The sequence below is a fragment of the Catharus ustulatus genome, chromosome 5 (genome assembly GCF_009819885.2).
Source record: "Catharus ustulatus isolate bCatUst1 chromosome 5, bCatUst1.pri.v2, whole genome shotgun sequence".
NCBI lineage: Eukaryota > Metazoa > Chordata > Aves > Passeriformes > Turdidae > Catharus > Catharus ustulatus.
Genome location: NC_046225.1, coordinates 49,630,249 through 49,895,401, shown reverse-complemented (window position 1 = coordinate 49,895,401; position 265,153 = coordinate 49,630,249). Strand labels below are relative to the sequence as shown.

General features: G+C 40.2%; 3 protein-coding genes across 12 annotated transcripts; 1 reads left to right on the top strand and 2 right to left on the bottom strand.

Moving 5' to 3' along the window:
• Nucleotides 1-41,942: 41,942 nt before the first annotated feature.
• On the bottom strand, nucleotides 41,943-93,647 carry GABRA4 (gamma-aminobutyric acid type A receptor subunit alpha4). 2 transcript variants are annotated; one of them, XM_033061328.1, is made up of 9 exons: nucleotides 93,463-93,647; nucleotides 93,266-93,384; nucleotides 82,528-82,595; nucleotides 79,918-80,138; nucleotides 79,733-79,815; nucleotides 77,882-78,025; nucleotides 76,347-76,499; nucleotides 73,018-73,277; nucleotides 41,943-53,983 (listed from the first exon to the last, which is right to left on the bottom strand). In XM_033061328.1, exons 1-9 carry the CDS (start codon nucleotides 93,543-93,545, stop codon nucleotides 53,450-53,452), a joined length of 1,665 nt encoding a protein of 554 aa, XP_032917219.1. In that variant the 5' UTR covers nucleotides 93,546-93,647; the 3' UTR covers nucleotides 41,943-53,449. The 2 variants fall into 2 exon arrangements, with proteins under 2 accessions (XP_032917219.1, XP_032917220.1); XM_033061329.1 differs by lacking the exons at nucleotides 82,528-82,595; nucleotides 93,463-93,647.
• Nucleotides 93,648-110,190: 16,543 nt separating this feature from the next.
• GABRB1 (gamma-aminobutyric acid type A receptor subunit beta1) lies at nucleotides 110,191-235,389 on the top strand. 8 transcript variants are annotated; one of them, XR_004417924.2, is made up of 12 exons: nucleotides 110,193-110,324; nucleotides 110,407-110,498; nucleotides 110,575-110,642; nucleotides 181,431-181,651; nucleotides 208,756-208,838; nucleotides 226,340-226,477; nucleotides 226,585-226,737; nucleotides 228,022-228,272; nucleotides 229,415-229,745; nucleotides 230,201-230,364; nucleotides 230,482-230,709; nucleotides 235,003-235,084. XR_004417924.2 is itself a non-coding variant. In XM_033059653.1 (9 exons), the coding sequence occupies exons 1-9, from the start codon at nucleotides 110,245-110,247 to the stop codon at nucleotides 235,351-235,353; spliced, it is 1,437 nt and encodes a 478-aa protein (XP_032915544.1). In that variant the 5' UTR covers nucleotides 110,191-110,244; the 3' UTR covers nucleotides 235,354-235,389. The 8 variants fall into 8 exon arrangements, 3 of the variants coding, with proteins under 3 accessions (XP_032915544.1, XP_042635180.1, XP_042635179.1); XR_004417922.2 differs by having other exon boundaries at nucleotides 229,837-230,364; XR_004417921.2 differs by having other exon boundaries at nucleotides 229,415-230,032.
• Nucleotides 235,390-246,242: 10,853 nt separating this feature from the next.
• On the bottom strand, nucleotides 246,243-252,352 carry COMMD8 (COMM domain containing 8). 2 transcript variants are annotated; one of them, XM_033061193.2, is made up of 5 exons: nucleotides 252,273-252,352; nucleotides 251,589-251,744; nucleotides 250,556-250,708; nucleotides 247,794-247,949; nucleotides 246,243-246,715 (listed from the first exon to the last, which is right to left on the bottom strand). In XM_033061193.2, exons 1-5 carry the CDS (start codon nucleotides 252,315-252,317, stop codon nucleotides 246,695-246,697), a joined length of 531 nt encoding a protein of 176 aa, XP_032917084.1. In that variant the 5' UTR covers nucleotides 252,318-252,352; the 3' UTR covers nucleotides 246,243-246,694. The 2 variants fall into 2 exon arrangements, with proteins under 2 accessions (XP_032917084.1, XP_032917083.1); XM_033061192.1 differs by lacking the exon at nucleotides 246,243-246,715 and having other exon boundaries at nucleotides 246,722-247,949.
• Nucleotides 252,353-265,153: the final 12,801 nt, after the last annotated feature.

Sequence of the window (265,153 nt, the reverse complement as noted above, 5' to 3'; positions counted from 1 at the left end):
AGTTCACTGATCCCTCCATATAAATTCTTAAACAGGTTGGGACTTTTTTTACTATTTAATCATTTAATCTGTAAAATTATTTAATTTTCATACACACATATATTATTTTTTGCAAACTATGACTATTGTACTACTCAATGCTGTTGAAAAAGTTCAGTGTTACATGCCTTAAAGCTTAGGCTGATTTTGTGTTGCTCATACTGCCAGGAATCCCGCCTGAAAAAACAGTTTTTGGAAGCATCTTGGAAAGCAGGACTTGACTTTACTAGTACCTTAGAATATTTGATGCTCAAATGTCTTTATTATGTAGTTTATAGTTTATTACATCTTAAACAGCATATGGTAGTGCTGATGTTAAGCCATAATGTTACTGTGCACTGTCATTAATCCATTACTATACAAAAGGCTACAATGATTTATGTTGAACTGTTGCATAGTTTCTTCTTATTTAATATTATTAAATTTTATTTAAATTTTTTAAAAAGAGACCTTCTAGGTTTTCTTCTCCCCATCATGATTATTTTCTATTGGTACATCTCTTACAGCATGAATATTTTAATGTTAATAAAGCTAGTCTGGGACATACAGGAATATTGCCTTTCATAGTATATTTTATATAGTTTTTTGTCATCTTCCAGTTGTTCACTCAGTCAAGTTATAGTATACTCTGTTACATGATATTTTACTATTCTTCCACTTCGTCTGGTTTCTTTTATTTTAACATGTCTGAACCTCCATAGGATGTGCTTTCTATGTTCATGATCATTTGAATGTTTTTCTATAAACCTATTTTCATTTTCTTTCTGTGGAGGAGAAGAGAACATTTTTGAAAGTCTTTCCTTCTTACTTCAAAACTAACTAGATTATTACAGAAGTAATTAAACATTTTATATCATGGAGCAAAACATTGCATGCTTTAGATCATACCATACCAAATTAACGTTAAAAATAAAGTGCAAGTAAAGCTAGAAAGTGACGTGTGGCCTAAAATTATTTTTCAGTTTTTTAATGTGTGAAATGATGCAAATCTTTTCATAAGAAATTATCACAGAAACATATGCCTGAAGCCAACTCAGAATCCAGACAAACAGGACATTAAAGTAGAACCAAAATAATGAAATGTTCACGCTTTTGGAGAATAATGATTTCTTCTCTTTTGTAAAACATTATGTTTGAATTTACCAACTTAATTCCTGGTCAAGTCCTTTGATTAATATGAACAGTTGACCTTCGCAGCACACACAAGCTCAGCAGGATTTTGGGAGTACAGTCCCAGTGTGTCGCCTCCCAAAGTAGGACTTCACACATCATGGTTCAAAAAGGATGGCGCAAAGAATGAAATGGCAGATCCTGCTTTCCCTTTTGGCATTTCTCCCACCTCGGATTAAACTCCTCTTTTTGCTTTTAGCTTGGGTGCCTTGTACACCTATGCAGTTTGGTGACTTGGCACAAATGGTGTATTTATGACAAAAATATGTGAAATAGATATAATTTTTTTTTCAGAGTATATGCAGGTAAACAGTACATATGATTCTGCTTTGATTAGGGCAACATTTGCTGCTACCCAGTGAGGAATGGAGCATCTGTGAATTTTTCTGTATATCAAGTTTTCTGTCATTACTGTAGCATCATGGCCTGCAGCCTCAGTAGTTACACTACTAAAGTTCAAGAGCATCTTTCAATAAACCTCTGCTACCTTTACGGTGTCTCACATGAAACTTCTTCATTTTATTTTCTCATTTAAAATTTTCCCATGCCACTTCTGAGTCTTCATATTTTCTATTTAAATTCAGTTTTGTTCCGTTTTATCCTCTTTTGAGATGTGAATATTTTTTGTTCTCCTAGTATATTCTGATTTCATGCTGTGCAATCCATATTTTTCAAGGCTCCCCATGACACTGCTTCATTGGTGCTAGCAGTTGCTCACTGTTATGCCAATCTAGGCTGAACACTTCCATGACTTCAGAAAAAAAGTTACTAGATTACACCTTGCCAAGAAGTTACTAGTTTAATACAAAAAGCTAGACATGGAGAACAAATCATTTTTGAACCGGAAAACTCATTAAATCTATTTTCCTGTGTATGGAGAAAGAAGCAGCCTGTGTTTATAGGATTTCTATCCCACATCGTACTGGGTGATAAATGAACCAAAGGGAAGGTAGAAAGCTGGAGATGAGAAGGCCCAGACTTTCTGTCAGAGAGAAAACAAAATCTCTCCCCTCTCACCAGCCATCTACAAAACTAGGACCAGTTTCATGTCTTTGAGATCTCTACCCTTTTGCAATGTTTGGCTCTAAGTGTTGGGAGTGCTGGGAAGTTATGCCACCTTTCGAGAAGGGAGAGGAAGGAGCTGATACTGAAAGCATTGAAATGCACAGCTCAGCATTTGGGTGTCTGCCTTGTGCCTGGTGCTACCTCCCACTTGGCAAAGTGGCCAGTGTGGTAAAGGTCACTTGCAGTTATGAAATGCAGCCCAGCTGCAGCCATGGCAAACAGAACACCCCAGTGGGGTAAATGGACCAGAAATATCATCTGAGGCTGAAAATAGTTTCCAGGACTCTGACCACAACTGGAGTATTTCACAGCTGCTCAAGTTCTCTGACCACATTGAAGCGTTAGGAAAGTAAAGCAATAATAAGATGTTCTGAGTCAAGAAATAGCCACCAAGAATCTCAAACTAGCATAAAATATGCTTGAAAACAGGTCTGTTTTCTGTAACTTGGGTGAAGTGTTATTGCCAAGATTCACCTCCAGACCTAGACAGTTATATACTACAGTGTAAAGGGATTTCTGAAAAGTCTTTTAAACACTAGACACTATTATGTTCATGTTCCCATCTGAATGTGAAGGTTACTTTAGAGTAAGAGTTGACTAACTGCTTTTTGAAAGAGTATTGAAAGAAGAGGTTGGAGGTGAAAAGAAATAAACGACTAGAAGCTGAATTGTGCTTGGCTCAAGTGAAACTAAGGACAAGTCTTTATACATCCTACTGAATGCAGCATTTAAGCTCAGGAAACCTGGATCAAGGTTTTAAGTTTGTACTATAAAAAGCATTCATTGTGCTACGTATACTTTGGAAATTGAGACAACCAGTTTGATTTACATAAGCTAGCAAGACTAATTACTTTTAGTGATTATTGACCTGGACCAAATACAATACACCCTCCAAAAGGTGACATTATTAATAATCCTCTAAAAAATGGCAGTCAATAGTCCAAGTTTTGCATTACTCAAAGATTGTGTACCTCTCAAAAATATGGGGGCACTATGTAGATGGTTTAAAATACTCTTACATTTTGAAATCATTAATGCCTTTCCAAACTTACTTTGCTTTAGGAGAGGTCAGAGTGGAATCTCCAGCATCTATGTTTGGTTTGTGGGGCAGCAATGTCAAAACCCCCACTTCCCACTGGTGTTCAGGAGCCAGTCAGAATTCATCTAGTCAGCACAGTGTTAGTTCTCCTTCGCTCAGTTCGTGGGTGATTTCTGTGCCTGTTTCCAGTTAATCCATCCATCCATCCGTCCATCCATCCATCCATCCATCTTCTGACATACTCCTTCAGCCGACATTTACAGGTCTCAAGATGCTGTATACAGCATATTGTTTCACTGAAGTTTCTCACTCTATAGATCATAGAGCTGAGCTTATACTGAGTGTTTTCAGCTCGAGAGGCTGACTGTACCAGGACCAAGGGCAAACTCACAGCTCATACCTGTCTCAACAAGCACACCTTACGCTGTTTAGGCTGACTGTGAACAAAAGAGTGCCCAGTGCAGGTATGTATCTGAGGACCATGGCTAGCAGCAACAAACAAAACAAAACAAACAAAATAATCCAAATGAAACAACATTGACTATAATAAAACACCTAAACAAATTGAAACAATAAAAGGAAATTTATACAAGATGGGACTGGGAAACAAAACTTAACAGCTTTATTACTGAGGATAATTTGATCTACTTAGCAAGTTAGAACCATAGAAACATAGGATCAACAAGGTTGGGAAAGACCTTATGAACATCAAGCCAAATAATCAGCCCAATAACACCACCATGCTCACCGTTAATGTCCTCAAGTCCCATATCCACCCATATTTTTAATACTTAGAGAGATGGTGACTTCAGCACTTCCCTGGGCAACCTATTCCAATGCTTTGTAGCCCTTTCCATGAAAAAAAAAATCCTACTACCTAACCCAAACTGCTCCTGGTCAGAGCTTGAGGCCATTTGCTCTCATCCTATCACTTGCTACCTGGGAGAGGAGGACAACCCCCACCTCACTACCTTCTCCTCTCAGGTAGTCATGGAGAATGATAAGGTTCCTCCTAGCCTCCTTTTCTCCAGCCTAATTCAGATCTAACGCTCTCTCCACAAGCCCTGCTAACTCTTAAGGTATGATTCTTTTTTTCACTTTGGGACAGGTGGACCTCATATGTTCCCAGCCTGTGGTAAAAAAAAAAAAAAAAATTCTGCTGCTAACATCAATCTCTTCATCTGCATGATTTTTCCATTTCCCACCATCCCCTGCAAATGGCAGGAAAATCTATATCACAATCTTTAATTATGTTGTAGAATACAGACAATAAAACTAGGTTTGAAATTCAGAAGACTTTCATCTTTAATGTAAAAAAAGATGATATAATTTAGCTCTAGAGAAGTAACTAAAGGCCAGGCTGAACTAGCTGATCCCATAACTTTGCTGCAAGTGTTCGTTTTGTACATGCACATAATTATAATGAATACTACTCTGATTCCCTGTTTTCAGAGACTGAAGTTGCACAAATAGAAAATGGTTTTTAACATCAGGTGAGATATGCATAATTTAAATTTCTGCCAGAATATTGTAGAGAAAAGGTATTTCACCCTACTGCTTCACATGCAAAGACAAAAATACATCTAGGTGTTTACTTGTCCGTTCACTGATCTGAAAGGGGAAGAAATGAATGAGAAAATTCATGTAGAATGTAAATGAAAATACCATTGAAAATACAAAAAGTATTGCAGAAATTAAGGGATATGTGTTTTGTGTTCTGAAATATTCCAGAAATTATTGTTCCAATTCAAAGGTAAAAGAGAAAAAGGTGTACCTGCTAGTACATCATGATACATTTGAAAATCCCACTGCATTTAAAAAGTGACAAAAATTTTAAAACTCTCCCAGATGCTCAGGCTGACATCCTGTGCTTCAAATATAATAGAAACATGTGGTGGGTTTGTAGGGTTTGTTTTTTAATTTTGACAAGTTTAAAATTAACTTTATTCTGAACAACAAATTAGAACTGTGTCACAAATTCCTTTTTTCTATGTTGCTGGCAGCAAGAACCCAAGTCAATAGATCTTGAGAGTTTCTTTGGTTGTTTCTGACATACCCTGACAAGAAGTAATTACAGGCCACATACATTCTTTCACAATCTCTTCTGAAGTATCTTTTAAAGACAGATAATACAGAGCTCCATGTTTTTCATCTGTCAGCACCCTCCTGATCAGGGTTGCTGCCGTTTCTTGCACACCTGGGCAAGAAGCATCACTGGGGAAGAAGTTATGGAATGTGACCAGAAGGAGACTCTAGGAAACCAAAAGCACCTTAGTCTAAACCTAACAGAGCCCTGGTGTAATGAGGCAGATTTACCTCTTTGATAACTGTGTCAGTTATCCACTATGGTCTGCCAATGTCTGGATATGCTGAACATTCTGGATACGTCAGAGACGTCAGCCTCCACATGTTCCTACATCAGGAAACATGCAAGAAAAGCAAACCGAATGTCCCAGGAGTCACTGTGTCCAGTGTTCACTGTGAGGGCCAGGATAACTCATTGCATAGCCCTATAGCTACAAAGGGCAAGTTGCACTGTGAGGGCCAGGATAACTCATTGCATAGCCCTATAGCTACAAAGGGCAAGTTGCAACCCATGCCCAGGAGCTGTGTCAGGAAGATCCTGACCCTGAAAAGCCAGATTTTTCTTCAAGAAAGAAGGAAATCTGTACCTTACCGGAAACAGAAGAAATTTCAGTGGAGCTCACATTTCAGTGAAATTTTGCCTTGGCATTCAGGCTAATGGAAATATTTCACTGACGTGAAAGGATTTTTTTCACTCTAAAAGATAAAGGCAGGTAGAAAACATGCAGGAGCTTGTTTGAGAATGGTACAAAATTAGCACTTTTCACTGAACCAGTCTAAAAGTTAAAAAAAATCAGAATAGGTGTTGTGACCCATAAAACCCCCCACATTTCAGTGACTGGAAGTATACTCATGGCTGTAAGACTAGGAGACTGGACTTAGACTCCTCTGTTGTAAAAAGAAATTGTTTAGAAATGTATTTGATCCTCTCTGGCATTTCAGTTGCTATAGTATCCACTTATATGAGCAAAGACTTTCTTGGTAGGCTTCAATTGAAATTTGGTCCCGTTAATGCTGATAGAATTATTACAGCTAAGTGATTTCATTATCAGAAGTAAATGGAAAGACTTGCTCTTTGGTAGTTTCAAACCAAAGAAAGATGTTCAGTTCTGCTGACTAGAAGCGCTCAGAATTTCTAGCTCAAAGTCCATAAAATACAGGATTTGGAAATAGCTGCTGAGCCATTAGGTTTAACTCACATTTGCCCTTTAATTTTAGTACAGAACAGGATATTTTGGCCAGACTGAGGAGCAAGAATATTGTAAACCTTGCCACGACCTCCTTTGAAGGGAGAACATTTGCCAGCAATTTGTCTTTTTCAGATTTATGCTTGATCATATCAGTGGGCTAACTGTTAGTTATTTCATTCCAAGCAGGTGAGCAGTACCATGCATTAATGCAGTTAGCCAGGTGCAAAGTGCAGTAGAACAGGTTAATGGCATTGTCCACTTGAGAGAGATCAGGAACATGCTTTGATATAGGCAGCAGGATTTCTGAGACATACTCCATTAACTCAAATTTTAAATGTTAATGATATTTTATTAGAAAGAAGCAGCTGAAATAGCTCAGAGAATAGAAATATATGCACAGATACAAGTATTCTTAAGTGGTGACATGGTTGCTGAGTCATTATGGCATTTCTTTTCCATTAGACAGCAAGAAAAAAATTATTACAAATACCATGGATGGGTATTTATACTAGTGGTTTTATCCATCTGTTTAGCTAATCATAAGGAAACTCAGTTTCTCTTGAGTCTGTGTATGTGGGTGAATATAAAATACATACATATATGTATATATGTATATATGTATATTTGAAAGGCATTTATTATGTGACTCTTCAGTTAGAGAAATGGCTGGACAAACTAGCAGCAATAGCTTAAAATCTTTGTTGTAACCATGTGGGTTACAATGAGGTGGGTAGAGGATCATATATGCAGTGGTTGCTATAGTTACTGTCTGTGTCTCTCTCTGTCTCTTTAATGAGGAACTAATCACTGTTCTCTGACCAAGACATCCATATTTTGCTCATTTCTCTCTTCACCCACACCAGGCAGCATTTCTTTCCCAGGAGAAGGCAGATATAGAAATATTAACCCTTTGGAGCAAAAGACTCCTTAACCAGCTAATTCCAAACCCTGCTGAGTTTAATAATGGGCAGGAATCTGCTATGCCATGGCAGCAGAGACCACCACCCACCTCCCCACAGCTAGCAGAAACCCTAAAGGGCTTCTATATCTTACATTTCTATTTCCACGTGTCAGTAAATTGAGTATCAGAGATGGAGAAAATGTGAACTTGCAAGTATTTAATGAACAGCCTGGTACAAGGCCCAAAAACTTAGTAGCTCCTAAGACTGAAAAAACTCACAGGCTCTATAGGCATACATAGAAGCTTTCTCCCCCTCTGAAATTACATCTTATAGCAGTAGGAGATGAATTGTGACCCAAATCCAAGAAGGGATTGAAGGGCTCACATCCAACAGTTAGGATGCTCTGCTTCTCAAAATATCTGCCAGCTGCCTTCAGTACCTCCCTTCCCAGATCTATTTAGGTCTTTCCTTCAGGCAAAAAGGACAAGACTCAGGGCCATAAACATGGTTGCCAAATTCCCTTTTTAGGCACAGCTGGGTTTCTGAAACCAAATCTTATTGTGTCAGAATTTCACCTGCTTCTCTGATAGGTACAAATATCTCACTACCCAGAGCAGGTGCTCTTTTACACAAGGACCAGCAAGGGAAATTTAGAGCTATCAAGTTTCACAGTATATTTTATCTCTAATGTGTGGGGCATTCCCCCAGGAGATTGAGGAGTCTGTTATCAAATACCCTAACTCATGGATATCTGAAGAGTTGTCTGAAGAATGATTATTACAATAATCAGCTACCAACCATTTAATATCACTAAGTAAATCAAATATTTTATCCTTTCTGTTTCTATCCTTCTGTGCTATAAATGATAAATATCAGTGGCATTAGTCAGATTTGATGGCATGTTTTAGTGAGCATAAGCTCAAGCTAAAAAATAACCAATAAAGAAAAATCTGTGTTAATGCCCTGAAAACCAGGTACATCTTTTACTACTGTAAGCCACAACTTTCAGCATTTTCAGGTTAAATTATAGGCAGGTTGAATGTTGAAGAACAAGGGCTGTAATAAGCTTCATTGTAGATTTTTCTCAGTTTAACTAACAAGCTGAAATTTCCCCTACTTGTTCTTTGCCTCAAGGAAATGAGGTTTAGAGTCATCAAGGATTCACATCTCTGTGTGAATATCTATGTTTGTCTGTATCCCTGTGAGCTCTTCCTCTTTTGCAGTCATTTCCTTTATCAGATGAATATGACAGGGTTGAACATGCTGTTGTAAATACTGTAAAGATGTTAAGAAATGTATTTAACACCTTAAAGATTTTTTTATCCCTACTTTATATACTAACTTTGTATTCTTAATCACATTGTATTTTTCCCGGTTTCATGAAGATACTAAGTCCTGTTAATATAAGTGACCAGAGGGAGAAGCAGAGATGTGCAAGTGTCAAGATAAAGACTGTGTTGTGATTTCAATCCATCTTCACCAAAGAATCCAGATACAAGACATAAAAAATGGGCTTAATTGGTTTCAGCAATGGACAACATTTTATTGAGATTCTAAAACTCAAACTAAAATAAAATAGGTGTATTATTTTATATTTGAGACAGGGAAAGTATGGTTATCTGTTTAGCAAAGGTTTCTGACTGTTCGTAACAATTCCTTTATTATTTGGAAGAATAAATTTAAATTTAGCATGCTAGTTCTTAGACATTAGAAACGACACCATAAAACCTGACAAAAATACGATTCAACTGTCATTGCAGAAAGTCACTGCAGTCTAAAGGGATTTTTACATCCTTTGGGATCAGCATTACAGAAGAGTATCAGGACAGGACACAGATAAAATAGCCTTTCTTTTCCCTCTACTTTCAGTCTCCCTGGTTTTTGTTAAAAAAAAAAAAACCACACTGGCTCAGTATCATGCATAACTAGTATATATATTAATGTTGTTGAAGGTAAACCTAAGATTAGTCAGTTCAGTTTGGAGGTTTGCAGTCTAACTGCTGAGTGGTTCGCCTTGGGCCAGCAAGATACATACATTAAACACACATTAAAGATATCTAAATGCTGATAGGAGTTAGGGAGGTTTTAGGGTTTTTCCCCTAATATTTTTTATTTGTTAATGCTCTGCTTACACAATGGGAAGAAGCAAGAAAGTAGCTGATGAGAAAGAAACACTGTACAAGCAGGAAGCAACTAAGGCAACTCTTGTGTCTTTGTAGAAATCTTAAAATATCATTTTGCCTTTCGTTATAGTAAATCAAGAAAATAGGGAAAAAGATAATTATTCAGACAAGCATGTGATACGTGCATATTAGCCAAGAGAGACAGACAGCTGCATAAGCAGAAAAAGAAAAGAACTTTTAAGAAAATTATAGCACCATTAATTCATGAAAAGGTTATTGTTTTTGAACATGCTCCCTGTTGTTCAAAGGTCTGCACTGATAGCTGCAATTATTTAAAACAAGAGTAATTATGTTCCATACAAATTGACACAGATAGTGAACCTGTTGATAAAGTAGAAGGCATCATTCCATCATAAGGTTCAGCATTTTCTACCTGGTGAATTAGAAACACATTTGCTTCCACAGCAAGATTGAAATTTTAGCTGCTATTATACCTGTTTCTTTGAATTTCAAATATGTAAGAATATGAAGTCTAAACTGCAATGAACAGAGTCATCCTGGCTAGATCCTTCTTATACATATTCTCTGCATTGGGAAGACAACACTTTGTGAATGTTACTAACAAGGCAGCTAATAAGTCACTCTCTTAGCTGTTAAATGGTTTATAAGACCAGCACTTTTCTATTTACATATGAAAGACAAAAAGAAACAATTAAAATAATCTCCAAAAGACCAATTTATTTTATCATTGCGTTTCTACATATAATTTGTCATATCACATTAGCTGTTTCTTATTAAAGTATTATGCAAAGCATAACCATTTTTTCCTAACACGTTCTTCTGTGAGGCAAATTAACAAATTGTATATTTTAAACACTTCTGCTCTGTTTAAAATAGAAAGTGGGTCACTGGGTTTGCAGATAATTTAATTTAATTCTCTATTGTCCTGTATGTCTTGTTATCAAGATGGGCATTAGATGCTACTAAATCAAACAGTGCTGTTTAATCACAGGAGCCAGCAAACAGGCAACCACACTTCATAACAGTGGCTGGGGACAGCAGAAACTGCTCACACCTCGAATGGCCCCACGGGCTGGCAGGCAGAGTAACACAAATCAGAGCTACATGCAGCCCTTTCTCCTTCCTCCCCACCCCGGGGAAAGGACTGTTAGCACAGCTGATCACCACAGAGAACATCTCCCATTCAAACAGCAGCCATCTTCACACTCCTCTACCAGAGGGTTGAGAGTTGTTGAGAGATGGGCTGACCTCCTCCTCTGTGCCACTCCTACTCACTGAGACAGTGACTTCCTCTATGGGACAGTAACAAAGGCTGGCAGCATCCTAGTTAGCTCACAGTAAGACCAGTAATTTTTGAAAAATTAGGTAACTTCTACATCTGCAAATTCTCAGTCTGGGCATTTGTGAAGTCTGAAGTAATGGTGAATCAAGCTGCAGATCCCCTTTCTCCTCACATGCTTTTTCATCAGCAAACGTCTTGTGGGGGAAAATGGGAAGAGATACCACCCTAAAAACTTCAGAGAGCAGAAATCAACAGGAATGGGTTTTGCTCCACTTAAGGCCATCTTCATTAAAATCAAGTGAATCAGCTTATTCCCATAACTAAGGGCCAGGAGGAAGGGATCCAGCTTCAGGGTTGGACAGTTTATCAGGAAATCATATAACACAGATATTTGAATATCTATAATCTCAGCAATACCAATAAAGAGCACAAAATTCTCTCTGCAGAAGTCCACAGAGCTCAACTTCTTGAAATGGAACACTCTATATTCAAATTGAAAAAAAAAAAAAAAACCAGTTAAAATATGTAAGTAATCAAATGCTAACAATAAAGTGGAACAAAAGTGGATTTGACTAGTACATGCCTTCTGGGTATGTTCACTTCCCTTGTAAACAGAAGAGTAAGGTCTCAGGAACTGTAAGGCAAGCAAACCCAGTGAGTATCTACCAAAGGTGACTGTACCACAGAGCAGCAGCTGCACTGCAAGCAAACCTCAGCACAGAAACAAGCATCTCATGATCCTTCTCAATTTATCATCTCCTCACTAGAGATTTCAAACATGGAGAGCAGCAACAAACTGACATCCTAACTTTTGCCATTTGAGGTGTAGAAAGATAGAAACAGAAAAGTGCTATAGCAACTCCATTCCTGTAATGTGCTAGATAAGGTTATAAAAATGGGAATGATTTGAGTATACAGTTGAATGTAGCTATTATTTGCTAAATGAGAAGTCTGAGATAAAGAGTTTAGTTTTCCTATTCAGAACTAGCACTATTATTTGCTGGAGTACCTATTTCTGCTATAAAATGCTATAAGAATATTATCCTAATTTCGTTAAATACCACAGTATTAGGTTAACAGCTCGAACTGCAGGAAAAAAAAAAAAAAAGGAAAAATCAGAGAGAAAGAATTCAAATTTAAAATCTACTATGGGGTTGTTTGGGGTTGGGGATTTTTTTTTTTTTTGCTTGCATTTTGGTTTTGTTTTTTTTTGCATAGACATACTCATCTTTATACAAAGTCAATAGAAGAGCTAACACAGAGTTTATCAGAACTCTGTGTTTGATTGTTCTTGATCTTCTTGCCATCTGGGTGTTCTGCAAGGTCATGTTTCTGTAAGGTCAACATGCAAAACAGTGATAAATTGGGCAACTATTAAGCTGTATTGTAGGATCTTATGCCTTTATTTTTGGCAATCTTGAATATAGCAAGAGGCTATGCACAATATTATAAAACTTAGGCAAGTGTAGTACAGAGCTGCTAGTATAATAATGATGATGGCTTAATAACTCTACCTTTTCTACAGCTCTGAAAGGATGAGAAAAGACTAAAAAAAGCCATTAAGTCCATTCATGCTTGACTGGACTCAAAATTAGCTACTGTCATTCCCATATTGACTTAACAGCTTCACACAGTGCTCTTGGTTAAGCCTCAGCTTGTGAATACATAGTCGACTTCATACAGATGCAGCATTTTTCTAAATGGCTTAATTTTTGTGGCAGAAAAATTTTACAGAATCTTAAAGCTTACTTTTTCCTTCCTTGGCCCCTTTGTGAAATATACTTTTACTTTCATCAGGGTTTAATAGCAATTAAAGTTCTGTTTCAAATAAGAGCAAACAAACCTCTTCTACACAGAGGTCTATCAACTCTCCAAACTGCCTTTTAATAAATTAATTTAGAGAATCCTAACACCTATATAGTAAATTAAAAGGTATTTTTCTTTACCATTAGCAGTCTTTTGAAAGACACTGCTGCTGTAAGGAAATTGTGTGGTCACTACTGGAATTTCAGTACAAGTGACCATCGGTATTCTTAGATCACTTTTTACATCAGACCACAGCTGGAGTGTTTGCATAAACCAATAAGCTATTTATACACCATCTCACTGTTCAAAAACAATGTTGAAAGTGAGTTTTTTGTGGTTTATGTTAAGACAACATTTGCACCTATACACCCCAGGAGATTTGGGTAAAGGATTTGGAGGTGACATTCTGTGCCTTAAGGGGAGAGTATCTGAGATGAAAATTCCATCACATTCTAGTTATGTGTTTTTCTTAAAATTTGGAGATTCTAGACAAGAAACTACTTTAAGTCAGAAATTCTTTGCCTCCTCTGTAGAAGGGTTTAAATGAGACTCACCTCTAGAGAGGGCAGAGGTTAAACCCTGCTCCACCTCACATGCAGATCACATTGAAGCTCAAATCAGTGGAATAGCTTTTGTTTAAACCATGAAGCCTCTAATTTACCTATAAAGGAAAATTAAGGAAAATTTTATTACCTAGTTACAGCTGCTGCATGGATTTTGTAGCCTTCCTGACTTAGGTGATTGCCAGAGCATGGTTATTGTTCATTGCTGTTTTAATATGGCTGCCTTACTTAAGTTCTTATCTTAATCCTCCTGAAAAAATCCTTGCTCATTTCATCCAGATTCTTAAGAAGTCATAAATGGTGCAATCTCAGGAAGAAAGCCAAGTGCTCAGAATGGAGATGCATCAGCAAAATTTAGAAAAGAAACACATGTAGCTGGGTATGTTGATGTGCATCTGTCCATCAGGATAGTCCTGTTTCCTTCTGAGTAGTATAACATGACTGTGGATTTTAACCAAATGTCTTGGTTTCAGCCAGGACAGGGTTAATTTTGCAGCATCCAGGAAGGGGCATGGCCAGGAGACAAAGGTTGTTCTATACCACCTCATATCGTTGCTGGGTGTGGAGGGGAAAGAAGTCTCTGCTGGGGAGAAGGGGTTCCATCTGATCCAATAAGCTTGGTGGGTAACACTGCTTCTGAGCAATCACATGGGAATCATTGGCCTATCTTGTACACTTTCTTATCAACATTGTTGCTCTTACTGTTCACTTTCTTATCTCATTTCTGTTTGCAGTAAATTGTTCTTATCTCAACCCGTGATTTTCACTTTCGTGCTTTCAATTCTCTCCATCCAGCTACAGAGAGAGGGAAAGAGGGAATGAGACATGCATGGTTTGAAAAGTCTCAGTGGAAACTCTAAATTGGAGAGTATCGTTCCTGAGCCATGACACCAAATTAAAGACACGAATATTAATTATATACCACTCAAATAATATGAAAAGAGATTGAGAGCAGTGCACATTAGAAAAATACAAGACTAAGGCTATCCATTGCAGCTTCTTTGACTAATTTTAATTAGTTTGGAATTGCAAGAGCAATAAATGACCAATTTCATGAGAATCTTATAAAAGTATATTTACTAAGTATAGAAAACAATACTTTTAAATTCATAGTCTGATGTTTAGAGGAATGTCAATTTCCCAGGTATAAAATAATCAAAAGGAGATCAGAGTATTGCTTCTCTGGAACAAGAAAGTATGAAGATCTGACTTTTCACAAGTAGTCTCCTGTACCATTTACATCTGCTCAATGTGAGGACAAGTAAGCTTCAAACTGTAATGTAATAGTGTTTGAAATCCATTTGACCTTTTTTCATACACAATGGAGAAAGAAACCAATTCTATGTATTTCAAGAAAAAAAGTAAATTAATACTATTATTTACAGACTATTTGTCTGCTTTGTTGAATTCAGATAAGTATGAAGAAAAACAATCTACCTTTCAGCTTCTGCATAAGTGATCTTAAGAACAGTAGTTGAATTGGGATTATGAAAAATAGAATGAAAAGTTATCAAACTCAGGATAAAGTGAACTAAAATAATCATCGGTCAGTCACCTTTTTCGTCACCTGATATTGAATCTCCAGTATATTAGATACTAATTAGATTATCAGTCAGCTGTCATCTTTTAGCCTTAATCTGATGGGACTGCACAAGCAGAGCTCATGTATATATAAGAAGGCTACTAACCACCTAACTAGTGGTCTTACTCTGCATCAGCTATGTTTCAAGTTCATCTTTCCTCAGTGTAGGTTACCAAAATCAGATGATTGTTTCCCAAGAGGAAGTCTCACCATGCTCTTATACCTAAATGCACTTTAGAATGTAATAGAATCAAGAGAGCCAAGTACTTGCTTGATTTGCTTATTAAAGCTCTGAAAAGTTGTTATATCAGCTGGACCCCCAAATATTGTATCTTTACCCAGTTAGTACAGTACAGCCTGGCACAACATGCTCTCACACCAGGCTGGGTTCTGCTGGTACAAATATTTACCAGTCCTGGTTTTATTTGCAATTATCTGTACCATACCTAGAAGACCAGGTGGTAGACACACCATTCTTATCTATTGTGAGTTTTTTAATTTTGAAGTTTGACTCCACAAGTATCTTTCTTGGAACTGAAAGAAACAGGCCCCCTGAACCCTGGAAGAACTTGCTATATTTGCCAAAGATCAGAATAAAAAAGCAACATGAACAAATGAACTGAAGATCAGGAGATGATTTTAATGATTGCATAGATACCGAGCCTTCAGAGTATGTAACTAACATAAATGAGATGAAATCTCATAGGGAATGTGTATCTCTGGAATTAAGCATGATTTTTAGGGGATGTCCCATAGCGACAGTTTAGCTGCTGAACACAGAAATTCCACAGTGAGGTTGAATTTGAATTTTTATATTCTTGAGAGAGCCTTAATGCAAATTAAAAGAATTTTAAAGTTCCTGGGATCAGAGGCTAGAATCTCTTGGTGGATGATGCTGATGCAACATAAATTGGTTGATGCTAGAGCAATAGGAGTCTATGAGCCTGTTATGAGCCTTTTGTCTTGACGGTTTCTCAAGCAATTACTTAGCAGCACTGAAGATGAGATTAAGCAAACTAAATTAGAAAAACACTCATATATTTTACTTCCATTCATCACCAATAATTGCCAGTTAAATTTAAATTTGTTCACATTCTGGGTGATAAAGAAAAATGTCCTTAGTGGAAGTATTTGACTACTTATCAACTCAGGGGGAAAATTTGGCTATTTATGGAATCTTAATGCTCAGACCATCTGAAAAGAAAAGCACATATTAATCCTTTACATATTAAGATTTACACTGTTTTACAAAAATGTGTTAAGATTAAAAAGAAAAAAAAAATCTGTGAACAGAAATGCCTATTAAATATGTAACAGCTTTTCATGCTAAACTGATCACAAAAGAGAAAAAAAATGATGCAGCATATGAGCTAACACTAAGGAAAGAGACAAGGCTTTCAAATATAATTCTGCAATAACTTTTTTTTTTTAAGTTAGAGTTACACAATGAGCAAAAATCCATTTGTAGTCAATATACAGCATGTGTTGTGATCTGGAGATAAATAATTAAGTTATAAAGCTAGAAACACTAAAAAGTTCTGTAGTGGTCTAGCCAGGAACAGAAAAAAGGGAGGTTGAAATTGTTTACTGGCACAGCATAGCTTTGATCATGCTGTGATCGATCCAAACTTGGTATGATTTCTGTGAAATAGATGAAGGAGAACAGCTACAAGCACAGAAGCAGTTGGAGGTTGCTGACTGTCCAAGGCCTCCTCCAGGGGCCTCAAAACTGGGTGTCCTTATTTAAGAGGTGCCTGCTCTATCAGCAGGTTGGGTATTCTCTAGTTGCTTTGAAGTGGCAGTGGATCCAGCCTAAAGAAATCCTGCCTTTCAGATTACTCACTATCCTAGAGTCAGTAATGCATTACCTAGAGCTGCATAGCTTCAGCTGAGAGCTGGCTCACATTCAGCCAGCTTGACACCTGAAGAGACAAAGCTGGCATCTCCTTGAAAGCTCTAGGTAGATATACCAGAAGCCAAACTATACGCCTTTTCTCCCTGGCATCCATAAAATTTTAACATTGTGTACCTGCATAATAGAACAGCTTTAACACAGGTCACAACTTACCCAATGCTCTGTGCCACTTGAGGGCAATCCCCGGGGACAGGACAGATCTACTGAAAGTATTTAATCTAGACATCCCTCATCCCAATGGTGTGACTGAACCTTTACATGCAAACCAACTTCTTTTCCCAATACAGACTTCTACCATATTATTGCAAGGGATCCTGTCCTATCCATTAAGTGAACCTAAAAATTCCTGGGTTTTCAGTTTTGTACACAAAATTATGCCTAGGTGGTATTTGCTGTAAGGAAAATTGCCCTTCAGACCGATCTGCCAAGTCTAATCATTGATAAACCAGGCAGGTACAAAAGTGTAATAATCTAGATTGAGCACCTCACTGATCTGAGCTATCTAGAGTCAGTTTGAAGTGTTGTGGCTGTGACAAGAGCTCTTACAGGCTTGTTTGCCAGCCTTTACATATCAACTGTGTCTACCCTTGGTTATGTACTTTTACTAATCAGTTTTCCTCTGTAGTAGAGATCAGGCCATATTCCTTTCCAAGGCTGATATAGTGGTCTTAGATATGTAGGAGAAATGAGACCTTTAATGCCCACTGCTGGATGTGACCCCTTGATAAAAACATAGCAAGGTTTGGGTAGGAAGGGATCTCAAAGATGGCCTAGTTCCAACTGCCCTGCCATGGGAAGGGACACCTTCCTCTAGACCAGGTTGCTCAAAGCTTCATCCAGCCTGGTTCACATGCTTCCAAGGATGGTTCATCCACAGCTCTGGGAAACCTGTTCCAGTGCCTCACTACCCTCTGGATAAAGAATTTCTTTCTAACACTAATGTAAACACTCCCTCCTATAGTTTGAAGCTATTCCCTCTTGTCCCATCACTACATGCCCTTGCAAAAGGTCCCTCTCCAGCTCTCTTGTAGCCACTGTAGGTACTGGAAGGCTAATATAGGGTCTTCCTAGAGACTTCTCTGCTCTAGGCTGAACAACCCCAACTCTCCCAGCCTGCCCTCATAGGAGAAGAAGTGTTCCAGTCCACTGAGCATCTTCATGGCCCTTCTGTGGACTCATTCCAGTCAGTCCATGACTTTCTTACACTAGATACTCCAGAGTTTACTTCAGAACTCCAGGTGGGATCTCATGAGAGTGGAGTAGAGGAGCAGAATAACTTTCCTTAATCTGCTGGCCATGCTGCTTTGGCTGTAACCCAGGACATGGTTGGCCTTCTGGGATCCAAGCACTCATTGCTGGCTCAAGTTTCTTGCCAAACACCCTGAGTATTTTTCCATAGTACTGCTCTTGAGCCATTCTCCATCCAGCCTATACTTTGGGATTGCCCTGACCCAGGTGCAGGACCTTGCACTTGGTCTTGAACACAGGCCCACTTCTGAAAATTGTCAAGGTTCCTCTGGCTGGCATCCCTTCTGAGGGTGCAGACTTACTCTTTTGACTGTCAGCCTCCCCAGAATTTTAGGTACCGCATAAGTAGGACTAGTCGAGCAAAAAGGGATTTGGGGGCCATCCTGAAGGCAAACTGCTGTGGTGACTTAGGGTGATCTTGAATTGCTGTGTTTACATCACAGCCATTAGACATGTCTCCACAAAAGCTGTCTCTGAGAGGCATGATTATCATGCAGCACAAGCTGGACACTCCAAACAGGAAGAAATGCAGGCAGTAACTGCCCTGGCACAGGCATGCTGCTTTGCTGATATTCCTGATCTGTGTGAGTCTCTCTGCCTGGTGCTGCCATGTCACATGCCACCTCAGGGTCTACATGGTGCATTCAATCCCCCAAGGCAGAGATTGTTTTAAAATAGCTTGGATATTTTAGAAGACTTAGGAGGTTTCACATTTATAGCTACACTATATTTCATCAAGATGACACAACCAAAATATTCTTCTACTCTGTTTTTACTCTATTAATGTTGATATTTTTCAGGGATGGTGAAGTCCATTGGCAATTTCTCATGGTAGGACAGCTTTACACTAGAAGAACTGATAGCAGAGCATGTGTAGTTTCCAAATTTAGTTTTTTAATTTAAACCAATAGGCCATGACAAACAGTGAATTTCTTGAATGGTTATTGCAGGCTGCAGGAGGTATTAAAAGGTACAAGACAGAAAGCCAAATGGTTTTTTAAGCACTGAGCAGAGTAAAGCTCAACTGGAAATGAATTAACTGGAGTGTGTTATTGCTACTGTGTCTTGAAATTCAAGCATCAAAACAAAACAAGGCAAGCTGTATTTTAAATAACAAATAATATTGGAGAAATTCAAACTAGGAGATCATAGAGGCAAACATTCTGAAGCAGGTTTATGTATGATTTCAGACAGATCATAATTTTGATGCTCTGAATTTTGAAAAAGTGAGACTCTGCAAAGCTACACTGTGTACTTTGTTCATGGCTTTTAATGAGTAATAAAGGGTAACACTGTTCCTAAGTAAAAAAATACCCAAAAGCATTTAATTATGAGGGGGAAAGTGAAAATAATTAGCTAGAATTTCACTTAGTCATGTATTTAGAAAATATATTGGGAATATTATTAATTATGTTCAAATTTTGCCCAAATTTCATGCATTTAATACTTGCTACCGTTACAATAAGGTAAAAAGTCAGGGTAGTAGCACTTCTAAAGTTTGCTGCTATACCCAAATTATTCTTTATCCAAGAGGGTTGATCTCTTTAAGAGTTCTTCCTCATTTCTAGACTCAAGTTAGGTGCTGCAAAGCCCAAAAGGCATGTAAGCCCCTTTTGTAGCTATACCTAAACAGGTACTGGTGTCCCCACTGTGAAATTGCCCAGCCTTCACAGTGATACAACTCTTGTCTTGCAGCTGCCATATTAGCACTCAAAAATTTTGCAGTATAGTTTAGAAACTTAAAACAGAAATATCTAAAGTTGCTCTCATGTGAGTTTAAGTTGAAAGTTAAAGATGAGATTGGCCTAACTTCCACAGTGGATGAATTAGAACCCTAGAAGATGGAAGTTCTGTGGCAATTTCCTATTGGAGAGGGCAATGGATTTGAATGAAAAAGTCTACATTCACGAATGGTAGCCTCCTGCCTGGACTTTAGTAGAGCATTTAATTTACAGAACACTTGATGATGTTCTGAATAAGAAGATCTTGCAGGAATGTATTAATTTCAGTCTTTTAAATTTTTCGTTTTTATTTTAACAGCAGAAAAGCTATATAAAGGCAACAAGCATTAACAGGGTGGAAGAAGTCTAAATATACTACATTCTGGTTATTTCTTCTTTCATTCCCATTTTACTGCAGCCTTGTCAAAATAAAAAATTATCCACAACATCTTCCAAGCATGGATTGTGATGTCTCTTTGCTAGCTTAATTATATATTTGCCTTGGAAATCTCTCCTGTTGCTCTTTTGACACTCACAGGATGCACCATTAACATGCTCTCAAAATTTTACTCCTCTGGAATTGCAAGAACCTGGATATATCCATTACCTAACAAAGTGTTTGAAAATCTAGGATAATATTCAACTTAACAATTTAAAGCTGACACATTTTGATGAAGTGTTTTTTTCAAAGCATACACTGTGCAATATTAATTGTAGTCCCCTCTTGCACACAGCTGAAAGAAGATTGCTGTCATTGGGAAGCATGGTTGCCTTTCTTGGCCCTGTGGCACAACAAAATCTCAGGTCTAGAGGCCTTATGCTCATGGCATCTGCATGAGTAATATGAAAGATAACTAATGCATCTTCCTAGAGCAGAGAGATGGGCTGCAAGAGACACCCTGTCTTTTGAGCACTAGTTGTGTGCTGCAGTATCACATCCACATTGGCCTCATGTTGGCTGTGAAGTCCTTCTGCTTTACAGTTGGCAGTGGTAAGTGTAAGCCTTTAAAAGCAGGAAAGTGTATTCTCACCAGCCAAGATGTGAAATGGTCACACCAGCAGAGGTCCAGCATGGGTTGTGTTGATTAATGACCTTCCTTTACATACTCAGGAGAAAATTCATGTTTGGACAGGTACAGTTAACATTGATTTTGGTCCCCTTCAACTTTTATGACCTGGGATCAGATCAGGGATTTTAGTGAGCAGGAATAATCATGGTATATTTTAATATCCCTTAAGTAATTCTCCCTCATCAAAAAATATAAGAGCAGTTTCCACTTCTTTTGTAGAAGAGTAATGCTAAAAGGTGCAAACAAAATACTGTTTTAGATTTACTTGAATTATGTGAAAATAATGGTCAAGATAAAAAGGAATTGTGGCTGGTATCTGGATGAAGGCTAACAACAATCTACACATTTATGGACTGCACAGTTTAAACGAATAGACGCAATTAAATCCTGAAATACATATGAGAATAAAATACTACTCAGATGTGCACATGCAAAAAGAGAAACAAGGAAGGGGACTGACAAGGTTTGGAGATCCAAGGGGAACCGAAAAATTTTAATTTAATTTTGCTTCAGTTTGTGCATTTTGTCAGATTCCAATTTATCTCCAGTTTAAGAGAAGTAAAAATCTTTTCTTTAAATTCCTACCACTCTCAGATGGGCACCAAGGTTTCTATGCAGTCATCATGTTTGAACTCCTCACAAGATCAGACTAAAACAAAAGAAATTAAACCTACTTCCATGTAGACTTTCCAGAAAGTCTTTTTGTAATTTTCGAATTACAAAAAGCATCAGTTTGGAGAGGAAAATGAGAGTTGAAATCAGAATACCTTGGCTGGAAAAGGAGAGTATCACTGGCTGACACATGCTCCAAAAGAAGTATTAAGAAATCAATTGGCTTTTCAGTTGACTGTGGTGTGCAGTCATTGTTTGTAGTATCAACATTCGCTTAGCTGAAGACGGATCAGCAGCAAACTGACACTAAACTCTGGAGACAAATCTTTCTCTTCAGCCAGTTTCTCTTTGCAATAATTAACAACTGTTATTACAGTAAATCCCTTTGAGATGCAAAGTGTTCATCAATCAAAAAAAGCCAAAACACTGGATACAGAAAAGACTTGACTTCTTGGAGCTCTCATTTTCCTCTCTTATTTGTTCCATGTAAAAACAAAGAGGTCTCAGTATAGTTACAAGAAATGTGAAACTCACTTTGTAGGAGAACAAAACAATGATCTGAAGATAACTAACCAAGTGCATCAGCTAAAGTCACAGCTTATTTGTGTACTAATTGAGTGATGAATGCAAACTGTTGACTCAAAGTATTCCCTGAGCAGTTCAGAGGTCTCCTTGATCACATAAATTAATAGCAAGTGGGGCACTGACTATACCGGCTGTATGTTGTGCAGAATCTTACAAACTGGGGAAGGGAAGACCTTTAACATTGGGAAAATAGAAGACAAATAGACTCAGATGAAAACCAAAAGTCATCTAAAAGACTTTTCCCCCTATATTTTGACAATGTAGTCAACATTTATCTCTTATTAAACTATTTGAAGAATGGAAAATTAAGAATAACACAGTATGGCAGAAGTGGACCACCACTTAATTAAATATGCATGACCAATGGGAACCATTTGTGTGTGAAAAGTCACTTTATTTCCGTGTTCTGAATAATGACAGTTTTGATGAACTTTGGTTCACAAACACCTTAATTGATAGACAGCCTGTGTCCAAAAACAGCGGACCCATTAATCAAGATAGTATCAACCAATTTACTAGCAAGTAATTTTGTGAATATGGGCTAAAATAACAGGGATTCTCAAGGACCAAATGGTGCTCATCACTTCAACCTAGAGCATTTGCTTAAGCTGTGCATGGAAAGGTGTCAGTGCCCCAAACTGGACTTAGACCTCACAACACCTCCCAAGAGGTTGCTCTGATGCAGAAATCTCAGTCTCTCTTCCTGCATCAATTTTCCTCTGCTTGGCACACTAGTACCGCCCTGTCCAATTATAGCCACCAGATTTAGCACAGCAATCCATATTTGCTCCCTCTCTTTGGCCCACTCCATGGAAAGCAAAGAACAAAGTCATAGCCTCCTCACCCTGGAATAACCTGGAGCAATGTCTTCCTGCACACAAGAAATTGTTGGATCCAGACAGCAGTGATAAGATTTTTTTTTTATTACTGTCACAAGTTAAAACAAAAAAATAACAAAAAAAAAAAAAAGGAAAGAAAAGGTAAACATCTTTGAAGTCTTTTTCTGTCTTTTCTCTCAGAGTTCACAGTATCTCACTACTCAGCAGCTAATTAGCATCATGTTGAAAAACAGTGCTGTGAGTCAGTGCCAAGTGACAGGGGAGGGGAGAGGGCTAGAGACTGGTTCAAGCACATACACTCCTTGCTCTGCAGCCTGACCACAGGCACGGGGAAGACAGGAACCTGACTAAGAGAAAGCATCATGATTTCTGATTTACTGGCAAGCCACAGACATGATAATGGCACTCTCAGTGCTTCTCTCACCTCTTTTGCAATACTTTTTGAGCAGGAATTTGGAACTGAAATAATGAAACAACATAATTAGACATTTATTTTAACTCTGTGGGCCAACGTGTTGGCTGAGGCTTTGCAAATGACGAAAACCACAGCTGCCATGTTCAGCTTTGGGAGCAGCTCAGCTGCACTATGTGTCATCAGTTCCCATCCTGCTCTCTTGTTTTAATTAGACTCTCTTGCAGGCAACAAATCAGACTGATATTCTTTCTAAATGCTGCAAGTGCCCAGAGCAAACTGTGAATACTAAGGGAAAAACAAAGAGACAAACTAGATGTTTGTGTTCTCATATATGAGATACAAGAACTTTACCAATACAGTCAAATCTATCGAAATAGCCACGTTCAAAAGTGGCATGCTTCTGTTGCAGTAGTGTTACTTGAAAATTGTTAGGCAGAAATTCTTCTGGCAAAGAGACTTTCCGTGTGCTCAGGTTTGGATTATGTAAGGCTTCTGGCCCAGGTCCTGCCTCCACTGTTCCTACTTCAATATTTCCTCCCACCAAGGGGATAATGCCAGTGTATTGTCTGTGGTAGCAGCAAGGAAAGAATGGATGTGGCAATAGGGATGTGTTGTCCATGCCTCCTTCCAGTCTGCTCAGTAAATACCACAACTCCTTTAATTTTAAGTTGTCTCACTTCACACCAAAAGCAAGGGATCAAATCAATTCCATTTAGTTAAAGTCACCGTGAGAAAATAATTTGCCCTTCTTTAGATGGGAGCACAGTGCACTCCAGACTCTAAAACAGAAACATGTCTCTTTGCTTTTATTAATCCTTTTTTCCCCCTCCAAAAAAACCAAAAATATCCCCTAAAATTAGAGAGTTAGGAAACCACCAACCATATGAAGTTCAACAAAGACAAGTGCTGGATTTTGTGCGTGGGATGGGCCAAGTCTGGATATATGGACAGACTGGGGAATGAGACTGGAAAGCAGGACCACTTACAGCAGGTCCTCATTGATGACAAGATGAGCCAGCCTGGCAGCCAGGAGGGCCAAGAATGTCTTGGGGTGCATCAGGGACAACATCACCAGCCAGGCAAGGGAGGGATTGTCCTGTTCTGCTCTGAGCTGGGGCAGCCTCATCTCCAGTGCTGGGGCAGCTTTGGGTACAACAATATGAGAAAGATAGAAAGTTATTAGGGAGTGTCCCAAGGAGGGCTACAAAGATGGTGAAGGGTCTGAAGGGAAGGCTGTATGAGGAGAGGCTGAAGTCACTTGGTTTGTTCAGCCTGGAGAAGAGAAGACTGAGGGGAGAACCTCATTGTGTTCTTCAGCATCCTTACAAGGGGAAGTGGAGGGGCAGGTACCAATCTCTCCTCTCTGATGACCAGTGACAGCACCCGAGGGAACAGGCTGAAGCGGTGTCAGGGAAGGTTTACACTGGATATCAGGAAAAAGTTTTTCACCCAGAGGCTTGTTGGAAGAAGCTTTTGGACAATGTCTTTGGGCACAGAGTGTGGTTCTTGGGGCTGTCATGCGCAGGGCCAGGAGTTGGCCTCAGTGATCCTTGTGGGTCCCTTCCAACTCAGGATATTCTATGATTCTATGATTTAGTAAAATTAAAACCCTGAATCTCTCTTTCTTCTTCAATATTTTCCTCTTCTTGAAGAACTTTTTGAACCTGTGAGCTGTTTCCCATCATCTGTATTTCCTCGTGTTGGCCAGTAATATGTTCTGCCTGTGTTGTATGTCAAAGGACTTTGTGAATTGCTCACATCTTCCCCTCTCATGACTGCATCTGCCCACACAGTCCCCAGACACAGACACAGCAAGGCACTTTGTGCAAAGGGGACCAAGTGGAGGAAACAGCTGTAATAAGTAGAAAACAGAACTTAGTGTGGAGGAAAAGGATGAAGCAGGTCAGGGCCTTGGCACTGTATCTTGAGATGAATCTTAGCTCCCACAATTTCTCATCAGATGTAGATGAGATATTACTATAATTGGAGGAGGGAGGAAACTCAGTGTCCTAAAGCCCCCCAAAAGTTAAGAAAACTATACTTGTATTGTAAAATATTAGTAGAGGTGTTAGATGTAAATTTAAATATTGATGTTATAGTTAGTTATCTATATATATGTAGTATAAATGCTGTCAAAGATTCAAGTGATAGCCCACATCACTAATAGACAACTGAAGGAAATAAACCTCGATCTCAAACTTGCCATCATTCATGCCAGACAGCAGTATATATTTGTTATCACACTGTCAAAGTATTCTAAGCACTGTAACAGCTATTTTTCTTCAGAAAAAGAATTCCAGACATGATGCGAAAAAAAATCCATTATAGCAGGTTTCATTCTTTGAAAGAGGTGGAGGACTGTAATCTCTAACCTTTCTAAATTGGCTAAGACATGAAAAGCAGTTTCCACTTTTTAAACTATTTTAATGAAATTTCAAAAAAAATATTCCCAAAGAAAAATATTTTAAGCCGTTCTCAAATCAGCAGACCATTCTACATGAAGATCTGAACTACTTGTACACTGCATGAGCCATACAGTAACAAGTTCATTACCGAATAAACTACAGCTTTGAAGGATGATTACACCTGAGGCCCTGGGCATGCACAAGGCAAGATCCTATAATCTGAAATTATCTTGATTGGGAAAAATAGCAGAGAAGTAGCTTTTCTCCTGATGTTGGGAAAGTAAAAGGTTTATTGAGGCAGGAATACACTGTGGGAGGGAAATTGGGGAAAAAGAGCTAGTGAAGACTCTCTGTGGAATTTCAATATCTGGGTTTTGAAAATATGGGACTCACATTCATGGTCATTATCATATGAGTAATATAAATTGCATGATCCTGGTCCTGAAATATATGTATTCCAATATAATTCTAAAATAGTGTGAAAGGTTGAATAACTAAATCATTAGAGCTGTGACTGCATAAATCCACAGATGACAAATTCACAATTCTGGGCATTCATCTGATTTTCTTAAGTGGGGGCATATGAAAAAAATATTCAATTTTTGGGCTGGGTTGAGGGAACTGAGGGAATAAACACTGATAGAATAATTGCCTGTTGACATGTTGAAAACCATGAACATGTTTGCCAAGGCAGGCAGCTCCTAGGGATTATGCTTTTCTCTGAACAGCTATCAGCCTGCAGCATGTATCTGAGTTTACTAAAAGAGGCTTAAGAAAATATGTTGAACTGCAAACAAAAATAGTACCAAGTGCAGGCACAGCTCAAACAGCTGCATTGCAGTAGATGTTTGCTTTGAACATCGTGACAGAACAGCATTCAACAAAACTATCCAGTGCGTGCACTCAAAAAGGATGCCAGGATGTTGCCAGTTCTTGTACTCCCACTTACTGGGATGACAAAGCCATGAACACAATTGTCAGGAAGAAAGAAGAAACAAAGAACTGTGCCAAGGTGCTTCGAACAAAGGAACATAAAGATTGCTGTGATCAGCTTACATGTCACTAGACTGTAAGGGGGGAAACGGCACAGGGGTGAGTGAATTAACAGGCTGATGAGAGCACTAGAGACACAATGAAAGAGAAAGGATTGGCACTGCAGAGGAGATAATCTCTGCACAGCATTGGAAGGAAAGGATGAGGAACAGACTATAGAAGAATATAGAAAAACTAAATGATATTAAAACAAATAAACAGTGAAAATCTCATAAGGTCTTTGGGTTAAAGTCTGTCTCTTCCTGTGTACCTTACCAAATATGAGACATAATCCTGGGGTTACAGCTACATGGCAGACATGGGTGTTAAAGCAATTATGTTCCTCAGGGCCCCAGGATATATCAACTCTCTTGCCAGACATCCTTCAGTAATGAAAGGAGGTGTGCTGAAAAAGATTTCAACAAATCAGTTTGGTTAGTTGTTTTTAAGTGAATGATACAAACTCAGGTTAACAGGTCATTATGTGCAGAAAATTATCTGAGCTAACATCTACATATTATATAGAAGAGATAGGCAGGCTCCACAGTAGGACTTATCCAACCCAATTTTTTCCCATATATTGCATTTAGCAACCTTCAAACCATGGAAGTATTCAAATCCCTTTGAAAACACCCAAAATCCTCACTGACAGCCTTCTACTCTTACATGTCTGCTTCAGCCTGCCTAATTCAGCATCTAGTCTCTAATTCACCACCCAAATCTCAAGAGGATGCCAAATTAGTCATTCATCCACCCAAGTCTTGAACAGAGACTGTTTTAACAGGTTTCATAATGCCCATAATTCACTCAGGACCAGACACTCTCTGAATGCTATCTGCATTGAAACGTGTCCCAGAGGGAAGCTTTCCAGCAACAGATCACCTTTGCAATGCACAGAGCTTTCAGGGCAGGTACAACATGGTCCTAGTGCAATTACATAGCTTCTCACTGAGAAAGTGGTGAATATACAAGCAAAAATACCGGTACATTCAATTCTAAGTGTGTATGTTTCTAGTGGTTTCTTAAATACAGCCTCTGAGTTAATTTAAAAATTAAAAATAGCATGTTCTTATTTGTTGATTTTTTTTTAATCCTATGTGATATTTTTTCTTGGAAGGAGAGAAATGAGAAAAGCTGATTTTAACTGAAAACTGGAGCGTTTTTTTTGAGTTCAACTTCCTTATTTTCTTTTTAAGAGATTCTGAGTTCTCAGCTATTTTTTTCTGGCCCATTAGCTTCTTAAAACTTAATGGACCTAATTTCTCATTTCCTTTCCTTCTTACTCTTGTCCACTTGGTTAATCTTTTTAACACCTGATTAGTTTTAGCCAAACCAATTCATTATTCTTACCGTTTATATGTTGATTTTAATGGTTTCTTCAATGGTTTTGCAAATGTCTTCTTTATTTTTACCTGTCTCTAGTTTTGCATGAAGCTACTTTACTTGCTTCTTTTTTCACTAAGCTATCACATCATCCTTAATCATGCTTTCTCCATTATCATCACCCACAAGTTTTGAGTCAGAAATCAAAGTTCTTCTATTAAATAGACTGTTATTTCAATCCCTGATGAGTAGACACTTCATTCTCATGACTTTACTCATGCATTTGTATATGATTTCAGTACAACCCTCTATTATTATCATTACATTTTTTCTGTGTAATATTACTTCATCCTAATACTATTTTTATACATTAAATGCCATTATCTCCTCTTTATTTACTGAATAAAGGGTCCTTTGTTTTAACTCTGTATCTGAGGTTGACTGTAATTTTCTTTACCTGTTCATTTTCTGATCTCTAAGGCATTTAACTCAAATCTTCAGCCTTTCTTTGACTGCTTGAAGGCAATCTAAATTCTTCCCAAAAACCTGAGAAGTTTACTAATTTAGAAAGATAGAGAGCTCTTTTATACAATATTTGAATCTCAAATTTCCAGATCTTTGCTTTCTTTCCCAAATTAAATCCCAGACATCACCTTCAAATCAGTTTCTGAGCTTCTTATTTTCATTTGTCTTCAGTTCAGTTTCCTTCATTCATTGTATATCACAGTTTAGTCTGAGAATTGGACGTCATAATTATAGAACTACTTTTGTTTTCACAAAATTTAAAGAGAACTGACACATGTCAGTTTAATCTCAGGATGTTTTGTATTATCAGAACTTTTTTCACATTTTCAGTGCTTACCACACTATCTCTTGATACAAATTTATGTACAACCATATGTTCAACAGTGAATTATAATATTAGAGAATAGAGGGAAGCCAGAAGAACATGTGACTACAGACAACCATCTATCTAGTAAACTCCACTTTCATTGGCAATTAAGATCTCACACCTAACCCTAAATAAACACAAACACACCATAAATAATAACAGTTTGAAATAATAAACACATCCCAACTAAAACTATATAACATTTTTGCACCAATTAAATATATTTCCAAGAGTATATGACACTAATGCACTCAACCTCTTCTTGTCCCTTATCCCAATATACTGATATCCCAGTATCAGTAGTGATGACAGCAGTAATAATCAGTAGTAATTAACAGCCATGACTCCAGTGCATCACAGCTACCCCTCTTTAGAGCTGACAGGGTGCAGGTTTATTCCCCATTCTGAAGCATTCATATTATTGATATTCCACTTTTTACTGTCACACATGGTTTCAATTAATTCATCTGCAACTGTTGCTTCTTTGACATCACATCTACCTTGCTCCACAGCTCATTCCATCATTGCATTGCTGAAATATTTATTCAGAAAGTTGTGCAGGTGGAGGGCTGGCAAAAAGAGAAGAGCAGGACCTTTTAGCTTCACCATCAAAAAAGAAGATAGAACATAACTGGAATTGCCTAGGTGAAACACAGTGTGGATGTCACCACTTGCCCCTACATTCTACATACTAATTCAACAAGGTAAAGCTGAGCTGCAGCACAGTTAAAAGCTAAAAGCAATATTGAGAACATCATAGTCTAAGAGAGGCTTTTGTAAAAACTACATTTTTATTTTTAAAAAATTAATATTTTCATAATTTTGCATGCAAATGTAGCTTCTTTATTTTTACCTAAGAAAAATGAATGTATAGACCAGGAGTTTGAATGGGATTAGAAAAAAACTAGGCAGATAAACTGTCAGTCACCAAATTACTCTATGTGACAAAGACTGTTGCAGAAGACCTTATAACAAAAATGTAAACTCTTAAGAAATACAAGGAGTTACATTCACAAAAAATATGACTCATAATAATTTTTAAAACCCACACTTGATTATTTTTTTTCCTGAATAAAAGAAATACACCTTATTTTTCTTGAAGTATGGACCATAAGAGATCAGTTTTTTTAAAAAGAAAAAGCAATAAAAAAGACTCAAAAAACACCATAGACACTCCTGTGCTTGAATACAATAGCAGCTAGAAGATTTTTCCCAATGTCAAAGGTATGCCTCATTGCTAGAGCATCAACCCATGTGTTTGATTTGCTGTACAAAATGCAGAAGACTAAAGGGTAATCTTCTGTGTACAGATAATGAAGAGAGCACATAAAATCAACAAGATGAAAACACACAATTAAAATCACTGAAATACACAGTGGAGTTGAATTAGTGAAGTGGGACACAGTATTGTCATCCCGTGGACATCTCTGTTTTTCCTCAGACACAGAGATACTGACCATCTTCTCAGTTTTAAAGCCTGACATAAATAAATTGCCAGGAAAAAACCCTCACTGGTGGACATGGGTCAGCAAGCACTGGGCTGTTTGACATGACCAACAAAGAGCCATGAATCCCATGAAAGCTGATAAATCTGAAGGGGTGCAGGAATTTAGGTCAGAGTAAGAATCTACTTTCAGTTCTGCACTGCAAGTGAACTGTTTACTACCCCTGTATCTCTCCAGTGATACTACCTTCACATTTCAAGTTTTCATCAGGTGTATTACTTCACTTACTTGTTCTTAGCTGTTTAAAGGCCTCCAACAAGGATGTTTTACAAGGACTGTCTATACCAGCAATTGCAATTCCTGAAATGAAGAAAGGTAGAGAGCTTATTTTCCTGTACTAGCTTGAAGTCAAGAGAGCATTTAGGGTTTGCTTTTTTTATCCCTTACAATTTCCTGTTTGAGGATCATAGAAGCTATTCACTTTATGTAATTGTTTCCTTAAATTGCTGTTTTCAATTTGCATAATGTATCATTTAAGTAAAGGTAAAGAAGCATTTCATCTTGATAATTTCTGCCACAGCTGAGATTGCAAAATTGCTTCTTGTTAGAAGGAAATTTTTAAAAAGTGCAATCACTGCAATTTTCCAGATGGCATCTAACATATTTTTCAGTCTGCTGCACTAGTGTGTTATAGATATGCTTGCTATTCAGTTCAAGCTAGGAAACATTTTCTCCAGCTGAGGTAGGTCTTTTGGGTCCATTTTTTTTGTATTATATCACATTCCTTGGTAATTTCCTTATGTATTAGTTCAATAGTTCTAAACATTTTCTTGTATATAAAAAATTTTCTACAAGTTTGAGTTGTCAAGACACTGTATTTCTCCACTGCTAATTTCTTTGCTATTAAATCTGATTAATTCTTCTCTATAGCCTTCTAAGAATGCCATAATTTAGCCAAAATGCCATTCTACATTTATCAGTAACTTCTCCTAACTTCAATTCTCTTCTATTATTAAGAGCAAGTATTGATACATGCAGTGCCCTATACCTCAGACATACCCATAGGTTGAAATCCTCAAAACATAAAACTTCTCCCAAGTTTCACGCCTGATACTTCTCTGAAATTAGTCTTTAAATATAGTGTTGCTGGAAGTATCAATATCATTAAATTGAACAGCTCTGTGCAGGTCAAAATCTGGCAGTTGATCTATAAATATGTATTGTTTGTACTTGTTTAGTGCCACATTCACCTGAGCTTTTGACTCAGCCAAATATATGAATCTTGTGCTTCTTTAAAGCCACTGCTTACATGTCTAAATTTTGGTTCCTTGTGGCAATACCAGCACACAAGACATTCAAGTATTTTTTTTTTTTTTTTTTAAATACAGTAATTTCACGAATACAAGCCGCAGCAATTTGACAAAAATTTGGAAGTGCGGTTAATAGTCGGGGGCGGCTAATATGTGAATAATTTTCTGACATTTACAACCCCAGACGTGCCAGCCAGAGTGCCGAGCCAAGCACCTGCCAGTAAAAGCCAGCATTTTGCAATTGTTACAGTGTTACCGTGTTGCCCTGGCTCCCTGCAGGCAGCACGGGGGGCGGGGAGAGAGGCGGGAGAGCTCTCTTCTTCCCTCCTCTACCGCAGCCCAGGGGAAGGGGGGGGGGGGGGGGGGTGCGCCGCCATTGCCGAGGCCCGGGGAGCCGACGGGGGCCCTGTGCCGCCATGGCTGCGGCCCGGGGAGGAGGAGGGGGTGCGCCGCCGTTGCCGTGGCTCCGGGAGCGGACGGGAGCCCCACGCAGCCATTGCCGCGGCCCGGGGAGCCGACGGGAGCCCCGCGCAGCCATTGCCGTGGCTCGGGGAGGAGGCGGGGTGCTTTGTCCGTGCCCACCGCCGGCGCCACAGGCGCGGGAAAGCTCCGTCCCCGCCCGCCGCCGCTGCCGTAGGAACGGGGGAAGCTCTGTCCCTGCCTGCCATCGCGGGGCAGCGCCGACCCGGGGTGACCGAGCCCAGTGGCAGCGGTGGCCGGCCCCGAGCGGCAGCACCGGGCTGGGCCACCTGGCCCCGTCAGCGGCCCCTAGCGGGCCGAGTCTGCACAGCCTTAGCTCAGCCAGTAAACCCTGCCCTCCCGCGGTTCTGTTACTAATTGCACGTGGGTCCTCGCTGCGAACGACAGAGCGGCTTGTATTCGGGTGCGGCTTATCTATGGACAAAAACCGAAATGTTTACCAACACCCAGAGATGCGGCTTATACTCAGTGCGGCTTGTATTCGTGAATTTACTGTAATTCCTTTACAGGTGATAAAGAACATATAGATCATGGTGGCTTAAACAATCCTATTGCTTAAGATTGCAAATCAGACCCAGTGCCTACCAGAGAGAAAAAAAACCCTGAGTTACCCTCAAGCTCTTCACCTGGGTCAGGAGTCATTTTTATATACCCGAACTCTCCCATTCTCCCTTTGCACTTCAAGGCAAGCAGGGTACATATCCTTATTGCATCTGCAGTACAGGGTCATAGACCTGTGGTGTCAGCAAAGTAAAACAAGGTTTGTCCTTGATTCAATCATCTTCCTTTTCTTACATTCAGAATGCTGTATTTCTCTATCTCTCTATCACTTGCAAGTCTGCAAGCTGATGCAACCCCTCACTTGAAATTCTTTCATTACATCAAGAGTATTAAAAATGGGGCATACATATCCCTACTTGGTTGCTATATCAATCTTTTTCCATAAGAACTGGACAAAATTTCCAAGATTTTAATTGAAAATTTGAAAATCTTTGTTTTGTTAACTTGAAAACTTAGGTGATTTAAGGATTTATTTTTCAATCACTCTTATTTTCACGCTTACTTTTAACAAAAATCTAAGATAATGTCATCTTTTATGACATCTCTCTTGGTCAAAGGTCTATGACACTTTTCAGCCTCAAAGAACTCCAGTGCTTCCTTTATGTTTAATGGCTATGAAATGGACTCAAGCAATCTGCAAGATCTACAAGAAGGCAGCAAAACCAGCCACCAGCATGCAGTCAGGACTGTTTACTGACAGACTACAAAGAGTGCAGAGTTTATCTGGATTATGTGCACATCAGCCATGTGGTTAATGATTCATGAAGCTATCACCATGTCTTAGTCCGGGTAGAATATCTCTGGGATGTCTCAGGTGAATTGTTTGTGTAGCACTGCTTGAATGTGGTCAGAGGCTGTGAAGTTCACATGTGACAGCACCAGCAAGATCGTCTGAGATGTCTGAAATATTAATTAGCTTTATCTCAAACTAAAGGACTGTGTTAGGTTTATCTCCTAGGTAATCAAAAGCATTTGTAAAGGACCAAATTGTAATAATACATGCAATTTCATTTTGAAATCAGGGATTAATGGCACACAATGCCAGTAATGGTAGTTAAATTTGACCTACAGCAAGGATTATTATAACCTTGTGGGGTATTCCTCTGCAACTGCTTTTAAAATTTTACTTCCAACAAAAAAGATTGCTGCACACCTCCAGGGTCCTTTAGAGAATGCAAGGACTCTTCTGTACCCCTCTGCAGCCTGGCGCACCTATGCTGCCAGGCTAAACCTTCCCAGGACTGTGCCTGTTGCTTAGGCCAGTTGGCACTGAACAGAATGATGTAATTTACTCCTGTTGCCCTCCAGTGAGGGAATCTATGTATTCAGAAAAAAACTCCCATCAGGAACTCCCACTTGTGTCCAGAAACCACTTGTGTCCAAAACCATCCCAAATACCAGCTAGGTGCTTAATTTCCAGCATGGATATAGTCAAGAAGAAACAAAATCAAAAATTAAATAAAATTATGTCTTTCACAGTATCATCAAGGTTGGAACAGGCCTTCAAGATATTCTAGTCCAACTCTTAACCCAGCACCACCATAATCACCACTAAACCACAATCCAAGTGTCACATTCAGCTGCCTCTTTAGCAGCTCCAGTTATAGTGACTCCACCACCTACCTGGGGAACTTACTTCAATATCCAACCACTTTCAATTAAAAATGTTTCAATATCTAATCCGAACCTCTCCCAGAGCAATTTAACATCATTTCCTCTTATATTTTCATTTGAGATGTGGCAAAGACCAATCCCCACCTCACTACAGCCTCCTGCCAGGCTCCCTCAGCCACTCCTCACAGGACTTGTGCTCCAGGCCCTTCACCAGCTCCATTGCCCATTTCTGGACTTGCTCCAGCCCCTCAATGTCTTTATTGCAGTAAGAGGCCCGGAACTGGACACAGCACTTGAGGTGCAGCCTCCCCAGTGCCAGGAACAGGGGGACAATCCCTGCCCTGGTCCTGCTGGTCACACTAAAGCTGATATAGGTCAGGATGCCACTGGCCTTCTTGGCCACCTGGGCACACACTGGTTCATGTTCAGCTGTTGCTGAGCAGCGCCTCCAGGTCCTTTTCTGCTGGGCAACTTTCCAGCCACTCTGCCCCCAGCCTGTAGCACCGCCTGGGGTTGGTGTGACCCAAGGGCAGGACCTGGCACTGGGCTTTGTTGAACCTCATACAACTGACTTTGGCCCATCAATCCAGCCTGTCCAAATCCGTCTGCAGAGCCTTCCTGCCTTACAGCAGATCAACACTCTCACCCAATTCAGTGCTGTTTATGAACTTACTGAGAATGCTCTCAATCCCCTCATCCAAATCATCACTAAAGATATTCTACAGAACTGGCCAAAACACAGATCCCTGAGGAGCACTGCTAGCAACCAGCTGCTGGCTGGATGTAACATCATTCACCACCATCTCTGGGCCCAGCAATCCAGCCAGTTCTTCAAATCCAGTCAGGAGTTTCACTGTCCAAGCTCAGGACTGCAGAGTATACCTACTGCACTGGGGGATGTCAGCAAAGGCTCCTAAATTATTATATGTGGGGTTATTTCTCTTCTATAGCAGGTATCTCAGAGGTTTATCTAGTTTCCTGAACAATTTATCAATAAAGTGATTTGTGACAAAATTAACATAAACAAATTGTTTTGCATTTATTCATAACTCAGAAAACTCTTCATAAATGTTATTTACTTCACAGACAATTTCAGACTGATTAACTAGAGCATCCTTCTTCAGGAGAGCACTTGAGCATGTCCTCAAGTTCCACTGAATTCAATTATTAGGTTAGTTGAAGGAATCAGTTACAAAGAGAAATCGGCATGGAACACTGGACAAAGAAAAGCAGGAACTAAGTAGCCAAGAAGGAGAGAAACAGAATATGGGACAAAGCCTAAACAAAAACAAAACAAAACCAAACAAAGAAAAGGGTGAAAAACCCAAGACTTGAGATTAAATCTGGTGGTCTTGTGCCACTGTACTTCAGCTGTTGTTGGAATCTGTACCTCGTTCTCCAGTAGTTTCAGCACATACAGAGTAAAAAATGTCTTCTGTACTCCTCTTGTGAATTTCCTCATGACTCTTGCAAAATATTTTATACCACTTTCCCTACAAAACTCTTTAAATACACATTAGCACAAAGGTATTTGTAACCTGAGTAGGGTACAGTAATTTCACGTCTATAAGGCACACCGGATGATGAGGTGCACTTCCAGGTGTCGGCAAATTTCTGAACTTTTGCCCATATATAAGGCGCACCAGACTATAAGGCGCACTTTTTTTTTGCAGTGAGGATCCCGCCGTCTCCCCTCGCATGGGAGTTGGCCAAGGCCCCGCCTCCACCTGGCACCGCGGCCCCGCGGGCCCTCCTCCACCCGGCTGCCGTAGCCCTGTGGGCCTGCGAGCCTGCCTCCACCTGGCAGCCGTGGCCCCGCAGCCCCGCCTCCAACCCCGTCACGGTCCTGCCGGCTCCCCCGCGGCTCGCAGCTCGCACTTCCGGGTTGGCAAATTTCCGAAATTTGTCCATATATAAGGCGCACCGGACTATAAGGCGCACTTCCGGGTTTGGGCCAAAATTTTAGTCAAAAGAGTGCGTCTTATAGTCTTGAAATTACTATACTTGCGATTTCATCCAAATTTAAAGACATTAATATAATATACATTAACTAAATAGTGAAAAAACCCTAAATAATGGTTACAGGCAAATGCAACAGCAATGTATTTGCAAGGACATAATGAATCCTCATGGGAAAAAATCCATGACTATGAATTAAGCATATTAGTAAGTAATGATTTGGTTGATTTGCACCATTTAGCACACCCTGCTACTATGATAACAGAAATCAGAGATGTTCACACTATGTAATTTACTCAATGAATTTGACTTTCATGTGAATAAAGAAAAAATATATCAAGCTGCATGACACAAAAAAAATGTTCAGGCTCATTCCCTCTGCTCTAACTTTAGGCACCTGTAACCGGCCACTGACACAGGTCATTTCCTCCCATCTCACTGAGCAACCAGACCAGAGCATGTGCAGTGATAGAGGCTAGATAAATAAGCAAAGTTCTAATGTGAAGTTCAGTATATGTTCCTACATGACCAAATCTAAACATTTTACAAGACTTGCATGGAATACTTGTTCAAGAAAAAGACATGAAAACAGTGACCCCTTAGAGAACAAATTTTAATGTTGTTCAAATTATGCCAATATTATCTGAGAGTAGTGTTGTCTTTTCCTCTCATCCATTGCCCAGCTTTACTTCCCTGTTACCTGCCTTTCTTTCCACCTCCCCATTCCTAGAAAAAAAAAAGCAGGAAGAAAGGCCTTTGCCATGGTATCACTGTGACATAGCATCTGCTTGGGTTTAAGTTTAAACTTTAGTATAGGTGTGGATGTTGGATTTCAGTGGGAGGAACCAGCACCTAAAATGCTGTGCTGGTTTTAGCCCAGGGTTTGCAATCCAGAGGTTCAAAGGAGAGGTTGTTGATTTTTCTCCTCTGGAAGGTTGTTGGTTTTCCTCCTCTGGAATCCCTGACTCCTTATCATATCTCCTTATCTGAGAATTAGGGTGTCTCAGAAAGGGATTTCAAAGATAAGGATGCTAAAGAGGAACTGTCTGGACGTGGCTCAAAGGAAAACTGAGAAGAGGTATATCCTGACCTTTCCTCAACCACTTCTTTGGGCTTCACGCAGGTTTACAGAGAGATATGTTTCTTCCAGGCTAAAAACTCTGGGTGGGTTGCTGCTAACAGCACTTTTTTTTCCCCAGCAAACTCTGCAGGTCTCATGTTTCTAGCACACCTTCTGAATTTTTCCCTCTGATGAGAGCATATTTCTTCCTTACTGGTAGCATTAATATGCACTTGTTTTGCATTCCAACAGAGAAAGCACTCAATGCCTAAGCACTTAAAAGGCATATCCAGCACATGAACAGAAATTTTCATATGCAGGTTTTGATATACCTACTTACCCAGCTTTGCCCACAGACACCTCAGATAGAGAACTAAGCAATCCATTAGAGATAAGCTCTTTCCAGACCTTTCTCAGCATGTGGACACATGTATTTTTAACAGATTTCAGAATATCCTAAACCAACTTCCCTCCCCATCTCCATTTGTAATATCAAACTCATGGCCATTTATTTTCATTTGATTCTGTTCATATCCCAGAGAAGACTAATTGCTATTTTAGAATGCAGCTTATTGACAACATATGGAAATAAGGGCAAGATAAAACATGCATTATGTAAGAACTGATTGAAAACGACCAGACAGATGCTGTGATATGTGAGTGGTCACAAGTTTGATAACTAAATATATTCAGAAACAACAATATTGACATCTTAACTGATCTAGGTGAATGTGAAAATTATCAAAGTCCAAGATGTCTTTAGAATCCCTGGCTGTTAATATGACAGGAAAAGAGGCTTCCAGTTAGAAAAATTAAGCAGACTTAACGATTACCCTACTTGTGTTGTTACATTCATAAACAGGTACAATATTTTCTTAAATGTGGGAATAGAATTTATCACATTTGCTCTCCAAAGGTGGTATTTCTTGTAATCTTATATGACAAATTTAAAACATAGTAAAAGGGGGGTCTTAAAATAATGCCAGCTGTGCCAGTCCTCAGACACAGATTGGAGACACATGGACAGAATGGAAACACATCTCAAATACCTCTTTCCCTGTGATGGCCAGGGAATCTGGTGGGAGTCTGTTTTTGCACTCCTAAGGCATCTCAGCTTCTTGACCTTCAGCTGTCAACGTACAAAGCAGAGCTTACACACACTGTCTCCAAAGCATTGCGGTGCTTTATAGCTCACAATGAATCACGTAGCACAGATGCAATGCTGTTTAGAGGAGCTGGAAATTTAGAAAAAATACAAGCACAACTTCCAGCCTGAACTGACAGATGTAATTCATTTCCATAAAAGCAAAGACTGTTATTAAGGAGGATAAATAGAGGAATCAAAGTCAAATGGTTGGTAAAAAATGAGGCTAGTGTACTGCAGTAGCAAAAATAATTCAGATGGGCCCAGACTTGTACAAATAATCAGGCCTGTTTAACTTCCAACTGGACACATCTGCCCTTACAAATTCTCTCTTTGTGCCCCATACCAACACCATTATAACATCTAATCATAAAGCTGGAGTGGAACTTGAAGGATGGTTGTGTCCCTGAGGAAAAATAGCCTTCCTACCGTTGGAATTGTGTCCATACAACCCACAGAGCATTTGTGCCTCTTCAGCTGAGTCCAGTTCCCTTCAAGGCCACATCTGTAGGCATTCTAACATATCTATTGAAACTCCAGGTACAATATTACCTGGTGCTAAGGCTTCCTGCATGTATAAGGGGTCCAGAAACACTGTGAAAAACATGTATGAAATTGTCTCCTGAACTAGCAATGGAATCATACATGTCTTTTATCTTCAGATCCTGGAGAGATTCCTGAAGTAAAATACCTTCCATTATGCTTCAAGGGAACCTACAGGTCTTCTTTGTTACAATGGCCCACTGCATGTGGTTACTTCATATTATACACACAGGTTTTTTAAGACTTTCAATGTCTTTAATGGGCAAGTGCTCTAATCATTAACCTTGTAAAGGAATGCATATAACATCACCTCCATCTGCAATCATTAAAAAAAAAAAAAAACAACAAAAAAACCACCAAAAAACCCCTCCCCCCCCCAAAAAAAACAAACACCAAAAAGCCCCCAGTTGATAAAACACCAGGAAGCCCCAAGCTGTTTGTGTCGTTTTGGCAGGTTCTCCCATGCTATGAATGACACTTCAGAGTAGCTTTTTGTTCAGCTTCTTGTCATCTGGAAAAGAAAATACTTCAATGCATTTTTAATGAATTTCCTGTAGTTTGAAATTAAATTTTCTCAGTCGAGAAAGTAATAATCTCCACAGAACAAACAGAAGAATTAATTTAAGAAAAATAGCCAAAATTCTAATAAATACAGAGAGTACATCTGGACTCATTGCCCATCCTAGAATGCCTTTGGCAATTTGCCCCAACAGCTTCCCACCTTCTAGGTCTCCAGCAAGTTTCCTCCCACACTATCCATCAGGATTGACAAATAATTCCTATGCAGAGGCTTTCATCAGCATTAAAGCAGTTCAGCAATACAGGTGAGTTCTCTATTCCTCTTCAAGACCCTCCAGCAAATCTGAACAACAAGCCTTTGATCTATAATTTCTCTAAAGTTTGCTGGCTTAATCACATCAACTCTTGCCTTCATCTTTCCTCCCCTAATAGCATCAGGGTATTACCTGTTCCTCACTGCACTCAGACTGGGACCACCCTTCACCCTGTATTTTGAATTTCTCTTCCAGGCTCACTCAGCTGTCCTGAAATCGATACAACTCCTGTCTCTCTGTGCCCTCCTGACATGACAATTGCCAGCATGAGCTATGAAACGTCACATGAGCTACATCCAGCCCTTCCCAGGTGCTTCTTCACTTATATCTGGAGCTGTCACCTAGCTGGTTTCCTAGAAAATGTTACTTTTATCATCTCAGACCACTGAACAGGCTGAGCAGATTTTACTTTGATGTACATACCAGGTCAGGGGCTGTTCAGTAGATGAACACTGACATTCAGTGTTTGAGACCAAGATTTTTATTCAAGTAACAGAATACTTAATTGTCTTCTCCAGGGCCATTCAAAAAGAGCATCCAAATACAAATTTGAGAATACAGATTTGAGACTGATCCCTGCAGAAAGGAAGGAGGGAAAAGGGAAGAAGGCAGTGGTAGGCAAAAAGCCAGAACCTGACTGCCAGAACTGAGTCCTCTTCAGCTGCATTGTTTCTCTTAGGAGAAGTACTAAGTACTACATATAAAAGTAAATATATCTTAATGGGAATTGAGAGCACCTATTTCCAGCTCAATCTCAGATATTTCATGGGCCCACAGTAAGACCATTGGGACAGAAAACACAAGCACAATTCCCTTAAACTCAGACTGAAAATATATACAACAGAAGTCTCATGCTCCTAAATGGAACTAGAAATGGATCTAGTGCTCTTAAGAAGCCCTAATCACACACAGTATATAAAGTATTAAAAATTAATTTAGGAGGTGTTTTTCACCAACCCAGGTAAAGTTCCTGATAATTTTCAGCCTGCAGGCTGAATTCCTCTTATACTACCACCACCCATAGTTCTGTATTACATAAAACCTGACCCCAGTATCCACTGAAACGCTCCTTGGATGCTGGGCAGGCCAACATAACAGCAGAAATCCCCATATAATCAATGTAAGTGATGTGAGTAACATGTGAGATGTGGGGTAGGTAGCATCATGCCATGTAGCATTAAGTGGCAGCAGCAGTATGCATGACTAATCTGTGCTACAGGCTTAAAAATGACAGCCACAGAAGCTAGGAGAAAGGGCTGTAGTCTCCCACATCTATGATCTAGCTGTGGTTGTCAAACATAGCAGATTTCTTGGCATCAACATCTGTCCCTGAAGCAAGCAGCAATTACAGCATTTTGCAGCATTGTAAGCCATTCTGACAGCTATCAGCTCAGCCTGCAAAGAGATTTGATGGTCCTGGCCACACTTAGAAAAAGAAATTAGGGTTCCCCACTCTCTGCTTTGCATGGGTCACTACTCATACTAAAATTATTTCTTCCTACATAGCTCTATATACGTATTTTTCGCAAGCTACAGTTTGTTTTTGCTGAAACACAGTTTTTACAAGTCTATTGCTTCTAATGTACAGAAGCTTTGCCAGACCTAAGCAAAGAATAATAGCAAATCACTTTAGGTCATGTAAAGAAATAAAGCAGCTGACAAATGGTATGTCGGCAGGTAAGGCAAGAAAGAAATGCTCTTAGATTACCTCACAGGAATAATAAAAAATTAGACAATAAAGTGAGCATTGCTAATCTGTGTATTATTTGTTTCTGCTGCTGTGAGAGAGGCAAGGTAATTCATTTAGCTTTGAGCTTGTTGACATAGTGAGATATATCATGACAATGATACATCAGTAAACTGATCTGCCATCTTAATAAATAATAAAGCAGATTAACATTCATCATATTGCTCATGAAACCCATCCCTTTATCTGTTCATATCTAAAATATCAGATTGATGGAATCATTTAGCTAGCACCAATGTTACAGCAATAATTTCAGGAGAATCCATATTAAATAGGTTTACTGTATTCCTTCCTCTTTCTGCCACAATTAGAAAGACAACTGTTTAAGAACTCTCACAATTGTATTTTATTTGACATCAGCAATATACACTGGAGTATAATAGGAACAATTTTTTGCACAATCTTTCTTGCAAGATGGATTTATTTTCCAAATACATAGATGTTCATAATACAGGAAGGTAACAGTTAAGCTGCACAATAGCAAAACAAGTTGACAGCTATTAAACCACCTTTTAAGTTTGTTAGTATAGTCAGGTGACCAGCATTGAACATATCATTCAAATAATTTAATTAACCTCTTATTCTTCAAATCTTCCCAGCCACATTGTTCCATGCAACTAAAATGTGCACAAGAATAGTGTAAAATAATTCAACCGAAGGCTTCCCTTGCTTTGATTTCCTTTCAGTTTTTCCCCATGTATGAGCCAATACAAAGGGATAAAGATCAGAATTTGTCATGGCACAGGAACTCTTGCAACATGCATCTAGGATAACCACATATTGCAGAAGTAGTAAGTTATTGATAGAAAAGATAGGACTTTCCTCTAGGGAGTGGTTAAAAAGGCATATTTACTATGCTTGCTTTAAGTGTATATTTTCTGTATGCCACTACTTCTACAGAAAAAAAAATAAAAGTACTTCCAAAAGCTTCATCTTTTTCACTGGAAGTCTTCCTTGCAGTGTCTAAGCCTAAACCCAGATGTTTTGGTTGCAATGGACAGGGCTTCTGAGGTAAAAAAAGCCTACAGTAAAACAAAATTATCAGTAAATACCATCTTCTTTTATTTTCCTCTTTTCTTAATTTTCAGCTTTAAAATGACACAAAATATAGCAGCTTAGCAGCTCCTGCCCATTACATACAAATTTCTTTTTTTTTTTTTTTGGTTCCTCAGTTGGTACAGGTCCTAAACTTTAAATTAGCACAGAAGTTAATATCTCCTAGTCTGCTTTCAACTGTGAATTTGTGAGTAGAAAGAATGAGAGAGAGAATGTTCCTCATCATTTGTTAGATAGACTGATTTGAACAGCTCACTAAAGTGCCCCAGCAGTTTGGAATATCAGAACTGGCAGGACTGGCAGAGTGCAAGGGTGGTAGGTAAAGGTGAGGAAAAAGAGGTACCCAAGGCAACTTCTAGGTGCCTTATTTACTTACTACCAACAAGTAAATACTGCAGACTTTTAACATACTGTCTCTGCTCTGTATGCTTGCTGGTGATGCAGCACAGAGCACAAGTGGTCTGGCAGTGCTAGCAGTCATCCAGAAAATTTAGAAACACGAAAATCATTTGTCTATTCTACAACTGACCTGTATTTCAAGCAGTCAAAGTTGGGTTATGCCACTGCACTAGCACTGGATCTTGAAGCCCACCCAAAAATCCTTACATACCATAGTTTAGGTCTTCAACCCTACTCACACTGTGCCTTGCTGCTTAACTGCCAGGGCTTATCTGCCACTGGCATGGATGTACACCCTCTCCCTGCCCAGGTTCTGCTGTCCACCTGGTGATGGAGATGTGATGCATAGAGAGCCTGTGGCTAAAGGCAAGGCAGGGGAATCCCACACCATCCCAGAAACTGCTGCTCCTCACCTCAGCCACAAGGCTACGGAGCAAAGTGAGGGACAGAACTTGTACAAATCAAAACAGTGCAAAAGTAGCAGAACATGCCAAAGAGCGGGTTTAAATTGTCCATTTGGAAAGTTTAAAACAGCTAATGAACAGCCCCTAAGCCTAATTCAACTCTTATATCTTACCTCAGCCTCAGCTGTTCTTATCCAGAACTGAGATACCTTCTCCTGCTGAACAGATTGCTCCATCACTTACAAAACTAACTCAGCAAGGCCAGCACTGAATGCCCTCCTAACTGGACTGATGAACTGAACCTAAAAATTCCTAGGTCTTCCACAGTTCACCCATGGCAAAGCAGAAAGAAAACTTGGAAGTGTACAGGAAAGCTGGTTAATTGCATACTTAGTAAGATAACTGAGAATGTGAAGACCAAAGAGACTGTCTTTTTTCCACTCACATATCTTTTATCTGATTTCACTATATTTATGCATATGATAGTCAGAGAGGAAGTGAGAAGCAGCATTTTATAACCTCTCCACAGAAATTTCCTACCTTCTGTTTATATATTCTCCACATTCTCCAAAGGAGAAAAATTATAGTCCATTTATTTATGAAATGGTTACTGAATATCTCACAGAGAAGCATCTGGTTTAGCTTAACATAAAACCCACATACATTTTGCCTTACCTTTCCTAAGTGAAATGTCTACAAATATAATTCACATTTTCTGTACAGGGAAAATATTTTTGCATCTAAACTTTTAGAAGTTTTAACTAAGTATTCTCCAAATTAGAAATTTTATTTGAAAACAGAAGCTACCTCTGTGAGATAATCATAGACAGAAGTTTGCATAGAAGCATCTCCTACCTTCCTGAAGTTTGCAATGGAGATTATGATTTCCATGTGTGCAGGTGAAGAAACCTCCTTTTAAAAAAAGAAAAAAGTTTAAAAAATGAGAAGTATTCAGTTTGATTTTCTTCTTCATAATTATGCAACAAAATGGAGAAATTTGCATAACCATGCAACAAAATAGAGCACCAAAGAGAAACCTCATTTTCCCAATGTTTAAGTTACAGGAGAGATGGCAGGGGCATAAAAATTATACCTACAAAAAAGTCAGCAATGAATTTCTGTCTCTGGAAGGCCCACAAGCTGCTGGCAGGAGACTGTGGGTACTTACCAGGCAGCAGCACTAACCATCTTCTATTTCATTACCAGACCTATATTTGTCATTCCCACCACTCTTCATTCCAAAACATTCATCAGGTAGGCAAGGAGAAGACAATATTGCTTAGTGCTCCTCTGGGATGTTATGTGCTGTTTCAGTGCATATGAGCAGTGCTAATCTGAGGGAAGTTTTCACTCTGTCCTATTTTGTACTCCAAAAAAGTGTTTTCCATCCCACCCCCATTACTCCAAAGACCCTGTTGCACTACAGGATAACTTGGATGCACAGCAATAGGAAGGCATTCCAGCTGGCACCAGGAGCTACCTCACATCCTTTCAGTCTTCTAGCCGAAGCATCAGAAACCTTATGGGAGATTAACTGTGCTGATCCTCATGCAGGATTTGCAGTTGGAGTCGAATTCCACATTGCACTCAGCTTGCTCCTAAGCTGCCTATTTGGAAAAGAGTTTAGGAGGCATTTTCATAAGTGGCTTAATCCAATATAAACTCTGCTCAGCCTCTGAAAGAGGCAGTCACATTCTCCTCACCCTCTGTTTCTGACCACAGACTCCCATCTTCTCCCACATGAGCAACATAACAGCTCTCATGCACCCACAGTGGGCTACACACACACACCTTTGCTTTTTGTGGGATCTGTGCTCTGCAAGTGCCAAGTTATGGATGTACATTTTCAGCCATGGCAACTTTATATCAGGTGCAACCCACAAGCTGTAGCACTGACTGGATTATCAACAATGCTCAGCACTAAACAACCCCCATGGACTCAGGTACAAGAATGAAGTCTTCAGATTTAGTAGGAAAGCATGATACTTTAAAAAACTCTTTTTTACTGTAATGAAAGCTGTTTTCTTCAGCCACATCTCCTTTGATAACTGAATTAAATCAGAGACAGCATTCTCTCTATTTAGTCTCTTAAACATAAAGCAAGTTAAATGCTAGAATTCCAAAGTGCTTCATTACTGAAAATTAAATATATAGAGCCCCAGAAAGATTTTTTTTCAATGTTACTGTTTACATTTTTGGTTGAGAAATGTTCTAAAACAAAGGGAAACAGTAATACTTAATAAAACTCATTCTTTTTACCTTCCTGTTCTGTCTCCTAATTCTTCCTGTCTGACAATGAAAATACCATTTTCAAGAACTGCTTAAATGGAACACAAATGTTTATAATAGGACATTAGACACTTTTCTTTATTACTTTCTCATTATACTTATAATGAAGAAATAATTATTTCTAGGCTGTTTCCTGCCAGATGCAGTTCTAGTACCTCTAATAAGACATATCTTAAAATAACTGCTTGGTAGCAAGAAACCAAATTTTTCATCCATACTCATGTCTTCCCTTCTCTTCCTTTTCTCTCTCTTCAAATAACTTGATTGATTTTGGCGCTTTCAAAAATTCTGGCCTCTTTTTTTGCATTTTTTTTTTGTTTGTTTTTTTGTTTGTTTGTTTGTTCGGTTGGTTTTTTTTAGTCCATGATTTGTCATTGATATAATTCACAAAATATCCTTTTTGGAGGATAAATTACCACAGAGGGCACTGGAGGTTTGAGAAAGCCTGAGAGAGCCTCTGTTTTAATGGCAGTGGAGGTAAGAGGAGAATCCTCAGACTGTTATTTCACACCAGCATTAACCCAGCTCAAAGCATCAGTTCCAGGCCCCTCACACCCTCCTTTGTACCAAGATGGGAGCCAGATCAAACAGATCCCACTACTACCAGCCAGCCAAAAGGAAACAAGAAAATTGGGGGTTTAGCTAGGTAAGTTATTTCAGCCTGTTCCACCACAAGCACAGAAATACTTCCCCACACACAATGCAAGGCAATAAAGAAGAAGGTGAGAGTGCTACATTCAGCAGTAATATAGTTTTATGGTGGAGTCTTAAAAAAAGGTTGCAAAAAACCCATGGATTCTGTTTGTAGTCTCTCTGGTGCAGACTGCTTCAGAAGACGGCAGGACATAAACCAGTTCCAATTCAGAAGCCTTAGAATAAACATGCCCTGAGTCCTGCCTTACCCAATGTGCTTCAACAGCCCTTCAAATATGGGTTGAGTATTCAAGGCCAGGATTTTTCACCACAACAGCACTGCTTGTATTGATTTGCAAAGGCTTGCATCTATGAAACAAATATTTTAAAGGAATTGCTCAAGAACTCTGGTTATCTGAAATAGCTCAAATCTCCACCACTCATCTGGTGACAGAGAATGTTGCCACAAATTATTAAAAAATTAAATACATGTACATACAGAATCATCTATTAATGAAAAGTTCATTTGACAACCTGGTACATCCTAACAGAAAAGAAGATTTTCAAGCTTGCAAATATAAAGCATACTGTGACATTACTGTTAGTAATGAGGTTAGCTATCTCATATTTCAAAATAACTTTGAAGAAATACTTGAAGACAATCTTTACTTCTGAATCCTCCATCCTCATAGGAGTTTTACTTACCATGGAGATGAGCCATCAGCATGATGATGATGATGCAAGACAAAGCAGTACTCAACTAAATTTTTCAATGTATTGAGCTCAGAAGTACAGCTGAGTGCTTCACACTGTCAGCTGCTTCTTCTACTGAATTCCAGTTGTTTTTTTCAAGGATGAAAACATATCCACAAACAATGATTTCCTTTAGTGTTTCTTTATGTCATCAGATCATCCATAGATTGCTATGTTAGTTAACAGCAACCTGGATACAGCATTCACAAAAACACTATGCAAATGTTGACACAGCAGCAAGATGACCAGCAGGAAATAACCCAGATCTTCATGCTATTTGAACATTACTTCAGTAATACCACACTCGTCCTCCTGATCTTTTTCTTGAAAATATTATATGAAGATAATAATTTTAAAAAAACCTACCTCACATGGTGTTTTCCATCCAGAAAGGCACTCTTTCAATACAAAACTATTAGCAAGTGCATCTTGAGTTTGCCTCCTTAAAATTCAGGGAAATAAAATTATTTCAAGGGATATATGTATATATGTATTCAGGCTGCACACAGCATTAGTATTTTTAAATGCTAAAATTATGCTATTAAAAAAATATTTAGAAATTGATGTGGGTTTGTAAGGTTTTCTAAAAAAGGGAATCTCCAAGGCTTTTGTTTTGCTGCTGTTATTTTTATTTTGAAGAAGCCATCATGCTCTCAATTCCTCTTGCACAAGAAAATGAAAATAGAATTATGACCAAAAAATATAGTGAACTGCAATGGATATTAAGTGGTTTTCTTTGAAATCCTTTCCACTGGAATAATACAAAAAGCATAAGAAAGTCTAAGAGATACTTTTAGATGCAGTAAGTTATGGACTAGAACACAATGCTATTCAATTCCAAAATAAATACCTACACATTTCTAACTCATATGAAAACAAAGTATGTTTTAAAAATTCCATCAATTTTACAATAATTGCATTTTTCATTCCCTCCAGTTAACACAGAATATAACATTAGCAAAGAGAGATCTTTACAGGGTGCTCTGTACTTTGCACTACTCTCACTTGTCTGGGATGTGGCAAAAATTAACTTCCAGAGTCTGAAACTCTCACCACACTCACATTCTCCAAAATAGCTACATCTTGACTCTGAGGAGAGGCCTACAAATGAAGATTATACAAATTAACGCATATCAGACTCTTTCAAAATGGCATTTTTCCTTCCAATAAACTTTCCATTTAAAATGCACTGAAGTAAATGAAAAACACATATTGGTGTCAGTGGATATCAGTAAATTCTTAAAAAAATGTAAACTCACCTTGGAAGCCCACAGTGAAAGAAATACAAGGTCTTGGGGAAAAAAAAAAACAAACTTTAAAAAAATGCTACTGTCATTTAACTTAAATTTTTTTCCTGGATTTTTTCCCCCTGCTTTTTTGGGGGTTGGTGTTTCGTGTTTAATATTGACCTCCATAATGCTATTTGCCCCTCAGATTTTTATTGAGTATGACATTTTCTTATGCAGTTTTATTCTACCAAATATAAATGGAGGAGCTGTACTGCTTTGCTTTATTGCTTTACTCCTGTCAGAGCATGAAGGGAAGCACCTCCTTTTCTCCCCACTTGGCACTGACCTGCTGCAACTTCCTGCTGCATAACCCTGCAGCTCTGTAAGACTTCTGCAACTTTGATCACCCTTAGCTTGATCTATATCATCATCAGATGTTATACTAAACCTAGGCTCCTCACAACTACAGCTGCTTTATTTCTGATCTATTATTCAATACTAGGATTAAAGAAAACCAGGGGTGAGTTTTTGTCAGCTGTCTGTATTGCAATTCGTAACTATGCTAGCCACACAAACCATTTCTATTTTAGTGACGTCAAGCCCTATTGGCAAGTCCCAGGAAGACAAGGTACAACTCACCAAAATTTCTTTCCTCCTTAGTCATCTAAGTCAAGTAAAAGTTTTAAAAAGTGTGCGAAGTCCATGATCTACTGTGCTATCCAAACAGACTTCTTGGCAGTTTTTGGGATTTTGGATGCATAGTGTGCACACTGAAAGAGGTTCTCCTAAGAAATATTTAGTACGTGTGGGAAAATGTCCCAGATGGCAAGTATGTGTCTCTTACAAAGCCTGTGTGTCATTTCTTCCATTCTGGCCTTCCCTACACTTCCAACAGCACAAGGAATATGAGAAGTTAGGCTTTGGATAAATTGGATAAATAGATACTGCATACCCTGACATTCTCATATACATTCTCATGTGGCATACAGACAGTGAGCTACAGCATTAAGGTACATTGAAGCCAAATGACATACAGGATGTACACAATACAATGGAAGAACATGGAATTCTGGGCATATCAAAAAGCTCACTTAATTCAAATGTTTGTAGAAATACTGGTTAAATCATATTAAATACATTTACTTGGTTTCTCCATTTCTTTGTAAGGTCTATTCTGAATGACGAATATGATGAGATGCCAAAGGCTACACTTGGATACCCTGTAATCAATAAAACTTAGCTCCTCTTAACAGAAAAGCTCTAATCACATTCCTTATTAAACTATTTACCTCTTTCATTCAATTATCATCTGGTTTACTTGCCTGATCAAAGGGTAATGTAGAGCGGATAACTAAACAGCATAAAAAGTCTACTTTTTTCCCCCTTCAAAGACACACAGGAGAAGAAATGCACTACCTGCATCCATTTGATGGAGGCAAATCCATTTTAATAGAAGAAAAACAGATGCCAGTACTGGAATTCCAGAATTCCAGAGCTGGTGAGCTCTAAGAGTTCAGGTCACCTTGAAGGGCTGGAGATCTACGTTTGCCACCTTTCTCATCTTCAATATTTTCACAATTGCAGTGAAATCTGTTGATAGTGGTATAGTATAACATACCACTATATATAATATATAATAGTGGTATGGAGCCAACAGTATAGGGGCTCACAATTGACTACAAACCACACTTCAGTTCCTGTGAAGGCAGTCTACCTGTACCAAATTTTAACTGTTTTTCTCAAATGACTGCATTAGTGGTCAGGGCTGCATCACTGGAATCTGTGGGAGTTTTCCTGCTGGTAATAATGTCTCTAAGGAAATGTCAGTGGAGAACTACTTCTATTTCCTTGTAAGATGTGAAATACTTGAAGTGTTTGATTAGTTTCAAACCACTATAATACTGTCAAAAAAAGATTGTTCAACAAATCCAATAGAAAAAAAAAAGAACAAAAACTAAAAATATAGCTCCCATAGAGTTCACCTCACCGAAGCTCATGTCTAATAAGCTATTTGGTCACTGAAATGACAACTGCAATGTTCTCCCTTAGGATTTTAGTTAGCAGTTTTGAACATTTGGGCTGCTATATTTAGCATATTCCTCTTTTTGTGCTTTCAAGTTATGGTGTCACTTGAGTATATTGCAGGCTCTTTGTTGTTTTACTGTTTCTGATCAGGTAGGGAGATTAAAAATAATGAAGAACAACTGTTAACAATAAACTCCTATTTACATTGTCCACATGTACTTTGGAAAGTTAATTATAGCAATTTCTTCATATGCTTCAATATAAAAATGTAGTAAAGTTCAATAAATTAGTCTTAGACTCGTAATGATTTTTTTTTTAATGTACTTCATTTTGAATTAGGCATGGAAGTGTTGGAAGGTACTTCAGAAATACACTGGCAGATTTAAAATAGGTAACTTTTTCTGTGGTATCATTAAAATTTTCTCCCAAAAGGGAAGCATAGAAATAAATATTTGGAATTTATTATTTTAGCAATCCTTTTTCCTCCTTATAAGTCTTTAAAATTAAACAGAAACTACAAGTGAATTCAAGCAGCACATTAGGTCAATGTTAGGCTGAACTAGTGTTGATCCCACTGAACAATGCACTAGGAAAAGCTGATTATAAAATCAGTATACAGGCATGGGTGGAAGGAATAGACAACTGTTTCTAATTAATTGTTTAAAGCTCTGCCTGTGAGAAAACATCCTTGGTTTTCATCACAGAGGAAAGCAAAGAGTAATTTCAGTAATTTCTGGTGCAAATACTGAGTTCTCCACACAGCAGGTCACCGTTCTTCATGCTAGAAGTATTTTATCATTTGCACAATTATAATCAATAATTGCTAGTGGTTTAGCTTTGTTTATTCTGGCTAATCCAAATAAATAATCTCTTGCATACTATCTTCTATTTTAACAATTTGTAACAACGTGACCTAATTAGAGAGGAAATGGCTACAGCAACTAGCAGGACATCCAAAGATACAAACTACTGCAGTTAGACATCTTGCACAGGTGCCCCATTTCCAGTTCTGTGTTAGCCACATAATGTTTTTCTAACAAGTGCTGTAATCTCAGGCATCTTCTAGATGTAAAAGATGAAAAAAGAAAGAACCATTCCTGGTCTTTTGAGAGCATCCCTAAAGTAAAAGAAAGACTAAGGTAACTGTTTATATCACTCCATTATAATAAAGTTATGTAAGACATTCTCACTACAATCTATCATCTACAGTTCATTATTACACATGAAAGAACCATCTGGGATCCATATTGCACACTGTAGTATCTCTTCCCAGGTATCTCCCACGTTCTATAGGTTAAAGGTCAGAATCTCAGCCATGAGCTGGCTAAAAGGCTTGGAGAGACAGAGGCACGGTCATAGTTTCACCATTTTGGGGTCTTTTTACCCTGACTCTTGTCCCAGCATAGTCTACGGCAGTCTTACGAATGCCTTCTGTTGCCAGTAGCTTGTTGTCTCCGTAAGTCCCTCGGTCATTATCTGGGCACAGAACCACTCAGCACTCACCTGATCTGCCCTGCAGCATAAGGCTTTGACAATAGGCTACCAACCTGCTACTCCATCAAATGAAGCTAAAGATTAGTCCAGATCTTTTAAAGGCACAGCCAGATCATAGCTGAGAAGTTGGCCTTTGATTTTCAGTTCTCACCTGCACAGAAACACTAACCATTTGCCAAGCCAGACAGACCTGTGCAAACATTTCTTGTACTTATTGGCAATATGTTTTCTACCCATTCTAGTGAAAATAACATTTATGATCAGGATTTCTATCAGGTTTAACTATTCAATTCTTTAATAATGTTGCCTGCTTGCATACTGCAACTTGGTAAGAAAAGCATCTATCTATGCCACAGTTTAAAATAAACAAATGGATGATAAATTAACTTTTTTAGCCTGGGATCCACCTAGAAAGTTTACCTTCTTATTTGTATCACAGCAGTCCTTCTCAAAAACGGTGTCTTTCATTCACTCAGTGACATGTCACACTCATCTACGCAAAATGGGGTGCTTTTTTGACTAATTTTGAAGTCACTTTTAAAACTGTGTTGAAAATTTAACTTGACACAAACATTACATAAAGAGGGGCGGGGAGGGGGGCAGGTAATGGAATATGTGTTTAAAGGAAATCAGGACTGCAACTGAAAATTATGGGGAAAAGAACCCAAAAACAAACCAAAACCCAAACCCCAAAGCATCCAAAGAAAAAGTAAAGAAATCAAATGAAAAGTTGAACATTGTGGTCTGGTCCTCATCTACTACAATTGATGTAATTTAGGAATAAATCCACTAAAGTTGGTCAGCAAGGTCAAAGAAGAACCGCCCACTTAAGGTCACCTTTCCCAAAAAGAAAATCCAATTTTGAGGATTACATCAGATTTCAGATTTTACAAGGTTCATTCATTCTTAGTTTGTTGTGAGAATTTCCCAGGTTACAATGCAAAATAATGCTTAGTAAAAATATACGGAGCTCTACAACTCCTTTGCATAACTTTCCTGGAGTTGCACTCTCCCAGGCCGGACTCTCTTCCTTTTTGCCGCTATTGGTTTTCTTCCCCCCATTCTGTCAATTTTAATCTAGCAGGGAAAGTCCTTTTCTAACAAGCACTGTCAAAATATTCAAGACATAGACCTCACACTCAGAGAATGCAGTGCTGTGTCCAGATAGCAGTGCTGGGTGCCTCATTTGTAATTGCCAACATGCATATTCCTAGCAGTCAGATGTGTTCCACTGCACAGCTGTGCACCTCTGCCTCTGATTTTTTTCCAGGTGCATGTTCCTCCCAAATGCAAGTTCTGTGCAGCCAAAACAGTTTGTCTCAAGCAAGTGTTGGTTCATTGCTAGTTGAAGGGAGGAAGACCCATTACTGTTACCCACTACTCTGTTAAGAGTTAACTAACTATCCCCAATAACTCCAGCCTTTAGAATGGGAGAGTAGCACACAGCTTTTATAAATAAGAATTACTGACCTTTTTTAATAGTTTCAAAAGAAGAAACTCTGCATCAAATGTGAGTATAATTTAGGAACTACTACATAGCAGCAAAACTACATTAGACTTTCCGATTTTTCCATGGTATCCTTGGATAGATACACCACCCAGTAGACCATGTTAAATGCTCCGAAGGTAACAGGAAATAAAATGCGTGCATATTTGTCTATCTTACTCGTGCCAGAGTGGGAGGCGGGGGGAGGAGGTGGTGTGACAGCAGATGGCTTTGCAGATGCTCCTAATGTATTAGGTGTGGTGGTCTGAATCTGCTCCAGTCTAGATCCAAGCAAGTGCTGAATGGAAGGGGATCCAGCTGTGGCATGCTGGGATACAAATCCAGTTAAAATTGGGGTAGAGGGAGGAGCTGGAGGGGTAGCTCTTGCAGAAGATAATGTCTCCGATGCGTTGATTCGTGTGAAAGGGTTGGGACTTGATGCCGCAAGGGAGTGGGGTGTAATGTCAGAAGACCCCTGAGCTACAGAGGAAGGCTGGACAGAGCTGTGCCTTGTGTCAATTCGGCTCCCACCATCAGCTTCAGACTGAACTGTGGCATTCGTTCTTTTCCTCACATTTGAATTGGCATCTGTATTCTGCAAAGTTACCAAAAAATACTTGTCAATCTTAAAATAAACACTCAAACAAAAACAATGGAAACTATAATCAAACAGTATCCGAGTAATACTCACAAATGTAACCAGTAGCTTGATCCTGAAGAACAAAGATATCAAAAACTCATGAAAATAGATTTAATAGCATATAAACTGACAAACAAGATTTCCTTTTACCTGTGTCTGGAATACCAGAGTGAAGACATGAAGCTAAGGATTCTTAGGTTAGAGTCAGCTTTTTCCAGCTCAAGCTCCAAACAAGATTCTCTAATGTCTACCTATTTCTCTGATGACATAAAAACATTCTAGATGCAACTTACCAGCCATGAAGTTTTACTTATGCTTTATATGTCTAGAAAAGTAACTACCATATACTAGGAACTCTAGTTTTCTACAGAAGAGGCTGTTACAATGCAAGTATTCATCAAACCAAGTCATCGCATTGCTTGTCTTTCAGAAAAAGAGTCAGTGCTTTTTCACATCAACCATAGGCTATAAATTCACCAGGCATAACTGAACCAGGGAATAAATTAGTCTTTCATCAACTACTCCTCTCCATTCATTAAGCAAGAGAAGTGGTGAATTCTCCATCACTCAGTGTCTTCAGGTAAGTCTGGATGTCTTTCTGAAAGATATTCTTCAACCAAATAGTACTTATTAGGCTGCATGAGAAACTGAAATACAGATAAGGAAGTACAGGAATACAAAATCTATCAGAGTTTAATATTCTTCTGACTTTTGGGAGTGGGAATTGGTGTCTGCCTTTCTTCTCTGCACTTAAGAGGAAGACTAACATGTCCTGAACTTCCTTCTGGAAAGGTATCTGAAGAATTCTGCCCTGTACCTAAATATGATGCAAAACATAAAATGCTTTAGATATAATATGTAAATATTCTTATATAATAGAACATTAGAATTCTTCTAATTACGAAACTAACTGCTTTCCAGAAGACAAAGACTTGAGGACAGGGTACATAGGTCTAAGTACAGACAGGATGAAACAACCACTTGTTATATATAAAAAATCCTATGTTTTATGCGCCTCTGATGATACCACTCCCAAGTATTGCCCTGCACCATACCAACTGTGTCTTTGGCTCCCCTTCCCTCCAGCCTTCCCAGAGAGCCCTGACAAAGCTCAAAGCACAAATCAAAGGGAGAGAAAGCAGGCCATGATATCTTTCCTCCTTTGTCCAACAGCAGTTCTCTCCAGCCACGTGACAAAGCAGTAACAGAACGAGTTAGGGGTTATTCAAGGTACTAGTAGTACCTTGAGTAGTGACAAGGCACTATGTCTGCCTGTTGTGCTTAACTGTTCTGCTCAAAGAAACAGAGAAATTGAAGCTGAAAAGAAATCTAAAAAAATAATTTTTTAAAAAAATCAAATCACTTGATAGTATTCACATCATGACCAGAATGTTGGTCCCTAATCCTGTTAATTGCAGTACAAATCTGTCACTGGCAATACTGTTGGCCTGAATTTATCTGAAACTGTCACAGCTTTATGCCTGTTCATGGTTGATATATTTGCCAGCTCACAGTTGATATATCAAAGAATCCCTCTTAAATTTCAGTTTTCCTTCCTCCATAGAAGGATGTCAATCCCTTTTATTTATTATTCTGTATCCGCAATCCAAAGGAGCAGAGGACTGGAAGAAACACCAGAAGAAACTGGTATTTCCCGAAAGAAACACTAATTTTACTGTTTGATAGAGAAGCCTGAGTCACTCTTTGGGAAGTGCAGAAGTACACAATTGTGCAAACTGGATATTTTCATACTAGGGTTGCCAATGACCCAGAAATAGTAAAGCCATTTTCAAGACTGCTAAATTGAAATTATAAAGTACAATCAGGACGGGGGTACATTTACTAGAGACTTGGTAATACCTGATGGAGTGTAACTTGAAGGCTTGCAAAGCCCAGCAGATGGAAGTCATCAATATTCAAAAACAACAAAACAAAACAACAAAAACAACAAAACAACATCTCTGTGCCATGGAGAAGCTGGAATTAGTCAATGCGAGGTGGTGAGTTTTATCTTCTACATGCAGATCCTTGGACAACCTGGCTTTGCTCAAGTATGTGTCACCCACTGTAAAGCTCTCAAGAAGTGCCTGGGAAGCAAAAATCCATGGGCTGGGACAGGAGTGGCAAAGTAAATCTGCACTGGAACCAAGACAGGTCTCAGTTCCTTCCTGTTCTCTTCCTACATTAGACAAGCAGCTTAGAAGTGCTGCTGCTGGAGAATAGAATTACCACATCTTCAGTCACTCCACATGCAACCATAAAGAATAGTCCAAAGAGTAAAACAATAAATTAGATGCAATTAATCTACAGAGGCACCATTTTATGTTTTTTCTCACTTGTACTGTCACCTGTTTTCAATGATCACCTCCTTTTGTACACCATCACAGACAGACACAGGTAAGACAGACAGGTAACTATCAGGCTCCTCACATTCCTGTCATCTCCATTTCTTTTGTAGGAACTTGTTTCCATCAATATATTTGCATAATACCTCATCTCCCCCTCCCCTTCAACTGTCATCTAAATGACCAAATCAGACCTGTTGCAATTGGATTCACTACTTATTTTCCATTAAAGTCCCTATTCTAGAATAAAATTATCTATATTATTTCAAATGGCCAAAATGTGCATCTGTGTAAAAGACTGCTGTGCACTAGCTTTCTTGTTACTGACACAGAGAACTTCCAATACTTTAGAAATCTTAAGTTTAGAGAGAAACACCATTTTTTCATAACATACACATAAATGTACACATAAAGCCTAAATACATAACATCGTAAGATCAAAAAATAACACAGCATAAGAAGCATCAAAAATATGAGTACATTTTTAGTTAATTCTCTGGAAACCACCTTCCAGTCATTCAGAGCATGGAAAACAGAAATGGCATTTCTAACAGGCTCTGCAGATACAGAAACCCTGTTGTTCTTGCACAATGTCATTGCAATAGTTTGGATTTGTGTTCTTGAGTAGAATCTTGTTATTGAAAGATACTGAAACAACCACACTCCATGGAGCACCCAGATCCATGCCCTGTCAAAGCTGACCAGAATGCACTCTCCTTGCCAGGGTGGCCTCACCAGCACACTGACCATCACGTCCCCTCATTTATCCTTTCCTTGCATTTCTTTTACTCAAGATAATATCATGGCAATAGCTCATTCTCCTCATTCAAAGCACTCGGGTATTCCTCCTTGTTGAGTTGTCCAGTTGAAAGCTTTCTAGCAAAAATTCTTATTACTGGTTTTATACATAGGGCCCTTATATATTTCTCTATTCAACATGGCAAAGATAACTCCTTCCTACATTAGTCTATTTCTCCTCTGTGCAGAAGCTATCTCACAACTCTACATCATCTGAAGATCAGTGACAAAGTCACTAATAAAAATATAGAACAAGCCTGATTCTGTGGCAAGCCTTAATGAACCAAATTCTGTTGCAAAACATAGTAAAATACAACACTCATTTTTCATTAGGAAAACATTTCACAGTGATTCCAGTTATGGTATAGTTATGGTATATACCCCTAGTAAAAGGATAATGCAATAATGACAGTTTGACCAACAAAATTATAAACATACGCAAAGCACCTGTTACCTCCCAAAATTACTTCACTTTATCTTTTTAAAAACAACAGCAAGAAACACAAAACTACTGCCTTTTAGTTTGGAAGCACTGACTAGGTTTGCAGGGCAAGGTTTGCATGACAGAGGGGCCACAGGGGCAGCTTCTCTGAGAAGTTGCCAGAAACTTCCCCTGTGTGTGACAAACACATCTGCAGCCCATGGAGATCCTCTCACCAGAGGAGTGTGGAGCAGCTTGTTTTTGGAGGACTGTACTCCATGGAAGGGACCCACACTGGAGCAGCTCATGACAAACATTCAGAGCCTGGGAAGGACTCACATTGGACAAGTTCATGGAGGACTGTCTCCCCCAGGAGGGGCCTCACACTGGAGCAAGACAAGAGTTAGAAGATTCTTCTTCCTGAGGAAGAATGAGTGGCAGAGATAACTTGTAATGAACTGACTGTAACTACCATTCCTTATCCCCCTGAACCACTGTAGGGCATGAGATTAATTCAGGAGTAAAATTAAACACAGAAAGAAGGCTGCAGGGAAGATGTTTTAAGATTTAGCTTTTATTTTCTCATTACCCTACTCTGCTTTGACTAGTAATAAATTAAACCAATTTTCCCCAAGTCAAGTCTGTTTTGCCCATGATGTTAATTGGTGAGTGATCTCTCCCTGTCCTTATCTTGACCCATCAGCCTTTTGTTATATTTTCTCTACCCTGTGCAGTTTAGAGAGGAGTGATAGAGCAGCTTTGGTGGGCACCTGGTGTGCAGCCAAAGGTCAACCCATCACAGGCAGAAAAATAAGAAAAACAACACGAAAATCAAATAGAAGCCAAATGAAAATGCAAGCCAAGAAAGGAAGGGATTATCCAAGTAAGGATTATTTTATGAGGGCAAATCAGGAAACCACTCAATTGTCCTGAGCCAACAGGACTACCGTGCTAGTCCAGACGGGGCTCCACAGGAAATACTGAGTGCACATTTTTCACATTCTCACTCTGGATTGAGAAAGGTTCTGATTTTCTGGAGGCATTTCAGTAAGACTTTTGGGAGACATTTAAAATTGTGTAGCTCAGGAATGCAAAACAGGAGCCTGGAAACTACCGTAACACCCAGTCTATTACACCATGCAGCACCAGGCTTAATAGATCTGATAAAGATTGTCTGTCTATAAAAACAAGAAATTCTGCTTAGGCAAATGAAGCCTCACCTTTCCTTTGAAACAGCCTATTGATCTGATAGGTGAAACCAATTGGTCCAACCAATTCCACACACACCAGAAACTCTGATCTAAACCACCACCAAATCAGAAGTTTAAAGAACTTTGCTCTGATATATCCTCCTTCAAGAGGAAATCTTCTTGCTATAGATCCTTTTGGGAGAATTCAGCCTCTAAACCTTTACTGACAGAAATAGTATGGATGAATTTCAAAATTTTGGGTGATATGAGTGCACAATTCCTGTCTGTGCATAAACAAAGCTCTCAAAAGCTCAGAGAATACATATATTGTCCTAATTGTATGACGTCTTCATTGGTTAAATCTCTATGGTCGGCTGGAATACACTAATGCCTATTTTATTTTTAACAGCCAAGATCAACAAGAGTGAAACTAAATTCCAGCCTTGATGGGAGTTCAAACGTTTATCACCAAAATTTTGATCATGCCAGAGGTACACAGGTGAGTGTAGTAAAGCCAAGGAATTGACCAAATATGGGAAAATGTGGACTACAGTCTTTTTCAGAAGAGATTGATAGTTACTCCTCCTTTCTATCCAAATGAATATTTCCTTAGTAAATACAAAAAAAAAAAAAAAAAGGAAACAAAACAAAAAATGTGTTCAGTAAAACAGGTTTAGAAAATTCCCATCCTAGGCATAAGTATACTTCACTGAGGAGGAAGGAAGCTGTAGGATAGGACAGGAGGTTCAGATTCAGTCAGACGAGTTTTGTCACATTGCGCACAATATGCAAAAAAGATTTTTGAAGTATTTACTGTTTTAAAAGGCATAGAAATTTTGCTTTAATTTAAATTAGTACATGCTATTTCTCATGTGTTTTATCTTTAAAAGAACTAAATCAGGGAAAGAACCATTGCATACAAATTCTTCCTATGTGTAATGTCCCAATGCAAGATGCCCTTTTGCTAGTACTAGAACAGCAATTCCATTCCATTTGGCATGAAGCTAGGACATCTAAACCAACCTCCTTACAAGAGTGTGTAAAATGTGGTAATTAATGCTGTATCCTTCCCCTGACCAGTGGGGTTACTTCACATGAATAATACAATTACACATGAATAATACAATTAAAGATGCTGTTAGTATAGTTCACGATAAATCTATACAATTTATTGTTAAATACTGTGGCAGATTTGTGGAGTAAGTTCAACGGTCAGTTTCTATGACAAAATGTATAGAACAAACAAAAAAACCTCTACAATAAATCTATTGCCAAAAATCAACTCACACATCATTTGCTTTTCCATTTAAGCTCAACTTTGATGGATACTACTGTTTACTACAGCACTAAAAGGATGCACAAATATGAGTCGATCTAAATTCTTCAATATTTAACATGGTTTGTACACCATAAACAGCTGCTCACATAATGTGGAAATTCTGAAACTATTCTGAAGTCTATGTAAGCCTCAACTTGAGCCAAAAAAATAAAGTACTGGATTGTTTTGTATGTATTACCAGTTTTTGACAAGCAAGGCAATTTTGCACTTCAATGAAGTCAAGATTGCAAATTTAGCATGAAGTGAAGTAGCATGCAGCAGCTGAGCTGAGGTTCAAGGGAAGGGGTTCATCAGCACAGCAATATGCAGTACTGAACTGACAAACTTAGTCATCTTGTTACAGAACAAAGAGAGCTGGTAACAACCACACTGCATATTTCCTATGATAAGGCCAACCTAGAATCTGTAAAACAAACAAGAACATAATTTAAAAGTCACAAGCCAAGTCCTGGGGAGAATGCAGCAATGATAAAAGTGATTACCAGGACATCAGGGAACTTAATCCTTAGGACTGTATTTAAAAACAAAAGCAGTGAGAACACTGCAAGCTGTGAGAAATTCTTGTCTTGGTACAGCATTGTACAGTCAGCTGTTCCACGCAACTCAAGAACATCTTTCCGTAGCCTGTTAGTGCTCTACATAGCAGCTTTAAATCAGTCTCCGTAATTTTAAATTTCTTCAGTTTTTATGATGGACACATCCTTTTGAGATGTGAATCTAAAATAAGTAGCCCCTACTGCCTGAGCTAACAGAGTATTAGTAGTGCTCAGCATGGAAAATCCCCTTCTTAGGACCTCTGATCACTAGGAAGCACAGCCATCATCAACGCCAGAAAAACAGGTGCACATTAAAACTAGAACATGTATTGGAAACATAACTCAAATGTAATCTTCCTCAGGACTCCTTGGAAAACAGCTCAGCAGTTGTGGAGCTGGATATACAGACACTTCTGAAGACCTGTGTCAGGCTCTCCCTGTGACAGAACTTCACAGCATCACTGTGCAAGATCCCAGGGCTGCTTTTCCACTTTGTTTACTCAAGTGGAGAGCTCACTTCTGCAGGTCAATACATTTTCTAGTCCACAACAGATCTTTGCCACAGGATATCATTAAAATTGTATCTCTCTGGGACTGAGGTAGCATAATACTTAAAGCAGCAGCTTCTCTTTTCCCAGGGATAAATGCACAGCAGAATTTACAAGTCACAACACCACCATCTGGTACCAGTTCTAGTGGGAGAGAGAGCTAACACTTTGACATCCAGCAAGCAGCTGTCAAAGCTGGAGAGAAATGCCCCGGGTAGGATCACAGCCTAAATTACATGCTTTTGCAGAAAGAGCCACCCAACTGTATCCAGTTCTGAGCTCTTTCCTGAGGTGAGACAGCTAAGTCACACTGTAAAAAGACACAAGAAGATTCTGTCCTCCTCTACTGTAACTCAGCAATCAGGAAGGGAACATGGGTTTGGTGATAGGAGACCACTTCCCAAATCTGCCCTGACTGTCATAGGGCTATCAATAGAGGTTTTCCTCATCTCAAACGTTTCCCCACCAGGCCACTGGATATTCTAGAACAAGTATAGTAATTTCACAATTATAAGCCGCACTGAGTATAAGCCGCACTTCCGGGTGCCAGCAACTTTTTGGTTTTTTGTCCTTATACAAGCCGCACCTGATTATAAGCCGCACGTTACAATACAGAGTGTGATAAAAGGTATCTATTCTATCATCATCTGTTGAGGGTGGGGGCAGTGATCCTTATCTCAATGGCAGATATTCTGCTAATGGGCCATCCATTGAAACCAGGCAGGGCATTGTTCTTTATCTTTTCACAACTCATCCTTCCTCCAGCGAGTCATTTTCTGCTAATGGACCATTGAGTCCCACTGTGTGACTGATAAAATTACTGCATCCCATTGGAAGTTGCTCCAGCCAGGGGGAAGAGCCCAACATTTCTTACCAAGATAAAAACAGAGGTTTTGGGACACTAAGGTTGCCCCTTTCTCCACTGGACTCCAGTGGAAAACTGGATTTCTCCACATCACCACTGGACCTCCGGAGGGAAACTGCACCTTGTACAGGAGCACTGCTCCAACTGAACCACATCTGTCACCACAAGAGGACTGCAACCACCATTTAATGGGACTGCTACCAACACCCTGCCTGACGGGGTATCAGGTTGTACTCTGACTCTGTCAGGGTTTGGAGTTTGTTTCTTTTAGTACTGTATTTCTATTTTAATTTCCCTAGTAAAGAACTGTTATTCCTAATTCCCACATCTTAGCCTGAAAGCCCCTTGATTTCAAAATTATAATAATTTGGAGGGAGGGGGTTTACATTCTCCATTTCAAAGAGAGGCTCCTGCCTATCTCAGCAGACACCTGTCCTCCAAACTAAAACAGTAACTTTTTGTTCTTTGTCCATATATAAGCCGCACCTGATTATAAGCCACACTTCCGGGTTAGGACCAAAATCTTAGTCAAAATGGTGCGGCTTATAATTGTGAAATTACTGTAATCATCCCTCCTTGCCAGAGATGTTGCTTGCTCCACATTTCAATCTTGCCCTCCCATTGCACTGCATGCACAGACAAGCTGGCTCCAAAACCAACTCTTCTCCTTCTCCATAGCTCCATATAAAGTATTTCACATAACAAGAGCAGCTTCAATAGAACTTAACATGTCAAGGACTACCTAGCAGTCTGGTTACTAATCTAATTCTCCAGTATTGAAAACTTGAGGACACAAGTCTGCTCAGACTCCCATTTGGGATTTGTGGGAGGCTATAACTGATAGGCATGCTGGTCACTGAGTTGAAACAGGGTAGGAATCTACCTAAGATGCATGGCAAACACTTAGAAAGCAGCAAGTCAGTTCTGTATATGCCTACCCAGGAAATCTAGTAATTAAGCATTTCAGGTGTCTAATCACCATTTTGCATACTTCATCTCCCTAAGTAAAAAATGAAATCCAAACACAAAACCAACCAGTCAAAAAAAATTCATGAAAAGAGTACCACAATCAAGGCAGTTTTAAAATGTCAAGGAATTTAAATTGTTTATTAGAATAATCAGGATGTAACAATGAGGTATTAGTAAAATGAAATAAAAAATGAATGGTCAATAAACATCTTTATGCTTTTCTGTTAATTTTCCAAGGATACAATTAGTGTCTCTCATGACAGCACTACTAAAACTTCATTGACACACAGGTAAATTAATATATAGGAGAGTCAGTAATGTATTATATGAGAGCATGGGCTTCCCAAACTGGGAGAACCCAATTAATCTAAGCAAAAAATCATGCAAAAAATGGAAGGCTTAGAGCAACCAAAGACTGACATCACTTAGTATTTAAGTACAACAACAAAATTGTTTGGATGGTAATTTAGTAATATTTTACTATTAAAATCTACCATAGTGGTTTTTATCCTTACTAATCCTTCCTAGGAAAACAGTCTGTTCTTCTGGGAGGACATTGTATAGCCTGCCAAATTCACACTATTTGACATTTATCAGGAAAGCAGCGTGTTGTCATCAGTGTAAATAATGCTGCTTGTCCCAAATCCCACTGATTCACCATATTGACCTGCTGCGAGCAAAACCAAAACTTGGAGGAGAAATCTACCCTGTTTTACTACTGTGTTGCAGAGCCAGTCAATCAGAATTTTACTGGAATAATACTAGAGATCTTGGGTTGTCTTATAGAGCCCTGGAATACGACCAAGTAAAAGTTCCACCTGTCACAAAACACAATAGCTCTAGTAGTGCAGAGAGCAGTGAAAATTATTTGGAAAGAATAAACAAAGAGGAGATAAGTTACAAAAGCCAGTCCACTATCCACTCTGCTCATTCTGCCATCTGAATCATGAGATGGGAGGGGAAAAGGGGCAAGAAGAGCACTTCATTCTATGCTCTACCACTAGACAGGCATAAAAGTGCACAGAGTAAAAGAAAAGTGAATAAGGTTATTAAAGAAACATAAATTACAAAAACATTTTTAAAATAAATGGATGCCAAATTTATGCCAAATGAACCCATCCACCTGTGTGCTGCCTAAAAGCCTTACACCTGCAAACGTATGTATATATATATATATGTATGCATATGTATTTAAATGTAAGTATGCATACATATGATTCTTAACCACTGGTGTGCACAATTCTTAAAGATTTTATTTATATTATGACAAAATGAAAGAACTGAAAGCATAACTATGGTAGGGAACAAGTCTATTAGTCTAAATCATGTCCTAATGAACTGTGGGGGGGATTTTTGTAACATCTCTGAAAGGAAGAAGAATGGTTGATAAGGAACCAAGGACCTTAGTTATTTTCTATATCTTTCAATTTCTGTTGACTTCAAAGCTGTCATTAAATTTGCTTTAGTAGCTTGCTGAAAGTGCTTGGGACACTCATTGTCTTGTAGGCTTTCCCAAGCCTCTCGATGCTTATTTCTTCTGATTCCAATTTTCCCAATGTAAAAATGGTATCAGTCAGAAATCTCACACACAGCTGGGAAACTCAAATGGGATTTGGTGTCATTGGATGCACCAGTACTGAAAACTTTCTGGAGGGGAAACAAAACTAATATGTAAATATAAATACATTAAATGGTTAAAGGAGAAAATATGAAGAGTCTTGGGTTCAGGGACATCATTTTACACTAACCATCACAGAGAAAACTACAAACTCCCCAAAAATTTTCAGTGCAAGATGTTGGACAATCTGAAAATTTTACCCCTGTTACCATAAAGGACTGCCCTTGACTCAATGTTTCAGAAATGCTACCACTTTTTTTTTTTTTTGACTATGTAACATTCCCCTCTACATAAAAAGATTTTTTAAAAGGGAGAAAATTGCCATTATATCAATAAAAGACCTATCTGAATGTCTGCAACTGGTACTGCTGGGAAATTAACTTAGAAACATGCATTGTATATTGTAATGAAAAAAACATAAGGAATATATGGCTTTTTGGAGCATGGCAGTCTTTGTTTTTCTAGATCATCAGAATGACAAAGACATTCACACATATTTTTGGAATTCAAAACAACAGGATGTGGTATTTTTTAAAACAACTGCACTATGTTTTGGTTTCCAAAAAGAAGTCTTATCCTAATATTATTTTTAAAAAATCTTCCACTACTTACAGTCAGGTATTTTAGCATCAGATGAGTGACAGCCAAGTATATCCTTCATATTTCCTTGTCTACTTTGTGACAGTTCATTCTAACACTTACAGGAAATTGAAGAATGATCAATTATAACATTTCCTAGTAAGGCTTGCAGAAGACAGCATTCCAGAATCCACCAGGTGCTGCAAATAAGCTCCTGCTTCTTTTTGTGCATATTGAAAAAAAAAAAATCACAACAAACCCAACCTCCTGCCAAAAACCCATTTCCACTACAATAAGAAAAATCTTCATTGTCCACCTTTAAATCTCAACAGTTTTGATCAAATTCCCTGCCATTTTTTATCTTCTTTATAACTGAATTCTGGAATTCAGTGGAGTTTACACCACAGCTGGGTCAGAATCTAGGCACAAATCCCATACTACATTGCCTACTTCCATTAATTACTCTGCTCACTTTGCAGTAGAGAAATGTTTCTACTTACAGTTTAAATTCATTCCACAACCCAACCATGTTAGAGTAATATCAGATTGTTGAAAACATACAAATGTTTTTAACAGAGCACTTTAATCTGTGCTATTTAAAAAGACATATTATGTGAAACATTAAAAAATTAAATTTTATGCCATCATACCGTTTGAGCACACATTTAGCTTTATACATTAGGAACAGTGCCCGTTGTTCAGTAGAACTGCCTAGTGAACCAAGTAAAAAGCCAAAAAAATCCCCTAAAACCAAAACAAAAACCCCAAACCCCAAAACAAACAAAAAACTAACAAAAATCCAAAAAGGAATCAAACTAAAAGCCCAAACAAACAAAACAAACAAAAAAAACCCCAAAAAACCCTACAACCAAAACCAACAACAAAAAAGCTCCAAATGAACTTTAAAAAAAAAAACCAAACCCAAAACACCACACCAAAAAACAAAGCAGCAAAACCGCAAAGCAACAGAAAGATAAATAAAATCAAGGAAGCATAAAAAGCATTTGTACCTGAGCATCACAGCTCACAAAATATTTTATGAACAATTTTGGATCTGTTTGGATCTATTTCATCTTTAGGTACCCAAGCTGAAACTTCCCACTAATTTACTGCAACCTTCTCCCAGGTGATCAATCTCTCCTATCTTTCAAATAGCATTTAATGCAAAATGTGCTAGTTGTTTATGACCTGCATGCACTCTCATCCTATTTATGATGCTAGCATACATTAACTGTAAATCATCAATAACAAAAATGTTGACTAATGAAATTAGAGCAGCAGAAAATTGTTGACATGTCAAAGATATTGTTCACATGGCACAGCAGCCCCCATTTGTACGGTCTTGTCCTTATATTTAGATGAACTTTATGCATTTCTTGAGCTTGATGTCCTTCATTAGGATCTGAGTTTTAAATGCCACTGCCCTAAAAAATCCCAAACTGTAAAACTGTAACACCGTAGGCAGTGGAGATGTACTGAAGCAGAAAAAAACGGTCATTATATTTGAAAAACTGAAATGGTGTCCTAACTAGCAGGACTGTGTAAGTCACACAAAGGAGATAGGCTGTGCATCCACATAAGACCTGTGGCCCAAGTACTGCCATCAAGACCAAGTTGCTCTTCAGATTCATCCATTCGTATTTGAGGCAGGAGGGTTTAGCTCCACTTCACTATTGCTGGGAACAAAGGAAGCTATTATTCTACTACTCCAAAGAAGGAGTAAAATAAGTGGTACGACTCTAGGTCTGGTACGGTTTTTTTTACCTCTCCATTATGTCTATGTATTCAAATATAGATTCATTCAGATTTAAATTCAAAGTTTTGGTCCAGAGGCTAAAATTTTCAGTTTCACTTAAAGTGTAGACCTAAGACACAAGCATGTATCTGCTGACACCTCACCATTAATCAACTTCAGGGATTAAGAACACCAGCAACAGCAAAAAATGGCACACTAAAAAAAATAAGTATGCTACCTATAGCCTCAAGATTGTATGTAGCCCATCAGAACAATTTATCAGGCCCAATCTTTGTTCTGCAAGTCAGGAGTTTGGGGAACAGAGCTGGCCATCAGCCGCATTAATTGCTCTAGATGTGTGTTCACCAAGGGCTGCCAAAGGATCTCCACTTTTCTCCCACTCCATCAAATAACTTGAGCTGTGCCCATAAATGACTAAAAGATAAGGATTTCATACCAGACAAAACACATCTGAATCATACAAAAGCAGTATGCAGGCTGTCCACATGACATTTCTCATAAATTTGTGAGGTGGATGCCAGTCACATAGCACCCAAGCAAGGAGGAGTGTATGCCTACATGGCAGGGAAGAGCTTGACCCACAGGTTCCTTCATTAGATGCTACAGGACTTGCTAGAGACAAGATGACATTTAACTGTCTCCAGAAAAGAGAAAGAAAAATTGAGTTACATCCTACTTGTGACTGAGTTTGAAGAAATAATTCCATTCAAAAGGGTTTTTTGAGTCTGACCCGATTTTTCCTGAGTTTCACACACTTTTAACAAACAGCTGAGGTTGAAGCTCATGTTACCAGTGTTTAGGAGTCTATTTTTTTTTTGAAGACTACTTTTCAGTAGCATTCTTCATCTCCAAAACTGGGTAGGACTTTAAAAATAAACTTCATAGGAATACAGTGAAAAGGGAATAGTACAGAAGCATAAAAATAGACTCAGGAGTCCAATAACAAACTATAAATCATTCATTTTCATCACACATTTACTTGCAGCAACATTTCTGCTTGTGCTAACGAAAGTAGTTCAGAACATTTAGGGATAGGTTGTTTCTAAACAGAAAGGATTTTAACTTGCTCCCAAAACAAAGAAATCACAAGTAACCACGGTTTAAGTTACCTCTCTTGACTTCGACATATTTCAGTGCTATCCTGCTGTGCCTGACAGAAAGTTTGTCCAAGTCCCTTGAGAACTCAAGACAGACCTCAAAAAAGCTTGAGTCCTACTCCTGGGATGTCTTCTGCAGACCTGCACTCCTCATTAATGAGCTACAATAAGGTTGTATGAAGAAGTTAAAGACAAGAGGAAAAAAGAGTTGAAATAGGGTAGACGGGAGAAGGAGTATAAAAAACAATTGAAGATTGCTATGGCTAAAGTCAAATCAAGTGATAAAGGAACACAAGCTGCATCTGCAGCTATTGCAGGCTTGCTCCTGCTACCCTCAGTCCAGTAAATTAGCTTGATGCCAGGATTTTTTGTTGTAATTAACACAGTTCAGACTACTTAGTTAGCCTCTGAACTGCATTTAATGCTTACTTTAATCAATGTATTCATCAGTCACATCCATCATGTGGCTCCAATAAAGTAAATATAATTACATATGAGAATAACTTGGAGAAGTAGATAGCTCCCATTTGCTACAGTAAGAATTTATTGGTTCTAGTGAAGAAATGTATAATATGAAGTAATATATCCAAATCATTTGATTATAATGATATATTATAGGAGTTGCCTTTGATCCAAGACAACTACAAAATTGTTTTCACCGAAAGGAGAAAAATAACCCACCACTAAAAATTCTAATTAGCATGAGTAATATATTAACTGATTCAATACAGAAAACCCACTTAATTCTATGGTCACAAATTGGTCAAACATACACCTGTCAAAAAAGGACTTATAACAGTGTGCAATTTATCTTTATTTTACAAAAGTTTACTATTAATATGCCTAATTTCTAATATCATCTGATAGAAAAATCTTCATATTCTATAGGTAATCCAGTTTCATAGCCCAACCTGCTTCCTCTTCAAGGACAATCCCACTATGTTACTTGACAGAAAAAAAAATCAAATGCATTAAACCATCCATTCAATAATGCAGAACCAACAGCTCATAAAACAAAGTCCTTATTTAAAAGTACAGTAATTTCATGAATACAAGCCGCACCAATTTGACTAAGATTTTGCTCCTAAACCGGAAATGCGGCTAATACTCAGGAGCAGCTAATATGTGAATAATTTTCTGACATTTACAACCTCAGAAGTGCCAGCCAGAGTGCCGAGCCGAGCAGCTGCAAAGTCGGCATTTTGTGATTGTTACAAATTGCTACTCTGTTGCACCGCGGGTGGAGCCTGGCTGCCTGCAGGCAGCACGGGGGGCGGGGAGAGAGGCGGGAGAGCTCCCTACCACAGCCCGGGAGAGAGACGGGGGGGCCCCGCGCCGCCATTGCCGCGGCTCTGGGAGGCGGCGGGGGACTCGGGCCGCCACTGCCGCGGCTTGGGGAGGAGCGGGGGGACCCGGGCTGCCACTGCCACGGCTCGGGCAGGCGGCGGGGGACCCGGGCCGCCAGTGCCGCGGTTCTGGGAGGCAGCGGGGGGCTCCGTCCCCGCCCGCCACCGCCGCCGCGGGAGCGGGGGGGGCTCCGTCCCTGCCTGCCACCACAGGGCAGCGCCAGGCCGTGGTGACCGAGCCCAGTGGCAGCGGCAGTTGGCCCCCAGTGGTCCCGCCGAGCAGCAGCGCCGGGCTGGGCTACCTGGCCCCGTCAGCAGCCCCTAGCAGGCCGAGCCTGCACAGCCTTAGCTGGGCCAGTAAACCCCGCCCTGCCGCCGTTCTGTTACTATTTGGCAACTTTGTTGCATGCGGGTCCTTGCTGCGAACGACAGAGCGGCTTATATTCAGGTGTGTCTTATTTATGGACAAAGAACGAAATATTTGCCAACACCCAGAGATGCGGTTTATACTCAGCGCGGCTTGTATTCGTGAATATACTGTATAATGTCACCATGTTTGTTTTCCTTAACAACCTCAATTGTTCCCTAATTTTTCAGGGGACCTGTACAAATGGGATCTCAATTGCAAAAAATAGTGGGCAGAGACAGCTTTATGTCATTTCAAGGTAGGCTAAAGTATAGGTCTAAATAGGCTTAAGACAGGGATAGTCTTAAGTAGTAATAGAAGTAGTAGTAGAAGAAGATCCAAAGCACATTGCAAATGGTGAGATATTCAACAGAAAGAACTGTAAGGGCTAGGTGTTCAGGCATCTTCTTTCCCAATTAGCATACACTTCCTCCCTGGGCTAAGTGAAAATTTTTAATTTTGGGAGACTGGTAAATTTTTTTGGCCATTTTTTTTGAAAAAAATTTCAAGTTTAAAATAGACCTTTATCTTGAGCTCTGGCAATTGTCCTGCTACCAACAGAAATTTCTACCACAATAGTGCCAGCACAGTACAGATTTCTTTAAAATACTAACTGGGTAAAGAAATCAAGCCTATCATTTATGTACTGAGAAAAAAAAAAAAGTGTAGATTTACATTAAGAAACATTGCTTACAATTTACATACTACAGTCCAGCTATTGTCCTGCATTCTTTGTGCACCACAAACTCACCACTAATCTCAGTACCAAGGAAACTGAGATTTCATTATCTCTAGTAAATCAGCACTGACTAGACAGTATTTGTGCAGAACAAAAAGCCAGATTAATATTAATGGATAAATAAATAGTATAATAATAATAAAATATAAAATAATACCATATATCATAATAAGGAATAAAATAAAATTCTATATTAGTCATCATAAACAAAATATAGCAAGGGGTATTTTACATGTCAGGTTGGAAAGCAGTGTGCGACATTCATGTTAGTTTCTAGAGAATTAGAGCAGTGATTCTAGCTTCTGTTCTGCACAGTGGGAGACCAGAAGTAATCCTCTAGTCATAGAAAGGATTGCACAATAGGTAAGCCTTTATAGCAGTAGCTGTGGCTCACCTTGCACAACTGTGTTGGAAGAGAAAAGTGTCAAATCTTAGTACAGGTATAATAAGGCAGAAAGCCATGAAAAAAAAAAAAACTGTTCAAGGTACAATCAACATTATCACTCACTTACATACTCATAACATTAATATGTAACCCCTTGAGTAGTTTGCTCCCTTGGGTCCTTTCAAAATCTCCCAATCGGTGAGAACGCTCCCACATTTATCCCAGCAGTATTAATTAAGCAGTGGAATAGAACTGTTCACATCTCATTTTATCTGTCTTTCAACTTGAAAGAAGATGTGTGTGTTCTGTTGCTGCTTTTATTTTTTAACTAATAATGGCAATAGTAGGTATTATAGGAGGTATTTCTCCAAAATGGCTAAGCATTGTACACTACTAACACAAAGAAATTATGTCCATGAATCAAAAGAGTTTTCTGAAGCCCCCATGAGAGTAAGTTTTATTAAGCTACCTGAGAAAATAACTGTTTTTCCTATTGTTTTAAATAAAATATAATAAATAAACATAGGATTAAACTGTTCTTAAGTAATATTTTTTCCTAGGCATGCAAATAAAATCTATCACCAAAAACAGTATTTACTTTCCTCAGGAGCAGCCAAGACACTTTACTAAACTTCATGCTGCACAGTGAAGAAGCTTAGCATAAGCTCATAGCACTAATAGTTCTGTGTACAAGGTGAACTCTGTGCTACTATAAACATATTTCTTGCTTCCTATCTCTTACCAGTGGCCAACGGAGTGACAAATAACAAACTCTTCAGGAGCATATCTATCCTCTTAAGCAGAAATGAAAGCTAACATAACATAACCAGGAGATTGAAAACAGTATCTACAGTAGGAGAGCAAAAAAGAGGAAGAAAAATGGAAGTGGGTGGACAGCAGCTGTGCAGCAATAGAAAATGGAAGGGGTGGGAAGGCAAAAAATGAGAAGATGAATAGAGAAGGAGACAAATGAGATGTGAAAAGAGACAGAAGACAAAATTAACAAGAGTTAGTCTAAAACAGCACTTCTTAAATCCTGGCCCAGGCAAAGGAAATTACAAAGTCAGCCTGACAGGAAGAGTAAGTAAATTACAATGCTGCTGTCAGTGTCTCACTTCTTGAGTGGTGTTGCCAAGAATCAGTCATGGCTGGGAAGTGGTGGCAGGGACATGGCTGGGACAGGTGCTGCAGTGACTTTCTCAACTACATGTCTCGTGAATAGATGCTTCATTTATTGGGAATGGGAAAAGAGAGGAAAGGGTAATCACCCATGAGCGCAACTGAAAAAGAGACTGAGCCTTTATTAGCTAGTCCACACACTAGAACAGCTCCCACACAAGTCACACTTTAATGCAAAGCATTAGGAAAGCAGGAAAGCATTTTGTTAAACAGACCCCCAAAAACTTATCAGAAATTGAGGTGAACTACTGAGCAAAGATATACAAATTACATTAAAATTATGTCTGTGGTAAAAAAGTTTTCATCCAACATTCTTAACAAATTCCTGAAATTGTAACAGATAAAGAAAGAAAACTCTTCATAGGCAACTCATGCAATGCAAGGAGAACTGTGATGTTTAGGGAAATGCTCCAAGATACAGCTGAAATGCTTTAACATATTTTAATTCATTAGCCATTAAAGTCATTAGTCATTAAAGACATTAGCCACACAAGATAACATGATGCCCTTATAATCTGCAAAATCTTGCCCTGTATAATCAGTCCATACAGAATCAACGTGGAAAAGGAAAGTAAGTTTCCTCAAGATTCCCATCCTAACTGGCCTTCACCAAAACACAAACAAAGAGAAGACTGCATGTATGGATGGACAGAATTGCCACCTCTCCCCTGAGTTTATTCAATAATGCAAATAAGAATTAAATTATGTTTTACAGGTTTTTATAATTGAATATAGTATAGTATTAGCCTTCCATTAACCTAGTGTACAATGCATCATTAACTCAAAGGGAATGTGGGAGGAAGCTAAAGGCCAGTTTTTACTGAGAAACACTACCAAAAACACAGAAAATGTTTGCGTATGCTGAAAACATACCATGAATGTCTCTTCTGTACTTCTTTTCCTTTGGACTGGAGCAACTGGAAATTCAAGAAGGGACTTTACCGTCTTCCTTTTGGCTTTTTCCATTTGAATGTTAGTAAAATAGTTGACAGCAGCAAATTCAATAAGAGCAGAGAACACAAAGGCAAAGCAAACTGCTATGAACCAGTCCATGGCAGTAGCATAGGATACTTTTGGCAGAGAATGTCTTGCACTGATGCTCAGTGTCGTCATTGTCAACACTGTGGTTATTCCTTCAAAAAAACGAAGCAAAAGAACTGATGAATCAAAGTAAAACAAAGCAAGAACTGTCAAGTTCCTTCAAACAAAGAATTTTAAATCATTTGTGAGTCTTTCTCTGCTGTTTGTGAATACTGCCTTAGATCTAAGTCATGGTAAGCTACAGAAATCTGTGAGCAGCTAAGCCCAGTTAATCACTTTTAAAGGAAGTCCAGAAAACCATGACTTCAGCACATCATCTACAGTTCACACGAAGAAAACACAGAAATCTACATTTCACATGTTTTTCACTTCAAGTTCAGTAGAACTTTTTACAAGTTATTTTCTAAACATGTGAATTAGATTAAAGTTGTTAAATTGAAGAGTACTCCTCAGACTGCAACAAAAACATGACTTTTCCTGTAAATTGTTCTGAAAGCCACCTATTATTCTGCATCTGTGCCTCTGATCACACTTGTAATCCAGGAGTCATTAAGTCATGACAAATTATTTTGATGCTAATGAAGAATATTATGTTAAGAACTCTGTTAGCTAAGAAACCATCAGGTTTTTTTATAGCCTTCTGCTGCTAGTCAGCCAATGAAATTTAATTAGAATTTAATCTTCTGAAAGAACAACTTTAATTAAAAAGTGTGCAAGCATGAACACTGAACTCAAAAGATGGCCACTTCATGGTAGTACTTCAAATGCAAACAAATAAATGGGGTCTTTTTTTCTTTTTTCATCTAAAATATCCCATATGATACAAATGTAAAACCCCAAATATGTAATGAACACTGCATAAATCCTAGCATGATAACCTCAACAATGACTGACTACAAATAGAGATGTCCTTACTCTTAAGGGAAGAACACTGTACCCATTCTAGTTGAAGATGCAATTCTTATGCTCAGAAGAATTTAAACTCATTAAGAATATGTTTTTCAACAGATTCTTCACATCCCTATTTGATGGTACTCCATCAATTTATATATAATATATAAAAAGCTTCACCTACACACTGCCATACAGAGAACTCGTAACAATGAAATCAGTCATTCCTGTTACAGAAAAAAAAAAATGAAAAAGGAGTACAGTAATTTCACGATTACAAGCCACACTGACTATAAGCCGCACCTCTGGGTGTCGGCAACATTTCGTTCTTTGTCCATACATAAGCCGCACCTGATTATAACCCGGTCTGTCATTTGCAGTGAGGACCTGCGTGCAACAAAGTTGCCAAATAGTAACAGAATCGCGGGATGGCAGGGTTTACTGGCTCAGCTCGGGCCATGCGGGCTCGGCCCGCTCAGGGCTGCCGATGGGGCCAGGTGGCCCAGCTTGGCACTGCCGCTTGGGGCTGGTCGCCACTGCTGCCGGGCTCGCTCGCCCCGGCCTGGCGCTGCCCCGCAGCGGCAGGCGGGGACGGAGTCTGCCGGCACCCACAGCGGTGGTAGCAGGTGGGGATGGAGCCTGCTGGCACCCACGGCGGCGGCGGCAGGCAGGGACGGAGCCTGCCTGCTCCTGCGGCAGGAGGGAGACTCCCGCCTCCCCTCGAGCTGCGGGGCCAGCAGGAGGGAGCCCCCCGCCTCTCCCCCGGGCTGCGCTGCCTGAAGGAGGGAGCCCCCGCCTCCCCCCGCCGCACTGCCGGCACGGACCCTGCCCCACCCACCGCGCAACAGAGTAACCAATTTGTAACAATTGTGCAATCCCAGGTTTTACTGGCAGGTGCTCGGCTCAGCACCCTGGCTGGCACTTCCAGGGTTGGAAATTTCCAAACTTTTTTGATATATTAGCCAGTCCTGAGTGTAAGCCGCATTTCCGGGGTTGGAGCAAAATTTTAGTCAAAATGGTGTGGCTTATAATCGTGAATTTACTGTAATAGCCAGGTCACGGGAACTCAAGCGGATTTATCAGAGTTTTCAGGAGGATAAAAAATACAGATGCAAGCTCATAAAACCTTCAGTGGGAAGGTGTTGAAAACCACACCATTGAAAATGTTTAAGACTGAGAAAAAATAAATATGGGAAGTTGTTAGGGTTTTGTTTTTTCTCCTGGAGACCTATCTCTGTTTAGCCCTATCCTAAGGGCCTGAGTAGACCTTTGTCCACTTCAGGTTTGTCTGAATTGTTTCTAAAAGTGTTTGTTTAAGAGATGTAAAAATAGGGTAAAGTGAAATAAATGACCAAACATTAACCAAAAACAAGTAGGAGATGGTACAGTATTAGTTTACTGGCAGTCTTTATCAGATTGTTGCCTATTTAACAATTCCTCTGGAAGACTTGGAGCTGCCAGTACAACTGCAGCATCTTGCCAGCATCTAGCAGTCTATAGAAAGGCTTGTAGTAGAACATTCTCTTCCTGCTTTAGGCTGCTTTTAAAATGTTTTTATCCTATTTCTTTGTTAGGAAACATATTTCCATTTAGATTCTCGCACTTTGTCTTCCACTGAAGATTTTCTGTTATTTTTACTGTGCCATCTCATTCAAGCTGTATTTTGAAGAGAGCGATTTTAATATCTTGTGACCATTTTGCTTTTGTAATTCATTTTCATGATGGCAGTGGTAGAAAGGAAAGAAAAGCACTAAATATGAAATTAAAGTAACAGAATCTCAGCCTTACTCATAGCAAGCTTCCACTGATGACACAGATACCTCATAACAAGACACTGGAACATCTCACACACTCCAAATCAATTTATTTTACAAGTATTCTATAAACCATGAGTTCAAGTACTTACACTACTGGCCACTGGAGGATAAACCTGATCTGGATGTAGGCTAAGGACTTGAGTGTATTACTCAGAGACAGATCTTTCCAGCTGGCTCCCTCAAGCAGCAGAATCCCTAGAGCTGAGCAGTCGTTTGCTACAGCTGACCATGCCACTCTTCTGGTTATATATTACTAGTTTCTCTTCAGATTCCAAGGATTCACATAACAACATTTTTCATGTATAAATAGCAAAATTCGCTCTGAATTTAAATTATTCCTTTGTTTCTGCAATAGCATGGAGTATACCCCAAAGCACTAAAAAGGCCTATTCTAGGGAGAGTTATTAAAAGAGCAAGTACAAGTAAAAGAAAAAAAAAAAAGGAAATAATTACCAAATACAGTTCTAGCAGGAACAGATTCCTTATTTATCCAAAAGGAAACTTGAGAGAGGATCACGGTCATAATGCATGGGATATAGGTCTGAATCATAAAATAACCCATTTTCCGTCTGAGATGGAAATAAACTGTCATAACAATATATTCACCTGAAAAAAAAAAAGAAAAAAAGAAAATATTTTTCTGGGTATAAAATTTGTGCTTCAGACTCTCAAGTAGGATAGTTTAAGATGGTGCTATACATACAACTTAATATATACAGAAAGCTATCTTCTTTCGAACAAGAACGAATTAAGGTTTTTTAAAAAATCCTAGAACAATAGGCCCTTACAAGGAAGTTGATATCAAAAATACTATAACACAACTAATATTGGATTACATTTTAAAGTATAAGCATGATTTTAAAAATCCTTTGGACAGCTGTTGAAGAAGAGAATCCCAAGACACAATTTATCTATCTACCACACCATCCATAACATTGTGGTACCTACCTGATGAATAAAATAATAACAACGATACACATCAAACTTTATGCAAGCATCTCAACTTTTTGCTAGGTTTATAAGTCAGCCCCACTATGATAACAAAACAAATGCAATAATCATTGAGAAGAATTAAAAATATTCTAAATTTATCTAAAACATTATCATTCATATTAAGCAAACAGACCAAAGAAGCAGTTTTACCATAAACTCAATAAACTGTCTAAATAAAACCCTACAGAAAAAGCCTTTTTGGACAGCAAGAGCACTTTTTTTGTTAACTCATAATAATCTATATGCTGAAAAGTAAATTTCTAGTGAATTACAAAATGCCATTTTATCTTTGAGTAAAACATCCATAGAGCAATATATCAAATATATTTGATTTATTGGTTTCATTTTGACTACCTCACAATGCCGAAACCTGCTGATGCTTAGAAAATTATTCCAAATTTTAAAAATATTTTGGGAATACGCTTGTTTATCACCACACTGCTCATCAGTGATACTTCACTTATTTTGGATGCCTGTAGTTGCCATTTGCTTTGTTTCTTACAGCACAGATCAGCAGAAGTATCTATTGTGACTAACCTATTTGTGCCTACCCTCGTCTGACTAGAGGGTTTTTTTGGTTTTAATAACCCATTCTGTATGCTGTACTTCTATCCTGAGCTGTTTGCACCACCAAACAAAGGAAGTCTTTTGCACATAATGTGGATACAGTGCTGAGAAATTACTTCCTTACCCAGGCATCCTCTTGAATCTTCAAACTGCATTTTAAGCAGTGATTAAATGCTCATTTTGTCCCTTGGAGTAATGATCTCATTCTAGCTTTCTGAAAGACTGTCGCAATCTACTGTAATGAATCTGCAAATGTAAATCTCAAGGACAGAAACCTAATTCAGATTTACACTCTCAGCCCTTACTACATACCCTATGACATTCAGAAGAATAAAACTTACAGGAAGAAAGAAAGAAAAAAAAAGCTTTGGGCAATGTTACAGGTTAGTTTTATCTCAAGTTGATTTTTTTACTGATGAGGTTCCTACCTGTAATAGATTTAATAGTTTCAGAGGATACCGTATGCCCAAGCAGGTCATACTGAACTAAACTGGAAGACTCCTCAGGAACTTCCACTGACTTCTCAGGTCCTTTTGTCCAGGTATAAATCATTTCACTCTTTGGATAAGCATCTACAACACAGCATCAGTTTGCATAAATAGGAAACTTTTCCTCATGCCTTACTAAGAACCCAAGCCAAACCTACTGAAACCAAACAGTAAAACACACATGAATGACTTCAGAAGATACCCTTCACTTTAAGTTACCCCCAAAAAGCCCCCCTCAGAGTAGTATAAATAAGAGCTGAGGTTATATGCCAAGTGTCACACATAAATTCACTTCACATATGAATATGAAGCCTAAATGCAATTCCCTTCTGGCTCAGCCCTTACTGGGTATGCAAGGTTTATCTTTATTTTAGCAATTTCTAACTAAAATTTTACTATTAAAATATACTAATCTAAAAAAGAAAAGAGTATGTACAAGGAGGATATATTTTGAAGGTTGGGTGCACATTACTTCACAGAAAAGAATGATTATACTAAAAATGACAATATTTTAAACTTCTGTTTAAAATATTTGCCAGAAACCATAGGTCAGTAAAAAATTCACAATGGCCCCAAAATAAGGACACACAAAGAAACATTTTACATTTAATGCAAAAGACATATCTTAGGGTAGCATTCAATCCCTACACAGTCCAAACTCCTGTTAAAATTGAATCAAATCAGTCTTACATTTGAAATGGCTGTGTGTTATTTCAAGTTTCACTGCGGGAAGCATCAGACTAGTGTTCAGCACAATTCCTGCTGAGTGGTGATTCTGTCTGAAGTCACTATCAAAGCACCCTTATCATACAGCTGATACCGAAGACAAATCTTGCAACATCTGGTCTCCACTGATGAAAAATCATATCAGAGCAGTGTCTTTCACACCCCCATTCAGGCTGACTACCCAGCTGCATAAGCTAAATTTATGCAATGGAAAACCTCTGAAGGTGCTCCAGCCATTTGTGACTACAGAGCTCTGGGGTGAAGGAAAACAGATTAATGTCCAGCTATCAGAGTGTCTAAAGTAGAGAACTCAGTGACCAAGAAGGCTTAAAAGAACAAGATAATTAATGGGAGTGGCCCAACCATCTCCAGGGGGTCTCAGAGGTCACTGCTTTTGATTCACATCAAGGAACTACAACTTCTCTCTCCTGTTTGTTATGCAGATACCCTAAACTGTTCCTTCTATCCGAAGTTTAGACATTTTTCAAAAACCTACATCTGACTTCAAAGGAGAAAAAGAAAGTCATCTGCACTAAGATTTTTCTCACCAGTTAAAAAGTTATTTATCTGGTCTAAACTTGCTATGCAGGTTCCTCTTTCAGGCCAGCAGACAGGCAATTAAAACTGGAGGTCAAATCTTTGCACATAACCTATATCTCTCTCTTAAGATGCTAATGGGCTTCTACTACCTGTAGAGAAAGTCAGTTAACCTGCTTGCCTAGGTGTCTTTTACCTGCCTGTTTTGTCTTCTCTAGAGAATCTCTCACTTCACTGAGTATCCAATTCCTCCCCAAACACCAAGAAAAACTACATATTTCAAACAACTGTGTACCCAGAATAGTGGGATTTAACATAACAGCTGAATCACTGCCTGCTTTTTAGCTCTCTGGGTTTAATTTCTGAGGGCCACAATTGAAGTCCTGAGGAACTTAACAGGAGTTTTGTCTGCATAGGGATTGTATATCAAGACATAACTGTAAAATTCAGAAAATCTAGTAACTGCTCAAAATTTAATTCTACTATTTAAATTCTGTAGTTACAAGAAATTTCATAATTGCAACTTACAACTCCCAAATTTGAGAGGACAAGCATGACCATCCATGGGAAAATCCACTAATCTCATGGGACACTCTGCACTTATTGTAAGCCTATAATGGAACAAATTAAATAGTCTCTGGTTGCCATTTTGTCTAGGCAGTAAAACTTTTGCATACAGTAATTGTAAGAAGTCAAACAAACACATTAGATACCTCATTGTGTACAGGATGGTGCCATTTCTCATTATTCTGAAGAGTTTATTTGGGGCTGTCATATTATGTGCAACAGACTTTTTCCCGTTCCTGAAGAAAGTATCGGGAGTCCATACCTTCGAAACCATCAAGTTGTTAAGTCTTAAAATTTCAATAGGGCCATCATATTTTAATCTTTTATCTACCCATGTCTGACGAAAGAAGACATCCATTGTATATTCCTGTATTAATTAAATTGCAGAAAAACAAAGATCAAATTTGCATGTGTGTTTCCTGTAAAAGAAGAAATACCTCGGGAGCAAAGAAATTATTAGAAAAATAAATCCTAAGTCCACTAGACAAACATTTTTCCACCAATTAAAGTGTCTTGTGTACTTCTCAATAGCCTAATTTCTTACATTAGTCATATCAATAAAGTGCTAAACATTTAATCATTAAAGAATAATTAACCTAATTAGGTTGCAGGAAGCAGAAAACTGAATTTGAAGTCAAGCATATAACTGGAATAAAAATTATCTCTAACAAGAATTGTCAACAGATTTTTAAAGAAAATATATCCATAGATCAGTTGCTGATGGTTAAATTGAAAATACCAGAACAAATGATTAGTTCCACTTTAAAGTTAGGAAAGAAAACATAACTTCATCTCATGGAAAGTAAGCTTTTAACTGAGGAAAGCTAAATAAGTTCTTTGCCATGCCCACAAAACAGGGATAATAAATTATGCAGAGATTTGCATATAAATACTTTTTTTAAACTATGTAACTATCCCATTAACTTCCTCAGAAAAGCCACTCAGATGCTCCAAAGAAAACATGCAGAACTGCAGACACAGGCACATCATGAGAAATCATATGTGAATGAATGGATGAAAGAATGCATTTCTCATCTTGGGAAGCTTTTCACAAAAAACTATCATGTGGCATTGAAAAAGGTCACATGGAAAGCTTTAAATCCTTTCTAACTTACAGTTTTGATTTTGTTTTTAAGACAAACAATGTTTTCTGACTTCATTTCAAATTCTTCTGCATAATGTTTCCATTGAAATTACGTGTAAGGCCATATCTATTTGCATTGGCAAGGAGGCATGTCTACTAGTGTAATGCATTTTAGGATTATATTTGTCTTCTTTTCCATGACCGTATTCTCCACTGTGATTTATAGTTAATCCATGAAAAGTGTTTCCTCTAGTGTCATTTCTTGCTGGCAACTTCACAGCTCATAAGAAGCAGTTTCTGTTATTAGCTTCTACCTGACAGATTTTGTAATATAAGATTTCAACCATTTTCATTACAAAATGAAAATTAGTACAAAAGCAACTAAAAAGACATTCTGATCATCCCCTGTACTGAGACCATAGCACAGGTCACTGTTGCAGCAAGTTTTATGAGAGCAGCCACATTCAGATTTCATTGGGTCATTAATGGATATATTAACTAAAGAGCATTCCAGAAACTATTTCTGTATCCCTAAATAGCCTCCTAAAATATCCCTAACAAAGAAAGGTGAATCTCCTTTTGCAAGTTCCTTATCTGTCTTCAGTCCATGTTCTCACTTCTGCCTATATATATGCTCCAATATAACTAATAACTTCCCATGAAAATGAAACCTGAAAGATGCCATGCAGCCTTCACTGTATATTTGAGGCACATATGACTAGATTTCCTTGGGACCACGTTCTTGTACCCCTTCTCACACTGATAAGCATCATACTGCACATGATAACCAATGAAGAGGTAAGATGCATTTCAACATGAGAATGGTGTCACAAATGTAGCTCTTGAAAAATTATCTTGCTACTACATACCTTTCCACATAATAGAAGCAAATCAGGTGCAACACAAAGTGAACAACAGCACTATATGGGAAGAAAATTACTACCCTGAAACTGCTTTTCCCATGAAGAAGTTCAGTTCAGCACATATGGCTGTGTTATTTCCATGGGACTTCTTGAATAGTTATAAAAAGAATGATTTAAGGGTATATCACTGTATTTTAGAAGTTGACATGAGTTTTGCTGGATTTGACCTTGAAAGCAAAAGCCATTCAGGCTCAAATAGCAGAACATGCAAATGTAATGTTTCTCCTCTGTTACGATTGCATGCATGTCACTTGGACGTTTAATTTCTCCAGATACTTATGAAAACTCTTATCAGACAAACATTTGCTGAAAGTGATGCTTACAGGAGCACAAAGATCAGCAAAGGGCATTCATCTGAAATGAAAACGTCAAGTATTTTTGAAATGATGGCATTATTACTCACCTGAGAATAACACAAGTTTCAGAAATGAAAAGCAATTTCAAATACATTACACATTCTCCCCACAGTAGACTTGCTTAGACACTCCCTGCAAGGCTGGATTCTGCCTCTCTGCCGTGAAAATCTGTTTTAAATCCTATGAAGTGAATTTCTTAAGCCAGCCAAAACCCACTGAAAGTGTGACCAGAATCAGGCCTTATGTATCTAATTATAACCTGTAAATTAAGCTGTTACTAATCTTGCCTAATTTGCATGATTGACAGAACAGTACAGATGAAGCATCCACTCCTACTGCAGCTAATGGTTTCTCAGAACCAGGAAATGGCATTTTAATCCCAGAAATACATACCATTTCTACATCAGAAACAGGTCCAAAACTGGTGACATATATATCTGTTTTGACTTCAGTAACAGGACCTAATGTATGAAAAGGAAGTGAGCAAGAAAATTTGAATTTTGCAGGTCAACAATTCCCATAAATGTTCCTGGTGTGTGAACAGTTACCGCTTTCAGGGTTCTGTGGATGAGCAAGAGCAAAATGCAAACAGAGGTCATTTCAGATAAATCTCAAATAAGAAGCACTGCTCAATTACCTTTACCACATAAGTAAGTCAAAAGCAGCATATCCATGCAAATCCCCATTCAGAAAACCAATGTTGACTCAAGGGCTAAGAAAACTTATGCCAAAAAATTAAAAGGCTCACTAAAAACACCATTCTACTTAACAACAATCTTGGAACCCAGGAAATTCAAATTTCTCAAAACTTTTATTACTAATATTTGGACCTTCTGATAATAACTGGACTACAGACATTAGCATGCCATGCACTGAGCAATTTAGTCTTGCAGGATCAAGAACTGCATACATTCCCTGAGATATACTTAAGTGCTTTAATAGTAATACCCAAAATAAAAGTTAGAGGTCAAAGTACTTTTGAGGGTTTGAGCCAAGATCCACATTCTGCTGCAATGCCTGTTTTGAAAGAGCCAGTGATATTTAAGACACTGTCAAAAACAGTGCAGTAAGCAGAGGTTTTGCACTCTCACAGCTGTATATGGCAAATCAACTACCAAGAGAAAGCAGTTTCATTTTAAGGTATTAGTTCCTTTACTACCTTGAAATTTTAAATGGGCATTCACTCTTCAGTGCACTCTACATTTCCCCTTAAACCAAAGAATACACGCACTAATTTCACTGGGATTTAAGTCTCTTCCTAGTGTAAAAGTCTAGAAAGCTGCTAATCATTATCAGCTGTTATGATAATTTCGTGATCAAAGCATTAGCTAACAGTTTAATTCAGGTAATTAAATCACATTGTAAGTTTAAAAAAAGAAATCTACTGAACGTCTTACCAAACTGTATCAGTTTGAAAAACCATTCATGATCTGCAAATTCACAACCAGCCTCTAAACCCCTTCAACACAAATTACTAAAGAGGATAAGTGGCTCAAGTCTGATAATTTGGGTTTTATCATAATAGGAAAATAATAGGAGGAAAGGCCCAACAGAGTTAGCAGTAGAAGAATATGTTCCACTTAAAATAAAAAAAATTAAATCATTCTTCACAGACGTGACTTTGACTCAAATAGTAAAAGATTATTTAAAAAAAGTAAGCAATGGGAAAACAGGTAATCTGAACTTCTTGCACCTAGAACAAGTCTCAAGCTGTGAACAAAAAGAAAACCGTGTAAAATTGTTTTACCACAGAATTTGCCAATTATTTAGAGAAGAAAAGCTAAGAATTTTTCATCTAAATGTCAAAAAGATTGTTTTGCTGTAAGCTAAGTTTCACAGAAGGCCATTTTTTAAAAATAACTAAAGAAAATTCACTGTACAACAGCTGGTAGCTCAGAGGTCTCTGGAAAGTTGCATAGTTTGGCACATGTGTCTCAAAGAGGTTTTAAAAAGCAACCCCCAAGTTCCAGATAACACACTTTCATACCATGCCATTTGTTTTGCAATGGGTTGCTCTCTAAACATGTCAAATGGAAGCTGTTCTCTTTTCTACAAATAACAAAGCCTTCATCCATCAGGGAAATCCATGAGTGCTTAGATCACTCCTTTTACTAACAACATAGTCCACTGACATTTCCTGAATATATTTATTTCTGGAGAGCAGAGGAGCTCCAAGAGATTAGAAGTGAAGGCATTTATCTACAGTGCTAGAAAACAGGAGAGAAAAGCACAGTCATACTTGCATGTAGAAATAGAAGAGACTAAATTACCACTGATATCCCATAAGCATACTATTAAAATTTATCCATGGTTGATTTAAATACACAAATATTTTTTTAAATTTGAACTTGAGATATTTCTGGAATCAGGTCTAGAGAAGTGAAAAACTCATTCTCCCATATAACCTTAATAACAAAATACAGGAATTAAGTCTTTGGTACTCAATAATAAGAGAATACTGAATACTGCACTCAGTTCCTGCAAGGATGCCCTTCAGGAACTGAGTTCAATATTCAGTATTCCCTTTTTACTGAGAAACAGAGACAAGTCCCTGAATTCCTTTTTCCAGTCATGCTTTACTTTTTAGTTCTAAGAAACGAAATAGAAATAGTCCTTAAATAAACCTCAGACCTTTAAGTGTTTTTCCTCTGATGGCATACTCTTTTCTTTAGCTCAGAGAACACTGTAATTTCACAATCATACCAAATTGAACAAAGAGACAGATTTTCCCACAGGCATGAGCTGCTTCTCCTCAGAAATTGATTTTTTTTGTTTTATTAAATGATTACAGCTTCATGGGCAATCGGCATTGAGAGGCTTTTGCAACTTTGTTATTTGGGAGTTTCTCAGAAAGATGGGGAAAGTTAAGATCAAGAAGCTAATCTCCAAATCAGCAAGCCTATAACTTAATGTATTAGAAACACTATAGCAGCAGCACAAGACTAAAACATTGTTTGAGTTCGCTCTCCAGTAACTGCTACTCTGTTCTCAACTATTTATTAATATGACCCATGAGAAAGAAGGAAGCAGAAACTCTCAGACAAATATGAGGCCACAAAACAGCATTTACTTTTGGTTGCTTGTCCAACATGATGGCAGAAGAGTGACAAAACAGGTGTTAAAATCACGTTTTATTCCACTAGAAAATGACAGGTGAATGCAGATCTAGAAATACTTTAGACATCATAACAGTTATCCAGCTAATACAGACACACAAATCCTTGCTTTGCAGCCAAAACCTTGGCCAAATAGTTCAGTGTCTGGTAGGAGCAAAGACAGTGAAGCTGATTATCTCCTTAAGCCTTTCTTTCCAATTGCAGCCCTTTCATGCTCCACGTCTTCCACCTACACTGGCCTTAACAGTTGTGAAATGACAAATCTTGGATTTTCTAGCACATCCCAGTACTTAATGCCAACCCAGGAGTATCTATGGCGACACCAATACCTATCTCTTATTCTTCTTGTTCTAGAAGAAAACATAGTTGGTAACAATAGCGGGGGTATAAATAGTGAGTCATGCCGCTGCTTCTGTTTTAAACTATTATTAATCGTGGGAATTCCTGTCAACGAGGAGGTGATCTGTAGTCACCTAACCTACTTTTACTGGTGATTTAAGCAGCCCTCCAAAAAGAATGTGTTGCACCACTTAATCAACTCGGGCTCTGCAAGCAGAAGATCCTATTAGAATCCTTAACGCTCTGTTACTGGCAATAAAATGCAGTGACTTGTAAGAAGGCCAATTACAGTAGTTTCACGAATACAAGCCGCACGGATTATAAGCCGCACCCCCGGTGCCTCGACAATGTTGCTGTCTTTGTCAATAGATAAGCCGCACCCCGAATATTAGCCGCACTTTCGTTCGTCGCGAGAATCCGTGCGCAGCTTTCACAAATTGGCCAATTAGTAAGAGGATCGCGGCATAGCGGGCTTTACTGGCTCGGGGCGGGGCCAGGCAGGCTCGGCCCGCTCATGGTTGCCGACGGGGCCGGGTGGCCCAGCTCAGCGCCACGGCTCGGCGGGGCTGGCCGGGTGGTGCTGCCGCCGCCGCCGGGCTCGCTGGCCCCCCTCTCCCGTCAGCACCGCCCCGCTGCCGCGTTCGCTCGCCCGGCTGGCAGGGCTGCCGCCGCCGGGCTCGCCGTCCGCCCCGCTGCCGCTTTCGCTCGCCCCGCGCCGCGCCTCGCGAGCGCCGCGCCCGCCCCGCGCCGCGCCCGCCCCGCGGCGCTTTCGCGGCTCGCGGCTCGCGGCTCGCGGCTCCGCTTTCGCGGCTCGCGGTTCGCGGCTCGCGGTTCGCGGCTCGCGGCTCGCGGCTCGCGGTTCGCGGCTCGCGGTTCGCGGCTCGCGGCTCGCGGTTCGCGGCTCGCGGTTCGCGGCTCGCGGCTCGCGGCTCGCGGTTCGCGGCTCGCGGTTCGCGGCTCGCGGCTCACGGCGGCGCTTTCGCGGCTCGCGGTTCGCGGCTCGCGGCTCGCGGTTCGCGGCTCGCGGTTCGCGGCTCGCGGTTCGCGGTTCGCGGCTCGCGGTTCGCGGCTCGCGGTTCGCGGCTCGCGGTTCGCGGCTCGCGGTTCGCGGCTCGCGGTTCGCGGCTCGCGGCTCGCGGCTCGCGGTTCGCGGCTCACGGCGGCGCTTTCGCGGCTCGCGGTTCGCGGTTCGCGGCGAGCGGCGGCGCTTTCGCGGCGAGCGGCGAGCGGCGGCGCTTTCGCGAGCGCCGCGTTCGCTCGCGCCGCCGGCAGGGCTGCCGCCGCCGCCACCAGGCTCGCCGGCCGCCCCCTCCCGTCTGCACCGCCGCCGCGTTTCCTCGCCCTGGCCGGCACTGCAGGCCCCCGCACCGCCGGGCTCCCCAACGCTGCTGGCCCCGATTATGCTGGGCTTCCCCCGCTGCCAGGCAGCCCCACCCGCCGGCCTTCCTGCTTCTGCCATGCTCCCCTGCACTGCTAGCCCCAGTTCTCCCGGGCTCCCCCGCCCTGCTGGCCCGGGCTCTGCCGCCCCCCCTGCCCCGCCCTGCTGGCTCAGGCTCTGCCGCCCGCCCCCCACACTGCTGGCCCCGCCTCTGCCAGGCTTTCCCACCTCTGCCGGGGCCGGCCGGGCTCCAGCTTGGCTTGGGGCTGCCGCGGGCTCTCACTTCCGTGTTGGCAGCTTTTAGAATTTTGTTAATAGATTAGCCGCCCCGGAATATTAGCCGCACTTCCGGGTTTCCACCAAAATTTTGGTCAAATTGGTGCGGCTTGTATTCGTGAAATTACTGTAACTTTAAATATGACCATTTGGGCTTACCCCTCAATGGATCTTCATAAAGTATCTATCTACCATAAATCTTCAGGGAATGCTGAAGAACTATTTATATCATAGTGGTGTGTATTTTTAAGTCAATGAAATAAGAGGAGAGTCCTACACACTGCAGTGGGAACAGTTACATCTGAATCACTGCTTGCAAGATAATATACTTTAAAGAAGCTCAGGCAGGATTAAAAGCAACCCCTGCAAAAAGCCAGAATAGTTCAGTGTTATAGATGTTACATGTGGGCTGAAGAAGTGATGCCAGGCCCTCACCCTGGGAAGAGGAACAAAAGAGAGCTCTCCCATGCAATTTATGTCTACATATGGGTTGAACTGCAGCACAGTTCCCAGTGAAAGACTTCGGGCTCCATTATCCCTGCGTCTCCATAGGCAACTGTCACTGCAGAGATCTCTGCTGTATGTAAACATTCAAATCCTGCACAAGCTTTCTGTATAATGCAAATTTTTTCAACAAGGGTCCCACAACTAATCGGAAACATTAACAAACAAGTCTGTACAAAGGTTTCAACATGGAAAGTACAATTTAAATGCTGTGCAGTTATTGGTGCTATTATGAGATCAATCCTAGCATATATAAACCACATAAAATCCTATTACATCAGTTCCTATAGCTACAAAAAAGAAAAGAAAAAGAAAAGAAAAAAAAGTACTTGCTACAGAATTTTAAAAAATATAACTACATGAGAAAGATTTAGTGTTTTCTCTTTCCAAATTCTTGCTGCCTGAATAGACATTTTTTAAGTGAGGGAAAAAAAAAGAAAAAAAACCTCATCATATGGAACATGTTCTCTTGTTTCACTCCATCAGAAAGAACAGCTACAGCTAAAGACACCTGCTATATGTAAGAATTTTGTTCAGAAGCCAGAACTACGTAGGACATTTTTTAAAATTAATGCAGAACTCAAATACATGGGCTACATTCTCTACCAAAAGACAATACAAGTACAGTAGCATGCAGTAACCTTTGTCTCTATGTGTGTTCATCCATCAAGCATGTCTGAACCTGAAAAGGGAAAAGTATACCTCCAGAAATTAGGAGATTACTGTTTCTTCGCCTATTTATCAGCAAAACATCTCTGCTGAGATAGCCAATAAGCCTAATGCTGGTGCCAGTTTTCATGATGTGGACACCTGTCTACTAAGAACTGGACTAAGAATATCAGCTAATTTTATACAGATCACTGAACAACAGACAGATGGCAATGACTTCAACCATTACTAACCGAGGCCAAATTCAAATCTGTCACCTACAGGTATCTAACACCATATCCTGTTAAGCTTTGAGTCATCAACTTTCACCAGCTGAGAAAGAATGGACAACTGCCGGAAAAAAAACTACCCACTTCACTTTTCAATGCTCACTTCAAGTCCATGTGATATCTAAATAGTAAAAACAAATTATAATATCTTTTATGCTGAGCAATGGAACCTTTAAGGTATGCTTGAGTTCCTAGTAAGAGCAAATAATCATGCAGATGTTTTTATTTTCTCTAAAAGCAGAAAATTGCCTTTGCTCTTCAAATGTATTCCACGTTTATTTTCTGACTAAAGTCCTGCATAGACAGGAAATGAAACTCTTTAGAAATGCTGCTCATCAGCTGAAAACACACAGACTAGAGGGGCAGAGAATCCTTCTCCTACCCTTCCTAGGTGAGACAATGGCTAATATATTTAGTTCCACCAAGTTCTCAGCTGCACTTCCACAGTTAAAAGATCATGAGAAAGAATACAAAAGGAGGAAGAAAAGAAAAAGGGAAATTAATGAACACAGTCCTGTTCCTTCTATTCAGGAGTCAGCAGCGGAAGTGGCAAGTTCCAAAGAGAAAGCCACTGAGCTAACCCAAATAGTTGATAGTGAAATGCAAAACTTATGCCAGGTTCTGCCTCACACAAATGAACAGAATTCAGGAAGGGAGAGGGCTCCATCTTTCACCAACTGATGGGCAACCACACCACAATGCAACAGCAACAGGCTGTGGGCGATGCCGCAGATTGTGGTCAGTGGGTTTCACAGCCAACCTAGGAACCTTGGGCAGAAGGCAAGGCACACGCTGCTTTGGCTCGGCCATACAACTGGCCATAAAAGCCAGGGACCAGATGTTCTCTGAAAGGCACAATTCATTAAAATTAGCAGATAAACGGCAGCACACAGTGTTGTCACCCTCACCAGCTTCAGTTTCCTTATTCCTTCCTACATCCCTAAGTACAGGTTTAAGTGTGATTAGTTACTGTATCATGAAAATTTCAAAGTTTTAAAATTTTAATTAAAATATTTTAAGTTACCAGCTCTTGCAGGCCCTTGCTAATGTCAAGAGTCACTCAGGTAAAGTCTGAAACCATGCAAGGGTTTAAAACGCCAAATCAGACCCAAGTCTTTTACTTCAAGTGAATAACGCTCCTTTCAAAGACTTTGGACTTCTACTGTCTCTTTGAAACTAATCACCAGCAAAGGAATTAGGTGATTTTCAGAGAAAATACAGCTTGTGAAACTTTCAATAGTTTTCCTTCATGTAATACACAAAATTTTAAAAGCAGATGAAAACTGTAGACATGATTTAGCTAGAAATGCTTCTACTTCCAACTTTTACAGCTGAATCAAAGTAGTACTCTGATAGTACTCTTGAAGTTTTGCAGCAGATGATGATTTTAATTAATGACACTACAAGCAGCTTCTGTAAAACCACTGTTTTTATAGAGTGGTTTTGACCAGGAAACCTACTTGGATTATAAATTGCATGCTGAAATTCAAGTTAATGATGTAACAGAGCATATAGGGAATGAACTAACTTCATTTCCATCACGCTGTTTTCAAACATCATACAGCATTACTTTACTCGTTAGTCCCTAAATACCTTCCATCTACTCCAATTCAAAACTCTCATGCATTCAAAGTCTTCCTGACAGCAGTTCCAGGGATTTTTTTCTTTCCTACATGAAACTGCCCATCCTGCTTTACTTCATTTAATTTATAGGTGACATTTCTTTGCTTCTCTCTTTAGATTCTCCCCCTGCCCCAACTTAATGGGAACTTTCACTTAAATTGTCTTTAGTAACCTTTTTCATAAACCCTTCTGGTTTTGTTTTTCATACTACCAAACCTCACAGTGCCTAGTAAGGTGGATTATAAGTTTATTAAATTCATTTAATAAAGTGAACTTACAATGTAAGGTGTCAATCCAATGACATGGGGAACTTCCTTCTGCTATCAACCCTCAACATATGCCATGCTCCTGCCTAAGTATGACCAAGGAAAGCTTCCACATATTCCACTGGGGTTCACAACTTTCCCAGGAAACCACATCCACATTTGCAAGCATGCTGAGGCAATTTAACTTCCCCTCCATAAGTACCAAAAATTGTGCAAATTAATGATAGTATGGAGAATTTTGATCCAGTTGTAGGAAATTTCCAAAATCAAACATTTTCTACTTTGCTCTGCATGTGAATTATCTTCATGTATTTTTATTTGTGGTAACGCTGGAACATGCCAGTAAAATCCAGAATTTGGCTACCTCCCTGAGTCTGATTTTAAACATAATTTGTGCCAGAATTAGAAATATTTTCATCAATTTGAAGTTTAAAATCAGCATCAGTTAGTCCTCTGTGAGGCCTTTTGTTCTTAAAATAAAACCTTCATTTCATTTCAGGCCCTGTGAAAACTTGATGGTGAATCAGCTTCAAGAAGAAAACAAAAATAAGTATTCTGGTGTTCATCAGAAAGTGATGTAGCTTTAACATAACCAAAACACACTATACTTTCCATCTCTATATATTCCCATACCCTCTGACATTTTGTTTGCAATACTAGAAACTAGTGAGTGAGCCACTTTCAAGATACAAGTCACATTTCTGATAAAGATTTATCAGGAAAAAAACACCAAAATATAGGTAAAAGTTGATATTTATATTCTCTATTTTAATAAATAGTTTGTAGTTATTACTCTGAGCAATGTCAAAAAGTGAAATCTGATCAATTACAGAAATTTCTTTCTTTGATTGGTTTCGTTGTTTGATCTTTTTTTAATCCAAAGTTATTCTTCTCAAATCAGGCGCAGATAATTTTCACTGTAAGGAGCTAAGGAGGCAGGTATCAGTTTTAAAAACAAAGCATTTCCCATCCATGTTTTACTTAAAAGCTCAAAACTCAAAGATGAGTGGTTAAATGTAAACCATAGAGATGATTATTTCGAAGGAAGAAGCAAAATAATACCCATTTTGTGAAATACTAACCCAGAAGTGTTTTCCCCAGGCTGAAATCTGAGTTTTTTCCTCCCTCTCTCATTTACTTCAGCACTGCCAATGTGAAAGTCCAAGAAGATACAAAGAACTTTTTCTCCTTGATTGCATTTCTCTGAAAGCCTGTCACACTTACAGGGGAAAAATACCTACTCTTGCAAAACATCCTGCAAAGGACAACTGTATTAAAATAAAAATCACCATATATTACATATTTAGTAGTTGTTTAAATTTGGAAATCTGATAATGCTCATAAAGCATCTTTGCTAGATGACTAATTAGTTGGCATTCAACCTAAAATGATGCCAAACTTAGCACATCTCTTGTACGCGTGCAGAAGTGTCTGTAACCTCTCCACAAAGACTAAATTGCAAAAGACTATCAGTTCCCAATGACTCCTCCGGGTGTTAATAAATTTAGCTTCCTTCTCACTTAATGTGTAAGCTAACTTAAAAAGGCCTCCTTTATTCCACACACTCAAGATTATAAGAGTGGTTGGTCCATGTGTGCCAGGTGCTGTCCTTTAACAATTACAATCATGCATGTGAGAGCACTGCATATGGCATGAGGGGAATGTGCTGGAATACATGTCAGTGTGGATGGATCACATGTATGGAGAAGGTACTTTCAGAGGAGGAAGAAAGTATTTCGCAACATAAACCTACGCAAGGATCTCATTCAATCCTGTATTGGAAGCAGCCTATGAAAACCTTATTACAGCCTTGAGCATCATAAAAAGGTCTGTAGCATCTTTTTATTAAAAAATTACATTGTTTTCACTTTCAAATTTGCATTTTTAATATCTTCGTTCCAGATTACAAAATAAACTTTTATTTTGCCTGGATCTTAATGATTTGTGGTTCCAAGTCCCTACACAAAAACATCAAAATCATATAGAACAGCAAGTCTGGCTGCTTCTTCAGCATCACAAAACTGCATCTTAACAGCCTGGGGAAAGGAAGAGGCCCAAAACCCCCAAACGCAAAACAAGGGTGAAGGTAAATTGGAAACTTCACCACGTCTAATTCCTATATGGCAATTAAGTCTACTACTTCTAAATCAAAACTGGAATTTCAGTGACTGTGGTGAAGAGCTGGCATCTGAGCTCTGATTTTCCCCAACTAGTGGAACAGAATCCATCAGCCTTAACCTCCTGGGCTGGTAAAGTACACTTGTTTCTATTAGGACCCGATCACGGCATTTACGGGTCAAAACCTGCCAAGAACGAGAAGAATCTGGGTGTTAGACAGGTCACTCCATCCCTACCAAGCCAACGCACACCGGCTTCAGCGCCTATTTTATCTCCAGCGCAGCAGCAGCAGCCCGAGCCCGGGATGTGGGCAGAGCAGCAAAGCGGGGGCTGAGCCCGGGACCGCCCCAGCGGGGCTCCCACGACCGGGACTGCGCAGCACCCCCGGGGCTTTCGGGCCGGGCGCTGCCTCGCTGCCAGCCCTTTCCGGAGGGTTCGGACCCCGGAGCGTGGAGTGGGGACAGACCCCCGCGTTTTCGGTCAGTACCGACTCTGTCCGAGCGGCGAGCGCTGCGTCCCCCGCCCCTGCCCAGCGACCCCCCGCCCGCCGCCGGCACCGCGCCGCCACCGTACCCCCAAATCCCGGTCGCAGCCGGTTGTCATAGCCATCCAGGAGGCTGTTCAGGATGCTGGTGAAATTCTCCGGCCACAATTTCTCCTCTTTTTTGATCTGCCCTGGCGGCCCGGTGAGACTGCGAGGCAAAGAGGGAGCGGATGAGAGGAGCCGCCGGGCGCCCGCGGGAGCAGCGACACCGGACCGGGCTACTCACCAGGTCGCCAGGCACAGGCAGTGCAGGAGGGCAATGGAGAGACCCGAGGACATGGCGATGGCTGGCTCCTTGGCAGAAACCATCTTTGCATGCCATACTTCACGCCTGGGCACGTTAAACGCCTTGTCCGGGGCGGGGAGGGGGACGCGGGGCCCGGCGGGGGTGCGGCGGCCCCCGGCGGTCCCACATGCGCGGCGCCCCGGTTGCCAAGCGCCCGGCACGGGCGGAGGAGCGGCGAGCGAGTTTCCCCGCACCGTTAACTCTCTCGGGGCAACAGGCGCCGGTGCCCGCCGCTCCCCCCGCCCCCGGCCCGCCCCGCCCGCGGCCCGCGCTCCGCCCCGCGCTCCCCTCACGGCCCGGCCGGGGCCGCGCCGCTCGGCGGGGGGCGGAGGGGGCCGCGCGGGCCGGCCGGGCAGCGCGGGGACCACGCGGGGGTGACCGCGGTGGCGGAGCCTCCGCTCGTCCCGATCGCCTCTGCTCCCCGCGACGGGAGCAAAACCGGGGGCGGGCGGGGGCGATTCATTCCCCAGCGAGGAGGGTTTGGGAGCAGGAGGGTCTCTCCGCTCCAGTAGGAGAGGAGCTGGCAGGAGAGAGGTAGGAAGAGGAGGTGAAGGAAAGCTTTGACTTCAAGGTTAAAACAGAGCGGGCCCAAAACAGATGGAAGAGAGTGGGTTATCCCAGGTTTCTAAACGCAAAAAATGCCAGAATAAGGGAATCTTTTCACGTTATATCTGGTGGGTTTTTTCTTTTTCTTTTCTTATCATTCCTATAATTAGGAAACACGATTTGGTGACCCAAAAAAATTCCATTATGCAAGGTCCAAGGGATTCTGAAGAATTACAGTTAAAATCCACTCTGAAGTGTTGTTAGGCTGTTACAGGCTATTGGGAAGGTTGGGCAGAGGGGGAGAACTGGGGGAAAGGAAGGGGACGGGGGAGTGTGTGTTCCACACGCTGTAAGTATTGGCAATAAACAATTTGTTCTTCTGACCAAGTGTGCTGCAGAGGCAATTATTGAGGTTTGAACATCAGTGTGCACGTCAGTTTTAATGAGGGTGGTGAAATTCATCATGCACATAGGGCAGGTATTGTAAATGACTCAAAGACTACAGCGCTGTCAATGCCGACAGTAAAAAGTCTTTCTTCATTACTTACTACGGTATCTTTTAGCACTGAAATGCCTGATTATCTTCAAAACTACTGTACACTTGAAATCTTCCTGATTGTACTTCAGAGCTTGTTCCAGCTAGGGTGCCCTTTGCTGATTCGTTTGAAAAACAATTAAAGCTGTGCTTGAAATCCATTTAGCCTGCTGACGCTGTTTATCTTTCAAAAAACTCTTTCTAGGCAGTCAGTTCTGCTTCCAATTTTAAAAGCCCTATTTAGGCCTCTGCAGATTACTAGTCTGCTTCCTGAGATTTTGACAAGGATCCTCATCTCCTGACTGCTTTACAGGATCCTGATCTGACTGCCTTAGTGGAATGACAAATGTGCTGCCAAAATGCCACTGAGTGGGGCAGCCTGCCTATGGATGGCACACACACTCTGTGCCGTGTTTACAAACCTGGACAACACAGCCGGCAGGATGTCACGCCAAGGTCAGCTCCTGTGATGAGGCTCTGGGAGCATCCTGTTTAACTCCACACACAGGTGAAAACCAGCACAACAGCCACAGTCCACTGCTCTGTCTCCATTAGCAATCTGATCAGGAACAACAGAAGGATGGAGGCACAGCTCTTCAGAAGTCTAATTTCACCAGAGCCAGATAAATTTCTCTGGGTTAATCAGCCACTTGGGATCTTCTATAAAGTGTTGTGATTTGTTTCTCTGGATCAATCGTCTGCTCTAGCATGGACTATGCCAGGGGGATACGGAGAACTGGCCTCCAGTAGAGAGTGTCTAGTTTTTCTCCCTTGAAATTAAAAGTAAAACCCTTATTGCAGAATATTGAAAATATTTCCTAGTGAGATTATCTTATATAGGGATACCTCAGTAAAATTTTGCTGGCAGAAGTGAAACTCAAAAAACTAAATTGAGGGCAATAGAGGGTAATTGAGAACTGGGCAGAATCCTGCTGGCTAGTCACAAACTTGGAGCAAAACATGTCCCCTATGGCACTGTCACTTATTGCAGCTGCTAAGGAAGAAAACAAACACCCAGGCAGAGCTGGGGACACCCTTGGATTTAGTTTCAATACCTTCTGGATATGTATATACACCTGCATGATCTGAAATAGCAAAATCGAGTGGTATTCACCAGTAATGATCTCACCACATCAATGTCATGAGAAATGCTATCACACAACCCCCTCTCAAATCCATGCCTGGAGTCAGTAGTTCTGCTGCAGCTAGAAATCAGAGATATTCCCCCTTTCATCAAATCTAGGAACTGAGCTGGCCTTTGAATGATTTCCAAGTTCTTCAGAGCAAGGAACAATATTATTGATACCTTTTGTCTCTTCAGTACAGGTATTTCAGTGAAGTAACTGAAGTAACATTCAGTAAAGGTAACATCAGGTTACAAGATTTGTGGACATGCCATGCAAGGGCAAGAAATACTTATGGCATACTCATGTTGATTTTTCGAAGAATATGTAGACATAGTGCCCTCCTGCCACACCAAGCCTGCCTCGGGTTGTATTGATGCAGTATCTGGGTGCCACATGAGTGCATTCACTCCCTACAAGTGCTAGAACTAAATGAAAACTCGCTTTCTCTAAATCTAGAAAATTAATTCTAGCACATTTCAAATTTATGAGTGGTTAATATCTCCCTTAAATCCAGCAATGGCTATCAAGAAATCAATAAGATTAACACCAAAACCAGACTGTTGTCCTTGATAGCTGAAAAAACTGTATCATTTGTAGATTGATGAAGCATTTACAAAACTAGACTTGAAGGAAACTTAAAGCAGTTCAAAATAACAGTAAACAGTCCTGTAAGCCACATATAGTATTCATTTATTGTTTCTGATATATGCATTGCTCTGCTTAATTCCATTATTTTCTGAATTACAACTTAAGAGCTGTTCTAGGGGGTTTTTTTTTGGTAATGTATTTGCAGCATAGACACACAGAAGTTCCGGAGGTGCTTCTTTGTCATCAGCAAATGTATGCTGTTTTGAAAAGTACTGCTTCAAATGGTCTTTGATCTCTTCACAAAATATCTGGGTTATATCATCTCTCTAAAATAACTTGATGACTCCAAGAAGGATTTAGTGGTCACAAGCTGGATTGATGGTCCCCAAAAAGTGTTTGCTGAATTCAGCATTTTCCGAGGTTCTCTAGCTTTTACCACCAATTCTTCCAAGATTCCTCTGAAGAAATCTCACCCATCGGGAACTATTGTAAGAAGGGGACTATTTTTGCCAGGCTCCATATGCTCAAAAAGCACTTGAATTTTTTAAATAGATTTTTTTTTTTTTACTGTCCTTGTACTGATATATCCTACTACTGATTTTTGATGAAACAGACATTCAGGCCAAGCATCAAAAGCAGGTTTATCCAAAACTATGGATCTTAAGTATAGCTTAATCTTTGTTTTTATTTGTTACAACTCAGAGAAGCAGATTTTCTCACAACTCTTCTCATTTCTACTTTGCCATCAGATTTAGTGAAATGAAAAAGAAGTTATTTTCTTGTGTTAGTCATTATCTAACCTTTGAATTTTTTGGTTTGGCTTTTTTTTTTTCTTTTTCTTTTTTTTTTTTTTTTGTAAACTATAGGCTTTATCAACACTACAGGTTATATAGGTAAATTACAGGATCCATCCTTTCCCCCAGCAGATTTAATTATTCAGGTGAGTTTTACCTGATTTAGTTTTGGGATCAAATCCATGAAGACAGACAAGCTAATATTAAAAAGGCTGTGAAAATCTTTAATACCCAGCTATATGTTGCATAGTTAAAACCTCTAACTCTTAGAAAAGAGAAGATAAAACTTAGAGCACTGCCAAGTATCTTAATGTTTCTTTATCTAAATAGCTAAGACACGGATTTCTTGGATTTTTTAGTTTCTATCCATATCAGTAGAGTTTCCTACAAAACAAACAACTTGTCTCCACATACATCTCTTTTAAAAAATCAGGGTTTGAATATCCATTCTTTGGAAACCACATATCCTGATCCCATTTTTGACAGATGACCAAGAAAAGATATGGATACCTTTCTTGTACTAACTAACTAAAGTATCTTTCCTTCCCTTCTTCTCCAACATCCACACTGGTTAAAGAGATCGTGGAAATCTACATGTCTTGGCTTTATCACAACTTTGATCTGGAGTTCAGGGAAAGTTTGTACTACCGGTACTACCTGTTCAGGGAAGAGTTTTCAATCACTAGGGATACCAGGACACTGTGGGCCTTGACTGTACCTCTAGTGATGCGCTTATGTTTAAGGAATGTAGATTTTGGGTCTACTGATTGTAACTTAATTTCTGAGATGGGAACAGTAAGATAGATGCATAAGCTCTTTCTGGCTTGTTAGTTTTCCTGGGATGTTTCTTCCCGTTCCAGCTTTTCCTGTATTCTCTATCCTGAGAAGTTCTAGAAGTTCTCTTTCCATGTTCCTGTTTCAGCATCTGATCACAAAGATTTTACCTATGCACTCTTTGAAGAACTTACAGTATAGATAAACAAGAATAAGTAAGGACTGGATACAAGAAAGTACTGTTATTTCTGTTTTGGTGGGAATAGAGATATGAAAAGCTTAAGTGGCAATGCGACACAATGTATGAAATGTAACTGCATCCAATATAACAAATTTGAGGCGGAACAGGAGCTTAATTCCAGTCTGCTGTGTCCCAGTCAGTTTTCTAGTCACCTTCTCATCCCTCTTTTCAGAACACAGCATAAGCTCTATGTAAAACTGAACCTTCAACTGGCCCAGCTTTGCTTCACTTCCATGGCCAGAACTCCTACGGAATTGCAGGAGCTGATGCCGACATGCATTTAGCTGTGTATTTTTTCCTCTGACATATGGTATTTACAAGACTGCTCTACAGTACCATGGTTATTTTAACACATATGTCCTTGATTGCTGGGAATAAAACTAGAAAATCCTTTGAGTGCCAAATATCTATATATACATATATATATATATATTATATATATATATTTATGTTTGGTTGCAGATATTGCTATTACTGATTGGCGGAAGATTTATATGGATTATAGTGATTGACACATGGATGTTTAAGGAGGTAAACTGTGAGATTCATAATAAAGGGACCTCTACTCTACACACTGAAATGGAAATTAGTTTGTGGAAGCATTCACTGCAGAAACCGCAATTTGGGGCAAAAAGTTGTCACCAAGAAAGCACTAGAGGATTCATATGCCTTCATCTCTTCTTTCTCATCTGACCTCAATACTTTACCAGCACACACTCATAAAATTTGGCACATCACTGACCCATGTCATTTCTGCAGCCAGGGCCATCAGGACAAGTTGCAATCATGTCCTCAGTGGCAAAGTGGGGAATCAAGGAGATCCTCTGATTTCCATCTCTAAAATGGGCATACCCAGAAAAATAAGATAAGAAAACCCTCTTCATGCAGGGAGAAATGCAGATTTTCCTAAAAGCAATACAGATTTGTCTCTCTATCTTTTCATGGCAGCCAAGGTTGTGGGGAGGAATCTGGGAAGCCACTGTCCTGTATTCTGCCTTTTCCCTGTCAGGGCTCCTACTTTTAACTCAAAATGTGTCAAAAATTTAGTTGCCACGAGCAGCAGTTGCAAACTTTCTGCAGCATTCAGAAGGGACAGGCAGGGCAGAGAGGGGCAGGGGCTGAGGCAGGGGAAGTTTGTGGGGGCTTCCATAGCTCTGAAGGAGAGAGGAAGGAAAGCCGGATGCTCCCGCTTGTAGTCTCCTTTAGATCCCTGCTGTCAGGCAGAGCCTGCTGCTCTGCCTACTGGTTTTAAGACAGCTGCATCCTGCTGCTGGCAACTGCTCCCAGAAGGAACAAGAGAGAAGATGCACCAACAAACTGCCTTCCTGGAAGGCTTCATTGTTCCCAGTCATTACATCTTTACTAATCCCAGAAGTATATGAGTCATGAGCAGATACCTAGGGAATGACTTAAATATTCCATGGAAGCCACAGGTCTGGCCCTTGGCTCATAGTGAAGCCATTGGCAACAGCTCTAGTGATTTTCTTCCTGCATTCCTGGTGCCTGGCTTGCACCAAATGAGGAGGAGCCTCATTTTTCTTTGAAAGGAGGAAAGGAAAGAGTTGCAAAGTCTCTGGATTGTATAATGCCAGAAAAAACCTCAAAATTTGACCTACAGGGTTTACAAGTACTGCATAAAAAACCTAAAATCCTCCAGGCAGGTAAGTAAAACTGAGACTTCTGATCTCACGAGCCTGTGGGGCTGACTTCTGGTTCTCAAAAGTCTGGGGCTAGGAGTACTTAAGAGGCTTTGTTTATGCTGCTCTTCCCTCATGTTGCCATGCTGGGGGGTTGGCGAGCTGTGCTCAACAGCACCGCTTCAGTGACGTTCAGCTAAGAACTTTGCTTTGGTTGGCTCATTTCTCAACACTGCTGCCTTTGCTGATGTCAAGCAGGCACAGTAACAGACTTTTCTTTCTACCTTGTAAGAGGTACATTCTTCCTAACATTTGGAGAAATATAATGTAAGCAGGAGAAGCAAGGAATACAGCCACTTCAAGGTATTCTGCATCTTCCTTCTTACAAGAGATAGCTCATATAGTGGTACACCAAATATAGTCAAACCTTCCTTATAATAAGAACATTTTTGTACTAAATAATAATATCAGCATCTGTGCATTAGGTAGAGAATATTCCCTTTCACATATTTTAGTATAAAAGCAAACAGAATGATTGGGGAGTTTATGCAAAGAGAGCTGCCAAGCAGATTGGTCCAGAGGTAAACAGCTGAACAAACTGGTGTTTAAACCTGTAAGCTCTGCTTATAAAAGCAAAATTTGCCATTGTGGTAATACACTAAATCTACAAAAGACACACAAGTAGTCTGCTCTTCATTACCATCTGGTGGTTGTTGCAAGGAGTGGCATTACTCACATCTCAAAGTTACTGAAGAAAAATTTCATATCCTCAGAAAGGGCACTGTAGCAGCAGTGTGCAGCACAAGGGGGGTGTTTTTTGTCTAATAGGCATTCAATACAAAGGCATCAGGCAAAGAACACACTGTAAAGATGAAGGTAGAAAAGAAGTAAGAAGTATTTCTCTCAAGTATTTTGAGGTGTACCTGAGTTTCATTTGCAAGGAGCTGAGAACAGCTTGGAAAGCACAGTGTGCTGTTCCCTCCCACTGACAGCAATGGCGGCTGAAACCATTTGACAAGATAAGATATTTGTTAGCCACTTTCCATAACTAGTTCCCAGATCTTCACTACTCGCCCAGAGAGCTATTTTACAGTGGTAGCCTAGCACGGTGTCCTCAGTGTAAGGAAGAGGGAGCTAATCCCATTCCACCGCTACATGCGGAGCTAGCTCACCTCTTGCACAGTGAATAGTCTCCATAGTATCTATCCACTGTATAGTCTCTACTTCTTCCCCTTCCCACACGATAACTCCCACTCAAAGGGTAATTGCAGTGTAATTCAGCTTGGAAGTGACTTTTAGAAGTCATTGGTCCAAACTTCTCTAAGTCAGTCTCAAAGTTAGACCAGGTAGGTCCAGGTTCTCTGAGGAGTACTTCACCCTTTCCAATCTTCCTGGAGTATTTCTTATGCTTGGAGTATTTCTTATAAAGGGAGAGTAGTCTGCTCTTATACAGAGTGGAAGAAGTACAATAATTGATAAAATGCAATACCCTTTTGTTTTTGCCTAAGTGTATGAATCAATAGGTAATTGATGTGCAGTGACAAGTCCACTGTAAGTAGTTTGCAACAGTACCAATATAAAATCCTGGACACAGTCACAGAGTGTGCTAATTTGTGCACACCATGGGGTTGATCCAGTGCAGCTGCAGCATTTCATGTCTTATGTACCAGATCGAATTTTTGAAGAACAGCATGAAAGAAATTCATTATTATAACTATAAAATTCACAGGGCATAATGCACTTTAAGACAGAAGTCGTTTTATACCTCAGTTGCTTTTTACCTTTAAAGATGCACTCTTCAGAGCCTTTCTCAGCTCTGCCACTGATTTCTGTGACCTTGGATAAGTTATTTAGGCCAAATCTTCTAACAAATGTAGCTCATTCTATGTGCATCAATTTTTTTCATGACTGACACACACCTTGTGGAGGTGAATACCCAAATCTGCATTTAAAATTTTGGCCTCCATACCTCCTTGTCTGAATTTCCTGTTCTTCAAATTTTAGAAAAGTCTTCCATATATTGCAGGGATATTTGAAGTCATTAATTAGTTCAAATGCACACAGTGTATTAAAGACATATAGGAATACTAAGTATTATTACCAAATAGGTCAGTATTTAACCAATACCCATGTCCTTAGTAGTTTAGACATTTTGTCAACTCCGTGTCTCATTTCAGATGTTTAATACATAATCAGCTTTCTAAATATTTGTCTGCTGGACACAGATACGAAGGCACATAAGATTAATGGTATCTGAGAAATACCCTGTCTTCATGAGCAGGCCTCCACCATCACCTCCTTCACCTCTCAGGCCACTTAGACATGAGAAATGAAGACTTCCACTGTTGATGGTGAAAATGAGTGGGTGCAAAATCCAAGGGACAAAAAGGAAGCTGAATATTTAACAGAGACAAATACACATTTCTAAGAGGCAGACTTCACAAGATGAATGGTTTTAAGAGGATGGATAAGTTGCCTTTGCTGCATTATTAACCCAAAGCAACATATGATCTTTTCCCTACCCAGAATGAAGGAGTAAAAATCAACCCTGGCTAATGTGTGATTTAGATACTAGGGTCATTTACATCCTGCTCCATAACTCACTGAAGCAAACAAAAAAACCCTGCCACTCATGTGGGTGATTCTGGATCAGAACAAGATACCATTTTTCATTCTGAGTTCCTAATTTACTACAGTGTTGGGGTTTTCTCTATAATTAAAATACTTTGTTTTCTTATAACCTCATTATTGTGTTTTAATCCTCTTATGCTAATTTTCTAATTCTTCAGTTCCCTATCTGACTATAGGCAGGCAACATTTTGCTTTCTCAAATGGAGGTGAAAAGGAATTTGACTTGTCTGCCACTCACATGCCGTAGCACCACTCATTGAAACACATTTTTCAGATTTTCTGAAATTAAAACCTTGATAATGTCCAGAGCTGAAGTAAAAATTAAGCCTTAATATACCAGGTGAAGGGAGAGAAACACTCTGAATCAAAGAACAAGTCACTTAAGGAGACACTTAGGAAGACAAAGGAAGACAAACAAAGAGGTTGAGAATACGAGACGTCAACTCACGTGAAGGATTTCAAAACCATCCCTTACAGTAGTAAAGATGAGAGAGAAAGTAGTTTTCCAAGTTATTAATATACTGATATTTGTTCTTTTGGCCTCTTCTGCACACAAAACTAAATCTTCTTTCAACCTCTATTCACTTAAATCCCAAAATGGTACTAAAAACTGTCTGAAGCTAATTGACATCATACAAATGCTTGTTGCTGTTCAAGAGAAACTCAAGGGAACAAAGGGATGCTCCTGCATCCCTTATCTCACCTTTTACTGCTTCCTGAGCTTTAACATGCTGCTGATTGCTCTAAAAGAAAAGTCCCAATGGTTTCACCCTCTGAGCTGGGTTTGAAGACAGCCATAAGAAGTTCAGTCTTTTCCAAATGTATGAGCAGCAAATAAAGAAATACCCCATTCTGTTGAACCATCCCTCCTGAACACCTCTTCTCAGAGCAGTTATCCATGGGAGCATCCTTGTGCCCCTGTGCCCACCACTGCAGTGAAAAGAGATACCAACAGGGGCTAAGAAACCTGGTTGTATCCCAGTTCTGTGATCTGGCTGAGGAACATCTTTACCAGTTCCCTGGGTTCGATTTTTTTTTTTTTCTTCAAATTCTTAACTTTGCACTTTAGCCTTCATTTTAAGGTTCTTTTTCAACTAGTTAGAAGCAGCAAAAATGACAGGGCACAATCCATTTCTCAGTGTATGGACTGCTTCCAGTGGCTGCTGCCAGCCCACACGACATATATAAATCATGGATTTGAGACCTGCACCCCTACATCACTTAAAGAGATAAGTAAAATTACTCATTGTCTTACACTTCCCCGATGACAAAGTGACTCCCAGCAGAAGACATTCACATGTGCCCTTTATTTCAGCAAGCCAGAAGCATCTATCTCACTCTTCAAATGTGCTCCTGAGACAAGAAAGGAGTGTGCAAGCAGCTGGTGTGTAGGACTATTACATTTGTTAAAATCATGCCCACTTTGTTTTCTCCTAGCGTAGGTATGACTGTGCATGGTGATACCTAATGCTGTCATTTTCATGGCTGTAAATTGACAACAGAATTCCAGGGGAATTTGCCATCATCAAAGAAAACAGCCTGCAAGATTTGAGTCTGGCAGGTTTTATTGTTATATTTTGCTCTTTCCATAAAACTCAGTCTTAAATTTGAGAGGTGATATATTTGTAAACATATTCTTGAAATACAAGGCAATTTTTTCTTATTGTCATCTCCATCTTTGGAAGTAGCAGACAACCTTGATAATGAGTGGAAATATAAAAATGCCTACCTTTCATGAGGCAGGTGCAACAGCAAGATAAAGAACTGTTTCTATTTTTGATGCCCATTCTTGGCTCTGTTCTAGCTTTTCCTTTTTAGGGTTTTAACATATATAGGCACAACCTCTTAAAAACAAGTACTGTGAAATCTCAAGCAAAATGTGTGTTTCCTTTCTTACTGAACTTGGCTGTTTGAGGAGTATGTCATTTGCAGTATAGGTCTTCAGTGCAATAAGAATACTATTGGGTAGATTTAATTTTAAAACTGGAAGTGATGACCAATAGAAAAGGCCTGTGTTCAGCATGAGTTTTCATCACAAATCAGATTAAAGTCAAAATCACAAAACTTCTAATGCAAAACTAGTTTTGAGGAACAGCTAGCCAGGATCTTCAATCTTCTCAGCAATATAACACACCAAATAAGCAGAGGTCACTGGAGATTAAAAAGGAACTGGAACTACCATTTCTATGGAAGAATTATAAACCGGAAGTACAGGCAGAAAGCAATGTTACCATGCTTTAAATCCACAAGATCGCAAAATATATGAAATTGGAAGGGGTAGTTGAATATGTCCTGCTAAACTGCAGAGCCAAGCTGAGTTTCTTCTCTGAGATTCATTAAACTCAAAGATAGACCAGGCTGCTCAGGAGTATCTTTTAATCCAAAATTTCTTGAGAGTATGTAATGCAAAAAGGTATATTTTCTCAAAGAAAATTTCATTTTGATCCAGTTTTTACTTAGTTTTTCTTGAGAAAGGAACTCTCTGAGCTACATACTTATGGAAGATATCTCCAGAGAATTTGCATATGTGATTAAATTCAGCCATTCTTTCACACTGCAAGAAGAAAACAAGCTAGGCTCTTATTTACATGACTCACATTCACAAGTGCTTGTAGTGAGTGCATCATATCACTGAAATGGGACAAAGAGACACATTGCATTCTAGTGGCTCTGTGTGGTAAAATGCTTGTGAGTATGAAAACACTACTTATAAAACCTGATAATTTAAATAGGGATTTGCAGTGAGCTGTTCAGAAAAAAATGAAAACGCAAAGCTGGGTAAAATTAATCTATTTATCAGAAAAATAATTTCTGAGCAATTCCACTAACAGTGGAATTGCTTATCCTAAAAAAAAATAAACCAAACCCTGTACAAATCAAGACAGGAGCAGGCCTAAAAAGCATAGAAGCAAAGTTCCCAATCCTAAAAATGTATAAGTACCTTGTCACAGTATGCATCAGCCTCTTAAAATCAAGGAACCTGAAGAACTGTCCTAAGCATTTTACAGTCTTTAAAAAAAACCTACAATGTGCACTAGAAAGATCTTAATTGATCTTTACAGGGTATAAAAAGAGGGATGAAAATGGAGCACAAAGAGGATGTACCTTTTTCTTTCCTGAGATAAGAGTGAGGGCTTACCAAGACTCAAGGGAAAGGGAAATAGGTGTGAGAGTGAGTTGGTCTCCTCAGTGTGTAGCTGTATCATACTGTCTACAGATCCCAGGATAAAGCACAAGTTCAGCATGTCAGTCCTCAGCTCTTCTCGATCCTTTGTGCAACTTTGCTGCTGCACTGAAATCCCCAAGTCACACTAAAAGTAATTCCAGCTTGCAGTTTTCTGTAATTTGAGAAGATGGCTCACAAACTCTATTTGGTTAAAGGGATTACTACAGGTATAAAATAACAACAGTGCTATCACTAAGCAGATGAAATAAGTGACCTATTTCATTACCTGCCTCTTTACGTGTAAATACAGACGAGATTTGTTTTTTACCTACACAGGTAGTCATTTCACAATTTCAAGGTTTCACTTCATAGTTTTCAAACTTAACCAGTCAGGTTAATTGCTAAAAATTTGATCTATAATTTTGAATTGATATTATTGATATGATTACTGCAACATATTGCCTACTCAGTGCCAAGTAAAAAAAAAAAGTACCCATCCTAATTTTCATTTTTCTTCTCTGTGTATGAAGTATGAAAAATCCATACAGCAATTCCAATTGGACACAGATAAGGAGTATCCTGGGTCTGCAAGTCCCTACTTGAAGTTTCTCAAAACCTGTCAGTATCACAAATATTAACATTTTGAGCCATCACCTCCACATACAAAGTCTACGGTATGAGGGACACAGCTCCCCTGTTTGGTTTTGAGATGACATACAGAGACCTACTTTCATTCTACTTTTAAGAAGGCACAAAATATCACTCGAGAAATTGCATAGTCATAATTTTTTGCATTTTTCCCTCTTTGTTTCTTTAAAACTTGTGATCTTCCTGCCTAGAGATCTTACCTAGTGGTTCACGGAAAGAATTCCCAAATTTCCCTATTTTTCCAGTGATCTTGCTTTTTTTTTTTTCTAATTAGCCAACATTATCTAAGCAGGACATTATCTTTGTATGGTGGGCACTTTCTGATGCCAAATTAAATAAGTAGGGCAAAAAAGGTATTTAATAAATTGGTGACATTAATTTGTGCAAGAAAAAAGATTCTTTCCTGAAAGTTTGAACATAATGAAGGCTAAAAATGAACATGCATTTGGCCCAGGATAGTTTCTGCATCATGCTTTATGATTATATTATTCATCTTGCTTCTACGAAGTATTTGACATGACTTAGAATATGAAAAAAAGTCATGGTTAATATTTTAGAGCTAGTGGATTTCAATTGGTTTAGTTTATCAGTGCTTACATATGTTTAACAAATATGAAACTATTCCCTGCCCTTCCCTTCTCTAACACAGACCATAAAATATATTTTTAAAACTTTATTTACAAGCTCTATGTCTATCTCATAGACCCTATATAGTACTAAACCCAGAATAGAAATGATTGGGAAAGGAATTTGGCACTATCATTAGCAATGGTTTCAAGAAAACTTATTGAACAACAGTATGAGAAAATAGCCATAAGAAAAGACCATAAGAGCAGAAATTGAAGCCACCACTGGTGTTTGAAAACCAAACTGGGTTTGGTACAATGGGGTTACAGCTCTTATAGGCTGAGAGCTGGCTGCATCCCACCTCAGCACGCTGGTGGTGTCACTAAATATCACAAGTCAGTCAGGGTGATAGCTCTGCCATGGGAGCTCATTTCACTGACAGAGAGGACAGGAAAGGTAATAGCAATAGAAATATTTAATTATTTCTGTCAAGTAGATACTTCCAGGCAGAGGACATGCACTTTTCTTGGTATAGCAGCTGTGCTATCTTCAATCTAATTAAAAAACACTGATTTACAGCTGCATATCTCAGAAGTTAGAGAAAGAACTAAAAATATTGAGAATTACTGGCAAAACTCTCCAGGTAAAGCTCTAGAACTTTGGGCACTAAGCAGCCTGATTCCCAAAACTGCAAATTAGCCATCTACTTAGTTGCCTGTATTCCAGGGTGCTCAGCAACTTCCAAGATGCGCAAAAACCATGGTGAGTACCCATCAGGTTTCACTCAGCCTGTGACTGAGCAAACCCCATTGGAGTGAGTGGAAAGACATACTACTGTGCTTTAAATCAAATTTATTGACTGTAGAAGCAGATGCCATTTCAAGCACCTGTAAAAAACAAATCACCAAATGTCTAGTCACCTCTATAAACTTTTAGAAAATCTTTTTAAACAATAATAATATTGGAGAGTTAGCTTCTTCCCCATAGTCATTCATTTTTGATGTCTTTGTCTTTGTTCTTTGTACAAGGGGCTGTTAAAGAGATCCTGAAGCAAGAACTGTGTTACATGGAATGTTTTTATCAAAATTATGTCAAAATTCTTCCACATGGATGGCCTGGAAAAGCATACTATATTCTCCTAGAAACAGATCCTCTGCAAAGAGAGCAGAACTTCAGATTCTTTATTTATTGACTACTTCAGCTAGCAACATGTGTGAGAGAAGAGTCCTACTGACAATAATTTAAAAAAATATATATATTTTCCCCTTTTTCAGTCCTGAAAGCAGTGGAAAACACATCTTAGACATGTTTCCATCATCCTCCCCATAAGAGAAATCCTTCTCACCCCCTCTGCTCTGACAGTGTAATGCCAGCTCCTCCTTTATATGGTTATTAAAATACCATATAAATCTCTTTGTTCCCAAGCCCTACTACTGAGGGATCTTTTCAGTATTGTTTCCTCATTGCAGCTGTTTCAAAACCCCAGTTTAGAGCCTGGATGTCCCCAGTAATCAAGCTGTACAAAATGGAGTTGAATTTCAACAGTTTCAGTCTTATTTTTGGGTTGTTCAGTGGAGTAAGCTCGACGCTGGTCTCCAGAAGCCAGGCCAGCTTGGTTGGGAGAGCTCTCAGAGGAACCACCTTGCCAATAAGAACATCCTCATGCCTCCTGGAAGTATATTTGCTGGGCTAAGACGCCCTCCTGATTGCAGGAGATCTGCAGGACAGGCTTTGGTCATGTCTTCTCAGACCAGATGATGAGAAATTCACCTAAAACAGTTCAACTATTAATGGGCATTCAGTCCAGGGGCCAGACTACAGCTCATCTGAACAAAAGCTGCCCTGAAATGTACAGCAGATTAAGAATTCGAATAGAATAAATCCCTTGTGCCTTAAGACAGATTTTGGCAAGCCATGGAGAGCAATGGTCTCCCACTGGTTAATCCTAATTCAGTGCTTCAGACACGCCAGGTAACTTTATGATGGCTGTGTGTGGTACAACTCTAATTAAAAAGATACTTTTTGGTAGACAGCTATAGATAGGATTTCTGTTCGGGTTTTTTTGTTTGTTTTTTTTAAAAATGCTCTACCCAAACCACACCAATTATAATTGAACAAAACTCTTTCCAAAAAGCAACCCTAAAGTACTCTCAAATTGAGCTGGGAGGTCACATTTTTCAGCAGCTAATTACTGAACTAGGAAAAAAAAGAAAAAAAAAATAAAATGCCTCAAAGAAATTTGAAAATATTTATTATATACTGTTACAAAGAACTGATAAAATAATTATTTTCGTGAACTTGTACACTTCTGGTTGGAGAAAGCAGATGTGAGATGAAAGATTCCCATAGTAATCTCTCAGGAAGCAGGTTGTGCTCCTTCTCCAAGAGCGACAAGTTTTCATAGAAAAATGCGTTGTTCAAAATTCTGTTCCAAAAGATGTTCAAAACTATGTGTCACAAAATATATCAATATTCCAGCATTTTTCAAATATAGTGGCATATTTCAGCTACAAAAAACGTCACCAAGTCTGCCATTTCTCGGAAACAAGTCTGCATGATGCTGTACCAGACTCAAAAACATCCAATACTTATCCCAAGGGCACCGCACGCAGGACTGTGAAGCGCACAGAGGAGATGGGTTGAATCTGAAAGAGATAAATGTTATTTCTGCTGCGCTACGGTGCAGTGAAAGCGAGCGGCACCGGCAATGCCATCAACTCTTCACAGGGCTCACAGATGTGTAATGACGCGCAAGAAAGGACAGGTTACATTAGAGCATCCATTCGGAGAGCCTAAAAAAAACAAGACGACGACGAAAATCTCGCTCCAAACGCAAGATCAATTACATTAGTTAAAAAAACTGCAACTAAAAACCAGTTACGCGGGGCACCCGTGGGCAGCCCCGCCACCAGCCCGCTGCGGGAGCGCCGAGCGCTCCGCGGGGCGGGAGCGTCCTCAAGCCTCCGCCGCTCGGCAAAACGCTACCTGCACCAAAACGTGCCATTTCTACCGAATGTGCCATTCCCCTTTCACTGTATGGCTAACGTAACATCGAGGGGAATTTTCACGCCGAAGCGCCCTCAACAATAATTCTCTGTCTCTTGACGGGAAGCCGGAGCTCCAGCGGCCGGGGGCGCGTCCGGCCGTGTCAGCCCCTTCCCCACGGCAGCTCGGGGGTCTCAGTGCCGCTGTGCGCCGCCGGCCGCCGGGCCCCGCCGCCCTCAGCGCTCCCGCGGCACCTGTTGCGCCCTCCGCCCTCCGCGCCCTCAGCCCTCCGCGCCCTCAGCTCCCCGCGCCCTCAGCTCCCCGCGGCGAGGCCGGGCCCGGGCGGCCGAGGCGGGCAGAGGGGAGCCCCGGGGCCGCAGCGCTCGGCTCCGCGCATGCGTCCCGCTCTCGGGAATTGTTTCTCCTCGCCGCTTCTCGCCAAGTTCCAGTCCGCGGCTCGTCCCCCGTGAGGCGGCGGCCGGGATGGGGGCGGCTGCGAGGCGGACCGGCCCGCGGGCGCTGCTGCTGCCGCTGGCGCTGGCCGTGGCATGTGCGGCGCGCAGGTGAGCGCCGCCGGGGTGCGGACGGAGGGAGGGAGGCGAGCGCCCTGTCGCCTCCCTTACCCGCTTGTGCTTCTTCCCGCAGCGCCGACGGGCCCAGCAACATGTCCTACGTGAAGGAGACTGTGGACAGGCTGCTCCAAGGCTACGACATCCGCCTCCGCCCCGACTTCGGAGGTGAGGCGCCCGCACCCCCCGACCCGCGCCCCGGCCCCCCCAGGTCCGCTAACGCCGCCTCCCGCTCCCCCCGCAGGTCCGCCCGTGGATGTAGGCATGCGGATAGAGATCGCCAGCATCGACGTGGTCTCGGAGGTCAACATGGTGAGTGACCCTCGGGCCGGGGCGGTGGAGCCCCCACGACCCCGGCGGGGGCTGCCGGAGCCCCGGGGCCCGCGCTGCCATCGGCCGGGAGCCCGGCTGCGCGGGATGCGCTACCGAGCATCGCCACCAAATAACCGAGCACGTTGCAGTTGCTAGGAAAAGTTATTTGCGTTTTTGAGATGATGTTGGCATGCCTGCGGTGGCACTTCAGAAGATCTCCCTGCCTTGGTCAGAATACCTACTGCAGGTTTGCGGTTTTGGGTCCCTCTTTCCCTGGTTTGCCCTTTGCGTAGTCAGCAGCTGCCGTCGAAAATGCTGAAGTTTCTTGAGCTGTGGCAGCAGATGGCCAGATGTGCGTGTTCTCATGTTAAATTATTCAAAGAGTTAGTTCACGTTGCATGCTAGTAGCCTTGAGTAAAATGTGCAAAGAGAAAATAAGAAGGACTTCTAGAAAACACTCTCTTGTAGAAGGGAAAAAAATAACAACATTGCAGAGTAAGTACATAAGGATGTTTCCAGCTGTCAAAATCAGAAGTCTCGTAGCTACAGGTGTGAAGCACACTGCATTTGATTTCAGTTCTCCTGCAGGAAGGAATGCTAATAGACAAGCAAGCTTAAAGAGCAAAAATGTGGCTGTTTAGTGCCTGCCTCATTTGACAGTCTCTTCCCAGAAGAAAACAATAAATCAGTTGCAAGTTTGAACGTTGTACAAAATCCTGTTGAATTAGTCAGCATCATGGGCATTTTGCTCTCACTCTCTTATGTTTGATCTCAGATGAAAATCTCAGATGCTTTCTGCACATAAGGGAACACCTACTTAGTTAAAAGAAGCTTAGAAACCTTACATTTCCATCCTGATCAGCATTTTATTTCACTGGGTGATATTTGCCCATTTGAAGTAATTTACCCGGGAGTGGGTTTTTTTTTTCTTTGATCTATTAGTTAGTATCTATCATTAAAGCAATCTCGTAATAGATTTTTTTGGTTTCTTTTCATACTTCATTTTTTTCTGTTGTCTGTTGTATACATCACAGCTTCTGTTTGTGTATAACTGTTTTCTTTACTTATGAATATACATGGTAGAGGGGGGAGGAAACACAATTTGTCAGGTTGTGTGTAGCATACCAAGGTCTGCAGACAGCAGCTAATGCCACACAAAAGACAACATTTTGCAAGTTTCAGCTCCTGGTCTTCCTGTTGCTGTACTGTACTTTCAGGGAGGAACATGATACAGACCACATGGATGAAGCAAAGGAAACAGAACATAAAACTTATCAAAATAGCCAAAGAACAAATCTACTCCAAGCTATTTCTACAACGCTGTAGTGGGATTGCTGCTTTCACACCTGGAAAAAGCCAAACTGAGCAAAACACAAAAACACCTGTTCTGGAAAGTCCAGAACTTCTCTTGTAAAGTCTCAATACCCAAAATACTGTTAATCTGTACAAGAGTGGATGTGACAGTTTCCAATGGCGATCTTACAGGGCATTAATTGCATTGCACCAGCTCACAGCATTTCTTAGTTGCATCCTGTACCTGTCAAAGCTTTCTTCTCTGTTCTAACACTTGCAGAGTCTCTGGGAGAGAGAAGTGGCAGGCTAAATGGATTCTTTGAATAATCTCTGTGTCTAGGGGCAGCTTTACTAAAACTGGTCAAAAAGTAAGAAAATGGTTTCATCTCATTAAGGCCACATCTCCAGAGGGAAGCAACCAGTCCCAGCTGCAGCCGTAGCCATTCCTGAAGGCAAAATAGGGTGTCTCCATTCTGAATCAGTTTGAAAGGGCTTTCCAGGATCACAGGTGCTACCTGTACATACCCATATCTAGTGCTCTGTGTTTGTTGTGTTGCTAGAGATTGTCTGCCTGGTTTTTGATAAAGATCAGTAATTTCATCCATCATTGCAAAAACAAGGCAGCCAATATCTTGACATAAGAAAAGGTTTTTTACCTAGTAAAATAATGCTTTGTTCTAGCACTTTTTTTTTTTATTTCTGACAAATCATAACCTTGAGATGCTTAATGTTTCAGTCACATGCAAATCATTCATCTTCTTTTCCTTAAAATTGTGTCCTGCAGATTTTTAAAATTTATTTATTTAGGAAGAACTACTGTTCTGTGGCTTCAGAACCAGTAATGTTTTTCAGAAGATCTCAATTTATAGTACCCTCCAACTATAGGACAGTTTTGTTGCTGAAGGAAACCAGTAATAGGAACCAGAAGAGCAATAACCTCACCATGTGAGGTCCTCCTGGCAAGAGAGTCTGGTTGGATCCACCAGAGTTCAGTCTCACCCTAGCAGTATTGCAGGAAGTTGTCTTATCCCTTGACTTTCCTCAGGAACATGAAACCTTATATCCAGAGTGACAGAGACACACATTCCCAGTTGTCGTGCCCACAGAGTTAAATGTTGTATTCCAGCCTCAGTGCACAAATAAGAGGAAAAATTATATATAGAGAGAGAGGGGAAAAGAGGCTATGAAGGAGGTGTTCTTCTTTGGTGTGTTGGGTGAGACATGGTGATGGCTGTAGACTGTCTGCCATGCCAACAGACTGATTTGTATGTCCAAGTCCAGTCCTTGGGTAAAAAGTTGAGATATAGGCAACAGAATTTTTTTTAATTCTGAGGGCACCAGTAGTAGTAACTGTCTGTTCAAGCAGCTTGGCTGGTTGAAGTGGCTTGTTCTAATCTACTGGACTATTGTGAAAAACTTTACTTAGTTAATGAATCAAGACTAACACAGTCATGAAATCAACCATTTTGGGTTTTTTCCCTTACTACAGAGTCTTCATCTCCTCAGCTCGTTAAATAGTGTTGTTTTGTACCTGCTTGGTAGTTCAATAATACTGCAGTGAGCTGCCATACCATCTTTTACAGAACAATTAATTGCAACTCTCATTTTTATGACTCTCCCATTTGACATCAGATACGTTGTGTTGTGTTGATTTTTGCAGGTAATAATCTGAAGAGCTTGTCCTACAACAAAGAAGCAGGAAAAGTAGAATGTAAACATCCTAGTGACCATTGCCTGGTTCTAACTATGCTTTCTCCCTAATGTACCATGAGATAAGTTTTAGTTCAGTTTTCCATCTGATTTTTACAGCCTTGCTACAGTAGGTGCAAGCATTACCTTCCAAAGGCACAAGGTGACCTTTTTCCTTGTCTCAGTTAGTGACTGTTCAGCTAATTTTCATTCATGACAGAGCTCCTTAAGTATAATAGACATTTACATGAATACAGAGTTCATGAAGAACCATGCTATGACTAGATCTATTAAGCTGCTGTGATGTCTGGTTTACTCTGATGCCTTTATGTGCTTAGTAGAAAGTGCTGTGTGTACATCAAGAATAAACACGGGTAGAATGATTGGCAGTAATGAGTGTCATGCTTCAGGGCAAGCAAACTAATAATGTATTGCTCTATCTACTAAGAAACAGTTGAGAGAAGTAAACGGACTCTAAAAAAATACACATGCAGTACATGTTGTAATTTTCTCTAAAATGTGTTCCTTACTGAAGAAAAGGTGGCAAACCTTTATAATAGGCAAAAGATGTCATGTACATGTCTGAAAGTTTAAAAAAATGCATATGATAAAGAAACTTTTATAAAGTATTTAAAAAATACACCAAAGAGGGGGAAAAAATAAAAAAGTCCTTTTTTACATTGGGAACACTGCTCCTGACCTACCATACTGATTTTATACTGATGATGGTGAAGTTTGTGTGATTGCAGACTGAAGGTTTTATGTCCCAGCAAAAAGTGGTAAAAGAAAACATGGAAAGAATGTATAATTCTTTAGCCTCTCTCAGCTTGTATTCAAGGCTCTTAAATTTCTCTGGTTTCCGAAATAAGCCACAAATCTTGCAGAGATTAGCTTGTCTAGCATCCCGACCTGTTGGATAACATCTTTTTGCCCCCAAAAGAATTTATATTAATCTAAACCACTCAGTTTTTGTATCCTTTTTGTAAAGAAATAAGCCAACTTCATAAACGTATATAAGTTTTCCAGTTTGCCACAGAAGCCCCCAGGGCCTGGAAGAGCAAAGGCTTTCCCCTTACTTTAGGGCTGATGTTAGCCCAGGTGTCTGTGGCATCCTACAGTGGTAGATGTTTAGCCAAAAGAAGCTGAATCTGTGGGCTTTAACACTTGAGCTGGGTAGTGCTTAGAAACAAGGCACCAAAAGATTGACCATCAGTCCTAGAGACCACTGCTCATGCATTAGACCCCAACTCCAGAAACAGTAGAAGAAATTTTGTGTATGGATGCAGGTTGTCTTATGACACTTTTTGCAGATTGAGTAAGACTTAAGCTGTGTTTACTGGTGTAACCAGAATTTTACACATCTTATTCCTCCTTTCTGTCTTAATTAATATCTGAGAATTTAGTATGGTGGCTGTTGTGAATCTCAACGTAGGAACTAAATCCTAGGGAACCAAATTGCCATTATGAATCCCATCTTAGACCTCTTTGCATCAGAGCAGCCAAATCTCATTTTTTGTAATTGTAAGTCTGGTTCATATAAAACTAAAATGTCAAAAATTCCTTTAGCCCCAACCAGTGTGGCAACACAAATGGTAATAAACAGTCCTTGGTCTAAATAGATCCCCTTGAAGATGTTCATAGAGATTAGACTAATTTTTTTCTAAGAAGTCATAAAGCTTAATAATTATTAATGAAAACTTAATTAGCTGTAGTGCAGAAGGAATGAAAAATAATTTTTTGTTATATAGCAGCTGTCCCAAAGAGCGTGAAGGACATGCAAAGGTGCTTTAATATCAGTAAGAATGTTCAGTGACTGATTTTAATTTTTTTTCAGCAATTATGGAAAACCTAATCAAGTAATAATACAGAAAGACCAGATCATTTAATCACTGTCTATTCCAAACAGAAGTAATTACAGTAATTTCACGACTATAAGGTGCACCCTTTTGACTAAAATTTGAGCCCAAACCCGGAAGTGCGCCTTATAGTCCGGTGCGCTTTATATAATGGACAAAGTTGCGAAATTTGCTAACCCGGAAGTGTGAGCCGCAGTGGGGGGGCGGTGCCGTGGGAGCGCCAAGTCGCGAGGGGAGCAGGCGGCCGAGGCCAGCAGGAGCTGTGTGGGGAGGGAGGGAGCCGGCCCTGGCTGCCGCACAAGGAGAGATGGAGGTGGCGCTGGCCCTGGCCGCTGTGCGGGGAAGGAGGGATCCGCAACCACCGACCTAGCGTGAGTGGTGCAGGGAAGGAGGCAGGGATCCGCCGCTGCTGGCCCAGCGTGAGCGACACAGAGAAGGAGGAAGGGAGCAGCCGCAGCTGCTGGCCTGGCGTGAGAGGCATGGGGAAGGAGGGACCTGGGTGGCCACAGGAGCCACGAGCCGCGGCAACCCTGAGCCGCCCCAGACTGCGGGCAGCTCCAAGCCGCCCCAGACTGTGGGCAGCCCTGAACAGCCGCGAGCCGTGGCTGCCCTGAGCTGCGCCTCGCCAACCGGTGCCGCAGGCAGGCGAGAGTGCCGAGGCTTGCAGCATGGGGAGGGCGCCTGGGGCTGCATTTAAAGGCTATACCAATCTGTGAAAAATGTTTGCAAATTGAGCACATGCCAGTAAACCCTGCTGTTGCGTGATTCCATTACTATTTTGTTATTTTGTTGCGCCCAGCGCAGCTCCTTACTGCACAAAAAAAAGTGCACCTTATAGCCCAGTGCGCCTTATATAATGTACAAAGTTGCGAAATTTGCCGGCTCCCGGAGGTGCACCTTATAATCCAGTGCGCTTTATAGTAATGAAATTACTGTATATTAGAGAGTAAAATGTGGAAAGAATGTAGAAATGCGCAGGTTAAACGACTGGGTCGCTGTTAGTGGATGTTTTGTTGGATCATTTTTCATTTGACAAGAATAAGCATTTCTTCAACAAAACTGATAAATAGGCAAAACTTATAAAGCAGTAATGTAAATGTTGTTTCATATGATCCAGAAGTCTGATATATCTTAATTTTTCAAGCACTGAACAAACTTGAGACCAGCTTTAGTATTGATATAAGCTGTAGTCCACGTTTTCTTTTAGGCTCACAGGCACAATACTTTTCTGATTTCAAGGCTTACACAATGAATGCCCTTTAGAAAATTTGTACTTCTTTTTTCTAATGTTAATGTCACAATTCCCCACAAACGCAACTCAACAGTTAATCAATTGTATCACAGTGGTGCCTCTGAAATTAAAGGGGTGACACCCTCCACTTCAGTAGTGGAAACTTTAGCACCCAGTTTGAGGTGTGTAGGATGTAACTAAATAAGGGGTATGCCTACAAAGAGATAGGTTTTTAGCTGTGTGGAGGGAAAATGAAAGGATATCCCCAGCACTGCCTGTTCAGTGTACCTGCCTCAAACAACATGGGTGTGCTGTGACCACTGGAAACATCCAGCTGGTGGTCTGTTAATGTGCACAAGTCCCACAACTCAGTGGTACAAACCTTTTGAAACATTAACAGTCCCAAATAGCTGTTTAATAATGGAACAGTCAATGATTAATAGAGAAAGACTCATTCTGCAAAATGAACTTATTTCTAAAAAAAGAAAAATAAATCCATAAAATCAAATTTCATGTTTCTTTCCTTGTGTGCAGGACAGGGCAAGTGCGTAATTAAAAACTTAAATACTTTCCACAATTGCACTTCCCTTTTACTTCTGATTTTGGATTTTACATCTGACTTCTGAAAGAGAATAACAGAACCTTCCAAACTAAGCATTTTTCTTCATAAGGAAATTCAAGGCGCACATTTCAAATGTCTGCAAAACTTAGTCCTTTTTTTAAAACCAGTTTTACCTTGTACTCTATTGCCTGAATAGTTCCATACCTGCTCTAGGCCATAATAATAAATTATCTACCAGCTTCAGCTCAGTACAGACCTGGAGCTGAAGCTGCAGCCAAGAGAGGGAACACTCACACCAGCAGTTCACCCTGAGGTGGGAAAGGAGGGAGGAACCTCAGTGGAGGAACAGTAACAACCTCAAAAGCTAATACCAGGAAGACCTGTTCCTGTTCACAGTGTTCTGTGACAACAGCTGAAATTGTTAAATCAAACCCAGAGATTGTCTTTATTCAAAGGTATCCACAAATGATATGTTTTGGTGATCACTGTGTTCCAAAAAGCAGCTGCTTGGGAGAATTCTCTGTGCGTTTTCATCTCCCATCCATCTTAAGTGTGCTGTACTTTAAGAATTAGTAAAGGCCAAAAAAATAAGGTCTTCTAGCAGGTGATGAAAAAGTCCAAGATGGCTACTGGAAAGGTTTTATAGTTTAATGCTTTTTGAGACTCCTGATTTTCTCCTAGGAAGAGAGCCCAGGATCTCCAAGGTATGTACTGTGGCAGTGTTCCAGAAAACATATTAAAATGAAACTATTTACGCCCCAAAGGCTAAACTACTGCAAATATGTTCACAAGGAAATTGGTCATCGAAGTCACTGAATAATCTAGCAAAATAACACCAGATAATGCAGTTGATTCTTTCTTTAAGCAGTAACTCTGTGTTAATGTTTAGGTGGGATGGAGAATGCAGATCAGATTTCTTGCCTATCATCTTTTACAATAACCTTTCAAGATTAAATGGTTGCTTTTGGCCAAAGCAATGTCACACTGAGGTTGGTTTCATCCTCTGGTGGGGCAAATCCTTAATGGTTTATGTCATGAACCAAGGAAAGTTAATTTAATAGATTCAAAGACAGCTTCTAGAAAACTGCATTACCACTCAGACATCCACCTTATAACAAGATTGACTTGTATGGTTTTAAATGCTCACATTACAGTACATAGTTTCAAAGCAAAGATTCATTATTTCAGACTGCCAAACTTAATTAAAGGTTGGAATAAATGTTCTCCATTAAAACTCATCAATCCATTTGACTGAGATGGAAGAATTTCAGTCTTGTCTTTTTTAATTGCCTATAGAAAGAACGGAAGAGTTAGCAAAGTTAAAACTGTCTCAATATTATGCAGGATCTTAATCACATTAAAAGAGGAGTGCAGTTAATTTCCCAGCATATTTTTAACCTGAAGAACCTCACAAATGTAACTGAAGTAACATGAGTAGAAGTCAATGGCAGGTAGATATGTTCATGCTTGTGTATCTCAGAAGCTTCTCTGAGTACTAATTATTGCAGTGCACCAAGGACTCCTGTCCCATCCAGCTGGACTGGATGTTGATAGTCCCATGTTTTCAATGAATATGCTCACAGATAAAATTTCTTACACCATTAAAATTAAGCACATATTAGCTCTACCAGTTCAACAGTTTACTCAGCAGCTTGCAGGAACAGTTCAGCTCTCCAGTTTACATAATTTTAAAACCTTTGTTTCTTTATAATTTTCTCTGTTGTTCTCTTCAACAACATGAGAGAATAACCAAACCTGGAATGATACCCTCCCCTCCTGTGCTCTTTCAATATGATTTCTTCTTTCTTTAACCAGTGGTTTTTTTTGTAAACCCTTAACTGATCAAAATAATACACTGGTCAAGGAGAAAAATGGATGAGGTTCAGAGGCTTCATTCACATTAGTGCATTTCACAGGCAGTGCAGTTTTGTTTTCCTATTGAAGGGAACAAAACGTGATTGACAGCCATCTGTGAATTGTAAAGTGAAATATTAATCTGCAGATGATTCTGAGGCTTATTATCTGGGTTTATTGTGGAACCTCATAGTTTCAATGACGCAGTTTCTATTTGGAAATGCAGGCAACAGTGGTGCTCCAGATCATAGGGAACAAGTAGGTGGAGGAGGCGCTGCTGAGGACAACCTGTTGTGCCAAGGAATAGTGTCAGGGCCTGACTTGGCAGGAAGGGACTGCTGGCTCAGCAGGGACCCTGCTGATCTCACTACTGCTTTGCAGGGCCCATCAGGTCAAGCTGCTGTCATGGCAGATGGCTAATTCTTTTCAACAGATTTGTAACAGCAATACAGTGGTTCAGATTATTTTTGTAGTACTACATGGAGCCCTTTCCAATACAGGCAATGTTTTTTATGAATTGCATATTTGTTTGTTTTTGTGGGGCTAGAAGGAATTTGTGATAAAGCAGTTGTGCTGTTTTTTTCTCATCCTAGTGATTACAGTAGTGAAGAATTCAGCACAGTGTTATGGAAAGGAATTAAAAAATATGGAACTCTGTACCTAAAACATTATGAATCCATTCAACTCATTAGTATGTGTAATTTTGCAACTTTTAGTCCAAAAAATGGGAAGTCAGTATTGCGTGTAACTTCCACTAAACAGTGGAACATCAGTACAACATGTTGTAATATTCAAGAGCTATGGGGGAAGAACAAACTGGACAAGCTTTATGCAACAGCAAGCCAAACGCAGTTTTGAACCAATACACTTTAGTGTATTATATATACCATATATCCATGTGCTCTGGGGTCATCTTTTATAGAAATGCTATAGAAGAAAAATATATTTGACTTCTTGATAGGGGAAAAGATTATTCCCATTTATTAGCTGTTCTTCTACTTCTGAATATCAGCTCTGAAGGGCTTCTCTGGAGTACGTGGAGCACTGAAGTGCTCAGCTCACCTTGTTCTTTGGTTAGGTTCCTCTGAAAATTAGTGAAGTTGCATCAGTAATGAATCAAACCAACCTTATTCAAGGTGATTATACTTTCCTGTAGTAACTGCATTTTCTTGGAAAAATTCTGCCAGTAAGATGTGTAAACTCGAGACAAAAGAAACTGTTCTGAACTCACAGACATTAAGAAAAAACATTTTAAAATGCTTAATTGTTGTAATGATGCCTCTGAGAAGCAAAATGCAAAAAAGAATGAAAATGAGCAAGTGAGAAAAAACAAGAAGTCTGTTACCCTCACGGGAATATATTCTCTGTCATTGCAGAGTCTTGGCTTGCAGACAACTTGGTTTTCCTTGAAGCTTTTTTACAATTTTCCTCCTGCTGTATTCATACATTCTAGCCTAGTGTTTAAATTGAGGGTTGGAGCAATCCCCAGTATCAACACAGACTGGGGGACGAACAGATCAGGAGCAGCCCTGCCAAGGAGGGCTTGGGGGTGCTGGTGGATGTGAGACTGGACATGGCACTCCCAACCCAGAAAGCCAAACGTGTCCTGGACTGCATCCAGAGCACCGTGGGTAGCAGGGCCAGGGAGGGGATTCTGTGCCTCTGCTCTACTCTGATGAGACCCCATTGCAATGCTGCATCCAGCTCTGGGCTGCCAGCACAGCAAGGACATGGACCTGTTGGAGCAAGTCTAGAAGAGGCCACCAAGATGATTAGAGGGATGGAGCAGGTCTTGTATGAAGAATTGGGATTGTTCAACCTGGAGAAAAGACACCAGGACAACCTAATTGCAGCCTTCCAACCCCTAAAGCAGCCTACAAGAACGACGGAGGGGGATGTTTTACAAGGGCATGGAATGATAAGAAGTAATGGCTTCAAATTGAAAGACAGTAGGTTTAGATTAGATATTAGGAAATTCTTTATTCTAAGGGTGGTGAGGCACTGTCACAGGTGGCCCAGAGAAGTTGTGGATGCCCCATCCCTGGAAGTGTCCAAGACTGGGCTGGATGGGGCTCTGAGCTGCCTGGTCTAGTGAAGGCTGTCCCTGTCCACGGCAGGGGGGTTGGAGCTAGATGATCTTGTCCCTTCCAGTCATTCTGTGATGGTATAATTTAAATGTTAGTATAAGAAGCTATCGATCTTTCCAAGACTAATCTGAGACCTCAGTCTCCTTAGTCTATGCTGGGCCAGCTCCAGTGGAAACAAAATGAACAACTACCTATACATCTTCTTTTTTATGATTCACACCCACAACCATGTTATCAGAATGGCATGCAAGTTTTAAAAGTCACAGCTGGGAATCTCTTCTGTTCTTTGTAGGTAGCAATCAATTACCTTTGATTTAATTTGTATATTTGACTTTAAAATAAAGAAATCAAAATAGATCCATAATAGGAGCCTTGAATTTTGTACTGAAACTGGGGAAGTATGTGAGTGTTAATGCCTCTTCCTCCTGGTAATCGCAACAGTCATTGTAACAGCAGAACAAGGCTGTGAGTGGAGGTCCTTATTCCAAAGGAAAAAGACAGTCATTCAAGTGTCTTGGGTCATACTCAGAAAGTGTTTTGGAGGCCGGTGTCTTAATTTCACTCTTGTGTTCAGCAGGAGATCAGTGCCTGCAGGAGTTACATGTTTTTTGCTTTATGGAAGGAAAGAGTCTCGGGGGAGAGATACCAAGTGGAACCGAATTGTAAATTTCTGTCCTTACATGGATTTTTTTGATTGGTTTGTTTTGTTTCAATTTCTCTGGCCCTCAGTTGCTTCTCTGCTGAGATTTCTACCTTACAGGAATCGTATGGGAATTAAATGCATTGTATGAGCATTCATTTTGGACAGTGAGCAAGTTTCTGCACACTCAGGTGGAAAGAAAAGGCATACAGCCTGCAGCTAAAAGAGAATATATCCCCTGTGACTGGTTATTTCAATGCAGCATCATGGCTTATGACCCAACTGGTCTGTTCCTACATCTCTACAATAATATTTCTGCAGTCCTGACAGGAATTTATTTCTTACTTACCTAGCGAGAAATCCCAAGAAAGCACAAGATGTTGCATAGTAATTACATTTTCCTCGGTGGTATTGCTGAATGACATATTGTGATATATCAAGAGGCAACTGTGAATTTAACTTCAGTCATCACAGTACTTTGCCTGGTACGGTAAGTTTCCAGATGAACGTAGTGAATGTAAGAACAGAGGGAAGTTTCTGAATACCACACAACACCATGCGTACTTTGTCAGCATTAGCTTTCAAAGCACATTCAATTCTGTGCTGGCTTGGAAAATCTTCATGTATTCATTATTTATTTAGCTTACATATTCACTCTAATATTTAAGAATATAGTTTGCAGATGGTTTTACAGAAGAAGACAATAATGACAGTCATTTGTCAGAAGAATCAGACATCAAATACGAAGTTTTCTCCTTCTTTCTGTTTAGTGTTTGATGCCACTAAATGCCTATTTCTTGTGATTAACAGAACAGGTAAGCAACTTGCATGATTATTCTGTTACTAAGGTTTTTAACCTTACTTAATTTCAGAACATTATTTTCCCAGTGTTTGGAACATGACAACAACATGCAAAAGCAGAAGGTTACAGTAATCGTTAAAGAGGTTGCAGATTTTCACTTTTATCCCCCAGTCATCATACTGTCTTTTGCAAGATACTGCAAGGTTGGCATGTGGGGAGGAAGAAACAGTAAAGACTGGCACAAGTTCTCCTTTTTGTCTAACACACTTACCAGGGCAGTTAGCATGAACAGAAATTCCCCTCTCTGGAAAAGATGTTTTTCATTAGGTATTTGTGAAAGAGTTTTAGTGCATCCTAACATACAGTAGCCTTCATGCAAGTAATTTCACGATTACAAGCCACACCGTTTTGACTAAAATTTTGATCCCACCCCGGAAATGCGACTTACACTCAGGGGCGGCTAATATGTGAATAATTTTCTGACGTTTCCAACCCCGGAAGTGCCAGCCAGGGTGCCACGCTGAGCAACTGCCAGTAAAACCCGGCTTTTCGCGATTGTTACAAATTGGTTACTCTGTTTCGTGGCGGGTGGAGCCAGGTTCCATGCTGGCAGCGCGGGGCAGGGGGAAGGTGGAGGACTCCCTCCTTCAGGCAGCGCAGCCCGGGGGAGAGACGGGGGGGCCCCGTGCTGCCATCTCCGCGGCCCGGGGGGAAGGCGGGGGGCTCCCGTCCTCGCCTGCCGGGGGAGTGGGGGGGCTCCTTCCCCTCCTGCCGCCGCTGCCGTGGGTGCCAGCAGGCTCCATCCTCACCTGCCACCACAGCGCAACACTGGGCCGAGGCGAGCGAGCCCAGCAGCAGCCGGCCCCGAGCGGCCCCGCTGAGCAGCAGCGCCGAGCTGGGCCACCTGGCCCCGTCAGCAGCCCCGAGCGGGCCGAGCCCTCATGGCCCGAGCCGAGCCAGTAAACCCCCCGATCCCGTGATTCTGTTACTAATTGGCAACTTTGTTGCACGCGGGTCCTCGCTGTGAACAATGGAGCAGCTTATAATTGGGTGCAGCTTGTGTAGGAACAAAGAACAAAATGTTGCCGACACCCGGAGATGCAGCTTATAGTCAGTGCGGCTTGTAATCGTGAAATTACTGTATGTGGCTGATAAATGAGAATACTCTTCCCAGGGCTGCCATTCTCATTTCTAGAGTGGAAGCTTACAGTAGTTTCACGAATACAAGCCACACGGAGTATAAACCGCACTTCCGGTGCCTCAACAATGGTGCTGTCTTTGTCAATAGATAAACCGCACCCCGAATATTAACCGCACTTTCGTTCGTAGCGAGAATCCGTGCGCAGCTTTCACAAATTGGCCAATTAGTAACAGGATCGCGGCATAGCGGGGTTTACTGGCTCGGGGCGGGGCCAGGAAGGCTCGGCCCGCTCATGGTTGCTGACGGGGCCGGCCGGGTGGTGCTGCAGCCACCGCCGGGCTCACTGGCCCCCCTCTCCTGTCAGCACCGCCTCGCTGCCGCGTTTGCTCGCCTGGCCGGAGGGCTGCCGCCGCCGCCGGGCTCGCTGGCCCCCCTCTCCCGTCAGCACTGCCCCGCTGCCGTGTTTGCTCGTCCTGCTGGCGGGCCAGCCGCCGCCGCCAGGCACGCCGGCCGCCCCGCTGCTGCGTTTACTCGCCCTGCCGGCGGGCCAGCCGCCGCCGCCACTGGCAGGCACGCCGGCCGCCCCGCTGCTGCGTTTACTCGCCCTGCCCGTGGGCCAGCCGCCGCCGCCGCTGCCAGGCACGCTGGCCGCCCCGCGCCATGTTTGCTCGCCCGGCCAGCAGGGCTGCCGCCGCTGCCAGGCTCTGCTGTTGGGGCGGCCGCCGCCAGGCTCGCCGGCCGCCCCCTCCCATCTGCACCGCCGCCGCGTTTGCTTGCCCTGGCCGGCACTGCAGGCCCCCGCACCGCCGGGCTCCCCCACGCTGCTGGCCCCGATTCTGCTGGGCTTCCCCCGCTGCCAGGCAGCCCCACCCGCCGGGCTTCCTGCTTCTGCCATGCTCCCCTGCGCTGCTAGCCCCAGTTCACCCAGGCTCCCCCGCCCTGCTGGCCCGGGCTCTGCCGCCCCCCCTGCCCCGCCCTGCTGACCCAGGCTCTGCCGCCTACCCCCCACACTGCTGGCCCTTCCTCTGCCAGGCTTTCCCACCTCAGCCGGGGCCGGCCGGGCTCCAGCTTGGCTTGGGGCTGCCGCGGGCTCTCACTTCCGTGTTGGCAGCTTTTAGAATATTGTTCATGTATTAGCCGCCCTCGAATATTAGCCGCACTTCCGGGTTTCCACCAAACTTTTGGTCAAATTGGTGCGGCTTGTATTTGTGAAATTACTGTACTTCACTGGGTGCTCTGTCACTGCCAGGCCCAATGTGCTTTTTGAAAAAAAATGTGTCTGTAGCAACTCTGCATTGCAGTTTCAGCCCTTTGGCCTCTTGGTAAGTCATACCTTATGCTGGGAGTAGCACTTCTGAAGTCAACCATCCCTGAGGGGTAAAAGAATATGAATACCTAGCTTTAGTTCCTGGGTAGATGAGGAGGTCAAGTACAGTAATTTCACGAATACAAGCCGCAGCAATTTGACAAAAATTTTGGTGGAAACCTGGAAGTGCGGCTAATACTCGGGGGCGGCTAATATGTGAATAATTTTCTGACATTTACAACCCCAGACGTGCCAACCAGGGCGCCGAGCCAAGCACCTGCCAGTAAAAGCCGGCATTCCGCAATTGTTACAGTGTTACTGTGTTGCCCTGGCTCCCTGCAGGCAGCACGGGGGGCGGGGAGAGAGGCGGGAGAGCTCTCTTCTTCTCTCCTCTGCCACAGCCCAGGGGAGAGACGAGGAGGCCCCGCGCCGCCATTGCCGCGGCTCGGAGAGGAGCGGGGGGGGCCGCGTCGCCATTGCTGCAGCTCAGGGAGGACGTGGGGGGGCGCGCCGCCATTGCCGTGGCCCGGGGAGGACGGGGGGGGGGGGCGCCGACGACCCTGGGCCGTCATTGCCGCGGCCCGGGGAGGACGGGGGGAGCCTGCACCGTCATTGCCGCGGCCCGGGGAGGACGGGGGGAGCCCGCGCCATCATTGCCGCGGCCCGGGGAGGACGGGGGGGGAGGCGCCGCCATTGCTGCGGCCCAGGGAGCCGACGGGGGTCCTGCGCCGCCATTGCCGCAGCCCGGGGAGGAGGTGGGGTGCTCTGCCCCCACCCTCCGCTGCTGTGGCAGGAGCAGGGGGTGCTCCGTGCCCGGCCAGCGCCGCGGCGTGAGTGGGGCGCTCTCTCCGTGCCGGCCGGCGCCGCGGCGTGAGCGGGGCCGGGCCGAGCAAACCCAGAGGCAGCAGCCAGCCCTGAGTGGCAGCACCGGGCTGGGCCACCTGGCCCCGTCAGCAGCCCCTAGCGGGCCGAGCCTGCACAGCCTTAGTTGAGCCAGTAAACCCCCCACCATGCCGCCGTTCTGTTACTATTTGGCAACTTTGTTACATGCGGGTCCTCACTGCGAACGACAGAGCGGCTTATATTCAGGTGCGGCTTATTTATGGACAAAAACCGAAATATTTGCCAACACTCAGAAATGCGGCTTATACTCAGTGCGGCTTGTATTCGTGAATTTACTGTACTTCAGTTCTGAAACACTGCTACTGATGTGCTGGAATGAGAATTGAGTGCAGTAGTGCCAAATGTCTTCAGTTGCTATCAGTCTATTCACCAGAGAGGCAATGCAGGTTCCTTAAACTGACAAAGAGGAAAATTTTCCTCCCTCCTCTAAATAATTTGTTTGAAGTATCGTTATCTCGCTCTCTCTATTAATCCTATCATACAAAGTCTATGCTGATATTTCTTCAAGGTTAGGAAGCTAAAGTTAGGCACTATGAAGACCCTGACAAAGGTTTTTGTCCCCTACCTTATGTTATTTCTTAAATTCAAAGCAAGGAACGCTTTCTTGCTCAGCAGTTCTTACTCTCGTGATTCAAGCATTACTACATTACCAGATCAGTTGCACAAGTAATGTAAGGACATCTGAAAACGGTATGGACATAGGAGTGGTTTGGTGCATAAAATTGCTTCTTGGACTCATTCTCTTGGCCGTGTCTCTAAGAGAAAGACCAGTCAAAGGCAACACAAGTAATATGGCTGGTGTGTGCCAGCTGGAAAATTTTGTGCGTTTGACAAGATGTCGCAATAACTGAGTGAATGGTCATTATAGCTGCTTAAAGGTACTGAATGAATAATAGGATCTAAGAATGACAAGGTATTTAGATCCATGTCAAAACCTGATACATTTGTTAAGAGTAAAATGTGAAACTCCATCCACTAAGTGAGGAGAATCCCGCCCTTCATTGTGTATTTACTGTTCTTACTCCAAGCCAGTCTGAAAGACGCCAGCAGCTAAATCAGAACATTGTTGAGCAGTTCTTCCCTATCTCAGGGTGTTACCCTTGGCTCCAAGACATTATTTCTCATTTATTCATTTAATGGCTTTTGTACCACATATAAATATCTGTTCCTTTCAGGAAAGGAAACATTGTTTTACATTCCATAATGCTTTTTTTCCTCAAGTTTTTTCTCTGACATTGTATCTTTAAAATCAATGGTCATTTTACTTTGAAGTTTATAAAACAGCATATCATATGCCATTGCAAGTACCAGCCTATGTACAGATGTGCCTTAGGCAGTCTGTTGAAGGCTTGACTATGGTCCTGCTTCCCAGGTGTGTTTTCAGTCCTGGCTGAGAAAACAACCGATGTGTAGAGCCATTACACATGGGAGGAGCAGTCCCTTTTGGAGTCATACTTTTCACTAGACATTGACATTGGATCAGAACCCTTGCTCACCAGCATTCTATATTATGGCTTTCACTAGTCTGAAATGAATGAGTCATATTCAGGTGAAAGAAAGTGGGCAAGCAGACACAACGTGTTTTCAAAAGCCGACTTCTGCATATGTTTGTATTCCAGAACAAAGCGTCTTTCAGATGTTGGGAAGAAAGTAATTGCAATTCAGTATATCATTCCCAAATCTGTTCTTACATCTAAGCAATCTTAACTAAATGTACCTGCAACCTGTTTAATACATGACTTCCTGCATTCACTCAACTTTTTGGTTGTCATCCTGGAAAATGATATGTATTAAATTTGTTTGTGAAATGAACTAGGAGTAAACAGGTTCAAGATACTTTGCTGGCATAAATTATTTCTCAACAAGTTCTTTGGTACTCTGACTGAAGTAAGTTTGTAACCAACATCTTTGAGATAAGTGATGCCTTCCAGGCATCATAAGGATGTAGATAAAAGGCTTTGACCACTCAGCCTGGGTGTTATTACAGACCTGAAACAATCAAAATCCTAGAGACACTGTATTTTCCACAGTATGAGTTCTAGTAGATAGGCAACTTCTATATTGCTTTCCACATCAGTGCCAAGAATGAATTTTCATGAAAGGCTGAGTGAAAATATGTTACAACAAGATAAGTAAACACATTTTTTTAATGTCAGCAATCCAGCTCATTTTCTCAGGGTAGGGTTTTCCATTGAGTGTGCAGCAGTAGGCTATCACAATTTTTTAATTTTTTTTTTTGGTATTCAGTATCTTCTGACACACGAGATATGCACAAAGGGGCAGCAAAGCTGAATGCTGACATGGTGTCTGGTTCATTGTCATGGAGATGGGCAACAGAACACCTGCATGGCAGGATGTGAAGAGGGACTTCTGGTGTCTTCTACGAGGATAGCCAGCTGGTGTTTACTTATGGACCTGCTGAAATTAGCCTGCACTTTGAGAGTCATTTAGATGGCATTCAATGGTTTTTGTCTGGTTCCAGGGAGAACACTGACATTTTGAAATGGCACTGGAAGTAAGAAAAGTATATAGCATATGAGCCTTCAGTCCAGACAGTGAGGCATACCTTAGAGCCAGGTCAAGAACAGTGCTTAAAAAGAAACCAGAACAAAACAGTCGTCTTCTCTCCAACATGTTTCTGAGTTTGGTGAAAGTGGGCAGTATGTTTTCCTGAAGTGGATTCTAAGCATCAAGCTATAATATGTTTCTCACCTTAGCAGAGAATGATATAATACCTTGATTACAGACATTGGTAATTTCTCAGTTTCTTTGTAGTTGTGATACACCCAGACAGTCTTATTGACAATTTGAGTTCAGAGTCAAGTGATGAAAGTGTATCAGAGGATCAGTGAAATGTATTTCAGAAAAGATCAGCAGAAAACATGTAAATAATATGATAATAATGTGCCTAGAGCATGCCAGACTGCAATATAAATATTAGATGATGTATTGTATATAATCTGTCATAGTACAATCAAATTTTTAAAAAGAACTACATTTTTCATTAAAGTAAAAGATGGTTTCTGAGCAACAAAATCTCTCAGAAGAGATGAAACATTAAAAATTAAATACAAAACAATTGCTTTTTTGTCCATCTCTGTTAATATATTAAATCTCTACTATCTAGACAGCTATAAGCATAATGCAATTAAAGAGAAATACAAAATGTAATTTAATTTTAAAATTAAATTTTATTTTATAAAATGTTTTATTGTCTGTATTTAGCTGGATGGAAAAAGATGGCCCAAAAATTTTCTTTCAAAAGAGAGCTCTCTGCATTCTGCTGTCCTATGGCTCCCATCTCTTGTCCTCATCCAATGCTGTTTCTCAAATGATAAAAAGCAGAACCCGTGTTTCAATAACCAGTCCTAGAGGTGCTTGCTCAGGTAGCTGTATAAGGATTTGGGTAGGAGAATTTTGGCAGAAGTGTGGGAGAAACACTGTCTTGAAAAATGCTTCCTGAATTCCTGTGTGTATTTAGTTATTATCGTTAAAATAAAGGTCCACAAAAGGCCTGGGTTATGCCAGGGATTTGGTATTAACACTGGAAAATGTAATGGAATAGTCTAAAGCATCACTTTTACTTTTCATTTCTAAACAAACAGAGCAAAAGCAAAATTCACAGGAATCTTCCCAAATATGAGAATCAACCCTGCAGTGCACTATCATGATTGTGAACAGATATTATCATCTTTAGAACTGAAACCAATTCCCAACTCTATTCTATAGCCTCCTTGCTCCAGAAAGTGTTTTGTAAACCAGACGGTACCAGCAACTGACCATGATATTAAACAGCATTGTGAAATTTACTCTTAGCTTTCCTGCGAAGATACAAATTTTTTAAAATGTACAGTAATTTCACGAATACAAGCCGCACCAATTTGACCAAAATTTTGGTGGAAACCCGGACGTGCGGCCAATATTCCGGGGCGGCTAATACATTAACAAAATTCTAAAAGCTGCCAACACGGAAGTGAGAGCCCGCGGCAGCCCCAAGCCAAGCTGGAGCCCGGCCGGCCCTGGCAGAGGTGGGAAAGCCTGGCAGAGGCGGGGCCAGCAGTGTGGGGGGTGGGCGGCAGAGCCTGAGCCAGCAGGGCGGGGCAGGGAGGGCGGCAGAGCCCGGGCCAGCAGGGCGGGGAAGCCCGGGAGAACTGGGGCTAGCAGTGCAGGGGAGCCCGACTGCATAGGGGAAGATAGCAGAAGCAGGAAGCCCGGCGGCGGGGAAAAGCCCCCTAGAAGCAGGGCTGGCAGTGCACGGGAGCCACACTGCATAGGAGAGGACAGTTGAAGCAGGAAGCCCGGCGGCGCGGGGCTGCCCGGCGGCAGGGAAAAGCCCCCTAGAAGCAGGGCTGGCAGTGCACGGGAGCCACATTGCATAGGATAGGATAGTAGAAGCAGGAAGCCCGGCGGCGCGGGGCTGCCCGGCGGCAGGGAAAAGCCCCCTAGAAGCAGGGCTGGCAGTGCACGGGAGCCACATTGCATAGGATAGGATAGTAGAAGCAGGAAGCCCGGCGGCGCGGGGCTGCCCGGCGGCAGGGAAAAGCCCCCTAGAAGCAGGGCTGGCAGTGCACGGGAGCCACATTGCATAGGAGAGGACAGTTGAAGCAGGAAGCCCCGGCGGCGCGGGGCTGCCCGGCGGCGGGGAAAAGCCCCCTAGAAGCAGGGCTGGCAGTGCACGGGAGCCCAGGGGAACCAGGGCTAGCAGCGTGGGGGAGCCCGGTGGTGCGGCGGCCAGCAGTGCCGGCCAGGGCGAGCCAACATGGCAGCGGCGGTGCAGACGGGAGCGGGGAGCCAGGGAGTCTGGCAGCGGCGGCGGCAGCAGCACCGCCCGCAGGGCAAGCAAACGCAGCAGAGGCAGTGCAGACGGGAGCAGGGAGCCTGGCGGCGGCGGTGGCAGCAACACCGCCCGGCCGGCCCAGCCAAGCCGTAGCGCCGAGCTGGGCCATCCACCCCTATCGGCAACCATGAGCGGGCCGAGCCTGCCTGGCCCCGCCCCGAGCCAGTAAAGCCCGCTATGCCGCGATCCTGTTGCTAATTGGCCAATTTGTGAAAGCTGCGCACGGATTCTCACTACGAACGAAAGTGCGGCTAATATTCGGGGTGCGGCTTATCTATTGACAAAGACAGCAACATTGTCGAGGCACCGGGGGTGCGGCTTATAATCCGTGTGGCTTGTATTCGTGAAACTACTGTAATCAAAATACTGTGACTCAGTTTGTCTCCCTTTAGATGTTCCATGGAAAACATCAATGGATTCCCTTGGTGAACTAAATAGTAAATGTAAACACCATGCAGTGCAGAAATCCAAATTTTATCCTGAAGATTTTATAAGCCATTCCTTGTATATCCTTGACAGCCATTGTTTCTTTATGTTTCCCATGTTTTCAAATGAGTGTTACTGGTTTTCTTGTAGGACCCTTTGAAGTCTTCTTTACTTGGCATTTGCTGCTAACAAAGTATCAGTGTACAAAAATCTGTTGCAAAAAATACTTCAAAACCCATTAATCAATCCCTTGCTTTCCACTACAAGTATTTGCATCTGTTGGAGTACAATACATAACGAGCAGCTGAAGAACTGTGTGTATATCACACTCTGCAAGCAAAACAACCTTTAAAAACAGTAGGTACTTGTAAAAATTAAATTCCAAAAGAGGTATGACTGCCTGGCCAGAGTTATTCAAATATTTACTCAGTCAAAATTATGAACCAGGCAAAGAAACATTATCTGGGAACAAAAAATTGCACAGGACAGTGATCAAGGACATTATATATGAAGTTGTTAGGGATCATGTAAAAGGCAGTGGTGTTTTTCCGTGAACCAGGACTAGAAAGGAATCTGTTCTTAGGCTATGATTCTAGATAACCTGATCAGTTCCTAAGTCAACTGTAGAGTTGCAGTTGTATTTTATGTAGCAATAATTTGTTTTTCTGAAGGTCTGAGCTTTTCAACATGACCAGTTATACCAACATCCATCAGATTTATTACTAAAGGGTTGGATGATATTTTATGATACTTCTGATTTCATTTAAAAATAATTGCCTTAATTAATTTTGCAGCATAGGAACAGAGTCACAAGCATTTATTTCTCCATATGATATTTTTCTGCATCTGTATTTTCATGTTTTATTAGTTGACTATGATTTGCTTCCAACATTTTCAGATCATGGAGAAGTTTCTTTGAATGCTCATAATTCAAGTTCCTAATCACTTGAGAACTAATTTTTGCTCACACAGTTGGGGAAAAAATATGGTTAAGAGGATTATTTTAGAAATAAAGTACCTACAAATATGCATTTTTCATAAAATTTTTCCTCTATCCTGTTGATCATAAGACTTAAGCTAACAATATCTGCTGGAATTGCACACATTAGCAAAAAAAACCCAAAGAGGGTTTTATGGAGTGTCCAAGTTTTTGACCATTTTGTCTTTTCTATAAGCTTCTGTAATCTGCAAACTGATTATAGAACAGCAAGAAAAAAACCAATTTTGTTTTCATTGAATGAGTCTGACAGGTTTGTCAAACCAGTAATACTATTTGTTTCTATTGTGGACCACAGAGAGGCAACTGGTTTTTTTACTTTCTTTTCTATAATTCATTTGGAAGCAATATCAAGTAAAAATCCTTCCTAAATTAAATGAAGGTGATGCTGGCCAGCATGGACAGAGGAGGGCAAGATCTGTTGGCACAGCATTTAGTCACAGTGTTCTCTTGCATTTGCTTCTAGTTCCTTTGGGAAGGTCTCCCACTGTAGACTACTGTTTGGTTCAGAAAATCTGAAAATGCAGAAGATAGTATAATGATAAAGACTGGAGGGAAAGGCATGAAGGAGATTCAGAATTGCTTATCATTTTTGTGAATTTTGACATTTCAGAAATTCTGGGCTTTCCTATCTCTACATAGCTATAAATTTTTTGTTCCTTTCTCCATTATGTTATTCTTGGTCAAACCATAGGTTCATCCACTCCTTTTGCTCAGCTTACAAAAAAACTCAGCTTTGCTCAGCTGTGCCTCTTCATTACAATGGTATTGAAAGGTTAGTTGTGAAGAAGAAACAGAAGGAAAATTTAACATTTCAGTTTTTCAGGGGCATTCCTTTAGTGATTGCCAGCAAGGCAAAGTAAACATACAAATAAACACAAATAGCTCATAAAGGAAAATAGCTCATTTCCCAACCTGGAAATGCGGCTTACACTCAGGAGCGGCCAATATATGAACAAAGTTCGGAAATTTCCCAGCCTGGACATGCGGGCTGTGGTGCTGAGCTGAGCTCGCGAATTGAGCACCTGCCAGTAAAACCCGCCATCGCATGATTGTTACAAATTGGTTACTCTGTTGCACAGCGGGTGGAGGCAGGCTCCCACTGGCAGCACGGGGGGGAGGCGGACTCCTGCTGGCCCCGCGGTGCGGTGGGGAGGCGGGGGTCTCCGTGCTGCCAGCCCCACGGCAGGGGGGAAGGTGGGGGCTCCCGCCGGCACCGCAGGGGGGATTGGAGCTCGCAAATTGAGCACCTGCCAGTAAAACCCGCGATCGTGTGCTTGTTACAAATTGGTTACTTCGCTGCAAACAAAAGTGTGGCTTACAATCTGATGTGGCTTACATACAAAGAATGAAAGGTGACCGACACCCGGACGTGCGGCTTACAATCAGGTGCGGCTTATAATTGTGAAATTACTGTGATTCTCTCTGGTAAGTCAACAATAACTCCACATATACCAGAGGGTTATACCAGCAACAGAGAAATCAGTATCAGGTTTAAGCACCTACAACAGCAAAATATTGGCTTCTGTAGCATTTCAAAGGCTCACATGATGCTGATGCTCTTTGATGATGCTGTTTTTATCAATACAGCTATGAAACATTAAGGACAAAAAAGAATACACACTTGGTATGCTGGAGATACTTTTTTCCTGGAAAGGTTTCTAAAGAAGATGGGACAATACTTTAGTATTCACAGCCTAGTTAAGGTGCATGACGATATATTTGGGTAATGAATATTAACTGAAAAAAATAAAAAAGTGATTTCAAGTAAATAAGGTAAATATCTCAAAGCTTGAAAATTATGCTTGTTGGAAAGAGAAGGATTATTTAAAACAAAATCACATTAACCAATCAACTACAGTTTTGGAAACTAGTAAAACTGCAAACAGAAACTTTATGACTTTCTGACTGAAAAAAAAAAAAAATCATGCTGCCTTGACTAAAAAGAAAAGAGGCAAAAAAGGAAGTAATTACAGGCTGAGAATTTATATTCCAAGTATTAGTTGGATGGTTGTATTGTAAACTCCTCAGATTCATTATGTTCACACTGCTAAGAATTACTCTAATGTAGTAGATTTGAATTGCTCTAATGTACTACTGTTGGCTGGAAGTAATTATTTTAATTCAAAGAATTAATTGCATTTACTAGTATTGCCCTGCTGCTTTATTGCAGCTTTGAAAATAGATGGGAATACTCAGTGGTGTGGCGTTCTATACAGACTAAATTTAGAGCCCTGTTCCCTGCCCTTTCTACTCTTTTCATGAGACCAAATCTGAACAGCAACACTTTGTGTCAGGCCTGCAGTGGTGCAATTGAGTAGGTAGAATGGTACTTTGAATTACAGACTCTGCAGCAAACCTGGAGAATGTGAGGTATCCAAGACAGTGATTGGTCACCCTGTGATGGAGTGTAAGATAATCATGAAGCTGTGATTCCATGTTACCCAGGATAACATGAAGATGCTAGTTTTAGTCTGGAAGCAGGGAAGCCAGATCTTGTAGCACCGTGCCCAAAATAATTAGTCCAGACTCAGCAGGGATTACTAATTTTGCCTTGGCATCCAGAAATACAGCTGTTTTACTTCTGCTTTGGTACAGACATGGGTCAGAAGCAGTTTAGGTTGCCTGTACCAAGACTTGTGGCTAAAGAGTCACATGCAGGAAATTAAAGCATGGGGTCAGCTCACTAAACCTAACCTAGCCAGACAGAAGTTGTCTTCCTATCTGAATGCTCATGGTGTGGCCATGCAAACCAGATGTTTGTCACAGAGGAGAAAGGCACAATACTGTTGTCTTTTCACTTGGCTGCCTTTGGGCTTGAGCAGTTGTGCAAAACAAAATTTCATGCCTCCTTAAGGAATGGACAGAACAAAATTATCTCAGTGCTGTGCTAAGTTGCTCCTGCAGAAGTAATTGCATGTTTTTGAGTAAGAAAACATGAGATATAACTTATCTGAGGTCCTTCCCTATCTCCATAAATGCCTAATATTAACACCACTCTAATACCAGATTAAAATGTTTGCATATGCAATTCTGGTGGGAATTCTCTTTCCCCAAGAGTTAAGCAGAAATTCTGCAAACTTACAAAGTAGGAATGTATGAAAACTCACAATTAAAATCTTCTTTCATTGCCTTGGCAAGGAGTAAGGACTGCACATATTCCCCTGTCAAGGGGGGCTTCTTTCCCTGCCTAGAAATCTATATAAGTCTATGCAAGAACCTATATTACAAATTTTTAGTACACAACATTTATGTGACCACATTTTCAGAATAACAAAGAAGCTAAACCATAAAGATAATTTGTATTAAGAGAAACAATATATTTCTCTGGATTTTCTACAGTGAAACCTACCTAGAAAGATAAAAGAAGCCTGCTTAGAAGATTATTTGGATATTTGAAGTCCCTCTGTACCAAATGTGCAGACAGGCTTTATTTTTCAGATGACAAATTTCTTAATATGAAGTCCCTTCTCAAAGGTACTAAAATCTAGCAACAATACAACAGTAGCCACAAGGGTTATAAACAGGAATCTGTCTAGTCATAAATAATTGGTTAGCTTTCTCTAGCCTTGTAGCAAATTCATCATCAGAATACATGGTGTGTGTAATTCAAACTGAAATACACACCCGACAGCTCTGCATGAGTGGTTGTACTGGGAATTACGGACTGTGGATACATGCGACATCCTGCTCCTTTGTGGCTGCATGTGCTAAAAAAGGGTGTGAGGCAGGAAATCAGTGATTCCCACTGCATCACCACATGATTCCCAACTGGTTGGTGAAATGTCTGGGAACATAACTGTTATTCCTTACTGGCTTGTGGTTCCCAAATAGAACAGGTTAAAACAGAACTTTGAAAGCTGTGATTAGTGGTGGCAAAGGCTGAAGCAAAATAAGGTGTTGTCTAAACTAAACAAGTGCTGAACACAGAAAGTTTGTAGGGGTAAACACAGGAAGGAAATCTTACAGTTCTCCCAGCAGTGACCCCAACTTTACTCCAGGTTCAAGCCCTCTCCCTGAAACAACTCATTCAAGTGCTCTCTCCCCATGCATCCCTGAAGGCAGTTTCCTCTTGCAATGCATCCCTGGTTCTGCTGTGCTTTCCAGCACTGACACAGAAGGAAAAGGCTGTGCAGTTAAAGCTACTTTGGTGGAATGGGAGGGGCAGCTGGCAACCTTCTCCTCATATTCCTCCAGACAGCAGGGCATGGTGTGGGTACATGAACTCGGTATTGGCAGGGAAAGCAGCTGCTTTAGAAGTAACTGAATACACAAATAGACACAAGTGTGAAAATGGAGCTCATTTGGCCTTTGCTTCCAACCCATGCAGGTAGATGGTGCCTGACAGAGCCACACTCCCATGGCTGTGAAACTGAATTTTGTCAGAATTAGTGAGTTTTTTTATCTTATCCTCAAGGCAGTAAATTGATTTGTTTGTGCTGATATGAAACCTGCAGTCCACTGGATATGAACCAGCTCATACTGCATCTTTCATGTACAGTAATTTCACGATTATAAGCCGCACCATTTTGACTAAAATTTTGCTCCCAGCCCAGAAATGTGGCTTACACTCAGGAGCAGCTAATATATGAAAAAATTTCCGAAATTTCCAAACCCAGAAGTGCAAACAGAGGTGCCAAGCTGAGCACCTGCCAGTAAAACCCGGGATTGCACTATTGTTACAAATTGGTTACTCTGTTGCGCGGTGGGTGGAGGTGGGCTCTGTGCCAGCAGTGCAGGGGGGAGGTGGGTGGCTCTCTCCTGCCGGCCCCGTGGCCCGGGGGGGAGGCGGGGGCTCCATTCCTCCTTCCCACTGCCACCACAGGTGTGAGTGGGCTCCATGCCTCCCGCTCCCTCCCGCCATGGGTGAAGGCAGGCTCTGTGCCTCCCTCCCCCTCCCGCCGCGTGTGAAAGCAGGCTCCGTGCCTCCCTCCTGCTGCCGCTGCAGGGCAGCGCTGGGCCAGGGCAAGCAATCCTGTAATCGTTACTAATTTGTTACTTTGTTGCACGCGGGTCCTCCCTGCGAACAAAAATGCTGCTTATATTCCAGTTTGGCTTATGCATGGACAAAGACCTAAACATTCCTGACACTCGGACATGCAGCTTATAATCAGGTGCGGCTTGTAATCGTGAAATTACTATACTTTTCACAACAGAAGGCTACAGATCCTGACACAGATCCTTTGCCACAAAGACAATCTGTTTGCTATCATTGCACATGTCCTGCACAATTTGCAAGTTGGGATTTCACTGTGCTGAATCCGTAAGGACCAAGAAGCACTTGCATATGAAATAAGATCAGGTTTCCTATGCTTGAATTTCCATACAGCCTACCCTCTGACTCCAGAGGTCTTCTCATACTGTTTTGGCTAGTGTAAGAGTCAACTGTGTAGGAACAAGAATATCTCAAATTCATCCTAGAAGAGTGGAATTCAGTTTCCAAAAGAGAAATTTGCAAAAGAACCTAGAGTCTGAACTGATCCTTCCATCTGCAATCCCAGGAAAGCAACATCTGTCTAGAGGGTTAGGCTTGGATTCAAATAATTTGCTGCAGCTGTTAATGATGTAAAAATAGTTTTATTTTTTACATTAGCTGTTTCATTTTTTCTGCTACCTGACAAAATCTTTTCAGATTTTTGAAGGGCAGTTATGAAGGCCTAAAATGTATAAACTAAACTGCTCACCTACTGTGAGACTTGTTTGTGTTCTACCAGGGTAAATATTTTCACGTCTAAGCACAGCCCCATAAGTGTTGGGAATCTGGTCCAAATAATAATCTAAGTGTATTTTTACTGCCACAGAGAAAGAAATGTCTGCCCAGCAAGTTATCAATCAATTTGTTGTCATTTTAAGATGCATTAAATGTCTGTCAAAGGTATGATGAGAAATATTCTACTCTTAAGCGAAGTAACACGTCATATAAAGAGAAAAAATATTTATTAAATGAGGGGGACAATTTACGTGAGATAGTGAGCAAAGGGAAAAATCAAGAATCAGCAATAAAACATATCAATAAGCCAGGGTAATTGAATCAGTCGCAAATGTCAATGACATTTTTCTCCATTCCCAATCTGAAGCAGTGAGTGGCTGCAGCAAAGCTCTTTTTGAAGATACTCTCCAGTTCCATATTTGCCATCTGGAAGTGGCGTGACAGAAACACACTGATGTGCATTTAAACACACACCCACACTCTCAGTGGTCCCAGTTACATAAGAGTATGAAGCAATTAAAGCCTCCTGGAAAGAAATAATGTTATTTATTGCAGCTAATTTTATGCCTCCTTGTATGCAATGCTTCTTGAAACTACAGCCTTGGTGTGCCTGATCCCTGTGGTGGGAGGAGGCATTTCATGCCATGGCTTCAAGTCCCTTTGGTCCCAATGCTGCAGCCAGGGAATGAAGAGAAACCACAGTAATGCTTCTCCTGCTTATGCTCTTGATTTCTTAAGCATGGAAAGGGAGTCAGGAAGATAGAACAAATCACAGTAATTTCAGATGTTGTCAGGCGTAATTTGTAGACTTAATTTGTATAATTAAGTCATAGAAGCACTAGGTCTTAGGGACATCTGATGCTGTCAGACTTGCACTGCTGAGTTAAAAAAAATAAGATACTGTTTTTCTGTGTGCATTTCAAATTAAACTTAGTTTCAGCTGAAGAAAACTTCATCATCCAAGGCTTATGGGGCTGAAATGTGAAGGTATGGTGGCAGCTAAGAGACTCACAATAACAAATTATTAAAAGGCAGAAACTATGTAACTTTATGTATTAAAAAAAAGGTATGTCAAATAAACAAATAAACATAAGAAGAGTTATACTAATCAAGTTACATTTGATCGGGGAAAAATGCTGCACCTTACTGCCCTCGGTACTAGTTTAAGTGTTACTATTGCAATCAGCAGCACTTACAGTAATTTCACGAATACAAGCCACACCAATTTGACTAAGATTTTGCTCCTAAACCGGAAATGCAGCTAATACTCAGGAGCAGCTAATATGTGAATAATTTTCTGACATTTACAACCTCAGAAGTGCCAGCCAGAGTGCCGAGCTGAGCAGCTGCAAAGTCGGCATTTTGCGATTGTTACAAATTGCTACTCTGTTGCACTGTGGGTGGAGCCTGGATCCCCGCAGGCAGCACGGGGGGCGGGGAGAGAGGCGAGAGAGCTCCCTGCTTCCCTCCTCTACCACAGCCCGGGGGAGAGACGGGGGGGCCCCGCGCCGCCACTACCGCGGCTCGGGGAGGAGAGGGGGGACGCAGGCCGCCACTGCCGCGGCTCGGGGAGGAGAGGGGGGACCCGGGCCGCCACTGCTGTGGCTCTGGGAGGTGGCGGGGGGCTCCGTCTCCGCCCACCACCACAGGGCAGCGCCGGGCCATGGTGACCGAGCCCAGTGGCAGCGGCAGCTGGCCCCCAGCGGCCCCGCCGAGCAGCAGCGCCGGGCTGGGCTACCTGGCCCCGTCGGCAGCCCCTAGCGGGCCGAGCCTGCACAGCCTTAGCTGAGCCAGTAAACCCCGCCCTGCTGCCGTTCTGTTACTATTTGGCAACTTTGTTGCACGCGGGTCCTCGCTGCAAACGACAGAGCGGTTTATATTCAGGTGCGGCTTATTTATGGACAAAAACCGAAATATTTGCCAACACCCAGAGATGCGGCTTATACTCAGTGCAGCTTGTATTCGTGAATTTACTGTAGATTTTTTTTGTTGATAAGCCTTCAAAACAGGTTCATTTTTGCTGGAAAAGGCCGGATTCCCTGAGTTCATTTCTTATCTGGACCAAATAGACTGTGTGCAGATGCGTTACCACAAGAAGTTTCTTTGAAATAGTTTGATAATGAATTAAGCATTTGCTAGAAAAGAACAATAGGAAAAGTTCCATTTTAGAAACATACCATTTTTTCTAAATTTGTCTTCTTTTATGTTACCAAGTACTTAATAATGGATTTTGCTAGGAGTAAGAGTATTCCAAAAATCTTTTAGTCCATACTTCTGACAGGTTTTGCTCCTTTTCCTCTCAGGATCCTCTGGTTGTTCAATGACTAGTGTTTCTGAAAGACTTCTAAATATTTGTACCATCTTCCAGTATAGGTCATAGGGCCAAAAGTAGCATTTCCAATTACAGTAATTTCACGACTATAAGGCGCGCCCTTTTGACTAAATTTTTCCCTTGACCCTGGAAGTGCGCCTTATAGTCCGGTGCGCCTTATCTGATGTACAAAGTTGCGAAATTTGCCAAACCGGAAGTGTGAGCTGTGAGCCGTGGGGGGAGCCGGAAGTGCCACGGCAGCCGGCTGGAGGCGGGCCCAGGGGCCCGCGGCACTGCCCCTGCCGGGTGGAGGTGGGCCTGGGGACCCAGGGCCGCCGGGTAAAGGAGGGCCAGGGGGCCCGCGGCACCCCCCTTCCCGGGTCCAGGCAGTCCCAGGGGCCCATGGCTGCTGGGGTGAGGCGGGGCCTCAGCCAGCAACCGCGTGGGGCGGAGCCTCACTGCAAAAAAAAAGTGCACCTTGTAGTCTGGTGCGCCTTATCTGATCTACAAAGTTGCGAGTTTTCCGACTCCCAGGGGGTGCGCCTTATAGTTTGTAGTTTATAGAAATTACTGTACAGTGATTTCACGATTATAAGCCGCACAGTTTTGACTAAAATTTTGGTCCAAACCCAAAGTGCGGCTTATAGTCAGGTGCGGCTTATATATGGACAAAGAATGAAAAGTTGCTGTCCTAGTTTGGAGGACAGGTGTCTGCTGAGAAAGGCAGGAACTTCTCTTTGAAATGGAGAATGTAAACCCCCTCCCTCCAAATTATTAGAATTTTGAAATCAAGGAGCTTTCAGGCAAAGATATGGGAATTAGGAATAACAGTTCTTTTCTAGGGAAATTAAAATAGAAATACAGTACTACAATGAAACAAACTCCAAACCCTGACAAAGTCAGAGTACAACCTGACACCCCGTCAGGCAGGGTGTTGGTAGCAGTCCCATTAAATGGTGGCTGCAGTCCTCCTGCAGTGACAGATGTGATTCAGTTGAAGCAGTGCTCCTGTAGAAGGTGCAGTTTCCCTCCAGAGGTCCAGTGCTGATGTGCAGAAATCTGCTTTCCCTCTGGAGTCCAGTGGAGAAAGGGGCTCCCTTAGTGTCCCAAAATCTCTGTTTTTATCTTGGTAAGAAATATCGGGCTCTTCCCCCTGACTGGAGCAACCTCCAATGGGATGAAGTAATTTTATCAGTCCCACAGTGGGACTCAATGGGCCAGTAGCAGAAAATGACTTGCTGGAGCAAGGATGGGTTGTGAAAAGATAAAGAGCAATGCCCTGCCTGGTTTCAATGGATGGCCCAATAACAGAATATCTGCTGTTGAGATAAGGATCACTGCCCCCACCCTCAACAGATGGTGATAGAATAGATACCTTTTATCACACTCTATATTGTAACCCAAGACAGTTGCTGAAACCCAGAAGTGCGGCTTATACTCAGGTGCGGCTTATAATCGTGAAATTACTGTAATTAATTTGTGAATGAGAGCAACTTCCCTGAGGTGGTCTTACATTATGCTCTAACCCTTAGCTTTTTTTCAGTTCACTTTGCTCTAACTGCAAACTAACTGGTTGCAAATTTTTTGTCTTGATTCCAGCTTCTGTTTTCATGTTGAGTTGATATATAATGCAGTAAAAAAATACAGTAATTTCACGACCATAAGGTGCACTGGACTATAAGGCGCACCCCCAGCAGTTGGCAAATTTTGCAACTTTGTACATTATATAAGGCATAGCGGACTATAAGGCGCACTGTTTTTTGGCAGCGAGGATCTACCCCCAACTCCCCCCGTGCGGTTGCTGGCCAAGGCCCCGCCTCAACTAGGCTGCCGCGGCCCCACCTCCATCCGGCTGCCACGGCACTGCAGCCCCGCGGCCACCTAGCAGCCCCGGCCCCGCAGGCACCTGGAAGCCCTGGCCCCGCAGACACCTGGAAGCCCTGGCCCCACGGCCCCGCAGGCACCTGGCAGCCCTAGCCCCACAGCCCCGCCTCCACCCAACATCTGCAACCCCACAGCCCTACCTCCACCTGGCAGCCACGGCCCTGCTGGCTCCTCCCACGGCTCTCAGCTCGCACTTCCAGGTTGGCAAATTTCCGAACTTTGTCCGTTATATAAGGTGTACCGGACTATAAGGCGCATTTCCGGGTTTGGGCCAAAATTTTAGCCAAAAGGGTGTGCCTTATAGTCGTGAAATTACTGTAATAAAAAAATCAGATGGTAAATGATGAGTAATCAATTTGGAACAAATGGGTTCAGTACCTATGCTTCACTTGATAAGTAGTGTCTGCAACACCCCCCCCCCGCCCCCCACCAAAGTTCTTAAACACTTCCTTTCTCTTTCATGATTGCTGCTACCCCTCTACCTTTTTTTAATACCGTGTCCTCATTTTCTCCCCCCTGTGATGCCCAGTCCTCACACAGGGCTTGGCAGCTTTCTTCATTTGCACTCTGGGTGGCTGGCCAGTATGCTGAACAGCACAGTGGGCATCTTAACAGCTGTCCACTTTCATATGCCACATATTGAGCATAGCATATCATAATAGATAAGATTTATTTAATGTTTAACTGGAAGCCAGGCACTAATAAAATAATCAAGCTCTGGTGTTTAGAGTCATTTCCACAATGAGTACTCTGCTCCCATATCCTGCCGAGGGTTTGACCTGAAATCGTTCCAGTTATTAAGTTGATCCATTGCCTTAAGCACTCTGAGCCAGTGAAAGGCAAGAGAGCAAGTACCAGAGAGGGACACAGACATCTTTACATAGAGGGAAAACCCATGTGCAAGATGTTAATCAAACAGCAGGTGGTAGCTCTGACTCAAAAGACTTCATCATCTAAGTTACAAGTATTAATACTTTGATAAAGGAAACAAGTGAGTGAAAACAAAAGCATGTAGGAATCCAGCTGATGTGAAAAAACTTTTTTTTATCTTCTCCCATAGTGCCCATAACCCTGAGTTCATGAATTACAAAAGGTGGTCCTGATTACAACTTACTACCTGTCATCATCAGATTGAAAGACTGTGTATCATGGTAAAAGGGGTTGAAGAAGTCTGTAGGTTTTCCACAAATAGGAGAGGTAATAGAAGAGAATAAAGGTTTTGGGAGTGTAGGGAGCCTCAAAAACGAGACTTCAGCTGAAGATGACCTGCAGCTCTGGTAACAGGATAATTTGTATCATAGGGATCACTCTGTGTGTATTTAGGACACCTTCTTTAGATGCTATTAACATTCCTTACCGAGATGTTAGGAATTGGCATAAATAGGTATTTGAGTAATTGTAAAATAAGTTAATGTACTTCAAAACTCCGTTACCATTCATCCTGCCTCTTACCAAATGCTGATAATGAAATAATGCAGTTAAACATATTGGCATAATTCCAGAGAAACCTGAGAAGGTTCCACAATCTATTTCTTTGAATGTTGCAAGTGTTAGTGGTGCTACAGTACCTGCACAACACGTGGTTAATAGGTACTTAGAAACTAACAGTGACTCATCCCCTGTAACACCCTGAAGTAACTGATGTGAAACATCCTTGGTAGTAGAATGTTTTCCCCTTGCTGACATCTACTTTGTTGCATTCTAAGCCCATCCTGTCTTGACTTAGCAGGTCAAAAAGTCAGCAACAGGTCAGGTCACCAGTAGTCTTTCAGGTATTTGAAGACTGATATACCTTATCTCCTGTATGTCTTCTCTGTACTGTGTTAAATACAAGCTGTTGCAGATTCTCCTTCTCTTTACACATCCCACTAGAGCATATGCCACTTTTCCTTCTGCAACAGCTTGACTGTAGTCCACATTCATTTTGCAAGCTACAGATCATTTTACTCAGAGCTGCTTCTTATTCCCTTTCCTGTATATATACACATTCAGTATATATATATATATGTATTTACACACACACAGGATGGGAATACTGTACACAGTATTACTGTTGAGTATAGAATGTGAATATGTCATTATCTGAATGCCATCACACTTTCTTCAGGCTGTTTTTTGAGTTTATCAAGGTCTTGGCACAAATACAAGATAGGTAAAGGAAAAGACAGAACAGAATCTTCTCTGTAATTACAGTCATTGCATTTTCTCCTCCCCCCTCCAAAAAAAAATCAAACCGAAGAAAACCCAACAACAACAACAACAACAAAATAAAATACACAAAAAACCACCCCAAACCCAAGCAATTTGTCACTAAACATGTTTAAGGTTGAATTCACCATTATTGTGACAGGCTTCTGTCTTAAAATTTCTTTATAACATTCTTATAGATAGTGACAATTTCCAGTGATATTTTCTCCCACAGAAGAAATGCTGAAAATCCACAAAATAAAACCAGAATGGGAAGTCAGTCCTCTCAGTGTCTCTGATAGTTTACAAGTTAATATCAAGTCACTTAAAATAACCATGGGGAAGTTCAAAAGCCACAGTATTTTAATATTGCATTTAGCCACTTCAAAACATTGAATTCTTTTTTTCATATAATCTTTTCTTTTTCTTTGAGATGTCATGTCCATCAGCTTCTAGGAGCCATAGAGAAAGCTCAGCTTGTTGAACTTCTTGTACTGTAACAGAATCCAAGAGAAGTAGTCCAGTACATAACACATTAAATTAGAGGTAATTATTGAAGCAAGAAATGCTGCACTCCGTCTGCTTATAACAAAGGATGGAAAGTAATTTAAAAGGGTAATGCAGAAATCAGCACAGTATTTTTTCTGTGTAATATTTAGAATAATGTGTCCAACTCCCTTTTTATGGTATTACACCATGCACATCAAAATACTGCACAAAGTAATAAACAAAGATTGGAATATCCAAATTCTGACTCCAAATACCATTGGAAACAATGGTGTACTTGCATTATCTGAAAATAAATGCAATTAGTAGGCGAAGATTAGAAAGAAAAGTTAAGGCTTTAATGCCTTAAAGTCTTGACGATATGTGTAGTCCTGCAACATACAAAATGTCTATCCAGAATTAAATAATCTGTCTGATATCTGTATAGAGGTATAGTAAAGCAGCACTTGTCAAAATTGAGAATATCTCCACTTAAATCATTTAATATTTTAATACTGAGACACAGTAAGGGTTCTTCACCTTAGGAAGAAAAATTACAGATCATAGTCACCTTCTGCTGCAAGAGATGGAGAGCAGCTTATAGACATGGAAATCAACAGATCGTTCTCCATTTTTTCTCAAGTTTTACAACAAAGAAGGGAGGAGTAACTTATGCAAAAAACAAATCCACAGCCCTCACCTTGCTGTGGGAGCAGGTAGCAAGGAAAAGCTGGACTGGCATGATTTAATACCTGCCAAGGATGCTACTGCTCAGAAGATGTATTTTACAGTAGTAAGTAGTGGAAAATCTGTGAAGACCAACTATGGTGTATACATGACATCCATGACAGGATAGATTTATAAAAGACAGCTCTGACAAGTTGCTAGGTAACAGTGCCTTGTCCTCACAACTGCTGAGTGCTCATCATCTGTTCTGATGATGCTCTGCTGCATCCTCTCGTCCTTGCTCAAAATTAGTGTGTATACAGGTTTTTTAAATAAAAGTAGATCTGAGATGATCTCTCTAATTTACAAAATGTTTCCTTTGCCAACCTTTTAAAAGTCTGCCTAATTCATCACACTTAAACCAAATGCAACTCTTCATATCTTCATATTTCTGGGAAATTACAGCCTTGTCCTAAGTGCTCAATTTTTCTGACTGACCGATTAGGAAATTTTACAGCAGAAAGCTCACCCCTCTGCCTGATTTTATTAAGAGAATATATGACATACAATATTGCATTTAAAGTATACATTTAGTATGGTATCTACTCAAAAAGAAAAAATGTGTTCCAGCAACACATATAAGTAACTTCTGAGGTTTAAGGATATCTGAGAAAAAAACTAGCTCTGCACCAGGACTCTCAGAAGACCTGAAACAGCCTAGGGGAACAAAAATGGTAGCACCAAAATGTATCCAACTAAAAAGCAAGTTCCCCACAGCCCATCTGAAATAATAAAACATTTCTGCCACAGATGTAACATCACTGGGATTTGTATGATTGAATGTGACAGCCAAGGAACTCTGACACTAACAGTGGCTTTGCTTGGTCTTTGTCTTTTTCCAGGCATGTTAACATGGCTTAGCGATTCCCTTGCTTCATTTCACTGTGGCATTTTGTCCTTCCTGTTGTTTTTTAAAAGCAGAGTGAACAATACATTATAGATCATTGTCATCTAGAGTTAGAAATTCAAAGCTAAGAATTTACTCTCTGAGGATTGAGCTGGTACAGCAGCTCCCTGTGGCCTCAGGTCTGAGGTGAGCACAAGGACTCTAAGGGAGCAGCTTAGCTGCCCCATCGATTCACTGTGATGCTTTACTCCCCTGCAGTGCAGGCAAAAGCCATGAAAATCAGGCTGCAAGAGCCCAAGGAAAAGAAACAAACTCACTTTGCTATGCATAAAGGTCTCAAAGGCCATGTATCTTTGGTCAGATCCATTATACAGGAGCTGTAACTCCATTTGATACTTGAAGTGATCCCAAACTGCCCAACAGTGGTGTCCTGCTTCTGGCAGTTTCGGTCGGTTCCAGTCAGGAGAAGAGTTATTAGCTTAATAGATTCTGTTCAGCCAGAAGCCAAATATTCTCGAGAATAGCTTTTTGGAAGTAATCATCATATTCTTCTGCTGAGTTTCTTATTTTTCAGTGTATTGCCCTAAGCATCCTTTGTACTATTTAGAAGTGATAGCTCCATGTTAGAGACTCTCTAAAGGCAAACAGGAGTTTTTAAGGTTGCCTTACACCCTTCCCAACAAGTGCCACAATTCAAGTGCGTCTGAAACCCCCCTCACTCATGTTATGGACACTCTTCCCAAGTAGGGCAGAGACTTGCTTTTTCACCGAGGTCAAAGCTTCACAGTCATTAGGTGCCATGACCTCAAGCTAGGCTGCACGGTACACTCTTGACAAAGGCCTCCTCCACCCAGGACACACCGTGTGCCTCTGAAGGCAGAGTCTTACAACTCTGCCAGGATTATCCTGCTTGAATAATTCATCACATCCTACTGCCAGTGTTGTTTGCTGTTTGGGGACCTAGTTCATTAAAATTTCTTCATAACATAGGCACTTAGTATATGAGATAAAAGGCAATGGCACATCTGAACGCTACTAAACCATAAAATTTTCCTTGAAATTTTTCTTAAGTTCAACTTTTTCAGGCACAAAATGGATTTTGGTGCTGACTTCAGCCCCCTACCCCCTGCAAATTCCCTTTTCAGTGCACAATACAACTAATTTCAGCCTCTTTCCTAGTATGTAATACTTTCAGAAATAGTCTCTTTGCCCTGGTATCTTTCCAGTTCTTCAGAGTACACCCGAGTTTGCAACTTACCAAACGTTTCTTCCTTAGATGTTGCATCTTTTATAACCAGTCACACTCAGTCAGTATTTCAGGACATACTGGGGTATGTCTTCACCACATCATTGTGCATATTCCCCTATTCCAGTGTGCAGCACCGTGCTCAGCTGCCTACAGGAACACCAACCACACCTTTTCCTCCTCAAGGAAACACAGTATTTTCTAGAAGCTGTTGTTATGTAGTTTGGAAATGTTCTGTCCCCTGTGTATGTTTGAATCTGTTCCTTCTTCTTACAAAAGCTTCTATTGCAACTGAAAAAATACTCAATAATTGATTTCTTTTTTCTGAAAGTTTTGATAGGAGTGATATTGGACACAAAAGGAAGAGTTCAAAGAAAAATGAGACTTTTCATACACGTATCACAGCTGTAGATTTCCTCTGATTGTCTCTGCTGCCATAGTGCTCTTTTTCCATTTTTGTATTACATGGGCTGCCATCAGCTGCCAATCCTGGGTTAGGTTTAGCTGTGAGCTATTTGGAACACTACTCTTGAAATAATTTGATGGTAACCAGAGATTTCTCTTAACACAGCTGCAGGCTGTACTATGCAACTCCCCATTTCTCTTTTTTAAATGATTTTGCAGACATTTCAAATCTTAGATCCCTAATTCACTACTGTTGGCTAAATGTTAAGTATTAAAGTCTTCTTCAGTGACTGCTACTGGCTTTTCAAAACTTCGCTCTTCATAACACAACCAATGATAAAGAACAATAATTTTGGTATTTGTTACCTGATCAGCACTAGATTTTTTTCTTCTTTGTAGCCATCTCAATGCCAAACTAGTCAGTACAGTTCTTCCTTGCCACAGATCTTTACCCATTAACCTTGCTATAATGCACCGTAAAAATGACACTTCACAATGTAAACCAGGTGCCACATGAATGAAAAAAATTCAGTCATATAATTTTTTTTAAACTGGTTTGAAATAAATAGGTCTACAATTTTGCAGCAAATAGAATAATATAATTAAGCTCCCTTTCAGTATGAAGAGTGAGTTTAGTTCATAGCTTACTTCTGTTTGGAGCTGCTTGTCTCTGTATCAGATCCACTCCAGAATGGATCATCCAAAGGCTTCCTAGACACATGCATACATTAATGTTTGGTTTTTAACTGCCTGTGTTATATGGCACAACAACATCATTTTCAACAGACAACAACATCAGAAACAAAATGATGATGCAGATTGCCATCATTCTACCTGAGCCACAGAAATTATATATAGTGGTCAAAGCTAAACATCTGGGACTCCAGGAAGTGTTTTAGCTAGTTGACCTCACCACATGCCCAGTGTTCCCCTTCAGAGAATGTCTCTGCAATAGAACTTTTGAACGAAAGTGTTCATAAGGTGCAAAAGTGGGAAGCAGGAGACAAGTCAGGTACCCAGAAATTTCGCTGAGAAGTTAAACAAACAAAGCACTTGCAATAAAAGATTTACAAGATATCCCATTTTTTCCTAAAGAATAGTTGCCTGAAAATTTCCCTTGCTTATTGTAGATACCTGTTATATGTGTCAGCTCAAAGTCCCCAGAGCACATCACATATTTGTTCATTTGCCTGTATTTCTCACTTCCTAGCTTGCTGTGACTGTAAGGGAAAAGGTACATTACTGTTCATTAGATGATTCTACTTTATCCCCTCTCTTTAAAACTGGTTGTTAGTTCACCCATTAACACTAACTGCTGCAGCAGAGCTATCAGATGTGGAAAGCCAATTCTCTCACAAAACATTTAGAAGTTTATAGAGTAATAAGGCAGAAAGCAGCTAATGCAGCATGCAATGTGCTAGCAGAATGTGTGAAGCACTACAGTTTAGATAAACCCATTTGAGTCTAATTTACTTTTTGTGTGATCTCAGTAAACATTTCAATCTACTGAATAAACGTGTATTGGTGAAGGGTGATTGCCTAAGTCCAAACTCTCCTCAGTAGACACTGTGGCTGCATAAACATCCAGGATTTACACCTAAAAACTGCAAACATTTCATAAACCCTACATTGGTAAAAATCACAAAATTGTTGCGGTTGGAGGGCACACCCCTAGAGGTAAGTTGGTCCAACTCCTCTGCTCCATCAGGGTCACTGTAAGTGTGTCGTGCAGGACCATTCCCAGACAGCTTTTTATTATCTCCAAGAATTGAGACTCCATGACCTCTCTTGGTAAGCTGTACCAGTGCTCAGTCACCCCCCATAATGAAAAGCATGTTTCCTGAAATTCAGGAGAAACTTCTTGTGTTTCAGTTTGTGCTTGCTCACTATTGTTCTGTCACTGGGCACCACTGGAAATAGCCTGGCTCTGTCCTCTTTGCACAGTCCCTTCAGGCATTTACACACATGAATGAGATTGCCCCTGAGCTTTCTCTTCTCCTGTCTAAACAGTCCCAGCTCTCACAGCCTTTCCTCATAGGAGAGGTGCTCCTGTCCCTTAAACACCTTTGTAGCCCTTTAACTGAACTCCCTCCAGTAGTTCCATGTGTGTTTTGTTCTGAGGAGCTCAGAACTGGACACGATATCCAGCTTTGGTCTTGCCAGGGCTGAGTAGAGAAGTGATTACCTTCACCAGCCTGCTGGCAACGTGTTGTCTGACTAACGCAGCCCAAGGTACCATTAACCTTCTTTGCAACAAGGGCACATTTCTGGCTCATGTTCAGGCTGCTTTCCAGGTGAGTGTCCACCAGTATATACCAGTAAATGGTGGTGTTCCTCCCCAGAAGCAGGAATTTACGTTTCCTCAAACTTGTGTGTATATATGTGTGTGCATATATGTGTATAGATATATATGTATTTCCTTCTGTGATTTGCATCAAGGAATTGCAAATTTCTTAACCAAATGTTAATTTTCTCCTCTAGGGTAGCTGTAGGGAGTGTTTTAAGTAATAAATACTAATTAAGTTGAGAGTAGCTGCTATTATCCAAACTACTTGAAAGGATGAAAGGCAGTTTCCCTCCTAAGCAATCCAAAAATCCCTTGGGATTGCAAGTCTACCAAAATTTCAAGCAGAAATGTACTAAAAGCCTTCAGAGGAGCCACATGCTTGCAGTTCCCCAGGCAATGGCAAATACACTTTGCCTTGGTTCTGAATAAATAAAAGGTCTCAAAAAATACAGTCAGTACAAAGGCACTATTTCTAGTGCCAGAGCTATAGCTTTCCAAAGGATTCAGCTGTTACTTATGTAGTAGGTGGTAGCTTAAAAGGATGCCTCCAGTAGTTGAGTTCCAGAACCTCTTTGTATGGGAGGCACTATGCTGTCTTTTGTCTCCAGTTCCCAAAGTCTACACATTCCCAATCTGAACAAGTCTTGCAAAATTAGCAGCAAAGGAGACATTATACTGATTTATTTTTCATTTATCTTCCTTTCTGCTTTTCTAATTAAAAAGGTAAAGGAGCCTTCAAGAGATATATCTCTTCCCATGTATGGCTATTTAGACATTTCATACCAATTAAAGTGTGATATTTTTTATATCACAATATAATAACTACAGTCCTTTAATGAATGTAATTAATTAAGTCTCAGGACATCCCTGTGAAATAGTCAAGATGTATTATTTACAGGTGAGTGAGTTGAGGCACAGAGAAGTTAGAACTAAGAAAAAACAAGAAAAAAGTTCAGTGCAAACCTACCACAATCATTCTTACACAAATGCTGTTAATTTTACATTTCTTGATATTAGCAGCTTATTACTTTGCAAGAAGACATTCATAATTGTTTGTTAATTGTGAATTGGAACTACTTTTGAATAGTCTATTAAGCTCTCCCCATCCTCTCAACCTTTATTTTTCTCCTTCCTTCAGAGTTTAGCTTATAGCTTGAAAGTCTGTATTTTCAGTGTCTGAAGATGTCAAACATAGATGACTTCTGAAGGTCATTAAAAAAAATAAAAATAATAAATTTCTGAAACTGGTTATAGTAGAAGATGGTGGATTAATCAGCCTTACCTGTCACTTGTAGAGTAGATTGGAGCATTATCATGATGTATTTTAGCAGCAATATATTGATATAGTCCTATTATGGTTTATAAAACAAGCCACTGAATGTTGTAAATAGTTAAAATAGTAAATATTGGCTAAATAGCACATAAAATTAGAACAGTAAAGCATGGCATAGTGGATATAGCTGCCAATAAACCATGTTTTTAAAATTCTGACACCATTCTGGGGCTAGATTGATTTTTATTTCTCATTGTTTCCAAATTCTTAGTTACATCTTCAGATACGTGGCCTGATTTTTCAAAAAATTGCTAGAACCCACAGACCTGCTCTTTGGGAGTGTTTCATCGTGTGGCACATATCTGGGGTTTTATGCCTGGCTTTTAAAGTCCTGGTTGTACTTGTAGAACGTAATTGTAGACCTGTTAATGGTCATGGGATTAAGGCAGAAATAGTTGAGAACTTGGTAAAATGTGCTCCATAGTGTGTCAAAGAAAAGACACTTAAACAAAACAAAACTCTATCAGGACATTTTTTAGGGATTGTTTTTCAACTTTTCCCTTTCCAAACCACAGAAGGCTTGAAGAGTTTGTCCCAAAAAAGACTGTTAGCATCCCATGTCAGATTTCCAGTGATTGCCCAGAAGGTTTTCCTCAGAAAACTGTCCTTTGGAGAAAGAAATAATATCCTCAGTATAACTGGGCTGACCGTCTAAACTAAAAATGCTAGTCAAGGGATTAGCAGTGTCATATTCTGTAAAACAGACAAATTAATTGTATTCATTCACGTGTGCCAATTTAAGTTTTGAGCTTTGTAAAATTTTTTTAAATTATGTTCCCATTTGTGTAGTGCAATGTTCATGAGTCCATTTCAAAGATTTTTATCACAGAGTTTTCACTCAAATCTCTGTAGGTGGCTCTTTAGCACAGAGCAGAGTTCATTTACAGAGCAGTTGTTTTGACATCTGCCACCACTCAGCGGAACAGGTGACCAAGTCTTACAGTGTAATGTAGTCCTTTAGTGTTTGTGATCTGGTTTCTAAAGATCATCCTTTCTAAACTTCTTCTTTGTTGTGTACTTGTTTATTCAAGGGTTGAAGTTTATACTTTCACGTAAACTACTAAGAGTTTAGTCAGCACAAGTACAAACCCAGCCTTAGTTAAGAGAAACATGCGCTAAATCAATTAATGCTCATTGAAACCTCACTAATGATGTATTTGGCATGTCTAGTTTTCCTTCTGGTAGACATTTTCATGAAATGATGTGTGTGTTCATGATGAAGTGAACTATGTGCTAACACAAGGTTCAGTGCACCTACATCTTGGTTTCCAACAAAGGACCAGATAGTATTTGTCATTACTACAGGCATGTATCAGGGAAGAAGGGACAAAACATCTTTCCAGTTCTGGTCCATATTAAAAGTTTCTTTATAAACTGGTCCTTCTATACCAGTCCCTGAGCCAGAACGTACATGTAGTGCTAGTTTGCTCAATCTCATACAGAGGCAATAGTATTATTCTCAAAGAGACATAGCAGAGCTTCTTTTTACTTATTTGTCTGCTTCATCTCAGGTGGCTACATAGCTCTTTTCTAATTAAAGCCTCCTTCCTCCACCCACACAGACACAGGATTTTAATCAGACTATTTGTGGTCTACTTACAGTGGACAAACAAGTGAACAAAAATAGTCTTTCCTTGGTGAGTTGCCAAAGATAAATGAGACAAGAAAACACAAAAAACACAGAACTCTCCTGCCATGTAGTTGGAGAGGCAGTTTGTTCCACCAGCATCAGAGGCTGATAAGAATTAAATGCAAACTAAAAACAGTAAAGCAAGCTGGTAAGTACTGAACACAAAAGAACAGTTCACCATGGCAAGTGTAATTATATTCTTAGGCTTTAATGTAAAAAAAAAAATTAAATAACAGCTACTTCTGTATTTACCGGTGTCAACACAAGGTGGTTTTAATGTTCTGAACTTCTAGGAGTATTCTTGTCCAAGTTTCAGAAAGCATTTCTCACCCAACAACCACCCTAGCATTTGTTAGGTCAAAGAAGACATAAGAAGCAGGAAGGACTAGGTGTCTGAGCATGCATCACATAAACTTGTCTTATGGCAAAACTAACAGAAATTATTTCTACTTTCATATTCAAGAGAAATTACAGTAAATTCACGAATACAAGCCGCACTGACTATAAGCCACATCTCTGGGTGTTGGCAAATATTTCGGTTTTTGTCCATAGATAAGCCGCACCCGAATATAAGCCGCTTTGTCGTTCGCAGCGAGGACCCACGTGCAATTAGTAACAGAACCGCGGGAGGGCGGGGTTTACTGGCTGAGCTAAGGCTGTGCAGGCTCGGCCCGCTAGGGGCCGCTGAAGGGGCCAGGTGGTCAAGCACGGTGCTGCAGCTCGGGGCCGGCCGCCGCTGCCACTGGGCTCGGTCACCCCGGGTCGGCGCTGCCCCGCGGTGGTAGGCAGGGACAGAGCTTCCCCTGCTCCTACGGCAGCGGCGGCGGGCGGGGACGGAGCTTTCCCGCGCCCGTGGCACCGGCGGCGGGCAGGGACGGAGTTTCCCCGCTCCTGCCGCGGCGGCGGCGGGCGGGGACAAAGCACCCCGTCGGCTCCCCGAGCCGTGGCAATGGCTGCGCGGGGCTCCCGTCAGCTCCCCGAGCCGCGGCAATGGCGGCGCGCGCTTCCCCCCCTCCCTGGGCCGCAGCAATGGCGGCGCACGCTTCCCCCCCCTCCCCGGGCCGCAGCAATGGCAGCGCGGGGCTCCCGTCGGCTCCCCGAGCCGCAGCAATGGCGGCGCGGGCTTCCCCCCCCCTCCCCGGGCCGCAGCAATGGCGGCGCGGGCTTCCCCCCCCCTCCCCGGGCCGCGGTAGGGGCGGCCCGGGTCCCCCCTCTCCTCCCCGGGCCGCGGCAATGGCGGCGCCGGGCCCCCACCCCCGTCTCTCCCCTGGGCTGTGGCAGAGGAGGAAAGAGAGCTCTCCCGCCTCTCTCCCCGCCCCCCGTGCTGCCTACAGGGAGCCAGGCTCTACCCGCGGTGCAACAAAGTAGCGATTTGTAACAATCGCAAAATGCCGACTTTGCAGCTTCTCGGCTCAGCACTCTGGCAGGCACTTCTGAGGTTGTATTAGCCGCTCCTGATTATTAGCCGCATTTCCGGTTTAGGAGCAAAATCTTAGTCAAATTGGTGCGGCTTGTATTCGTGAAATTACTGTACATGAAATATCCACTAAATAAACCAAACCACTGCAGCTAACAATGACTGCTGAAATATATTGAATACAATGAAGAGAAGTGATTTAGGAGCATATGACTGAAACCTCATTCTCTTGAATTCCATACATTGATGTAGATTCTTGTGCAAGTGGAAAATAACTGCTACAAGGCATCCTTTTCATGCAGCATCTTCCAACTTATACGAGACTCATATAAGAAAACTGAGCTTTAAAACATCTAACAGATTGTAGGCTTTAGACTTGCCTTTGAGAGAGAAAAAGAAAAAGAAACTAAGCAGACACACTAACTAGAATGAGCTGAAAAGTATATCATAATGCTAGGAAACTGAAAAAATATGTTGAAGTAACCCTCATGCTGTAAAGGTCCACCTTGTGTCACTGATGGAGGGGAGAAATCTTTTGGCAAGGTGATCTGTGAGTGTTCATGAACAGTGATACTTTCAACAGGAAAGGATTAACTGAGTAGCAAATAACTTGCCTTTCTTCTCTATGGAAGGAGGTTATGTTTCTTATGGATTCATTTCAAATTAGTTACGCTTGACCCATCATTTCTCTGTAGGGTTACATCTTCCTTCATCTTCTAAAACACCTTATATCAAGTCTGTTAAAAAACAAATTATGTAAATTAACTTGACAGCCTTCCATACTAGTCATTTCTGTAACCAGTAGACAGTTATTCCTGTGATAAATGAATATTTTTATATTCACATAGTAAAATGCTAAAATGGAAAAATAGCCTATCCTATAAGAGAGCAATTTGGAAGGAAAAATGAGAGAAAAGGAATCCAGACAAAATAAAATTCTTAGGATCAAAAAAAAAAATCAAAAAATCTTTATCTTGGTAGTAATTCTGATACTCATCATTGCATGAGTATCTCTGGAAAATACATTTTTAATTTTTTAATGTACTGAGAAAATGTTGAGAATTTTTTTTTTTCATATGTGATGCACTTACAAAAAGGCACATTTTTGGTATTTGAGGCATGTATTAGGGTAATATCCTAAACCATGGTAGAACTGATGGTTGGTTGTTGCAGGGGGCGAAACATCATTTTACTCCAAAATAAAGCCTCTCCAAATACTGTCTTTGTAAACATATTCCTACAAACGAAAGTAATATGAAACTTTCTTCTGTAAGATAATGGGCATATTCCTCTAGCGTGTTCAAAACTAGTCAGCTCACAAGTGAACTTTGTTACATAAAAGACATCAGTTTTACAAAGAAATGAAAACCAATTACGTGGTACACAATAAGCAAATAACAAAACCAGAAACAATTGCAGAAATTTAGGCCAATTGCTTCAAAATTCAGGTTGTTGGAATAGTCAAAGCAGTATGCACAGACTTTTTAATTTACCTGAAATACAGCAAAACAGACATCAAAAGCATATCTCTGAATTTAATATGATTCCATTTCCTTTAGAGGTCCTTGTCAGACATAAGTCTGTGCTCGTTAACGTGTAAGTTCTTGTGAACAAAACATTCCGAAAATTCTGCTGCTTTCACATTGTAATATTACAAATTTTCTTGATGGGATCATTATTCAGTAATACTTGATAGCTAGTGAACCTCACACTAATGAGGGTATTTGAACTTTAGGGTGGGCTAATTAACCTTACTTTAGTTGCAAAGCAGGAGTTTGAAAGTTTCATGTGTACAAACAGGAATAGCAATTAAATGCTAAATTAACTTACTAAAGAAACAGAAGCACATAAAGAAAACTCAGAAGAATGGTCAAGTGGCTAGCATGTATAATCACAGAATTTAGTGCTAAATTCTCCATTAATATCTCAAAAATAGTCTACCTAATTTGTATCTCTTCACAAACATTTTCAAAATTACCTCATCACTGTAGGAGAAAAAACTACATGTGGCCACTCACAGTGGAAAATAGCAGCTAAGGGAAGGATTTTAGGTTTCTTTCATTAAAGCATTGATCCAGACTAGCATCAAAAAACAGATTCCTATTTCAGCATCTGTGAAATGTAGTTGTCTTTATAAGATCAGGGAGATTGCCTACAGCTGATACTACCAGTCATTACAAATTAATGCATTTGTCAGAAAAGAGCATTGATTTCCAAAGGCAGTCAACATCTGCCCGCCCTTACCAGTTTTTCTGTGGAAAGGTGGTATACTTCTTTTCATTGCTTAAGGAGCTCTGTGAATCCCATGTTACTTTCTTATAATTTTGTGGGTTTGCTGCTGGCTGTATTACCTGTGTCTTTCCAATTTAGAATACATGTAACAAACCTTCACAGCCCTATTGCGCTAGGTATGGCTAAGACTATAAAGATAAATAGTTATCCATCAGAAATACTAACTCCTTTCAAGAAAAGGATCTGGACTCCCCTTCCACTGCATCTAAATTCAGTTAAGGAAACAAAGGAATGGTGTGCTCAGTAATGCATGATTGAATGGCAGCAGACAAAAGCTTTGTTTTAAATCAAGCTGAATATTCTTCCTGAGAGGACACTGCAATCAAAAAGTTACAGAAAGTACCTGAGAAAACTAGTGTCAAATATCAGATGATCAAATGGTGTGTTCATACATATCTGAAGTAAATATAAGATCCAGTGAAGCTCTAACAGAGCAATTTCAGTGTTTTAAACTAACCAAGTATAAAAATCAGGAGGCTCAGAAACAATTCTTTTATGACACTAACACCTTGATAAATTTATGATAAAGCTTCTGATTTTCTCCTGTAATTTCTTCTACCAGATTTTCCCAGGACTGAAATAAGATCTTTCCTTTTTTTTTTTTTTTTTCTGCAATACTGTCTTCCTCTTTCTATATCTCCACTGACAATTTTAGAAAGTAAAACATTTGTTCCCGTGCAAATGTTGTATTGCCTTAACCACCACGCCCTCCCGTAGCTTTTCTTTGAGTCTGATTGAAGAAGATCTGTAAGCCTGAGCAAAATCCAGGCTGTCTGTTGACCTAACCAAAGCAGTGTTTACAGAAGAATTTGAGAGACAGGATGCACTGTGTTCAGAATTTGTACAGGCTCCAGGTTTTTTTTTGATTCCTCAGTAGCTTTACAGCATATGCTCAGGAGATGAAGAGAGCCAGGAGCACCGTGGCTTGAATAGGAAGTAGATTTTTTGTTATAGCTGTACAGAACGGCCACATCAAAGTAAAAATTGATATTAAATAATATTTGCAAACAGATGAGAAATTAACGCAAACACTATCTTAGTCGCTATGGCTTCTATTATGTTCCTTTATCATAGTATCAGTGTCTTCTATTAGGGAAATGTTTCCTTTTTATTAAAGAAATATGATAGACCTTAGAGAAAAGAAAGGGAAATGAACTAGTATTCTAAAATCAAATGTCAGATCTTCTTCTATCTAAGCTTTCAGATGATTACAAAAGGCTTAGCTGGAAGCCAGTTCTTATGCTAAGATACACACTGAAGCATTCCTATAGACTTACTATTTGAACTGCACTCTGATTCCTTTATACGTTGTACATTGGCCAGAAAGAAATATTATTTGCAAACACCAGCTAAAGAAAATGCTTGATATATTTGCAAATCACCTATGCATCTCTATAAGTATGCAAATACAATATTTGATTCCCAACATTTCTTTGGTGTAAGTATACTATATAGGTTGCTTTTCTTTCCTTTCCTCCTCATCCCTCAGTTTCCTTCACACTTGGAGATTCAACAAGAATCTAAAACAAAATAAAACACATCTGACTTTTAATAGCTGTTACTCAAAGTGACTCAAAGCTCTCACTATTATTTTCTTCTTTATTAATAAGAATTCAATCACAGTAAAATGTTCTAGATTAATTCATGAGCTCCATTTCTGTCATTTTTCTGCTGAGACATGACAGCATTTCGTGGCTAAAATAAAATTAATTCTCAGTATTTTTCCTAAAAACTTTAAGTTAAAAAGGAAAACAACATACACACACGGAGGTGCTATCACTAGAATATTATGGTGTAAAATAATGCTGGAGGTTACCTCAGAAAATATCATATGTGAATGAAACTATTTTTCTGGCTTACCTACACCTGAATGGGAGACAGATTTTCCCCACCAGGTCAGGGTTTAAAATCACCAACTCAACACATTCCTGTGAGACCTCTTCCTTTATCTGTAAGTGAAGATTTAGCAAATTACAGAAGCCCTTTGACCTACTTGATTTTCTCGTGTACATGTTTAAAGCTAAGCATTTCAGCCAAAAATTTCAAATATAAACTCAGTGGAGAAAAAGTTATTGTACAGATAATTATAATACAGTTGAAACTTTTAACCATATGTTATCTTATATTGCCACATATGTTAAAAGATCATGCAGGAATATACAAGAAGGATTTAAAAGTCTGTATCATCATGTAATGTATTAATAATTAAGATTAATGAATTAATCTTAATAATTAATAATCATGATCAGCTCTAATGAAATTGTTCATTCAGTACATGAGCGTTTTTGTATTTAACTTGCACACATCATAGGCATCAGATGAGAGACAAGTGGCAAAAGTTGGAATATGAGAAATTCTGACTGAACATAAGAACGAGGATTTCCCTGTTAGGATGATGGAACACCAAAACAGGTTGTCCAGGGAGGTCGTGGAGTTTCCATCCTTGAAGATATTCAAAACTCAGGTGGCATTAGGGCCCAAGAAGCCTGATCTCATTGGTTGTGCTGTGAGCTGGAGGAGGTTTTCTGGAGCTTCCCTCCAACTTGCATGCTTCTGTAATTCATATAAAATCTGGTACCTTAGAAAGAGGTTGAACACCCACACACTTTGAATCATTTAGGTGGAACTTTGGGGAGGGCTTTCATAACACAAATACTTTTTTAAAAATTATTCATTAATTCTTTCACAATTTATGAATTTTGACCTCTCCAGTGTTAAAAAAAAAACTATGTCAACAGTTATATTTTTATACTATAGTCATCTATACTTAATTATTTAATAAAGTCATTTTAAAAAAGCAAAACAAATATGAGATGTCATTTGATTAAAAATATTTTGAAGGAACTTTCACTAAGTATGTACTTTTGGGTGATCCAAAATTCTTATCATTTTCCATTTGTCTTCTGACCTAAAAAGAAAGCCAAACCTCCCTCCCCCAGAAAACAAACCCCAAACACTTCATGCTTCCTTCTGACGCTGCTATTTCTTGATGCTCAAGTGACATATCAAATAGTTAAGTATTCAGCTCTTTCTTTTTTTTTTTTCATCCCATTTCCCAGCAATATCTCATCTCATAAAATAATTCCTTATAATTGGTCTCCTAGTCTATGACTTTTCCTAATATACACTTAAGTGAATATAATCCCACTTCTACTACCCCAACACTCAAGATGATCATTGTGATATTCTGGTAATCTCTGAGGGTAACAATGGCTCCTTACTTTAATATGATGTGCAAATTTCATTGTTACATTTTGATTTTTCTAATGGCAGAAAAATACAATAAAAAAATAAAAATTAGTCCCAAATCTCATCCTTTGAGTATTTCTGCCCATAATCTCCCTTGGCATGTTACTTCTGTGTTCACTGTACAGTACTGGCACAGACCTTTTAAACCAGAATGTTTACCATTCTACTGTTTGTTCTGGGTTTGGCTGGAGTGCAGTTAATTCTCTTCACAGTTACCCAGTATGGGGCTGTGTTTTGGGTTTGTGCTGGCCACAGTGCTGATCAGACAGAGAGGTTCTGGTTACTGCTGAGCAGTGCTTACGGAGAGGCAGGGCCACCTCAGCTCCTCATACCACCCCACCAGTGAGGAAGCTGGGGATGCACAAGGAGCTGGGAGGGGGCACAGCCAGGACAGCTGACCCCAACTGACCGAAGGGATGTTCCACACCATATGGTGCCATGCTCAGCAGTAAACCAGGGCAGAAGTGGCCAGGGTGCCACTGCTTAGGCCCTGGCTGAGCAATGGTCAACTAGTTATGAGCAGTTACTTTCATTTTCATCGTCTTCCTTGGGTGTTATCTCTCTCTTTGTGATTTAGATTTTCATTATGATTTTTTACTAATGTTGTTTTATTTATATTACTGAACTGTTCTTATCTCAACCCATGAGTTTTCTCACTTTCACCCTTTCAATTCTCTTGCCCCCATCTTGCTGGGAAAGGTGGGAGAGTAACCAAGTTACTGTATGGTGCTTAGTTACCAGCTGGGGCTAAACCATGATACTTCTTTTGTTCTAATTCCCATATTCTCCCCTTTACATCATGTAATCAAAGATGTCTTATTGAACATTAGATAGCCAAGGTCCACCAGATTTCTTTTATCTAGGAAACCAGTCACAGAATAAACAAGAAGTGACATTGATCTACAAATCCTAAGCATATGTTGCATTTTATTTCATCACCAGCTCTTTCTAATCTTGTCTCTTATGGTATTAAAGCAACAACTAAACAAACAAAAAAATCCACTACAAATTTGCATAATTCTTGAGATTCCTCTAAGCAAAACAAAACAAACTCCAGAGTAAAAGGAGATATCAATTAATCTCAGATTTTAAATACAAATGAAACTTAATCTGAAACAATGCATGCTTTTAAACATCCTCAATCTAAAAGTCAAGTGAGAGCTGTAGCTGCCATACCCTAATTTATATACCAAAACAATCAATTCCCGTGGTAAATATGTACTAGGTAGTCATGATACAGTTGACTTAGGTATAAAGTTCAAAGACTTACTGGAGAATATTCTACACCATTATATTTAATAGATTCGGGACAAAAAAATATATACCACAATTAAGATGAGTCACTAAATAGAAAAGTTACTTGCAGTTAAATATTATATAAGATTTCTGTTTCCTCAAAGACTCAAAAACCAGTATCAGAAAGTAGAAAAATTCATGTATCAAATGAAAAAATATGGTGTGCTATTTACAACTGAATGGGATTTGCATAAAGATTTGATTAAAAATTCTAATTAGTTTTGCACTTCATTATGAAAAAGTATCTAGAGAATAAGTCCTAAAACCATAGAAGGGCTTGGGTTGGAAGGGGCCTCAAAGACAATCTAGTTCCAATGCTCCTGAATTGGGTGGGAAAACCTCTTACTAGGACAGATTGCTCAGAGCCCCATCCAGCCTTGCTTTGAACACTGCCAAAGATGAGGCATCTGCAACTTATCTGGGCAGCCTGTTCCAGTACCTCACCAGTCTCACAGTAAAGAATTTTTTTTTATTATATCTAATCTAAACTTACTTTCTTTCAGTTTGAACCCATTCTCCCTTGTCCTGTCACTACATGTTTTTGTAAAAAGCCTCTCTCCATCTTCCTTGTAGGCTCCCTTCAGACAGTGAAGGCTGCAATCACATAATCCCAAAGTCTTCTTTTCTCCAGAATGGACAAACATAGTAAAATGTTATGAAAAGTGGTAGGATAATGATCCCTTTGAGATTAGCAAATAGTACCGTTCTGAGAATTCAGTAACAAAACCCACATTGTCATGATTTGGGATGTAGAATGTCTTGCCCTACACTAGTTAGCACTCAGGTTAAAAATTCTGTTCACAGGGAACTCCACACCTTTTTTCCCCCATCCATTAAGCATAAAGCACAATCCTTTATCCTATCCTGAACTACAGAATTGTCCAGATTAAACATTCTCTATCCAGATTCATTCCTATGCCTGAGTCACAGTCTGAAGAGACATTTGCCAGCTTAAAAGCATTATTTATCTAGATTTTCACATTAGACTTGTCTCTGAGAAGAGCCACTAGTCCTGCACTAACAGTACTCAGGCACTGATATCTCTGCAAATCTCCCTGGGCGATTCTGGTCTTGGGTTGTTAATTTGGCTTGTGGATGGAATCCTATCTATTAGAGAGAACTGTGGTACCAGATCAGTGATTTTCTGCCATCTGTAAGCAGATGGATTGAAATTAGTTACTAATTGGGGTGAGGGACCTCAACACATGAAGTATCAACCACCTGGGCCATAAAGTCATCTGCTGTAGGATTGCAAAACGCTGGTGCTTCATAAAGCTCTCGTAATGCCTGAAAATGGCTCAGAGTGATGTCTTCATAATATTTGCAGTTGGGAAGGATCCAAGTTCCAAGTCTTTCTTTTAGCTGACAATGTTGACACAGGCTTCAAACCAGGCAGTGATTAAATCTTAGATTTCTCAGTTTGAAAACCCAATATTGCTTTGAGCTGCGTTTTAAACTAGTAAGTATTCTTTCACCTTTTATGAAAGCAATCCACTTATAATAGCAGACCACTGTCTTGCAAGCAAAGCATTGCAATGGAATTATCTCAAACTGTCAATGTCTGTTTTAACACTTGCAAACACGATCCCAAATGTCTGAGGGTGTCTCAAATATATATATTTCACTTCAAGCGTTAAGACTTAAATCTTGAATTTGTTGCTAGAACTGGATACTGTAACCATAGTGATTACCTTTCAGTTGCTAGACTTTGACTCTCCATGAAATGAAGGAAAAGGCTTGGAGAGAGATTAAACCAGTTCACCCTACTGCTGAATCTACAATGATACTGTAGAAAATAGGTATCTTTATGACAAGCAATCTTTACAGAGAGAATTTGAAGAAGGAATACGATTAAAAACTGACTGGAATCAGGATTAAAGAACAAGAATTATTCCTGTAAATACAAAAAGGGAGAAATAAAAACACTGTTCTCACCCAGAACACTAATCTTTAGCATAACAGATATCCTCATCACAGAAAGTCTTTTCCCTAACACCAGGTTGATGTTATAGGAGAGGATATATGATAAAAAACAAGTGCTGGGCAGGGACTAAGCCTTCTTAGTTGCTCTCCTGGAGTTGAGATGTAAAAGTGTTATCCATGTCATAGAACTGTGGCAGCTACCATTGCAGCAGACCACATATTTAGCCTACTGAATTTCATTTTGCTGCAGCCAAAACCAAGCTATTCTCCCATCCTGTCCCCTACACATTCTCAGTGGGATTACATTACCTATATACACATTTCTTGCAGAAGCCACAAAGGCTTCTGAAACTCATCTGCAGCTATTTCACTGCTCAATTCATCTGGCTGTCCTAGAACAAGAGGGCTGTCATGCTGAGACTTGGTGTCCATTTGAAGTCCTGTCTCCACTGTAGGCAGCATCCAATAGTATATAAAAAAGGTACAAGAATCCTCCAACACAGAGAAGTGCAACAATCTCCCCCACCCCCGACATTATTTTCATTCTGACCCACAAAAGGGAAATTATTTTACCCTGAACCATGCTAATTTATATTCCTCCCAAGATTTATTTACAACACACTTTCGTAAGCCTGTTTTAACAAGTGCAAATTAGGTGTCACTTCTATCACTAAAAATAGCAAACTGAAAAGCATACCAGAAGAGTAATCTATTTCACTCAAATTATGAGAAATTATAGATCTCCCCCTGACAACACTGGTGAATTCTGGAGATCTTTTTATGGTATTATGCTCTAGGGTTCAGAGTGGGTGGAAAAGGAGGCAGGACTATCTGCTTCTGATGATCGGCTAACACAAACTGTTAGAGCAAGGTGTTCAAATCCAAGAGCCACTATCTGATTTTCTATCCTTTTCCAAAGAAAATGGACTATTGCATCTGGAAGGTTTGCCATAGGGTATGTTAGGAAGTCCTCTGGTGAAAAGAATGTAGTAAGGTGAGAGCAAAGAAAGGCAGAGCTGTCCTTTGTTGTTCCTAACTCCATTCTCCCCTCCATTCATTAGCTCTATAATTATTGTCTGAGAAGAGTTGCTCTTCAGGGAACAGATGTTCATACTGTCCTGAGAAACCTTAAGATGTTGTAATTAGCTGAAAGTGAGAAGGAGGATAAATTATTTTGTAGTTCAGTAAATTTATTACTATACCCTATCAGATCTAAAAGCCATTCCTGCTATAAATAAGTGAAAAATTACAAAGCCATTCAGATAAAACATCTATCTGGAGAGTCCTGTGACTAGCCAGCATGTTTCTCTCTTAGCATTCAGTGTGTACTGATGCAAACCCTCTGGTTCTGTAACTATTTAATCAAGGTTTATGTGATTAAGTAAGGCAAATAACAGGCAAAATATGGAAAAGGTGCATTTTACTAAACCCATGCTTGACTTCACGTACACTGTATCATCAAGAGCTTTAAGTGAAGGCACTTGCCATATAGCTTCAAAGATTTTCTTGCTGCACGGCATGGTGCTGCACCCTACTTTGTGCTATGGCTTCACTTGTCTTATTACCTGTGAAGACCTTAATTCTGATTAGAGGCCACCTGCCAGAGCTATTTTATCTTATTGAAGATTAGTAAGATTCACCACCATTACCACAAAGAAGAAAACCCTTCCCATCATCTGTATTGTCTCTCATACCAGGAGCAATGGCATGAGTTAGTCACCTTTGCCATGCACTAAACTTCCAAACTGTCCCAGGAGTTCCCCCTGCCTAGTTTCTCACTATCATCCCCTTCTTGCCGCAGACTCTTTTTGTAGGTGGCAAGAGGAAAAGAGTAACAGCTGTCCCATAATTTACTCTTCTATAGGAGTGCTGCTTCATTGACACTGGTTTCCATTTGTGTCCACAGTCTTTGGACACAAGTCATTTATCACACAGTCTTCAGAAAAGCCAAGCCTTCTGGACCTCCATACTTCATACTGCTCTGATAATAGCACCTATGGTTAGCTCTGTGAGAGGTTAAACCAGTCCTACAAAAAGCTGTAGGTGAGAAAATACCACACTTTAGCTTTGAACAGTGTCACAGACCTAGGCCTCACAGTTTGGCCAGCTGCATATAGAGTTTCTCTGACTAAATGCAAGTCTATTCTAGTGGAAAATTAGTCTTACTACACAGTAGAGGCATTAAGGAAAAGAAACAGAAAAGCGGTCATATTTGTAGAAGGAGGAATAAATGCCTGTTTCACTCACGAAAACACTGAATTTCCATTCTTCTCTTGGACTGAAGTTGTCTAATTCACTAAACAGTGAAAACTTACCAGTAACAAACAGCTGTTTGCTTGTTTCTAAATGGAAAAATATTCATGATGACTTTTAGTTGACATGGTTAAGGCTTTACAATGACTCCAGAAATTAAAGCTTCAGAAGAAAACATTGCTTGGCCAACAACCCATGGATTTAGGATCCCTCAGCCCTCAATAGTCCCTAGTTCGTATCAGTTGCAATAAATTCAGGACACACCAGACTTATGCCATCTACATCTGTGATCAAGTATGGGTCACTTAGATGTTTTCACTTTATCCTTCGTACTGTGACACAGCTGTCTCTAAAAAGCACCAAGTGAGGTGAAGCTCTGTGCAAGAGAACTGCTACGTGTATTTCTGCTGACCTTTCAAGGTGGACCAAAAGTGAATATTTCAGAAACTCAGAGACATGTAAAAAAAGAAAAAATGGACAACTCAACAAACCAACTCCATGCTTCTGCCATCAAGACTCCATCTGCCTGTCTCAGAGGTCACCGTGCTGGACAAACTTCACAACAGCATCTCAGCATTCTGTAGCAGGCTATAGCAGACCAGGAAAGCTGAATAGTCAAGAGTGGCTTTCCTTGCTTTTTCTAATGTTGTGGATGCTAATTTTTTTATTTTTCCCCCAAGTTAATAAAAGAGCGACGAGATGAAACAGTTGACTGACTGCTGAGCTCCTGCAGTGTTTTAATACTATGAAAACACTAATAAACTTATATAGCAAATATAAGAGAGCAGATAGGCTACTAGATGCCAACTCATGAGATGATTGGGTGCCACGGTAATTTGAGAAGGGTTGGTGCAACCCTGGCAATAGGTCTGAGCTGCTTCTGTCACTCTGACTTGAAGCTGTAGAACAATTGTGCACAGCTATCAAACCCAGTCTCAGCTGTAGCCCCATGCCTGGCAGCACACTGCTAATTCACTCTGGTTTACCCTGTCCTCCCCTGGCTAGAATACATGAAAATTGCCTTGACTGAGGACAGTGGTATGTGTGTCCTGTGATCTTTCACAAGCTCATTTAGTTTTTCCTGCCTTGTTCTTGGGACTTTAAATCCCACTCCAGAGCTATAGTTTCACAGCTGCTCTGAGCTGCTCTGCAAAGCTGCTTTGGCTTCTTCCTTCACTCTTAGTTGTCCTTTCCTGTCCGAGAATCAATGCTTGGATAGCCATTGGTGGTGGAGACAGGATCAAAAAATTTACCTGCATAAAAAAACACTATGCAAAAGTAGTGCTGACAAAGTTCATCTCTAACCTGGATTACTTCCACTTTCTAACTAGTTATTCAAATGTGTGTGGTCACACAGGAAGGGATGGAGGTAGCATTTGTCTTGGGCTTCACTGAGGTGAAAGCCTTCTGAAACTTCAGTTTCAGAGAGAAGTTTTACTGCCCTAAGCATTAAATAAAACTGATTCTGAGGTTTGCTTTATTTAAAAAGTCATTTACATGAAGACAGTCTCCCAGATTTTCAGTATATTGGCACCAGTCCCAATTTTCTGCACTAAGCTACTCAATTCCTCAAATAATTACTAATCCCATGTTCTCCTTAGTTACATATTTTGCAGGAAAGAGAGCCTGCACCTCCATATCCTAATCAGTACTTAAGAGCATTAATCAGATGCTTTCCAACTGACTGATGAGTTATCTGCTCTTGGTTTGGTTTTTTTTTTCTCCTAAAATGTCTACACAGTATTTTGAGATGTTGGTTCCCATGAGACTGGCAACAGCACTGCATTTGTGGTGTTTTAATCAGATTAATCACATTAAATTGGCCAGTGCCATTAGTTATCTGACTGTTAAAATAAAAATAAAGTCCTTTATTATCAACACTCTAAAAATACTCTGCATTCTGCTCTGAGGATTTAGTGTCAACAATACATGTGTTTAAAGGCAAACTGATTCCCTGCAAAAGCCAAAAGCAAATTTTCCATAGAGTGTCTACATCAGGGTTGTATACTTTTCAACTGTGATGTTACATTATCATGTAAGCAGCTTAATAATATTTAAATTACGCAGCTCATGAGAAATCGCATGAAGAGCTTTTCCTCAAGCTGCCTTTTGTAGAAACATCCCAGATGAAAAGCAAGTATTACAGCACATTTGGTTTACAGTGACCCCAAGATGACAGAACTCAGGTTCTGGAGGATAGCTGAGACAGTGAGCAGTGGAATTAGGATATCAGGACAGTAGAGGTTCGCTTATTTGGGTAATTGTTAAGTAAAATTCTCCAGCAAGCAGTCATCAAGTAGAAAGAGATGAGGCTGAATTTTTAAGAAAACCAGGAGCAGTCCACTGTGTCATGTCAGCAGGCCAGAATTTCACCAGCAGAGCTGCCCGGCTAAGACAGAAGCCTTTCCATGAGCTAAAACACAGAAGGGAGCATACAGGAGGAGATTACAAGGCAACAGAACTGGCAAGAAAACCAGCAAGAAGAATTACTGTTCAGCTGGCTGGAAAGGAGAGGAAATGGAGCTGCCCTCTATGTGAGAAAACAGCTGGAATAGTTGGAGCTCTTCCTTGGGGTGGATCAGAAGCCAAATAACAGTTTATGGATCAAAACTGGCAGCCAAACCAACATTGTTTGGTGTTTTGTTGTGGGTATCTACTATAGACGTACTGACCAGGAAGAAAATGCAGATGAGGATTTCTTCAAACAGCTGGGAGAAGTCTCATGTGCACAGGTCCTGTTCCTCATGAGAGACCACTGCTGTATCTACCAGAAGGATGATACAGGAGGGCTCAGGAAATCTACAAGACTTCTTGAACGCACGGATGACAACTTCCTGGCAACTGAGAAGCTAAAAAGAAAACAAGATCTGCTAGACCTTGTAGTTAAAAGAAGAAAAAATTTGTCTGAGATAAGAAAGTCAGAGGCAGCCTTAGTTGCAATGACTATGAAATGGTAGAATTCAGGAATCTGAGAGGGGAGGAAAACAATAAAAAGCAGGATCACAGTCCTGCATTTCAGGAGAGGAGCTAAGGCTGCCTTTGACTTTCATTCTTAAATTCTCTTTCAATCTCAATGAGACCCTTCCAACCTAAATGACGTTTTGATTCTGTGAAGCATGAAAACATTGCTTCAAACTCTAGTTGGACTTGACATTAAAATGAGACAGGCAACAAGAAAGGTTTCTCTAGTTACATTAATTGTAAACGAAGATGCATACACTATGGATCAAAAGGTAATTAGAAGTTCACTGACAATAATTTCAAAACTACTGCCTGCCCTGGTGAAAAATGTGTCATCAGGGAGGTCTCTGGTGATATGAAAAGCAGCAAACATTATACCCATCTCTAGGTCCAGACAGGAAACTCAGAATTCAGCGGATGGGAAACTCATGGATTAAGCAGCAGCTGAATGCAAGCCACAACGTGCACTTTCATCATGTAAACTGTATACTAAGTGACACTGACAGGGGTGTGGGCAGCTCAGAGGGAAATTATTACCCTCCCATATTCTGTAATGGTACGGCTGCACTTTCAAAAGTGTCTCCCATTTCTTTCCTAGTCCTGAGAAACTGAAAAGGATCTAGTGAAGAGCTACCAATGTAGCCAGCACCTTGACCTCATAACATATCAGGAGAGACATGGGAACTTGCCTTGTTTCATTGGGCAAGGAAAAAAGCCAAAGGAAGGCCTCATGGCAGCCTTTAATGTCCAGAAGGGAAGAATGCAGTAAAACCATCTCAGTAGTGGCAGATGAAATAATGAAGAGCAGCAGCTACTAATTGCACACAGGGAGGATTGGAGTAGATGTCAGGAAAGATTTCTCACCAAAAAGGTAGTGCAGCACTGGAAGAGTGTGTGGAATTGCTGTTCTTGAAGGTCTTCAAGATTTGCTAAAGAAAGCAAAGAAAGTATTTCAACTGAGTCAGGGTTGGTGGCAGTCCTGCTTCTGAGAGGAGATTGGACGAGAAATGCCCAGAGGATTTTGCAACCAGCATGTCAGTAGTCTTCTAGTACTATGACAATATCACTAATACTCTTAGTGCTATCCACTCCAAACTCAAAATACCTCTGCTTTGACTGTCATTATAAAGGAGAAATGCCATGATGTTCCTCTATCCTTGGTTTCCAAATATAGCACAAAATAGGAGTATCAGCTGGACCTGTGATTTATGGGTTAGAATTCTGTAAAGCAGTCAGGGTGCCAAAAATACACAGGAAAAATATCTCTGGCCATGAAAGTCGTCATAATCATGACCATTTTATAGAACACTATTCAATCATAAGCCTAATGAACAATGAAATAAAGTTCTCCTGAGCATTTAGGAGAGGGAAAAAGTAGTAGTTACGTCCAAAGCTACAAAGCAACTAACCAATAAAAAAGAGTTAAAAGAAAAAAACCACCACCAAAAATATCCATATACACAAAAAAAACCCCCAGTAAGGTATACACAAGTTTAAAGATCTGGCAGCAGCTATGTAATTACTGTTTCTATTCCAGGTAGAGCCACTGACTCATCACATGTCACTTTGACCTCCATCTGCTTCGCTCGAAACTAAGGAGAATTGATACGGTAGAATGACAGCTGAGAGCCAGGCAGGAGGAATCAAATAGATTTCAATTACCACACCCATGGAAATAGAAATAGAAATAATGCCTGCTCCTAAATGGGGAAAAAATAAATTTTATATATATTAAGACATTTTAAAAAAATCAGTTGCTGTTTTGATAATGTTAGCCCAACCTCATACTAAGATATATGTGTCTTCCCTTCTACATTGTTAGGCGTCTTCTGGAGCCAGAGTCTAGCTATGGTTGACTGCGTTTACTTCTGATTTCTTACATTTAAGTTTGGCTTAAGATAAGGTCCTGCTCAACACAGAATTAAAGTTTGTGGGGATTTTCTTTTACTTCATATGATCAGCTAGTTTGTCCTGTGACTCTAATTCATTTTTATATTGCTGATACTCACTTTCTTGGTTTTTTTTAATTTTCTGCCCGGTTCCTGTAAGATTTTTGATATTGTTAGTGTTTATGCAATAAGGTTCAAGACAGAAGTTAACAAACCTCTCCCATCTGCTCCTAGGCTTGCAATCAGTTCAGCTTCGCCTGCAGCACTGTGCACTGACACCACACGGAATTCTACTGAGCTCTTAGCACTGTGTCATCCTCCTTGGACATTCAGTGCACTCTGTAATGGTCTCATAGTTCACCCCTGCTGAGCTAGATGGAAATTACAAAGGAAAAAAAGAATCAAGTGCTTCAGCAACAGCCATTGTTAGCAAACAGGCTGCTTTCCAATTATCTTGCTTATAGGTAGCAAGGGAAGTGGGGTTTAATTAATTCTTCACTCTTCTACAATGTTTTTACTTAATGGGAACTTGAAAGTGCTGCAGCCTTCCAACTATCTTTGGCTTATTTAGCTTTAGTCTTCACATCATATTCCATGTTATAGAGCCTCAGAGCTCCTCTATGCCCAACTCATGTCAGTCCTCCAGTCAGTAGAGAGACATCTCCATATAGTCCACACAAGAATATGGCAAGTACACTTTTCACCCAAATGCCCAGTCTTACTCCTTTGTGTTGATACTTCATCTCGAAGCTGGGTGAAATATTTTGGAATGTTAGTTAAAGCTTAAAATTTCTTTTCCTTGGTGTGCTTTCCTCACCTATTTTCAGAGAGGATAAGGACAGCACTTCGCGAGCACAAGGTCACAGTCCTTAAGTGTCATTTCACCATTTCCTTTCATATGAACAGACAAGCTTTTGTAAAACTCAGAGGAGAAGAATGCTAAAATATTCTGGACTTCAGCACAAAGCAGCATGTAATACCCAGAACAGTTTTCCACTGTAGTTGTCAATACTTGGTCTTGACCAAGCAGCATTAACTGGAGTCCTCAGATGCAGATAGACAGGTATGGGCCACCTGAACAAGTTGGGTTTGTTTGGGGGGTTTTAGCAAGAACTTATTTTAGCTGTGTCACTGAGAGAAATGAGTGAGAGAAAACATGTTTTTCTCTTACTGTTGTCTACATTTGCTCTTAAAGGATGTAGGTTGGCTTTTATTAACATATGTCAGTTTGTGGGGTACTTGGCAGTAAGAAACTTTTCTGTTCCTTTGTTTTCTCTTCAGTTGTTCTTTCTGAAACACCAAGTGCCCTCACTGGAGCCAAAGTATCAAGGACACTGCTATTTGCTGCCTGTAAAAAACACATAAACACATTGAATATAGTTACTGTATATGCCACTACATTTTTATTTCTTTACTTCAGCATCCATTACACTGACATCTTACTTCCATGTGTATATCTCCTGTGCCATATTTTTTCTGTTCTCCACCTCTCCCCTCTTGCATCTTTATGACAGTATTATGCTCTATACAAAAAAAATAATAGCAGCTTCAAAAGCAAAATCAAATACCGTGGGAATACATACCATTGCTTGTTTCCTTCTAAAAGCAGTTGATTGATCTTTCCAGGAATACGAATCATACCATGGACATGTTCTGATTCTTTTGTTGGCAATAAAGCCACTTAAGACAGACATGGTATTAAATTTGAACTGTGAAAAATGTTACACTGGGGTATCTCACTGCTACCCCGGACAGTGGGTTATGCAGCTGGAAGTTTGAGAATGGTAGAGTAGTTCTACACCTTTCTTAAGGGAGCTTCCAGCATGCAGTGAGAATAACAGTAGTGCATCTCTAAGCCTACCTTACCTGCTGCCTTACTTCCATGCTGAATTTTGGCAAGTCCACTTCTAATCAAAGTGATCCATATTAGTTTTAGTAATATCATCTCTCTTCCTCCTAAAGAGAAAATGGCACATTCAAGCCTTTCAGGTTAGCAAAATTCAGATAAGAGAGAGAAAAAGTATCAAGGGACAAAGCAGTGAGTTATTGTTTTAAAGTTTAGAGGTTCTTACTCTTCTCAGGAGGCAAAACAGAACACACAAGATAAAACTGGGATTTTACCCTCCTCTGTGTTAAATAATGCAAAGCCAATGGAACAGACTTATCATAAAAATAACCCATTTAAATGTCAGAATCATTTATTACTGCTTCTGCTAAGTCTTATTACTAGAACACTGAACAAAATGCAACAAAATACATAGTTTACAGTTGCAACTGAGAAATGTTTCGCTTTGCTTTTCCAGTAGTGACTGGATTCTTATCCCGTTGCAGTTCAGGGGACTTCTGGTTTGACTTCAAGGAGTAATACTGGGTCCCAATATAGTAATGCCTTCACTTCCAACATTATTTTGAGTCTAATCTTGTTCTTGGCTGTGCTTTGAGCAATAAAGAGCATCATCATTGCAGCTATATGGATTCCTGGTAGATCTTTGCTTCTTTCTGGGAGACCCAACTGTGATGCCACACACATAATTGTGAAGTTATAAATGCCAACACTTTCCTGAAGAATTATCAGCACATTTGAACAACAAAAATGCAAGGCACTTTACTAACAACTGAAACTACCAATTGGATCAAACAAAATAAAAAAATCACAGAATCATTTAGGGTGGAAAATACCTCTGAGGTCACGTTGTCCAACATTTGACTGATGATCACTTTATCAACCAGACCAAGGCACTTGTTGCCACATCTTGTTGCTTCTTGAACACCTCTAATGATGGTGACCCCACCACCTCACTGTGCAGTCCTTCCCAATGTTTAACAACTCTTTCTGTGAAGAAATTCCTCCTGATGTCCAACCTGAACCTACCTAGTACAGCTTGAGACCATTTCTTCTTTCCATGTTGCTCGTTGCCTGGGTGAAAAGACTGACTACTTCCCTTCAGATAGTTATAGAGATAGAGAGAAGGTCCCTCCAAGCCTCCTTTTCTCCAGATTAAACAATCCCAGTTCCCTCAGTTGCTCCTCATATGACTTACACCCCAGACCCTTTTCTTCTGGGCTACTTTCCAACCACTCTGCCCCCAGCCTGGAGCACTGCAGAGGGTTGTTTAAACAAAGCATAGGACCTGACACTTGGCCTACCTAACAAGACCTCAAACAACTTTTTTTCCTACGGGAGTCTGACAGCTGTAAGCAGTCTGTAATTTTCTGGAGGAAAACATGATTTCTGCAAACCTGAAGTTTGTTTTGTGAAAATTCTGATCCTATTAAACACCAAAAAGCTGCTGTATGGAAAATAGGAGGGTTTTATCCTACTGTCCTGGAGTCTTAACTTTTTCTTATATTTTCCCTGTCAGAAGTGTAGTTCACAAGAACCATGGCCTCCTGTGACCCAGGCCAGGGAATAATTTGAGTATGTGCTCCTTCTCCCCTCTTCCCACTACTTTGGATAGGAGAAGAACTGGGTAACATATACTGCGTCAGTCTTTGTTGAAAATAACCACAGGAACACTGAACTATGTCCTTAGAAAGAAAAGCAGGTACAATTGGTCCAGTACTGCACCCCCTAATTCCCTGGCTTCCTTGCTTGGCTGGACTGCAGATTTAATGAGGTGCAGCTCCCCTGACATTCATAGAAAAGAGCCTGAGTAGAACCAGTATATTCTTCCTCCTTAATTTCAGCTAAATTTTTTTCCCCTAATTTCTGTGCCATATCTGGAATGGAGCATCAGGGGCAGGTAAGAGGTGGGGGAGAACCAAAAACACCCTGCAAAGAAACAAGCAAAAAAACCCCAACACAAAGCACATATACAAATTCCAAACATAAATCCAAAATCCCTTAGAGTTCCAAGGTAGGACAATTAACTTGCTGAACAACTAACAGCTGCTTCTGATACATTAGCATTCTTGCAACATAGGAACGAGTACAATTTTTTGCAATTTGCAAATTTAGCATTCTCCATTCTTTCAAAACTCTGCCTTTCCTATTCTTGTATCAGATAAACAAAGAAAATACTCTTTTCCAATTAATAAGACTTTGCAGTTACAGCAGGATTTACATACATTGCTTTTCTACATTTATGGCATTATTGCGGTCAATATTAATATTCTGATTATCACTTCATATTTAATTTTAAATTACAATTTCAGTTACATTTGCCTTGATTAAGTTGTAATGCATCTGAATTTCATTGCATCTCATTTTCTGTGAGGCTTCCAGATATTGTGCTAGTGGATGGCTCCCAAGAATAAAATTTAAATTTAAGATTGGGTGTAAAGTGTTCATCCCACAACTACCAATATACGCTGCTATCTACTAGAAATATGACATTGGTGCACTTCATGTATTCATTTTGCTGCACAGTGCTTTCATGTGAAAACTCATGTAGAGAGCTAATGTCTGATGTTGACCTACAACAGCTAAATATTCACAAAATATTATTTGATTTGCTAACTTTTGCTAATAAGTGCATCCACATTATTAATTTTTAGCTGTTAAGACTTTCAAAGTGTGCTTTGATATTCAGTTATTGCTTAAATATTTCACAATGTGCTAACCTGCTGTTCAGTTCATGAAATGATGACAGAGCATAAATTAAGGCCACCTTGGAAAAGGGAAAAACAAAAGGTCTTTTTGTTTTTCCACCAAGCTGAACATTGCGCATTGAAAGATTCCCTATTTTTCCTTAAAATATGGAATTCGTAAAAAAAAATAGAAACAACTACCAGTAAAGCAGACATAAACTCATCTTATATTCCACCAGAATCCATAATTCAACTGATAAACATGGTGGGTACTAGTTCTATGTATCTCAGAAAGTTAGATTATAATATTGCAATGTATTCCACATTATATTCTACTGTGCTGAGCTGGTAAATCACAGCAAGTCCAAATTCTTCAGTTATTTTAATGTATCTCTTCTGGTTTCAGAGATCTACAGAGGTTTAACAAGAAAGAAAAAATCTATTATTGCCCTTACATTATCTATACATATTGCACCAAATAAACAAAAAAGAATAGGGAAAAACAACCCCCAGAGTAATTACTATTTTTATGGTAATTCTTAAGTCTGTTCCTTACTGGAACTATAATTTGCTCATCTAACCTCACATACAATATGCTTCAATGGTCCATTCATTTTCTTTACTGAGAAATTTATAATCCTTAAATAAACTGTGAGGCTTGATGCCAGTATTTATCTATGAGGCTGCTTAAATTCAGGTTGCAAAATAGTTTTCAATTTTGAGCAAAATACAGTAATTTCACGATTATAAGCCGCACCATTTTGACTAAAATTTTGGTCTGAACCCAAAGTGCAGCTTATAATCAGGTGCGGCTTATATACGGACAAAGAACGAAAAGTTGCTGGTTTAGTTTGGAGGACAGGTGTCTGCTGAGAAAGGCAGGAACTTCTCTTTGAAATGGAGAACGTAAACCCCCTCCCTCCAAATTATTAGAATTTTGAAATCAAGGGGTTTTCAGGTAAAAATATGGGAATTAGGAATAACAGTTCTTTACTAGGGAAATTAAAATAGAAATACAGTACTACAAAGAAACAAATCCCAAACCCTGACAAAGTCAGAGTACAGCCTGACACCCTGTCAGGCAGGGTGTTGGTAGCAGTCCCATTAAATGCTGGCTGCATCCTCTTGCAGTGACAGATTCAGTTGGAGCAGTGCTCCTGTAGAAGGTGCAGTTTCCCTCTGGAGGTCCAGTGGTGATGTGGAGAAATCCGGTTTTCCTCTGGAGTCCCTCTGGAGTCCAATGGAGAAAGGGTTCTCTTAGTGTCCCAAAACCTCTCTTTTTATCTTGGTAAGAAATGTTGGGCTCTTCCCCCTGGCTGGAGCAACTTCCAATGGGATGCAGTAATTTTATCAGTCACACAGTGGGACTCAATGGGCCATTAGCAGAAAATGACTCACTGGAGGAAGGATAGGTTGTGAAAAGTAAAAGAACAATGCCCTGCCTGGTTTCAATGGATGGCCCATTAGCAGAATATCTTCCACGGAGATAAGGATCAGTGCCCCTACCCTCAACAGATGGTGATAGAATAGATACCTTTTATCACACTCTGTATTGTAACGTGCGGCTTATAATCAGGTGCGGCTTATATATGGACAAAGAAAGAAAAGTTGCTGGCACCCAGAAGTGTGGCTTATACTCAGTGTGGCTTATAATCGTGAAATTACTGTAGGCTGGTTTCTCTTACTCACATTTTCACAGAATCTCTCTTACCTAGGACTAGCATGTAAGTATTTGTCTTAGCAATCTAACACACTTTATTAGAGCACTGATACATATTTACTTAAAAGTTATAGTAGACATCTACATACACACATTTACAAATTTCTTGTTTGATAAAAAAAAATTTAAAAATTACTCAATTACTAAGAAAGGAGAAGAAAATCTTGTCATAATAAATCAAAATTTGTCACAGAAAAAATGGAAACTAGACCAGATAAACATCAAAACAGCTTTATTGTTGGTGCTCAAATATTTTCCACTCTAAAGTTTCACTATACTCTGAAAATGTTAGGAACTACTTTTGGAAAGCATAAACAGCACTATTAAATCTACTGAAATACCATGATTTTTCAGCAGAATTACAGATTTTTTTAATTATGAAAAGTACAGTTCAGGAAAAAAATGTTTGGTGTGTCTGATGTGTTTAAAAACATGAATTGCTTTTAAAAACAAATAATTTGAAAGCACAGTTAGCTGCAGAAACAGATTTTCGTTTTTAATTTTACATTGGGCCCTGTTGTTTAAACTCAAGAATAGAATTTTTTAAATAATAAATTTAAATGCAGTGTGATTTATTTTCATGTCTAGACTGATTCTTGAGATCTTGGGAAGCTTTCATAAGAAGCTAAAAAAATTCTGCTGCCAATTACTTCTATGGATGTGACAGATTCAGAAATTATTCATGTAGTCTAGGGCTTGAAAGCACAAAATCCCTAGCAAATTTTACAGGGTAGAAGACAAGTAGTCATTATATCCTCACCTCACTCACACCACTGTACAATATTAAAAAATAATATAAGAATCTCTAAGATGTGTCTAACCATATGGCTTGCCAGCATTTAATACTTTGCCAATAAGAGGAAAGAAAAGTAAGGCTGTATTTATTAAAAACCAATTAGAAATTTTATAACTATAAAATTTGGGTTATTATGGCACATCTATAATTTGCTTTTCATTAGAACAGTCTTTGACTGTGCTTTTTAAAATATAAATTTACTGCAACAAGGACTGTCACAGTTGTGACATCAGATTATTTTTCTTTTTAAAATACTGAATGATTAATACCCCCACATACTGAGGAATAGGGAAAAAAAATAGATAATTTGCTCAGTTAAGAAACACTGAGATTCCTTTAGGATGAAGCTCAGATTTTTTTTTCCACATTAACACTTGCTGGCTTGCCATGTACTTCTCCATAGTATAGCACAATTGCAGACCACAGGATCACTCTCTCTACTGTGGTGTTGCCAACAGCCCCATTTTGTGTAAAGCACAGCTGGATGAAACAAAAAATTTTAACAGAATATGATGCTAAAAATAGCAACTCAGTTTCTTCTAGTAGTCATAGCCAAGAGACAGAATTACTTTTTCTTTCACTTGATCACATCCCTTAAGATCTCTTCTGGCTTACCATGGCTATTCTTCTCTTGGTTGAGCTTTGAGAACCATTGCATAGACCCCACTCTAAATTGTTTGGATTTCTGTAAGACAGCATAACAATTCCACAAAAGCAGCCTTAAGGCCTAGTGAAAATATATTAAAAAAAACAAGAAGGAGAAAAGATAGTTATGTATAATCAGAATTTCTGTTCCATCTGTGCTGCAGGCTACATAGGCTCTGCTGGATCAGGCAGAAGATGCAGAGGATACCAGGTGCAGCACTGAGGGTTTGAATTTTATCAGTCATCTCTGAAAGCTTTTCTACCTAAAGAGATTTGAAATAGGGCAGGTTAGGAAACAGATAAAATATATGAAAACTGCACCAGAATAGTGGAGGTGGCTTACGGGATATTTGTGGTGTTGGGTGGGGGTTTTGTTCTGTCATGTTTGGTTGATTTTGTTTTGGTTTTTAATTTTTGTTTTCTCTCATCCAATTCCCGACTGGTCTTTGTATATGTGTAAGAGGAAGTAAGGGCAAACTTCGTTTTAAGTGATGCTTCTAACCCACCCCTATTGAAGTTGTACATTCAAAAATTTACCTCCTTGGTGTTCATGCTCCTCTGTACCCTATTTAAATTAAATCATCTACTCAGCAAACTTCAGCATATACCTCACTGCATTACTTAGTAGTTCCAGGCTTGATCAACATGGTCTGAAAAGCAAAGCTGTTCTGACCTCCTTCTAGGGACCCAGACCAGCAAAAAAAACAAAGCTTCAGCATGCAACCTCTTCTGTCTGTTGTGGGCAGCAACCAATTTGCAGGCCTGAAAAAGGGCATATCTGTGAAATCCTTGCAAATCTGGGGTCTGTACTCGCAGTGCATGTAATTGTCCTATTGTATATAACCCCTGATCATCAATCATGGTATTTCATCCATAAAGAAGAAAAAGAGAAAAAACAAAACAAAACCAAAAAAAAAAAAAAAAAACAGAAAAACAACAGCAACAAAAAAACTACAGAAAACCACACACAAAAAACCCAACACTACTGGCCAAGATCAAGGAAGAGCAGTATTTTTATTAACACTTTCACTGGTATGTCTGTATTATAGCTCTGTTGGATGCAAAATTTCAGGTAGAAAGTCTTTTTGAAAGGTAACAATTCTGCTTTGATTTCATGGCAATGATACAGTCTTAAGAAGCCATTATAGATAAGGAGCGTAAATTGTATTGGACAGCTTGTATGCTGTTTCTTCAAAAATTAGATTTCAAGCTAGGATTTGTGACAATGACAGAGGTAAGGTTTTCTGCAACATAAAAGAAAATCTCACTCCTGGCCAATTTTTTCAGTAATAGCTATGATTTTGACACATTTCTACCATAAAAATGTGTGACAAAGTGACGTGTCACTTGAAAACATGGCTGGGGGAGGAGATGAGGAAGAGAAAACTGATAGTCCACATACTGCTGTTCTAATAATCTTTTAAGAAGTCCATGAGTTGCAAAGTACATGAGCTTTTCCACTTGAAAAAATTGACTGCCTTTAAAATCACTAGTTTCCCAGTAAGATATATACAAAAGAGTAAATCAGATCACAAGCCTTTAGAGCAATTTCTTTTCAGACAAAATGAAAGTTGAAAGGCTGCATAAATGGTATTTCACTGAAGTTATAACATGATAGCTAAAAAAGGTGTTGATTTTCTATACAGTAAAATCCAATTGGCAAGACAGAAATAACCACATTTCCCAGGCTGAGACAAGATATGCCTGGCTATCTAAAGTCATTACACCTGGCAACTCCAGCAGAGCTGGAATGGGAAGTTATCCATTATGTTCTGACGTTGTACAGTAAATTCACGAATACAAGCCACACTGCGTATAAGCCGCATCTCTGGGTGTTGGCAAATATTTCATTTTTTGTCCATAAATAAGCCGCACCCGAGTATAAGCCGCTCTGTCGTTCGCAGCGAGGACCCGCGTGCAACAAAGTTGCCAAATAGTAACAGAACGGCGGCAGGGCGGGGTTTACTGGCTCAGCTAAGGCTGTGCAGGCTCGGCCCGCTAGGGGCTGCTGACGGGGCCAGGTAGCCCAGCCCGGCGCTGCCGCTCGGCGGGGCCACTGCGGGCCAGCCGCCGCTGCCACTGGGCTCGGTCACCACGGCCCGGCGCTGCCCTGTGGTGGCGGGCGGGGATGGAGCCCCCCGCCACCTCCCAGAGCCGCGGCAGGGGTGGCCCGGGTCCCCCGCCGCCTACCAGAGCCGTGGCAATGGCCGCCCAGGTCTCCCCCCTCCTCCCCGGGCCGCAGCAATGGCGGCCCGGGTCTCCCCCCCTCCTCCCCGGGCCGCGGCAGTGGCGGCCCGGGTCCCCCGCCGCCTCCCAGAGCCGCAGCAGGGGCGGCCTGGGTCTCCCCTCTCCTCTCCGAGCCACAGCAATGGCGGCGTGGGGCCCCCCCGTCTCTCCCCTGGGCTGTGGTACAGGAGGCAAGGAGGGAGCTCTCCCGCCTCTCTCCCCGCCCCCCGTGCTGCCTGCAGGCAGCCAGGCTCCACTCGCGGTGCAACAGAGTATCAATTTGTAACAATCGCAAAATGCCAACTTTGCAGCAGCTCAGCTCGGCACTCTGGCTGGCACTTCTGAGGTTGTAAATGTCAGAAAATTATTCACATATTAGCCGCTCCTGAGTATTAGCCGCATTTCCGGTTTAGGAGCAAAATCTTAGTCAAATTGGTGCGGCTTGTATTCGTGAAATTACTGTATTTGATCTTTCTGAGGAGGGCGAGACCTTTCTGGATTATGTGGGAATCTTTCAGGGTAAAGGGAGGGAACATCATAAGGAGGGAATATTAGAAGAATATCGTCAGTACTATGTAATGCTATTTGAGCTCAGCTATATACTGATGTTTTCACATTTAAAAAAAAAATTAGAAACCAAGTTTGATCCACAGACTGGAGACCCAAATGTACCATCTATTCCCTCTGAGTCAAGAGATTTTGAAAGCCTGGTGTAGTCACTGCCACTGCCAAGTAAGCGTGAAGTTGATATGAACAAGCCAAGACTCATGTTCATGTCTAATGGCAACTATGCCCTGATGATCCTTAAATTTCCTGTTGCTACTGATATTCAGTCACTGAGATTAATCCAAAAATAAACTTCTGGTCAGTAAATCAGTATGAAAATACAAAAAGCCCTTCTTGTTTCTTCCCTAGGACTACACCCTGACCATGTACTTTCAGCAGTCCTGGAGGGATAAAAGGCTCTCTTATTCTGGAATACCTTTGAACTTAACTCTGGACAACAGAGTGGCTGACCAGCTCTGGGTGCCGGACACGTATTTCCAAAATGACAAGAAATCATTTGTCCATGGGGTGACAGTGAAAAACCGAATGATTCGACTCCATCCAGATGGGACAGTCCTTTATGGCCTACGGTATGTTGGGGGTTTTAATGCCTGTGCTTGCAGAAGTGCAGCTAGAACCAATGCCACTTTCCTGTGCTTTTTTTCTGGTTTCTCATGAGAGTCAGCACATACTCCATTTAGTTGACCACAACACACCCAAGGATTTTCCACAGAGCTGCAACACTACCTTTAACAGCTACAACCATAGCTAATGAAGCCTCTTTCTTTCAGCTATTCTGAGTGTGTTAAAACTATTAAACAGTTCTTTATTTTGGTTCTCTCAATGAGAGCTTACACAAACCCTTCCTTGCTTCTAAAATTTTGCTACCAGCTCTTTAGGACAATGGGAATTTAAAACTTGGAGTGACTTGAAGAAATGTGATATTCAGTAGAGAATAAAAAGGAGATATTTGTAAATTTGCATATATTATGTATATGCCTGAATATAGGTTTTCCTTAGTCTGCCTTGGTTTATGACTGCTTCTTCACTCCACAACTGCTTCTTCATACACTGCAAACCATATTCACCCCTGTAGATAAAAATATATCCTGAAGTTTGAACAGGCATGATCTAATAAGGTACACAACTGAAAAATTAAAACTAAACCAAGTTATTTTTTATGTTGAGATAGCTGCAGAGCCTGAGTTAAGATAACTTTGCTTGGAAATAATATTGCCTGCCTGAAACAAACTTTGATCATTGTTATCATTCAACAGTGAAAATAATGTTTGGAGAATATAAACCTGAAAGCATAGCTCAGTTAATCAGAAAAGAAGTCATAAAGCATAAAACCTAGCTGAAATACCTCAAAATTGTGCCTAAGATAGAACTAGTAAAAACCCACAAAATTCTGCAGCAATTCAAAATGAAAACAATATTTGGGAAATATTATTATTCTATTAGCGAAAATAGAATTTTTAAATTACCTCTTAGCCTATAAAAAATAACCTTTTAAAACACAACACTAACCATGCTAAGAAAGCCTTCCACCCATCAGTTTAAGTTTCTCAAGAAACAAAAAATTATTAAAAAACTATTATTTTGGGTAATTGTGAGTTTGCTTTTGAACTTGTCAGATTCCCAGGCACTGCATTAATATTAATACAGCTAGATCTGTTCTGGTACAGTAAAACTGCTACTTCAGTTGTGAAAAAAAGAAAATAAGGGACCCATGAGGAATTAGCTGTTAGAACAAAGGCTGTCATTATCATCTGCTAAACCTGAGCATTTGAAGAATACATCTTCCTCGTTGCTTTCAGACCTCCTACAGTTCCTTTCAATCAAACTGAATCTTGTGGGACAGTTTTTAGGAGAGGACTGTTTGGTCTGGTCTGACAAATTTTCAAAATATCTTTCTTTTCTTTTCTTTTCTTTTCTTTTTTTTCTTTTCTTTTCTTTTCTTTTCTTTTCTTTTCTTTTCTTTTCTTTTTTCTTTTCTTTTCTTTTCTTTTCTTTTCTTTTCTTTTCTTTTCTTTTCTTTTCTTTTCTTTTCTTTTCTTTTCTTTTCTTTTCTTTTCTTTTCTTTCCTTCCTCTCCTCTCCTCTCCTCTCCTCTCCTCTCCTCTCCTCTCCTCTCCTCTCCTCTCCTCTCCTCTCCTCTCCTCTCCTCTCCTCTCCTCTCCTCTCCTCTTCTCTGTTTTTAAGGCCAGGAACTAAATTTATTTATGTTCTAGAACTAGAACAGTGGCAAGAATGTGCATTAGAGCCAAGCGATTCCTCACAAGCAGTTGTAAACAATATAAACTCCACCTTGAAATGCATGCCATGGATGTGCTCCCACACACATGCCATACATCAGGTATCAATAACAGCCTTCTGCAGAAGTAGCAAAAGAAGTTGTGACACATCTGGTGAACCTACTACAAGCCCTATCACATTTCATCCACAAAACAGCAGCACAACTGAGAAGCTGTGACTTTGCCTGAGCATAATGCCCATGCTCTTTCTCTCACAGGTGCTCAGGCAAACCTCCACTGCCACAGCAAAGATGGTCTCCTCATAACGCGGTTATTAGTTTGAATATGATTGAATAACCATTTACATTCGAATAGTTAAGCAGCAGTTCTGCAACTCTGCAGCTCTGCAAGTTAATACCCTGTTCAATGCCTCGCTGCTTGTGTGGGAAAACAAAACAACAAAACAAAACAAGGCAGAAAATCCCACACTAATATAAAGGGCGCTCTATATTCCACTCGCTTGCAGTCTGGTACTGTGCAGTTCCCTTCTCCTCCCTCATCCTGCCTCATGCCCTTAGCTCGCACTGCCACAGGAGCAACCTCCAACTCTCCCACGCTGCTGGACTTCCCCACCCTCTCACCCCAGAGAAGGCAGCAGGATCTCAGGGTGCAGCAAGGCCAAGTATTGCCAGATGGGCCCACATACATTGATAGCATTGCCATCACCAACTGCATGCAGAAAGAGATGCTGAGCTGTCAGATCTTTTTCACAGCGCAAGCTGATTCACCATGTTTTCTCCAAGAACAAGGCAGCTGTTTAGACACATCTGGTGAACAGACTTTGGCCTGAAGTTGAGAGTAAAAACACATGTAGTATCCCCACCCCACAAGAAAGTTCTAACCAAAGACAGAAATAACTAATGAGAAGAAGAAAAAATGATGTCAAGATACATTAATTTTTTTTCATGCAACAGATGTCAGTTATTGTAGTAAACTTGGACCTGTTACGAGTGGTCACTTTCTTCATGGTAATAAATATACTTCTGCCAGCCTATAGGTTACCTTTAACTCATCAGTTAACATTTAAGCATCAATGTTTTCATATTCCAGAAGACATATATACCTTGTAAGAAGCCAAACATGGGAAAACATTGCAGAAAGTAGTTTTAGGTAAAATTCAGAATTGCCTGTTAGAAATCTGAGCACAGTTCCAATCTAGTCTCACAAGCAGAAAAGAAACTCTGCAGCATATTACCTTGATTTAGCATCTGTGCAGTAGAGAGCATGAAAACAGTATCCCCAAACCTGTCACATGGGTTGTGACCTGCGAGTTTCATTTTCCTTGCTGAACACAGAGTATTGCCTATCATGACTTGAAGAAGAAAAACAACACCAATTATGCTGCAACCAGAGTCTGAGTTTCTCACAAATTAGTCAGGACCTTTAACCATATCTCAAGAATGATTTAAATGGTTCTTTTTCCTCATGCCTCCTGTTCCCCAAACATCTTTTCTGTTGTCAGTTCAGAGTTAATGTTTCCATTCAGGCTCAGTTATGAAATTTTACTGCCTTATTTAAACAGAAATTGGAACAATCATAACATGTCTAAATTACCTTTTTGCTTGCACCCATGTACGCAGCAGTTTGTCATTGATGCAATGTTCAGCCTCAACAGAGCTGAGGAGAAATAAACCAAGGTTAACTATTTGGCTTTACAGATGAATAAACAAGGGAAACATGCACCTAATACACTGGAGTGGTTTTAGATCATGTAACAAAGCATTATAACTTCACTGTGTCTCCATTATTGTATTATTTCTATGATAAACTCAACAATCCCTTAAGCTATCTTTGTCCAGTAACTTTCAGCTGCTATGTCCCTACAGTTTAAAGAACAATGTGTGCTATAAACTTGTGCAGACAGAGAATACTTTTAATTCTTCTGGCCTCTAAAAGTGTGCATTGTTATTATGTCTCTTGCTTCAAAAGGCAGTTCTGTTATTTGTTCACAGTAGTAAAAAATGTGTAACATTACTAACCAAGTAACTCTTTTATCTAATGCATTTATTTAAATGAATTTAACACCATGGTAATATTTCCCCTGAATTTCATTTCAAATATGCCAGGGAAGTTGAGTGTCACTGTTAATTATTATCTACCTGAAGATCTTGTTTCTTCAGTTTCTGTCAAGTACTCCCACCAGCAGCTATTACCATTTTCTGTGGTATAGTTACCTGCTTGCTAAGAAAAAAATCCCTTTGGGTCAATGTGCAAACCTGCAGCACTGTGAGGCAGGTGTACGAGACAGTGTCAGCCTGGAGCTAGTATAGCTGGTAATTTTTTTTTTTTCCTCTCACCCATTTTTCCTTACCCGTTTTCTCTCATAACTTTTTTTGCCTGTTCAGGCAAGATTCTTTAGAAATTTCTCCCAAAGCTCCAGAATCCTAAACCAATCCATACTGTAGCTTCTTTTGCTTCTCCTTTCTCCACCTTTCCCAAGTATAATGTTAGACATGTAATGCGTCTTTGAGATATTTAAGGAACCATTAATAATTTATTGTACTGAATTCTGTATTCAAAATCTTATGTCATGATGTCAAGAATGGAAGCTCTGATTTAAATCATCCTTTCCTAGTATTTTATGCCACCTTTTAATTCTTCTCAGATTTTCACTAGCAGAAAAATGACACCATGTTGCTTTGGAGACATCTGTTCTTTTATCATGACATCGCCTCACAATAAACAACAGCAGAATTTCATGTGTATTGGAAGGAGCATATCCTTCAGAAGAGCTAGTTGTTAAAAAGTGTAACATGAATTCAGCAACACCTTTACACAGACTTCTCTCTCTTCTGATGTTCAGATACAAACCCACCTTTGATTAAAGCAATTCTTTTTTCAAGGTGGGGCACTGAGCATGTCATGACAATGTGTGAAGATCTGGTTTGCAGCATCTGAAACTTTTGGTTTCAGTGAGACCACACATTTTTATACTGCTACAGCAGAGGATGCCACTTTGCTAGGCACTGCTGCAATTGCAAGAGGATGGGGGAAGGATAATCAGTGTCCTCAACGTAGAGATTTCTTTCCCTACTTCTTACATAAAGAAAGTTTTCTGTGATGCAAACACTGGCAGAAAAATTCACTTATCTCTAACCAATTCACAAACAAGAATTTATCCATTTAACATTTGATTTACTAACGATTTGTTCATGCAATATCTATGGAAGCATATCCTAGATGTGAAATATAAGAAAAGCTGTATTTAAATGCAGATTGTTTAGTTTTTAGTGGATCTTGAAAGTAAATTTAAGTGGAGAATTACCTTCTTACTACCTCAATTTCGGCAATATAGCTGAGAATGTTATTAAAGAAATTTGCTATACAGTTGTTTACCTCTTTTATTGCAGTGAAATTTTAATAGTTTGTGGATTGCTTTTGCATTGCCATGATTTGCAACTATGGAGTTTTGGCTTTCGTCTAAACACTTTCATGGATTTCCTTAAGGAGTTGATTATTGAGTCCTTTTGGGGACAACTCATCATGGCAACAAGTAACCGATTTACTCTGGTACTCAATAGATTGTCCTACTTGTGTTACTAAACAGGTCCAGCCAAAAAAACAGACTGCAGTTTTTCTAAATCAGAAAAAGCCATGTCATCTACATAGGGAAATAAAACACTACACTTTATTTCACTACAGAAAAAAATACAGAGCAAATTCTAAAGTAGTATTTGACTAGATGATAATTTTGAAAAAATTATTTAAAATTATCTTACAAAAAATATTTCTTCCACACATCATTGGCACAAGATTTAGCAGTGAGCATTTTAAGACACACAAGAACTAATATGGGACTCCTTTTATGTTTTCAAACCCTAAAAATATATAAGAACTTTGCAAAAATATATCAAGCAATTATTTGTAATTTCTTCCATTTCCATCTCAGAGGGTCAGTTTTCAGCATTCGTGGGCAAATGTAGACATTCCTCAATGTACAGCTACTAGGAAGGCAGGGGGATGAGGTGGGTAGTTCAGATGCTCATTGTGGATGCCTGTTCAGCCTGTGACAGGTCCCATGGCACCTGCTGCAAACTTTCTTCCCAACAGACCTTTAAACAAGTACAGTAATTTCACGAATACAAGCCGCAGCAATTTGACAAAAATTTTGGTGGAAACCCGGAAGTGCGGCTAATAGTCGGGTGCGGTTAATATATTAATAATTTTCTGACATTTACAACCCCAGACGTGCCAGCCAGAGTGCCGAGCCAAGCACCGGCCAGTAAAAGCCGGCATTTCGCAATTGTTACAGTGTTACCGTGTTGCCCTGGCTCCCTGCAGGCAGCACGGGGGGCGGGGAGAGAGGCGGGAGAGCTCTCTTTCCTCCTCTGCTGCAGCCCAGGGGAGGAGGGGGGGGGCGGCGCCGCCATTGCCGCGGCCCCGGGAGCCGACGGGGGGGGGCGCCGCCATTGCCGCGGCTCGGGGAGGACGCGGGGGGGCCGCGCCGCCATTGCCGCGGCTCGGGGAGGACGCGGGGGGGCCGCGCCGCCATTGCCGCAGCCTGGGGAGGACGCAGGGGGGCCGCGCCGCCATTGCCGCAGCTCGGGGAGGACGCGGGGGGGCCGCGCCGCCATTGCCGCGGCCCGGGGAGCCGACGGGGGGGGGGCGCCGCCATTGCCGCGGCTCGGGGGGGCCGCGCCGCCATTGCCGCGGCCCGGGGAGCCGACGGGGGGGGGGGCGCCGCCATTGCCGCGGCTCCGGGAGCCGACGGGAGCCCTGCGCAGCCATTGCCGCGGCCCGGGGAGGGGGGGGGGAAGTGCGCGCCACCATTGCCGCGGCTCCGGGAGGAGGCGGGGTGCTTTGTCCGCGCCCGCCGCCGGCGCCACGGGCGCGGGAAAGCTCCGTCCCCGCCTGCCGCCGCTGCCGTAGGAGCGGGGGAAGCTCTGTCCCTGCCTGCCACCACGGGGCAGCGCCAACCCGGGGTGACCGAGCCCAGTGGCAGCGGCGGCCGGCCCCGAGCGGCAGCACCGGGCTGGGCCACCTGGCCCCGTCAGCGGCCCCTAGCGGGCCGAGCCTGCACAGCCTTAGCTCAGCCAGTAAACCCCGCCCTCCCGCGGTTCTGTTACTAATTGCACGCGGGTCCTCGCTGCGAACGACAAAGCGGCTTATATTCGTGTGCGGCTTATCTATGGACAAAAACCGAAATATTTGCCAACACCCAGAGATGCGGCTTATACTCAGTGCGGCTTGTATTCGTGAATTTACTGTATATGTACCTGCTGGGCACTCAGCACGACTCCTTATCACAGGCACTGCACTGCTAGGAGCATTCCTTTAACTCAGAACAAAAGAATGGAGGAAGAGGACATGGCAACTTCATCCTGAGGCAGAAAGATGGTCTTCTTTGTCCTTTCAGCTGCTTGCTGTGTAACTCTGTCAGTCCTATGGTCACCTCCTCTTCCTGGCCTGTAACCCAGTTTTAAGGCCATGGCATGACTGATGCAAGATGATCACAGAATAATAGAATTATTTAGGTTGGAAAGGTCCTTTAAGATCATCAAGTCCAACCATTAACTTCACAGTGGTATATCTACCACTAAACCATGTCCCAAATGGCATATCTATATGACATTTAAATACTTTCATGCAATCTCATTACTAATTTATTCACATTTATTATACGAAATGAAACATATCAATCAAGATATCAAGGATTTTATAATTCTGTAAAATCATTTTATAAAGAATGCCTGAGACAGGTATCATTGTAGTGCTATAGAACTGAAAGGACACGAATGAAACTGAGGAAATTTAAGACAAAAGTGAGCGTAACACCTAAAACTTATGGGACATGATTTATGTAGGTTTTACTACTGTAGGTAAATCAGAAAAACTTAGCTGTAGTGTTTGGGTTACATATTTTCTAGGCAGCACACCATCTCTTACCATCTTGGTATAAATAGATTTTGGATTTTTTTCTTATCGTCTATTTTACAGGCTGTGTTCTGCCTACTAAATCTGAGCAAGTCTTCCTTTTCTCCCATATCAGAAGTGCAAATATCTTCCAATATTTTGAAATTATTACTCTTTCACTGTCAACCTGATCTGCATCAAAATTGCACTTCTAAATCAAAGGGTCTTCAATGTTTTTACTAAATCTTACTTTCAAAAGAACTCCATTCCCAAAGCTTATCTCTAGTGTGTATAAGTAACTATTATAGTTGGTTCAAACATACTGGGAGACAAAAATCAAGTGAAAAAAGAATTAAATAACAGAGAATAGCACTGAAGTACTTTTGATCAAGAGGTATTTCAAATAAATGTATATACACGCACCATAAGAATCACTGCATCCAGTAATAGTATAGGCAAGATTTTACAAGTATTTCCATCTTTATTTGCTTTTAAGGGGTAGGCATTAAATGAGAAAGGAATTTTTGTGTATTTACTGGCTCAGCTTTCTCCTCTTCACACTGTAAAAGCTCAGATGCAGACATATCTTACAGATGAGTAACCAGAAAGAAAATCCTCACAAGCTTTTCTCAGCTGAACCACATACCTCCTGTTGTTTCAGTGTAGCCAGTTAGATACACACCACTGAAGCAGCATATACCTAATCTGCATACTCTGGAAGTTAATGTTTAAGTTTGCATAATAGCTCAATATTTGCTTTTTCCCTGTAATACTAGATTTTTAACAGATTTCTTGATGCATATCCTTTGCAAGGAACACCAAATGGACATATACAGTTACAATACTTACTTGTATTTTTGAAAGAAAAACATTTTTAAAACCACTGCAATTTAGCTTTTATAGCTGGAATATATTTTGGCAGTACAGATTCTTTAGCATATGTTTTTATATAAGGCTATATACAGATACATAAAAGAGATCTATTCTGAGTCCTAATAGGTTAACATATTTTAGCATATTTCATTCATTGCATGTGTTTTTCAGGTCCTGAATTTCATTAAAAAGCCATTTATTAAGAAGAAATCCCCTCTAATGATAAAAATTTAAAAGGGACAGTAATTAAATCTGTACTTTGCTGCAGATATCCAACTTACTATTAATTTTGAGCATGCTGAGAACAATTAATACTGAAGGACAAAATACAAGTTTTTATCTGCTTAAAACTAACCTCACTCATTTCATTTATGTTGATGTTGATTTGTGACATCTGTGAAACAGTTGTTCAGCCAAAATTCAGAGGAGCATAGGATGGGTATCAATCTGTGCCATTTCTGTGCAATAAATGTATCAGGCAGCTAAATTAAGGTCCTAGTGGAGACAGCAAATATTTTACCAGACCTGCTCCAAACTGATAAATGCACTTAGATACAAAAGAGGGAAGAGCCTTAATTTAGGTGTTCTCTCAAAGAGACAAGCACTTTCCTAATAAATACTACATGGAAAGCTTTGAAATCCTGAAAAAATGCTGGTACAACCTGTTTACTAGTGACAAAAAAGTGAAAAAGGAAAATTAGTAAGTGTTGCCAGGTTGTGGGGTTGCAGTTTTCAGAGACATCCCGTGGCCCAAAAGCCCAGAGCTGTCAAGCCATGTCTGCTGTGTGCTGCAGCATGCAGAAAGTTGGCTGGCATCATGTGAATTGTTTAAGGGTTTTAGTGTGAGGAGCAACCCTGCGCTGATTTAATTCACTACAGCAATCAAATGCAGTGTTTATAAGTAATTTTACAATAAATTAAAATTCTTTTTTTTTTGAGGACAGTGCAAAGATGCAAATAATAATGCATTGAAAATATTTTCAGGTAATATATTTTCTCTTTAACCCTCACTCTTCTATAAATATCTCCACTTAAAAAGAGGATTAGCTTTTCTTCTCAAATATCATTGGCCTGGCTTAAAAGCATCTGCAAGAGAATTCACAATCTAGATAATAGCCAAGCCCTTGAGTATAATAAAATGAAAAACATAAAATTAGTTACTCCATAAAATGCAGTAGAACATTCCTGTATTTGACACTTCTTCTGTAGTATCAACATACATGTTGCTATAACTGCCAGGACAAAATCACCTCATTTTAAGAGGCAAAATATGTGATAAATAAAATGCCTTAATTTATAAAACTATTCATAAGGAAAGAAAGCTGAGCAGACAGGAGGTAGGTATTTCAATAACAATTCGTTATTGGATTACAAATATAATTAGACATGATCTTCAGGGAAGAATCTAGAAATATCAGAAGTCCTGGAGTTACTCAGAGCCTGAAGCAGGACTCAAAGTGTGGACAAAGCAACTTGAAAATCATTCAGCACTTAAAACCTATAGCAGGTAAATGTATATGGGAGTGACCTACACAGGAGTCTGAGATGACAGTGAGCTATTCCTCAATCTCTGGGTAAACTGTCAGGCAGCAACATCAGCTGCAGCTCCCCCAGCTGGGGTACAGTGCTTGTCTGCACCCAGATCCAAACCCAGGCTGGTTTCACCTTAGCTGAGGTACCTGCCCACAGGTTAGAGTAACACAGCAGTCAGTCTCCAACCTCAGTACCAGCAACGTGTCCCACTGACAGAAACACTAGCCCCCATTTTGAAATTCTGTTAGAAAAGCAAATAACAAACTCCCAGATACAGTAACAACAGAAAACATGTACACAAAATAAAACCCAAACTACTAAATAAAACGCAAGCACACCAAAAAAAACCACACACACGTCCTTTCTAGAGTCAAGTCAGTAAGAATATACTCTCATTACACTTAGCTTCTATTTGAAAAAGAATAGTTAAAAGCAAACCAAAACACATACAAATTACTTGTGCTTACTTATTGCAAAACTAAATGTTTTCCACATATGCAAAGTGTCCGGGTCTTCAAATTCACAAGAAAATGCCAAAGACAAATTTTTCCAAGCCATGTGCATAACAATAGGCTTGGTTCAACCAGAAACCAGTCATCCAAGAAGAAATATATATGCCCTTTTATACTACCATCAGTTCTATACATCAGGCAGAGGATTTTATAGTCTGAGAAGATAAGTTATGTACGAAGAGTAATCTGACATCTCCCATGTATCATGGCACAAACAGAAGAAACCTGGGGAAGTTTAAACTCTTGGAACTTCTCAGGACTGGGAAGTTTAGCTGTCTGATGCTCTGGTGCATGCTGTTGATGTCTCTTTGAGCAGAGCCTCTCTAGCAACCTCTGAGAGCATGGTCACCAGAGACTGCAATTGCAGCATTTTTCACAGTCTTTAGATAGATGGATTTGTACACTGTGTGAGACAGTGTGATCAAATGGCTATATTGGAAGCATAAATCTACTTCCAGTCCTGTTTCCATTGTATTTGTGTAAATCAAGAACCTGGAAAATAAATCTGGTGTGGAAAACTTAATAGTTTTTGAGGTTTATTAGCAGATATGAGGTGTTTCAAACTTTTTCTCAGGTTTGTTGATAAGCCTTTTTACAAACAAAAGACCATATATCTTAAGGTTAGCTATTTTTTAGTAAAATTACATGTAATATTTAGCAGGTTTTAAAGGCCTAACAGTGATCCAGTTAAATTGCCCATACATTTTCAATGCTGCATTTATCAATTTTAGTATCTCCTGGCCAAGGGACAGAAAGAAAAATTGCACAGATTTTATTGTTAAGTATTTAGTTCAAATAATGTCTAACCCTTTTCCTGTTACTTTCTTCTGTCAGAAACCATCTATGGAATACACCTTCAGAGTCCAATTAAAAGAAAAAAAAATCTGTCTTTTATTAGTCCTGAACTATTTTGTAAGAAATATTTCCATACCTGAATAAATGTTTCTGAAGAAATACTTTTGACAAATCTCTAGTCAGATTTTCACATGGAAAGAGAGGAGAGAATAAAAGATTGTCAGATTATGTCCTAAGAAATATTCCATTGACCCCAGCTGGCATAATTTCAAATACTTTTGGCTATGAGCTTACTTGTCTTGTTACAATGTCTCCAGTTGTTGAGTTTTTCACTGAAAGAGGTAAATGAAAAAGCTATAAAATTATTACTTTTAAACTTTTGGCAGTATTCTAGAAAGGTATAGCATTATTTAATTTTTAAAATTATTTGTTTACATGAGACTGATAATTGTGCTCTTTATATAATTTGATAATACAGGATATACTTTTAACCCATCTACAGAGAATTACTAAAGTGCATAAGGATTCCAAGTTGTCTCTCAGGTATATTAGAGTTAAGCCTAAACTGGCACAAGACCTGTATCAGACAGATTTTGAAAACACCTAAGGCAAAAATTTCAACTTTTCACCACATACCTTTATATGCAAGGAAAAGCAATTCCCGCTGAAACACTTCAAGATGAGCCAAAAGAGTTCAGCAAGTAAAACCTGTTTTGAGCAAAAGTTTAAAAATTTTAAAAGACTATTCTAAGGAGTAATTTAACTCAAATTCTTGAAAGTTTGACAGTACCTGCTATGCAAGTGTAGGCATCAAGTGTGTATTAAGACTGCTACAGTTTTTTGTGTTACCTGGGAGCCCCCTGCTGGGACTCTGTCGTGAGAAAACAATGAGAAGGGTTTTGTTTTGAAGGTGTGTCACAGATGTTTCAGTAATATTTAATTATGCTATATATGGTATGTTAATGCAACCTGATTTAATTTCTCATAAGCAGATCACTAAAAAGAGCTCTACATAGCAGATGCATATGCTTAGTATTAGTTAAATACACAAAATACTTTAAAATATCCCTTATTCTCAGAATTCTTGTTAATACAAATGGACAGCCTGCAAGTTAAATATAAGGAATTCAACCTGATGAATTATCATTAAAGAAGATAGAAACAGAATTAGGTTTAGTCAGTTTGATTAACACATACAAACAACAAAAAAACAAACAAAATCAAACCTCAGACTGGTTCAGGACTGCAAGAAGAGTAAAATACCAAAGTTTTCAGGCACACAAGCCTTAGATCTAACCAAAAAAACAAATTTCAGGCTAAGTACATGATAGAAAAATTGCTGTAACTCACAGATCATCAGTGTTTTCTTTCCTGAAAAACTCATCTAAAATATTTCAACCCATCCTGTAGTCACTACCTCCTCCATTCTGACAGGTACAGGCATTCAGAGCTCTGTGTAATTAAACTGCCTGGGTTATGAACAGCAGCCTCTCCCACAAGTATTTTGTACCCACATAATTTCACTCTTGTGTTCGTGAATGATCCAGAAATAAGTTTAATTTCCAAATTAATCTTTGAGGATATTTTGTAGGTCTTCCTATAAGCTGGAAATGTTTTCTCAATGGCAATGGAAGTTTCTATCTTCTATGAGCATTGAGGTGATGGCTGTTTGATATATATGTATGAGCTTTCACTCACTAGTGATCTTTTATTCCATTTTTAATTCCTTTTTTTCTGTTATTTCCTAATGGCAAAATGTCAGGCTTATGTTTAAGATGCCAGTGAAAATATCAAAGCATTTTCTTGAGAAAAAATCAAAGGCCTGCATGCTCACAAGATTATAAGTAAATCTGCCTGAATACTGCACAGTGCTGTTCATGACTTTTTGCTTTCATGGGGAATTACTCAATCTTCTGCTATACTCAGTCACCTGTAGGAAATTTTATCAGTATAAGCAAATTATTTGCTAAATTGAAGAGGTATTAGCATACTCAAAGAGAAAGTCTTGACCATAGCAAGAGGAGTCTAAAGATCAAAGGAAAAACTTATTGCAGTTCTTCTCAACATGCCAGGTATGCACTTACTTTGTGTAAAGGTAACAATAAGTAAAATGCATATGTAAATATTTTTCCCTTCCAAAGCATCTTTAAATTAGATGAAGGAAGAATGTATGAAACTAGTAGAAGATGCAATATATGAACTTTAAAATGTAACATTTCCAAACCCATTTTTAAACCCTTCTCTATAAATGTTTCAAACTCCATCCTTCAATACAAAAATAAGTTGTCCATTGAAGGAAAAGAAATCATTCTGTGAAACCACTGGACACTAAACTTTAGCAATAATATGTTATTTAGTTACTAGACTTGAGAATAATAGCAAAATTTTATACAGGATAGTAAGTAAAGGGACGAAAGTTTCAAAACCCTACAAGTTGACACAATATCTTTCATAGTTTTCTGCATTTTTATTAGTTTATCTTAATGAAAGAATGCCCATGTAATTTTTTATGACTTACATCATCAAAACAGTTCAGGGAAGAACTTCTGAAATATGGAATTCAACAGAAAATATGACACAGTAGTCAAGTAGTAATGCCTTACTGTATTTCCCTCTTGTCCTGTGAGAAGAAAAAGATTTAAAAAAAAAAAAAAAAAAAGAAAAACAACCAAAACAAAGTGAGAATTTAATACCATAAGCAACCTTGATTTTATCTGAAAATTCTCCTTAACTACTCAGACAACATAAGTGGAAATCGTCTGTTTTATAAGCTTCAGTCTTAATTCAGTATTTTAACATTATGGTAAAGAGCATCTCTGTCAGCAAAGGAGATTTTTTCCTTGTTCTGTCCTTATGAACACTGCATAAATAAAGGCACAGTTGTGTTAGAAAGAGCCTATTGTACAGTGCTCTTAAAGCTAAAGATAGAAGACCCAGGCACAACAGACACTGACTGTGAGGAATTACACGTCAACTACTTGTAGAAATCAAATGCAGACATGTTGCTAGGAGAGAACAAAAGCCTGCAGAGTCTGAGCCTGCAGAATATTAAAGATCACAGAATCACAGAATATTCTGAGCTGTAAGGGACCAACAATGATTATCAAAGTCCAACTCCTGGCCCTGCTCAGGAGTCACACCGTGTGCCTGAGAGCACTGTCCAAATGCTTCTTGAACTCTGTTAGGCTTGGTGCTCTGAGATTACTTAAGACAGGAGGAAAAAGGTGAAAGGAAGGCCTGACACAGGTCAACACCAAAGCCTGAGCAGGAAACTCTCAAAAATACAGAATTATCTGTCCTGATACTTAAGAAGCTTAGGAAAAGCACCACCATTCAAACACAGCTAACCTCCACAATTTTAGTGAAAAATCAAAGTGTTCTTTAGCCCGACTTTCTCTCACAGTACTCTGAATGCAGTTAATTAATGTGCAAAAAATTAATGCATGAAAAAGTACCAAGAGATTCCATTCATACCTTTTCTTGGATTTCAGATACTAAAATCTGCCAGATCTATAAGTTGCAAGTATTACAAAGTATAACTGCACTGCATAGCAAGGCACAGAGTGGGCTACCTGAACTAATTTAAGTACTTAGCTGGACCACTTACTCTCCCACTTTAACAGACCCACCTTTCTGGCTGTCCTGTATTTTATCCATTTGAAAAATATTCTGCCACAAGAAGAAATTAGAATCCCGAGTGGATTGTGGGTAGAACCAGGAAATCCTTTCACGAAACTTTTAAAGTCAATGTACATGTTTTGAAATCGAAATTTAAAAAAAAAAAAAAAAAAAGGACGAAAGCATTTGTGTTATCTATAGAACATACATATTTCTTTATATTATGAAATATATATTTTAATTCCCAAATAATATCCATTTAATTCCTGAAATCACACTGTTTATAACAAATCTGCATATTCTGTTATTGAGAGATGTTCAGGTTGCAGAGGAGTAGTGACAGATGTTGTGCATTCAACATGCTCCTCAACTATATATCAGTCTGCTGGATCGCTGGTGCACACAGCACTCAATGAATATAAAAGAGCACCAAGTATCATTGTGTAAAAGAGAAATTATATTTTTGATATAAAGAATATCTAAAAATCAAATAAACCAGTATGAAGCATCAACATTGGCATAAGCTATACTTAACTCTCCAAATATAAATTGTTAAGCAAATAAATAAGCATGTTCTACTCTAGAACCACTTACAATTTTTGTGTCTTTTTTTTCCCCATAAGACACTTTTGGTATACGGAGCTGCTACCCACCTTGTAAAACAGTTGCCACTGCTAAAAGACAAAAACAGTGAAAATATTCCCCCCTCAAAAGATCCAGTTACAAAATATTCACCCCCCCTACCCATTGGAAGTTATCAATACTGCTTTGGTTAACAGACATTTCAGGATAAAAATACCTCATTGGCACAAACAACGATTTTCTTTTCAAACTTGTAAACAACTCAGATGAAATCTGCATATGACTCATTGCTGTTGGCAGTCAGGAGAAATGGAATGCTCTAAGTACAAATGAGCAGCTCATTCTCTGGGGCTCACTCTCTACTCTATCTTATGCAGGCCCAGCTGAAGAACTAGGTTAAAAGGACAAGCAAGCTCTTATAAATAATAAATACAGAGAAGCCCACATATATGTATGTATATATATATATATATAAAATCTAATCCACGCTGTGCTGGTTTAAGGAGGTCTCTCCCAGACTCCTCCAAGTTAACCATCACCATTTCCCTACTAGAGATAACAGCTCTCTAATGGATGCTAACAAAGGTTGCTTTGGTGAGCACTTTCTAATCTATTTCAGTGCTTTGAAATAATTACCCCTTAGCCAATTTAACTTCCAATCAACAAAAACAGATTCACAAAGACAATTCAGTGTGTTGTCACATCAGTAACTCTGCTGGTATACAATAAGGATGACAATTAGAGGATGGGAGTCTCTTCATTTAGTGCTGCTGCACCTGCAAAAGGAAATACTGCTTAACGAGGACAGAGATTTTTTTCACCATCAATCAGTCTTCTACACAAAAAATCACATCATCATTCCTCCCAAGTCAAAGATGTGCAAAACAGCAATCAAATATCTTTGTTCACACTTTACACTGCCAGCAGAACCAATATTTTGGCAAAACCAAAAATCCTCTCACTGAAGTCCTAATGCAAGGTTTTCATTTCACTTTCAGCTCTCCAAAGGATTTAGTCACCACACAGGGTAGATTAACTGCAGCAGCTCAGCTTCTTCAGAGGTGCTCAGGTTTCCTCACATTGTATGTATCAAGACATAATTGCAGTGCCAGCTTTGCTGACTGGAATTATTAGTTTTCATATTCAACTACATGTCTGGAACAAATGAGGTGCACTTACTGTCTGGACAAGATGGAAAAACATGGGCAAACAGTGAATACCAGAGACCTGAAGAAAACCCTCAGAAATCAATCATGCTTTGCATTAAGAATTGCTTGACTGGTCTGTAAAAGCTTGATAATCTTTAAGTGACAAAAGCATATTTTAATAAGTATTAGGTCTTAGAGTCAGTTAAAAACAAAGCAGTGTCATACCATAAGATGCCATTTACTGCTTCTTTCCTAGGTGATACATGTCATTTGTAGATTTCATAGGTGAGCTCATTATAAAGAAGCACAGCCATATAAATAACTACAGATTCAAGTGGAATCTCTAGTTATTTTTAAGTTTTCCTTTGCCTCAGGCTTCTTTCTGCTTCTCAATTTTCTTTCTCTTATTACAGGACCCCTATAGAAAATGCTGCCTTCCCCTTCCCTCTCTGTTGCACTCTCCTAGGAGCTAGTGTAGTTTCAAATTATGTACAACATAAAGTCCTAAAAATCTCGAGACAAATTTTTCTGCAATTCGTTAGTTACTAATTTTCTCTTCTGAATAGCTAAAAAAAGCAGGGCTCACCTACCATCAGCAAAACTCCTAGCAGTTCACATCTTAAATAGATGTTTAATCTGATCAGGCATCTGTTTTCCCCCCTCAAAAAAAAATAAAAAAATAGGAAAACGTTCTAAGGGGGAACAACTGAACATGTGCATGTCTTTCTTCTACACACAATAAGTATGCTGGTATCTAACTTTGTTTTATTTTGAAATAAGCCATGATAAAACAACCCAAAAGGTGACCACACAAAATGACACTAACATCACTGCTGCCATATAGCAGACTTGTATTCTCTCCAGGGCAGGGTGTTTCAGTCAGTGATGTTACTGCATCTTTCTAGCATTTAGTCACTTTTAGAAGGTTTGCATAGACACATTAAAAAAGTTACAGATTTATCACTTTTTTTTTTTTTTTTAATTCAAGCCAGATTGAAAACCAGTTGTCTAACTTTACTTCTCTCATGGATCTTCTTTTATGCTAAGCACTTCCCATCTGGCTCACTCTTTTTATTTTGCAACGTACTTGCACTGTCAAATTAAATTATTATTTGTAGTAAATTTCAGCTTCAAATCCAAGGTACTTTTTATTGAAGTATCTTGTTTGCCCTGGTATGGTTATAGCCCACTTGGGATTTATATTGAAAAATTTATTTTCATAGTTTTATAGTTGTGCCGTAAAAATTCTCATTGCACTGAAATTTGGCTTAGAAGCATCAAATACAGAACTCTTTTTTATTATTGAAAAGGTTACACTGTAAAATTTTAGTGATTTTTTTTATTATTATTTCTTGATATTTACGAGCATCTACATTCTCCCACCATTCATCTTTACTCTACTCTGAACTTAGGGTGTTGATTTTAAAAGGTTCTAATTTATTCAGAGCAACATGTTTTCTCACAGACCTTTTGTCTCACCACCTCTCTGCTCATCTCCTCCACTTATTAGTTCTCCCTTTCCCATTGCCTCCCATTGCCACCGCTCTGCTGGAGCCTCAGGCTCTCGCCTTGGGAAAGGCAGAAGCCAGCAAGTCAGTTTGTCTGCGTTTTGGGTAATTTCCCCTTCTCATCCTTACTTTGTGATAGTACTACGCAGCTATTTAACCATGTAACTATGTGGCTCTCCTCTGAAGCAGATTTCTGGCAGCTGAAAGACTATTCATTAAGCGTTTAAGCAAAAAATGATGAATTACTTTGAGTGCCAATGTACATCTCCCAAGACAACTGAAATGTGATGTTCCCTTCCCCAAAATATTTTCATGCCCACAGCATCCAATTGCTAATTGCTAACCTTTGAGACAGTCCTACTTTGCACTGATGACATCTATTTGCATTCAGAAGAGAGGTCAAAGGTGGGAATGATAACATCAGCTTACATTTTACAACAAAAATCAGAGTAAGGGATAGAGAATTCTGCTTGAAGACATCACTTGCTGCAGGCAGTTATTATTGTCCTATAGATCACAACACCATTATCGCAGGGTGCTGCATCTGAATGCCTTCATCACAAAACACATAAAGCTCCAAGTGCTGCAAGAGATTTCTGAACTTGGAATACTTAAAGGAAGATCAGCAGTGACCTTTTCCAGTAAACAACACCTCATCATTCAAACAAACAAACCAACCAGCAAAAAAACCCCAGCAACATGTAAGGGAGGGGTGTGGAAAGAATGAACAGCAAATGGATAACAGGTTTCAAATTCAGTCTAGCAGAAGATCATTTGACCATTTCATAGCTTTGTAGGCACATAACAGATGTGATAAACCAGTGCCTGGATCATGTTAAAGAATACTAATTGAAACAAACTACTGAAGTGACCACAACAGCAAGACTAGGCACATGCTTACTCCAATCAACACATCCCACATCAGACCCAGTAACTGTTTGGGCATATAAAGACACAGTCAAAAACCATTCTTTCTCTCCTCAGTGAATGTCACCCTGCCTGAGACTGAGTGTATACCACAGGATTAGCTCTGCTGCTGAGAGACAGGGAACCAGCAATGAACTGACCATGGCAATTCCCTGGTGGTGAATATTTCCACTGACATGGGAATAACGAGTAAATTCATTGTATGGGAGCACTGCCTTCATCAGTTCTTCATCATCATTACTCTTTTCTAATATGGTGCTATTTAACGATCTTTAGGGCCGACACTGAGCCCAGCTGATGAACTGATTCAAGAACAATAGTAAATTCAGGCAAATTCTGCCTCATTTGTCTTGGCAGCTGTTGAGTTGATATAACCTTGGGGAAATAAGAATAGGATAAGAAGCATCTCAGAGGACCTACAGGACAACATGGCAGCACAGTTCAGTAGCTTTTGGGGAGCACATATGTGAATGGAAAGAGCAAAAGGAGCAATCATGTTTTCATTAAGTTGTTCTTTTTTTAAGCAGTCTTTTTTCAAGCCAATGCAGTTGATTGATTTGACACCCTGCAGATTAACTTTTCATGCCTGTCTTTTGCTTGAAAACAGACATTTGTATTTACACCTCAGAAAAAACCCAATATTCCTCCTCTACATTTGACAAGTCTATTCACTCTCAGGAATTTTATTAGCTACAGAGGGAAAGACAAACCCAGGATGATTCCTCCAGTTCTCAGCACAAATGCATGACCATTACTATGCTACAATACTAGTCAGTGCTACTACAAGTTCTCTCTTCTTCTAGTCTTTTTCAATAGTTTGTTGTGGTTTTGTTGGGGAGTGTTATCACTGACCACTGCAGCTCTTTTTATCTTTAAAGTAATGTTTCAACCCTTGAAAGACATTGTAAAATTTCACCACGTGTCCTTTTCTGGCTGCAGCTACACTAGTTCAAGATCTTGATACCTGAGGGCAACTGACACTACTGATGAGCTGCTCAATTTTCATCCAAGGTTCAGTGTGGGTAGCTAAAGGGAAAAAGGTGAAGGGAGGCAAATCAAGCAAACACAGACAAGTTCACGGTATTGGTAAAATACAATATAAAACCCATAGTCTGACTCATTTTTCCTCTGCCTAATGTTTGGACAGTAATTTCCCACACCAGACTATAAGGTGCACCCCCCGGGAGTCGGCAAGTTTCGCAACTTTGTAGATCATATATGGCGCACCAGACTATAAAGCGCACTTTTTCTTTGCAGCAAGGAGCCACACGGCGCGCAACAAAGTAACGAATTACTGGCAGGTGCTCAATTTGCAAACATTTTTCAAAGATCAGTGTAGCCTTTAAACACAGCCCCAGTTGCCCTCCCCGTGCAGCAGGCTCTGGCACCCCCGTCCACCCCCGGCGCCAGCTGGCATGGCTCCTGGCTCCCACCGTGCAGCCGCGCTGCATCCCGGTTTCCCCCCGGCCAGCAGCGGCGGTGCTTCTCGCTACTTCTGGTCGCTTTCCCGTGGCAGCGGCCGCACCGCTGCTCCCCACTTCCCCGCGGCTGTGTCGCTTGTCGCCACTTCCCCGTGGTCCTCAGCACCGCCACTTCCCCCCGCTTCTCCCTGGCCGGCGGCCATGCCGCGTCCTGGCGTCCCCCCGCCCAGCGGCCGCGGCTCCGTGGTTCCCGACTTGGCTCACAGCTCGCACTTCCAGGTTTGCAAATTTTGCAACTTTGTACATTATATAAGGCGCACCGGACTATAAGGCACACTTCCAGGTTCAGACCAAAATTTTAGTCAGAAGGGTGTGCCTTATAGTCGTGAAATTACTGTACATGATAGCGATTTAAGTATAACAGGTCACTTCACCCAATATTATAAAGGTTTTTGAGCTCTTTACACATCTTCTTCAAGGTCCTTATTATTTTGTCATGATTATTCAACTCTACTATTTCTCTGAGCAAGATTAAAAGGAGATGTGTGTTGTACTTTTTAAGCTAAATTATACAAAAGCTTTCCTTACAAACTTGAGTGTTATCTCCAAGTATGCAGTCTACAGCAGTGACCTAGCAATTGACAGCTTGTCACCCTGGATCACAAATATATGCCCTACTGGAAAGATTAGCTAAAGTATAATAGTTTTCCAATTGGGGGAAAAAAAATTGTTTTCACATGCTAATGTACTCATATCTAGAACTAAGGAGCCAATATTACAAATTTTGGCTTAGTACCCAGTATTGCTCTGGACCCAGTACTGCAAATTTTCTCTCAGCTTCTAATGAGTTTTTAATATAATTTAATAGACTTTAATGGAACTTGACCAGACAAGCAACACACAGGTTGTTGAACACAGATTTCCCAACATTATATAAAATACCCAATACCAAACCAATAATGCTGATGCTCAATGTACACCCTGCAAGTAGGCTGTTCCAGTCAGGAGAAGTTGGGCATGTCTGCAGGTGCAGAGATGACATTTCTCTCAGGGTCAAGCACTCAGGCTGTGCTTGGAAATTTATGGTGTAACCTTAAATTTAAGGTGCAAACCTTATATATGGCCTGGATAGAGAAAAAAATTTGAGATTAAATGAACTTTTTTTTTCCTGCCTTCTTCTATTGCTTCAATAATTCTCCTTACAAGACATACCCACTCAATCTTAAACATCAAGATCCTTCCAGGTTTCAGAAAAATTAAACCAGTTACACCAGGGATATGGATCTGGGTTCTGATGTTCCTAGGGGATGAAGTTCCCTGATACCTGTCAAGTTAAATTAACACTGAATTAGTAAAAACTATTTTTTACCTGGAATATGAAAGCCTACTTGCAGCATGTACTAGAGCCCTAGCACTGCAGTGGTTAAGAGAAGCATGGGTATTCTTTATCTGATTTGAAGATTTCCTTTAGCTTTTAAGGAAAAAAAAATTTGTCCATCCCAGTTCATATCTTCATGTACATTTATAATTTATGCTCTGTTGACTGACAGAAAAAGAACAAACATATTAAAATTTGATACCTGACCTCCAAATGAAGGAAATATTTCACAATAAAATTTGCATTGTTTAGGTCTCATCATCTTCACATTTAATTATTATTGCTGTCTTAAATATTTTATCTATTTCTCATCCAAGAATTGAGGATCAGCCTTTTGACAGTATAATGAGAGAATTATCTAAGTACTGAACTGTAAATCCACTTCCTGTATTCATTCTGAACTTACTTTAACTGCTCATTGATGATTTAACTCAAAATACTATGCTTCAACATTTGTCCCTACAAAACCTGCTGCTTTGCAGGGAAATCACTGACAGCATTATTTGAGGAAGTCAGTTTTGCAAATAATGGACATCAGTGAGGTTTTTTCACATAATTTTATTTTTAGCAGAAAATAACTTGACTATACAGTAAGAATATGATATTCAGAGAGTATGGCATCAAAGTAAAAGCTAAACAGTGGATCAAATAACTTGAACCCCAAGCCACAATTTCAAATAATTAAATCTGTTGATTTTGCTTTTACGCAAATACTATTTATCTTGCCTGTTGGCAGTTCAGACTTCATTCTATCTCAGAATGTACTGACATGTGAAATTACAGTAATTTCACGACCACAAGGCGCACACTTTTGACTAAAATTTTGGTCCAAACCCGGAAGTGCGCCTTATAGTCCAGTGCACTGTATATAATGTACAAAGTTGAGAAATTTGCCAACCCAGAAGTGCAAGCCGGGAGAGCCATGGGGGGAGCTGGTGGTGCCGCAGCACCGCCGAGCAGTTCGGGCTCCCATCATCACGGCGCAGGCTCCCAGCACTGTGGGGCAGCACAGGCTCCTGGCACTGCAGCAGGGCACAGGTGCCCGGCACTGCCGCCTGGTAGAGTTGCCCAGCATGGCGGGGCGGAACGGGCTTACGGCATCTCGGCGCTGCTTGGGCTTCCGGCAGTGCAGCGGGGCACGGGCTCCCGGCCCTGCAGTGGGGCACGGGCGCCCAGCCCTGCCGCGCAGCAGAGTTGCCCAGCAACGTGGGGCAGAATGGGCTTCCGGCATCCCAGCGCGGCTCGGGCTTCTGGCACCACGGCACAACACAGGTGCCCGGCACAGCGGTGCGGTGCGGGCTCCCAGCAGAGTGGCACGGCTCAGGTGCTCGGCACTGCCATGCGGCTCGGGAGCCCGGCGCCAGCGGCAACCCCGTGCGGCGCCGAGCCCACCCACCCCCGAACCAAGCCAGTAAACCCCGTGATCGCACAATTCTGTTACTATTTTGTTACTTTGTTGCATGCAACGCGGATCCTCGCTGCAAAAAAAAAGTGCGCCTTATAATCTGGTGCACCTTATAGTCATGAAATTACTGTAAGTAGCATAATGAAATGTCCCCATCTAACTGTTTGTCTTCTTTGCATAATCCCATTTTTAACATTTGTATCCAAATTATTCTAAAGAATATAAGGACAATAGATTATAAGACACTGTACAAACAAAATAAATTAGCCACAACACCTGAACTTAAAATGTATTTTAAGAATGGAAAGCCCTGAAGAGACATATCCTACTTTGAGCTATAAATAGTTCTGCTTCAAGTGTAGGATTAACCCTCCACTTAAACATTTACAGAGCCTCATGATATGCTGCCATTGCCACAAACTGCTTGTGCCGAAGGCCTTTCAGGTCTAATCCTCTTGAGCACAGATTTATTGCAGCTTCGCCGTATCTTCATAGTATTGCGATCTCCTTCCTGCCATCAGTCCCCTGCATTCTGCATTTGAATGTCTTTATTTTTAAGTTTCTGGTGCATATGCAAGCCATCAGTTGCTCTCTCGACCCAGAGAGAGCACAAACAGTAATAGGTCTGGGATTTATTTACTCCATTTATAATTAAATATTTGATTTTTTTTTTCCATCAAGATAACAATTTCTATGATTGCATGTGGGTTTAATTTATCTTCTTAAATAAGTTTTGTGGTTATCCAGAGCATAATGCCATTAAAAATTTTACAGAGCTGAGCTCTATCAAGAGTGAGAAAGACGCTTGAAAGGCAGATTTATGAACTACAGGAAATGAAGGTTGCTGAATCCTGAAGCACTGCTGCAATTAAACATAGCTATTTTCAAGGAAAGTTGATTCCCAATAAAGTTTAAGCACCTCCAGCTTTAGGAGGGACCATGATATGTTGGCAGGCTGGTGGAGAAGACAATACAGGTGTCAGAATTACAATGTCAGGGGACAAGATTATGTAGAGTATTTAAATTTCATTTATAAACAATTGCATTAATTACTATTCCACTATCAATTTGTATTTATTATATAAAGAATAGCTAATTGCTGTTGCTTATGTAACTTATGTAAAATATGCAAAACTGCAGAAGTCAATAGGACAGATACCCTGCCATTAGGAATAATGGTCTGGTTATCACAAATGAGTGGTTAGGAGGACTCAAAAATTGCTGTCAAATATATTAGTAAGAGCAGGTTTAATATAAATTTGCAGAACTTCACAAAGTGCTGTGGAAAGGTTTACTCTGTTACATAATACACAGATAAAGCATATAAATGAAAATCGGATTAGAATCAGTTTAGAATGATTGGCACAGAGACCAGGAATAAAGAAGTGTAAGGGTGCAGAAGAGGGTACATGAGTTATTATAGATCCAAGATGGCAACACTCATGCAGTACTTGCTATTGTGTGTTTCAATCACTTCACAAACACAAACATCTACAGACACAATGTCTGTGTCTAAATAAATTTACAAAGATTTAAAAATTACCCTCAAATCCAATGAAATATTAATGTTAAATGCCTTGTCATTTCTGTGTGGGTGAGACTTGAGCCTTGAGGAGGGAGTAGGGGTGTCAGTGTAGGTCCCACAGTGAGTTTTCAGTGCTGATCCTGCAAGTATAGCAAAGCTGTGAGAGGTGTTCCTCTAAGAGAGAGGTGCATCCTCTGCAGTCCAGAAGTGCTCCAAGAATGTCTCTTAGAACAGCTGCTTAGAGAGTCACAGAATGCTTGGCTTTAGTCATTAATGAGTTTCTATCCTGGCTGTAATCCAAGCTGATAATTACTGGAGTTTTTCAAAGGGTCAGTAACGATGGTACTGTTCTACTCAGGCTACAATTCAGGTAAATAATGTTCAAGGCTGTCAGAGGATGACTGATTCTCTCCTGCTCCCCTCCTTGGGAAGGTAGCAGAAGTCCTGGTACAGAGAGTGCCACCCCTGCCTTAGCTGTGCAAGAATTTCTGGTACAGTCAAGGTACACTTCACCACTCAATTCATTGCTCAAAAGCCTAGTGAGAGTTCCGAGATCACAGAGCAGCCTGAGGAGGTAGCAGGGGGAGTGCTGCCTCACCGCAGTGGTTTAAAAAACACTCTGGATGATATAGGTGAACTAAATTACTATAAAGGCTGATTTATTAATTGGGAACAAAACATTTCCCTATGAAACCTTCATTAAAAAGCATTTAACTGTGACTAATGTTAGTATATTGTTATGTGTGATCTTAAATGTTATTAAGCAGGTATCTGACAAATGAGTGTCTTCTCAGTGCCTGTCAGTAAGGTGTAATTGATACATGACTAATCTAAATGAGGTCCTACCACAGCTGAAAACCTTTTTTATGGCAAGTGCATTTTTATGGCAAATGCATGTTAAGACACATGCATTTCTATTTAATGTGGCAAAATCAGCCTGAAAAAAAAGTGTAAATGTACTATTTTCATGGTACTTTACACAATATTCCAGAGTGGTTTCATGGACTGCTTCTTACTACAGCACTTGCTAAGATGTTCCTTATACTAGATATGACAGATGGATTTTGTAGACTTAGGAAATTTTGAAGAATGTCACAGAAAGAAAGTATGTGGCATTTTTCCCCCTTTTAAATTTTGGTGACAGCAAGGATTATCACCCCAATACAGCACGTAAGTGTGCTTGACTTTCAAAAAAATCTCAAGATATGTTCCTCTGGCATTCATTAACATGGAACTGGAGCAAGAGGACCAAATCCAGATCAAAAAAAGAGGTTATCTGGTATAAATCATTGGAGAGAGAAGGGGAGAGACCAATAGAATTAGAAGCTAAATTTGCCCATTCACAACTTCAAAAGTTTTGTGAGCATTTAAGAACCTGTTTACCACAAAATTTTTTAAAAAGGGGAGAAAATGTGATAACTCACTTTTGTGAGTTTGAAAACACTGATCTAATTGTCTTTCTCAAAGGGAGCTTTAGAATTTGACCCCCATTCTCATGAAGTCATTTAACATTCCTCCCACACAGTCACAGACTTATCATCTAACATTTTCTCAGATGTTCTTGTGATTTATGGTCTAACAAGGGAGAGGAATTATCTTGCAAAAAGTCTTAGGCTATGGAGACTACATTTAGGGACCAAATATCAACTCACATACTCTCTAGAAGAAGTAAGGATCTGAAGCATCCAGCCTGCGATCATAGTTACTCTCAATGTTCATGAAGTAACCGCTGTACGATGTTATAGTTCACTAGTTTGATTTCACTTGTTTGATTGCCCCATGTCATTTTTAAGAGGTGATGTACAATTATCATAGTTAATGATAAACTGATTATGGAGGCATAAAAGTAATGAATAAGGCACTATCAGGTATTCTACAGCATGGATGAAAGCGCACATACCTATCAGACAAAACTAAAACTGCAGTAAGTGACAACAAAATGGAAAAAGAAAGATATCAGCAGTATGAGTTACAAATAAAACAATTTGCTATACAATTTGAAGATGCCTCAATTAGGAACATTTAAAAAACGATGTCCAAGTAGAAATCTCACCGAATGTTCTTCAAAACACTGTACACTTTTGAGTCAAATGCTTTTGAGTCAAAATCCTTCTCTACAATATTCAGCATATGCTGTAACCAGTATATTGTGCTGCATAAACTAATGATGCTTTACAAGTTCTATAAAGACTGCATGCCAGGAATTCAAGTGCATTCTATATTTAAACAAACAAAAAACCCACTATAGAAAACCTTGCTGTCTAAAACAAGGAAAATGTGGTTTCAAGTCTCATTATTTTTTTTCACCCTCCTCTTACAGGATCACAACAACAGCTGCTTGCATGATGGATCTACGCAGATATCCTCTGGATGAACAAAACTGCACACTAGAAATTGAAAGTTGTAAGTTACTTGAGGGAAAGGGTTGGGCAAATGACAACTGAGAACTGAATGACATTCAGAGGGTAGGCAAAACAGGAGCAAGTTGTTCAAACACTATGGGTTCAGTGAGCTTGCACACTGAACATACTAAATGTATTTCTGTAATACACAAGCCAAAATGTGTTTCATTCACAATGCTGGTTGGTCCAAGCTTCTAAGGCATCTTTCAAAATCTCTTGTCAAGGAAGGGAGGAGGGTATTTTTTGAAGATTAGCTCAGAGGACAGCAACCAAGCACTGTCCGTCTTCAGTGCCTAATCACTGCCAAACCTGGAGAAATTACTTCACCTCAGCATATTAATCTCCAACATCAAGATTGACACCTGTCCCATGTGGTGGTGGTAGGATTGATCAATTGTTGTTACCTAATCATTTGGAGGTTATAAAAGGAAACAACTTGATCCTTCAGCACCAAGGTTAATGAGAGCTTTGTCATCGTCTTCCATGAGCATAGAACATGGCACGCACTTACAAATTTTTGTTGTTGTCTCTTTATATTTTATGATAGTGGCTGTTAGAGAAGTGCCTGTGAAGGTTTTTGAAAAGAATCTTTATTATACTGGCCATGTAGCTTCCCTGTCCAGTGTTTCCCATCATGCTACTGATAGCCCCAGTCACTTTCTGCTAGTTCAAAGCTCGGTCTGAGTGTCACAATCCACCACTTTACAGGACCTAAGAAGCTGCTTGTTAAGATGCATGGTTGTCTTCCCATACTTGAGCTTTGCAGTCCCCTGCCTTTCTTTGGCACAAAACAGTTTTTTTGCTTGCTGCTGCTTGGGTCATCTTCTGGCTTGAACTTACTAAGGTATGTAATGGATGCTTTTGGAGAATGAGTCAAATCTTGATTTTCAAAACACTTGTCCTCAGTCACTTTTCCACCTGATTAGCAGAGGAAACAGATATCTACAATACCACAGCAGCCAAAATGGGTGATGATAATGAAGCTGCCTTCATGTTGGAAGGTAGTTGAAGTCCCCAGCTCAGTCATGACTGAAGATGATGAAAGTACGTAAGCATTTATGAGCTAGCGTATATCAGCCCAAATAATGATATTCCTCTTTTTTCCACAAGCTTTCACATAAATGAAGTTTTGTAGGGATAAATGTTCAGTGAGAATGGATTTAGCACTACCACTGAGAACTCATCAAGAATCAAAATTAGCATCAGATGGAATAAGCAATTAAAATGCTAACACAATCAGGGGTGAGAGAATACCATGTCACTCATGTGGCCAATCACATGTGCCCAAAAGAAAATTGCTTTTCAGACCTTTTGAACACTTGTATAAATAATTCATGTCTCCAGAGATACATATGTTGATATGTTAAGACTTGTTGAGCTGATCACAATTTGCAACAGGTCAAAATTGGAGAGTGAATTACTTCTCATGAGTATTTAGGTCAGTTCTATTAACAAGTGAATGATTTTTTGTGATGTGTTTACCTGCTACTGGAAGCCCAAAGTAGTAGATGTGTCAGGGGCACTGGTGTCTTTGACAATTGTCCACCTAAAATATACTTTCTAAAGCACCACAGTTCTTCTCATCTGCATGTCTAAAAATCTTGAAAATTATTGATCATGTGTCCTGGACACATAAACTAGAGCATCATATTTGGAGGAATAGAGTTCAGAAGGGCCAGTTGCCTGCTTCTTTCTTAGGCATTTGAGTACAAGTTGTCCAGAGTACTCTGCACTCAATAGTGTCCACTAATTCCCTTGAGAGTAATGAGGGGACAGAATGGAAAAGTGTGAATAAAGAGGCGATAACCTTCTCTGTTCATGCCATGTGTATTGGGAATGTGGCATTTGCTTCCATGAGAGATCCAGTTTATAGGGCTCCCAGTTTAAAGGAAGCTCTCCTTCCAACTTCTGCATTACCCTTCAGCTATTGAGCTTCTGTTCTGTTTCTGTTGTGCCAGTAAACAAATGTTCACAGAGTTAGATTGAAAATGAAACTGTTTACATTTTTTCAGTTAAAAAATATCTCTTTGATAGAAAGGCTTATCCACCACAATTTTGGGACAGATGGGAATTGAATAAACTCCAGGACAGAGCTATTCCTTTAGTAAAAGGGACAGGGATGGTGGTGCTTTGGTCACTAAACAAGTCTGTGCAATACCAAGCAGCATTTCTCACCACTAGACAGATGCTGTGCAATATGTGCACTGTCAAACCATTTTCAAAGCACTGGAAGGTGGGCTTGTTCATTTTTATACTGTGCACAGTTACATGGTTTAGCCCATGAGGCACCAGCTTCCAGAGCAGTAGTGTTGTACTGTGAGAGGTGCAGGATTTCCTTCATTCCTAAGGGTTGGCAGCAGGTGGCTTCTCAGAAAATCCCAGGGTGCTTCCTCATTTCTAAACCAAGCAAGCTGGAGACACATTTTCCCCTCCAAAACCTGAATGCTCCCCAGTGCATCCACAACAGCTGTGCAGCTGTGCAGCACTGCCACAGAGCACCAATGCTGAAGCACATACAACCTGGCTCTCTTCGGAGTTTCCATGAGTGTTTAAGGATGACTTACTTCTGCTGCAGATGGAGCATATTCCAGAGGAACCAGGAAATCCCACCGATTAATTTATCAAATAATAGATGAGCATTGCACTACTTGTGAGCAGAGGGGCAGTGAGTCATTATACCTCGTAGGGATGCTGTGGTAATTAGCCAGTCACTGAAACTCTAAAGTGATAAAATTTTTTTTTTAATAATACTTAACAGTGAATAATTTCAGGCATTTCAAATAGCAGCAAAACCAGCTGTGTGACACAGGAATGGGAAAGAGCACAAGGAACCAAACACTGCACTATTATCAAACCTGTCCAGCAGCATAGCAAAGGCATGGATAATACATACCTATATTGAGCCAGCAGATTATTTTCATTAAAAAATTGCATTTCCAGCTGTTCTAAAGCTATCTTAGAGGAGTGCAGAAGCTATGTTTGCATGGCTGACAATGAGAGAAATGCATACATTTAGGAGGGGAGCATTTTGGCTGCACATACTCCTTCACACATTCTTCACAGCTTTACCCAACCAGTTCACCTTATTCCAAATTCTGCAGCGGAAGATGGGGAGACTGTATCAGACATTTTACACCTGTTCCAGTGTCTAATACCATGATGGCCACTGGAAACTTCTGTGTACAGAATCAAGGGATTTTATAACTGGAACTGCTTCATCAGCAAAGCTGGGATCTGTAACAATCCATTTCTCACAGATTAGCATATACTGGGAAAGAGGAGACTTAATACTTGACTGGAGGTTACACAGACTGCTTGGCACTCTCACATGAACTCTGATGGATGTCAGCTTGGCAATTTAAGATGTTAAATCTCCCGGTTGTTTGTTCTGCTGTATCAGGTAGCCTTTGGCAAGGGCCACAGCTGCTATGGCAGTTCAGAACCCATTGCCTTGGCACAAGTCCACTGTTCCTGGCAGCAGCCACAACAGGCTCTGGGCTGGCATGGGTGCAGACACACAGCTGATAAAGGAACAAGCAGGAGGAGGAGGCAAACAACCAGGGACAGTAGCATCAAAATGCTACAATTTTATCACCCAGAGATTGCCTGCCAGAGACTTCTGACTGTGTAAAGCTGCCCACTCTAGCATCCTTCTTTACAAGTACAAGTGCTAACCTCCCTGCACTACCTAGAGGGTAAGACGGAATACTGTTGTTATTTTAATGCTTTTTTCCCTCTGTGGATGCCAGTATCACAGTAACAGCAGGATCTTGTGGACTAAGCTTGCACCTGGCTTTCACTCAAATGTATGCTGACAGCATCACTCTTACAATAAATTAAATCCCCATTTGGGGTTTTATTTACAGCATTTCACAAACTTCAGTGAAATGTGTTTCACTATCACAGGAGAAGGAGGGCCCAGCTGTGCTCCAGTTTGCCAGAGATATTTACTTATTGGCAAGCTACTATGTGTTTTACAACAAGTCTGAGTTGCTTATCAAAACTGTCCCTTTGGACTCAAAAATCTGTGTCTCTATGACAACAGTTAATGCTGCAGCATCATTCAGGGATCAACACTGCAAGACTGAACCATGCATTAGCCTTGTCAGCAGCACCCTTAGAAACCACTTGAACTGAACAGGCCGACAGAAACCTGAACAGAGGTACTTGGAGAAAAGAGGAAGATTTAGTCAGTTGGCTACAGTATAAAAAAATGGCAATTCTGTTTTGATTCCACTGTTTTTATAGCTGTCCCTTCTTCATATAGAAATTGATGTAACACTAAATATATGTAATGCTTCTTTGAAAGTGCAGCCAACTTAGAGTGATATTACAGTAAATCAATAAAATGGTCCACTTGAACCTCTACATAGTTTGTTGCCAGAAAAAAAACAACTGACTTCATACGTAAACATTCATTATCACCTTTGTTGGCACAGAGCCATCTGATGGAATGAGATGTGAACAGATTTATCACAGCTCTCTGCTTGAGACAAGATTGCATTGATCCAGGGTATGACTGCATTTGAACTACCAAGGATGTAAGAACCTACACCTCAAACAAATAGGGATATTTTTTTAGAGATGAAAAACCTGTCTTAAATCCAAGCTTTCCCGTACAGCTTTTCCTTTGCCTGTCTGCAGGCACCAGATATCTAGCAATTTATTCATGCCTGGCAATAAAAATTCACTAATGAATATTGCTATTCTTGTACCTGAGGCAGCAAGAGCTTTGAGCTGGATCCACTTATGTATTTTCCCTAAAGTATCCAAAACCACTGAAAGGTCATCTGGTCTCATCCTGTTTCTCACCAAGAATATCAAATTGGTTCCACAGAAAGCATAAATTCTCCTTTCTCAAAGGAGCTTGCTGTTCAGAGTATTCTAGAAGTCAGTTGCAACGTCCCTTCCCAATTAAAAAAAAAGTCTGGAAGGATGATGAACCCAATGCCTTTTTAAAGAGTTTATATTTCTGATGCTCCTAAAGAGGGCAGCTGCCCAATACCAGTTGCTTTGGTTTTGCCACATTTGTAAATGAAAAGCTTCTCTCACTCACCCTCCTGCCAAACTGCAGCTGCTCTCTCATGAGATCTGTCAGCCATAAACCTGTTCTCTGGAATGTGCTGCTTCCCATGGGTCCTGTGAACCACAGGTAAAAAAAACCCCTCATTCTCTCCACTTTGACTTGTCTCTGGTTGTCACAGCATAGCACTGGGAGTAAAAACTCTCTTCTGCTTCTGGCCAATTCCTTTAAGTTTTAAAGTACATACTCAGCTTTAAATTTCTTCCAGACTTGGTGGACTAAGAAGAGGGAGACAGAGAGAGGTTCCAAAACTCAGATCATTTGAACATCTTTCTGAGATGGGATGCAATGCACACTATCTGAATGAAAGTCAGAAGGGTTCCTGCCTGCCCATATTAACTTAATGTGCCAGCTATAAGTGATAGGATGTTCTTAGCATGTCATCATAGTGGCAGCTTTCCCAGTTCACCAGTGTGCAGGTGGGTCTCCATCCATGGCTGCTCCCATTGCTTCATGTGCTATAACATGCACAAATCACCTTATTTCACAAAAGCTCTCCACCTGTATCAAATGCCATATTCAAGCTCCCACAAGTCTAACAAAATAAAAGGAAACAGCAAGACACAGAAAAGCACACTTTATCACAGCATACTCATAAAACAAGCAAGATGGTACAATACAAGACACCTCAGCAAGTGCAGGAATGGAGATCAGCACAAAAGGCTGCCAAAGCAATCCCATATACTGCCCACTGGGATAGCAAAGTGACTGCTCTCTGGGCAACTCATTTTGCAATTTGAAACTCACTTTGTAATTTCTTAAGGCATCCAGATAATAGACCCTAGGTCTATATGGTATACTCCATATACCCTATGCAGGATACACACACTGAGCTTGTATCATTGCAAATACACTCTCAGAAGGATTGCCATGGAGACTCTGCATGCACACAACAATCGACATTAACTTCTGACATACCATCCTTCTGAGGTGCAGAGAACATGCAGGCAGTAAAACAAGAGAGATTTTAAAGTTACAGCATGGGCAACCACAGCAGCCAATTTAAACATCACAGGAACAGAAAGACTAGCACAGAGCTGTGAAGCTGAGCAAGTTGGTTTTTAGATACTTTGAGAGGCAGATTCACAAATAGCTTTTGGATATTGAAACTGAGAAATTAGCCAAGAAGGACTGCATGTTTCCTTTTTTTTTCCACATCAAAAGTTAAAATGTATTTTTGGTTCAGTTTATGTCATTCCTTGCCACTCATCTTTTAAGTCAACTACTGAGCTAAAATAATTCATTCTTCACAACACACTAGTGTTAAGCCACAGTGACTGTTCTGTTTCCACACTTTGGAAAGATTTCTCTCCCCAGAGGACTATAAATCTTACTTACTTACTTAGTGTTACTTTCGCAATGTATTTTTACACTGTACACAAATGTGCAAGTTGCTCAGATACAGATAGTTTAGTCTGCATGACTTTCCCGTTTTATTTTCAAAAAGATGGATAGCGTGTCTTTGTATGGATGCATAGATTTTAATAGAAAATATTTGGCATTCAACAATTTGAACATGAACACGTTCATGTTCAACATGAACATATGAAATTAGAAAAGCTTGGTGTGTCTTAAGCACTTTTCTGTTACACACAGAGGAATGTAGAGTTGTTTTCACCAACTGCTCTTCTTGTTTAGTGTCATCTCAGTAATCTCAGAGGTACCAATATGTGACCCAGGATGTCCCCTGGTGATCACAGAGGACAGGAAAGCTGTAGCTGAGTCACTTCCCAGCACAGCCTCATCAAGTCTCAGTCTTCAGCCTCTGACACCCCTCAGGCCAGGGGAACAGCAAAAAGAAAAGCTTAGTGTGCTTTAAAAAAAAATAAGGATTCATTTAGAGGAGGGGCTCACTTCTCCAGAAGCAGCTGTGCTCTCAGATGAGTCTGTATTACTGCAGCCAGAAGGAAAAATAATCTCTGCACCTGGTAATGTAACAATCTTGGAAGAGCTGGTATACTGTGCTTTGAGACAATACAGATGAATTGTAGAATGTTACAGCCATAAGTATCGTTTATATATTTTGTTGTCTTCTGCCAAGGTGTTTTCATGAATAAAAGCAAAAAATACCAGAACAAAATGGAAGATTCTGGTACTCATGAATTTGCTTCAGTTTGTGAAAATGAAGCCTTTCCCCCAGTGCATCTGTATTTACAGATATTATAAATCTTGAGAAATTATGTACTCAGTGCCTATCCCTTCTCTGTCTTGATCTATATATATGGTTTTTTGACACTGCAACAATACAAATAACTAAACACAATGCCTCAAATCTCAGTGTGGGAAGATGGCTTATCTGATCTGGGACAATATTAATATGAGGTAGTTTTATTAAGTGAGCAGTGTGCTCACATGCATATCCTTCCAACTCCAACCTTTCTATGCTTCTATGATTCTGTAATTCTGTGATCACTAAATTACCTATGGAGAGTTCTTCCTGAAGAAAAAAAAACCCTGCTTTTTAAACTTTTATCATTTCTAATCCAAACCAGACAGACCATGACTGCCTTATTTGTATTCAAATTTAGGGTCAAAGCAACAGAACCTGTCAACCTGCCACTTACTGTGGCCAGGACTATGTATCAATAAGATTAGGCAGACAGGAAACCATTCAGCATCTTTTGATTATAAGACCTTGGATCTTCTCCCTCCATGGAGCACCTGCCCCTCCATTTCACCTTACATTAGTCCACTAATGAGTGTGTGCTGCATGTCTGCCCTCCTCCACACAAAGCTGCAGATATTGAGCAGAAATTGTACATTAATCACTCTTTAAAAGGCCTGTTCCTTGACTTTGGCCTATGTATTTAGCCACAGAAAGTCCTCTACGCATTCTTTAGTGCTTAAGTAAAAAAGGCAATCATAGAAGTACCTCAGGCACCTTGATATCCAAGGAGGCATTAATCTCCTTGGTGCAGGACCGCACTCCTCTGTGAACTCACCCTGATTTTGCCCAAGGGAACATGGTATTTTTCAGGCAAGAATTTTTTCTCAGCACAGTATACAAGTTCAATATTGTGTAATTCTTTTTGGTAAAATATGCACACAGAAAATGTGGAGTACGTATACAATACATGTGCATTGCCAAATTCCTCTCAGTTATTCTTAATTTTGTCTGAATGGAAATTTTAATGCAGTTCAATGTAACTTTAAATCTTTCTACAATTGTTCGTGAATTGAAAATTCAGCTACTTGCAAAGTCAGAATAGCAAGTGAGACTACTGGCAGCTAAATACTGAACAGCCACTCACTCACTTCATTCTTCCTCCAGGGGGGAGGAGAATCAGAAAAGAAAGGACAGACCACCATGAAAATTTCATTCTCACTACTTATATAAAAAGCCCAAGTACAGTGGAGTTGTACTTGATCCCACATTTACCTCTCTGAAAAGCTTTATGCACCTGCATTAAATAATTAAAATTTTAAAAGGGTTTTGTCTCAGGTGGGAACACAATATTGCTCAGAAATATGTGTACTTGTGTAAGACATGCTGGCATAAGTAAGAAACAAACAATGTCTTAATTCATCTCCAGCCTGAGTCCTGTGGAAAGCAGAGACCCTACTGCCTTAAAGAAGAGCAGGTTTTGGTCTGACCGATGGACCTGGATTTCAAATGCCTTTTTCACCAAGTACAACAGCTGTATCTAAAGTTGGGCGAGTCTGCCTGGCAACAAAATGAGAGCACTTAGAAGTAGATCTTAATTAGTCAAATGAAATAAGTGCTCAAGGGCAAGATGTGTTTACAATACAAGCAGACAAAACTGTGTACCATGCAATATTGACTGAACTAAATTAATTGAATGCTAAGCAGCTGAACCTCTGTTGCTAATGTTTACATAATATGCTTATAAATAGAGTTGTTCCCTTTTTTAACTTTGTAAAGCAACTCAAGTCAGGAAAAAAGCTTCTAGGATTATGGCTCAGACTGTGAGAGTCATCCATTGTACAGCAGCTCAAATGAGAAAAAAAGAGGAAAGAAGAAACTGGTGGGGTTGAAAAAATACTTGCATTGGACTTACAAATTCTACTTAAAATGTGCTCCTGACAGCGCTGCAAGCAAGTTACCTTAGTCAGGTTTATGTAAAGGTATGGAAGTCCTTTGAGTTAGCAAACAAGATGAAGGATTGCACAAGGTTTTCAGAAGAAGGCATGTCAAGGTCTTTGTCCTGAGTCTAGCACTCCCAGCCTGTGCTGGACTAGAGTAGAAACAATGTGTGATCTGCATTTTGCTGCTCCTGAAAATGGATATTTTCTTCCTCCTCATCAAACCAGAGGGGAATAAAGGTTAGAAAAAAAGAAGAAAGGGCATGGGGAGGGAGGGGGGGAAGTAAGCAAATCTCTCCAGAAGAGGTCAGGAGCTTTGGTTCACTTTTCTGCCAGTTGAGATACAGCTGGTAACCAGTAGAGTGTCCATTCAAAAGAAAATTAAAAGGAGAAGTAGAAAGATCAAAATGGATTCCGGAAAAAGGCATTTCAGAATGAAAGGAAGAGAAGATGGCTGGGATTTCTGACACTTGCTACTGGAAAGAAACAAATCCTCTCTTTCCAGCTCCAAGCTCTCAAGGACAGTCTGGTATGGCGAATGGCGTGCAAGGCAAAAGGCAAGGAGACTGGGTTAACCTCCTCATGCATAGCTGCTGCCCTCATCACTGTTGACTAGTCTTTAGACAAGAACATGACAGTATGTCTTCAGAACTTTGGTGGTTTCAACCCACAAGAGAAGAGGATCCAGGCAAACAAGTGAGAAATGTAGAAGAGATTAAACAAAATGTTCCTCAGCATATGTAACTACCAAAGTAACTAAAATGTCATCTTAAATTTTCATGCTTCAGGGCCACTCAAACTAATTTAGAAGATGAGAAACTTGCTAAAAGTCTGTAGAAGCTGATGTATGATGTGTGTGTCAGGGATCACCTGCTGACAGCAGTTGTGCACCTTGTACATATTGCATGTACAATTACACAAGTGTGTGGGCTGCACAAGAGGACGCCAGCCACGAACACATACCGCTCACCTGCTTTCTAAAAAAATTTTTACAAATAATATATTATTACTGGAAATTTTTAGACAATAGGTCATCAAAATTATTCAAGTCCAAATCTGAATCACTGGCACTGTTCACTAAACATTTGCATATAGGGAACTTTAGAGTTTTCAATGACATGTTAGCCTCGAAGCTGCTATGGGCAGGCTGCTTCTACTACACAAAATGTGTGGGCATGAACAAGACTTTTTAATGACAGTTTGATTCACAGGAATCACACAGAGATGTGTAGAGTCAGAGGCTCTTAATATCAGGCTAAAAGTCATCACTCCAGTGTTGAAAGGAAAGTGTTTTAAAGGTGAAAGAAATGAGATGGGTAAATCAGGCTGATCTGGAACATGTCAGACCCCTAACTGTTGTACTGTCTTAGATCAAATGTCCGTCTTGCCCATCATCTTATCTCTGAGAGTGGCCAGCAGAACGTATCAATGAAGCTAGAACACAGACTGGGACATACGTGCTGATGCCTCCTCAGTAAACACCTCCAGTAAGTGTTCTGCACTTCGCTACCTCCAGTTGGAAGTACAACCATATTTAACAACCTGGATAGATTTTTATTCTGTGGCAGCTTTTGAACAAGCATAAACTCCGGACACTCATGTCAATGAGTGATATCTGCAGTTTATCTGTATGCTGAATTTCCCTTTATTTCTTTCAAATTAGCCACTAGACATATGATTTGTTGCTTTCTTGGTCTGAAAGTCTGCTAGTCTGTAAATAATCATGTGCTCTTCAAGCTCACCATGCTAATTTAGGATCTTACAGACTTCACCTTACCTCTAGTCTAAAGAACTGTGACTCAGACAAGTCCTTTCTTCACTGGAATCAAGTGTGTCCTTCATTCTAGTCAATTTAGGATTGTTATTTTGGGCAAAGAAAGGAAACTTCATGAAACAGCACAGCGTGAATTGAAAATGTATATGGAAATGCAAACAAAGAATTTTGCATTTGCATCCCTTTCCTAATAATTCCTTAGTTTGTTTTTTTTTATAGCTAATGAGAATTAGATTCTTATTAGTGAACAGAAGACAAAAATATCAGAATGCCTTACAGGAGGTACTCTTGCACATGAAAGCCATACTAGCTAAAACATACTGATGTGTGTGTCTGATTGTTCATTGCATTATTTTTATTTTAGCCTTTAAGTTCCTTTGCCATCTCTGGCATAATCCAGTAGAAGGAGCCAAATTAGCTGGTAAGGCATTGTCAATATAAGTTTGACTAGTTATTCAGAATCCTTCATTTCCCTCTGTTGAGACAGTGATACAGAGAAGTCCTGCGATGTTAGCCATTAAACAGATATCAAGCAAAGCCAAACAATTTCTCTCCCACAGGACTTTCAGGTTTGTATCAAGTCTCACTGGCAAAAAATGATAACAAGCAAAACTGAACCAAAGCTACTTGCAAATTAAGGCAAGGTTATCATTCACTCTTTGAACTAGATTAGGATCTTGCAAGAGTGATATTATGCTGTAATAATCTTTATTTTCCTCTTCTAATGGATAGGAAGTTATGTCTCCAACTGGGATGGAACAGATTGCCCCATACATAAAATTTATTTTTATTTGAGAAACCTTCTTAAATAACTGACAATGTTTAGTACTCCAGCAGTCTAACCAAGTTTTCATTTGGGCCAGTGTTGCAAAGGCTAACTCATATCTCCACGGAAAACAAAAAATATTTCTCAGTGGAAAAAAGAAAAGTACCTTATAGATGCAAATATGCACTTGAACTCAGGTGACAGGAAGCCTTTTCAAGCAATTCTATCACCTTAATGTTAACTAGTTACACTGATTCCCAAAAACATCTTCAGATGCGTGGTGCCCCATTCACCTGTCAGGTTTAAGTTTAAACAGTACAATACATTTAGCACTGTATGGACCATCTTGGTGGAGTATGGAAGAAATGCATTATCTTCCTGTTTGAATACAATCATAGGAATAATAAGAAGAAAAATATAATACGTTTAGCAACAAAGACTACAGTAATTTCATGACTATAAGGCGCACCCTTTTGACTAAAATTTTCCCCTGAACCTGGAAGTGCGCCTTATAGTCCGGTGCGCCTTATATGATGGACAAAGTTTGGAAATTTGCCTACCCAGAAGTGAGAGCTGCGAGCCGTGAGGGGAGCTGGCAGGGCCATGGTTGCCAGGTGGAAGTGGGGCAGAGTGGCGGCAGGCACGCCCTGGCCCCGTGCAGGTGAGGCAGCCCCCCCACAGGCATGCCCCAGTCCCAGAGAGGAGGCATGGAGGGGCGGCAGCCACAGCCCAGCCCCAGGGAGGGGGCATGGAACAACGTCGGGCATGCCCCAGCCCCGCCGGGTACAGGTGGGTCTGGGGGCCTGAGGCACCGCCCCTGCCAGATACAGGCAGTCCCGGGGGCCCATGGCTGCCAGGTAAAGGCGGGGCCTCGGCCAGCAACCGCACGGGGGGGAGTTGGGGGCAGAGCTTCATTGCAAAAAAAAAGTGCGCCCTATAATCTGGTGCGCTTTATATGATCTACAAAGTTGCAAATTTTGCCAACTCCTGGGGAGTGAGCCTTATAGTCCGGTGCGCCTCATGGTCGTGAAATTACTGTAAGTTATTATGAAAGGCAAAATCCGAGAGGAGTGGAAGAGGGTTGGGGTACAGCCTCATGTCCTTACCAAGGGTCAACTAATTTCTACACACAAATTAACGTAGTCTTTTGAAGAGCCCTATTTAGATCCAAAGGAAAACACCTGGCTGCTGGGTGTTTCAGGGCTACCTGCCTCAGAGAATCAGAGGGAAGAGAAATTCTGTTTGGACATCTCTGTTGAATTGCTGATGATAGTGGAACCATTATTTGTATTGGTGAATGTTACACACATCCTCATTTATCCCAGAGATATTTGAGAAGGTAAGTGCTGCAGTGGAAAATAGAACAGGCTGGTGACATCCCATACACTGTTAAACTTGGCTATATCACAATGTCAGCAACATTTCTGAAATATTTTCTTCTGTGAATGAACAGGGAGATTTATATATAACCTATTTCTTACCATGTGTGTATATAGCTACTTTTTAGATTGTTGGTACTTCTGACCGAGCATTCTCGCTTGAACTCTCCCAGCTGCTGAGAGCAAAAAAAAAAAAAAAGTTGGTGATTAAGTGCTATATTTTCACTTCTAGACAGTGTTTTCTAGGAATTAGGTTTTATATCTCTAGCTGGTGTTTTTTAGTGGTTTTGAAGATGGAAAATAATCTAGCAATCAAAAGAAAAAAAAAAGGTTAAGTAGAACAAATATTTTTCACAGAGCATTGTTAATTATAGAACAAATAAATAAATAAAATTTTATTGGTCATTTATTATTTAGGTCAACAAAACCAGACTCAGAATTCCTGGGAAAACTGCTTGATTAAACGAACTAGACTGCTAGGGATGCCAGCCCAGCAGCGAGGCCATGCTCACTCCAGAAGCTGGGAGTGAACACGTTTGGCTCCCCGCGCACCTCCCGCGCAACCCCCGCGCACCCCTCGTGCATCCCCCGTGCACCTCCCGCGCACCTCCCGCACATCCCCCGCGCACCTCCCGCACATCCCCCGCGCACCTCCCGCACATCCCGCTCATCCCCCGCACACTCCCCGGCCGAAGGCGGAGCGCGGGCGCCCCCGCGCGGTGCCGGGGCGCGTTGCCGGAGCCGCCCGCCTGGAATTCCGTTCCCGTTCTCCTTTCTCCCGTTCGCCTGGCGCCCACCCTGTGGCAGCTCCTGCCAGCATCACTGAAACACTGCAGGCCCGCGATGTCTGACCTCTATGAAATTCTTGTTCAGACATCGCGGTCCGGCTGCGAGCGCTGCTGTCTCTGACACAGAAGCAGAGGTACACATTTAAATTGTGACATGGATACGTATGCAGAGGGAAAAGGATTACATGGGAAAAGAGGTGCCGAGGGAAGACCTGGGCAGTACAGATAAGTTCAGTGAACAAACCGGCATTAACACTGGCCACTGCAATGGCAAGACTCACTTTTCCTATCGCTGAAATAGCTTTTCTTCCTTTGAGAATGCTAAGGCATTTGCTGCACGAAATAAGGTGTTTCCCTTGCCTGCTAGCCGGTAGTCAGTTTTGCTCCACAATTGAAGGTTTCTTCATTTACATCACTACTTCTCCTTGCTTAAAGCCACTGTCCGTTTGAAAGGAGAAGGAGCAATCTGTCTCCTGCTCACTGCTCAGAGCTGAGATCAATTCCTGTCTTTGACCTGCAGCCAACTGCCTTCCTTCTAAGTTTGCCAGAAAAAAGCAATGTCGACACCTATGAAACATGAGGGCCTCCAGTGCCTGCACCTGTGAGTCATTGTCAGCCATGAAAAGCAATGCCTCCCATGCACCTAGAACAATGTGCAAAGCACATAAGGAAACACAGCAACAATCCTATCACATCAGGGAATGGACAGCCCAGGGAGAATTTACACCTTGTTAGTGTCCAGTAGAGATATTACAATGACTGCCAGGGAAATTATGAATGTACTGAAGTTCACTGTACCTAAAATCACAGGAAGATGTTTTTGCTCAACTACTTTTCTAAAAAGCGAACTAAAAATGTGAATGCTCCTAAGTGAAAAACATCAGTATCCTTTTCTTATCATTCCACCAGCTTTAGGGAAGTTTTAATTCAAAAAGGAAATCAGTATATTTAGAGAAAGTAGTAGCTCGCATTAGACCCACTTTTTGTTGTATTTGGAAGTCTCTTTTAAGTTTGTAGAAATTAAAAACATGGCCTGTCAGCAGTGACACCTTGTCACCAGCTGATACCTTCCATGCAATGTCTTGCTTTTGGTCAATTGACTTTATAACCTTCTAGCTCTACTTTTCGTTTAGTTGCCAAAGTCATAGAAAACAAGACTAGGGAAACCACATTTGTCTGCATTACAAAACTCACATAATTTCCTTTTGCAAAGATCCAGCATGAACACCCAGTGTATCAATAACATGGTGCAATCTTTTTGTAGGAGGTTGTGCCTGTTTTCTTTTCGAAATCTGCCGTCTGATATCCCAGGTGTTACTTGGCACCATTGTGAGTTTTAACTAAATCACTAATAATTCACCTTCTAAGAAGGGAATTTCTGCCACAATAAGGTGCCAAACAATTACCTCTTCTCTCAAAACATCAGAGAAACTGCAGAAAGGCTGGCTGCAGCTGCCTTAAGAGGCTGCAAGTAAAGTCAGGAGTTCCTGAGGACTGGAAGTCACTCCTCTCTCTGCCCTGGGTCCAAACCTGCACTGTCAATCAGAGCAAGACTGCAGGGCAGGTTGTGAAAAGGGCAACAAGTGATGACAGCACAGAACAGAAGAATCATTTTCATGGTTTTCTTCCAAACCCTGATGCAGAGTTCAGGATTCTCACATCTAAACCTTCATCTGTAACTTTGCAGCAAGTACCTGCTCAACACCTAGGTAGTGATGCCCCTTTTGGTTTTTTATTCTGTCTCCTACAGACAAATGGATGTATCCTTAATTATCATGTAGAGGATATCTGTGTGGTATGAAGTCTACACATAATCAATATCCTTTCAGCATGAGATGACAGTTCCAATGCCATCTGTTTTGCACCACCTTTTTTGTGAAGAGAAATCCTTCAAGAGAAGGTTTTTATAGAACAGATTTGCAAGAAAATGAAGTTAACACTTCCCTGCCAATCTCGGTCTTTTAAACAGTCCTAGCAGTCTTCATTCACTTTCAATCATTCTATGTCACACCCTGCCTGTAGCTCATGTCAGCCCTGGGGTTTGTGTGCAAAGCCTTTAAAGCAGCTACTGAAGTCTCACTACCAAGCAGCTACCTTGACCTTTTGTAGTGAAAAGTCATGAAAACCAGCCATGCAGAGCTTTGTGTCACAGCTCTGGGACAGTACATTTGGAAAAAAAACCAAACAAACAAAAAGAATAAACAAAAAAAAGAACAAAAAACAAACAAAACAAAACAAAAAAACAAAACAAAAAACAACAAAAAAAACCCAAAAATATCCCAACAAACCGTAAGTAATAGGAAACCAGTTTTAAGCTTGCAGTAGCAATCCATATTACATAGGTTAGTGTGGTTTTCAGAGCAATTTGGATACTTAGAACACCATGGCACTGAGCAGTTCAGAAATAAAATATGTGAACATTTAACCTTGTTCAGCCTGTCATTGTGTGTTTGCATCAAAAGATGGCTGTTCAATAGCTGCAGACTTTCCGTGCAATCTCTGGAGCCTGGCAGCAAGTCGTCAGACCTTCTCTGACTGTCACCAGGGAAACCATGGATCTGTTCTGCATGTGGTCAGCCTTGAAGGGATGAGGCTATTACTAGGCACCATCATAGGAAAAGACATCTCAAGACTAATTTCCTTAGCTTGATATTGCATTACTTGTGCATATGAAAGGACAGGTTCCTAACTGTGGAGGCGTCTAAAGCTTGGTTCAACTGGCAAAAGTACTGTTAAGTTTTCTAAAGCTTTGAGTTAAACACATGTTTTATTTGATCTGTGTTACATGATTTAAACCTGATTAAATCTAACACCTGAAGGAAAAATTTAAAAATAGATGAGATGTTCTCTCCTCTGGTAGATATTTGGGAAAAGTAGAAAAATGCAATAAAGTGGAACCAGTTTAAATATTAGTTCAAAAATGTTGTCAATCAGGAGATTTTTTTGAAAATCAGTCACTTCTGAGTTCAATCAAAATATTTCTGAAAATGGTAACAATAATGTTAACATTTCTAGTGATATAATGGCAAATTAATTTTTGATTACATTATAAATAATCAACATTGCTGTTAAAAGAAATGAGAAGAAAGGTGCTAGATTTGGAGTAAAAAAGAAGTAGTTCTGTGATAGCAGAAGATCAAAGATGGCATAGTCTAATTAAAATATAAAATGCTTCATGAATATCAAAGGATTACCTACAGCTATGACAGACATTGTCAGGTGATACCACAGGCACCTTAATTCTTCTAGAATCATCTTTGTCGCCACTGGCTCCCAGCTCTGTACTTTGTCACATCCTGCATAGGAAATCAAATTAAAATCTGGGAACCAAACCTGTTTTTACTGTCAAAGCTCCTCCACAGAGAGTTTAAAAGTTTTGCTGTATCTGTTTGTTGGCAAACTGAGCAGCTCAAGCCCGACTAAAAAGTAGTTGTATTAGAGCTGGTGAAAAAACAAACTTTAATCATTAATTCTGTCCTTGTTTTCTGTCTTCTCCTCTTCTACATCTAGAAACTTCCTCAAGGCATAGAGAAAGAATTCTGTGTAACAGGAATGTCACACAACAGAAGGCTGATTCCTGATTAACAGCAGCTCCTTTCACTTGAACTGCAACTATTTAAGCAGAGTAAAAAACCGAAAAGTCAATAATCAAACTGCCTCTGTTTCAGATGGATACACTACTGATGATATTGAATTTTACTGGAACGGAGGAGAGTCAGCAGTAACAGGAGTTAATAACATCGAGCTCCCGCAGTTTTCTATTGTGGATTACAAGATGGTATCTAAGAGAGTGGAATTTACAACAGGTAAGCACTGACAAGTTAAAAACAGTTGTCCCCTCTTCCTCCAACCCAGAAATATCAGTGCCTACCTTTTGTGAGGCATTAGTCATTGTATGACTTCTTTATTTCAGGAGCATATCCTCGACTATCACTTAGCTTCCGGCTTAAAAGAAATATTGGATACTTCATTTTGCAAACCTATATGCCTTCCACCCTGATCACAATTCTGTCGTGGGTGTCTTTTTGGATCAATTATGATGCCTCTGCAGCCAGAGTTGCTCTAGGTAACTTCTCTAAATGACTGAACTACATGGACACTTGCTGCCTTTGAAAACAGTGGCACCAAATCCATTGGTTGATGCTGGTTGTAGCATCATTAATTGTGATCTTACACAAGCAGCAGAGGGTCTTGGTTGTCAGGAAGGCAGGCAGGTGTGACCTTGCCTACTTCTGAAGTTCTTGCTCCACACTTACGTTGGGATTCTGACTGACTGCCAGTTGTCATAATGGTCTTTGGATCAGGCCAAAACTACCTTGCCTCCAAACTGGAGCATAAAAGTCTAATTCAGGTGTCTAAGGGTATCTACACTGTGCTGCATGGGCAATCCCTGTTGATGTTAAAAATGTTCTCTCAGGCCAGAATGGATACACCAGATCTTACTGACATGAGTGGATATATACCAGTTTACACCAATAAGTCTGTTTTTCCTATAGTTCGTTCTTTCCCATACCATGTTCCTTCCTACAACTTTCTATAAGAATGAAGATCTTCTTCCACTATCTGTGCTTAAAGGCATATATGGTTTTCAATTCTATTGCCAAAAAGCCATTCTGCCCCATCTCCCTGCAAATTTAACTTGCTAGACCTGTGCCTAGAGCTATTATCTACATGCATTAATGACCTGTGATTAAAACACACTAAAAAGTAATTTTAGCCAGTTAAAAGAAAAAAATCTCATACGAGAAAAAAAATCATTCAGTGGTGGATAACACGAGATGGAAATGCTTTACTTGCAAACACCTAGTTAACAGGAAAAGTTGTTTTAGTAGAACCATATATATCACTTTCTCTTCATCAAAGACCATCACTTTATCAAAAGGCTACCCTTTCTCCTTTCAATCCTCCATTTTAAATCAAAAGCCAGATACTTATTGCAGATTCCCACAGCAATGCAAGTCACCTATGGGGTCAAGCAGAGCTACTGCTGTAAATGGAGTAAGAAGCATTATCTCACGTAGAAAGAACAACAGTGAACTCGTTGCTATCCAGGTCAGCTAACACCATATTCGTTAGCATGGTTATTGGCAAAAATTAAGGCAAGGAGTTCCAACAGCCTGGGCTATTAGAGGTAATTTCATTCACCCTCCACTGCATGAAAAGCCAAGGAAGGTGCTATAAGCAGGCTTGCAGGGATATGTTCCTTTCCAGTTCTGCAAAACACACTCCTTTGGCTGCTAAGAACCAGATCATCGCCATCTGCATGAGAAGTGCAATGCTGTGATTGTGTCTTTTGTGCTGAAATCTCCTCCTTGTCTTACTAGTCAGTGACTATTTCTTCTTTTTGCAGGAATCACGACTGTGCTGACCATGACCACCATCAGCACCCACCTCAGGGAGACCTTGCCAAAGATTCCCTATGTCAAGGCAATAGATATTTACCTGATGGGATGTTTTGTGTTTGTGTTCCTGGCCTTGCTGGAATATGCCTTTGTAAACTACATATTCTTTGGGAAGGGACCTCAACGTCAAAAAAAGACAGCAGGCAGGGCAGGACATGCCACAGGAGAGAAGAGCAGACTGGAAACAAATAGAGTCCAGGTAAAATGTTCAAACTATCTTTTCAAACATTACTTTTATTGTGAAAATGTTCATTTATAGTATGATAGAGATAAATACAGGTGGAACACCTGTGCAAAAGCATTTAAGATTGCCTAGAGAAAAATTGTATTTTAAGGAGATTACAGCAACATATGGTCTGTTCCATCTTCAACTGAAAACAAAGGAAGAAAATACAGAAAATGAAAATGATTATTCAGGACACATTTCTTTCTTCTTTGTATTTCTTGCAAAAGAAATACAAGGGGCATTGTATACAAGGAAGTTAAATATTTATCACTTCAACTTTTTTTTTTTTTTTGCTTTAGAAGGTGGTATAGAAGAAATGTTTATAATAAAGTTCCTCTTTGCATACAGAAACTTCACCAAAAATGAAAAGCATAGACAAGCTCTGTTGCTTCAGTGAGCCCTGAATGAAGCCTGCAGCACTGAACTTCGAGGAACACAAGGATGTTGCTGCTAGATTCTAAGAGCTTTCATAGATGTCAGGATTTTTTCTTCAGCTAAATTCAGGCACAGCACAACTATCCCTTCTTTTAAAAACAAGCCAGAAAACTTTCAGGAAGTAATACTATGGAAATGTTTTCAATGAGGATGAGTTTGATTTTGCAATAAATCATTGAGCACTTGCAAACATCTATAAACCTTTCACTTTTCCCCAGTTTTTCAGAAATAAACCCTTTGAAGCCTCAGTTGTACTTGGCCCAGTCTGACGCTGAGGAAAATACAAATCCTAATGAGCCAAAATTTTTCTTCCATCCTGTGCTTTGCTTACAATATATTGCATCCAGGTATTAATGAGATCTTGCCCAGGCTGTCCTATAAACTTCTTTACTGTTGTGGCCTGAGGTGATAACATTTGGACAAAACTGTATTTGAGCACTCTGTTTAGTTTGAAGAATGAGACCAACACTTCATCTTGATAGTTGGCTACAGTGTCATATACACATCAGGAAGTGCATTTCAGAAACTCTGTGGTATCTTATTAATTCTAGAGCTGTGTGTTTGGTATCCCACCACTACAGCTACACGTCATTAACAACACCGTCAAACCCTCAGTCTCAGTGAACTCATGAGTCCATTAAAAGTTCTTACTTACATTTGCTTTCTGTCCTGTTGGGTAGGAGACAGTGAGGGCACAAATTCAGTTCAGGCAATCAGCAGTCTCCAAGACCCCACAAAGTGCTGTCTTCCACTGAGCAGAGGAGATAAGTCAGCCCAGCTTGTTGTGCACAGACACTGCCTATCCATTTCTATGGAAAATAAGGAAGGGAAAAAAACAACGCAACACACAAACTCTGACCAGCTACCTCAACAGCTCCTGAGATGATCCAGTCTAGGTGAGAAGCAGCACAGCAAGGATTCATGACAAAGAAGAAGTTAAGACTTCTTCAGAGGCCAGCCTTGGCTACATGTGCCCCAGTGCACTGAACTGAGTAAAGGATAAGAGTGCAGGTAAGTTCTTCTCCTACATATTTGGAGAGTTTGTTTAACTAACAAAATGCCATAAGTCATAACTAAAAGCTTTTGTCTAAATGTTGCGCAGAAAAGATTACGCTGAGATTGGTACGCAGAATGGGATGGAAAGATTTTAAAGCACCACATCATTTTTCTGATAGAAAAAGGAGGTCATACATGCTTGGTACCAGGATTTCTAGGTGTTCACACTTCAGAGGAGCAATCCCATTCTGAGATTGAGAGTGCTTTAAATGAACAGACTGCTTTCTGCCTGTAGAGTGCAGGTTTGTGATCTTAAATACAAATTTATGCACACATATCCATAAACACACACATGTGAATGGATATCGGTGAATTTTCTGTTCCACACACTGATGTGAGACATTGTGAACATTAATTTTATTCAGCATAAAAATGCTGATTTCCAATAGTTGTATTTCTGTCTTTGGCAGGAAGAATGCACATGACCAGAGCAGTGGGACGCAACAAGGTTATGTGACCTCCAGTGAAAGAGCTTCCTGCCCCTCTCCATGATTTTTTGAGATTTTTCACTGATATTATGATGCCTCCACCAGAGCAAGGGAAAGGTTTTTTTGAGCATAAAAGAAGTGCAGTTGTAAGTATGTATAGATCTAGGACATTTTTTCCCTTTTACTCTTGACCCACACCACTTATCCATACAGGGAGCTGTAACTACAAGAATATGTAACAGTGCTTCATCTCTTTGTGCCAGGTGAAGATATTGATCATTCCCATCTGACATACAACTCTAAAGACTAAAAGAGTTCAAATTTCTTCACCTGATAACACAAGCTCTAGCTGCATGAGCAACACTCAGCAAACAGACCACGATATTAACAGTATAGAGAAGACCAGATGAAAAATGAAATGGAACTTCTGTTTCATGGGTTCCATGCTCTACAGAGTGAAGATGGAAATAAAGTCTCTCCAGCTTCACAATGTATGCCATTTTTATTTTTAATATGCAAAAAAATATTAATTTGTAGTAAACAATCTTTCTGTTTCTCTGAATAAAGCATAAAGACTATTTATATCTCCTTGTTCATTTGTGAAAGCTAGATGTCACTGACATCACCATAATTATGGATAAATAGGAAAAACCACCCAGCAAGAAAATATCTAGATAGTCCATGCAGGCAACTGTTTCTCTTTCCCCAGACAATTATAGCATGAATAGTAATTACACAGAAGATATCTCTTAAGTGTGAAAAAAGGTAAGATGCAATCATAATGCGAGTGGGAAAAGGGCCACACCCTCAAAAGGTTCACAAATGACAACAAAAGGCAAGTGATAGATTGTCTCTTCAGCACATTCTGCACAGCATCACACTTTCCTTTCAAATGTCCTGTGAAACATTAAATGCTTGGGATAGAAAGCCAGAGACCAGCCACAGGCTCTGAGGAAAACTTAAGTTTTCCAAAACAGTGGCTACTGGAAGGAGAAAAAGAAGGGAAGCACGTAACCACACAAATATCTTAATCTTCAAGCAAATCTCCTTGTGAATTAGTATAGCCCTGCTGAGCATAAGCGTTTCTTGGCAGATCAGATTGTGGTAACACTACAGCACTTGTTCCAATAAGACAACCTGTGTGAGTAACATGGCCCTGAGTCTTTCATCTTAAGAGGAAGAAACAATGGGTTTGTATTGAGATAAAACAGATGTTCCTACCTTTTATCTCCCAACAGTTAAGGTTTTTAAAAAAAAGAAGGGAAAAAAAAAAGGTAAAAATTCATTCCAGACAGCACTAAGCATTTGAGACCCATTCAGTGTCAAAGAATGCTAACATGCACTTCCCCTAGAGCTGTCTGACTACTTTTTATGTGGTCAATACAGGGCTGTTGCTTTGGGTTGTTTTCTTTTTATTACTTAACTATTTTACACTTACAATATCATTTGATGATCCTAAGCAGGAAACTCATTTTCTAAGTGTCAAGTGAAAAAAGAAGGTTTCATCTCTCTTGGTGTGGGGGCATTCATTCAACCCTTGGTGTTTGATTTGCCTGTCAGCACCCCAGGGAAGCTGACACCAGTCTGTCAGTGTCCTGTTAGGGAACCTTTCACTGAACTGCCCTGCTGGATCACAGGGTGGTCTGACTGACTTACGGACAGCCCAAGGGAGACCCCTCAGGAGGTCTTCCCAGTTTATGACCCCTTAGTGGGTCCTCCTCTTTATCTGAGCATGTTACCCACTGCCAGCACCTGGGAAGGACTCACTCCAACAGCTTATGGAATATCACTATTAACCAATAAAAAATTGTGACAGGTTAAGGTTCAAGGGTTGCCAGTGATTGTATCTGACTGCAAAAACATATTCAAAGCAGTACACAGACAAACTCTAATCCCCAGTGAAAGTATTCAGGACACACAGAGTGATTCTTACCCAACAGGCATCCTTATGGGGTAGAAGACAGATTCAGCCCATCAACTAATGCCAGTAGTTACAATGGAGTCTTCCCTAACTTTTCCCCATTGCCAACTTATTTGTATCCTGTTTCTTTACATTTTAGGTGGAACTTGAGTGACTTTAGTCATACACACCTTTGTTACTGATTGGTGTAAAATTCTCTCAACTCTTAGAGTCAATAAAATATGGAGCACATGCCCAGTGAGGGGTGGTGGTACCTTATGGAGGTTGAGTTAGTGTTACAATTGGATTAAAATGAACCAAGTTCATCTGGGGAGAACGATTTCAGCACAGCTGCTGGCTCAGCAGCAGATCAGCTGCACAAGTTTTAATACTTTGTAGTGAACTTCAAAATATACTGAAGGAGTTCTTAATGATGTGAGAAATTGCACAGAGCATTTGACCAGGTACATAAGAACATCTTTTATACTTCCATGAACTAATTTAGTCAAGATCAGTGTAAGGCTCTTTCTCTGAATTGCAAAGACTGCAATTCAAAGACCAACTTACTTCATGACATACAAATCATCTTGCCTAAAAGGGCTTAAATTAAATTCATTTTAAAAATAACAAGTTCATTCAGAATGCCTAGAGCAGGAACTCAGACACCGCTTGGCTCATAACAAATTGTCAGGATATCTTAGTTTAAGAAAGATCCCTGTGAATTACTTCAGAGTGTAGATAGCTACAAGTTTTCTTCCATAAAGAAAAGTCATAACAACTGCTTAATAACGCTTGCATTATTGTTACTATTATTATAACACTGAAGTAATTTAGCTTACACATTAGATTATGTAATCAGACAGCTCAAAGAGCTATTTCATAAAACTGAGAAGAAAATATTGACCTATCAAAGCTTCTTAGAATTAAAAAAAAAATCTTTTTACACAGAGACAGCTCTGAGATCACTGGGTTTTTTCCACAGAAAAATGTCGGCTCTTCAGGGTAAATGAATAGTCCCATAGTTATGGCAGTCCTCTGGAGAGTAGAAGACTCCAGCTTAAATCTTCCTTCTTCTTGAATTTGAAGAACTCACCTAAAAAGTATGAACTGGGCGGCTCATATCTCAAGCAAACATTTGAAACACCATGTTGATTTGTGACAAGTTTGACTTTCTAAACCCAGAACATGTGAGTTTTTCCCACCAAAGTGGGAACTGGGGTGTTATCACTGATTGCTCATTTCAGCATATACAGAATCAACTTTTAAACGAGACTAGTTCATTTTTTATCTGTGATAACTTTTTACTTCACTTAAAAGACTTTTTTACCCCACAGTTCTCCTGTGTGGCTTTTGTAGTCCCTTCACTGCTTTGCTTTCAGTTAGTAAGTTCTGAGTCTGGCACAGTGCAAATATGCCCTCAGTAATGATGGAAAGATTTCTCCTGGTGATGGGAAGGAACATCTTCCCCATTGCCATGTGGAACTGAAACTTTCTTTGGTCCCATCTTTTCTTTGCAGTAACCCACCAAGACGGGGTTTCCCTGTGTTCTTTGTTTGGAATTTTTTCTTGCACATACTTCAGATCTGCTGTAGATCATTTCCCATCTCTGCTATGCCTTACTAAAAATGTAAAGTTCAGAGTGTAAACAAAGCACTGCATATCAATGGTGCTTCACAAGACTAGATATTGTCTATAATTCATACCTTATTCCCTGATGTAAACGCATCCACAGACATGATTGAGTTTGTTATAAATTTGGAATCGGTCCAATACCATGATTTGCCAAAAACAACATTAATTTTCAAGTCTCAAGGTGAAGACCTTGAAGTTTCATTTAAGACGCCTGTGTTCTGATGTATATTTCCTTCATATGATCTACAGTGGATGTTTAAATATCTGTGAATTTGAAACATCTATTAAGTCTTTATGGAGAAGTCAGAGTTCAACCTGGAAATACTACAAAAAAAAATTCAAAAGAGCTTTTACGACAAATGTGAAGAAAACTACAGATTAGTGAAAAGAAGAACGTTTCACAGCAATGCAACAATTCGTGGTTAATTACACTCATACAAAAGAGGACAATGATGCAAAAGTGTTTAATATATACATATATATAATTGTTTGTGCCAGACATGTACATACTGGTTGCAGTTTCCAGTTCTTTGCTTAGGTATTTAAAAGAGTGCTCTTACTAATAGCACAAATAAAGTAGCAAACATATTTGAAACAACTGTTTCTGGTACCAACACATAAAAATGCAACAGAGTCTAAGTTTTCATTGAATAAAATTGATTATTCTATATGCACATAAACAAGTTAATGATATGCTATGATTTCATCCGTGTAATATAATAAATTGCTCAAAACCAATTCTTAGCACAAATATTTTGCAATAACTGGTAAAATACACATGTATCTACGTGTTCTTCATATGATGAACCTATTGTTACAAAACTTTTAGAAACTAACCTGAAGCACTACAACAGCTGAAAACTGTTTAAAATGGGCAGAGACAGCAACATTTTCTTTTCACCTTGAGTATGTGAACGCTTCAGGTGCCAGTCATCTGACTTTAAAAAACAGTATTTCATTCCAAGTAAAAGATAAAATTACCGAAGTCTTACTGCACAGAGGATGAGACGGTTAACTGAATTACAAGACCAAGAAGCCGAGTCAGGATGGAAGGTGCTCAGATGGTAAATAGCTAATTTCCCACTAGTCAGGAAAGCGTATTCAGTATCTTTTCACTTCTGTGAATGCTGTACCAGACAGGACTCTCATTGCAGCCCAGGAGCACCTTGACACTAGAGCCACAAGGTCCATCTGGGAAACACCCTGGGCTGGGTGCGGAACTTGTCTAACCCACGTTCCTTCCTTGACACAGGTTGATGATGACTATGGGAACATGATTCTCAGAGCACTTGAAAGACGAAGTGACGTGTGCAGCTCAGATGTGTTCACGAGCCTCCGGGACCCCCGGGTCACCACGTACACGTGCAACAGTGTCAGCCTGGAGCACAGAAGAGCCCCTCCCAACAGAGACCTCTGCAACAGGAGTGCTCTGGACAGGCACAGGCTCCACAAAAAAGGACACTTACGCAGGAGGGCATCCCAGATCAAAGTCAAAATCCCTGATTTGACTGATGTTAACCTGATAGACAAATGGTCCAGAATGGTCTTTCCCATCATGTTTATTCTTTTCAATGTTGTTTACTGGCTGTATTATGTCCACTAAATTATGCAATAATGTTCCCACAAACTAACATAATTAGACTTGTTTCTTTTCCTTCTCTATTTCATTAACTCTGAAGAACTGCAGTAGCTGTAATGTTCCATGTTCAATGTAAGATACTTCACCATGGAGCACTTCTAGATTTAAGCTTTAAAAAAAAAAACCAACAGCACAAATCCAGGGTCACAATATCTAGATCAGAATACACAGATCAGCTCTTAAAGAACATCTTGAGAAAAATCACTCCACCTTGATTTTTGCAAAGTATATGCATCACCCATGACGTTTCTGTGCCCAATTTAATTTTTTCCTAAGGAAATTTGTCCCACTGTATTTCTTATCACATATTGGTCTCTCACAGCAGCATGCGTCCAAACAACACAGTCAAATTACTAGTAGTATCTATGTCACTGTCTTTCACCACTTATTGTGTAGAGAAATTTGAAGAAATTATAGTTTAAAGGATTATAACTATTGCACCATGCTTCACTTCAAACGTAATAGTTATAATGGGAAATATTTCCATAGTGTATTTGAGAAGTATCACTCAAGGAGAAGTCAAATAACATATGCAGAGGCAGAGATCTTCAAAAGAAACAAAGGGTAGCAGAGAGAAATCCCCCTGAGTTTCCAAGCAGGAATCAGCTGATTTGATCTCAATGGAATTCTGTTATTTCCACAAAGTAGCAAAGTTGATATTTATGAGAACAATTTTGCCATGTGTAATTTTATATTAAAAACATACATGGGGATTCCTTGAAGCAACTCTGAGGGATATGCCAGGCCAAGATTTTTCTTAACGCCCAGGCTTCCTGTGGTTGGTAATTGCAACATTCTCCCAAAAGTTGGTGAATGTCTGGGAACAGATCTGAGGAAATTTCTGCACATGGTTTCCTTCAGATTTCGTTACTCCACTGAGAACCAGGAGATGCAGCTGAGTCTTACAGCACACTGGCATTGCTGGGTGCACTCCTGCTGAGGAGCTGCCTCTTCTTACCTGGCTGCCTATTGCCTGACACAGCTCCAACCAAGGAGCCACAGGCAAAGGGCTGGCAACGTCCATGCAACTGAGAAGCAATAGGTCAGCCATCTTCTACCTATACAAACCCATTTTCCTTCTCTATTGCCAGTTGCTAACTAACATAGCACTTCATTGAAACTATTATCAATTTTTTTTGCATATTGCAAGTGTTTCATACTTTTAGGAGAATCAAGATCTACAAACCAACAGCATCTGTGTAGTAGGTACTGAGGTGGTGCTATCAATGGAAGCTGGTACAGAAAGAAACATTGGTCAGGATACAAACAAAAAAAGTGATGTGGAAAACTTCTTCAGTAGTTCCTCATTGCCCAGCAGTAAGGTGAGCTGATGACCTTATTGCCACCTGACATTGCAATCTCTTTAATCAGAACATCATAATCAATTAAACTCTGCTAGATTATGGTTTGTCACACCGTGCAAGACCTGAACCTTCTCACAGACCAGGGCCTGCTGCCCTTTCCTTTTGTGCAGCAGGCTTCTGCAGAATGTGGTAGAATCATAGAATCACCAAACAAGAAAAGGAATAGGTTTAATTTACTCACTACAAAAATTATAAGGCTGCAAACCAGGCATTTGACATTGCTAATCTATGGGAGTCTTTGAAACTATCCATTTTTCTGTGGGCTCCAAAGTCCCATCCCAAGTTCAATGGAGCAGTGTTGGTTTCCTCAGGTGTCTTCTCTCTGCTGCTACATCCTTTAACCTCCAGTCTACTAAAGAGTTGCACAATTTTACAAGATAAATCAGCCACTAAGTACAACTTGATGTGATTCAGGACAAATATTAATTCAGACAAATGGCTCTTCTGAATAGGCTGTGTATGCCTATCCCCTCCCTGAAACAACTCCAAATAATTTTTTAAAAATAATCCCACATGGGACAGTTTGATTAAGGATTAATTGTACTTAAGCAATGTTTATATCAAGAATATTTTGGTGAAAACTAACAATATTAGTTTGGTATTGTAAAATAAAGGATACAGAGAACATAAGGAAGTCTTGAAAACTGAGTTTTCCATAACTGCAAAAAATAGTACCAGGAAGGAGACAGCAGTAGGACCATGTGTGCTGTCCATTGCAAACACACGTCCCATTAAATTGTTTTGAATTCTTTGAACTGGCACAAGACTTTACATAGTAAGTCCATGAGCCATTGAAGTTGCCTGCTTTGTGCTTATACACAAAAATTAATTCAAAGAAAGTAATTCAAAGAAAGTAATGCATTCTGCAGATTTGTAGTGTATTGTAAAATACAGCAACCATTTTGCATTAGATGATTTACCAAAGATATTCACAGACAGACCTCAAGTAAGTAATTAAGCTCAGCTGATCCAGTGGTGAAGAGACACTACAACCTCTCCTTACAGCTGCAGTAAACATTTTAGAAGAGCCAACATCCAACATGACATAAAAAAAGGATCCTTTGTTTTTTATTACAAGGGCAAAGATCAGCTTTACTGGTCTTCAGCATTTTTTTTTGTAGGACTCTAACATCTGCATACACATATTTTTCTAGTTTATGGTTCAGCCAGATACTTCTGGCACAGTTGATAGGCACATGGACGAAAAGCAGTTACATTGTACAGTTCCAAACAAAAAAAATATAAAAAATAAAATGTACGTAACAGAGTAAAAGCCATTAGCCAAACAAAACACAAAACTCCTTAAGAACAGCATGTTTCAAAATAGGAGGATCTATCCTTCTGCCCCAGGAGACATTGAACACATGCCACCTATCCAAATCCCAGCCCTGCAGCCCATTTGAGCAGCACACACCAAGGCCTGTCTGCATCAAGAGCTGGAACCCACAGCCTCAAGTCAGGAAACAGCTGCCAGCTCTCAGTGCAAAGTTTGGGACTAATAAGCCATCACATACAGAGGCAAGAGCCACTGACTGTAAGTACAACTACTTCTAGAGATAAAAAGCAGAAGAAAACCTTTCTCACTTGAGAGCAATAGCTTGGCAGCAAGGAAAAAGTCAGTGGCTATTAGTGGCACAGGATGGCAAAATAAGTCTGTTTATGGGTTACATTGCCATCTGGAGCTGGAAATTATAGAGCAAAACAAAATCTCTTCCCATCAATAGGTTGGAGGAATTTGGCTGGCTTTATGCAATAAAGGTGAATAATGCTGTAATGCTAAGTTCCCTCACTGTTGTACTTCAGCAGTTTCCCAGCCCTGAGGAACCAGACTTCAAGATCAGCATAGGTAAGTTCCTATTGCTAATTAGGTTTTAGCTGAACTCCCATGCAGTTCGTGCAGCTCTCATGCAATTTCTACTGGAAGTTGTTTTTGACTTGTTTTCCTGAGTCACTGAGTTTCTGCTGTCCCTGAGTGTGTATATTTGTGTGCCTACCTGGGAGTGTCCCAACAATATTTGAATCCATTGATAATTTCAACCAAAAGCTAGAAGAATAGTAAGGATCTAACATACTACATTCCTACACGTTTCAACAAAGCAGCTATCTTAGAGGACAAAGCTCACCCCTCTTCTGTGGCAGAAAGAAGCTTGACAAACTCCAGCCTTATTAGACACAAAAAATAGCCTTTTCAGTTAAACAGGGATATTTTTGACATTACATTGCTTTATGCTACCACTGAACAGCAATGAGGTTGCAATTTCAGAATATCTGCTGGTTCACCCAGTTTACCCTTACAGGAAATGTTCCTTCCCTTTGTACTGCAGGTGGAGAATTTCTTGACATAAATCACAAAGAAAGTCACTCAGGGTCTGAGGGCCATGTTCCAGCAGCTCTTTCCCATCACCAAGGAGCCTTTTCTAAGGCTGGATTATATCTATTATGTAAAAAAAAAAACTTTTAAAATTGTTTCTGTATTACAAAGCATAACCTCTCCACATCTGTGACTGTACATTTCTTTTTACCTCCATGGAAGGAGGCAACCAGCCACCCTACAGCCCAAGGAAGGCAAGAGATCACACAACAATAGTGAATTCAGCATGTAATAATGCCAAAATGCATATGCACAGGGTGAAAGAATTAAATGATAAATAAAAAATCTGACATTTCTTAAAAGAAGATCAGGTGACTTTGGTCTACCTACTGCCTTGGAGTGCGGAGTTAACTCTAATTATGTTGTTTGCTCCTTGACATATGTATTTCTCAATTATTTTGTAAATAATCTTGAGTGTCCCAGGATATTAAAACATCACTTCTTGTCTCATGCTGGTGTCGATCTAAGAAATGGCCTGGTACTCACTCTTTTACTCTTTTTTTTTTTTTTTTTTTTTTTTTTGCAAAATCCAATTGCATTTGAGTATGAATACCAATGAGGAGCTAAAATACAGTAATTTCACAATTATAAGCCACACCATTTTGACTAAAATTTTGATCTGAACCCGAAGTGCGGCTTATAATCAGGCACTGCTTATATATGGACAAAGAATGAAAAGTCGCTGTTTTAGTTTGGAGGACAGGTGTCTGCTGAGAAAGGCAGGAGCTTCTCTTTGAAATGGAGAATGTAAAACCCCTCTCTCCAAATTATTATAATTTTGAAATCAAGGGGCTTTCAGGCAAAAATATGGGAATTAGGAATAACAGTTCTTTTCTAGGGAAAATAAAATAGAAATACAGTACTACAAAGAAACAAACTCCAAACCCTGACAAAGTCAGAGTCCAACCTGACACCCCGTCAGGCAGGGTGTTGGTAGCAGTCCCATTAAATGGTGGCTGCATCCTCCTGCAGTGACAGATGTGATTCAGTTGAAGCAGTGCTCCTGTACAAGGTGCAGTTTCTCTCTGGAGGTCCAGTGGTGATGTGGAGAAATCCGGTTTTCCTCTGGAGTCCAGTGGAGAAAGGGGCTCCCTTAGTGTCCCAAAATCTCTGTTTTTATTTTGGTAAGGAATGTTGGGCTCTTCCCCCTGTCTGGAGCAACTTCCAATGGGATGCATTAATTTTATCAGTCACACAGTGGGACTCAATGGGCCATTAGCAGAAAATGACTCGCTGGAGGAAGGATGGGTTGTGAAAAGATAAAGAACAATGCCCCGCCTGGTTTCAGTGGATGGCCCATTAGCAGAATATCTGCCATTGAGATAAGGATCACTGCCCCCACCCTCAACAGATGGTGATAGAATAGATACCTTTTATCACACTCTGTATTGTAACGTGGGACTTATAATCAGGTGCGGCTTATAATCGTGAAATTACTGTAATTACATGGCAGCAGAAGCATGTCAAATTGCTAGAGGTCATCTCTGACCAATTTCTTTTAACTCATCCCTGGCTCTCTGTACCTGCACAGTCTCATACAAAACTATAAAATCAATCACACTGCCAAAAATGTAATAAAGATGGTTTCCTTTAGCAGATCATGTATTTTGGTGACAACATCAGCCATCTCATTCATATCTGGGAACACACCAGTTTCCTTGTTCCTATCTCTGAAATGTCATTTGCTGTTTTCATCTAGCTGACAACATATTACCTGATTTTTTTTAGACTTTCAGAGGAAATTTTGAATGTTGTGTATTGTAGCTAACATTTCTGAAACAGAGTCGGCAAATCATCATTTCGAGAAAGAGCTGAATGAGACTTCAGCATAGGTAAAGAATTCAGGATTGAATTTTAGAAAGGAAATAAGCAGCAGTTCTCATTAGATGATCCATTGTTGCTCTGGTTCCCATTTAAGACAATATCAACAGAAACATGGCAGATCTGAAATCTCTGCCTTCCTTCCCCCCCCAGAAAAATCACTGTAGCCATCAAAAGAACTCACTTAATCTATATGATGCTAGGAATCCTTCCCCATGGATAGTCCATCACCAAAGCACTCCCTGTGGACCTGTAGCAGTTCCTAGTTAGAAAACTCCCACATCTTCCAGTGCCTTTCATTACTCTATTAGCTAAAGTAGCTGAGTAACCCAATGCTTAAAAATAGCCAGAGCCTTCTCTGTATAGTACTCCCCACACAGGTCTGCAAAAGTCCAAAGAATGAACCTTTGTGATCTTTGCCTCCTATTCCAGGCTTTGGTAGGAGTAATCTGGTCTTTCTGGAGAAGCCCCAAAGCAGGTATGAACTAAAATTTTACAGAGGAAGGAGCGCACACCACCAAATGTAATTGAGGTTAATTTAGAGAAGTAAAAAAAAAAAAAAAAAAATTATGCACTATAAAAATCCCTTTACTGCTGATGCTGCATTATAAATATTAATTCACAAATCAATGATTACAAAATGTGCATACTTCAGGATAGGGTGTTACTGGTTCTTAAAACCACCTTTCAGAAGAAAGCATAATTATGTCACAACGTGTTTCCCATCAGAAAGGCTTGCTTCAGATCTCAGAAATGTTCTACAGACTTATTTAGATCTTTTTGGAAACAGCTTCCTGGCATATATAATTGCTTTGTTGCAAAAGCGGTTTTACGACAACAGTCAATTCCAAACAGACAGTTTGCTGTTCAGATGCAGTTCTGGTTCCCTTTAGCATATCAAGATCAAAGCTGACATGGTTGATATGGAAAAAAGTTTTTTCTGAAATCAAGGGAAGATTTCTGTGAAACAAGAAAAGTGCGGTGAATGCCAGTGGAGGGCAAGTAACATTGTTTTTATAATTCACTGTTATATTTTGCATCAAGAGATGCTGATTTTCTGATTCAAATTGCAGGTCTGTTTATGCAATGTGAATTTCTGTAGGTGCTTTTTAGGTGGTGAAATTAAAACTTGCTACACTGTGTCTATTATATTGCAGGTACTGATTTCATTAGCTTTTGGTTCAAAAAGCCTCCTGTGCAAAGTTTTGCTTCTGGTGTAAATCACACACTCAAGAGTTCTCTCCTTAGTACCTGCAAAACCAGAGAGATTTCTTGAACAAATTTATGATGTTTGAGGGGGGTTTTACTCATGCCACTGCACGACCCAGAGGTGAGCTGCTCTGCCAGGTAAAGACTGGAAGAACAGGAACCCATCTTCTTGAATTGGGTCAAAGGGGCAGCGTTTCCTGGGAACAGTATTTACCAGTTAGCATGGCGAGATGTGCAAACTCCAGAGCTATTCCACATGCTGTAGCCAGTTAATTAGAATGAGCTCACACATGGAAGAACGTAGGAAAGTACAGATATAGGCAAATAGAGCAGATGAGCAAGGACAAAATTCAGTTCTTTAATGCTAATAGGGTCTCTTTAAACACTCATGCCTTTGGCCTAATTCTTAGTCACAGGCACAAGTTTCTTGTTGAGTGGGGCTCCTCACACCATAAATTCTCCCCAGCTTTTGTTACTGGTGCAGTTTTATTAAACTCTGGTCCCAGCGTACAGATCCTCCAGGGGCTGTGACATGCATGTCAGAGCTTCCCACTCTGTGAAAACCTCTGTGTGGAAATGCAATGCCAACATCTTTACCTACCCTGCTGTTCCTCAGCTAGGAGGGAGCATAGCTGGGCACACTTGACAGATGTGCTCCTGGCCACGAGCTTGTTTCAGATGCTTCTGTCCTGTGTAGGTTTGCTGCCTGCTCATGTCTACCTGCATTCAGCAAAGCGTACATGAAGATGACACCAGTGTAATGGATCTTGTGAAAGCTCTAGCTTTTTGCATTAATCTGGTCTGGTAGCCTCCACAAATGCCTTATCTATGACAACAGGAGACCTTGCTTGTTCCAGAAGTACCTAATTCTCTGAGCAAAGACACAAACCCCCCATTTTCTGACAGATGGTACAAAGAGCAAGCTCTCTTCTCCATTCTTTTTGGTCCTTTTTCTTGCCATCTGCTGGAAGCCATTATGTGCCTTACATTTCTCTGCAGAGATGTAAGGTCAGGATGCACATTTCAAGTGCAATGCTGTGTTTTAGCTGCTAGCTCTCAACTGCTTGTCAACTGGTGCTCCCGTCCCCCTCTAGCCATTCATATGGTGTTGTTATGCTCCCGATTAGAAACATAATTTTGATGGTTATATTAAAAAAATACTCAGATTTTCAATAAAGTCTAACACTTATAAAAAAAAGCATCTCATTGCACATTTATTTCTGTCAACAACAGCAGTATCAGAAACCTGTTTTCTTATTAAAGCAAAAAAGCATTGAAAAAAGATTTTTCAGCCTTTTCTGTTCAGTGCTGCAGTAAAGCACAGACCAATATACGATGATACTACAGACTGAACACCACCACATACCCTTAATTAAAAATCCATTATTACATAAATTGCTAGAGAATTTTAAATGAAGATGTGTCAACACTCTAAGTCTACTATGAAGAAAAAGTCAGACATTTAAAGCAGTATCTACATTTTAAAAAATTGTTTTCTATCAGTGAGAGAACAGATTCTGTAACAGAAGCTTCACAGGTTGTACATAAAAATGGATGTTATTACCTGTGGCCTTTTATTGTTGAGAAAATACCACTATTTTGTATTTTTGAATGGTTGATCTTGAAAACTAAGAAGTAGCAACACAACAGTTCATTTCAGCAATACACTAAAAATTAGTTTTAAATATCCACCTTTCATTGAAGTACAGACTAAGTATGTTTTTCAGTTTTTACAGTACATCTATAAATTGTATGAATACATCAGCACACAAACAACATCCCAAATGATAGTGTACACTTTTATGAAATAAATTGCTGTGATTAAATTTGCTACTATAAATAAAAGTAGTTTCCAGTCCTTTTGTCCTAAATGATATAAACAGCATGGCAACAACAAAAATAAAAAGTACAGCCTCTTTTCTCTAGAAAAGCCTTCTAGCAATACATGCCCATCACGTGGGCAAGAGTTATACCTTCAGACATGCATCAGACAATGCATGGAACATTTAAACACCTAAGGCCATATTCTCCTATAAAAAACTAGATCTAGAGGAAAGGAAAAAGCATAGTCAATATAAATATACCTAAAGTAAATAGCCTTGGTAAATTTATTCCTTACACTCAAAATTTAAAAAACTGCATCCTCCTAACACGTTACTGGACAACCTGCAGTAACTCTTCCCAGATTTTTAATAAAATTAAACAATTATCAATTCCAACCTGATTTTTAGCTTGAATTTTGTACCATTTATATAAGACCTTTATCTGTTATTTGATCCACTATGGAATTCATTGCTTTTGGAAATTCAAGGCTGTGATCAAGCTGTATGTGTTAGAGGTTGTGCTCCTTTCACTGTAAGGTACATCTTCCACTCTTTCATCTTTATAACTCTTTACCCCTTCTCCACACTTTTTCATTCTTCAATTGCTGACACTGAACATGTGTATCTGATTAAATGTATTGGTACCAAATAAAAGGGAAGCAATATACAGTAATTTCACGAATACAAGCCGTACCATTTTGACTTAGATTTTGCTCTCAAACCGGAAACGCGACTAATACTCAGGAGGGGCTAATATGTGAATAATTTTCTGACATTTACAACCCCAGAAGTGCCAGCCAGGGTGCCGAGCCGAGCAGCTGCCAGTAAAACCCAGGATTTCGCTATTGTTACAAATTGGTTACTGTGTTGCATGGCGGGTGAGGCCAGCTCAGCACCGGCAGCGTGGGGAGAGGGAGAGAGGCAGGAGAGTTCCCTACTTTAGGCGGGGGAGAGGCAGGGGCTCTGTGCTGACATCCCCACGGCTCGGGGAGGAGGCGGGGGGCTCCACCCCCACCCTCCGCCGCCGCGGTGGGAGCAGGGGGCGCTCCGTGCTTGCCCACCACCGCCGCGGCGGGAGCGGGGCATGTGCTCCGTGCCCGCTTGCTGCGGGAGCGGGGCGTGTGCTCCGTGCTCACCCGCCGCCACCGCCACGGGAGCAGGGGGTGCTCTGTGCCTGCTCGCCGCAGGAGCGGGGCGTGTGCTCCGTGCCCGCCCGCCGCCACTGCGGCGGGAGCGGGGCCAGGGCGAGAGACCTCAGAGGCGGCTGCGAACGACAGAGCGGCTTATATTCGGGTGCGGCTTATTTATGGACAAAGAACGAAATATTTGCCAACACCCAGAGACACGGCTTATACTCAGGGCGGCTTGTATTCGTGAAATCACTGTATTTCAATTTCCTATCCATTAAACCCACTAAAATCCTTTTTATATAGAAGCCTTTCTACAAAAGCTTCTTGTCCTCCTCTTATGTGAACAGTACTCTGAAGTCCATAATTTTATATTAGTGTATTAAACTTTGCATATATGAAAACCCATGGCACAACAAGATACAGTGGAATAAACTCAAGACCCTGATTTTGAAGCTGTGAAGAAAGTTAAGTCATCAATAATTTGCCTTATTATTTGCACAATGAGAAACATGAATTAGCATTTATGTAAATTTTACAGATAATTCGCTCTTTCTGTATAGATAAATGGTCTAATAAATAGCAGAAACCGTAAGACTTCTGGTGTACCCTTCCAACTTTTGTTACACACAACAGTCAAAACTGCATCTGGTTTCAGTAAAGTTTACAGTGGAATTTACTAATCATCTCCGGTATTAAGTGAGCTAGGAATATCTTTCTTGTAGTCAACATAGGTCAGCTCCTCCCCAGCACTGCACCCCCTTCTGAAAACATTAATATTTTTAATTGCAAAGCTATCAACTAAGATACAAAATATAAGCTGAAAACTCCAACTTTACTCTGAATTAAGATTCACTGCTTTTTCTACAACTTCTGAGCACTGAACAGGGTGCCTAGAGAGACTGTGGTGCCTCAGCGACTGGGAAATACCCGAGACATCTGGAGACAGCCCTGTGCAGCCTGCTCTAGGTTACCCTGTTTGAGCAATGAAGCTGGACAAGATAACTTCAGGAGCTCACATCCAACCTCAACTATTCTGTTATTCTACACTGGTTTTGTTTGTAAAGGTGATTTTCCCCAGCATCTAAAAAGATTGAGTTTAGTGATTCATAAATCAAAAAATAGCCTACTACAATTATTCACATACAAAGTCAGGTGTTTATTTACCATATTTACAAGCATAAATACATTAATGCTACAAGTACTCTCTCACATTCTTTATTAGCATGGCACTTTAGATAAGGTAAGACATAACGCAAGTAAGATGCCTTAGTTTTACCAGACACCTGTGTAGTCACTCCCAAAGTTTTACCAAAACAAATATGGCACATGTTGTGATTCTCTTCCAAGCATTTATAAATCTTCAGTACTAAAAACAACTGTACATTAGATTTTCATATTTTTGGTGAAATAGATACATGAATTTATTATTTTCATTGAAGGATTAGTAGTTCATTTGATCACAAGTAATAACAGTCTTCTGACTTCAGGATTTTACAGCACCAAAAACTCCTCACTTTCCAGTAAATACATTTTTCCCCAAATAATTTGGGGAGCCATCACCAGCCGATACTGTTGCTCTGAATTCCATCATTTCAGTTGTAAGACAACCTCCAAAAAGGAGAAAAGGAATTGGATTACACTTCGTCAAGACCAAAACTTAAGCAGCCTATGAAATGAAACCTTTTGCTTTCTGTTTCAGTACAATATGCAACTGAATAAGCATTTCTTTCCTCTGCACAGCACACCATTCCTCTCTCAAATCTCTTTTACAATCTCACACAGCCGTCACTTAAAGTAACTTTCTTTACCCTTTACTGCACTCTCAAGCCATTCTTCAGCTGCCTGAAATCAAAAAGTAGAATAGCAAGTCCAGATCCAGTGAGATTCCTTCTGCACAAAGCAGAGCTGGGGACATGAAGTGAATTCCTCCTTGTGTACCCACAGAACTAAGTATGGAGATGACCACATCCCACAGGTTCCATACAGACCCTCAAGCAGAACAAAGGGCACATGAACACTGAAGTCCGTCCTGGAAGAATCCTTGCTCACTACTATTTTTATTTAGTTTTGCAGGGAAGAAAATCCATCCAGAAGCAAGCTGTGAAAGCTCTTAAGGGCTGTAATTTCATGCAAACACCATTTTCTTCAAATCCTCATTTTCCTTAGCCTTTTCTATTAAGAAATCTGAGACCTTCAGTGTCTCAAAAGCCTTATAGTTTCACTTGAAATTCTCTTCTTACTATACTGTAATCTTTGTAACTTTCTTCCTGATTTACTATGCCACGGACATTAAAGGACTTAATATGAACCAAGTAACTCCCAGACACCGACGTTTTGCAAAGCTGAGGGAAACATTGTAGTTCTTACCAATCTTTCAGCATAGAATAGGGGTAATCATATTAAATTAAAGAAAGTAGATTTAGTCTAGATATTAGGAAGAAAGTTTTTACAATGAGTATGGTGAAACACACATTGTGTTTCAGATGTCCCACCCCTGGAAACATTCAAGGTCAGGTTGGACAGGGCTCTGAGCAACCTGATCTAGCGAACAATGCCCCTGCTCATTTCAGATCCTCATTTACAGATCCTTTTTCAACCCAAACTATTCAATGATTCTATGAATTCTGCTTAAAATAAATCAGTACATAACAAGTTAGGAACAAAAGATTAAATCAGTAAAAGTTACCTTATTAGCAGCTTCCAGCGCATTTATTAGGTTCTGCAACTCTTCCTTATTCATCTCTATAGAAATTGGCTTCATTTCACCATTTTCTCTCACATCCAAATCAAGATTGAGGAGTGGCATTTGCAGCATGGAGATTTTATCACTGGAGAGTGCAAGCTTATGTAGATTGACAGAACAACAATAAAGGATAAGGTGGAGCCATTCAATTTTTAGTCTTTCATAATATCACATTTGTATTTTATATTGAACTTGTAATACCAGAACAAACATTAGCATGACAAAATTAACTTCAAACAAGTAATCTCTGCTCCTTTCAGAGTTTTTTCCTCTGTTATTAGGATTTTTTTGTTTGTTAATACCAACCATATATTGAATAAAGACCTCCTCTTCACAGATTTGTCATATACACTTGTCAAAAACCAACTGGCTAAAATTTTGGGCTGCCACATTTTGATATTCTAGGTGAAACCAAAGGATACATTTAATCATGGCTCTTAATTCAGAATTACATAGATTCTGAAATAACCATATTCATACAGATCTTCTAATCAATAAGAAGGGTCTTACAGAATGGGTTTGTTGGGAAAAAGAGGAGACCTTTATGCATTTTCCAACACTCTGCAGCTGATCAAACACATTGTCAGATACCCTATTAGACAAACACTGAGGCAGGTTACTTGCCAATTGTGCTTTCTCTATTATTGACTATGACACTCACTGTAGCATAGATAAGGCTTTTAAATGCATTGAAATCAAAGATCAGTTGACAATACTATAGATTGGAATTGTATACACCTATCTTATTTATTTAGAGAACAGAATGCAGTAGGGTTCAATCATGGCAAGCGAAAAAAAATCATAACCAGCTCAAGGGGGAAAAAAAGTGGTTTTCAGAAAAATAAAAGTTCAGACATATACCAGAAATTTGCACCACAAAATAGAAACTCAAAAAATTCTCTAGATGAAAAATTTAAAAGAAGCCACAAGCAAAAACCAAGACTTCACATAAGTCCATATTTTTGTCAGCAGTAAATGCAGTTAGCAAGAGATCAAGCCCAAAACCAGTTCATCTAAAGCACATTGTGATACCATATCTGCTCTTCCAAAAACTTGTCTGTTTTGGGCATTGCTCTTTTATTTCCAAAGCTGTTTGCTGCAGAACTTATTGGGCACTTTTGTGAACATGGAAAACTATTTAACAGCTCTACAAATCTGTTTAACAGCTCTCACAGTCTAACCAAAAATATAAACAGTATAAGTAATGTCTTTGATTAAGCTTAATTTAAACAAAATGTCTTCATAACCTCAAACCCCCATCCTAATTCAGGCAACACTTACCACTGGTTTATTACCACAATAGGAAGTCTAATGATAAATTATTTCAAACTGCAAATTGTAAAAATATAAACCTTTTAAGAAAGCCAAGAAAAATTATCCCGAATCAGTCAACTTATCTTAAAATTAAGCATATACAGTAATTTCACGATTATAAGCCACACCATTTTGACTAAAATTTTGGTCCGAACCCAAAGCGCGGCTTATAATCAGGTGCAGCTTATATATGGACAAAGAACAAAAAGTTGCTGTTTTAGTTTGGAGGACAGGTGTCTGCTGAGAAAGGCAGGAACTTCTCTTTGAAATGGAGAATGTAAACCCCCTCCCTCCAAATTATTATCATTTGGAAATCAAGGGGCTTTCAGGCAAAAATATGGGAATTAGGAATAACAGTTCTTTTCTAGGGAAATTAAAATAGAAATACAGTACTACAAAGAAACAAACTCCAAACCCTGACAAAGTCAGAGTACGACCTGACACCCCGTCAGGCAGGGTGTTGGTAGCAGTCCCATTAAATGGTGGCTGCATCCTCCTGCAGTGACAGATGTGGCTCAGTTGGAGCAGTGCTCCTGTACAAGATGCAGTTTCCCTCTGGAGGTCCAGTGGTGATGTGGAGAAATCCGGTTTTCCTCTGGAGTCCAGTGGAGAAAGGGGCTACCTTAGTGTCCCAAAACCTCTGTTTTTATCTTGGTAAGAAATGTTGGGCTCTTCCCCCTGGTTGGAGCAACTTTCAATGGGATGCAGTAATTTTATCAGTCACACAGTGGGACTCAATGGGCCATTAGCAGACAATGACTGGCTGGAGGAAGGATGGGGTGTGAAAAGATAAAGAACAATGCCCTGCCTGGTTTCAATGGATGGCCCATTAGCAGAATATCTGCCATTGAGATAAGGATCACTCCCCACCCTCAACAGATGGTGACAGAACAGATAGCTTTTATCACACTCGGTATTGTAACATGCGGCTTATAATCAGATGCGGCTTATATATGGACAAAAAAACAAAAAGTTGCTGAAACCCAGAAGTGCGGCTTATACTCAGTGCGGCTTATAATCGTGAAATTACTGTACTTCTTTTTCCTTTGAGAAAAAATATTCAGGCCTCAAAATTGTAACAGCGTACAAAACATTCACATGTTCCTGTACAGCACCAAGTCTCACTGAGCAGCTAGCACCAAGTCTCACTGAGCAGCTTTAAAAGAAAATGGGAAAAATAAAATAAAACAAATTTTTAAAATTTACATTTGTAGTCTATACAAATTTCTGGCAAGTCTTTGATGTGTTTGTGCATGAGCCATTAGTGTGCCTTTGCAATATCTATGAAAATTGAACCATTCTGCAGAGGGAGCAGGCCTAATGGGACTGTATCAAGTTACTTCTCTGCTGTAGAACATTTCTTCCAAACAACATTAAGGCAACACTCTCACCTTCAACTGCCAGTCAAAATCCTGCAGCTGGGCAGAAGAGATTGCATGTACATTTTCTACTAGGGCATTCCTGATTTCATCCTTTCTACCTTTCAGACATTTTGTGATTGCTTCTTGATAGTCTGAATTTAACTCAATTATCTGCTGAGCAGCCTACAAAAATAAAAATAAAACTATGAATCACCAGCAGGAACATGTACCACCAGCAATAATTAAAATACCTGCCAGCTACCCTCTTTGATAGTTAAGAGTCCATGTTTACCACAGCAACATACAGAGAACAAAATAATCATTTAAATTAAAAGATACCAGAACATAGAGGCTTTAGCAGATTTCTTACATGCCAACCTAAAATCTAAAGAACATCACACCCCTCAAACAACTCAGGTTTAGGTCTGCAAGTCTCTCAGCATCAGGGCAGAGGCTGAAGACATCAGCTCAGCTCAAACAGAAATACTGATGTAGGGAGGACCCCAAGGCTACACAGGTAGGTCTTTCTTTGACCCAGCTGCTAGCAAGTGGTCAAAATACAAGCAATATGCAAGAGACGAGAATTAATATTTCTAATAAGTTCATACCTACAGGAATGTCCTGAATTACAGTCCCTTTACCACATGGTCCTCCATTCACTACGATTTTTTATAAAACTTATTTACCTACAATCAATATTTTACACCACTTCAATGCAGTACTAATGAATAAAGAAAACCAAACAAGAAAGTGAATTGGTTTTATTGCTAATGAGCAGTATTATATAAACATTATATAATCTGGTACTCAAAATATTCTGGTATATAACAAGTATCCTGTGATATTAGAGAAATATTCAAAAATCAGCATCTATTTCATTTTTTTGTTGTGGAAGTCTATCTCCGTGTATCTCTAAATGCTGCTTACCTTCCGCCTATTTAGGCTGACTCCACTACAATTCAAATCTTATAGTATTAAATATTTTAGGATTAAGCAAACTGCAAAACTAATCACTCCAGTTATGATCTCTGGAAGTCAAGGCTAATCAATGATGAGCCCTTACCTCTTCATCAGACATATTTTTGCCGACAGCAGTTTTGAAATACATCATAGTTTCTTCTAAAACCTCCATCCACTCTGACAAGCTCCAAACGCTGCCATAATTCTGGTATCGAGGATACGCACGACCACAGATGCCATCAACTACTTTATGAAGGAACTGAAACGATGTAACACATAATTTATCATTCTCTCACCGTTAATCTATACCTGGTATGACACTGATCGAGCTGCCAACCCTCCCTCCACTGAGAGCTGCCTCAATGCTTCCAGACTGCAAAAAAAAAAGCCCCGAACAGGTACTCCCTGAATATGAACCGTCTCTCTTGTCCGCTTAAAGGCAGCTCTCGAGGTCTGGCCGCAGAAATCACAACGTGATTCAGATTCACTCTGCTTTCATATTCGGACTGGACAGCTGCAGGCACAACCACAGTCCTGCTGAGAAGCCGCGTCAAAGGGCGCCTCAGGCTGCACAGCACAGCCCCAGCTGCTCACGTCCAAGCCGAGGGCACTCCAGCCTCCCAAAGCACTGTCCTCCGGCACTGCGGCCTGCCGGGAGAGGCGGCCCCGCTCCGCGGCCCCGCGCCGCCGGCGGGCCCTGCCTCCCCCTGAGATGCCGGAGGGCAGCACCCCGGCCCGCCCGCGGTGAACCCGGCCCGCCTGCCCCGCCGGGCTGCAGAGAGCCCACCTCGAGCGCCCGCCCCGCCGGGAGCTTCTCCAGCAGCCGCGGCATCTCCCGGCCCGGCCTGGCCCGGCCCGCCCGTCCGCCACGTGACCGCCCCGCCGGCGCTGCGCATGCGCACGTGCGAGCACCCGCCCTCTGCCCGACTGCGCGGGTTCGAGTCCGGGCCCCGGCGTGTCGATCGCTCGGCGCGCTTGGGGACCTGAGTGTGCTCTGCGCGACCTCCGGAACCCCCCTGTTACAAATGAGAAACAAAAGTCTCAATTTTTAGCAAAATTTAGATTGTTTTATTTTATATAGACAGAGCAAAGCAGCGCTGGGGTGGCATGAGGGGTCACCACCTACTCCACACTCCATCGGATCTTGGTTTGCAGCTTCTTATAGTGTGGTCTCTTGTGGTTATCAATAATTTTTGTTTCTTTGCTGTCATAATTTTGGCAGGCAAGCAGTGGTGGCCGAAATAAACATCCATGTGAAGTCTCTGGGAGTCAGTCCCATAGATACCATCTGGTCTTGGTAGATAAAACTGGCAGAAATTGGAAAGTTCTGGTCTTCGTAGATGGGCAGTCATTGATAAAACAAAGGCAGGAAGTCTGATTTTGCAAAATCTATCGCACTATTGGAAAGTCTGATTTTACAAACTGGTAGTAGATACAAATTACTTAGAAACATAATATTCATAACAGGAGGATTTAAAACAATTATTTAATCACATTTTTTCTCTATTAAGTGTCATTTCAGACCTTAGTATTCTGGTTTATACAAACCTCAATACTTCTATGATTAACACGAATCTTTTATCAATTATCACACCTCCCAGCTTTACAAGCTTTTATATGCAATAACACTTGCTATGAATGGATTCTTTGATTTGTCCAGTTAATCAAACAACATTAAATTCGGCACCAATGTTAAATTTAGCAGCAATTTTTTAATAGCAGCAACTATATAAAAATGAATACAATCAAAGTGTATTAAACACATATATTTAAGTATATACAAAATTTGGCAGTGAGTAATTTAGTATAATTGAGGTTTGGTTAGAATAAGGCATAAGCAAAACCAACCAGGTTACACCAACCGGGGGTATGGAGAGGGCCCTTCCCTCTGCACCAAATTAGTCAAGGTAAAAATCTCCTTTATATATTGTTTGCTAATACATATTAATATAGAATCTTCTGGAAAGCTCCTCCTAGTTTCTACTCCTCAAATCTACATCACTGTGTTGTGTTGCGCATTTTTCACCAGTACTTGGGGGTCTCTCATCCTTTCGGGGGTCTTATTTCCGATGAAGGCTCTGGGTTTTCCTCAGTGTCGGCTGTGTAACTTTGCAGGTGGTGCAAGCACACTAAGCTTTGGGTTATATAATTAAGCCTATGTTCTCATAACAAGTTTGATCCATGTGTCCAATGCCGGGAATCATCCCGATTTGGCTTAATTCAAGGTTGAAAATTTTATATCCAGCTACTGTTATCAAGCCTACATCCTTATTATCCTCCCTCCCACTGAACATCTGGAGGATTCTGCTTTGTCCCATTTTTTCCCCCTTTTTGCTTTGTAACAGTTGAGTACAATTTTTCTATTGATATGAAGCAATAGTTTTGCTAATATAATTACAAATTTAGTTGGCACGAATCATAGTTATAACACACTTAAGCTATTTTTGCATTCTGCCTGTCTTGCAGCTTTGCTTTTTTACTCTTAACAGGTTAAATTTGCACTTGGTGGCAAGAGAGGAAGCTCAAGACTTTCAAGGGGCACGACATCTTCTGTGGTATTGAATTGAGGAAGTTAGGAGGAACACTGACTGCAGAAGCGTGTGCTGCTTGTACAGTGTTTACCATGAAGAGCTCATTTTCTTAATGCTTTATCAAAGTGTAAATTCAATCCTAGCCACACAGTGGAGGAGGTTTATGGAACAGGTTTTTACATTAGCAGTAGCCTTTCCAAGTGTTGAATTGATTGAATGTGAATGCAAAGAAACAAAATCACCCTGCTGGCTTTTATGAGAAAACCTGTAAGAATTCAAGTCCTAGCAGGTCACAGAACTGCACGGAGACTGTTACCCCTGTAGGCAGACTTTATTTCACTCAAATCACAAGACTAATTTACAGTCACAGTTATGCATGTGTAGGTATAACCATAAGAATACCATGGCAGCTACAAGTCCAAACTGGTGGATAGAAGGTCTTTGTAAAAAAACCCAAGCTGGTTAAGTCAGTCTGCAGCATAACTTCTTCACAGACAGTCATGCGGCCCTGTAGGAATGATGTGGGGCATGGGAGTTTTAGAGAAGAAACGCATGGGAAAGAACCAACTTCAGGTTTTGCTGACTGAAAACTTTCAAATTTCCCCCATTTTCCTCAGGATTTGCGACTGCTAGTAGATCAGACTTTTAAGAAAGGTTTCTTGAAAATTTATTCCATTTTATTATGGAGAAATCCTCAAAGCTGCTGTTTAAATGAAATTTCAATTTTTAAAAAAATTATTTTCAATAATAATTTCCTTTATTCCCCTAGAATTTTCTTTGTTAGGTAACTGGAAACTTACCCTCTTTGACAGTACTGTGGTGTGCGCTCCAAAATAGAGCACCAGGGGGAGTGTCTGCTCCAAACAATTTAAACCCAGTGGCAGCAGGAGAAATACGAAGGTGATCCAGATTTGCAATGAAATAATTTATGAAATAAAGAGAAAGGTAGTGAGCGTCCCACTTAGTTGAAAGGCAACAAAAAAGTGAAAAGTGGAAAAGATTAATTAAGACAGGAACAGATAGAAGAGGGTAGAAAACGACTTTCCCATGGGACACTATCCCAGTGAACATTTTCAAAGCAGCTAATTTTTTGCCAGTCTGAAGAATAAAGAATTTCACTTTTCATTTTTCACATATATGTAGTTTTAAAGTAATGTTTTTGATTCAGCCTATTGGCCCATGAAGAGCAAAGTCAGACTGCTCAAGGAAACCACAGCTGGGTTAACTAAATCCATGTTTTGGAGCTCATGTTCAACTGAAGTGAAGTAGGGGATATAAAACCGGCATTGGAAGTTTGGACTTTGTTTGGAACTGCATTATTTGGATCTGCTATCAAGTCTTAACCTTTAAAAATACCTGTTTTTCATGCTTCTGTACCACAACAGTAACAACCCATCCCACTCCTTGAAGTTAAGCTCTCAAATAACCACAAAATCAGGGAGGGAAACTTGTAGAACAGTAAGTAGTACATAAACAAGGATTTCAGAGCTCTAAGGAAAAAAGCAATTTTATGAGAGAAAAGTGTCAAGTGAACTTCATGTTTTTTTATCCACATTCCTGATGACTTGTAGAGGGGTTGATTTCCTTATAAAGATGACCCAAAGCTAAAGTACAGAAATTAAACCCATTTTACGATCAATCCATTGGTTGCCCTTGGTTTTGGAAGAACAACAATAATTAAAACATTGGGAAATAACTTCATAACCAGAGGTTATTAATATTATAGTAACATATACTTAATCATAACAATATAGTAATAATTATATATTTTTATATATAACTATTATATATAATGTGCATATAATACAGTAGCATAGTGTTTTACATTGCTGTACGTATATCCAGTTGGGGACAATATCCAAGCACCAGCATAAGTGTCCCACAAGAAACTATTAATCAGGTATGTCACTAGAAATCAGTAGGTTAGCTGTGTATTTTACCAACACAAAGGGGACAGTAAATGCATGTTTTTAAATGTGGTGGAAACACTGAGACTGCAGTTGGGATTATGCTGAGCTAAACATGGGTTGCCATGGAGAAGGGAGGTCCCACTGGTCCCCTAGTCCCTGTTGCCAGCTTTGCTTCATCTCCCCGATTCTCATGCCAGCACTAGGGTGCCTGGGGCTGCAGGATAAAACCGCACCTGATGTAGATGAAAAGTAATTTTATTTTTGCATTAATTTCTTTTTAATGGGTTAGATTTCCACCATGAACAGAGCACCACTTCTGACAGAAGTGACCTTTGTGGTTGGGACTGAGGGGTAAGACAAAACTACCCCTTCTAGTAGCCCATATTTAGATGAAATTGGTTGACACATGAATATCAATCCACTTTAATTATTAAACCAGGAATTTTGAAAATTGTAGTAGAAGCTTACAAATAATCATGGTCATATGCTGCAGCTGAAGAAGATTGAAAATAATGTATCTCTATTTAATTTTTACATCCTGGTAAGCCAGTGAAGTTCATAGTGAGGCTAAATGAACATGACACTGATGTGCATAACATACTTTATCACCTAATTGCTCTTCATAATCTACAATCATTGTTCTGTCTGAATGACAAATTTGTTTCTCAAATAATTTTACTTGTAAATTTTGAACATACAAAACCATGAGAAGTTTTGGTTCTTTCCCTCTGTCCCTATTCAGTAAATATAATACTCATGTATTCACTCTCTGAGACAAGAGGAGTACAGTGTCAGGCGTACTATGGGTACAGTCTGTGTTCACAGCTTTACCCTTGTCTCTAGCGTGTCTCCTTTTTCCAGTAAGAGATGTAACAAGAGGAACCTTCTTAAATGTTCTTGAATTCACTACTTGCTGATATTTCAAAATCATCGTGTTGGTTTCTGTAGCAGTTCTGTCCTTCCCACAGACTGCACGGAAAAACTAGCAATAGCTCTGAGGGACATTCCTGTGGTTCAACACCACCCTAGTGTGACACAGTTTATACACTGGAATCTGTACTGCCTTTTACAGACAAAAGCATACTGAAGAGACCATTCAAAAGGGCTCTGCTACACTGTAAGATCTTCAGAGAGGAAGTGCTATTGTTGGAAACACTCCAAGCATACTTGGAAGTACCAGATGGAAAAAATATGGTACATATTACTTGAAATCAGTTAATATCATAGATTTGTAAAATACCTGTACTATGTACATCTCAACACCTGCCTGGCTGAGGTAATAGAGAGTCAGGAGCTGGTATCACACCCAGTATTCTGCAGGACAGAGGCAGAGGAATAGCTTAGACCAGATAAGTGACATCCTATGTACTCAAATGAGCCTGTAGTTGGCTTGAGCCATATACCCACTAAACAGCTCAGAAGACAAACTGGAGTCATTAGCTGGGACCACTGGTCACCATCTTCTGTAAGTAGCTAGGCACTCCAGACCTACCCTGCCTCTCTCTCCTATCCCCAAGAGACATTTATTTGCATAAGCTTCTTTGGAGAGGGAGGAGTCTTCATCTTCCATCCTACAAGAACATTATGAATATTCCCCTAACTCTCCTTTCTACAATTCAGACCCTTTATTTCTTATCCCATGCTCAGGGAACCTGCAGAAAGTTTATTTTTATCTATTTTATCTATCATCACCTTTTCTGTCCTTCTATGTCCCTTTCTTCATGCTTAAAAATTGTAGGAGAACTGAACACCAGGTACACATCAGGACTGGAATTTTACTCACAATGTTCAGGTCTAATGACTGTAATGTTTGGAATTCAAAATGACAACAGAAAATTAGCAATCCCTTTTAGAGCAGATGTAGTAAAGCTAAGCAAAATTATTCCCTTGCTTCTCCAAGCCTAACCTTAAGATTTCAGTATTAATAATGAATGGTAAAAATGTGTTGGTGCTTTTCAAAAATCTTTAGACATCATAAAACAGAAAAGAAATGCTCAGTAAGTAGATTATAGTGACTCTTAACCCTAGCAGTAAACAACAATTAGTAGATGCTGGAATATGCTGCATAGCAAGTTGTACCAACACGTCATAATAGCAGTGGGGAGAAAGTATTCCTAAAATAATAAACACCCCACTACAAGCATCTCACCTACACAAGGACTTCATGGTCTGTATTTATTATATAACTGAGTGGAGAGCTACTATTACAGCTACTATGAATTTTATTTTCATCACAGCATATTTTGAAATGAAATGAAAACAGCAGTTGGTGAAAGTTACACTGGCAATGTGCAGAAGCTCTGTTTCAGATGTCAGAGGTTGTTTCAACCAAGGGCATATAAAGAGAAGGTAATTATGACAGACTAAGAAAAAGCAGTTCGTTTATACAGATACATCCATAGTAAGGCACAGCAGTGCTTTTTCACTAAATTTCTTCCAGGGTAAACAAAGTCAATTTCCTCCCAGGAATTCCTCACAAAATGGCCTTGTGATTTATAAGTCTTTCTTAGCCTTGTCAGACTGTGTCCAGCCTGGCAGCACATTGTATTAGCCAGATTTTCTGGACTTCTTTGTGGTCTCTAAATAATACACTATGGAGCAGCTTTTCACATCTCTACTTCCTACTGCTCTTGTCTTTTCCATGGGAAATAACAATTTAATAGGCTTCTCCAGAAGATATCAAAACTAATACTACAAAAGTGACAACTTCTCTCAAAGCTAACTGGCTATTCAAATATTAATTTGAAAACTAGATTTTTAGAAACAGTTGCCAGTGTCCTGGACAGCTTCTGCATCTTTACCAGCTTTTCAAAATTTGCTAATTCTCACTGTGGTTTTATGACCACATGACCCATGACTTCCATGACTCCTGGGACAAACTGTGCTTTGAATCGTATTACTGTATTTCCCATTTCTAGTTGCTTTTTTTTTTTTCTATTTTTTTTCCTGATCTTGAGAGTGTCTCAAATTACCAAAGACACAAAAAGCAGAGCGGCACTTTTTTGCATTGGAAATTTTCTCATGGCTCAGTTGCTGATGAATAAGGCACTGTACCAACACAAACATCTCAGCTTGCCTATGTGTAATTTCTCTCAGTAAAAAAAAATATGTTCTAATTTTCAAAAAAACCACTACCAGCCATCTGAAAAAGTCTGGAAGCCCTCTAGTTCATGCACAAGTGCAAGAGTATTGTACATAGGAAAATGCTACATACAAATAGGGTTTGTTATTGTAAATGTAATGGTAAATGTATTGTAAATGAATGGTAAAAATTGCTATAGGAATAATGAATAAAATAATGAATCTTATTATGTGGGTGACAATGGTATTTTGATTACTATTTTGCTCACACCAAGTTTTCAGTGGGTTGAAGTTATTATATCAGGAGAGGTATTTTTAATTTTCAATAAAGTAGCTTATATTTGCTTTTATTTAGAGTTACTCTGAAGCAAATTCTACAGAAAAGCTCTCTTGAAAATCTATTTGCATTGTGAAGACATTATTTACTTGTTCTTCCAGGTGACATAATAAAGAATGTAGTAAGAAATTTTCATTTCACAATTTGGAGAATATTTCTAGAGAAATACTAAGCAACTTAAAGCTTAAAAAGCTTAAAATTATTTTAATTTTCCTAGTTTCCCTAAATAGTTTTTCTATTTATAGGGGCAAAATAAGGACAAAATATAAATTGTTCACTTTAAAATGGAACATGTCTTTTCCTTATGTTATTTACAATGGAATATATGACATAAAGTTCTAGCAAGGACCAGTTGGTTTAATATTGTTGCACAGTGCAGGTTACAAGTAAACCCTAAGTTTTCTTCTAAATTTGAACTTGACCTACAATACCTGTGAAAGTATAAATCTTTCTTGTCTTTACCATGGGTATGGCTTTTCATTAATTCATCTTGGATCTGTGATGCACTGGGCTCACCAAGTGAATCAGAAACACTCATGTAATAACATTTCCTCCAAGTCACCTAAAGCTGTACTTGTGCTTTGTCTCAGTCTTGGTCTATCTTTGTTTATACTTTATCTTGGTTTACACTGGCTCTAGAAGGTGAAATGATCAGATATAATGTCTGCTGAGGCAAAGTTTCACCTTCAAATGTTTAAATACACATGAACCCTAAAAATTAGATTTTTTTTCAGTGTGGTGTCTTGTAGACACTTTTAATCTGATACTAGGTTTCCTAACTTTAAATTAACAATTTTATGGGAAATCAGCCTTGGATCTTTCCTTGTGAAAAATACATGAGAGAATCAAAAAGTCTAAGTGGTATCTTCATATCCATCTGCAGGATTATTTTTATTTGTTCAAGAAATTGATATATTAATTGTGGCATAAATAGCTAAGTTAGAATATTGACAAAATTTCCTTGGCAGGTTGGAGCTGCTGTCCAGCAGAAATTGTGTTAGAAAAACTGTAGAAACACTTGAAAAATATTATAACCCAGACAATAACTTTATACAAGCAAAGATGGAGAAAAAAGCAACAGTTACCAAATACTTCATTTGATATCACTGACTTGGGTCTTTTTGTTAGCTGATAAAGTGGTTTGATAAAAAGAAAGTGTAGAATTAAGGTTATTTGTGGACCAGATAAATTCAATAAGTCAACTTGTTTCTATATACAATGAAAAGGAAGGCACATAAGTACATAAGTGCATATCAAAAGTGTTTTGACACACAATGAAACTGGAATAGTGTAAACCACCTAATGACAAGTTTACAGCTGTAGATATGGGAAATTGCCACATCAGAGTAAACAGAAAAAGAAGAAATAAAGCAATTTTCCAAGGGCATCAAACTGCCTTTGTGCAATTCCACTTAGCTAGAACTACTTTCCAATCATACACTTTTCCATCAGTCCACAAGAATCATCATTAGATGGTGCTCCCTTTTTCGAGGGTTAGCTTTGTGTCTTCTTATTCAATGGGCCTGTGTTAGTTCATGGGGAGTGAATATGGGTTGTTAGAAGCTGGAGGCTCCCCACAGGTTACCAGCTCAGCTTCTCTATTGAATAAAATAAAACAAGAGGTAAATTCCTGATGCACTAAGCTGACAGTATCTCATTTAAAATTATTTTCTGCCTGTCTCGTTAATTTGGAGCCTCTTAAAAGTGAAAGACTTTCAGATTCCTCGTTAAATTCCAGCTGATAATTACTTTCTGCAGAATGGATAACAGAATTAAAATCTCTAGAACAAAAGTCTCATCATCTTAGTGGCTTTCAGGATAGAAGTTCCTAATACGCACAGTGCCAAACCACAGTGAATGACAATCAGTAAGTCCTATGCCAATAATAATAACTGCTACTGGCTGCTAACAACTGCCCTCCAGAACTCGCATCTAATGCCAGCTTCCTGATTCCTTCCATTCTGCAGTTGCCTAAACTTGATGCTATTAATCACAAGCAAAGCATGAGGATTACATGAGTGAGTATTAGTCAGTTATTCCCTTAAAACTTGTCTACACAAGGTATGTCACAGCAATTTATCCAACATTAACTGAGGTCTGAATGGATTGCTAAACTGCATTACACCTTTGGCTGGACACTTTTATTCGAAATTTAGTTAGCCTTCAGTCAGTTTGATATGATTCATTCTTATCTGGTTTACTTTAGCAAAACAGAGGTGGACTGTTAAACACCAGGAACAAAAAGAATTATTTAATGGAAGCAGTGGTCACTGCTAGTACATGCACAAATGGGTATGAAATTGAGTTTAGAAGCTACAAGATAATTCTTAACCCTCACAGCAACTGTACTCTGGGGCAATTTTTTTAGTACAGTAATATGAGCAAAATGCCTAACTAGTTTTAGAAAAATTCAGTTAGTTTATGAAACAGATTGTATGGCATATTGCAATTGCAAGGATTTAATGACCCTGAAAATGCCTTTCAGGAAAGTTCCCATGATAATATTTACACACAACTCTACCTCTCTCAAGATTTCAGAATGTATATAATTTACATAGCATATATCTTGCACAATAAAATATTAAAACAAATGCTCAATCTTTCAAACTGAGCATGTAGGCTCAGATTCACTAACAAACACTTTCATGTTGTGGTGTTTATTCTCTCTCGTTTCAATGTTTTATTTGTAACCTGAAAGGAATAATACCTTCTTGTCTCACAGGACGCAGTGAAGGAAAATTCATGATTATTTATAAAATGCTCACTCCAGTGATAAAAACAACCTCCTCACAAGGAAATCAATAAACCAGTACAGATCTAGACAGTGTATGGTAAATAAAGACTATGGCCACACACAAACTAGAGAAGACAAACAGCTGTTTCTTCACTGTGTATCTGTCTTCCAGGGGTCCTGCCAGGAAATGTATCTGAGGATCTTGTAAGAAATTACCTTAGTGATAAGAACAACAGACTGCTTTAAATTGCACTGGCAGCATTGCTTAGGACACTAAACACATTTTACTAGCCAACGATCTAGTAAGCAATAATTCAATGAAATTTAAAATTCAAGGGGGGTTTTGTGAAATCTCTGCTCCAGTTAAACTATTTGGGTTTACTGCAGAGCTAAGGAAGTAAAACATCATGAAATTACTGGGTAGTAATAATTTCCCTTTCTGGCTATAAGTTATTATTAATATGCCACCACATCTTCAAATGTATTTGAACTAGAGTGGATGTCATAATATGTCAGTATTTACCTGTAAATACACACTGGATCTCTCAAGTACATCCACTGACCACTAAGCTGATGTGGGAGCATCCACACTGTAGTAATGATAACCATTATGTCTACAACTCCAAATCCCCACTGGCACTGCTATTTATGTGGATTTGGCACTGGAATCATCACTGGTTATGATTCTCCTCTGGTGAAGAGACTCTCCCAGAGAAGAACCATACCCAGGTTTTCATGTTCCATTTACAGTAATTTTACGACCATAAGGCGCACCAGACTATAAGGCACACCCCCCGGGAGTCGGCAAAATTCGCAACTTTGTAGATCATATAAGGCGCACCAGACCATAAGGCGCACTTTTTTTGCAGTGAGGCTCCACCCCCAGCTCCCCCTGCGTGGCTGCTGGCTGAGGCCCCGCCTCAACCCAGCAGCCATGGGCCCCCGGGCCCGCCTCCACCCGGCTGCCGTGGCACTTCTGGCTCCCCCCACGGCTCACACTTCCGGGGTGGCAAACGTTGCAACTTTGTACATTAGATAAGGCGCACCGGACTATAAGGCACACTTCCGGTTTTGGGGAAAAATTTTAGTCAAAAGGGTGCGCTTTATAGTCGTGAAATTACTGTACTTGAGGCGCTCTGGGAATTGTTTGATAGCATGCTATGGCAAATCTCCCTCTTCCTTTCAGGTCTTCACTGGAAAGTTTTCAGTCTGCCAACATGCTTAGTTGGCAATTCACAAGTTCCTCTCTTTCATGTGTTCCAAACAGTGCCAGTATGTGCACAGCAGGCTGAATTGTTCATGCTTGTACTTGCAGAGTTATTGCAGCCATGAACACATAGAGGGTTTGAAATACACAAAGAGCTCTGTGACTGTGCTGGAGTCATCAACAGCTCTTGTGTGGTTGGACTTCAGTCCATATAAGGCAGGGAAATTCCTGAAACTTCAAGAAAGTACAGAGGGGTGCAGAGCACACATGGTCCCTTAGAGGGCTGGACCACAATAATACTTACTGGATTTAGTTATGAAAAGTATTCACAGAGATGGGAAAGAATAATCCAAGTTCTTGTCAGAAATAGAGCTACTGAAGAAAAATGTATTTCTAATATCAAAATTATTTTAGTACTTACAAAGCAATACTTACAGGGCATTCGCATCTCATTAATGACCATAATGTTGAGAAACCTCTTATTTAAAAACATACTTGTCTTCATATCATCACCAAAAGATAAAAGAATTATCATTATTGCTGTTTTCATTAGTGGTGGTTTCCAGCAGAGAGGGCACTAAATGGTTTAGGGCACTAAGTGGTACTCAGATTGGAGAGGAATTTAATTCACTTAACTCTTCTGTGTGACTCCAGAGCTGGTCTGAAGCCAGTGTTTTAGACAGAATTTTTACACTTAGTGTGTGGGCACTTACTGTTTGCAGGAGCAAAAGGTAGGACTGACAGGCGAGGATCATATTCTTTTGTTAATTGCCACCACCCTGGATGACCTGAAATTTGAAGTTTTCCTTCTTCCTGTGGTGGACACCTGCAGCTCTCTCTGGGGAAACACAAAAGGATATAACTCTGTGGAGGATGTTCAGTGTTATTACCTCCATAAAGAAAAGAGGTGAGATTTCTCAATCCAGCATTGTATCTGGTGACTATGATCTTTGTAGTTACTCTTCCATAGGATACCTAGGAGAAGACAGTTTAATTACATACACTTCAGACATGCTGGATGGTTGCTTTACATGCTTGGAATCAAGACCATTCATACTACTGGGCAATTGTACAGAAGGATAAAAGTGAAAATGTGTGTGCAATGGCCAAGTCAGGACTCAGCAATGCCTCTTCTCCACTCACCTGATCAGCCTTACCTTTCCAAACAGCTCACATGCTCCATCTAATTCAAGTGCACAGACTGCTGCACTTAGGCAGCTGTGCTCTTTCTGGCAGCCAGGATAGCTCATTTACAGTTTGGTCAGGTATTTTTGCATGCACTGATTGCCTAATTGAGGCAATTGTTATGCTGTGCAAACCAGGAAACAAAATTATGCTTTTCATAGTTATAGGCTTACAGAATGGACTGTCATGCATGAAAAAACATGAATGGGAAGTATAAGACTGAATATGAATTATTACAGCTGCAATGGGATTGCAGTATCGGTGGTTGATGATAAGCTGTGTGATATTCTCTTCTTTGTCAAACATCTCTGCCAACTTGAATGTTCCAATAAATCAATGTTAACAAATTAAATCACTCTAAAGTAACTGGGTTTTGGCGAAGCCTACTACCACCTTGTCTCTTGCAGCAGCTGGCTCTGCCCTCCCCAGAGTTGATTCCTCTTTCCTACAGCACCTGAGCCAGTAAAGGTGGTAGATCCTGCAAAGAAACAGATTTTTCTGCCCAGAAAAAGAACCTACGTGATTTCAAGGCAGTAGTTACAGACTTCCTTCATGTATAATTTTTATTCCATCTGACATGCCAATACGTTTTGAAATTTCTACTAGCCATATGGGCACTCCAAAGAACAGACCATCAGCCGCTGTTCACTGAACATTAACAAAATGTTTTCAGTGTATGGTCA

Coding starts and splice junctions, on each gene's coding strand:
- COMMD8 (XM_033061192.1), bottom strand. CDS start 252,317: ATGCCGCGGCTGCTGGAGAAGCTCCCGGCGGGGCGGGCGCTCGAG. Junction 250,709..251,588: donor AAAATATGTCTGATGAAGAG/GTAAGGGCTCAT, acceptor TTATTTTTGTAG/GCTGCTCAGCAGATAATTGA. Junction 247,950..250,555: donor ATTTTGACTGGCAGTTGAAG/GTGAGAGTGTTG, acceptor AATCTACATAAG/CTTGCACTCTCCAGTGATAA.
- GABRA4 (XM_033061328.1), bottom strand. CDS start 93,545: ATGGTTTCTGCCAAGGAGCCAGCCATCGCCATGTCCTCGGGTCTCTCC. Junction 80,139..82,527: donor CTGTTTCTGATGTAGAAATG/GTATGTATTTCT, acceptor TAATTAATACAG/GAATATACAATGGATGTCTT. Junction 79,816..79,917: donor ACCATCCTGTACACAATGAG/GTATCTAATGTG, acceptor GTTCCATTATAG/GCTTACAATAAGTGCAGAGT.
- GABRB1 (XM_033059653.1), top strand. CDS start 110,245: ATGGGGGCGGCTGCGAGGCGGACCGGCCCGCGGGCGCTGCTGCTGCCG. Junction 110,499..110,574: donor CCTCCGCCCCGACTTCGGAG/GTGAGGCGCCCG, acceptor CTCCCCCCGCAG/GTCCGCCCGTGGATGTAGGC. Junction 226,738..228,021: donor TGCAGCCAGAGTTGCTCTAG/GTAACTTCTCTA, acceptor TTCTTTTTGCAG/GAATCACGACTGTGCTGACC.